Source organism: Callospermophilus lateralis, chromosome 12 (genome assembly GCF_048772815.1).
Source record: "Callospermophilus lateralis isolate mCalLat2 chromosome 12, mCalLat2.hap1, whole genome shotgun sequence".
NCBI classification, from domain to species: domain Eukaryota; kingdom Metazoa; phylum Chordata; class Mammalia; order Rodentia; family Sciuridae; genus Callospermophilus; species Callospermophilus lateralis.
In genome coordinates this window covers 31,402,993-31,691,350 of record NC_135316.1, presented here as the reverse complement: position 1 = coordinate 31,691,350, position 288,358 = coordinate 31,402,993, and the positions used below count along the sequence as shown (strand labels likewise).

Genomic DNA, 288,358 nt, shown 5'->3' with positions numbered 1-288,358 from the left:
TCAAGATGGAGACCACCGTGGTCGAGGTTCTTTCTGAAAAGCAGAAGGGTAAGGGAAAGGACGAAGGCAAGCAAGAAGTTAGCTAGGTACATTTGGAGACTGTGATGAGGAAGCAGGGAATGCATCTCAGCTGTCTTCAGTATGTCTGCCTTCAAATGAAAACTGGGAGTACTGTCTGTGCGTAGATTATTCAAAGTAGAGGAGAATGGTACATGGAGTCAAACTTGAGCAAGTCATTTCCCTGTGCCGCACTTGCTCGCCTGGAGCCTGCATTTTGCAGTGATGTCAATGGTTCAGAGGGGATCTCTATGATTGTAGAAGCACTGGCTTTTTTCACAAAGACAGCTCTCATCTCCTTCCCTATTGTGGGGAGGGGGACATAGTGCGATGGAATCCAGAGCTTTTATCAAGCTACAAATGTGCTCTGGTCCTGAGTGACACCTGACCCTATTCAGAGCTCATTTTGTGAGAGAGTCATTTCATGGAAATCCTTGAAAGATGACCAAGATATAGGAAAGCAGACTCGGTGGGAACAGAAGACTTTGGAGAGCTCATACTTTGAGTATCCAAAGACTTATTTTTCATGGGCCTTCCCACAAGTTTTAAGAATGGAAAGATATCGGTAGGAAATACTTCTGCGATAACACAGTCGACTCTTTCCCTTTGCTTTGCCATACTTTGAGACTTTAATCTTACCATCCATTGTTTCATAGAACTGGGCCCTCTGTCTTCTCCTGTGATTGCATCAAGCAAGCCCAAGTTGCCTAAAGCAGAGGATGCTGGAAAGGAGGGCACACCAGTGTCCCCCGTGGGTATGGAAATCAAGAATGTTTTTAATGAGCCCTTCTGCTGAAAGTGTATATCTCAGCCAATCGGTGGAAGGAAAGTTCTTGGATCAGAAATGCATGACCCCTTTCACTGGACTCTACACAATTGGTGCTCACTGACTTCTAGCCCAACTGGAGGAGCAGCACAGGTGTTGGGAGTGCAGTCTACTGAATAACTCCCATCGTGTCAACGAAGATATCTGCCATCACATCCTTCCTCACTGTGCCTCTTTACATTGGCATCCATTCGCTCTCCTCTTTGATTTATGGCTATTGCATAGAGTCTCAGGGTTGGAAACTTCACTGCTTGTGTTGATTCACCCTACGTTTCTGCCCCTGTTTAAGGTGGTACCATGCAGCCTTGTGGTTTTCAGAACCCCAAACCAGGAAATATGCACACAAACCCTAAAGGGCCAAAGGTGACCAAAGTTATGCCCAAAGTGAAGCATGATTGTCCAGCTCCTTCTTAATATGAGACCAAGGTATGGCTGGTTTTGTCACATGCATGGCTAATTGACTCTATGTCCCTTTTCCTTTTCAGTATCTCAGGCGGCTCCTTCCATGAAGGTAATTGCACCTTGGGCTTCTCTTCCTATGACCTACACATTGCAGTAAAAACACAGCATTCATTGGATCTCATTTTCCCAAACCCATCCAGCCTCCCACTGGATTGAGACATTCTCGTGAAACTACAGACATAGAGATGAAGGGTGCCAGGAAGAAGGATGTCAAGACTATTATATCAGGTACATTTTGCACTAGGAGTTTTTTGGAAAGGCGAGTATGGAAACACCTGAAATGGAGGCATTATGTGAAAACCTCTGAAAGGCTCCCATTCCTCATTCTTTTGTATCCCCCATTGGAAGGGGAGATTAGATACAGAAAAGGCCAATGTTAACCTGGGCATTCACGTTGGTACAAAATTGCCTTTATCAATGTGAGAAAAATACCATTAAAGGCAACCATTAACTCAGTTGTGTGTAAAACCCACGATCCGCCACTGGATTTAGGGATTTATAATCATGAATGAGGAAGCTTAGGCTAAGGTGCTGCAGAGTTTCTAGATGTGCAGTGGACAGCGAGGGGGTAGTGTCAGGCTCCTGAGAGACTGAGGTCCATATTGGACTTGGACACAAAAATAGATGGTGAGCCAATGAGACATATGAAGAAGCCTCGTAAAGACAATCAGTTGCTTGCTACTATGACACCCAGCGTATTCCTTAATGGCTCGCACCCATATTGTGCTCTCTGCACGGATTTACTCAGTCAGTGACCTCCTCCTTCTGTGTGCTTTATTCTGCACTCACTTAATATGTTCATTCACTATATGTTTCCCCTCTCCTCTTTCCAATGGAAAAACTATTGTATTATGAGGACATAGGCAATTACTACCTCGCAGGGTCTCTGAGGCTGCCCATCCACAGTTCCTCCTTCACGACAATGGGATCAATGCCATTGATCCCATTCCTATTCATGCCTGTAATAATCATTTTCAAGGGAGGGAATTGAGCCCAGGACCTTGACATGCGAAGCAGTTTTTGTACCACTGAGCCTGAATGTCAGCTCTTCTGATTCATTGAGGAGTTTGGCAATTCCAAGGCTCAGGACATCGCACGCCAAACAGGAAGAACACTTTCCTCAGTGTAGGCAGCTGAGCAGCACAGAAACCAGATGGTGAACACAAAAACCTGAATCCTGTCCTCTAGTTCATGTCCCATCTGATTGGATACGTTTGATAGACTTGGGAAATGATCTCCGGTTCTAGGGACACAGATTTTTAGTTGAATTCACTGGAAAAACTCATTGTTCCCTCCCACTGACGACTTCGTGTCCTCTACGTGTCTGCATACCTTCCCCCATCCAGGTGTGCATCCATATTATTTTGGGCAGTTGCCTTCTACACATTCGCCACCGATTTTTCACAGGCCTCTCGCATTGGATGTACGCAGGGGATTTGTCATGTTGTTCTTGCTACACTGCACATATGAGGCATGAACCTCAGTGTACCCACGTTGCCTTTATGCACTGATGTTTTATGCACGTGATGGTACCAGTGTTGTCAAGTAAACTAGAAACCTTTCAGAGTGTAAATTGGGCCTCTCTCAGTGTATGCATCCCTGTCCCCTGTCCTTTCAGTCACTTGACACGACTCCAAGTCTATTTGTTTTGAGCCATGGAGATGCCACTGAATCATGGTCTCTTCCTCTCCCTTGCAAATCCCTTCCTTGCCCTCACCATTTCCGACCCCTGGCTGCCCCCCATGCTCACTCATTGACACACTGCTCTGGCCCTACCTGCAGGAACACCACCACATCTGAAGTCTTTTATCCACATCAGCACTTACCAGGAGCTCAGTCAACTATCAGGTCAAGTAAATCAAGACTCTTGACAATGGTGACTGATACCATTGACTGAGGATGGGACCCATAATGTTGTTCCCTGCAATCCAGAAATCATGATGATCCAGAACTAAGGGAATCATCCAGTGGAAAAACAAGTAAAGAGCTAGCCAAGGGGCAATGCAAGAAACAGCAGTCTGTGTACCTAGGAAATTTAGGTCAGGTTCATCCAATGGTTTTTCTAATACCTAGCATAAGATCCCAAGGGAGGAAATCCGGTGGCAGAATGTTTGCCAAGCATGCCAAAGTCCATGGCTTCCATTCCAGGATCACTCACTCACTCACGCACACACAGTAGCAATGTAAGTAATAAAATCAGCATTCAGCTGAAAGTGAAGCTGCACGTAAATGCATGTGTGGGAAAAGAGAAGGGAATTACTGTTAGACCCATGTATTTCCATTAGGACACAGCATCACTGTTCAGGATGTTCTAATTCATTTATGTAAATCTGCATATTTGTCAGCAGAACCACATTTCAATGTGAAGGCAGAGGAAGTGGGCACAACCCTTGGTGCTTCCAAGAAGCGGAAGCCAAAGGTATGTAAACATGTACGTTTCCCTTTCTGGTTTCCCAACATTTGCCTTGCTCTACTAATGGACAGTAGGCCCCATGAAATTACCTCTCTGACTATTCTCATCAAGCCGAGATCATCACTGAATCCTTAGGTCTGAAAACACTTGGAAAGTTTAAGAATGTGCAAACCATTTCAGAATACTTGGTACCTTATTGAACTAGTTGCTCCTTAGGTCTGAGGCCTAAAATTGCTTGGTGTTTTCTCCTTCCTTTTGACTTATGATCAAATATTAGACTGATTTAACAGCTGGCTATTATGATAAACTAATGAAAAACACCAATGGCCACCGAATGGACTCATGTTCAAGGGTGGTCCCTACTTGTGGCCCAAAAGGTTAGGATTATCCTAGTAGCCTCTAATCAAGGGCCATGGATTTCAATAGGCCTTGTCTTCAGGGTCTATTCCCCATTAGAGAACTGGGTCAATTCTGGAACACAGTTTCCTGAGCATCCAGGCAAGAGAGCCATGAGAAAATGGGGGAAGGGGCAAGAATAGAAAAGGAAGATGTTAAAATATTACTGTTGGCACAAGAATAGGATCTAGTATCTCGAAGATCCAAGAAAATCCTCGAAAGGATTGCCGAAGTAATAAACAAATTGAGAAAAGGAGCAGGATAGAAAATGAATATTTAGAAAAGAAAGAAAGAAAGGAAGGAAGAAAGAAAAAAAAAGGAAGGAAGGAAGGAAGGAAGGAAGGAAGGAAGGAAGGAAGGAAGGCAAGAAAGACAGGATGGAAGGAAAGAAAAGAAAGAAACCTGTGCTTTCCCATAGACCCACAGTGAATGTTCAGACTATGCAATCAGGAATGCCATTTTCATTCCCATGATATTCTGAGTTGCCCTGCTAGATTCTTCCGCACTCTTTTTGTGCCTGTCTCCTGGCCTATTCAATTTTCATGTACCAGGGGTCTTGAATATGTGTACTCAAAATCACTTTTATGCCTTGTTACCCTTTTCTGTCACTGTTTTCTTTTTGACTAGAAAGTGCTGCCTACACAACCACATCATTAAGCCCAAGTTAGGTAAATTCAAAATGGAGAAACCTTTCTCTCCCTAATTTGGCATCATATGCGATGGATGAGTCTTCCTCTCAGTAAAAATTTCCCCAAAGGTTATTTAGATTGCAAAAGTTTTTGTTCAGCTAAGGAGGCCCAGGTAACGCTGTTCCGTTTCCCTTCAGCATAGCATGATTCAAATTGTCTTACAAACCAACGTGATTCTATCACAAATGTCCTGTCATCAGAATGTTGCCAGTGTGTAATGCTGGCTGATATCCGAATTTGTCAGAATGTGTTCGAGTATATTTTAAATATCATTCTCTCCTTGATGCTAGAAAACGTTGAGTCGGGTTAAGTGTTACAGAAGTAGTATGTCTGCGCACTTTAGCGCATCAGATAGTATGTTTTGGGAGAATGTGTTTCTTCTGTGGTGGCGTTCTCCTTTCAGAGTCAGCAGCCATGTGAAGATGAAAGTTGGTCTTCACGGGGGAGGATATATGAAGTTCTCTTTCCAATCGTTCAATTTTGGAAGATTAGACTTGTCTAGTTTTTTAATCCTTACTGACATGCACAGCCCAAGTGACATGTCTGCTTTAAAACGCTGCTTCAGAATCGGTTATTGATATTAATTTTAAATGATATCAATTTTGATATTAATTTTACCAGAGAGTCTCTGAGCTTCGGTCAGGAGAGAGCTTGGATGGTTCCTCTGCGGATACGACTGAAAAGGAAGCAAATACTCTGGAAGGTAAGAGCCACACAGTATAAAAAATTACGATGGACAGCCAATTTATTTCAATCCTAAGCAGCAGTCTATTTGAATAGTGGAAGACAAGAATCAACTGAGTAGTGGAAGGTAACAATGGGTAGAGCTCCTGCCTTTTGAGGGACAGGTAACATCCAGAGTGTTAAGAGGTGATTGGAACCAATGATTCAATACCTGAGCAGACTAATGTTGGGAAACACTGGAGGGGACTGTAGAAGGTGGCTTGAAGAAGGAGCAAAACAGAGTACAGGGCGTCAATGGAGAGAAAAGAAGCAAGGAGGTGTGCACCGTGAAGGGGGGAAATCTCAGATGACTGGCTACAGAGAGAGAAAGAGAGAGAGAGGGAGAGAAGCATATTAGAGATGCCAGAAAGCCTTGTGAGCTTCAGGGACCAAACTTGTCATGAGATGTAGTGCCAGTTGTTCCAATCTTCCTGTCTTCCTCCTGTTGAGAAAGGCCTTCAGGAACTCAGTCCCAGGTCATGCAGAGCTACCTTGACGGGCCACCCGTAAACTAACATGTTCCCACAGCCACAAACAGAATTGAACATCCTAGGAAACACTGGTATTTTTTGAGCACCCTCGTGGACTTGGGAAGTGTAGGGTTGCTTATGGATTGATCACCAAGGCCCCAGTCTGACCGAAGGTCCACTGGAAAAATTGACTTTTTATACCTATTTGATTTGGGGGACCTGGTAGAGAGGAGAATGTGGCTCGATTCCAAATAGGCATTTGAAGTTGAAGAATTTAGATTTGGACTCCCACAGACCGCATCTCTCCATTCCAGTGGGTCAACTGTTGGGGACCAGGTTCAAAATATGCATTGTCATTCAGCAGGTCTTGAATTCTGCATCTGTCATGGGTTCTAAGGTGATTCCAATGCTCCTGACCCTCAGGGCACATTCTGAGGAGTCAGGGAATGGGCTTCTCCTTAATGAAGCCTCAGTGAAGAGCCATGGGGAGATAGCTGAGGAGCCATGGAGAGGAATGGAAGGCCAAGGTTTTGCTTTCATCTCTGAGCATGGCTCTTGACAAGGGAGAAGGTCCTTGTCAGGTGATTTGAGAAAAAGAGTGAGTGGGAGAAATCCATACAAAGGCAATCAAGTGGAGAATCAAGATGGAGACCACCGTGGTCGAGGTTCTTTCTGAAAAGCAGAAGGGTAAGGGAAAGGACGAAGGCAAGCAAGAAGTTAGCTAGGTACATTTGGAGACTGTGATGAGGAAGCAGGGAATGCATCTCAGCTGTCTTCAGTATGTCTGCCTTCAAATGAAAACTGGGAGTACTGTCTGTGCGTAGATTATTCAAAGTAGAGGAGAATGGTACATGGAGTCAAACTTGAGCAAGTCATTTCCCTGTGCCGCACTTGCTCGCCTGGAGCCTGCATTTTGCAGTGATGTCAATGGTTCAGAGGGGATCTCTATGATTGTAGAAGCACTGGCTTTTTTCACAAAGACAGCTCTCATCTCCTTCCCTATTGTGGGGAGGGGGACATAGTGCGATGGAATCCAGAGCTTTTATCAAGCTACAAATGTGCTCTGGTCCTGAGTGACACCTGACCCTATTCAGAGCTCATTTTGTGAGAGAGTCATTTCATGGAAATCCTTGAAAGATGACCAAGATATAGGAAAGCAGACTCGGTGGGAACAGAAGACTTTGGAGAGCTCATACTTTGAGTATCCAAAGACTTATTTTTCATGGGCCTTCCCACAAGTTTTAAGAATGGAAAGATATCGGTAGGAAATACTTCTGCGATAACACAGTCGACTCTTTCCCTTTGCTTTGCCATACTTTGAGACTTTAATCTTACCATCCATTGTTTCATAGAACTGGGCCCTCTGTCTTCTCCTGTGATTGCATCAAGCAAGCCCAAGTTGCCTAAAGCAGAGGATGCTGGAAAGGAGGGCACACCAGTGTCCCCCGTGGGTATGGAAATCAAGAATGTTTTTAATGAGCCCTTCTGCTGAAAGTGTATATCTCAGCCAATCGGTGGAAGGAAAGTTCTTGGATCAGAAATGCATGACCCCTTTCACTGGACTCTACACAATTGGTGCTCACTGACTTCTAGCCCAACTGGAGGAGCAGCACAGGTGTTGGGAGTGCAGTCTACTGAATAACTCCCATCGTGTCAACGAAGATATCTGCCATCACATCCTTCCTCACTGTGCCTCTTTACATTGGCATCCATTCGCTCTCCTCTTTGATTTATGGCTATTGCATAGAGTCTCAGGGTTGGAAACTTCACTGCTTGTGTTGATTCACCCTACGTTTCTGCCCCTGTTTAAGGTGGTACCATGCAGCCTTGTGGTTTTCAGAACCCCAAACCAGGAAATATGCACACAAACCCTAAAGGGCCAAAGGTGACCAAAGTTATGCCCAAAGTGAAGCATGATTGTCCAGCTCCTTCTTAATATGAGACCAAGGTATGGCTGGTTTTGTCACATGCATGGCTAATTGACTCTATGTCCCTTTTCCTTTTCAGTATCTCAGGCGGCTCCTTCCATGAAGGTAATTGCACCTTGGGCTTCTCTTCCTATGACCTACACATTGCAGTAAAAACACAGCATTCATTGGATCTCATTTTCCCAAACCCATCCAGCCTCCCACTGGATTGAGACATTCTCGTGAAACTACAGACATAGAGATGAAGGGTGCCAGGAAGAAGGATGTCAAGACTATTATATCAGGTACATTTTGCACTAGGAGTTTTTTGGAAAGGCGAGTATGGAAACACCTGAAATGGAGGCATTATGTGAAAACCTCTGAAAGGCTCCCATTCCTCATTCTTTTGTATCCCCCATTGGAAGGGGAGATTAGATACAGAAAAGGCCAATGTTAACCTGGGCATTCACGTTGGTACAAAATTGCCTTTATCAATGTGAGAAAAATACCATTAAAGGCAACCATTAACTCAGTTGTGTGTAAAACCCACGATCCGCCACTGGATTTAGGGATTTATAATCATGAATGAGGAAGCTTAGGCTAAGGTGCTGCAGAGTTTCTAGATGTGCAGTGGACAGCGAGGGGGTAGTGTCAGGCTCCTGAGAGACTGAGGTCCATATTGGACTTGGACACAAAAATAGATGGTGAGCCAATGAGACATATGAAGAAGCCTCGTAAAGACAATCAGTTGCTTGCTACTATGACACCCAGCGTATTCCTTAATGGCTCGCACCCATATTGTGCTCTCTGCACGGATTTACTCAGTCAGTGACCTCCTCCTTCTGTGTGCTTTATTCTGCACTCACTTAATATGTTCATTCACTATATGTTTCCCCTCTCCTCTTTCCAATGGAAAAACTATTGTATTATGAGGACATAGGCAATTACTACCTCGCAGGGTCTCTGAGGCTGCCCATCCACAGTTCCTCCTTCACGACAATGGGATCAATGCCATTGATCCCATTCCTATTCATGCCTGTAATAATCATTTTCAAGGGAGGGAATTGAGCCCAGGACCTTGACATGCGAAGCAGTTTTTGTACCACTGAGCCTGAATGTCAGCTCTTCTGATTCATTGAGGAGTTTGGCAATTCCAAGGCTCAGGACATCGCACGCCAAACAGGAAGAACACTTTCCTCAGTGTAGGCAGCTGAGCAGCACAGAAACCAGATGGTGAACACAAAAACCTGAATCCTGTCCTCTAGTTCATGTCCCATCTGATTGGATACGTTTGATAGACTTGGGAAATGATCTCCGGTTCTAGGGACACAGATTTTTAGTTGAATTCACTGGAAAAACTCATTGTTCCCTCCCACTGACGACTTCGTGTCCTCTACGTGTCTGCATACCTTCCCCCATCCAGGTGTGCATCCATATTATTTTGGGCAGTTGCCTTCTACACATTCGCCACCGATTTTTCACAGGCCTCTCGCATTGGATGTACGCAGGGGATTTGTCATGTTGTTCTTGCTACACTGCACATATGAGGCATGAACCTCAGTGTACCCACGTTGCCTTTATGCACTGATGTTTTATGCACGTGATGGTACCAGTGTTGTCAAGTAAACTAGAAACCTTTCAGAGTGTAAATTGGGCCTCTCTCAGTGTATGCATCCCTGTCCCCTGTCCTTTCAGTCACTTGACACGACTCCAAGTCTATTTGTTTTGAGCCATGGAGATGCCACTGAATCATGGTCTCTTCCTCTCCCTTGCAAATCCCTTCCTTGCCCTCACCATTTCCGACCCCTGGCTGCCCCCCATGCTCACTCATTGACACACTGCTCTGGCCCTACCTGCAGGAACACCACCACATCTGAAGTCTTTTATCCACATCAGCACTTACCAGGAGCTCAGTCAACTATCAGGTCAAGTAAATCAAGACTCTTGACAATGGTGACTGATACCATTGACTGAGGATGGGACCCATAATGTTGTTCCCTGCAATCCAGAAATCATGATGATCCAGAACTAAGGGAATCATCCAGTGGAAAAACAAGTAAAGAGCTAGCCAAGGGGCAATGCAAGAAACAGCAGTCTGTGTACCTAGGAAATTTAGGTCAGGTTCATCCAATGGTTTTTCTAATACCTAGCATAAGATCCCAAGGGAGGAAATCCGGTGGCAGAATGTTTGCCAAGCATGCCAAAGTCCATGGCTTCCATTCCAGGATCACTCACGCACACACAGTAGCAATGTAAGTAATAAAATCAGCATTCAGCTGAAAGTGAAGCTGCGCGTAAATGCATGTGTGGGAAAAGAGAAGGGAATTACTGTTAGACCCATGTATTTCCATTAGGACACAGCATCACTGTTCAGGATGTTCTAATTCATTTATGTAAATCTGCATATTTGTCAGCAGAACCACATTTCAATGTGAAGGCAGAGGAAGTGGGCACAACCCTTGGTGCTTCCAAGAAGCGGAAGCCAAAGGTATGTAAACATGTACGTTTCCCTTTCTGGTTTCCCAACATTTGCCTTGCTCTACTAATGGACAGTAGGCCCCATGAAATTACCTCTCTGACTATTCTCATCAAGCCGAGATCATCACTGAATCCTTAGGTCTAAAAACACTTGGAAAGTTTAAGAATGTGCAAACCATTTCAGAATACTTGGTACCTTATTGAACTAGTTGCTCCTTAGGTCTGAGGCCTAAAATTGCTTGGTGTTTTCTCCTTCCTTTTGACTTATGATCAAATATTAGACTGATTTAACAGCTGGCTATTATGATAAACTAATGAAAAACACCAATGGCCACCGAATGGACTCATGTTCAAGGGTGGTCCCTACTTGTGGCCCAAAAGGTTAGGATTATCCTAGTAGCCTCTAATCAAGGGCCATGGATTTCAATAGGCCTTGTCTTCAGGGTCTATTCCCCATTAGAGAACTGGGTCAATTCTGGAACACAGTTTCCTGAGCATCCAGGCAAGAGAGCCATGAGAAAATGGGGGAAGGGGCAAGAATAGGAAAGGAAGATGTTAAAATATTACTGTTGGCACAAGAATAGGATCTAGTATCTCGAAGATCCAAGAAAATCCCCGAAAGGATTGCCGAAGTAATAAACAAATTGAGAAAAGGAGCAGGATAGAAAATGAATATTTAGAAAAGAAAGAAAGAAAGGAAGGAAGAAAGAAGGAAGGAGGGAAGGAAGGAAGGTAGGAAGATGGTAAAAAAGAAAGAAAGGAAGGAAAGAAAAAAATAAACCTGTGCTTTCCAATAGACCCACAGTGAATGTTCGGACTATGCAATCAGGAAAGCCATTTTCATTCCCATGATATTCTGAGTTGCCCTGCTAGATTCTTCCGCACTCTTTTTGTGCCTGTCTCCTGGCCTATTCAATTTTCATGTACCAGGGGTCTTGAATATGTGTACTCAAAATCACTTTTATGCCTTGGTACCCTTTTCTGTCACTGTTTTCTTTTTGACTAGAAAGTGCGGCCTACACAACCACATCATTAAGCCCAAGTTAGGTAAATGCAAAATGGAGAAACCTTTCTCTCCCTAATTTGGCATCATATGCGATGGATGAGTCTTCCTCTCAGTAAAAATTTCCCCAAAGGTTATTTTGATTGGAAAAGTTTTTGTTCAGCTAAGGAGGCCCAGGTAACGCTGTTCCGTTTCCCTTCAGCATAGCATGATTCAAATTGTCTTACAAACCAACGTGATTCTATCACAAATGTCCTGTCATCAGAATGTTGCCAGTGTGTAATGCTGGCTGATATCCGAATTTGTCAGAATGTGTTCGAGTATATTTTAAATATCATTCTCTCCTTGATGCTAGAAAACGTTGAGTCGGGTTAAGTGTTACAGAAGAAGTATGTCTGCGCACTTTCGCGCATCAGATAGTATGTTTTGGGAGAATGTGTTTCTTCTGTGGTGGCGTTCTCCTTTCAGAGTCAGCAGCCATGTGAAGATGAAAGTTGGTCTTAACAGGGGGAGGATATATGAAGTTCTCTTTCCAATCGTTCAATTTTGGAAGATTAGACTTGTCTAGTTTTTTAATCCTTCCTGACATGCACAGCCCAAGTGACATGTCTGCTTTAAAACGCTGCTTCAGAATCGGTTATTGATATTAATTTTAAATGATATCAATTTTGATATTAATTTTACCAGAGAGTCTCTGAGCTTCGGTCAGGAGAGAGCTTGGATGGTTCCTCTGCGGATACGACTGAAAAGGAAGCAAATACTCTGGAAGGTAAGAGCCACACAGTATAAAGAATTACGATGGACAGCCAATTTATTTCAATCCTAAGCAGCAGTCTATTTGAATAGTGGAAGACAAGAATCAACTGAGTAGTGGAAGGTAACAATGGGTAGAGCTCCTGCCTTTTGAGGGACAGGTAACATCCAGAGTGTTAAGAGGTGATTGGAACCAATGATTCAATACCTGAGCAGACTAAGGTTGGGAAACACTGGAGGGGACTGTAGAAGGTGGCTTGAAGAAGGAGCAAAACAGAGTACAGGGCGTCAATGGAGAGAAAAGAAGCAAGGAGGTGTGCACCGTGAAGGGGGGAAATCTCAGATGACTGGCTACAGAGAGAGAAAGAGAGAGAGAGGGAGAGAAGCATATTAGAGATGCCAGAAAGCCTTGTGAGCTTCAGGGACCAAACTTGTCATGAGATGTAGTGCCAGTTGTTCCAATCTTCCTGTCTTCCTCCTGTTGAGAAAGGCCTTCAGGAACTCAGTCCCAGGTCATGCAGAGCTACCTTGACGGGCCACCCGTAAACTAACATGTTCCCACAGCCACAAACAGAATTGAACATCCTAGGAAACACTGGTATTTTTTGAGCACCCTCGTGGACTTGGGAAGTGTAGGGTTGCTTATGGATTGATCACCAAGGCCCCAGTCTGACCGAAGGTCCACTGGAAAAATTGACTTTTTATACCTATTTGATTTGGGGGACCTGGTAGAGAGGAGAATGTGGCTCGATTCCAAATAGGCATTTGAAGTTGAAGAATTTAGACTTGGACTCCCACAGACCGCATCTCTCCATTCCAGTGGGTCAACTGTTGGGGACCAGGTTCAAAATATGCATTGTCATTCAGCAGGTCTTGAATTCTGCATCTGTCATGGGTTCTAAGGTGATTCCAATGCTCCTGACCCTCAGGGCACATTCTGAGGAGTCAGGGAATGGGCTTCTCCTTAATGAAGCCTCAGTGAAGAGCCATGGGGAGATAGCTGAGGAGCCATGGAGAGGAATGGAAGGCCAAGGTTTTGCTTTCATCTCTGAGCATGGCTCTTGACAAGGGAGAAGGTCCTTGTCAGGTGATTTGAGAAAAAGAGTGAGTGGGAGAAATCCATACAAAGGCAATCAAGTGGAGAATCAAGATGGAGACCACCGTGGTCGAGGTTCTTTCTGAAAAGCAGAAGGGTAAGGGAAAGGACGAAGGCAAGCAAGAAGTTAGCTAGGTACATTTGGAGACTGTGATGAGGAAGCAGGGAATGCATCTCAGCTGTCTTCAGTATGTCTGCCTTCAAATGAAAACTGGGAGTACTGTCTGTGCGTAGATTATTCAAAGTAGAGGAGAATGGTACATGGAGTCAAACTTGAGCAAGTCATTTCCCTGTGCCGCACTTGCTCGCCTGGAGCCTGCATTTTGCAGTGATGTCAATGGTTCAGAGGGGATCTCTATGATTGTAGAAGCACTGGCTTTTTTCACAAAGACAGCTCTCATCTCCTTCCCTATTGTGGGGAGGGGGACATAGTGCGATGGAATCCAGAGCTTTTATCAAGCTACAAATGTGCTCTGGTCCTGAGTGACACCTGACCCTATTCAGAGCTCATTTTGTGAGAGAGTCATTTCATGGAAATCCTTGAAAGATGACCAAGATATAGGAAAGCAGACTCGGTGGGAACAGAAGACTTTGGAGAGCTCATACTTTGAGTATCCAAAGACTTATTTTTCATGGGCCTTCCCACAAGTTTTAAGAATGGAAAGATATCGGTAGGAAATACTTCTGCGATAACACAGTCGACTCTTTCCCTTTGCTTTGCCATACTTTGAGACTTTAATCTTACCATCCATTGTTTCATAGAACTGGGCCCTCTGTCTTCTCCTGTGATTGCATCAAGCAAGCCCAAGTTGCCTAAAGCAGAGGATGCTGGAAAGGAGGGCACACCAGTGTCCCCCGTGGGTATGGAAATCAAGAATGTTTTTAATGAGCCCTTCTGCTGAAAGTGTATATCTCAGCCAATCGGTGGAAGGAAAGTTCTTGGATCAGAAATGCATGACCCCTTTCACTGGACTCTACACAATTGGTGCTCACTGACTTCTAGCCCAACTGGAGGAGCAGCACAGGTGTTGGGAGTGCAGTCTACTGAATAACTCCCATCGTGTCAACGAAGATATCTGCCATCACATCCTTCCTCACTGTGCCTCTTTACATTGGCATCCATTCGCTTTCCTCTTTGATTTATGGCTATTGCATAGAGTCTCAGGGTTGGAAACTTCACTGCTTGTGTTGATTCACCCTACGTTTCTGCCCCTGTTTAAGGTGGTACCATGCAGCCTTGTGGTTTTCAGAACCCCAAACCAGGAAATATGCACACAAACCCTAAAGGGCCAAAGGTGACCAAAGTTATGCCCAAAGTGAAGCATGATTGTCCAGCTCCTTCTTAATATGAGACCAAGGTATGGCTGGTTTTGTCACATGCATGGCTAATTGACTCTATGTCCCTTTTCCTTTTCAGTATCTCAGGCGGCTCCTTCCATGAAGGTAATTGCACCTTGGGCTTCTCTTCCTATGACCTACACATTGCAGTAAAAACACAGCATTCATTGGATCTCATTTTCCCAAACCCATCCAGCCTCCCACTGGATTGAGACATTCTCGTGAAACTACAGACATAGAGATGAAGGGTGCCAGGAAGAAGGATGTCAAGACTATTATATCAGGTACATTTTGCACTAGGAGTTTTTTGGAAAGGCGAGTATGGAAACACCTGAAATGGAGGCATTATGTGAAAACCTCTGAAAGGCTCCCATTCCTCATTCTTTTGTATCCCCCATTGGAAGGGGAGATTAGATACAGAAAAGGCCAATGTTAACCTGGGCATTCACGTTGGTACAAAATTGCCTTTATCAATGTGAGAAAAATACCATTAAAGGCAACCATTAACTCAGTTGTGTGTAAAACCCACGATCCGCCACTGGATTTAGGGATTTATAATCATGAATGAGGAAGCTTAGGCTAAGGTGCTGCAGAGTTTCTAGATGTGCAGTGGACAGCGAGGGGGTAGTGTCAGGCTCCTGAGAGACTGAGGTCCATATTGGACTTGGACACAAAAATAGATGGTGAGCCAATGAGACATATGAAGAAGCCTCGTAAAGACAATCAGTTGCTTGCTACTATGACACCCAGCGTATTCCTTAATGGCTCGCACCCATATTGTGCTCTCTGCACGGATTTACTCAGTCAGTGACCTCCTCCTTCTGTGTGCTTTATTCTGCACTCACTTAATATGTTCATTCACTATATGTTTCCCCTCTCCTCTTTCCAATGGAAAAACTATTGTATTATTAGGACATAGGCAATTACTACCTCGCAGGGTCTCTGAGGCTGCCCATCCACAGTTCCTCCTTCACGACAATGGGATCAATGCCATTGATCCCATTCCTATTCATGCCTGTAATAATCATTTTCAAGGGAGGGAATTGAGCCCAGGACCTTGACATGCGAAGCAGTTTTTGTACCACTGAGCCTGAATGTCAGCTCTTCTGATTCATTGAGGAGTTTGGCAATTCCAAGGCTCAGGACATCGCACGCCAAACAGGAAGAACACTTTCCTCAGTGTAGGCAGCTGAGCAGCACAGAAACCAGATGGTGAACACAAAAACCTGAATCCTGTCCTCTAGTTCATGTCCCATCTGATTGGATACGTTTGATAGACTTGGGAAATGATCTCCGGTTCTAGGGACACAGATTTTTAGTTGAATTCACTGGAAAAACTCATTGTTCCCTCCCACTGACGACTTCGTGTCCTCTACGTGTCTGCATACCTTCCCCCATCCAGGTGTGCATCCATATTATTTTGGGCAGTTGCCTTCTACACATTCGCCACCGATTTTTCACAGGCCTCTCGCATTGGATGTACGCAGGGGATTTGTCATGTTGTTCTTGCTACACTGCACATATGAGGCATGAACCTCAGTGTACCCACGTTGCCTTTATGCACTGATGTTTTATGCACGTGATGGTACCAGTGTTGTCAAGTAAACTAGAAACCTTTCAGAGTGTAAATTGGGCCTCTCTCAGTGTATGCATCCCTGTCCCCTGTCCTTTCAGTCACTTGACACGACTCCAAGTCTATTTGTTTTGAGCCATGGAGATGCCACTGAATCATGGTCTCTTCCTCTCCCTTGCAAATCCCTTCCTTGCCCTCACCATTTCCGACCCCTGGCTGCCCCCCATGCTCACTCATTGACACACTGCTCTGGCCCTACCTGCAGGAACACCACCACATCTGAAGTCTTTTATCCACATCAGCACTTACCAGGAGCTCAGTCAACTATCAGGTCAAGTAAATCAAGACTCTTGACAATGGTGACTGATACCATTGACTGAGGATGGGACCCATAATGTTGTTCCCTGCAATCCAGAAATCATGATGATCCAGAACTAAGGGAATCATCCAGTGGAAAAACAAGTAAAGAGCTAGCCAAGGGGCAATGCAAGAAACAGCAGTCTGTGTACCTAGGAAATTTAGGTCAGGTTCATCCAATGGTTTTTCTAATACCTAGCATAAGATCCCAAGGGAGGAAATCCGGTGGCAGAATGTTTGCCAAGCATGCCAAAGTCCATGGCTTCCATTCCAGGATCACTCACTCACTCACGCACACACAGTAGCAATGTAAGTAATAAAATCAGCATTCAGCTGAAAGTGAAGCTGCACGTAAATGCATGTGTGGGAAAAGAGAAGGGAATTACTGTTAGACCCATGTATTTCCATTAGGACACAGCATCACTGTTCAGGATGTTCTAATTCATTTATGTAAATCTGCATATTTGTCAGCAGAACCACATTTCAATGTGAAGGCAGAGGAAGTGGGCACAACCCTTGGTGCTTCCAAGAAGCGGAAGCCAAAGGTATGTAAACATGTACGTTTCCCTTTCTGGTTTCCCAACATTTGCCTTGCTCTACTAATGGACAGTAGGCCCCATGAAATTACCTCTCTGACTATTCTCATCAAGCCGAGATCATCACTGAATCCTTAGGTCTAAAAACACTTGGAAAGTTTAAGAATGTGCAAACCATTTCAGAATACTTGGTACCTTATTGAACTAGTTGCTCCTTAGGTCTGAGGCCTAAAATTGCTTGGTGTTTTCTCCTTCCTTTTGACTTATGATCAAATATTAGACTGATTTAACAGCTGGCTATTATGATAAACTAATGAAAAACACCAATGGCCACCGAATGGACTCATGTTCAAGGGTGGTCCCTACTTGTGGCCCAAAATGTTAGGATTATCCTAGTAGCCTCTAATCAAGGGCCATGGATTTCAATAGGCCTTGTCTTCAGGGTCTATTCCCCATTAGAGAACTGGGTCAATTCTGGAACACAGTTTCCTGAGCATCCAGGCAAGAGAGCCATGAGAAAATGGGGGAAGGGGCAAGAATAGGAAAGGAAGATGTTAAAATATTACTGTTGGCACAAGAATAGGATCTAGTATCTCGAAGATCCAAGAAAATCCCCGAAAGGATTGCCGAAGTAATAAACAAATTGAGAAAAGGAGCAGGATAGAAAATGAATATTTAGAAAAGAAAGAAAGGAAGGAAGGAAGAAAGAAAAAAGGAAGGAAGGAAGGAAGGAAGGAATGAAGGAAGGAAGGCAAGAAAGACAGGATGGAAGGAAAGAAAAGAAAGAAACCTGTGCTTTCCCATAGACCCACAGTGAATGTTCAGACTATGCAATCAGGAATGCCATTTTCATTCCCATGATATTCTGAGTTGCCCTGCTAGATTCTTCCGCAATCTTTTTGTGCCTGTCTCCTGGCCTATTCAATTTTCATGTACCAGGGGTCTTGAATATGTGTACTCAAAATCACTTTTATGCCTTGGTACCCTTTTCTGTCACTGTTTTCTTTTTGACTAGAAAGTGCTGCCTACACAACCACATCATTAAGCCCAAGTTAGGTAAATTCAAAATGGAGAAACCTTTCTCTCCCTAATTTGGCATCATATGCGATGGATGAGTCTTCCTCTCAGTAAAAATTTCCCCAAAGGTTATTTAGATTGCAAAAGTTTTTGTTCAGCTAAGGAGGCCCAGGTAACGCTGTTCCGTTTCCCTCAGCATAGCATGATTCAAATTGTCTTACAAACCAACGTGATTCTATCACAAATGTCCTGTCATCAGAATGTTGCCAGTGTGTAATGCTGGCTGATATCCGAATTTGTCAGAATGTGTTTGAGTATATTTTAAATATCATTCTCTCCTTGATGCTAGAAAACGTTGAGTCGGGTTAAGTGTTACAGAAGTAGTATGTCTGCGCACTTTCGCGCATCAGATAGTATGTTTTGGGAGAATGTGTTTCTTCTGTGGTGGCGTTCTCCTTTCAGAGTCAGCAGCCATGTGAAGATGAAAGTTGGTCTTAACAGGGGGAGGATATATGAAGTTCTCTTTCCAATCGTTCAATTTTGGAAGATTAGACTTGTCTAGTTTTTTAATCCTTCCTGACTTGCACAGCCCAAGTGACATGTCTGCTTTAAAACGCTGCTTCAGAATCGGTTATTGATATTAATTTTAAATGATATCAATTTTGATATTAATTTTACCAGAGAGTCTCTGAGCTTCGGTCAGGAGAGAGCTTGGATGGTTCCTCTGCGGATACGACTGAAAAGGAAGCAAATACTCTGGAAGGTAAGAGCCACACAGTATAAAAAATTACAATGGACAGCCAATTTATTTCAATCCTAAGCAGCAGTCTATTTGAATAGTGGAAGACAAGAATCAACTGAGTAGTGGAAGGTAACAATGGGTAGAGCTCCTGCCTTTTGAGGGACAGGTAACATCCAGAGTGTTAAGAGGTGATTGGAACCAATGATTCAATACTTGAGCAGACTAAGGTTGGGAAACACTGGAGGGGACTGTAGAAGGTGGCTTGAAGAAGGAGCAAAACAGAGTACAGGGCGTCAATGGAGAGAAAAGAAGCAAGGAGGTGTGCACCGTGAAGGGGGGAAATCTCAGATGACTGGCTACAGAGAGAGAAAGAGAGAGAGAGGGAGAGAAGCATATTAGAGATGCCAGAAAGCCTTGTGAGCTTCAGGGACCAAACTTGTCATGAGATGTAGTGCCAGTTGTTCCAATCTTCCTGTCTTCCTCCTGTTGAGAAAGGCCTTCAGGAACTCGGTCCCAGGTCATGCAGAGCTACCTTGACGGGCCACCCGTAAACTAACATGTTCCCACAGCCACAAACAGAATTGAACATCCTAGGAAACACTGGTATTTTTTGAGCACCCTCGTGGACTTGGGAAGTGTAGGGTTGCTTATGGATTGATCACCAAGGCCCCAGTCTGACCGAAGGTCCACTGGAAAAATTGACTTTTTATACCTATTTGATTTGGGGGACCTGGTAGAGAGGAGAATGTGGCTCGATTCCAAATAGGCATTTGAAGTTGAAGAATTTAGACTTGGACTCCCACAGACCGCATCTCTCCATTCCAGTGGGTCAACTGTTGGGGACCAGGTTCAAAATATGCATTGTCATTCAGCAGGTCTTGAATTCTGCATCTGTCATGGGTTCTAAGGTGATTCCAATGCTCCTGACCCTCAGGGCACATTCTGAGGAGTCAGGGAATGGGCTTCTCCTTAATGAAGCCTCAGTGAAGAGCCATGGGGAGATAGCTGAGGAGCCATGGAGAGGAATGGAAGGCCAAGGTTTTGCTTTCATCTCTGAGCATGGCTCTTGACAAGGGAGAAGGTCCTTGTCAGGTGATTTGAGAAAAAGAGTGAGTGGGAGAAATCCATACAAAGGCAATCAAGTGGAGAATCAAGATGGAGACCACCGTGGTCGAGGTTCTTTCTGAAAAGCAGAAGGGTAAGGGAAAGGACGAAGGCAAGCAAGAAGTTAGCTAGGTACATTTGGAGACTGTGATGAGGAAGCAGGGAATGCATCTCAGCTGTCTTCAGTATGTCTGCCTTCAAATGAAAACTGGGAGTACTGTCTGTGCGTAGATTATTCAAAGTAGAGGAGAATGGTACATGGAGTCAAACTTGAGCAAGTCATTTCCCTGTGCCGCACTTGCTCGCCTGGAGCCTGCATTTTGCAGTGATGTCAATGGTTCAGAGGGGATCTCTATGATTGTAGAAGCACTGGCTTTTTTCACAAAGACAGCTCTCATCTCCTTCCCTATTGTGGGGAGGGGGACATAGTGCGATGGAATCCAGAGCTTTTATCAAGCTACAAATGTGCTCTGGTCCTGAGTGACACCTGACCCTATTCAGAGCTCATTTTGTGAGAGAGTCATTTCATGGAAATCCTTGAAAGATGACCAAGATATAGGAAAGCAGACTCGGTGGGAACAGAAGACTTTGGAGAGCTCATACTTTGAGTATCCAAAGACTTATTTTTCATGGGCCTTCCCACAAGTTTTAAGAATGGAAAGATATCGGTAGGAAATACTTCTGCGATAACACAGTCGACTCTTTCCCTTTGCTTTGCCATACTTTGAGACTTTAATCTTACCATCCATTGTTTCATAGAACTGGGCCCTCTGTCTTCTCCTGTGATTGCATCAAGCAAGCCCAAGTTGCCTAAAGCAGAGGATGCTGGAAAGGAGGGCACACCAGTGTCCCCCGTGGGTATGGAAATCAAGAATGTTTTTAATGAGCCCTTCTGCTGAAAGTGTATATCTCAGCCAATCGGTGGAAGGAAAGTTCTTGGATCAGAAATGCATGACCCCTTTCACTGGACTCTACACAATTGGTGCTCACTGACTTCTAGCCCAACTGGAGGAGCAGCACAGGTGTTGGGAGTGCAGTCTACTGAATAACTCCCATCGTGTCAACGAAGATATCTGCCATCACATCCTTCCTCACTGTGCCTCTTTACATTGGCATCCATTCGCTTTCCTCTTTGATTTATGGCTATTGCATAGAGTCTCAGGGTTGGAAACTTCACTGCTTGTGTTGATTCACCCTACGTTTCTGCCCCTGTTTAAGGTGGTACCATGCAGCCTTGTGGTTTTCAGAACCCCAAACCAGGAAATATGCACACAAACCCTAAAGGGCCAAAGGTGACCAAAGTTATGCCCAAAGTGAAGCATGATTGTCCAGCTCCTTCTTAATATGAGACCAAGGTATGGCTGGTTTTGTCACATGCATGGCTAATTGACTCTATGTCCCTTTTCCTTTTCAGTATCTCAGGCGGCTCCTTCCATGAAGGTAATTGCACCTTGGGCTTCTCTTCCTATGACCTACACATTGCAGTAAAAACACAGCATTCATTGGATCTCATTTTCCCAAACCCATCCAGCCTCCCACTGGATTGAGACATTCTCGTGAAACTACAGACATAGAGATGAAGGGTGCCAGGAAGAAGGATGTCAAGACTATTATATCAGGTACATTTTGCACTAGGAGTTTTTTGGAAAGGCGAGTATGGAAACACCTGAAATGGAGGCATTATGTGAAAACCTCTGAAAGGCTCCCATTCCTCATTCTTTTGTATCCCCCATTGGAAGGGGAGATTAGATACAGAAAAGGCCAATGTTAACCTGGGCATTCACGTTGGTACAAAATTGCCTTTATCAATGTGAGAAAAATACCATTAAAGGCAACCATTAACTCAGTTGTGTGTAAAACCCACGATCCGCCACTGGATTTAGGGATTTATAATCATGAATGAGGAAGCTTAGGCTAAGGTGCTGCAGAGTTTCTAGATGTGCAGTGGACAGCGAGGGGGTAGTGTCAGGCTCCTGAGAGACTGAGGTCCATATTGGACTTGGACACAAAAATAGATGGTGAGCCAATGAGACATATGAAGAAGCCTCGTAAAGACAATCAGTTGCTTGCTACTATGACACCCAGCGTATTCCTTAATGGCTCGCACCCATATTGTGCTCTCTGCACGGATTTACTCAGTCAGTGACCTCCTCCTTCTGTGTGCTTTATTCTGCACTCACTTAATATGTTCATTCACTATATGTTTCCCCTCTCCTCTTTCCAATGGAAAAACTATTGTATTATGAGGACATAGGCAATTACTACCTCGCAGGGTCTCTGAGGCTGCCCATCCACAGTTCCTCCTTCACGACAATGGGATCAATGCCATTGATCCCATTCCTATTCATGCCTGTAATAATCATTTTCAAGGGAGGGAATTGAGCCCAGGACCTTGACATGCGAAGCAGTTTTTGTACCACTGAGCCTGAATGTCAGCTCTTCTGATTCATTGAGGAGTTTGGCAATTCCAAGGCTCAGGACATCGCACGCCAAACAGGAAGAACACTTTCCTCAGTGTAGGCAGCTGAGCAGCACAGAAACCAGATGGTGAACACAAAAACCTGAATCCTGTCCTCTAGTTCATGTCCCATCTGATTGGATACATTTGATAGACTTGGGAAATGATCTCCGGTTCTAGGGACACAGATTTTTAGTTGAATTCACTGGAAAAACTCATTGTTCCCTCGCACTGACGACTTCGTGTCCTCTACGTGTCTGCATACCTTCCCCCATCCAGGTGTGCATCCATATTATTTTGGGCAGTTGCCTTCTACACATTCGCCACCGATTTTTCACAGGCCTCTCGCATTGGATGTACGCAGGGGATTTGTCATGTTGTTCTTGCTACACTGCACATATGAGGCATGAACCTCAGTGTACCCACGTTGCCTTTATGCACTGATGTTTTATGCATGTGATGGTACCAGTGTTGTCAAGTAAACTAGAAACCTTTCAGAGTGTAAATTGGGCCTCTCTCAGTGTATGCATCCCTGTCCCCTGTCCTTTCAGTCACTTGACACGACTCCAAGTCTATTTGTTTTGAGCCATGGAGATGCCACTGAATCATGGTCTCTTCCTCTCCCTTGCAAATCCCTTCCTTGCCCTCACCATTTCCGACCCCTGGCTGCCCCCCATGCTCACTCATTGACACACTGCTCTGGCCCTACCTGCAGGAACACCACCACATCTGAAGTCTTTTATCCACATCAGCACTTACCAGGAGCTCAGTCAACTATCAGGTCAAGTAAATCAAGACTCTTGACAATGGTGACTGATACCATTGACTGAGGATGGGACCCATAATGTTGTTCCCTGCAATCCAGAAATCATGATGATCCAGAACTAAGGGAATCATCCAGTGGAAAAACAAGTAAAGAGCTAGCCAAGGGGCAATGCAAGAAACAGCAGTCTGTGTACCTAGGAAATTTAGGTCAGGTTCATCCAATGGTTTTTCTAATACCTAGCATAAGATCCCAAGGGAGGAAATCCGGTGGCAGAATGTTTGCCAAGCATGCCAAAGTCCATGGCTTCCATTCCAGGATCACTCACGCACACACAGTAGCAATGTAAGTAATAAAATCAGCATTCAGCTGAAAGTGAAGCTGCACGTAAATGCATGTGTGGGAAAAGAGAAGGGAATTACTGTTAGACCCATGTATTTCCATTAGGACACAGCATCACTGTTCAGGATGTTCTAATTCATTTATGTAAATCTGCATATTTGTCAGCAGAACCACATTTCAATGTGAAGGCAGAGGAAGTGGGCACAACCCTTGGTGCTTCCAAGAAGCGGAAGCCAAAGGTATGTAAACATGTACGTTTCCCTTTCTGGTTTCCCAACATTTGCCTTGCTCTACTAATGGACAGTAGGCCCCATGAAATTACCTCTCTGACTATTCTCATCAAGCCGAGATCATCACTGAATCCTTAGGTCTAAAAACACTTGGAAAGTTTAAGAATGTGCAAACCATTTCAGAATACTTGGTACCTTATTGAACTAGTTGCTCCTTAGGTCTGAGGCCTAAAATTGCTTGGTGTTTTCTCCTTCCTTTTGACTTATGATCAAATATTAGACTGATTTAACAGCTGGCTATTATGATAAACTAATGAAAAACACCAATGGCCACCGAATGGACTCATGTTCAAGGGTGGTCCCTACTTGTGGCCCAAAAGGTTAGGATTATCCTAGTAGCCTCTAATCAAGGGCCATGGATTTCAATAGGCCTTGTCTTCAGGGTCTATTCCCCATTAGAGAACTGGGTCAATTCTGGAACACAGTTTCCTGAGCATCCAGGCAAGAGAGCCATGAGAAAATGGGGGAAGGGGCAAGAATAGGAAAGGAAGATGTTAAAATATTACTGTTGGCACAAGAATAGGATCTAGTATCTCGAAGATCCAAGAAAATCCCCGAAAGGATTGCCGAAGTAATAAACAAATTGAGAAAAGGAGCAGGATAGAAAATGAATATTTAGAAAAGAAAGAAAGAAAGGAAGGAAGAAAGAAAAAAGGAAGGAAGGAAGGAAGGAAGGAATGAATGAAGGAAGGCAAGAAAGACAGAATGGAAGGAAAGAAAAGAAAGAAACCTGTGCTTTCCCATAGACCCACAGTGAATGTTCAGACTATGCAATCAGGAATGCCATTTTCATTCCCATGATATTCTGAGTTGCCCTGCTAGATTCTTCTGCAATCTTTTTGTGCCTGTCTCCTGGCCTATTCAATTTTCATGTACCAGGGGTCTTGAATATGTGTACTCAAAATCACTTTTATGCCTTGGTACCCTTTTCTGTCACTGTTTTCTTTTTGACTAGAAAGTGCTGCCTACACAACCACATCATTAAGCCCAAGTTAGGTAAATTCAAAATGGAGAAACCTTTCTCTCCCTAATTTGGCATCATATGCGATGGATGAGTCTTCCTCTCAGTAAAAATTTCCCCAAAGGTTATTTAGATTGCAAAAGTTTTTGTTCAGCTAAGGAGGCCCAGGTAACGCTGTTCCGTTTCCCTTCAGCATAGCATGATTCAAATTGTCTTACAAACCAACGTGATTCTATCACAAATGTCCTGTCATCAGAATGTTGCCAGTGTGTAATGCTGGCTGATATCCGAATTTGTCAGAATGTGTTTGAGTATATTTTAAATATCATTCTCTCCTTGATGCTAGAAAACGTTGAGTCGGGTTAAGTGTTACAGAAGTAGTATGTCTGCGCACTTTTGCGCATCAGATAGTATGTTTTGGGAGAATGTGTTTCTTCTGTGGTGGCGTTCTCCTTTCAGAGTCAGCAGCCATGTGAAGATGAAAGTTGGTCTTCACGGGGGAGGATATATGAAGTTCTCTTTCCAATCGTTCAATTTTGGAAGATTAGACTTGTCTAGTTTTTTAATCCTTACTGACATGCACAGCCCAAGTGACATGTCTGCTTTAAAACGCTGCTTCAGAATCGGTTATTGATATTAATTTTAAATGATATCAATTTTGATATTAATTTTACCAGAGAGTCTCTGAGCTTCGGTCAGGAGAGAGCTTGGATGGTTCCTCTGCGGATACGACTGAAAAGGAAGCAAATACTCTGGAAGGTAAGAGCCACACAGTATAAAGAATTACGATGGACAGCCAATTTATTTCAATCCTAAGCAGCAGTCTATTTGAATAGTGGAAGACAAGAATCAACTGAGTAGTGGAAGGTAACAATGGGTAGAGCTCCTGCCTTTTGAGGGACAGGTAACATCCAGAGTGTTAAGAGGTGATTGGAACCAATGATTCAATACCTGAGCAGACTAAGGTTGGGAAACACTGGAGGGGACTGTAGAAGGTGGCTTGAAGAAGGAGCAAAACAGAGTACAGGGCGTCAATGGAGAGAAAAGAAGCAAGGAGGTGTGCACCGTGAAGGGGGGAAATCTCAGATGACTGGCTACAGAGAGAGAAAGAGAGAGAGAGGGAGAGAAGCATATTAGAGATGCCAGAAAGCCTTGTGAGCTTCAGGGACCAAACTTGTCATGAGATGTAGTGCCAGTTGTTCCAATCTTCCTGTCTTCCTCCTGTTGAGAAAGGCCTTCAGGAACTCAGTCCCAGGTCATGCAGAGCTACCTTGACGGGCCACCCGTAAACTAACATGTTCCCACAGCCACAAACAGAATTGAACATCCTAGGAAACACTGGTATTTTTTGAGCACCCTCGTGGACTTGGGAAGTGTAGGGTTGCTTATGGATTGATCACCAAGGCCCCAGTCTGACCGAAGGTCCACTGGAAAAATTGACTTTTTATACCTATTTGATTTGGGGGACCTGGTAGAGAGGAGAATGTGGCTCGATTCCAAATAGGCATTTGAAGTTGAAGAATTTAGACTTGGACTCCCACAGACCGCATCTCTCCATTCCAGTGGGTCAACTGTTGGGGACCAGGTTCAAAATATGCATTGTCATTCAGCAGGTCTTGAATTCTGCATCTGTCATGGGTTCTAAGGTGATTCCAATGCTCCTGACCCTCAGGGCACATTCTGAGGAGTCAGGGAATGGGCTTCTCCTTAATGAAGCCTCAGTGAAGAGCCATGGGGAGATAGCTGAGGAGCCATGGAGAGGAATGGAAGGCCAAGGTTTTGCTTTCATCTCTGAGCATGGCTCTTGACAAGGGAGAAGGTCCTTGTCAGGTGATTTGAGAAAAAGAGTGAGTGGGAGAAATCCATACAAAGGCAATCAAGTGGAGAATCAAGATGGAGACCACCGTGGTCGAGGTTCTTTCTGAAAAGCAGAAGGGTAAGGGAAAGGACGAAGGCAAGCAAGAAGTTAGCTAGGTACATTTGGAGACTGTGATGAGGAAGCAGGGAATGCATCTCAGCTGTCTTCAGTATGTCTGCCTTCAAATGAAAACTGGGAGTACTGTCTGTGCGTAGATTATTCAAAGTAGAGGAGAATGGTACATGGAGTCAAACTTGAGCAAGTCATTTCCCTGTGCCGCACTTGCTCGCCTGGAGCCTGCATTTTGCAGTGATGTCAATGGTTCAGAGGGGATCTCTATGATTGTAGAAGCACTGGCTTTTTTCACAAAGACAGCTCTCATCTCCTTCCCTATTGTGGGGAGGGGGACATAGTGCGATGGAATCCAGAGCTTTTATCAAGCTACAAATGTGCTCTGGTCCTGTGACACCTGACCCTATTCAGAGCTCATTTTGTGAGAGAGTCATTTCATGGAAATCCTTGAAAGATGACCAAGATATAGGAAAGCAGACTCGGTGGGAACAGAAGACTTTGGAGAGCTCATACTTTGAGTATCCAAAGACTTATTTTTCATGGGCCTTCCCACAAGTTTTAAGAATGGAAAGATATCGGTAGGAAATACTTCTGCGATAACACAGTCGACTCTTTCCCTTTGCTTTGCCATACTTTGAGACTTTAATCTTACCATCCATTGTTTCATAGAACTGGGCCCTCTGTCTTCTCCTGTGATTGCATCAAGCAAGCCCAAGTTGCCTAAAGCAGAGGATGCTGGAAAGGAGGGCACACCAGTGTCCCCCGTGGGTATGGAAATCAAGAATGTTTTTAATGAGCCCTTCTGCTGAAAGTGTATATCTCAGCCAATCGGTGGAGGGAAAGTTCTTGGATCAGAAATGCATGACCCCTTTCACTGGACTCTACACAATTGGTGCTCACTGACTTCTAGCCCAACTGGAAGAGCAGCACAGGTGTTGGGAGTGCAGTCTACTGAATAACTCCCATCGTGTCAACGAAGATATCTGCCATCACATCCTTCCTCACTGTGCCTCTTTACATTGGCATCCATTCGCTCTCCTCTTTGATTTATGGCTATTGCATAGAGTCTCAGGGTTGGAAACTTCACTGCTTGTGTTGATTCACCCTACGTTTCTGCCCCTGTTTAAGGTGGTACCATGCAGCCTTGTGGTTTTCAGAACCCCAAACCAGGAAATATGCACACAAACCCTAAAGGGCCAAAGGTGACCAAAGTTATGCCCAAAGTGAAGCATGATTGTCCAGCTCCTTCTTAATATGAGACCAAGGTATGGCTGGTTTTGTCACATGCATGGCTAATTGACTCTATGTCCCTTTTCCTTTTCAGTATCTCAGGCGGCTCCTTCCATGAAGGTAATTGCACCTTGGGCTTCTCTTCCTATGACCTACACATTGCAGTAAAAACACAGCATTCATTGGATCTCATTTTCCCAAACCCATCCAGCCTCCCACTGGATTGAGACATTCTCGTGAAACTACAGACATAGAGATGAAGGGTGCCAGGAAGAAGGATGTCAAGACTATTATATCAGGTACATTTTGCACTAGGAGTTTTTTGGAAAGGCGAGTATGGAAACACCTGAAATGGTGGCATTATGTGAAAACCTCTGAAAGGCTCCCATTCCTCATTCTTTTGTATCCCCCATTGGAAGGGGAGATTAGATACAGAAAAGGCCAATGTTAACCTGGGCATTCACGTTGGTACAAAATTGCCTTTATCAATGTGAGAAAAATACCATTAAAGGCAACCATTAACTCAGTTGTGTGTAAAACCCACGATCCGCCACTGGGTTTAGGGATTTATAATCATGAATGAGGAAGCTTAGGCTAAGGTGCTGCAGAGTTTCTAGATGTGCAGTGGACAGCGAGGGGGTAGTGTCAGGCTCCTGAGAGACTGAGGTCCATATTGGACTTGGACACAAAAATAGATGGTGAGCCAATGAGACATATGAAGAAGCCTCGAAAAGACAATCAGATTGCTTGCTACTATGACACCCAGCGTATTCCTTAATGGCTCGCACCCATATTGTGCTCTCTGCACGGATTTACTCAGTCAGTGACCTCCTCCTTCTGTGTGCTTTATTCTGCACTCACTTAATATGTTCATTCACTATATGTTTCCCCTCTCCTCTTTCCAATGGAAAAACTATTGTATTATTAGGACATAGGCAATTACTACCTCGCAGGGTCTCTGAGGCTGCCCATCCACAGTTCCTCCTTCACGACAATGGGATCAATGCCATTGATCCCATTCCTATTCATGCCTGTAATAATCATTTTCAAGGGAGGGAATTGAGCCCAGGACCTTGACATGCGAAGCAGTTTTTGTACCACTGAGCCTGAATGTCAGCTCTTCTGATTCATTGAGGAGTTTGGCAATTCCAAGGCTCAGGACATCGCACGCCAAACAGGAAGAACACTTTCCTCAGTGTAGGCAGCTGAGCAGCACAGAAACCAGATGGTGAACACAAAAACCTGAATCCTGTCCTCTAGTTCATGTCCCATCTGATTGGATACGTTTGATAGACTTGGGAAATGATCTCCGGTTCTAGGGACACAGATTTTTAGTTGAATTCACTGGAAAAACTCATTGTTCCCTCCCACTGACGACTTCGTGTCCTCTACGTGTCTGCATACCTTCCCCCATCCAGGTGTGCATCCATATTATTTTGGGCAGTTGCCTTGTACACATTCGCCACCGATTTTTCACAGGCCTCTCGCATTGGATGTACGCAGGGGATTTGTCATGTTGTTCTCGCTACACTGCACATATGAGGCATGAACCTCAGTGTACCCACGTTGCCTTTATGCACTGATGTTTTATGCACGTGATGGTACCAGTGTTGTCAAGTAAACTAGAAACCTTTCAGAGTGTAAATTGGGCCTCTCTCAGTGTATGCATCCCTGTCCCCTGTCCTTTCAGTCACTTGACACGACTCCAAGTCTATTTGTTTTGAGCCATGGAGATGCCACTGAATCATGGTCTCTTCCTCTCCCTTGCAAATCCCTTCCTTGCCCTCACCATTTCCGACCCCTGGCTGCCCCCCATGCTCACTCATTGACACACTGCTCTGGCCCTACCTGCAGGAACACCACCACATCTGAAGTCTTTTATCCACATCAGCACTTACCAGGAGCTCAGTCAACTATCAGGTCAAGTAAATCAAGACTCTTGACAATGGTGACTGATACCATTGACTGAGGATGGGACCCATAATGTTGTTCCCTGCAATCCAGAAATCATGATGATCCAGAACTAAGGGAATCATCCAGTGGAAAAACAAGTAAAGAGCTAGCCAAGGGGCAATGCAAGAAACAGCAGTCTGTGTACCTAGGAAATTTAGGTCAGGTTCATCCAATGGTTTTTCTAATACCTAGCATAAGATCCCAAGGGAGGAAATCCGGTGGCAGAATGTTTGCCAAGCATGCCAAAGTCCATGGCTTCCATTCCAGGATCACTCACGCACACACAGTAGCAATGTAAGTAATAAAATCAGCATTCAGCTGAAAGTGAAGCTGCACGTAAATGCATGTGTGGGAAAAGAGAAGGGAATTACTGTTAGACCCATGTATTTCCATTAGGACACAGCATCACTGTTCAGGATGTTCTAATTCATTTATGTAAATCTGCATATTTGTCAGCAGAACCACATTTCAATGTGAAGGCAGAGGAAGTGGGCACAACCCTTGGTGCTTCCAAGAAGCGGAAGCCAAAGGTATGTAAACATGTACGTTTCCCTTTCTGGTTTCCCAACATTTGCCTTGCTCTACTAATGGACAGTAGGCCCCATGAAATTACCTCTCTGACTATTCTCATCAAGCCGAGATCATCACTGAATCCTTAGGTCTAAAAACACTTGGAAAGTTTAAGAATGTGCAAACCATTTCAGAATACTTGGTACCTTATTGAACTAGTTGCTCCTTAGGTCTGAGGCCTAAAATTGCTTGGTGTTTTCTCCTTCCTTTTGACTTATGATCAAATATTAGACTGATTTAACAGCTGGCTATTATGATAAACTAATGAAAAACACCAATGGCCACCGAATGGACTCATGTTCAAGGGTGGTCCCTACTTGTGGCCCAAAAGGTTAGGATTATCCTAGTAGCCTCTAATCAAGGGCCATGGATTTCAATAGGCCTTGTCTTCAGGGTCTATTCCCCATTAGAGAACTGGGTCAATTCTGGAACACAGTTTCCTGAGCATCCAGGCAAGAGAGCCATGAGAAAATGGGGGAAGGGGCAAGAATAGGAAAGGAAGATGTTAAAATATTACTGTTGGCACAAGAATAGGATCTAGTATCTCGAAGATCCAAGAAAATCCCCGAAAGGATTGCCGAAGTAATAAACAAATTGAGAAAAGGAGCAGGATAGAAAATGAATATTTAGAAAAGAAAGAAAGAAAGGAAGGAAGAAAGAAAAAAGGAAGGAAGGAAGGAAGGAAGGAATGAATGAAGGAAGGCAAGAAAGACAGAATGGAAGGAAAGAAAAGAAAGAAACCTGTGCTTTCCCATAGACCCACAGTGAATGTTCAGACTATGCAATCAGGAATGCCATTTTCATTCCCATGATATTCTGAGTTGCCCTGCTAGATTCTTCTGCAATCTTTTTGTGCCTTCTCCTGGCCTATTCAATTTTCATGTACCAGGGGTCTTGAATATGTGTACTCAAAATCACTTTTATGCCTTGGTACCCTTTTCTGTCACTGTTTTCTTTTTGACTAGAAAGTGCTGCCTACACAACCACATCATTAAGCCCAAGTTAGGTAAATTCAAAATGGAGAAACCTTTCTCTCCCTAATTTGGCATCATATGCGATGGATGAGTCTTCCTCTCAGTAAAAATTTCCCCAAAGGTTATTTAGATTGCAAAAGTTTTTGTTCAGCTAAGGAGGCCCAGGTAACGCTGTTCCGTTTCCCTTCAGCATAGCATGATTCAAATTGTCTTACAAACCAACGTGATTCTATCACAAATGTCCTGTCATCAGAATGTTGCCAGTGTGTAATGCTGGCTGATATCCGAATTTGTCAGAATGTGTTTGAGTATATTTTAAATATCATTCTCTCCTTGATGCTAGAAAACGTTGAGTCGGGTTAAGTGTTACAGAAGTAGTATGTCTGCGCACTTTTGCGCATCAGATAGTATGTTTTGGGAGAATGTGTTTCTTCTGTGGTGGCGTTCTCCTTTCAGAGTCAGCAGCCATGTGAAGATGAAAGTTGGTCTTCACGGGGGAGGATATATGAAGTTCTCTTTCCAATCGTTCAATTTTGGAAGATTAGACTTGTCTAGTTTTTTAATCCTTACTGACATGCACAGCCCAAGTGACATGTCTGCTTTAAAACGCTGCTTCAGAATCGGTTATTGATATTAATTTTAAATGATATCAATTTTGATATTAATTTTACCAGAGAGTCTCTGAGCTTCGGTCAGGAGAGAGCTTGGATGGTTCCTCTGCGGATACGACTGAAAAGGAAGCAAATACTCTGGAAGGTAAGAGCCACACAGTATAAAGAATTACGATGGACAGCCAATTTATTTCAATCCTAAGCAGCAGTCTATTTGAATAGTGGAAGACAAGAATCAACTGAGTAGTGGAAGGTAACAATGGGTAGAGCTCCTGCCTTTTGAGGGACAGGTAACATCCAGAGTGTTAAGAGGTGATTGGAACCAATGATTCAATACCTGAGCAGACTAAGGTTGGGAAACACTGGAGGGGACTGTAGAAGGTGGCTTGAAGAAGGAGCAAAACAGAGTACAGGGCGTCAATGGAGAGAAAAGAAGCAAGGAGGTGTGCACCGTGAAGGGGGGAAATCTCAGATGACTGGCTACAGAGAGAGAAAGAGAGAGAGAGGGAGAGAAGCATATTAGAGATGCCAGAAAGCCTTGTGAGCTTCAGGGACCAAACTTGTCATGAGATGTAGTGCCAGTTGTTCCAATCTTCCTGTCTTCCTCCTGTTGAGAAAGGCCTTCAGGAACTCAGTCCCAGGTCATGCAGAGCTACCTTGACGGGCCACCCGTAAACTAACATGTTCCCACAGCCACAAACAGAATTGAACATCCTAGGAAACACTGGTATTTTTTGAGCACCCTCGTGGACTTGGGAAGTGTAGGGTTGCTTATGGATTGATCACCAAGGCCCCAGTCTGACCGAAGGTCCACTGGAAAAATTGACTTTTTATACCTATTTGATTTGGGGGACCTGGTAGAGAGGAGAATGTGGCTCGATTCCAAATAGGCATTTGAAGTTGAAGAATTTAGACTTGGACTCCCACAGACCGCATCTCTCCATTCCAGTGGGTCAACTGTTGGGGACCAGGTTCAAAATATGCATTGTCATTCAGCAGGTCTTGAATTCTGCATCTGTCATGGGTTCTAAGGTGATTCCAATGCTCCTGACCCTCAGGGCACATTCTGAGGAGTCAGGGAATGGGCTTCTCCTTAATGAAGCCTCAGTGAAGAGCCATGGGGAGATAGCTGAGGAGCCATGGAGAGGAATGGAAGGCCAAGGTTTTGCTTTCATCTCTGAGCATGGCTCTTGACAAGGGAGAAGGTCCTTGTCAGGTGATTTGAGAAAAAGAGTGAGTGGGAGAAATCCATACAAAGGCAATCAAGTGGAGAATCAAGATGGAGACCACCGTGGTCGAGGTTCTTTCTGAAAAGCAGAAGGGTAAGGGAAAGGACGAAGGCAAGCAAGAAGTTAGCTAGGTACATTTGGAGACTGTGATGAGGAAGCAGGGAATGCATCTCAGCTGTCTTCAGTATGTCTGCCTTCAAATGAAAACTGGGAGTACTGTCTGTGCGTAGATTATTCAAAGTAGAGGAGAATGGTACATGGAGTCAAACTTGAGCAAGTCATTTCCCTGTGCCGCACTTGCTCGCCTGGAGCCTGCATTTTGCAGTGATGTCAATGGTTCAGAGGGGATCTCTATGATTGTAGAAGCACTGGCTTTTTTCACAAAGACAGCTCTCATCTCCTTCCCTATTGTGGGGAGGGGGACATAGTGCGATGGAATCCAGAGCTTTTATCAAGCTACAAATGTGCTCTGGTCCTGTGACACCTGACCCTATTCAGAGCTCATTTTGTGAGAGAGTCATTTCATGGAAATCCTTGAAAGATGACCAAGATATAGGAAAGCAGACTCGGTGGGAACAGAAGACTTTGGAGAGCTCATACTTTGAGTATCCAAAGACTTATTTTTCATGGGCCTTCCCACAAGTTTTAAGAATGGAAAGATATCGGTAGGAAATACTTCTGCGATAACACAGTCGACTCTTTCCCTTTGCTTTGCCATACTTTGAGACTTTAATCTTACCATCCATTGTTTCATAGAACTGGGCCCTCTGTCTTCTCCTGTGATTGCATCAAGCAAGCCCAAGTTGCCTAAAGCAGAGGATGCTGGAAAGGAGGGCACACCAGTGTCCCCCGTGGGTATGGAAATCAAGAATGTTTTTAATGAGCCCTTCTGCTGAAAGTGTATATCTCAGCCAATCGGTGGAGGGAAAGTTCTTGGATCAGAAATGCATGACCCCTTTCACTGGACTCTACACAATTGGTGCTCACTGACTTCTAGCCCAACTGGAAGAGCAGCACAGGTGTTGGGAGTGCAGTCTACTGAATAACTCCCATCGTGTCAACGAAGATATCTGCCATCACATCCTTCCTCACTGTGCCTCTTTACATTGGCATCCATTCGCTCTCCTCTTTGATTTATGGCTATTGCATAGAGTCTCAGGGTTGGAAACTTCACTGCTTGTGTTGATTCACCCTACGTTTCTGCCCCTGTTTAAGGTGGTACCATGCAGCCTTGTGGTTTTCAGAACCCCAAACCAGGAAATATGCACACAAACCCTAAAGGGCCAAAGGTGACCAAAGTTATGCCCAAAGTGAAGCATGATTGTCCAGCTCCTTCTTAATATGAGACCAAGGTATGGCTGGTTTTGTCACATGCATGGCTAATTGACTCTATGTCCCTTTTCCTTTTCAGTATCTCAGGCGGCTCCTTCCATGAAGGTAATTGCACCTTGGGCTTCTCTTCCTATGACCTACACATTGCAGTAAAAACACAGCATTCATTGGATCTCATTTTCCCAAACCCATCCAGCCTCCCACTGGATTGAGACATTCTCGTGAAACTACAGACATAGAGATGAAGGGTGCCAGGAAGAAGGATGTCAAGACTATTATATCAGGTACATTTTGCACTAGGAGTTTTTTGGAAAGGCGTCTATGGAAACACCTGAAATGGTGGCATTATGTGAAAACCTCTGAAAGGCTCCCATTCCTCATTCTTTTGTATCCCCCATTGGAAGGGGAGATTAGATACAGAAAAGGCCAATGTTAACCTGGGCATTCACGTTGGTACAAAATTGCCTTTATCAATGTGAGAAAAATACCATTAAAGGCAACCATTAACTCAGTTGTGTGTAAAACCCACGATCCGCTACTGGATTTAGGGATTTATAATCATGAATGAGGAAGCTTAGGCTAAGGTGCTGCAGAGTTTCTAGATGTGCAGTGGACAGCGAGGGGGTAGTGTCAGGCTCCTGAGAGACTGAGGTCCATATTGGACTTGGACACAAAAATAGATGGTGAGCCAATGAGACATATGAAGAAGCCTCGTAAAGACAATCAGTTGCTTGCTACTATGACACCCAGCGTATTCCTTAATGGCTCCCACCCATATTGTGCTCTCTGCACGGATTTACTCAGTCAGTGACCTCCTCCTTCTGTGTGCTTTATTCTGCACTCACTTAATATGTTCATTCACTATATGTTTCCCCTCTCCTCTTTCCAATGGAAAAACTATTGTATTATTAGGACATAGGCAATTACTACCTCGCAGGGTCTCTGAGGCTGCCCATCCACAGTTCCTCCTTCACGACAATGGGATCAATGCCATTGATCCCATTCCTATTCATGCCTGTAATAATCATTTTCAAGGGAGGGAATTGAGCCCAGGACCTTGACATGCGAAGCAGTTTTTGTACCACTGAGCCTGAATGTCAGCTCTTCTGATTCATTGAGGAGTTTGGCAATTCCAAGGCTCAGGACATCGCACGCCAAACAGGAAGAACACTTTCCTCAGTGTAGGCAGCTGAGCAGCACAGAAACCAGATGGTGAACACAAAAACCTGAATCCTGTCCTCTAGTTCATGTCCCATCTGATTGGATACGTTTGATAGACTTGGGAAATGATCTCCGGTTCTAGGGACACAGATTTTTAGTTGAATTCACTGGAAAAACTCATTGTTCCCTCCCACTGACGACTTCGTGTCCTCTACGTGTCTGCATACCTTCCCCCATCCAGGTGTGCATCCATATTATTTTGGGCAGTTGCCTTGTACACATTCGCCACCGATTTTTCACAGGCCTCTCGCATTGGATGTACGCAGGGGATTTGTCATGTTGTTCTCGCTACACTGCACATATGAGGCATGAACCTCAGTGTACCCACGTTGCCTTTATGCACTGATGTTTTATGCACGTGATGGTACCAGTGTTGTCAAGTAAACTAGAAACCTTTCAGAGTGTAAATTGGGCCTCTCTCAGTGTATGCATCCCTGTCCCCTGTCCTTTCAGTCACTTGACACGACTCCAAGTCTATTTGTTTTGAGCCATGGAGATGCCACTGAATCATGGTCTCTTCCTCTCCCTTGCAAATCCCTTCCTTGCCCTCACCATTTCCGACCCCTGGCTGCCCCCCATGCTCACTCATTGACACACTGCTCTGGCCCTACCTGCAGGAACACCACCACATCTGAAGTCTTTTATCCACATCAGCACTTACCAGGAGCTCAGTCAACTATCAGGTCAAGTAAATCAAGACTCTTGACAATGGTGACTGATACCATTGACTGAGGATGGGACCCATAATGTTGTTCCCTGCAATCCAGAAATCATGATGATCCAGAACTAAGGGAATCATCCAGTGGAAAAACAAGTAAAGAGCTAGCCAAGGGGCAATGCAAGAAACAGCAGTCTGTGTACCTAGGAAATTTAGGTCAGGTTCATCCAATGGTTTTTCTAATACCTAGCATAAGATCCCAAGGGAGGAAATCCGGTGGCAGAATGTTTGCCAAGCATGCCAAAGTCCATGGCTTCCATTCCAGGATCACTCACGCACACACAGTAGCAATGTAAGTAATAAAATCAGCATTCAGCTGAAAGTGAAGCTGCACGTAAATGCATGTGTGGGAAAAGAGAAGGGAATTACTGTTAGACCCATGTATTTCCATTAGGACACAGCATCACTGTTCAGGATGTTCTAATTCATTTATGTAAATCTGCATATTTGTCAGCAGAACCACATTTCAATGTGAAGGCAGAGGAAGTGGGCACAACCCTTGGTGCTTCCAAGAAGCGGAAGCCAAAGGTATGTAAACATGTACGTTTCCCTTTCTGGTTTCCCAACATTTGCCTTGCTCTACTAATGGACAGTAGGCCCCATGAAATTACCTCTCTGACTATTCTCATCAAGCCGAGATCATCACTGAATCCTTAGGTCTAAAAACACTTGGAAAGTTTAAGAATGTGCAAACCATTTCAGAATACTTGGTACCTTATTGAACTAGTTGCTCCTTAGGTCTGAGGCCTAAAATTGCTTGGTGTTTTCTCCTTCCTTTTGACTTATGATCAAATATTAGACTGATTTAACAGCTGGCTATTATGATAAACTAATGAAAAACACCAATGGCCACCGAATGGACTCATGTTCAAGGGTGGTCCCTACTTGTGGCCCAAAAGGTTAGGATTATCCTAGTAGCCTCTAATCAAGGGCCATGGATTTCAATAGGCCTTGTCTTCAGGGTCTATTCCCCATTAGAGAACTGGGTCAATTCTGGAACACAGTTTCCTGAGCATCCAGGCAAGAGAGCCATGAGAAAATGGGGGAAGGGGCAAGAATAGGAAAGGAAGATGTTAAAATATTACTGTTGGCACAAGAATAGGATCTAGTATCTCGAAGATCCAAGAAAATCCCCGAAAGGATTGCCGAAGTAATAAACAAATTGAGAAAAGGAGCAGGATAGAAAATGAATATTTAGAAAAGAAAGAAAGAAAGGAAGGAAGAAAGAAAAAAGGAAGGAAGGAAGGAAGGAAGGAATGAATGAAGGAAGGCAAGAAAGACAGAATGGAAGGAAAGAAAAGAAAGAAACCTGTGCTTTCCCATAGACCCACAGTGAATGTTCAGACTATGCAATCAGGAATGCCATTTTCATTCCCATGATATTCTGAGTTGCCCTGCTAGATTCTTCTGCAATCTTTTTGTGCCTGTCTCCTGGCCTATTCAATTTTCATGTACCAGGGGTCTTGAATATGTGTACTCAAAATCACTTTTATGCCTTGGTACCCTTTTCTGTCACTGTTTTCTTTTTGACTAGAAAGTGCTGCCTACACAACCACATCATTAAGCCCAAGTTAGGTAAATTCAAAATGGAGAAACCTTTCTCTCCCTAATTTGGCATCATATGCGATGGATGAGTCTTCCTCTCAGTAAAAATTTCCCCAAAGGTTATTTAGATTGCAAAAGTTTTTGTTCAGCTAAGGAGGCCCAGGTAACGCTGTTCCGTTTCCCTTCAGCATAGCATGATTCAAATTGTCTTACAAACCAACGTGATTCTATCACAAATGTCCTGTCATCAGAATGTTGCCAGTGTATAATGCTGGCTGATATCCGAATTTGTCAGAATGTGTTTGAGTATATTTTAAATATCATTCTCTCCTTGATGCTAGAAAACGTTGAGTCGGGTTAAGTGTTACAGAAGTAGTATGTCTGCGCACTTTTGCGCATCAGATAGTATGTTTTGGGAGAATGTGTTTCTTCTGTGGTGGCGTTCTCCTTTCAGAGTCAGCAGCCATGTGAAGATGAAAGTTGGTCTTCACGGGGGAGGATATATGAAGTTCTCTTTCCAATCGTTCAATTTTGGAAGATTAGACTTGTCTAGTTTTTTAATCCTTACTGACATGCACAGCCCAAGTGACATGTCTGCTTTAAAACGCTGCTTCAGAATCGGTTATTGATATTAATTTTAAATGATATCAATTTTGATATTAATTTTACCAGAGAGTCTCTGAGCTTCGGTCAGGAGAGAGCTTGGATGGTTCCTCTGCGGATACGACTGAAAAGGAAGCAAATACTCTGGAAGGTAAGAGCCACACAGTATAAAGAATTACGATGGACAGCCAATTTATTTCAATCCTAAGCAGCAGTCTATTTGAATAGTGGAAGACAAGAATCAACTGAGTAGTGGAAGGTAACAATGGGTAGAGCTCCTGCCTTTTGAGGGACAGGTAACATCCAGAGTGTTAAGAGGTGATTGGAACCAATGATTCAATACCTGAGCAGACTAAGGTTGGGAAACACTGGAGGGGACTGTAGAAGGTGGCTTGAAGAAGGAGCAAAACAGAGTACAGGGCGTCAATGGAGAGAAAAGAAGCAAGGAGGTGTGCACCGTGAAGGGGGGAAATCTCAGATGACTGGCTACAGAGAGAGAAAGAGAGAGAGAGGGAGAGAAGCATATTAGAGATGCCAGAAAGCCTTGTGAGCTTCAGGGACCAAACTTGTCATGAGATGTAGTGCCAGTTGTTCCAATCTTCCTGTCTTCCTCCTGTTGAGAAAGGCCTTCAGGAACTCAGTCCCAGGTCATGCAGAGCTACCTTGACGGGCCACCCGTAAACTAACATGTTCCCACAGCCACAAACAGAATTGAACATCCTAGGAAACACTGGTATTTTTTGAGCACCCTCGTGGACTTGGGAAGTGTAGGGTTGCTTATGGATTGATCACCAAGGCCCCAGTCTGACCGAAGGTCCACTGGAAAAATTGACTTTTTATACCTATTTGATTTGGGGGACCTGGTAGAGAGGAGAATGTGGCTCGATTCCAAATAGGCATTTGAAGTTGAAGAATTTAGACTTGGACTCCCACAGACCGCATCTCTCCATTCCAGTGGGTCAACTGTTGGGGACCAGGTTCAAAATATGCATTGTCATTCAGCAGGTCTTGAATTCTGCATCTGTCATGGGTTCTAAGGTGATTCCAATGCTCCTGACCCTCAGGGCACATTCTGAGGAGTCAGGGAATGGGCTTCTCCTTAATGAAGCCTCAGTGAAGAGCCATGGGGAGATAGCTGAGGAACCATGGAGAGCAATGGAAGGCCAAGGTTTTGCTTTCATCTCTGAGCATGGCTCTTGACAAGGGAGAAGGTCCTTGTCAGGTGATTTGAGAAAAAGAGTGAGTGGGAGAAATCCATACAAAGGCAATCAAGTGGAGAATCAAGATGGAGACCACCGTGGTCGAGGTTCTTTCTGAAAAGCAGAAGGGTAAGGGAAAGGACGAAGGCAAGCAAGAAGTTAGCTAGGTACATTTGGAGACTGTGATGAGGAAGCAGGGAATGCATCTCAGCTGTCTTCAGTATGTCTGCCTTCAAATGAAAACTGGGAGTACTGTCTGTGCGTAGATTATTCAAAGTAGAGGAGAATGGTACATGGAGTCAAACTTGAGCAAGTTATTTCCCTGTGCCGCACTTGCTCGCCTGGAGCCTGCATTTTGCAGTGATGTCAATGGTTCAGAGGGGATCTCTATGATTGTAGAAGCACTGGCTTTTTTCACAAAGACAGCTCTCATCTCCTTCCCTATTGTGGGGAGGGGGACATAGTGCGATGGAATCCAGAGCTTTTATCAAGCTACAAATGTGCTCTGGTCCTGTGACACCTGACCCTATTCAGAGCTCATTTTGTGAGAGAGTCATTTCATGGAAATCCTTGAAAGATGACCAAGATATAGGAAAGCAGACTCGGTGGGAACAGAAGACTTTGGAGAGCTCATACTTTGAGTATCCAAAGACTTATTTTTCATGGGCCTTCCCACAAGTTTTAAGAATGGAAAGATATCGGTAGGAAATACTTCTGCGATAACACAGTCGACTCTTTCCCTTTGCTTTGCCATACTTTGAGACTTTAATCTTACCATCCATTGTTTCATAGAACTGGGCCCTCTGTCTTCTCCTGTGATTGCATCAAGCAAGCCCAAGTTGCCTAAAGCAGAGGATGCTGGAAAGGAGGGCACACCAGTGTCCCCCGTGGGTATGGAAATCAAGAATGTTTTTAATGAGCCCTTCTGCTGAAAGTGTATATCTCAGCCAATCGGTGGAGGGAAAGTTCTTGGATCAGAAATGCATGACCCCTTTCACTGGACTCTACACAATTGGTGCTCACTGACTTCTAGCCCAACTGGAAGAGCAGCACAGGTGTTGGGAGTGCAGTCTACTGAATAACTCCCATCGTGTCAACGAAGATATCTGCCATCACATCCTTCCTCACTGTGCCTCTTTACATTGGCATCCATTCGCTCTCCTCTTTGATTTATGGCTATTGCATAGAGTCTCAGGGTTGGAAACTTCACTGCTTGTGTTGATTCACCCTACGTTTCTGCCCCTGTTTAAGGTGGTACCATGCAGCCTTGTGGTTTTCAGAACCCCAAACCAGGAAATATGCCAAAGGCTACCAAAGTTATGCCCAAAATGAAGCATGATTTTCCAGCTCCTTCTTAATATGAGACCAAGGTATGGCTGGTTTTGTCACATGAATGGCTAATTGACTATTTCCCTTTTCCTTTTCAGTATCTCAAGCGGCTCCTTCCTTGAAGGTAATTGCTCCTTGGGCTTCTCTTCCTATGACCTACACATTGCAGTAAAAACACAGCATTCATTGGATCTCATTTTCCCAAACCCATCCAGCCTCCCACTGGATTGAGACATTCTCATGAAACTACAGACATAGAGATGAACGGTGCCAGGAAGAAGGATGTCAAGACTATTATCTCAGGTACATTTTGCACTAGGAGTTCTTTGGAAAGGCGTCTATGGAAATACCTGAAATGGTGGCATTATGTGAAAACCTCTGAAAGGCTCCCATTCCTCATTCTTTTATATCCCCCATTGGAAGGGGTGATTAGATACAGAAAAGGCCAATGTCAACATGGGCATTAACGCTGGTACAAAATTGCCTTTATCAATGTGAGAAAAATACCATTAAAAGCAACCATTAACTCAGTTGTGTGTAAAACCCACGATCCACCACTGGATTTAGGGATTTGTAATCATGAATGACGAAGGTTAGGCTAAGGTGCTGCAGAGTTTCCAGATGTGCAGTGGACAGCGAGGGGGTAGTGTCAGGCTCCTGAGAGACTGAGGTCCATATTGGACTTGGACACAAAAATACATGGTGAGCCAATGAGACATATGAAGATGCCTCGTAAAGACAATCAGATTGCTTGCTACTATGACACCCAGCGTATTCCTTAATGGCTCGCACCCATATTTTGCTCTCTGCACGGATTTACTCAGTCAGTGACCTCCTCCTTCTGTGTGCTTTATTCTGCACTCACTAAATATGTTCATTCACTATATGTTTCTCCTCTCCTCTTTCCTATGGAAAAACTATTGTATTATTAGGACATAGGCAATTACTTCCTCGCATGGTCTCTGAGGCAGCCCATCCAAAGTTCCTTCTTCACGATATCGGTGCCGTCGATCCCATTCCTATTCATGCCTGTAATAATCATTTTCAAGGGAGGGAATTGAACCCAGGACCTGGACATGCGAAGCAGTTTTTGTACCACTGAGCCTGAATGTCAGCTCTTGTGATTCATTGAGGAGTTTGGCAATTCCAAGGCTCAGGACATCGCACGCCAAACATGAGGAACACTTTCCTCAATGTAGGCAGCTGAGCAACACAGAAACCAGATGGTGAACACAAAAACCTGAATCCTGTTTCTAGTTCATGCCCCATCTGATTGGATACGTTTGATATACTTGGGAAATGATCTCCGGTTCTAGGGACACAGATTTTTAGTTGAATTCACTTAAAAAGCTCATTGTTCCCTCCCACTGACGACTTCGTGTCCTCAACGTGTCTGCATACCTTACCCCAGTCCAGGTGTGCATCCATATTGTATTGGGCGGTTTCCTGCTACACATTCACCACCGATTTTGCACAGGCCCCTCGCATTTAATGTACGCAGGGGATTTGTCATGTTGTTCTCGCAACACTGTACATATGAGGCATGAACCTCAGTGTACCCACGTTGCCTTTATGCACTGATGTTTTTTGCACGTGATGGTACCAGTGTTGTCAAGTAAACTAGAAACCGTTCACAGTGTAAATTGGGCCTCTCTCAGTGTATGCATCCCTGTCCCCTGTCCTTTCAGTCACTTGACTCGACTCCAACTCTGTTTGTTTTGAGCCATGCAGATGCCATTGAATCATGGTCTCTTTCTCTCCCTTGCAAATCCCTTCCTTGCCCTCACCATTTGTGACCCCTGGCTGCCCCCCATGCTCACTCATTGACACACTGCTCTGGCCCTACCTGCAGGAACACCACCACATGAAGTCTTTTATCCACGTTAGCACTTACCAGGAGCTCAGTCAACTATCAGGTCAAGTAAATCAAGACTCTTGACAATGGTGACTAATACCATTGACTGAGGATGGGACCCATAATGTTGTTCCCTGCAATCCAGAAATCATGATGATCCAGAACTAAGGGAATCATCCAGTGGAAAAAATAGCCAAGGAGCAATGCAAGAAACACCACTCTGTGTACCTAGAAAATTTATGTCAGGTTCATCAAATTGTTTTCCTAATACCTAGCATAAGATCCCAAGGGAGGAAATCCGGTGGCAGAATGTTTGCCAAGTTGCCAAAGTCCATGGCTTCCATTCCAAGATGACTCACGCACACACAGTTGCAATGTAAGTAATAAAATCAGCATTCAGCTGAAAGTGAAGCTGCACGTAAATGCATGTGTGGAAAAATAGAAGGGAATTATTGTTAGACCTATGTATTTCCATTAGGACACAGCATCACTGTTCAGGATGTTCTAATTCATTTATGTAAATCTGTATATTTGTCAGCAGAACTACATTTCAATGTGAAGGCAGAGGAAGCGGGCACAACCCTTGGTGCTTCCAAGAAGCAGAAGCCAAAGGTATGTAAACATGTCCATTTCCCTTCCTGGCTCCCCAACATTTGCCTTGCTCTACTAATGGAATGTAGGCCCCATGAAAGTACCCCTCTGACTATTCTCATCAAGCCGAGATCATCACTGAATCCTTAGGTCTAAAAACACTTGGAAATAGAGCTGACGTCACCATCCTTGTTTTCGACTGATTGCAGCTCTTTCAGCTATAGAACAGGTAATTTCAGGCTGACAATTGTCTGCGTCTCGCAGACAAATTCCTCAGACTTAGTGCTATATAACACGCGGAAACTGCTTCTTGGAGCCTGCTCCTATCAGAACACGCACCGAGCCCGGAGCGGCGGAGCTCCGGCTCCCGGTGCTGCTCTGGCCCAGGGGTATAGATCCCGCGGAAACTGCTTCTTGGAGCCTGCTCCTGTCGGAGCATGCACCAAGTCCGGAGAGGCCGAATTCTGGCTCCCGTAACTGCTCTGGCCCAGGGATAAAGAACCCGCGGAAACTGTTTCTCGGTCCTGGTCCTGCTGAATACTGTGGAGGTCAGAGGGGCGGAGCCGAGCCGCCGTCGGAGCCCGGAACAGGTCCAGCAACCTGCCGGCGTGGTTGTCAAGAAACCCCAATTGGAGTAGGGGAAAAGCAGATCCTCCACCTGCGTCCGCAAGGTAGGCAGGCCTGTGACAGACTGGCAGAACAGCCCCAGCGGCCTGCTGGCGTGGTAGACACGTCACACCACTTGGGGGAGGGGCAGAGCAGAGCCGCTCCCCGAGCCCGCATCAGGCCCAGTGGCCCGCCAGCGTGGCAGTCACATCACTCCATTTGGAGTAGGGGCAGAGCAGAGCCGCCGCCCGAGCCTTCAAGGTAGACAGACTTGCGACCGACCAGCGGAACAGGCCCAGCGGTCTACTGGTGTGGTAGACACGTCACACAAATTGGAGCAGGGGCAGAGCAGAGCTGCCTCCCGAGTCCGCAAGGTAGGCAGACCCGCGTCCTACCGGCAGATCAGGCCCAGCGGCCTGCTGGTGTGGTAGACACGTCACCCATCATCCCAATTGGAGTAGGGGCAGAGCAGAGCCTTCGCCCGCGGTCAGAGCAGACCCAGCGGCCCGACAGCATCGTAGTCACGTCAACCCAATTGGAGCAGGGACAGAGCAGAGCCGCCACCCGCGCCCAGAACAGGTCCAGCGACCTGCCGGCGTAGTAGTCCAGACACCCCAATTGGAGTAGGGGCAAAGCAGATCCTCCACCTGTGCCCACAAGGTAGGCAGGCCTGTGACAGACTGGCGGAACAGGCCCAGAGGCCTGCCGGCGTGGTAGACACGTCACACCACTTGGGGGAGGGGCAGAGCAGAGCAGAGCCGCTCCCCGAGTCCGCATCAGGCCCAGCGGCCTGCCGGCGTGGCAGCCACATCACCCCATTTGGAGTAGGGGCAGAGCAGAGCCGCTGCCCGAGCCTGCAACGTAGACAGACTTGCGACCGACCAGCGGAACAGGCCCAGCGGTCTACTGGTGTGGTAGACACGTCACACCAATTGGAGAAGGGGCAGAGCAGAGCCACCTCCTGAGCCCGCAAGGTAGGCAGACCTGCGACCTACCGGCGGATCAGGCCCAGCGGCCTGCTGGTGTGGTAGACACGCCACCCGTCACCCCAATTGGAGTAGGGGCAGAGCAGAGCCTTCGCCCGCCGTTGGAGTAGGCCCAGCGGCCCGACAGCGTCGTAGTCACATCAACCCAATTGGAGCAGGGACAGAGCAGAGCCGCCACCCGCGCCCAGAACAGGTCCAACGACCTGCCAGCGTAGTAGTCACAACACCCCAATTGGAGTAGGGGCAGAGCAGATCCTCCACCCGTGCCCGCATGATAGGCAGGCCTGTGACAGACTGGTGGAACAGGCCCAGCGGCCTACCGGCGTGGTAGACACGTCACACCACTTGGGGGAGGGGCAGAGCAGAGCCGCAGCCCGCGCCCAGAACAGGCCCAGCGACCTGCCGGTGTGGTAGTCACGACAACCCAATTGGAGAAGTTGCAGAGCAGAGCCGCCGCTCGCGCCTGCAAGGTAGTCAGATCTGCGACTGACCAGCAGAACAGGCCCAGGGGTTTGCGGACGTGGCAGACACGTCACCCTAACTGAAGTAGCGGCAGAGCAGAGCCGCTGCCTGCGCCTGGAACAGGCCCAGAGGCCCGCCGGCATGGTAGTTACGTCACCCCAATTGGAGTAGGGGTAGAGCAGAGCTGCCGCCCACACCCGGAACAGGCCCAGCGACCCACCGGCGTGGTATCACGTCACCCCAATTGGAGAAGGGGCAGAGCAGAACCGCCTCCCGCGCCTGGAACAGGCCCAGCGACCCGCAGGCATGGTAGTCATGACACCCCAATTGGAGTAGGGGCAGAACAGAGCCGCCGCCCGTGCCTGCAAGGTAGTCAGATCCGCGACTAACTGGCAGAACAGGCCCAGGGGTTCACGGACGTGGTAGACACATCACACCAATTGGAGGAAGGGCAGAGCAGAGCCGCTGCCCACGCCTCCAAGGTAGGCAGACCTGCGACCGACCGGCAGAACAGTCCCAGCGGCCCGCCAGCATGGTAGACAGATCACCCCAATTGGAGGAGGAGCAGAGCTGCCGCCCGCCCCTGCAAGGGAGACTTTTCAACTATACAAGAGCAATATAAATATATAGGGGGAAAATTTCAAAAATACAACAGTTTCACCAAGCAGAAAGAAACACGAGCAATATGAAAAGACAAGGAAAGAAAGGACCACAAGCAATGCAGGTCAACTCAACTTTAGAAGAGGTAATAGCTGCAGCAGATGGAATGTCAGATAAAGAATTCAGGATATACATGCTGCAGATGATCTGGAGTCTCAAGGAAGACATTAGACAGCAAAATCAGACAATGAAAGATCACTTCGAAAACTTCGACAATGTATTACATAAACAAATCCAAGAAGCAAAAGATCAACTATACAGGGAGATAGAGGTAATAAAAAACAAACAAACAGAAATCCTAGAAATGCAGGAAGCAATAAACCAACTTAAAAACTCAATTGAGAATACTACCAGCAGAGTAGAACACTTAGAAGATAGAACATCAGACAATGAAGACAAAGTATTTCAACTTGAAAAGAACATAGACAGCTCAGCAAAACTGTTAAGAATCCATGAGCAGAACATCCAAGAAATATGGGATAATATAAAGAGACCAAACTTAAGAGTCATTGGGATACAGGAAGGTATAGAGGTCCAAACCAAAGGAATGAGCCACCTATTCAATGAAATAATACGAGAAAACTTCCCAGACTTGAAGAATGAGACAGAATCCCAAATCCTAGAAGCATACAGGACGCCGAATGTGCAAAATCATAAGAGATCCACACCTAGACACATTATAATGAAGATGCCCAACATACAGAATAAGGAGAGAATTTTAAAAGCTACAAGAGAAAGGAAGCAGATTACATTTAGCGGTAAACCAATCAGGATAACAGCTGATCTTTCAACACAGACTCTGAAAGCTAGAAGATCCTGGAATAACATATTTCAAAAACTGAAAGAAAATGGGTTCCAACCAAGAATCATGTATCCAGCGAAATTAAGCTTCAGGATGGAAGATGAAATTAAAACCTTCCACGATAAACAAAAGTTAAAAGAATTTGCAGCTAGAAAACCATGTCTTCAAAACATCCTCGGCAAAACATTACAGGAAGAGGAAATGGAAAATAACAATGAAAACCAACAGTGGGAGGTAGGACAGTAAAGGGGGGAAAAATAATCAAAAAGGAAAACAAACCATGTTTAGTAACATAAATAAACAAATATGGCTGGAAGAACAACCCATATCTCAATAATAACCCTAAATGTTAATGGCTTAAACTCACCAATCAAGAGACACAGGCTAGTAGAATGGATCACAAAACAAGACCCAACAATATGCTGCCTACAGGAGACGCATTTGATAGGAAAAGACATACATAGACTGAAGGTGAAAGGTTGGGGAAAATCATATCACTCATATGGACTTCGGAAACAAGCAGGAGTGTCCATACTCATATCAAATAAAATAGATGTTAAGCCAAAGTTAATCAAAAGGGATAAAGAGGGACACTACATACTGCTCAAGGGAACCATACACCAACAAGACATAACTATCATAAATATATATGCCCCAAACAATGGTGCAGCTATGTTCATCAAACAAACTCTTCTCAAGTTTAAGAGTCTAATAGACCAACATACAATAATCATGGGAGACTTCAACACACCTCTCTCACCACTAGACAGATCTTCCAAACAAAAATTGAATAAGGAAACTATAGAACTCAATAACACAATTAATAACCTAGACTTAATTGATATATATAGAATATACCACCCAACATCAAGCAGTTACACTTTTTTCTCAGCAGCACATGGATCCTTCTCAAAAATAGATCATATATTATGTCACAGGGCAACTCTTAGACAATATAAAGGAGTGGAGATAATACCATGCATCTTATCTGATCATAATGGAATGAAACTGAAAATCAACGATAAAAGAAGGAAGGAAAAAACATGCATCACTTGGAGAATGAACAATTGATTACTAAATGATCAATGGGTTATAGAAGACATCAAGGAGGAAATTAAAAAATTCTTAGAGATAAATGAAAGCACAGACACAACATATCGGAATCTATGGGACACATTAAAAGCAGTTCTAAGAGGAAAATTCATTGCTTGGAGTTCATTCCTTAAAAAAAGAAAAAACCAACAAATAAATGATCTCATACTCCATCTCAAAATCCTAGAAAAAGAAGAGCAAAACAACAGCAAAAGAAGTAGAAGGCAAGAAATTATTAAAATCAGAGCTGAGATTAATGAAATCGAAACAAAAGAAACAATTGAAAAGATTGACAAAACTAAAAGTTGGTTCTTTGAAAAAATAAATAAAATCGACAGACCCTTAGCCATGCTAACGAAGAGAAGAAGAGAGAGAAATCAAATTACTAGCATATGGGATGAAAAAGGCAATATCACAACAGACACTTCAGAAATACAGAAGATAATCAGAAACTATTTTGAATCCTTATACTCCAATAAAATAGAAGATAGTGAAGGCATCGATAAATTTCTTAAGTCATTTGACCTGCCCAGATTAAGGCAGGAGGACATAGACAACCTAAACAGACCAATATCAATTGAGGAAATAGAAGAAACCATCAAAAGACTACCAACTAAGAAAAGCCCAGGACCGGATGGGTATACAGCAGAGTTTTACAAAACCTTTAAAGAGGAACTAATACCAATACTTTTCAAGCTATTTCAGGAATTAGAAAAAGAGGGAGAACTTCCAAATTCATTCTACGAGGCCAACATCACCCTGATTCCTAAACCAGACAAAGGCACTTCAAAGAAAGAAAACTACAGACCAATATCTCTAATGAACCTAGATGCAAAAATCCTCAATAAAATACTGGCAAATCGGATTCAAAAACATATCAAAAAAACTGTGCACCATGATCAAGTAGGATTCATCCCTGAGATGCAAGGCTGGTTCAATATACGGAAATCAATTAATGTTATTCACCACATCAATAGACTTAAAAATAAGAACCATATGATCATCTCGATAGATGCAGAAAAAGCATTCGACAAAGTACAGCATCCCTTTATGTTCAAAAGGCTAGAAAAACTAGGGATAACAGGAACTTACCTCAACATTGTAAAAGCAATCTATGCTAAGCCTCAGGCTAGCATCATTCTGAATGGAGAAAAATTGAAGGCATTCCCTCTAAAATCTGGAACAAGACAGGGATGCCCTCTCTCACCACTTCTGTTCAACATAGTTCTCGAAATACTGGCCAGAGCAATTAGACAGATGAAAGAAATTAAAGGCATAAAAATAGGAAAAGAAGAACTTAAATTATCACTATTTGCAGATGACATGATTCTATACCTAGCAGACCCAAAAGGGTCTACAAAGAAACTATTAGAGCTAATAAATGAATTCAGCAAAGTGGCAGGATATAAAATCAACACGTATAAATCAAAGGCATTCCTGTATATCAGCGACAAATCCTCTGAAATGGAAATGAGGACAACCACTCCATTCACAATATCCCCCCAAAAAATAAAATACTTAGGAACCAACCTAACAAAAGAGGTGAAAGACTTATACAATGAAAACTACAGAACCCTAAAGAGAGAAATAGAAGAAGATCTTAGAAGATGGAAAAATATACCCTGTTCATGGATAGGCAGAACTAACATCATCAAAATGATGATATTACCAAAAGTTCTCTATAGGTTTAATGCAATGCCAATCAAAATCCCAATGGCATTTCTTATAGAAATAGAGAAAGCAATCATGAAATTCATATGGAAAAATAAAAGACCCAGAATAGCAAAAACAATGCTAAGCAGGAAGGGTGAATCAGGCGGTATAGCGATACCAGACTTCAAACTATACTACAGAGCAATAGTAACAAAAACAGCATGGTACTGGTACCAAAACAGGCGGGTGGACCAATGGTACAGAATAGAGGACAGAGAAACCAATCCACAAAACTATAACTATCTTATATTTGATAAAGGGGCTAAAAGCATGCAATGGAGGAAGGATAGCATCTTCAACAAATGGTGCTGGGAAAACTGGAAATCCATATGCAACAAAATGAAACTGAATCTTTTTCTCTCGCCATGCACAAAAGTTAACTCAAAATGGATCAAGAAGCTTGATATCAAATCAGAGACACGGCGTCTGATAGAAGAAAAAGTCGGCTACGATCTACATACTGTGGGGTCGGGCTCCAAATTCCTCAATAGGACACCCATAGCACAACAGTTAATAACTAGAATCAACAAATGGGACTTACTCAAACTAAAAAGTTTTTTCTCAGCAAAAGAAACAATAAGAGAGGTAAATAAGGAGCCTACATCCTGGGAACAAATCTTTACTCCTCACACTTCAGATAGAGCCCTAATATCCAGAGTATACAAAGAACTCAAAAAATTAGACAACAAGATAACAAATAACCCAATCAACAAATGGGCCAAAGACATGAACAGACACTTCTCAGAGGAGGACATACAATCAATCAACAAGTACATGAAAAGATGCTCACCATCCCTAGCAGTCAGAGAAATGCAAATCAAAACCACCCTAAGATACCATCTCACTCCAGTAAGATTGGCAGCCATTAGGAAGTCAAACAACAACAAGTGCTGGCGAGGATGTGGGGAAAAGGGTACACTTGTTCATTGTTGGTGGGACTGCAAATTGTTGCAGCCAATCTGGAAAGCAGTATGGAGATTTCTTGGAAAGCTGGGAATGGAACCACCATTTGACCCAGCTATTCCCCTTCTCGGTCTATTCCCTAAAGACCTAAATAGAGCATGCTACAGGGACACTGCTACATCGATGTTCATAGCAGCACAATTCACAATAGCAAGACTGTGGAACCAACCTAGATGCCCTTCAATAGACGAATGGATAAAAAAAATGTGGCATTTATACACAATGGAGTATTACTCTGCATTAAGAAATGACAAAATCATAGAATTTGGAAGGAAATGGATGGCATTAGAGCAGATTATGCTAAGTGAAGCCAGCCAATCCCTAAAAAACAAATGCCAAATGTCTTCTTTGATATAAGGAGAGTAACTAAGAACAGAGTAGGGAGGAAGAGCATGAGAAGAAGATTAACATTAAACAGGGATGAGAGGTGGGAGGGAAAGGGAGGGAGAAGGGAAATTGCATGGAAATGGAAGGAGACCCTCAGGGTTATACAAAATTACATACAAGAGGTAGCGAGGGGAAAGGGAAAAATAATACAAGGGGGAGATATGAACTGCAGTAGAGGGGGTAGAGAGAGAAGAGGGGAGGGGAGGGGAGGGGAGGGGGATAGTAAAGGATAGGAAAGGCAGCAGAATAAAACAGACCCTAGTATGGCAATATATAAATCAATGGAAGTGTAACTGATGTGATTCTGCAATTTGTATACGGGGTAAAAATGGGAGTTCATAACCCTCTTGAATCAAAGTGTGAAATATGATATATCAAGAACTATGTAATGTTTTGAACAACCAACAGTAAAAAAAAAATAATAATAATAAAAAAGAAAAAAAAACAAAAAAACACTTGGAAAGTTTAAGAATGTGCAAACCATTTCAGAATTCATGGTACCTTATTGAACTAGTTGCTCCTTAGGTCTGAGGCCTAAAATTGCTTGGTGTTTTCTGTTTCCATTTGGATAACCTTCTTAAGTGATCAGTGACTTATGATCAAATATTAGACTGATTGAACAGCTGGTTATTTTGATAAACTAATGAAAAATACCAATGTCCAACGAATGGACTCATGTTCAAGGGTGGTCCCTACTTGTGGCCCAAAAGGTTAGGATTATACTAGTAGCCTCTAATCAAGGGCCATGGATTTGAATAGGCCTTGTCTTCAGTGTCTATTCCCCATTAGAGAACTGGGTCAATTCTGGAACACAGCTTCCTGAGCATTCAGGCAAGAGAGCCATGAGAAAATGGGGGAAGGGGCAAGAATAGGAAAGGAAGATGTTAAAATATTACTGTTGGCACAAGAATAGGATCTTGTATCTCGAAGATCCAAGAAACTCCCCCAAAGGCTTGCAGAACTAATAAAGAAATTGAGAAAAGGAGCAGGATAGAAAATGAATATTTAGAAAAGAAAGAAAGGAAGGAAGGAAGGAAGGAAGGAAAGAAGGAAGGAAGGAAGGAAGGTCGGAAGGAAGGAAGGAACGAAGGAAGGAAGGCAAGAAAGAAAAAAAGGAAGGAAAGAAAAGAAAGAAACCTGTGCTTTCCCATAGACCCACAGTGAATGTTGGGACTATGCAATCAGGAAAGCCATTTTCATTCCCATGATATTCTGAGTTGCCCTGCTAGATTCTTCCGCAATCTTTTTGTGCCTGTCTCCTGGCCTATTCAATTTTCATGTACCAGGGGTCTTGAATATGTGTACTCAAAATCACTTTTATGCCTTGGTACCCTTTTCTGTCACTGTTTTCTTTTTGACTAGAAAGTGCTGCCTACACAACCACATCATTAAGCCCAAGTTAGGTAAATGCAAAATGGAGAAACCTTTCTCTCCCTAATTTGGCATCATATGCGATGGATGAGTCTTCCTCTCAGTAAAAATTTCCCCAAAGGTTATTTAGATTGCAAAAGTTTTTGTTCAGCTAAGGAGGCCCAGGTAACGCTGTTCAGTTTTCCTTCAGCATAGCATAATTCAAACTAACGTGATTCTATCACAAATGTCCTGTCATCAGAATGTTGCCATTGTGTAATGCTGGCTGATATCCGAATTTGTCAGAATGTGTTCGAGTATATTTTAAATATCATTGTCTCCTTGAATGCTAGAAAACGTTGAGTCGGGTTAGGTGTTACAGGAGTAGTATGTCTGCGCACTTTCGTGCATCAGATAGTATGTTTTGGGAGAATGTGTTTCTTCTGTGGTGGCGTTCTCCTTTCAGAGTCAGTAGCCATGTGAAAATGAAAGTTGGTTTTCATGGGGGAGGATATATGAACTTTTTTTTTCCAATCGTTCAATTTTGGAAGATTAGACTTGTCTAGTTTTTAAATCCTTACTGATGTGCACTTCACAAGTGACATGTTTGCTTTAAAATCCTAATTCAGAATTGCTTATTGATATTAATTTTAAATGATATCAATTTGTTATTAATTTTACCAGAGAATCTCTGAGATTTGCACAGGAGTGCGCTTTGATGGTTTCTCTGAGAATGCATTTGAAAAGGAAACGCATACTCTGGATGGTAAGTGCCAAACTCTCAAATTTTTCAGTGGCCAAAATATTTACTTAAAACCTAATTTGAAGTATATTTGAGTAGTTTTAGACATAAATCTTCTTAGTAGTGCTTTCACAATGTGGAAGGTAATAAGAGGTATATCTTGTACCATTTTTGGAACAGGTAAACTTCAGAGTGTCATTTGATGATTTGAATAACTGATTCCAAACCTGAGTAGATTAATGTTGGGAAACACTGGAGGGGAGAGTAGAATGTGGATTGAACAAGGAGGAAGGCAGCTTGCAGAAAGTCAATGGAGACAAAGGTCCGGGTGTACACTGTAAATGGGGGAAACTCAGGTGAATTTTTAGAAATAGAGAGACAGAGAGAGAGAGAGGGAGAGAAACATATTGGAGGTGCCCGAAAGCCTAGTGAGTTTCAGGGACCAAATATGGCATGAGATGTAGTGCCAAGTTGTTTCATTCTTCTTGTCTTCTTTCAGATGTAGTGCCAAGTTGTTACACTCTTCTTGTCTTCTTTCCAGTGAGAAAGGCATTCAGGAATGAAGTCCTAGGTCATGCAGATCTACCTTGCTTCAATACCCGTAAACTTATATGTTTCAACAGCCACATATAGAATTGGACATCCTATGAAATGCTCATTTTTTTAGCACTATTGGGGATTAGGGATCATAGGATTGGTCATGGACAAATGTAGATCCCTGTGGTAGTGGTTCTTTTTGAAAACCAGAAGGGTGGAGAAAAGGAGCAAGCCAAGAAAGAATGTAGCTAGGTACAGTTATGAAATAATGTCATTTTCCAGAGACATAGATTTTTCCTTGAATTCATTTAACAACTCTGTAAAAGCATCTATAAAAACACTTGAAATTGTGGCCCTATGTGAAAACCTCTGAAAGTTTTTCATTCATAGTTCTTTTGTATCCCCAATTTGAAGTGAAGATTGGGTACAAAAAGATCAATGTCAATGTGTACATTCATCTTTGTACAAAATTGCCTTTATGAGCATAAGAAAAATATTTTTAAAGGCAACAATTGTCTCAGATACATGTCAAATCCAAAATGCACCACTGGACTCTTTGCATGTTTTAGTGTGAATATCCCTGAAGTATAATTTTATGAAGAGGAAAGCAGTAGAGATAGAAAAGTAGAAAAGTGTTTGTAATTTCATATGGTTATTAGGGCAAATGAGGTGGTGATGTAGGATGTGTTGGTTATGAGGATGGAAGAGTGTATAGAGAAGTAAAAATTTCAAGGAAGAATGAAAGAGTATAGTAGAATTTGTCTGTTAGCAATGAAAAGAGAAAAGATGTGAAATAGAGTAGTGAAATAAACAATACCAAACAAAACAAAAATTTACTACTTCAAAACCCTTAACACTCAAAACCTGAGCAAGAAAAAAATGACTAGTTTCATTTAAAAAGCCCAGAAATGGGAAGACAGATATATATGTATATATATATATATATATATATATATATATATATATATATACATATATATATATATATATGTATGTATATATATATATATATATACAATACATACATATATATATATACACATTCAAAAAAATTTTTAAAAATGAAAAAATGATAAAAATTTTAATTTGTTTTAGTTATACATAACACTAGAATGCATTTATATAGTTTCATAGATCATACAAAGATGGGATATAATTTCTCATTTTTCTGAGTGTAGAAGTTGTAAAATCACATTGGTCTTGTAGTAATATATATATGTATATATATATATTATATGTATATTTATATATATAAATTAATAATGTCTGTTTTGTTCTACTATCCTTTCTATCCTCACATCCCCTCCACTCCCTTTACTTCCCTCTATCTAATCTAAGGTATATCTATTCTTTTCCAGTGCCACATACCCCTTATTGTGAATCAACATCTGCATATTAGAGAAAACATTTGACCTTTGTTTTCTTTTTTGCAATTTAGTTTATTTTGCTTAACATGATATTCTCCAACTCCACCATTGTCTGGCAAATGCCATAATTTCATTCCTATTTAAAGCTTAGTGATATTCCAATGAAGATACATACCACATTTTCTTTATCCATTCATATATTGCATGACACCTAGGTGTGTTCCATTGTTTAGCTATTGTGAATTACTTTTCTGAAGTAGAACATAGTAAACAGTGTGGATCTTCATGTTTCTATGGTATTTTAAAATTTTGTTTCTAAGAACTTTCCACTTGTCTTGAGTGGTGAATCTTTGAGATGCTTGTGTGCACTGATATGATGACATCTAGTGTCTCCCCAAAAGATTTTTTGAAGTTTTGGATGAGTAAAAATACTTCCTTTAGAAGTCAGTATTTGCTGGAGACATTGAGAACTTCTGTAATCACAGTTGCTTGGGGGATGACTGCAGTTTCCAGCCAGCCCAAGTACTTCAGAGAGGCAGGATCTCAAAATAATATAAAAGGTCTAGAGATGAAATTCAGTGCCAGAATATTTGCCAAATATGCATAAGCCTTGAGTTCAATTCCTAAATAACGGCAATATAAATTACAATCTAAACATGCAGCTAAAATTTAAGCTTAATTTAAATGCATATTTGGGAAAATATAAGTTAAGTTATTACTAGAGGTATTTATTTAATTTTGATAGAATACTCTCTTTTAAAAAGAGTGGTCTAGTAGTTTACATAAATCTATACATTTGTCAGCAGAACCACACTTAGATGTGCCACCAGAGAAAGGTCAAAAAACTCTTGATGGTAAAGAGAAGAAAAAGGCAAAGGTATGTAAACCTGTGACTTTAAATTCCTTGTTTCCTATAGTGTTCTTTGCTTTGATAATGAAGAGTTGGCTAAATGAAATTAGTTTTCAGAAGAGCCTTAGAATCTGATACTTAAGTCTGAACTTAAGCATTTAATTGGTTATGAATTTACAAATACTATAAGAAACCATGATAATAGAAAGTTTTATTTCTGATGGTTACTGTGCTTCCTTTTGGATAATCTCCTTATATTATCAATGAAATAACATTAAATATAAAACTTATTAACAACGGTTGAAATTTTGAACAAATATAACAGCCATGGTCACTGAGCCTACCATGTGAAAGGCTTTTAATTCCCAGTGACTCAAAGATTTCATTGAACCTTGACTTTAGTGTCAGTGTCAAGGTAGGGCAGAGGCTCCTTATAGAAACACAACTTCCATCATGGATATTAGATTCCAGATTGGACTTTGCTGTTAGGGAACTTATAATAACTTCCCAGCTCATTTCCTTTCCATGTAGAAAATCAGTAATAATTATGAAGGAGTTTACTTCAACCTCTTAGTGAATGGAAGTATACCATGTAGTTTGGGGGCAACTCTGAAATTTTTTAGGTATGTTATTGCCCTGTTTTCTCTCATAAGCTGTATTGCTATGATGAGGTTTGTGTATGAATTTGGATTGATTTCTCTTCCAAGATATATGTTGGGTCATTTTACTGAAGCAATTTCTCTGTGGAGAAATTGACCATGGCAGGGGTTATATCATCTCAGTGTCAGAGCCCCACTGAGATTGACCAAAGTGCTAGGTTTACACATCAACATCTGTTCAAAGTAGAGAATAATTACCAGCAACAACTACAACTTAGGAAAAAATCAACTACCAATGAAATACTTTACAAAATGATCTCCATGCCTCAAGTAACAGAAGAGAAAAACTATTTTAGATTTCAATGTGCTGATGCAATTCACATAAATGTGTCTCTGCCTAGCAATTATAATTTTAGAATCCAATAACTTTAGGGGATTCTTGTAAGGAAATGTAGTTCTACTTGTTCTCCTGAGCTCAAGTCCAGATAGAACAATCCTGGTGGTGAAGTATGAAGACAGATCTCTCCCACCCTCAAGGGGTGCTGAGGGAAAGTTTTCATTTACAGAGGAATAGTCATACTTGTTTTATACCCAGGGATGTGAGTCTGGGAAAAACTGGAACTGCCTGAAAAACCCTGCCACAACACGGAGCCTGGGGACTGATCTGTATTGTAATCCCCACTTCTGGAATACTTTTAGCAAATGTGCTCAGGAGTATGCAATTCTCAAGTCCCTGTAGGATTTCCTCCCTCTCTCTCTCTGATTAGGACAAAGTTGGCTTCCTTGCACATCTGTGCTTGGGTAGTGTACTGCAGGAATGAAGCTTTCCACCAGACCCTGTCTCAGCACTCTTGGAATCTTCTCCCTGTTGAAAGCACAGAAAGCTGTTTTCCCTGTCACTAAACTGAAAGCACCAATTTGCAATGGGCCGTGGCCCCACTGCTCTGCACTCCATAGACTGGCCAAATAGCTTATCAAAACTCTTACTGTCCTTACATCCCAGTTATTCTCTCTCCTAATGTCATAGAGATGGCCGCTTTGTGTTGGAGATGCAAGTGTTCTTGACCTCTGACACAGACAGACTCAGCTAAAGAGCATTTCTAACTAGGTTTCCCCCTCTGGGATCCATCAGAGACCCCAAGGACATCCCTGAACCAATGTCAGTGGTGGAAATGAGGGCAATCCCCCCAGGTGCCTCTGAAATTTAAGTATTTCCATAATTGGGATATCTGCTCACCTGTGTGAACAGTGATTCTTACCAGATGATGGTCTATCCATAGCTACAAACATCACATTGAAATGAAAGTCCCTGTCTTTTTTTTCCTTGGGTAGACTATAGGTGCATTTCTTCAGCTGCTCAGAGCTCCCAGCACATGTGCACCTTAGATTTCTCTCCTATAACCCAGCATGACTCTTGTGAATACCTCATGACACAGTGAATTCATGTCAGAGTTGAGCCTTGAAGTCAAAATAAAAAGTTTGTGATTTCTGATCTCTCATGAAGAAATCTGAGAATAGGAACCCTAGTGAATAAAGTCTCCCAGGCAGGCACTCTGAGAAGCTGCAGGAAAGAATCCCAGTACACTTATATTCCCTTGACACATCAGGCAGAATCCAAGTCTCTCCTTTGCTGAAAATGATTGGTTGACTGTACTGGAGTTGGCTTTTGTTAGGATTGCTGGGATTCTCCCATTGAGCTCACCAGAGTGCAGCTTTCCTCTTCAACTCAGCCAGGTTTTGCCTGGCGCTGCTGCAGTCCATTTGTCTTAGGAATGCTTTGTTATTCACTGGTTCCCTCTAATTGCACTCTGGTTATCCCATAGCCACACTATATCTTGGCATAGCTGCACACCACTCAGGTATCAGTCAGTTTTGTGTCTGTCTGTGTACCTCTTTCCTTCCTTGGGGAACTTTTTTTAAAAATATTTTTTTAGTTTTAGATGGACACAATACCTTTATTTAATTAATTTATTTATCTTTACATGGTACTGAGGATCTAACCCAGTACCTCACATGTGCCAGGCAAGTGCTCTATCACTGAGCCACAACTCCAGCCCTCCTTGGTAAATGTTTTGTTGTTCTTCCTTAACTGGAAATAATTTCATGCTCAACCTGATGGTTATGTACTGTTGGTTAAAGGGAATAGATAGAAACCTATTTCTTAGTACTATGCCATTTTTTCAAATAATTTTTTATCAGGAAAAATTTTAACAAAAGATAATTAGACTTTGTAAACTCTTGCTGATCTAAAAGAAGCAACATCAATACTATATTATTTCTTTTTAATATGACATAATCCAGACTCTTTTATCAAAACCAGTTTCTTATTCATACACTAAAATAAGTCACTGGAATGAATTCAATATTCAATGCTGAATAACAGCATGTGTATTTGTAAGAATTTTTTTTAAATCAGTTTTTATTAAATATCCTCTTTTGGTGGGAAATGAAATGTTGGATCAGGTACACTGAAGTTTGTTCCTTGTGGGAATATGCACATCATCTATTGTATTGTCAGTAAATATGTCTCTTTGTGCTTCGTTTTGGTTTTACAGTGTCAGTTTCCACATGGAGATAAAAGTGCAGCTTAATCTGGAGAGTGTATATGAGGTTCTGGTTTGAAATATTTCGATTTTCATTAGGCACTTGTCTAATTTTTACTCACTGATCTCAAAACTATAAATTTCGATGTCTTATTAGATTGTGATTAGAAATCTTTATGCCACTCATTATTGATATTCACTTTACCAGGGTTGTTTTGGGAGGCTTCTGAAGATGTTGCATATTCATTCATCTGAAAATGATGATGATGCAAATCAAAGAGAAAAACACAAAGTAAAAGAACATATAGAAGGTAAGAATTATATATGAAAATAATTCATGATATGAGATGTTTATTTTCAACCTGACCACCAGTATATTCTAATAGTTGAATAAATGTACTATTAAAATTGTATTGAGGAAAAAAAACAGAAGTTAAGTTTTATAGCATCAATTTGTCTGGCAGGTAGGAAGATTTTCGATACTTTCACTGTCTCTTACTGTTGCAAACCCATTGAATTGATTCTGATCTCACAGAGCAATATTTTGTTTACCATAACTACATATAAACCCATATAGTCCGTTATGTATGTATATGATTTAACATCATCTAAAATGTTACTACTTCCTAGGACAGAAAATAGCAGAGAGAAACAAAATGCGAAAGAGAAAAAACAGATTGCTTTTTGGGTGAATGCAAAGTCGTCATTTGTTGAAATGTCTACTGAAAAGTGTGATTTGTATACAACAGGGATGTGAACAGGAGGAGTCTGGGGCTAACTCCAAATAGGAAGTTGAGGTAGAGAACTTAGAAATGAATCAGTATAGCCCAAGAATCTCAATATTTAATGAGTCATCAGTCATTCTAATGTCCAGAATGCACATTCAAATTCAGCAGTTCTTTGATTCTACCTTTCTAATAAAATCAAAGGTGATTCCAATGTTCCTGCTCCCTAGACCACATACTGGGTAGCAAGGGAACAAATCTCTCTATAGAAAAAGTATTGAGAGAAATGTCAGTGAAGACCATTGGATCATAGTTCAGGCTATAACTAGATCATAGGGAAACATCAATCTTGTTTATAATTTGAGTATGTCTCTTGACAGGTAAGAAGGAAGCAGAAATTAAGAAACTGAGAGGATGAATTTCATTTGGCTTCAGTATATTTGAATCAGTAAAAAAATGAGATTTTATTGGTCCTGAGTTTATTGGAAGATATAGGGCTGCTAATATTGTGTAATCTACAGCTACTCATTTCTCCTCTCCTTAACAACAACCAGGCATTGTGAATGGGTGTTGCATCATGTTGAGAGCCACAGCCGAAGGGGCTCCAGCAAACTTTCAGACTGCCAGCTGATGATTGGCTCACAGCGGCCCCAGCAACACCTAGCTGATTGTTTGGGTACTAAAAATGTAAAAGTTTGATCAGGTGTAACTATTGCTGCTGTACCATTATTTGATCCATCAGTGAATATATTTGGAGCATTCCCGATAGGTGTTTTTCTTGTCATTTTTGGAAAAATTACAGGATGTGATGACCAAAAAGACAATAAAGGATTAGATGGTAAGTGGTTATCAAATGAAACATTAGATTTGCACATGATTATTGCCCAAGTATTTAACTCATTAGCTAACTCATCAATTTGATTCATAGTATATGGAGTAATAATTTTATTGGGAGAAATTCCAAACACTCCCTTTGCTGCTTTTATTCCTTTGAGTATTAATTGTCCTACAGCCTCAGGATACCTAGTAAGAATAGTGTTAGGAGAATAAGATAAATGTATCCATAATAATGGGCCTTCTTGCCAAAATACTCCTGTAGGAATATTTTTTGTTGGTAGTACAATAAATAATAAAGGCAAACTTATATCAATTCTATCCAAATGCATATTTTCCATATATGTTTCAATGATTTTTAATGCCTTTCTTGCTTCAGGCGTTAACATTCGGGGTGAATTTGGATCTGATGGACCTTTTAGGATATCAAATAAAGGTCCCAACTCTCCTGTTGGTATACCTAGATAAGGCCTTATCCAGTTTATGTCTCCTAATAACTTTTGAAAGTCATTAAGTGATTTGAGTTGATCTACTCGTATTTGAATTTTTGGTGGACGGACCATGGTTGAGGATAATAGAACTCCTAAATAATTAATTGGAAAATTTAATTGTACTTTATCTATTGCTATCTCTAGATTATAATTTTTTAATAAGTTTGTAAGTGTGGCATAACAGTCTAGCAACAGCATCATGTATTTGTTCACATGAGATATATATCATTTTAGAAACTTTGGTTATCTTAGTAAAAAATGAGATTTTATTGGTCCTGAGTTTATTGGAAGATGTAGGGCTGCTAATATTGTGTAATCTATAGCTACTCATTTCTCCTCTCCTTAACAACAACCAGGCATTGGGAATGGGTGTTGCATCATGTATTTGTTCACATGAGATATATATCATTTTAGAAACTTTGGTTATCTTATTAAAGTTTCTAAAATTTTTTCATTTAGGGGAGTGATGGTACTATGAATTGACCCCATGGTCTTGGGCCTGCTATGGTTATTCTCTTTTGTGAGTGACAGTCTCATTCTTAGATAGCTAATTTTCTGATAAGATCCTTTAAAGACTAACATGATATATCAAAAGAGTTTAGTTTTTTAAGCAGAAGACTTTGTAGAGTTAATTCCTTGAACACAATAATTTTTATTTTAAATATAATTATTTTGAATTATAATTGTTCTTGATATGTGATAACTCTGACACATGCTTTCTTCTTTGTGATTACCACATTTTAGTAATTTTTTTTACTTTTTTTATTATTAGTTGTTCAAAACATTACAAAGCTATTGACATATCATATTTTATACATTTGATTCAAGCAGATTATGAACTCCCATTTTTACCCCGTATACATATTGCAGATTCACATCGGTTCCACATCCACTTTTTTACATACTGCCATACCAGTGTCTGTTGTATTCTGCTGCCCTTCTTATCCTCTACTATCCCCCCTCCCCTCCCCCCCTCCTCCCATCTTTTCTCTCTACCCCATCTACTGTAGTTCATTTCTCTCTCTTGTTTTTCTCCCCTTTCCCCTCACTTCCTCTTATATGTAATTTTGTATAACAATGAGGGTCTCCTTCCTTTACCATGCAATTTCCCTTCTCTCTCTCTTTCCCTCCCCCCCTCGTCCCGGTTTAATGGTGATCTTCTTCTCATGCTCTTCCTCCCTATTCTGTTCTTAGTTGCTCTCCTTAGCTTCCTATGTCTTCTCTCATGAGTGGATCAAGAAATGATAACATAGCTAAACCAGAGGAAATAAGAATTATCAGTGTACCTATGTCTCCCATAGGTATGGAAAAACAAGAATATTTTCATTAGCTGTAATTCTAAAAGTATGTCTGAGCTGACCAGTGCAGAGAACAAATTGTACAATTATCTGGGCCCTTATGACAGCTTTGTACTATTAAACTTGTAGAAGAAATGGAGGGATATGACACACAAATATAATGTGATGGATTAAATATTTTTTAATTATATTAAAGATACACACTGTTACATTCTGAAATCAACTTTCACATTTAGCCTGTCAAGGTCCTGCTTTTGTCCTCTGATTAGAGGTCACATTTTTCTCCATCAGTCTGCATGTTTAGGATTGTAAATACACATTCCTAATTTATTTTGGTCATTGGAAACATAATCTCATTTTTGGAAACATAACTACATATTCCTGGTGTTCTTCAGTACATTTTGGTCATGTGACTCTACCAACCACAAAAAGGAGACACACCCAAAAGTATAATAATCATTATCAAAGCTAAGCACAGTGATTCAGCTCCATACTAATTCAGCAGGAATAGATGAGTTGTTTTTGTCCTATTTTAATGGTTAATGATATATGTCCCTTTTGCTTTTCAGTGTCTCAAGAGAAATTTCCTAAGGTAAAAGTAATTTAATTTTTATTTGTATCTTGAATTAGTGATTGCACATGGTATGAAGAATGTAATATTTATTTTCTTTTCCAAATACATCCAGCCTACCACTACCATGAAAGATTCTTTTCCAAATGAAGCAGGAGGGATCAAGGCCATAAGGACACTCAAACCTGGTAAATTTCACAGTACAAATTCTCTAAAATGAATTATATTAAAACTTGTGAATTAGTATGCTCTTCCTATTCCTAATTCTTTTTTCCCTTCATTTGAAATGATGATTTTGCACAATCATGGCCAGTGTCAATCTTGGCACCCATGATTAAAAGTATATATTAATAAGAAATATTTTTAAGTTGTAACATTTATCTCAAATATTTCTATGTTTTAAGCTCTGCTATTGGAGTCACTACACTTTTTAGGGCTTCATAGAGGTGAATTATTGGGCCATAATTTTTCCCCAATATTGAAATATTTTTACTGCAGTGAGGTAGGTAGTGAGACCTAGTATAATTCCAGCTTCTTATGAGATTGAGGCAGGATTTCAATGCCAGTCTGGGAAATAGGAAAACTCATCTCTTCAAATAATTCATTTTATTTCCATTATGACATCCAGCCTATTGAGAAATTGCACTGAAAATGTTGTATATTGTGTCACACTTTATGTGATGCCCACAACACTCATGTGATCAGGACTGCACTTAGAAAATCAAATATATTGTTTGATTTTCTATCTATTTAATTTTCTCAGACCTTTAGAATTGTATTGTATTTTATAGAGAACAATCATTGAATAGTGACCACAAGTGATAAATTCAAAGTTACTTATGTGTACCACTGATGTTTTTCCTCTCATTTTTGTCACTATTCCTTTGTTTTGTTTTGTTTCTACGGTGGGGATTGAATCCCATTTATTTTTCAAACTAAACAGTTCTTTCCCACTAAGATTCACCACCAGTCTTCTATCCTTTTTTTAATTGGCTGTTTTTATTTTTTCATAAATTAGTATTCATTTGGACACAATTATGAAATTATGGAATATTTGTTGCTCTAATTCGGATCCCAGTATTTGACTTTTCTTTCTTGACTTTCTTCCCCTGTTACTAGGTCTTCTTTTTCCCCTCTATTCTATTATTTTGTGTATTTGTGTTTATCTTGTCTATTTATTTATTTGTGGTACTAGGGATTGCCACATTCCCAGCATTTTTTATTTTTTATTTTGAGACAGGATCTCACTAGGTTGCTTATACTCTCACTAAGTTGCTCAGGCTGGTTTCAAACGTGCCATCCTTCCACTTCCTATTCCTGAGCCATTGGGATGACAGGCATGCACTAACACACCTGATTATGTTTGTTTGTTTGTTTGTTTGTTTGTATTAGAGTCTTGCAAATATACATAATGGAGAGATTCCCTGTGGTATATTCATATATGGACGTGAGAAACTTATGTCAGATTCATTCTGCTTTGCTTCCCTTATCCTATCTTTTCTCCCTTACCCCTAGCCCCCTTCATCTAATCCATGGGTCTTTCTTCTACTTTAATGGAATCCTCCCCCCACCACCCACACCTTTTTCCTTTTTTTCTCACTTTCCCTTTTTTTCCCTATTATTTTGGACTAGCTTTCACATGTCAGAGAAAACTTTTGACCTTTGACTTTTCAAACCTACTTTATTTCACCTAGCATGATAGTCTCCAGTTCCGTCCACTTACCAGAAAATGCCATCATTTTGTTGTTCTTTATGGCTTACTAATACTCTGTTATGTTTAGTTACTACATTTTCTTTAGGAATAACCCAATCAGCTAATGGGCAAAAGATCTAAACATATACTTCTCAAATGAAGACATTTAAGTGGCCAACAAATATATGAACACATGCTCAACATCTCTAGCAATAAGGGAGATGCAAGTCAAAATTACACTGAGATTTCATCTCACTTCTGTTAAAATTGACATCATCAAGCATACAAATAATAATAAGTTTGCGGAAGAATATGGGGGGGAGGTACACTCAAACACTGTTGTTGGAATTGCAAATTAGCACAGCCTCTCATGAACCTATGAAGGTTTCTCAAAAAACACTATGAATGGCATATGATCCAGCTTCCCACTCTTTGGAATATATCCAAAAGATCTAAATTCAGCACACCATAGGGAAATAGGCTCACAGTATAATAGCCAAGCACAGTTTGTAATAGCCAAGCTTTGGGGAATAAACCAAGGTAACCTTCAAGAGATGAATGTTAAGGAAATGTGATATATATACACAACTGGGGAGCACTGGGCTAGCTTCCTGTGTTCACAAACCCTCATCCACCGGGACCCCAAGACTGCTGGAGTGGAGCATGTGTCCCTCCCTCTTTGGGGATGAGCTGACTCCATGAGTCACCATCATGAAAGGGCTTCTAGGCCTGGCCACTGATGGGGTTCATCCTGAGAAGCCATTCAGAGTCAGGGGATCACAACACAAATGTAGCCTACTCCCTGGGCTTGTGGGGTATGCACACAACACAATATCACCATAATAAGGGAACCCTGGGCCAGGTTAAAGGGCATTTCATTCCCAGCTCTATTAATAGTCATGAGTAGAGTCTCATTTTCCACAGACTTTGATTTGTACTTTTAATAATTTAGTGAAACATAATCTTCCTGGGGGCTGAAAATGTAGGATCCTATGTGATCCTGAGGATGTTCCCTCCATTTAGGCCCCTGTCATCTTTATTTTGCTCTATTGTCTTATACTTATTTATCTCCCTCCATTTATGCTTATACCCCTCATTTCCATCCTGCCCACAACATTAGAGTGATTTTGTTTTCATGCATGTATACCTATGAACCACCACTCTTGAGAATACTCATGTCAATCACCTTAAACTCACCTAGAAAAATGTTGATAGTACGAATTCTGTTCAACTATTTTTATCCTTTTCTTCATTTTTCCCTGTCCTCTGCCATTCCTCCTCACCATCCCAATATTTTTGACAAACACAGACCCTACTTAAGAGGTGCCACCCTCTCTTGTAATGGTTTTCATGTTCTCTTCCTTTATTTCTCTCTGGCTAGTATGCTTTAACTCTCAGCTTAGGACTAATTCAAGCAAAATCATCCCCCACACCATTTATCTACATTAGCACTTACCAGGAACTCAAAATATAATTATGGGGTCAAAGAAATAAAGGCTGGGTACACAAAGATGACTAAAAAGATTTTCTCCTGTTCACAAGTAAAAGAAATTTACATATAGAGAAATAATTTACAATTTAAGCCATAAAGGTGTAGAAACACGCTGAAGTGTGCCCTAAGGAAAGAAACTTTTATTTATTTATTTTTATTAAGAGAACAACAGCCCAAATCAAGGAACAATTCAGAGAACATCACATCTTTAGAGTAGAAAAGAAATTTGTCAGAAGTGTGGACAAACAAAAGGGGCAGAGTGTTCATTGTAAAGGAGTAAAGTACCAGGCACTTTGGAAACCATTAAAGATGCACAGGGCCTGATTGAAACTTACTATTAGGAAGTAGGGAATAATGTAGTGTGTGGATTTTTATGTTTCTATGGTATTGAAAAGTTTTTTTCTTTTTTCTGAGGATTTGTCATTTTATGTTCAGTGGGTGAATTTATAGATGAATTTTTGGGGTATTTGTTTGCACTGAAGCTAACAACATCCAGTTCTCCCCAAGTGGTTTGTTTGGGTCAGTAGAAGTATTTTCTAAAGAAGTCAGCAGAACATATCTGTATAGCCTAGGTGTTCAGGTGGCTGAGGCCTGGTGGACAATTGGTGTCAGGCTATTCTGGACACCTTAATGAGACCCCATCTCAAAAGAAAATCAAAAGTACTCTCAGCAATTGAGAGTGTGCTAAGAATGCAGTGGAATAAATGTGACATAGTTTTCCTGTGCATATATGTGAAAACACCATGGTGAATCTCACCATTGTGTACATCCACAAAAATAGCATCCTGATTAGAATAAGATATAGCCCATATGATTATATAATAATACTAAAATCAATTTGCCTGTCAAAAAAAGAATGCACAAATAATTGATTTTAGTACAAAGTACCACATTATAAATAATAATTATGCAGGTAATGTTTAAATTCAATTTATAATTGATAAAATAAATGTTATTGTTATTATTAGTACTAGGCATTTTCATTTTACTCTATGATTGTTCTTCTAACTATTTAAAGTAGTGTAAATAGACTAATACATTTGTTGGCAGAACCATCTTTAATAGTGAAAACAGAAGAAAAGAAAAGCGTGCTTGATGACCCTGAAAATAAGCAGCCAAAGGTATGCAATCATGTAAACTTCAAACCCATTTTTCATGCTATTTTCTTTGCTTCAACAATTTAGATGAATCCAAATGAAATTGTCTTTCAGAATAGTCTTTTAGTATCCTAAGGTGAATGAAAACTCTAGAATATTAAAAAAAAGAAATTGATTCTTAAGGTAGCCATACTGTCAAAAATTCAATACAATTCAATGTGATACCAATCAAAACACCAATCATGTTTTTCACAGAATTAGAAAAAACAGTTCTAAAATTCATTTGGAAGAAAAAAGGACTCAAAATGGCCAAAGCAATTCCAAGTTAAAAAAGCAATGCTGGAGGCATCACAATACCTGACTTCAAATTACACTACAGACCTATAGTTAACAAAAAATAATCATATTGGCATAAAAAAGACACATAGATGAATAGTACAGAGGAAAAGACACAGATAAACCCACACCCATGCAGGCATCTGATCCTGCATCTCAGAGGTTGTAAATTACTACAACCTCTGAGAAAAGACAGCCTTTTAAACAAAAGGTGCTGGGAAAATTGTTTTTCCAAGCATAGAAGAATGTGACTAGAAACTTGTCTCACAGCCTCTCCCCCAGATCAACTCAATAGTGGATCAAAGACCTAGGAATTAGAACAAAACCTATGTAACTTCTGAAAGAAAACATCAGGTCAACACTCCAAGATTTAGGCACAGGCAACTGCTTTCTCACTAGGACCCCTAAAGCTCATAAAATAATGCCCAGAATTAATCAAGGGGATGGCCTCAAATTAAAAAGATTCTGCACAGCAAAGAAAACAATGAGGAATGTGAAAGAAAACCTACAGAAAGGGAGAAAATCTTTGCTAGCTACTCTTCTGACAGAGGATTAATACCTAGAATATAGAAAAAAAACTTTTATTAATTTCTTCCAGTCATATAGGGTATGCAAATATTAGGTAGCAAAGAGTGGACAAAAATAAAAGCACAGAATGAATAATTATTCTTTTTGCAGTTTTGAAAAAAGTTGTTTGTTCAACTCAAACAGAAATGACAAAAATTCAATGATGTTGTATAAAATTAAAAACCAAAAAGATTATTAAGAACTAATGTCATGATGACCAAACTAAATCGATTAATGAAATCAGTGATGAGAACAAAATCTTAATTCTTCCTACTAAAAAGTAACTATTATCCTTGGTCTTTCATTAAAGGTGGAAATAACAAGGAAGAAGTATAAAATTAATGAGATGGAAGTGTCACAAATCCTGCATCATAGTGAGGAGGACACTGATAACAATGGTGATGAATTCATTGAACAAAGAAAGAACAGAAATGCTGATCACCAAAGGTATTTTCTTAAGAAAAATGAAGAACATGATGGGTAAGGCAAATACTCCAGGTAGTAATTAAGCCATTAGATGACATTTTTCATATATATATTGACACATTTATTTTAAAATGATAACCAAGTTATCATTATGAGGGTAAATACATTCTTCTGTCCTGTTGATAAATGAAATTTGTCAGTACTTTTGCAAGGGTGATTTATTTACATGCACCAAAATTTCAAATATTATTCCATAAATCTACCAGCTTCACTTCTGTTACTTATCTTTCTGGAACAAGAAAACATGATTTACAAGTGTACATGAACACATTTGTTGAAGATATGAATTCTATATCATACAAAATGTACAAAGGTGAATGTATATGATATATGCAACGTGTCCATTGAAGACATGCAATGCATATGCTGAGAACATTTATGGAAACAGTATATATTAAATGTGTATTAAGAGCATTCAGTGTGGTATTGTCATATCAAATAGGGGTTAGTTTAAATTGTCTTCAATAATGAAACAGTTAAATTGTCATATCTATAAAATAATCAACCACACAAGCACTTAAAATGAGACTAGCTCTCTAGTGTACTGTTTATTTCACAAGTAAAGTATATTTAAGGCAGTTATTTTAATGACACTTCTTAATCCTAATTTTGTTTTTGTACTCACTTTGAGTTACAAAAAGAAGCTGCCTGCTGCACTGGCACTCTGCCTTGTTACAGTAGTGCTACTCACCAGTAGATTTGGGGTACCTGTTCCCAATGCCCAAGTGCTCAAATAATGAATCATCAGATTAATCTGAATATTGTGAATGCATTGCACATGGGGGTCAATGTTTCATCAATACTTTATTATATTGGGTAAAATCTATTAAAACTTCTATCAAATCTTCAATATACTGAAGTAGGAGTTGGCAAACTTTTTCTGCAAAGAGACAGTAAATATTTTAGTCTTTGTGGACAAGAGTGTCTTTGTGACTATAGTCTGAAACACATTATAGTCACATCTGGATGGGTATGGAGTGCATTTCACTAAAACTTTTTTTAATAAGAGAATGGAAATATGTCTATGGGAAGTATTTGTTCAGCATGCCTTTGACTCTGGGTTTTATTCCCAGCACCACAAAAATAAAAACAAAACAATAGAACTTTCTTTAGAAAAATATGCAAAATGATGGATTGGGCCCACAGGCACTAATTTGTTGACTTTTGTGCTAAATTCAAAATTAGCTAATGAAGTGAATCTTCCTTGTAAAGGTCAATTGCATCTATGCCATTATCTTTTTTAAAGATAATATATTGGAGCATGCATCCCACCACATTTTTCAACAGAGACTTAACATACAAATTAAAATGTTTGAGTTTATACATTAAATTTTGCTATCTTTTTATTACTTATATTTTATTACTTTATATTAAATATGTATATTAATATACATAATAACTTTGTATTTGCATACAACAAAATATCCTAGAAATAGAAGATTTGCTTTAAGCAAGAATTAGTGCCCTTGAAATATTTTGTCTTTTTCTGTGGTGATTATCTATCTGTATGAGCAAATGGTAATCAGCTTATATAATATATTTCTAAAATATATTAAGGGTTATTTTAGTTTAGTTTATAGTTTTATGAACTAATGATTTAATAACTTAGTGTGTTTTGATGGCACATACGTAAATGAAAAAAATTAATGTGTCACAAACATACTATGAAATCATTATGTAAGGATTGAAAAATGCAGTTAAATTAAATAGTTCATAGCCAACTATGCCACTTAGCTCGGAGGTTATAGAAAGAAGTATCTGTACTCACTGAGCTACATTCCTTTTCCCTTTGTTTATTTTTTTCTATATTATTTGTTCTCTGTAATTCCAGGAATAGAGCCCAGGACTTTAAGCATACTAGGCAAGCCCTCTACCATTGTGCTACATCCCCAGACCTCCATTCGTGTTTGAAATTCAATATTTTCACCCAGCCTTTCCTCCAAAATTGTTTTTCCCAATTTTCCCTCCAATTTTCACTTGCATATATCTAGAAACAATTTCTTCCATACAATCTTACTTACCCTATTAGCAATATTGGGCCCCATGGAAACCTCCTCTAGCACACTTTTTTCACCTGACTTTCAGGATGTTACTCATCCCCCTGGGTTTTCTCCCACCTTTTGTGACCCTCCAGCCTAGTCTGTTTATTTGTTTCTCTAAATACTCAGCTAATGGGTCTCCTTGTCTCTTTGTAAATCCTCTTTCCATTGATTCTTATCACAGTGGACCAGTTAGACCAAGTTAGATTGTGATTTCTCTGCTCACAGCATTTTAGTGGCCCCCATTTCACTTGGAATCCATGTAAAAACTCTTCCTAATATGTACCAGATATGTCATTCTTCTCACCACACCAAGCCCACTGCCATCTTCTGCAGTATCTTTGACTAGGACAGATAGGATTAAGCCAGGACAGGTGCCGTCATCATCAGGTCATCCAGGCATGGGGAGAGGTGGGTGCTTGGTCCCTCACATCCTGGGTGAGCCAGTGGGAAGTCGCTGTGGGAGCTCCAGGTGTCTGCCAGGTAGAGACCGAGTCTTGTCCCAACAGGACCCCCAGCATCCTCTGGCTTGGTGCCTGAGGAGCCCAGAGGGCTCAGGAGCTTACTGGGCTCCACTTCTCATCATGCTCTCAGTCAGTCAATACTTCTTGTGTAAAGAAGAGAGAATGATGTAGTTTAGGAGAAAGAAAGGGAATGCTCTGAATATCAGTGCTGCTAACAGTTTGACAAAGATGAAAACAAGTGACTTTAACATGGAATAGTTTCAATACATTGTCACCATGAAACCCGGACTTCAAATGATAATTGTAGGAAACTCCTTAGAGAATTTTTCTAGAAAAAATGGAAAAGTGAACAATGACTAAAGAAGAAGTCGAATTAGAGAGTTAAAAAAAATTACAACATTTTAATGTATTTCATATGCCCTTAGAAATGATTCATTAGAGGACAGGCTTATTCAGTTAACTGAGTTTGCATATCCAATATTAGAAAGCTTTATAGGGTTCCATTGAAAATTTATAGTAAATTGTCTTACAAATATCTATAAATTATCTATACAATTCAATTATAAAATTGTAAATTCTAATGGTCCTTAGAATTTCTATTTACTTGTACATTTTCTATAATAAGGGTGGTTATTCATTGAGTTTTGGTTCAATATTGGATATCCTAATGTAATTGAACATGCAAATGATGACCCAAAATTTCAACTATCATAGATAGAGTTTTAAAAACTTATGTAGTAGAAAACATCCAAATATAGATATATAGGAAATATAGGTCATACTCAAGAGAGTGTAATCATGCCTTCTGCCTTGACAGTATCATCAGTCATTGCTATGATTTTTTATAGTACTCTAAAATATCATGGGTATCAAAATAGTAAGTACTTAGAATCTGTGTGCTGTGTTTGTGTACAATACAAAAGTAAAATATTGACCAAAGAGTTCAGATTATTCCTTTTGGATTATGAAGTTTTAAAGTATCAGAACCTTGTTTCCCTGTTCCAACAACACAATTGAATATGCATTATGTGCTCTCTTGGTTGCATGCTTGAGTAAATCATTGAATAGATGAATGATGCATGATGATGAATTTGATGAAGAAAAATAAACCTTTAATTTATTGAAACTAGATATCCAAAATTGCCAAGGTATATAGTCATTTTATTTTTTAAATAATGGCAAAATGCAGAAATTATTATTTACAATTATATCCAGATACAGAGTGATAATATAGATTGTCTTTTATTATTTCTTTCAAACACTTGATGAGAAATATTGCTTTCATAATTTGCCACTAACAAGATGCATGGATTTTGGGAAGTTATTTGGCCTTTCTTTGACTAGTTTCTTTTTTTATAAAATACCTAATGTTATCTAACTCAGAGAATTGTTGGGAGAATGAGAATTATACCAAGTTTGGCTTATGTACATTGCTTAGAATTATGTACAGTCATTTCACTGTATGTCCTGAAATAAGAACCTATAATTATTGCAACAGGGTTCCCCTCCTACAAGGATTTAAGTCATCTTTTACAAATGGGGTTTAGTAAGTTATATGAGTTTTATTTTTTTGAAAATGACAATAACAAAACACTTATCACATTTCTATCAAATAAGGCAAGTGCTATTATTCATTTTGCTTTTACTGTCAGAAGGTGTGATCTAAATTTAATTATTTGTTTTGAGACTATTACTAGTAGTGTTCTTGATTTATTAATGCTGTTCTTTTTGTTTACACTTGAATACCCATTGTGGAAACTGATCATAAAATTTATGGGTACATGAAGTAAATTAAAAATATAGAGATTTTGTGTATTAAAAAAATAATAGTCTTATTGCATTTTACATATTTGGTGTTTGAAAGAATATTATGTGTTTTATTCTTTCTTTTTATCATTTAGGCACATAGAGAAAACATCTAATGAAAAGAGCAAGGTATTGTTACAAATAACACAAGATAATATTTTATTGATAAAGTGCATTATTAAGTGATACAATATGAAAGTATAAATTAAAAATATATTGTAAAAGGTAAAGTGAAAGAATAGAACATTTTTTTGTTATGTACAGACTTGAAAATAAGTGAGACAGAATAAACTTTGATAAAGGTTTTCTTTTGTTAGAAATCAGTTCTTTGAAAAACTACAAGTGGTAGACAATTGTCACCTGTATGTATTGAGTATATGTTATATGTATTTGGTGTAAATTTTGATATTGGATTATTGTTTTATAGGTCAAAAAAGAAATAAATGCTATGGAAGACCTTGATGAACCACAGCCAACTGTAATAGCCTCAACAGCTTTTCAAGTGACGTGCCCTAATTATAAGGATATTTGGGCATACGTTGAAAAACCAAGCAGGTCATTTGAAGGTAGAACCTTTGCATAGTGATGTATACTATAGTAATAGATGCACACATTACTTAGCACTGAACCATAGAACACTGATGTGTTCCAGTATTGTTCATTTCAGAAAGGTTCTTTGCATTAAAATATAATGAGAAGTGAGATACACTCTCACGTACACCCCTGGATCATTCCCACTGCACTTTTCTTTGTGAATAGCACCCCACTCCTTTTGTTGGCTCTGTTGCTTTCTTGGGCCTGAAGGCTGATCAGATCAGCTTACCATTATCTCTCCCTGAATTCTGTAGTAACCTTAGATTTCCTTTCCCTGCTACACACTTCCTAAAACTGTGTTCTTCTCTGCAACCAAATCATACTTTTTAAAAATTCAGTTCTGATATTGCTTACCCCTTTCTTAAAACCCAAGTACTACTTCTCTTTGCTATAAGATTAAAGATCTCAAGCCTCTCCTGTGTCTGGATCCCAACCACTAAAGTGTTTCTTCTTACAATACAGATTTTTGTTTTCAAAAGATTTAATGAGGCATTATTGACATAAGGTAAACTGCACATATAAAAATGTGCAACTTGACAAGTTTTGACCTATATATTAAACACATGTTGAATCACCACAATCCAGATAGTTAAGAAATCCTGTAAAAGTCTTCACATGTCCCTTTATATGCCCTTAATAAGATACTGCCAAATTATTTTTCAACATATTTGCACCATTTCCATGCTCATCAACATGGATTAGTGGGGTGGTAATCATAGTCAAGTAGGGTGTGCTTGGAGAAGGTAGGTCACTTGGGGACTCCCTGTTGAGTGGCGCTCTCACCAATTCCTTGTGGGTGGCCATGTTCTGAACTACTTTCCTTTACCAAGTCTTTCTGCCATGATATTCTGCCTCACCTTGGGTCCAGAGCTGTGGAGTCAGCTGGGTATGGACTGTGACTTCTGAAGCCTTGAGCCCCAAATACATTTTCCCTTCTCTACATTGTTCAGGTCACTTTGTGTCACAGTGAGAAAAGCTAAGTAAAATAATTCCCAGGCATTTTAATTTTTTAAAATTTTAATGGAATAGTTTTCATGATTTCTTTCTTAGCAGAATTATGTTTGGTGACAAGGATGATTTGAAATTCCCTAGTGTTATTGGGGTCTATCTGATATTTAATGTCAAGAAGAATTATTTATTTACTTAGGTATATATGACAACCGAATGTATTTTAATTCATTGTACACAATCGCAGTATGACTTTTCATTTCTCTGGTTGTATGTGATGTAGCATCGCAACATAGGTGCAGTCATACATGTACCTAGGGTGACGATGTCCATCTCATTATCCCATGCCCCCTCACCTTCCCTCCCTCCCATTTGCCCAAAATTTTTCCATTTTTCCCATACACCTCCCCACCCCCCCATTAAGGATCAGCATTCACTTATCAGAGAGAACATTCAGCCTTTGGTTTTTAGGATTGGCTTACTTTGCTTAGCATGGTATTTTCTAACTCCATCCATTTACCTGCAAATTCCATAATTTTATTCTCTTTTAATGAGGAGTAATATTCTATTGTGTATGTATACCACAATTTCTTTATACATTCATCTATCTATGTTGGTTCCATAGTTAAGCTATTGTGAATTGAGTTGCTATAAATATTGATGTGGCTGCTTTACTATACTCTGCTGATTTAAAGAAGCATTGTTTTATGTAATTAGGTTCACTATCATTTGGGGTATACATACTTTCTATTGTTATATTTTCTTGTTGAATTGAAATTTTACTAGTATGTAAAGCATTTCTTGTCTTTTATGAATTTTGCTCCATATCTGCTTTGTCAGATGAGAATAGCTACTCCTGCTTCTTTTAGGAATTTAAGAATGGAAAAATTTTCCAGTAGTTTACATTCAGTCTATGAGTGTCTCTCATGGTTTGGATATGAGGTATCTCCCAAAAGCTCATGTGTGATACAGTGCAAGAAGATTCAGAAGACAAGATTGAGTTTAAGAGTCTTAACACAATCCATGATTTAATCCCCTGATTGGGATTAACTGTGTGATAACTGAAAACTGATAGGATGGAGGACATGAGAATTGGGGAGTGGCTTTGGGTATATATTGGCAATCAACAAGTGAACTCTTTCTGCTTCCTGATCATAACTTGAGCTGATTCTCTTCAACACATTCTCCCACCATGATATTCAGCCTTGCCCCAAGCCCCAAGGAATGGATCTGGTCTTCTGTGGTCTAAAATTTCCAAAATTGTAAGCCCTTCAATAAACTCTTCCTCCTCTACAGTTGTGCTGGTAAGGTCATTTAGTCAGAGCAGCAGAAAAGCAGACTAATACAGTAGCTTTGCATATGAGATGAGTTTCTCACAAACAACATCAGTTGGATCTTGTGTTTGAATCCATTCTACCAATAAGTGTCTTTTAATTGGGGAGTTGAGAATATTTACATCTGGAGTTATGGTTAGAGGTTTGCTACTTTCTGCCTTTTTCTTTGCTATATTTTATTTTGTCTTGACTTCCAGTAGTTGATTGCTTTTCTATGTGACAACCCACAGAGTTCAAACCTGTGTATGAACGGGTCACCATGCTCTTTGGTTACTTTCAGTTTGCCTCCTAAAAGTGTAATTTGTTTTGAAAAATATCTTTCAGGCCTCTTCTGCTTTTTCATTATGTTTTGGAATTCAGTTAGGCTACATATAAACAGCTTGACCCTGATCTTGTTTTAATGCTTTGTTAGGTCTTCTATCTAGGCTGAATTTCCACTCTACTAGACTTTAAACTAAAGTCTCTACTACAATTTAAAGGAGAGCAGAGTTCTCATGTGTTTTATCTGTAGAACTTAGTATAATAGCTTCCATATCATAGGTACTCTTTACACATTTGTTCAGTGTGTAAGGGAGTACATGGAAAAATGTAGAATCCTTCACAGATGAAAATACTCAAATATTTTATTTCTATCTTGTTTTCTCCATGATGCAGATTCTCATAGCCTACCAAAAATCCAAAATGCAGTTGATTCATGTCAAAGAATAATAGAACTTGAAAAAAGTCACTGTTCACGGTGTTTATTACATACACAGGAAGTAGCAAAACTGGAAAATAAACTTTGTGGAATGAAAGAGGAGTTATCAGAAATGGAAAATGCAAACTCTAAGTTAGAGCAGAGAGAAATAAAATGGAAAAAAGAACTCTGCCACTTGAGGTATGATACCCTAGATTGAAAGAAGGTTTGAACTCTTTTCTTCACACTGAAGATACATAGGGAATTTTTTAATTGCTGACTTACCTGCTGGTATTTTGCAAGGGAGAAAACTACTTATACTTGTAGAATCTGAAATCCTTACAAAAAAGAAACATATGCAAACTATGATTCTTTCTAATAACTAAATTCATGTTATTTTCAATCATAATTTCAATGGCTATATAGAAATCTCACTATCAGAAGGATCACACTATTGATTTAACAAGTGGAATTTGGGATTATTTTTCATTCTTTTTTTTGGGTATTAAAATCAATACTTCACAGAACCTCATTTACAAAAATTATTCCACATTTTTATTGATGCATTATACTTGTTTAAATGATGGGATTTTATTACATATTCATGTGTACACACTATATAATAATATAATTTGGTCTGTATTATTCCCTTTTTTCTTTCCCTCCCCTTCTCCCTCTACTCCAATGAGTTCCGTTGATCTCCCTGAGACCGCCCCACACCTTTCTTTTCCTTTGCCTTTCTAGTTTCCACATGAGAGAAAACATATGAAACTTAACCTTACAAATGTGACTTATTTTGATTAAAAAATTGCTCAGTTTCTATCCATTTCCTGCAAATGACATAATTTCATGAAATAATTTTTTCAATAGAGAATTATTTGTTTAACGAAGAGTAACTTCATGAAAAGACATTTCATCAATATTTCTAAATTGTTCTCAAGACAGTTTATATTGATTTATAATCCTACCAAAGAGGATAAAATGGCCATTTTTAAAAAATTTGTTCTAAGTTATACATGACAATAGAATGCATTTTGACACATTATACACAAATGGAGCACAAGTTCTTCCTATGGCTGAACATGGTGTAGAGTCATGCCAGTAATGTAATCATACATGTATATGGAGTAAGAAAGTCCATCTGATTCCACCATTATTCCCAACCCCATAAACCCTCTCCTTTTTTCACTTCCTTCTATACAATCTAAAGTCCCTTCATTCTTCCCCACACATCCATTCCCCATTATGGAATAACATCCACTTAACAGAGAAAACATTTGGCCTTTTGTCTTGGGGGTTTGTCCTATGAAATAGCCATTTTTGTGCACCCCAAATGTGTTTTTAAATATTTATGCAGGGTTTTTTTTTTTCCTTTTTTCTGGTGCTTCGGATCAAACCCAAGGGTTAGTGCACCTAAGTAAGTATGCTCCTGTGGAATTACACCCTGGGTTATGGTTTGAATCCTAACATCCATTAAACCAAATGTAAAATGGAAAATAATTATTATTTTTTAAAAATTTCTCCCTCATATGTAAACAAAATTTGGTCAAATTTCTATATTGAAAGGACACATATTCGTTATCATTGGACTGAATATTAGGTTGTGCCTTGTTCCAAAGGGGATTTTGAATTGTTTATAAAATACATAATGATAAACAAGCTAAATTGAAAGTGTTATCTAAAAGAAACATTAAAAGTTGTAACAACAGGAACTGGACTCTTTAAATTGGTCTTGCTAATATGCAGACATATGCTATGTGAACAACTTCTGAAAGTGGCATGTTACAATGGCAATCAATTGCAGTGCTTGCTGTTTTATTTCAAGAATATAAAGGCTAAGTACTAGTGAATTAGTCTTTAAAACTCTTTTACCTAAGGAAGAATTATAACAGTGCAAAAATGATCTTTGTTTTGTTTGTTTTTTTTGCTTGTTTTGGCAATGCTGGGGATGAAACACAGGGCCCCCAGCAGGCAAGCACTCTGCCATTGATCCACATCCCAGATTCCCCACCCCAAATCATTTCAAACATTCAATTTATGGATCCATATCAAAAGTCCCTTTCCATAGTATCTACTGGAGTTACTAGTAACAGCCACTTTCCAACTGACAGAAAGATCTTTCATTATTGACTTATATGTTTTTTAAAAGTTTGAAGGAGAAATTTAAAAAGGTGAGCTAGAAAGGAAAAGAATCTTAGAACATAGAATGTTTATTAGCCTAATGAATCAACCTATGAAGAACCAGAACACAAAATGCACATTTGTTTTCTGATAAAATGAATTTTAAGATAATCATATTGAACTGCAGGCATGATTTAAAAGGAAAAGAGAAGAAGTTAAGAGATTTTGATCAGCTTTTTGAAAAAATGAAAAACCAGTTAAGAGAAAAAGATGAGGAACATAATACAAAAGTTGAATTGAACAAAGAATTTCAACTGTCTTCTGGGACATTAAAAACAGAATTAAAGACTGTAAGAAGTAACTCAAATCAGGTAAATTAGTCTTCAGTATAGCTTCATATTTCTTACTCTATTCATAATATCCCTTTAACATAATATGTGTGGTCATGTTTCACTTAATTATGGGGACATGATCTGAGAAATGTGTTGTTGGCATTCACTATGCAGTCATTGTAGGCATGTGCTTATACAAAATGCCTATATCTTCCACAAACTTCTGGGACCACTATTGAAATATGTAGTCTGTTGTTACACAGTATGTGACTCTCTATTATTTGGGTTTAAACCAAAATGTCGTCTCTCCCTAAGATGAAATCATAACATTTATAGCTAAATTCACTTATTGCTTATCTTGGCATCATATAGATAGATGCTCAGCATATGTTTTGAAAAGGTAAGTTGAGTTCAATCAGTAGCATAAATGTTAACTTAGGGAATTTTATGTTCAGATACAGGATAAAGGCTTTGAAAATATCATGGGACAAGTTAACTGAGTTTTTAAAAAATTGTTTTTTATAATTCTGTTTTACGTTTTAAAGACAATTTTTTCTATGTGACAAATTTAACTGTCATTTTTACAGTTAAAATTTGAGTAATTTATTTGAGATAAAGGTCTGTATAGTTTAATAGATTCCTTGTTTTTAGTAGTTTTTTTTAATTTGCAGATACTGCTCTTGATTAAGATTTTAGACTTTCTCCCCACTGCTAATATGAGACCAATACCTTACTGAAATGAATCTTTAAGTGTTAGCCAAACTTAAGGACTCCCAGAGGCAACATATTCTTAAGAATATAATGTCAGAATTTATAAGATAGAATTCTGTCAAATCATCTTTGCAAATAAGAGAGAGGCATGGCAAAAAATAAAAAGAAATTTTTTTTCCTTGAACTATTTTGTGTTGTTTTCAAGTGCTTGTCTCTTTGTGTGAATGTGTTGCATGCATCTGTGAACATACATAGAACAGTATCTAGATCCATCATGGAAAAGCATAGATAATTTTAAAGCCATATATGTATATTTTTAATGTACCTATTTTGGGGTTGAGGGTGGCATTTTGATCACATTGGCCTAATTAATGCTCTTAATTCAACTCCATTTGTCAGCAGCAGTCCAATAGTGACTTTCACATTGGCCACATCCAGTAATAATTTCCATAATATTTTTCATAGGAATTGATGACTGTCATAATCTCAAAACCCTTGTTACTAACATAACGTTCTAGTTTGGGGCAGTGATTTCACCCTCTTGGTATATTAATATGGAGGTTAGCTTATTATTCCCACCATTCAGTCAGCAGGCAAAGCACAGCCAGCAGAGACCCTAGTTAAGATAGCATTTCCTCATGTAGGAGAAGAGAAACAGTTTTCTCCAAGTAATCTCCTATTTCAGTACAAAGAAACTTTTGTAGACTATGATATTTCATAATATTTTACTTAGTAATTGATAAGGATGTCATCCCTGACCTTTATTTTACATTTACTCATGTTCCAGACTTTACAAAAAAAGAAACAAATCTTAATGAGCAGCAAACAATCTCATGATTTTCTGAGAACACACCAAATAGGATCTTATTTATGATTAATATTATAAAACACAAACCTTCTTTTGTGTTTTTATTTTTACAGCATAGAAATGACTAGTTTGATGGAAGAGCACTAGAAGCAGCTTGCTTACATTTATATTATACCTTGTTTCAGATTGTGATAAAAAGTTAATTGGTGTATGTAAGATGCTTAATTAAGTACAGTGCCTGGATTTATCATTTACCTAGATACAATTATAAGAATTGATTGCAAAAATGTTGAAAAAATAGAATACATATAGAATATTTTCAGAAATAGGGAACTTAAAGAACTTTGGGAAATTTCATCTGTCCAAATGTGAGTAGAGCTAAGGCCCTCATTATGGATTGGCTGGCTGTATACATGAGGTATCAATATCAGAGTGCAAACTTTATTTATTAATTTATTTATTTTAGTTGTTGAAGGACCTTTATTTTATTCATTTATTTATTTGTGGTGCCTAGGATTGAGCCCAGTGCCTCACCCATGCAAGGCAAGCACTCTACTATTGATCCACAAACCCAGCCCACAAACTTCATGCTTTAACATGGTCAAAGTTCCTAATCACTTACCTGATGTCTTCAATCTGTTGTAATTTAGAAAAAAAGCTTCTTTAGTTTTGAAATTCTATAAAATTATCATTTTTTACACTCATAGATTGATTTTCTTCAATACACCTTGTGAACTCTTAGAAAGTTTTGCTTCTCTAACCTCTGAAATTCACATCTAATTTTTCTCCAGTTGGATATCCATGTATTGCAACCCTTTCATTGCATAAATGTACATGTTCAAACTTTAGTTTCAGAGGCAATAGTGACATCTAATTTCATGAGTGCTAGCTAAAGGTCTCCTTGATTTTCCTTAGGTTTCTACCAGGAATGAAACAGAGAAAGTGCCCTTGCATGAATTCCACATGTTGAAGGATAAATGTGATATGCTGAGTCTGGAAATGAACCAAATGAAATGTCAGAATGAGGAAGACAAAAAGAAATATCTTGATGTTTCAAGAGCAGAGTGTCATGACCTTCATAGGAGAATCAAATTAATGGAGGAAACATTTAGGAAAACAACATTGCAATATAATAAACAGATTAATTCTCTGAAAACTGAGATTACAAAGCTAAATATTAAGCTGAAAAATAAAGAACAAAACACCGAAAGACAGGAAACAGAAGCCAAATCATACCCTGCCAGTCAGGCTGTTGCTCCACACCCTTGTGATGAAAGTCAGACATCACAAAGAGAACAAGAACTTCTTTCCCAGACAGCAAGAGATGGGTGCCCTGATTTAGAGGACAAGAGTAATTTGAAAATATCAAAACGAAATGTTAGGAGGCTGATTCAGTCCCCAAAGTTTTCCAAGCCTGGAATAAAATTCAGAGACCAACAAAAAGGCCTCTGCATTCAAACAAGGCGTGATCTTAGAAAAGTGACTATGGTATTGAACCAGGTACAAAGAGATCTAAAACAAAACCAGTGCCAAATGAATGAAATGAAGCACATGTGTCAAAATGAACAGAGTCAAAACTACAAAATGAATGAAATGAAGCACATGTATCAAAATGAACAGAGTCAAAACTACAAAGAACTGGAACCTACAGATGAGAGATTATCTCAAATGGAAAGTGAAATTATATTTCTCAGACAGGAGTTCCATGACTTTTGCAACAAAGTTGATGATAAAGAAGGCTTGCCCATTAATACCCAAGAGCAAAGGGATACCATAAAACTAATTCAGGATGAGGATGAAAACTCCAGTCACAAGCTACAAAACAGACGTATGGAGTTAATGAATAGAAATTGTCACGTAAAAGAAAAATCAGATAAATATAAAAAGAAATCTGAGAGAAAAGTAAGTATTAAGCAAAATATATGGATTGTGTTTGAAGGAGAATTTAGTGAAATTTGATGATGGCAAACCTGATTTCCAACACAATGAAATGATTCATGTTTGAAGTAATAAATCTGCCAATGATGGTTACACATTGCATATATGTTTTAAAGTAACACACCCAATCTGATGAATAGTAAAATGTGGGCCAATTAAAAGCAAAAAGTTTTGCCTTATGTGAAACTGATTTTAACATTTAAAAAGGGAAGAAACATTTAAAGCTTTAGAACTGCAGATGCTTTATTTTGAGTAAAGACATTGTGCATTTACCAGGAATTATTTCTTTACATAGGAATGAAGTTTCAAGAGGATAAGTCATAGATTTTTAGTAGAGATATGCTGATATTAATAATACAGAATTAACATTGCTGAAACAATATCTGTTTTTTCTGTTGGGGATGGAATCCATGGTCTTGTGCAATCTATGCCCATGTTCTAACACCAGGCCTACACTCCAGCCCTCAATACTAACTTGAAAGTCTTCATGTTGCCATACTTTTTAAGACCATGATGAAACAGATAAATGGGAATGCTCATATCTAGATTAAATTAAGTGGGTTACTTTAATGATCCATTCCAAGTTTCCAAGCTGAAGTGAAATGTAGATGATATAGTTTTTAATAGACTTCCTTCACTAGCATTTTATACATTTCTAACTGATAATTTGATTTTATTCACATAAGTTTGACTTAATTCTGAAAATAACTGGCTCAATTTTTTTATTCTCATCTCCTTCCAACACTATAAAAGAATCTACTATCATTAATATAATTTGGGACAAATGCAATGCATTGCAGCAAAACTGATGTGGATTTAATTTTCCTGCTGACTCTGGAATTTATTGCCTATCTTCACAGATAACTTGCTAATACTTTTCATTTCAAGGTTCAATTGCTATCATGTAACAGATAGGAACTATTCTAGTACAAAGATAATTGCAGCTCCCTGATTCATTAATTTGGCATTGAATTCCCATTTTCAACAAAGTAATTTAAATTCTCATTTAAACAAGTAGATTTTTGTAAAGTGAGAATGGGGTGAGGAGGGGAGAGAGTTGAAGGAGTTGAAGAGAGTGAAGAAGGTAAAGGTCAGGTTGAGTGGGACCTCACTTTTTTAGGAGGTGGGAATCTAGAGGAATGAATATGGTTAGAGTTCAGTTTTTTAGTTGAGCCTCTGTTAAAAAAGGGATGATTTTCTGTACAGTTTTCACTACTCCTAGCAGACCTGCATAACCATTTCTGTTTGAGAATTCGGTAGGTTGTAATGCATTTCATCAAATGTGAAGTGGATACAGGGCTGAATCTATTGTCTAAGGGATATGATAGTAACTAGGCAGGAAGAAAGCACCTTCCGTGTCCTTGTTAGAATTCAGAAATAAACAGAATTTACACATGAGGAAAAGAAGATGAATTAATGATAATATTTCAGTTTTAAACATTATTAACAAAAAGTGAAGTTATTTACAAAATCTTTAACAGACATATCTCCTCAGGTAGTTGTGAGACAACTTCCACAAGAACTGGCTGATAACCTGACAGAGCAACCTATGTCAGAGGCTTCACTAGAACATTCATCCAGTAATCACCTTGAAGTAGAATATGAGGCACAGGGTTTGAAGAAGAAACTAGATCAAATCAATTGTAAAGTATGTATTAATTGTATTTGTCAACCATTGATCTGCACCTGTTTCAATTATGTTAAATGTTTAAGGATAAAAACGTCAGTGGACAGTGTTATTTGTATTTTTATTATAATTAATTTTATTACACTTTCTTTATAGTGCATTTTTTAATAAATTCTGAGTTTTATTTTTACATTTTTTGTAATATCATGCATGTTTTCTCACTTGCAATCCAGTGACTTGGAAGACTAAGGAAGAACACAAGTTTAAGGCCAGTCTCAGCAACTTAGTAAGGTCCTAAGCAACTTAGCAAGTCCCTGTCTCAAAAAGAAGTGGGGATATAGCTTAGAGGTTAAGCACTCCTGGGTTCAAACAGTGGTTTAAAAAAAAAACTACTTAACTACCCTCAGGGATGCTGAGAATTGTACATCAATCCTCACATGTGTTGATTTTTTTTTTTCCGTTAACTAGGATTTTTTTAGTGCTACCTCCATTGCCATGGTGTAGCAAGGCAGATTAAATCAGAGAATACCATTTCATGGAATGTTCCAGGGAATTGAGTCATTTCATACCTTCATTTCTATGATTGGATACAGAATCTATGTGTAATTATTAAATGAATTTCTAGAAAACTTACACAGAAAGGCTATTATGCTTTTCTCAAATTTCAGGTTAATTTTAAAATAATGGGAAAACTCAGTGTTTTTTTAAAATTTAAACAGATTATAAAGGCATACAAATGTTTCAATCATGTCTGGTACCTCTATCCAAAGCAGAGAGTGTAGATCTTTGAAAAGGCAAACTTACTGGGATTTGTTGGACAAATTTGTGCTCAAATATTCTCAAGATGCTTCTTTTATTATGAAACACTGTTGTTTTATTCATGCAGGTCGATAATCTCAATATAAAACTAGAAGCTATAGCTTCAAAATATTCACATTTGGATGAACAATTTGAACTTGCTTTGGAAAGCCTACAATATACATGTGAAAAAATACAGAACAATCAAAAGAAGTTGGAAGAAGATGTAGCAAACCTCAAAATTTATGTGCAGGACAATAAAATAAAAAATGGTCAAGGAGAGCCTCATAGATGGGAGATTGAACAAAGAACAAGAGAGATTTTAGAGGAAAACCAAAAACAAGCATCTCCATTTTCAGAGGTTATTTTATTTATCTGTAATGTGCTTTAATTAATTTCACTGAAAATTTTATTTTGGAAATTTCCATTTTATGTGGGTCATCTACATTCCTTGAGAAAACTTCTTTTATAGATTTTTCAGAGTAAGATGGCATTTTTAAATACCTCATTTTCCCATCATTGTAAAAACTGACTTCATCTTTCAGAAAAAATGACTTTATCAGAGAACCATTCAATATTTAAGGGTAGTTGTATTAATAAGACAATTAGCAGGAAACAAAAAAAAAATGTGAAGTCAGAGTGTACTATACTCTTGATTTTTTTCAATTATTAAATGTTTTTATACTTTTTTATTTTTCACATTACTGATGCTAACATGAGAATGATTCATGGCTGAGGTCCTACTTCAGTGGTAGTTTGTGTAGCCTTTGCAAGGGCCCTGGGTTCCAACCCTAAAGAATGGAGAAAAAAAAAAAGCAATTGACTTTGATGATAAAACTCCACCATCTTTTGTCCACATGTTTAAAATTGCTCTCTGAGTTATTGATTCTAAATTAAAGTAACAAAATATACAAATAATTATTTTGGTAATAATTATTTTAAAAATATGTCATTTATGGCTGGAGTACCAAGCATATGTGAGGCACAGGGTTCAATCCTCAGCACCACATAAAATTAAAATAAAGATATTGTGTTCATCTACTATAAAAATATTTTTTAAATATGTTCTTTCAATTTCCTTTAGACATTTGATAGAGCTTCAAATGAAAATAATAAGGTTTTATTGATGCAATTCAGAATTGAAAAGCTAGAATCTCAAGTGTCTGAAATTAAAAATGAAATTTCTGATAAAACACCAAGGTAAGAATATAATAAATTCTGTGTAGAAGAACACAAAATCCAGAAGTATGTCCACATGTACACCAACAGAAAATAGCTTAATCTCCTTAATTTGTCTCCAATGCATAACTTTTAGTGAGAAAGGAATATGAGATTAGTAGGATGCAAAATCTAATCAGACAATACAATTTTCAGAAGCAATTTTATTACATGAACTTAACTTTTGAAATATTGGTCCAGGAAGTTTATATCCCTCACACTTTTTTGTGTCTGTATGGCTTTCTCTCCTATTTTCTATTTCTACCAGACTTTCACCTCAGCACTTTTGAAGCTTTATAATTCAGACAGTTATATTGTGACCAAGTTACTTACAGGCCTTTCTTTACATAGAATAGTAAAAATCTAATTATTGGTTGAAAGTGTTCAACTTAAACCCTAAGGGTATTGGATTGCCAGTTCTACCCTCTTAGCACATTCTGATACTCGGTAAATTAACCATTTTTTATTGTGACACTTGATATTACCCCAGATGTTACCTAGAGACAAAGTGACGTTTGCAGTGTTTCCTCTCTACATAAGGTCTACTTTTGATACAGGGAAGGAATATCACAGGGCTCAAAGGAAGTTTACATTGCAATGTGGTTAAAAATAATTCCATGGTCAGTGTTGGGGGCAATTAAAATGAGAATTGACAGGTCCCACCTCTGATATCTCAGTAACAAAATTATGAGCTGATTGTCTTGAATTCTTAATCATCAACTCAGCTATCTTGTTCTGCCCCTGAGGTTGTTGCTGTGAATTATTTCTCAGTGCCCAATGCTTGATTTCTCCAGGTGATAGTTAGAATATGTAGATGGTGAGAGCAAATGCTTGAAAATCTCTTTAAGGATGGTTTTTAAATTCTTCAGTTGGTCTAATAATACAAGTATTTCTAGTTTAGCTTCACTCTTATTTTCTAGTTGTGTATGTTTAAGGAGTACATGATGCTTTAATATACTTTAGCAGAGTGAAATGTCTTTGTAGTCAAATAAACTAAGGTATCCATCATCTCACATGGTTACTGTTTAAATACCAGTATTTCTAATGGTGTCCTCAAGAAACCCTGAAGGAGAGCCTTTCAAGAAGCCAGCAATATTACCCTTTAAGTCACACATCTCTGCCTGCCATTACTCTCCACATGTATTGTTTGAATTTCTTGTTAGGAGGCCCCAAGAAATATGGATATATCTTCAGAACTCTTTAAAACCTATAATTATATGCCCTACTCTATTTTGATGAATTTTCAATGTTAAGATTCTTTTCACTGAGAAATTCTATTTATTCCTATGGCATTTTTTTTTAATGCAAGTGGTTTTGGAGGAAAAAAAAATGAAATACCAAGAATTTGCCTTTTGAAATCCTCACAGAATCAGTAAGAGGCTTCCAGAGGTTCGTACCAGATTCCCAGTGAAAACACGGAGAGGTTTTTTACCCTGTGCTCACTGTGGGAGGCCAGTCCCAGGGTGTCCTTGTCTCAGACTTAAAAGGTACAACTGGGTACACAACAGAAGTTTTAACCTGGGAGAAAACATAGCAGGTGCTACTGCCAACCCACAGCCTTCATGTCAAACCCTTGAGGACTATCTGGCTGAGGTGAGTTATGCTTTGTTTATCTTTTGGTTTTCAGATTTCTGATTTGTCTTGTTTTGACTTTGTTGAAATACTGAGTTGTAGTTGACTTATGAATATTAACTGAAGGTCATGATAATCTATAACTATAATGAATTACAAACAGATTTTCAATTTTTATAAAGTATCTGGAGGTCTTATTTTTAAAAGACACTTGTTAACTTTATTCAAGTTAAATGATATTTTTAACTGTCCTTTAACTTAAAGTAGATTTTTTGATTAAATTGAATATTTGAAATGAATAAACCTTGGTTTAGAGCTCTGAAGGAGTTTTCATGATCTTCTTAACTCACAGAAAAATAGTGCAGGTCTATGTTAAATCAGGCCTCAATCTGATGTTTTCTTTTGCCTTTGCATTCTAGTGAAATCAAGAGAAGAACAAATCTAAGATTTATAAAAATCCATGTAGTAAAAGGTGCTGAAATGGGGAACAAATTACATAACTTTTAGTATGTAATTATAAGATCCTAGCTAGCTGATATTTTTTTGTCCATCAGCTTGTTGGCTTACATGCATATTTTTCTGGAAAAAAAAAAAAAACTGAAAGGCCCAGGATTGAAGTCTCTCTCAACCATGAAATTGGAACATTATGCACCAAAAAAAAAAAAATTGTGAAATATTTCTGTAAATTGTTAAAGATGACATGAATACAAGATGTTCTCATTCGTTCATACCAGAAAATATCAGGCAGTGTATCATTTAATAAGACATTGATGAATGAATGTGTAAATGGAGACACAACGCAAAGGAATATTTTGGGGGGAGGGGAACATTTTCCATTAATTTTTCTGGGAGAAAGACATGTTTATTTTTTAGTGCTTATAAGTAGGTTGAAGAATACTTGAAAGTTACTCTAGTACTTCCTCTAGATATCCTTGCAGAGCATTAGTTTGCCAAAGCAGGCAGACTTTAACAGGAGTAAAAAAGCACTGTTCGATCAAGATGCAAAGTCAGGTCTCTGTCATCCCTGCAGAATGCCTTCAATGGGGAAGGGAGGAGAGGGAAAAGAAAGATACTGAGGAAGAAGGTTGATCAAATTATTTTATCTGCATGTTTGACTATGTCATTATACATTCCACTAATATCTATGACTATAATTCACCCAAAGTTAGTATTCTAGTCATTTCATTTTGAAAAAGAGAAGACAAGCCTGAGAACCCTGTCAGTCCAATTACGTACCTTCACATTTAAACTGTATAAAGGCTTTGGACATCACAATATTTTTATCACCTCAAAGTACTTAGTATGTTCAGTATTCTCTTACTTTTTGGATCTTGTTTGAGGAACCAGTAAGAGAATAGGGTTTTTATGAAGAACAGTCTAGATGGGGTACAGTTTGAAGCTTTTCCACATGTTTGTAAACACATAAGTGTAATTAGCAAAATGTTTCAAAAACTTTGGTCCCAAATCCAGAGAAGAATCAGTTACAGTTAAACAGCTACATATTGTTTACAAATCTGGAAAGTCACAAATCAAAGAAACATAAGTTTAAACTGGCTCTAAGTAATATTTATACTGCATGTGCGTGTGTGTGTGTGTGTGTATGAGTTTATAGTGATTGAACTCAGGGATGCTCTACCCCACCCCCAGAAACATCCCTACTCCTTTATAATTTTTGCTTTGTGGCTGGCCTCAAACTTGCCATCCTCCTGCTTCAGCCTCCTGGGTCACTGGGAATTACAGGCATGTGCCATATAGCATGTGGCATTATTCTGTCTCTCAATACAATTTTCTGGAATCTTTGTGTACCATGTTAATAAAAGATGTTTAGTCATGTTCCACATAACAATATTTTGAAACTTTGACCAGATTTTCACATGAGGCTATGATAATACCTCTTTCTTCACATATGTATTTAATTTAATGGGCTGAAAATTTGATAGCATTGAGAAGATGTTAAATGTTTAATTTTCTGAAAGTAGATAATGGAAAGTTTATTTTAAGGAAAATGACATTGAAGTGAAAAATTTGATAAGAAGTTTCTAAAGGGCAGAGTTTTGCTAAGAATCACACTCTATTGCCATCTAAAAATAGGAGTCTAATTATTGCCCGTTAGTTAGCTAAAGCAGCACCATCTGAAATGACTTACATTTTATAGACCATTGTGGATTCGGAAGTTTAACAGCATTGTACATACATATTCTCTATATAAACTTAAAATAAGTGGACTTTTATTTTGTTTGTGTGATTATTTTAAGCCATCTTCAAGTTAGTTCTAGTCCCTTAAAGTTCTTTTGATAAAGCTACATTTTCTAAGTAATGTATCACATTCATGATAATCTCTGTTTAAACTAAGCAAAAAAATAATAATTGCCTTATTTCAGATGAATGAGAAGTTGGCCAGAGGCTTTATCTAGAAAAGCTAGAGCAGGTATGTTTCCAAACTATGGTTGAATTTGGATTTATTAGTTGATTTCCGAAAAACACAATACACAACAGATGACATGGCTTTCCTTGGATTGGTGAATAGATTTCTATGTGAATTCAATTGTTTTTCTTAAAAACAAACATCAAATGAAATTTTTGGAAAAAAAATACCAATGAAGAATAAACTCATTTATCATTTACTCACATTCATGGCCTGTAAAGGCTCAGACTGTCTGTACATACCTTTTTCTGGATTGACTTTTTTTTTCACTTCTGCCACCACTATGAAAACAAAGGCATCACCCACTTCTATCTGGTTGTGGCCAAAAGCCCAGACTCATCTAGGAAAACTTGGTCAAGCATTTCAAATGCCCTGACATTGACTTTGTCATTGGTTTTGCTCTCAAGAAAAGTTCCAGCTTTCCTAGCAAGGAATTCAGATATCCAAATCAATTGAATTCTCATCAAGTCATTCAGCTTATCTCTTACACACAACCTACTCTGCCCCTCTGCTCTAGCTTCAAGTCACGCTGTGATACTTGTATTGCTCACCTCTCACTCTTTGCAGGCACCTCTTCTCTCTCTCTGCCATACTTCCTTTTTATCCTTCAGGTGTCACCTCAACCCAAAATCTATACTATTGACCTAAAATGGGGACAGAAGTCACTTCTGTGTTCCAATAGTATACCCTTGTTTTATACCTCTCATAGCACCCACCACTCTAAGGAAGTATCCTGTCCTTGTGTTTTTAAACTTAGGGGGTCTGATTGGTGAGGGTCTGGTGAGGGTCTCAGAGCTTGCCAAATGCTTTAACATAAGGCTGTTGAATTCCTGAATGCAGGGTGGAAAACCTGAAGTTCTTATCCTCAGCCACATTGATAATTCAGTGTGCAACTCTGGGCAAATTATATTTCAGAGTTACCTTGTAGTCATGCACACATGGTTTTCACTATATTAACATGGAAAAGTTATTAAGTTTTTGTTTACTAATTCTTGCTTAGTTAACTATGAAGTGTTTGAGATGAAGAATATAATTATTTTTCTTTCCACTTGCTACAGAATTTGTTCTTGACCCACTAGAACTTCTGCCTTAAGATCTACTGATAAGCCAAGAAAAGATCTACTTTGGGAAGCATCACAGGAATACACAGAAGTTTTAAGGGGAAAATATTTGATATTAATGATAGCATAATATCTGTCAGACCATTGGCATTTTAATTGTTTCCCACTAAATGTGTGATGTGGAAAATTTATTGAAGGAAAATATGTTTGTCACATAGATATGTGAGGGAATTCATACAACATTTGAAACTTCTTTGCACGTATCACTAAATTTGAAGTACAAGTGTGAACTAGTATCTCAGATATTAATGTCATCAAACTGTCTAAATGCCAGATATTTAAAAGGCACCTAAACAATCAAGGGATCAATATTACCTCCATGTAGCTAAATATAATATTAATGATGAATTATTTGTATGATATAAATTGTATCACCACATATGGACCCTAGAGATTTAGACAGACAGCATTTTGGTGGGCCAGTACTACTTTAAAGTATTACAATTATTCTACTGTCATCAAACTTACATACTTTTAATGGTTTATGCATTAACTTATATCCCTTTCCTGGTGAGAAACAAAATGCGCTTAGGGCTTTTCACCTTTTCTCTTTGTTCATTTACACAATTTTGATGTTTTGTAAATACTCTTAATATTCAAGAAAAGTTCCAGGCTCTAGTATAAGAAACATTTCCACCCTGAACCATTTGGAATTAAATTGCTGACATACACCACCATTCATGATTACTTTAGTATTTCCTACAATTCAGAATATGCTACAAAAATACAATACAGCTTTCGTAAATGATACATTAATACTAATACATTCTATTATAATATATTCTACCATCATCAGATTCCTTCCAGTTTTGCTACTTTCCTAATAATGTGCTTCATAACAACAGTATACCATTCAGATTCATGAAATGTACCCAATTGTCACATTTTGTTGACTCCTTCAGGTCAAACATTCCTCAGTCTCTTCCTTGACCTTCATGATCGTGAATCTGATAAGGAAGAATGCTCATAAAATGTGCCTCAGATATACTCTTCTGTATTTTTATGACTGTAACCAGATTACATATTATTTGGCAAGAGTACTGCAGAAATGCTTCTGTGACTTTCTCTTTGAATCCCATTACTGATGATGTTAGCATTGATCACTAAAGGTGGTGCCTTTGGGGTTTCTGTTCTGTAATGTTGCCTTTACTCTTTGTAGTTATTTAGCATTTTATATGAAGATAATTTGAGACTGTTACATATATCCCTATGCCTCATCCAACTTTCCCTTTATTCAATTAATAGTATCAATATAGATCTATGGCTTATTTTATTGAGTGTAATGTTACTTATTGATTTTAAAATTTTATGTTTCTCTTAGAAATATTCTATTTTGATAATTTCAAACTTCTTAGATGTTTTGTAATGTTAGTACAAAGAATTCCTAGAAAACATTCCCAAAATGTTAACATTTTACTAGCTTTGCTTTAACCCTTGTCCTCTTGTCTTTCTAGATAAATATAAGTATATAACAAAGATAATTTTCTCTCAACCATTTGTGAGTTGGATTCATGATACCTCTTTATGACAAAATGCTTGTATTTCCTAAAAACAAAATTACTTTATGTAACTATAGCATAAAGACCAAAATCAAAAACATCAAATTGTGTTAAATGTTAATATGTAATCTACAAAACTTATTCATAATTTGCTAATTATTTCAACAATGCCCTTTATAACCAAAATAAAACCTAGCTTGGGGCTGTTTTTAAATCCATAATTCATTGTGTCCAGTGGTCCTGTTTCTTTAGTCTCCTCTAGTCTGGGACAGTTCCTGAGTCTTGCTGTGCTTCTAACTTGTTGCTGACATTTAAGTTGTTGAATGGTACATGTCAGTTTTGTAGCTTTGTCTTCAGTTTGGGATCAGGTGATGTTGCCTCATGACTGGGTGCAGGATATGCCATTGGCAGGAAAGTCATGTATATGATACTGAGTTCTTCCAATGCAATAGATTTCAGCTGCACTGACAGACCCTCCTGGCTTGACATGGAGGAAGTCCACAGACTAAGAACTGGGTGAACAGCCTCTAGGAAGGGCAGGCTTTCCCTAAGACCTAGAGTTAACCTCCAGCCAAGAGTGAGCAAAACTGGGGGCCTCAGGCACACAGATATGAAGTGTATATTATTACTTGATTCCATGCCTGGCTGATACTGACTTTGATTCTCTTGTTAAGCGGTATCTGCCAGGGGATAGTGGTAGAATGCTCAGTGGGAGAGTGCTCACATAGCATTAATGAAGCCTGGGGTTCAACCCCAGCACTGCAAAACAAAAACAGACACACTATTGACAAAAACAGGCTATTAGTTGTATTTTTGTTCTGGGTACTAATTCAATGATCCTTCAATGATCCAAGGTGCCCCTGACACAATTCCTCTTCAGTGGTACACTGTTGGCATGTCATTGACCTTTTCATAGAAAATATATTTTACTGTGCACTACACCATTTTTATAGAGGGATTTCCTGTGAAATTCACAATATTTGTTTATAAATTAAGATCATTTTCTAAATTTATCCCCACTTGGTAGTTATTACATTCAACATTTCAATATGAGAAAAGTCTAAAATGTCCTAGAATTACAGGACAGCTACTTATCAAATGCTGTCCTTAAAACTATTATTCTTTCTGTGATCTTTTTTTTAAGAAAGAAGTTGTTATTTAAATATAAAAATTGGGTTTCATATATAAAAAGGTTTCATACATGTGTTTTGTTACAATCACATTTTTAATTAAGTTTTTATTTATATATGACAGTAGAATGCATTACAATTCTTATTACACATATACAGCACAACTTTTCATATCTCTGGCTGTATACATAGTATATTCACACCAATTCGTGTCTCTATACATGTACTTTGGGTAATAATGTCCATCACATTCCACCATCATTTCTAACCCTATGCCTCCTTCCTTCCTTTCCTACCCCTCTGCCCTATCTAGAGTTCGTCTAGGACATGGTCTGCTGCATTTATGAAAACATCAGATAAGGAAAGAGCAATTTGAAACTATCTGGGGCTCCAACCAGCAGCCCTACCAAGCAAGTGCCTCCTCCCACTCCCACCAAAGCACCTGGTCTGTTGGAGATCAGTCCAGGACAAAAAGGATGCTCATGACTGTCAGGAAGAACTCTCAGTGACTGTTTTGAATATTTGGTTTTTGCAGAACTGAAAGAGTTCATTGCCCCAGCATGACCTGCCCTTTGGAGAAACACTACCAAGTCTTTAAGTCAAGTACTCTGCAAGCTGGCATTGCACAGGAGGCTACCTTCTGGAAAAATCTGAAGCCACCACCATGAGGGGGACTGTGCTGCTAAATAGTCTGAAGGTAAAGCTAAAGCCCTTGTCTCTAGGAATACGTGCCTCATGAAAATGTATCCCAGGTTGAATTTGCCTCATTCTAGGCAATTTCCCTCCTTCTATAAACTGAGTTTAGATAGGTTCCACCTTCCCAGCCCCCCATGTCAGGGAAAGGCAGATGTTGCCAATAAGGCCTTAAATGGCAGAAAAAACTCCTCTTCTTGCCTCTAAACTTCCTGAGAATTTTGTCAGTCAGTGACTATGTCCATCTTATAGTTTGAATTTTGCACCAAGATTGTTCTCTCTGTAAAACCCATCACTTTGGCATTGCCAAATCCAGTTCCAGAGTATACCATTAAATGAACAATATGGTACATAACAAGTTATGATCTCAGTCTACACAAAATGCAGAAACCACACTGTGAATCTCACTTTATTCATTGCACCTAAATTTTCAAATGCATTGGCATGGTTTGAATATTAGTTTTTTAATGATGGTAAGATGTTTAGCAAAAATTCTCCTCCATAATTCCTGACATTTGTGTTCCTTCCTTCCTTTTGTTCTCTTTTTTCTTTAGCAGTCTTTCCAGGTAATTGTGTGTTTTATTAATCTTCTCAGATAGTTGATCTTTGGATTCTTGATCCTCTTTGGTATGTTTACTTTTCTAAGTCATTAGTTTTAGCTTTTATTCTGGGTTTCATCTTAACTTCTACTTTCTTTGGCTTTCTTTTCCTGTTCATTTTTATTTTCTTTTTATTGGTTGTTCACAACATTACAAAGCTCATGACATATCATCTTTCATACTTTTGATTCAAGTGGGTTATGAACTCCCATTTTTACCCCAAATACAAGTTGCAGAATCACATCGGTTACACATCCACATTTTTACATAATACCATATTAATGACTGTTGTATTCTGCTACCTTTCCTAATCCCTACTACCCACCCTCCCCTTCCCTCTCATCTTCCCTCTCTACCCCATCTGCTGTTGCTTAATTCTCTCCCTTGTTTTTTTTCCCCTTTTCCCTCACAAACTCTTATATGTAATTTTGTGTAACAATGAGGGTCTCCTTCCATTTCCATACAGTTTCCCTTCTCTCTTCCTTTCTCTCCCCCCACTCGTCTCTGTTTAATGTTAATCTTTTCCTCATGCTCTTCTTCCCTGTTCTGTTCTTAGTTGCTCTCTTTATATCAGAGAAGACATTTGGCATTTGTTTTTTAAGGATTGGCTAGCTTTGCTTAGCATTATCTGTTCTAATGCCATCCATTTCCCTGCAAAAATCCATGAATTTGTCATTTTTTAGTGCTGCATAATACTCCATTGTGTATGAATGCCACATTTTTTTATCCATTCATCTATTGAAGGGCATCTAGTTTGATTTCAGAGTCTAGCTTGTTGAGAGCCACAGCCGAAGGGGCCCCAGCAAACTTTCAGACTGCCAGCTGATGAGCTGAAGGGGCCCCAGCAAACTTTCAGACTGCCAGCTGATGATTGGCTCACAGCGGCCCCAGCAACATCTAGCTGATTGGCTCCTCTGCGGTGATACTCATTGGGCTGTTTCCCTGTCCTTTCAGACCACGGAGCTGCTCATTGGGGGACTTTTTTGGCTCTGCCCATGCGACCCAGCCAATCGGCCTCAAGAGCAGGAGGATTGTGGGAGGAAGAGGTTGTTGGGGTGTGTGGCTTGTGGGAAGCCAGTGGTGGCAGTTGGGCTCTGAGGGTTTTTTCCTGAGGAGCTGTTTTGTTTATCGTGTGTGGTTCTAAAAATAAAGTTAGTTTCTTTTCTTTAGTCAGGGGCCACTGAGGAACCCATACTGGTCTTTCTGATTTCCAAGTAATTTTTATTGTCTCAGTGGCCCTTTCTGAAAATCCAACCCATGTCTGTCTGTTCCTTGATCTATTTGTATTTGAATTTTTGTTTTGCTTCATTTTTGTTTTAAGTTGCCTGTCCCTAGTTATACTTCTACCTCTTTTAAACAATTTTGCTCATCATTTGGCATTACTCATATAACAGGAATCCCATACAATCCACAGGGACAAGGCATAGTTGAAAGAGCTCATCAAACTATTAAAATGTACTTATTAAAGCAAAAAGAAGGAATTGGGAAGGGGTATATATTCCCCAAAGATAAACTTAAAATAACCCTTTTTACTCTAAACATTTAAAATTTGGATTCATCAGGGCTTAGTGCTGCGGAAAGGCATATGTGTCCAAAAAATGTATATAAGCCCAAGGTACTTTGGAAGGATATTCTAACAGGACAATGGAAAGGTCCTGACCCAGTAATTGTCTGGAGTCTGGGGTCTGTTTGTGTGTTTCCACAGGGAGAACAGCAGCCGATTTGGATTCCAGAGAGATTAACTAAGGTCCTGACCCAGTGATTGCCTGGAATCGGGGGTCTGTTTATGTGTTTCCACAGGGAGAACAGCAGCTGATTTGGATTCCAGACAGATTAGCTAAAGCGATTTCTACAGACCAAAAAGAAGATGTGATATCCAGAACTCCAGTTTGGTTATTCTTACATCTGCGACAGAACCAGAATGCTTTTTTCAATATCTATTTTATTATTGCCAGAATTCCTATCTTCAGTGAAGACAATGTAAATTGTTAAGAAAATTGTTTTCTTTTAGTGCCTTCTGGAATGTTATATAATGTTATATAATTTTATAATAAAATTTTTTAAAAAGTTTTTAATAAAAACTTGAACATGATGCCAGCAGATTGGGCTAATATTTGTAAAGCTGTGCTAAATGGAAGACAATACCTGTTATGGAAGGTTGCCAATGAGGAATTTTGCAAGGAGACGGCTAGGCGAAATGCAACAGCTGGTTATCCTCAGAGAAATCTAGATATGTTGTTAGGAAAGGGACCTTATGAGGATCAGCAGCAACAAATTGCATATGATCCTGGTGTATATTTACAAATTGCTGTAGATGCAGTTAAGGCATGGAAGACTTTACAAGGACATGGAGGTTTACAAGGTCAATTATCTAAGATAATACAAGGAACTAATGAATCTTATGCTGAATTTGTAGATAGGCTTATTCAAACAGCTACCAGAGTTTTTGGGAATACAGAACAAGCAATGCCATTAATAAAACAACTGGCTTATGACCAAGCGAATCGTTGGTGCTGATAACGCCAAGGTCGCGGGTTCGATCCCCGTACGGGCCACCAAATGCCGCAGTCTGGCTGGGCACAATTCAGGAGCCACTTGTCAAAAGAAACTAACTTTATTTTTAGAACCACACACGATAAACAAAACAGCTCCTCAGGAAAAAACCCTCAGAGCCCAACTGCCACCACCGGCTTCCCACAAGCCACACACCCCAACAACCTCTTCCTCCCACAATCCTCCTGCTCTTGAGGCCGATTGGCTGGGTCACATGGGCAGAGCCAAAAAAGTCCCCCAATGAGCATCTCCGCAGTCTGAAAGGACAGGGAAACAGCCCAATGAGCATCACCACAGAGGAGCCAATCAGCTAGATGTTGCTGGGGCCGCTGTGAGCCAATCATCAGCTGGCAGTCTGAAAGTTTGCTGGGGCCCCTTCAGCTCATCAGCTGGCAGTCTGAAAGTTTGCTGGGGCCCCTTGGCTGTGGCTCTCAACATTAGCTATTGTGAATTTTTAAACCTCTTTAGAGAGACTCAGCTCATTGATTTATAGTCTTTATTCTTTTCTGATTTAAGCTTTCAAGGTTATCAAATTTTTTCCAAGCATGACTAGCTGAGATCTAAAGGTTTGGTACAAAATATTTCATCATAATTAATTTTTAAGTATTTACTAATTTCCGTTATGATTTCTCTGTTGCCCTGAAAAATACTACTTAATTTTCAAACAAACAAAAGTTTCTGCTTATCTGTTTATTGGTGATTTTAGCACTATTATATTGAGGTGAAAAATTTCCCCTGTTTGATTTTAATACTTTGAAATTTTGGATACTTCAGCATATCATCAATGTGTCACTGAGTCCTCATTAAGATGGTATGTTCCACAGTTGTTGAGTGTGCAATGCTCCACATGATTTTTAGGACAATTTGGCTAATTGTTGTTCACACTTTCTATATTCTTACTAATTTTAAAATCTCTTTGTTTTACCAATATCTGAGGAAAGAATGTTAAAATCTCCCAAAACAACTGTGATCTTGTTCTTTTCTCCATTTCAGCCTATAAAATTTTGCTTTATCTATTTTTAAGCTATGTTGTTTTCTGTGCCTAATTTAAGCATTATTATATCTTCCTGGAAAGTTAAACCTTTTATGTTATGAAGTGTTGCTCTTGATGACAGTATTGATTATGCATTTCATCTTAAAGAATAATATTTCTAATATTAATAGAGCAACATTAGTTTACTTTTGGTGTTTTTATGCTACATCTTTTGAATTTCTTTATATAAAATTTTCTGTCCCTTCCCTATTTTAGATGTGTCTCTTCTGAAAACCATATAGCCATGTTGTGTTTTTGTCTGGCCTAAAAAAAAAAAAAAACTTTGTGTTAGTTAGAACAACTGGCCCATATAACTAATGAAATTCTTCATTTTAGATTTTTCGTATTATCAAATTTCAATACAATTGTCTAGTGATTACAACATTCTAGATACTAAGTCTGATACTCATGGGGTTGCCTCCTTATTCCTGCTGTGATTTGTTTCCTGCATCATTTTCCTCTACAGCCCTGGATTGTGGAATGTGTTTGACTGGATGTAGTAGGTGGAGCATAGTCTCAGTCATCAACTACAGCTGGCACCTTGACACTCACAGACCCATCTGATACTCATGATGGGAGTAGCCAATGACAGATTTCAGAGGATACATCAAAGCTCTTTGTATAAAATGTTCCTCAGGAGTGAAGAGACTGGGAAAGACACATAGATACTCTCCTGGTCAAGGATCAACAAGATGTTAGTGTTATACCCACCCTAGGCAAGACCCTCTAGCCACACGTGGACTTTAGGTGGTTATGCAGGCTGAGGAGGCGTTGGGCTCCCTGCCAGAGTGGGCCCTTATCTTAGCTCTGAAGGGTACCACTGACTGGTAGGAAGTGAGAGTGGATTCTGTTGTTTACAACTAAATACTGACCAGTACATCAGTATGGGGGATATAACATTCAAATATGGAGTTAAAGTGAAGGATGGAGTGAGATTTCCTGGTCACTTCTCCACCTCCACTTCCACTTCACCCCACAGCCATGAAAAACCAAAGTCATAGGTACCATCAGATCCATTTTTATTCCCTTTGGGGGTGAGAGGTTAAGTAACAGTTTGCTCTTGGAGATACAAAATCTGACATCTAGGCAAGTGCAGGCTTTAGTTTTCCAGTTTCTGTAAAAGTGTTCAGGGATCAGACATGGAGGCAGCTGAGTGTATCTGCTATATTGTCCACAGATGTGTTTTGGCTGCAGATAAAGAAAATCCCCCAGATGAGAGAGGCTTAAATTGTAAGAACATGTGTCATCATGCATAGTAAGTAATGCGGAGAGAGGATTTGTGAATTCAGTGGTTCCATAGACACCAACTTCCAGTTGAGTACTGCAGAGGGTCTGATACTTTATCCTACTTGCAATTTCATTGGTTAGTCTGACACATTTTCATGGATGCTGGTTGCCTGAGCTCCTGCCTTCAAATGATATCTAAAGTTGAAGGAAGACAGACTACGTAGGATGCAGAGCTGAAGAACTGATATATAGTTTTGGGTAATGACAAAGTACATGAATTATTAATATCTCCCTTCAAGCAACTCAATGCTTTTCATCAGGTGACCAAGCATCAGACCACTACTGTCAAATCAGTGTAGACTTGAAATGTCTGCCACTACTCACTCATTTTATAGCCTTATCCCTGAAAGCTCCAAGACCACTTCTTCCAGATTCCATTTGCTAAACCATCACTCTACCTCTAAACCTTTGTGTCAAAGTTAACTCATACCTCTGGTGCAATACCTTTGCTCCAATGCCATACTACCACTGGTATAAGTAATGGGCTTCATTCCTTGAAGCTCCAAGAAGGAGCACCATTCTCTGAGCATATAACTTCCATGCCTGGAAAAATCAGAATTTTATGTTCAGGAAAGAAGGCAACCAGCAAGGTTTCCCATGGGTTGTTTTTCAAAGAAGCTGGAGTTGAAGCCCTTTGTGATCTTACCCTCTCATGCTGGGTCTGCTTATTCACTTACCTATTGTCAGAGAGCCACGCCTGGGATCCTACTCAATCCCTACATCTCCAAGATTTTGCAGTTTGTGCTTTTGTTTAGTCCGCAAGCCTTAGAGGACACTGACTGAGTGCCACATAACCCTGGTGGGGTTTGGGGGGCCACCTCCTGCTTCTGAAGTGTCATCTACAGTCTAGTTACACTTGCCTTAATTCTAAGTATTGTAGATGTGGCACTTGTGATTCTCGTAGCAGCACTATTAAGCGTGTGCTACATATGCTCATTTTGCAGAATGAAGACATAAGGGTTGACTAACTTCCCAACTTTACCCAAATAGTCCGTGGCAGAGCTGGGTCCAAACCCAGGTGATCCTGGCTCCAGAACCCATCACCCTTACCTACCCTGACATGGGCAGGAGATGATCCTGCAAACAAGGATGGAAGACAAAGATGGAAAGAAAAGAGGGGTGGGATGAGGAGAAACTCTACCCAGGACTAGAGCAGAGGTGGAAGTGGTTGTGGTAAGTTTAGAAACAACAGTCAACATTTACTCTGCAATTAATAACTGCCCAGTATTTTGCCAGGCACTTTATATGAATAAACACTTTCCTCTTCACACTCACCTTGAGGACAAGGTATGACTTTTATTTCCATTTTCATTATGAGGAAATCAAGGCAGCATCAGGCCCACTGAATGCTTGTCTATTGCATTCCACATTTGGAAATGGCAGGAAATCTGTCACCATGGAGTCTTAACATAATACAAATTGATGAGCATTACAATTCAAGGATTTTGTAATTCTTTGTTTCTATTTAAGACATGGCACTAAATATCTTTGGTCACACCTCTGAGGCCAATTTGCCAGGGCCACCCAGTAAAAAAACTGCATTTGACTCTAGATGGGCACATTGTGGAGGAGGTCAAGGCATTGGATCCCAGCCTGTTAGGCTTCATCTAAACCTTTCAGAGGGAAGGGGACAATGAGTTAAACACCTGTTCCTTTGGAGTGAAGAGCCAGGTAGAATAGTGTTAAGGTAAGGTTGCAATAAATCACAGAGTTGATCTTAAAGCAGGAGATAGAAACTTTATTCACCAGCTGGTGGACCAGATCCACCAGCTGACAGGCCAAGGGGCAGGCTGCAAGTCTATACCCTTCAACCCTCTCCCAGTGTTTGAGTACACCCTTTATAGTCCAAAACCATCTTAACTCCCTCTAATCATGTTAAAGCATAAGTTTCTATTGCTATGATTCAAACCATAAACAAACGTCATGATATCTAAAATCATAAGAAGAAAAGAAAGTGGGCCAAAATGTCCCTAGTTGAGTACAAATTAGAGAAGGGGCACTAACATTTAGCCAATCATTCTCTGACAGGGTACATTGTCCAAGAAAAATGGGAACTAAAGACAGAACATGTTCACATTTACAAGAATTGCCATTTTGTGTTGCCAAACATGCTATGCTAAGCAACTGTTGATGGGTACAGAAGTGGGGCTTTCCATGGAAGAAGTATTTCTTATATGACGTGGAGTCTCAGAGCAAAATGGAGACTGTTTGACCATTGCCCATACAGCCTGGCCCACAACAACAGAAGTACCTGGAACCAGAGTTTATTCCCTACCCCACCCACCCCACCTCCACCCAACTTCCCTTTCCCAGGTTCCACCAAATTTATTCCATTGGGGGGCGGGCTGGGGTTGTGGCTCAGTGGTAGAGGGCTTGGCTTGCACGTGTGAGGCACTAGGTTGTACCCTCAGTGCCACATAAAAAAAATAAACATTCCATTGGAAGGAAGCACCTGCTTTTTAAAGAGATGGGCTTGGGGGACCAGCAGTTTGAGGCAGAGTCGCTCTAATTATGTGCCCTTCAATGAGGTGATAGGTGAATAGAGGCCCTGGGGCTTTCAGTGTTGGTGCCCACCTGAGGATTTAGGCCACCAGGTAATTTGAAGGCAGGAGCGGGAGAGGCAGGTGAAGTGGCACAGAGTGTTGAAGAGGCCTGGTCCCAGAAGACCTGTGTCCTGGTCCCTAATACCTGCAGTCCCTCATGTTAGTCCTTGCAGTCATATTTAGACACAGGGATGCCTCCAAGCCGCCCTGAAGTACCACTGACACCTTGTGGAAAGTCTTTGAACTTCTCTGTAAACTTCTCAGAAGGGCTGGCACTGTGATCTAACCTCACAGTAACTAGCATCATGGTAACAAAACCATGCCTGTATTTGCTCTCTAGCCCCCCATTTAGCCCAGGAGGAGGCCTCATTTGTCATTAAATTTAGGTTCATTAATGTTCACGATAGATAATTTTTTCACCACTTAACAGATAAGACACCCAAAAAGAAATAGTGGGGACCTACACACAGGGCCACGCAGAGAGCAGACACATGACCAGTCAGGGTCCCTTTTTTCTCTCATACTACCTCCACAGCCTCTGTCTCAGGATGCAGGCTGAGCCTCTGTGCTAAGTGACAAATGGCTGGAACACACACATGTATGTGTATGCACCAACACACACACACACACACACACACACACATACACACACACACAGTCACATGTATGCACACACATGCAGGAACCACATACCTGCCCATAGGCTCACACATATGAATACATACACACTCACATTCACACCCATGCATGCACTCAAGGCTTACACATTTATTTATTGAACTTGAGTCTTTGAACTCTTCTCTCTGGGTGGCCTTGTGCCAGGCCCCAGAAGCCTATTTTCTCCCCTAGGAAATATGACTTTTTCTCTCTAGCAAATTTGTGACCCAGAGCATGAAAGCCAATGCAAACTTTTGCCAGTAGCTGTCAAAATGGAAATGACTGATAACACTGTCATACAGCTTCCTTACCTTCAGGAGAAGCTGTGCAGCAGTGGTAAAAGACTGCCCTTCCCTCTGTGCTGGATCATCAAGGCTCCCCAGACCTTCATCAGCCCTGGGAGAGAGTGCAGAGTCCTAATCATCTTCCCCACAATGCAAGATCATTCATAGCCCTCTGTAAGCCCTGCTCATGGGAGTATCCATCCTGCTTAACATAGTGTCGGGAACATAGCAAACTGAAGAGACATTTGTGGAAGGCAGGCAGGCAGAACACCTGGGAGAAAAGCCCCAAAATCCAAGTGAGAGAAGAACAACAATGAAACTTTGGTGCCATACATCGCAGAAGCTGAAGTCTAACCAGTAATGTCCCTGGACCAATGGCCACCATGGAAAACAGAGTTTTAAATACTGCACTAACACACATTGCAAGTATAACTGCCCAATATCCCACAATTCCTTCATCAGATGCATGTTTGGGAGGTTTTTATTCTCCTATCTGTGACTTGTGCTCCACACCATGATGTTTAATCTTACTTCAAGCCCAGAATCAACAAAGCCCAGTAACCAAGGACTAAAACTGTGAGCTGGAATATATCTTTCCTCTGTTAAGTTGATTTTCGCAGGTATTTTGACACAGCAACAGAAAGCTAACACAGTTCCCAACACCAAGATATGATAAATGTTTGAGGTGACCGATATGCCAGTTAACCTGATTGGGTGATCATAACAATTGAAAATATGACTGGGTCATTGTATACATGTTTTGAAATATCACACTGTTTCTCACTAATATGTACAACTACTATAATTAAATAAAAACCTAAAATTAGGGCTTGGGTTGTGGCTCAGTGGTAAAGCACTCACCTCGCACATGTGAGACCCTGGGTTCGATCCTCAGCACCACGTAAAAATAAATAAAATAAAGGTATTGTGTCCAACAACAACTAAAAATAAATAAATAAATAGTCCTAAAATTATATATATCTATGTGTATATATATATGCATATAGATATATATATACCTGCACATATATTGATATATTCATATGTATCCTACGTACATACATCTTCCTATTCAAATAACTTGTGTAGTTTCTGTCTCTTCATTAAACCCTGACTGTTCAAGCTCCCTATTAGTTTAGCAGAACAAGGACATGCTGAGTACACCAGGAATGCAGCTTCTGGGGTCCCAGGTCTGGTATATAAAGCAGAATGTGGAAAGGGGCATTTGGAGCTGAGAGATAATCACTATCTTGAGGACTGATAATAGAGGATTAATAAGGATAATTCAGATGAACATGAGTTCGCTATCAGCAGAACTCTACTATAGAAAATTTCAGAATAAAATACTTCATGAGAAAAGAAAATGATCCTAAATGGGAGGTATGAGAACCACAGAGACATTTAGCAAAAATAATGATAAATATTGGGCTAAATATAAAAGAATATTGACTGCATGAAACAGTTCTATCTTATGAAGTCAACAACAACAACAAAAACCCATGAAGTCAGAAGGAGAGGTGAGGAATTTTATTAGTGACCTATTTGTCACCGTGACCAAAATGCCTATTAAGAACAACTTAAAGGAGGGAAATATTATTTGGGCTCATTGTTTTGGAGGTTCTGTCATGATTGACTGACGGTAAAACAGAAATATCATGGCAGAAGGGTGCTGTGGAGAATAGCTGCTCAGCTCATGGCAGCCAGGAAACAGAGAGAGAGAGGGAGAGAAGAAAGGGCAGGGGTAAGATACAGTCCCCAAGGGCAGGTCCCCAGTGATCTACTACCTCTAACTAGGCCCCGTCTACCTAGAGTTTTCCACCACTTCCCTATGGTACATTCAGCTATCGATGGATTAATCCACTGTGGGGTCAGAGTCCTCATGATTCATCCCTTCCCCAAAGTCCAACTCTAAACTTTTCTGCACTGGGAACATGAGCCTTTGGGGGACATTTCAGATCCAAACATAACAGGAGAGGTTGATCAATGGGTCCTGAGTTACAATTAAGAGCAAGAAGCTCCAGTGTGCTATTGTCCAATGAATGATATGAATAACAACAATGTACTGTATGTTTCAAAAAGCCACAAAGAGGATATTGAAGTTTTCACCATGGGGCCTTTGGAAGGGGTTAGGTAGGACCTCTATGATGAAATTAGTGTCCTCATAAGAGGAGACATCAGAGAGTGCTCACACTCTCTGGCAGGTGAGGACATAGAGGGAAAGTAGCTGTCTACAAGCCAGTAAGAGAGTCCTAACCAGACACAGAATTATCTGCACTTTGTTTGCAGGATTCTAACTTTTATAACTGTGAGAAAATATGCTTGGGTTGCTTAAGTCCCAGACTGTGGTATGTTGTCTTGGCAGCCTGAGCAGACTAAGACAGAGGCAAAGGAAGTGAAGGCCCTCATATCATCCCAAAGAAAAGACAGGGCCTTTATCCAGGCAGGATGTCTCATACATCACAGAAGTGGCAGTATGTGTTCCAGTTGGTTCATGTGTGAGCTACACTGGCTATTAACAAACATTTTTAATTGCCCCAGAGTAAATAATCAATTAACTTTAGACTTTGATAAATTAAGTTTCCATACTGTAATTTTTAAAGTTTTTTTTTAAAAGAAGCATTATACTGTTGATACAGATGTTTCATGGGAATTTATATAGATGTCAGTACTCAAAAGCTGAATGCCAGTGGTCTGCAAAATAAAATGTGTTGAAAACCTCTGAGTTAAAAAAAAAAAAAAGAAGAAGAAGCATTGTATAAGGTCCTGATTTTTTGAAAGAATTTGCATGGATTTTTAAAATCAATCCAAAAAAAAAAAAAAGGCAAGAAAGGAAGAAAATGATGAAGCAAAGAGAAAGCACAACCTAAATTGTTATCTGAGAAAAACATATATAATATTTCGTATTAAACTTGAATATTTCCCATGAAAACATAAAAGCTGTCAGAATGAAGAACAAATCTGAATAGTTGTTAACAAGAGACATATCTAAAACATATGGACACAGAGTGTTGAAAGTACCAGAAAAGAAAAACACACCAAGACAATGTTAATTAAGAGAAAGAGGGTGCATTAATAACATTAGACAAAATAGATTTAAGGCAGGGAAAGTACTAGAAAGAAACTAATGTCATCATGATAAAAGGTTATCCACCAGAAATATGTACTAATTAGGTTAAAAGAACAGACTTCAGACAGCCTAGATGTTCAAATCCCAGCTTTACTTGTAGTATTTGATATCTTCAACAAATTCCTTACATGTAAAAAAGGAAAATGATAGTACCTACTTTTTAGGCTGGTTGTCAGGATATAACTGAGTTAATACGTATTGAAGCTTATCAGAACAATGCCTGGTATGTGTACACAGTGAGCATTTCATAAATTAGACCCAGTAAATATTTCCATGGAAGTTATGGCTTGAATCTTGAATGTTCCCCAAAGGCCTATGTGCTAAAGGCCTGGTTGTCAGTCTGTGTTGCTATTGGGAATTGGTGGAACTTTTAGGAGGTGGGGCCTAGTGGGAGGAAGTTAAGTTACTGGAAGGAATGGCCTTGAAAGGGATTGTGGAACACTGTTCCTTCTTTCTTTTTAATTCCTGGCCTACATCAGGTGAGCACTTCCTCTACCCATGTTACAGTCATGATGTGCCTCCTTGCTATAGGTTCAGAATAATGAGAGCAAGTTACCGTGGATTAAAACCTCTGACACCATGAGCCAAAATAAAGCTTTCCTTCTCATAAGCTGATTGACTTAGGTATTTTGTTTCAGTAACTGAAAGCTGATTGACACAGTAAGCATTATAATTAGGGTTTAGTATGTATATATAGCATATACATCATATAAATAGGTCATTAATTAACAAGGCTAATAACAGACAACAAAATATGTGAGGCAAAGGTTGACAGAACATACATATGAAGAAATACTTGTCAAAATTCTTAATGTGTGTGCATGTGTTTGGATACATTCTTCTAGTGATTTAAAAAAAATCAGTAAGGATTTAAAAGATAGCAATACAAAAAAAAAAGACCCTTAATAAATACACTGATATAAAACAGTACATCCAAAAATTCCACTTACACTATTTTTTAAAATTGGCCATATACTGGATCTTAGAGTAAATCTCATCAAATTTCATACAACACATGTTTGAAATGATGTCAAGCATGTTATTCACTGCAATAAAGCTAGAAATCAAAAATAAAGACATAAGCAGAAAATCCTCATATTTGGAAAGTAAGAACATGCTTCTGAATAAATAATTCACAGATGCAAATTAGAAACTATCTTCAACTGAATATTAATTAAAACACTGCATGTTACAACTTACAGAATTCAATTAAGCAGAAATTTTTGAAGGTTATAGCCATAAAAAGTCTATACTTGAAGAGAAAAAGAAAAATTAAAAATAATGAAACAAGCCTCCACCTCATGAAACTGGAAAAAGAATGGAAAAAAAAAACCTGAAGAAGGAAATAATAAAATTCTGAACAGAAATAAATGAAATTTAAAACAAATATAATAGAAATCAACAAAGCCCAAACTTTTTTTGGCAAAAAAAAAAAAAAAAAAAAAACTAATAAAATTGAGAAGCTTCCAGTAAGACTGATTAAGAGAAGAAACAAACCTTTTTCAGTAATAAAACAAACAGAGGTCACTAGATAATTAGATAATTAGAAGGTATTATAAACAACTCCCCTGCCCCTGCCAAAATTTGGAAGAAATAGCTGAGCAATTTATAAATAATAGAAATTTATGTCTCGAAGTTCTGGAGGCTGGAAAGTTCAAGCAAGATTTGGTGCCATCAAGGGCTGCTCTTTGCTTCACAGTTGGGGCCTTGTTTCTGGGTCCTCTTATGACTGAAGATGCAGATGCTGTAGCCTCATGCGGCAGAGGGGAGAAGGCAGCTCCCCTCAACCTTATCTATAAGAACTAATCCTATTCAGCCCTCAGGACTTAATCACTCCCCCACAGGGCCCACCTAAACATGCTGCAATCCAGATAGGTTTCAACTAAATTTTGGAGACCATCACAAGCCATCTAATGTCTAGAGAACTGTAACTTACCAGAAATGAGTCAAGAAGAAATAGAAAACCTGAGGTGTCCTATAATACTAAAGAAATCCAATCAGCATCAAAAAAACCTTTCAACAAAGAAAAGTCTGAACTTAGAGGGCTTCACTCTTGAGTTCCTCCAAACCTTAAATTTAGAACTTCAAAATCTGATAATAATTTAAGAAAGGAAAATTGTAGACTAATCTCATACATGGGCATAAATACAAAATTTCTAAGAAAAATATTAACAAAATAATGCAGTCTGTAGTTGACAGATTAAGGGGAAAGATCACATGAACATCTAACTAAACACAGAACTACATTTACAAAATTCAACATCTATTTATGATTTAAAAACATAAGGGAACTTTATTAACGTTATGAAGGTTTTAAAATAAAGACTAGAAAAGAAGAAACATTTCAAAAGATATAGAATTATTCACCATACATATATGAGTGTGGATACATGTACATGAGTATGTAAAGAATATTTAACATAAAAGAATATAGAATTTTTTTTAAAAAAATGTGTTTGAACATATCCCAGGCAAATATAAACTAAGAGAAAACTGTACATCATTTTAGTATCAAGATAATTTTAAGCCCAAAATTTGAAAAATCAGAAATAAGAGAATATTATTTTTAAAAAGAAAATTAAAAATTGAGTTAGAGATTTTAATACATTCTTTTTGTAACTGTTAATCAAGCAAGAAATAATAACCAAAGGCATGGAAGTTTTGAATAATATGCCTAATAAGCTCATTTAACTAAATATTAGAGAAAACATCCATTGCCTTCAAGTACACACAAAACATTCACAGATATGGTTTGTATATAAAACTAAGAAGGAAGGCTCAATATATTCAAAGGATCAAGACTATTGAATATGTTCCCCAAATGTACATGTGTTGGAAACTTGATCCTCAAATTCACATGTGAATGGCTTATGGAGAGGTGAGACCTTTAGGAAGGTGAGGCCATGAGGGTGGGTCACAATGTTGCATTAGTGCCTTTATAAGAAGAGGAAGAGAGACCTGAGCTAGCATGTGTGTTGCCTCACATATAGTATCCTGCACCATGTTATGATGCTCCAAGAAGGCCCTCGCTGGAGAGCAGCATCATGCTCTTGGACTTCCCAGCCTCCAGAACTGGAAACCAAATGAACGTCTGTTCTTTATAAAGAACTTCTCCAGAATTTTATTATGGCACAGGAAACAGACTAAGATACCAGGCTAAACACTTGCTGGGTATGTCCAAAGAGCAATCCACTTAAACTGGTGGACTTAGCAAGGCAAATGGCCCTTCTCAATGTTAGTGGGCATTGTCTAATAGGATGAAGGCATGAGTAGAGAAAAAGGAGAAAGTTGCCCTATTTGCTTCTTGCCTGCTTGTTTGCACAGGGATATAGAACTCACTTCATCTTCTGCCCTTGGGACTGGAATTACATTATATTCCTGTGTCTCCAGCTTGCAGACAGCAGAACATGGGGCTTCTCAGTCTCCATAAAATTGTATGACCTAATTCCTTATATAAACCTATAGATAGAGAGATGACATAGAGATATAGATATGTAGATATATTGTCTGTGTCTCTGGAGAACCCTTAGTAATACAGCCCCTATGGGGAAACAGGGTATGATGGTGAGCAGGAACTATGTCTTTCATCTCTATATTACCATTTTGAGTAAATTAAAGAAACTTTTTACATTTAAAAGTAATTAGAAAAACATTCAGATAAATAAACATTCACAAGGTTAAAGGCCTTCAGGAGAGATTTTCTTTCAGTCTTGTCCCCTGAGATACATAGGTGGCCTCCCTTGAGGTTACATGCCACAAAATGACATTTTGGTCATTGTTTGTGTGTGCAACAGCAGTTCCAAAAGATTCCAGTGGAGCCGAAAAGTCCCCATTGCCTGGTAACATTGCTACCATCATGATGTCCCAGAGCAAGATTTTCTTCATGTATTTGTGGTCATGCAGAGGTAAACACACCAACTTTGCTGCCAGTCTTTAAAAAGTGTAGAATGTACAGCTTTGAACATAATACTTGATAATCATGAGTGATAGTATTACTGTTCTAAGTATTTGATAACCTAAACATTTTATCATTATTTTAGAATATACTACTTCTACTTTTAAAAAAATGTTACTGAAAACAATATATGCTGAGTTACTCCAGCAACAGGCTCATATGCATCCTGTTTACTCTTTTTTTTATTTTAAATAATACACATTATATAAAAATTGTACATATTAACGGGGTACTTGTATACATTGCAAGTTTGAACCAGGTTAAACATATTTCTCTCCTCAAACATTTATCATTTCTTGTGGTGAAAACTTCCAAAGTTCTTTCTTCTGGCTTTTTGAAATGTGCACTACATAATTATCATCCACAGAACTCTACTGAGCAACAGTACTTCACACCTTGTGTCTTGATTGCATTCAGAGGTTATGTCTTGGTCTTATGATTGACCTAGAACATCTAGGTTGTGTAAATGCACCCTAGGATATTCACACAACAAAGATATTACATAATAAAACAATTTTCAGAATATATCTCTGGTTACTATATTCTTTAAAAAAACAAAGAGCATATAAACATATTTTCCACTCCTTTTTTCACTTTAAAACTATATCCTGAGCCAGGTTATGGGGATGCATGCCTGCAATCCCAATGACTCAGGAGGCTAAGGTAGGAGGATCGAGTTCAAAACCAGCCTCAGCAATTTATCAAGGCCCTGAGCAACTTGGCAAGATGCTGTCTCAAAATAAAAAAAAATAAAAAGGGCTGGGGGAAGTGGTTCAGTGGTTAAGCACCCCGGATTCAATCCCTGATACCAATAAAGTAAAATAAAATAAAATAAAATAAATCCTGAAGATCATGCTGATTAATTGCAAACCTCCTTGTTCTTTTTACAATTGCAATCCCATTGTGTAGAGTATTATTTCATCAATATTCTGCTGCTAGAACAGTGGAATGTTTCCAGTCTTCTGTTATTTCAAATAATGCTGAGGTGAATGTCATTTTGTTGATGTGCAAATACATATCTGTTGCAGTTAACCACACTTATTTCTGCTCATGGATCTTCCACTTCCACCAGCAGAACTCAGTGAGCTGAGTGGTCTCTGACCCTGAAGCTTGCTTACCACTGGTTTAGCAGAGGATGCTGGCTGGCTCCGCAGCCAAGACCTTAGCTGGCAGGAGACCCTCATATGTGACTAAATTATGGTGGCCTTCTCTTCCTAGACAGGCAAGGGCTGCAGAGCAGAAATGGCATTCCAAAAGGAGAAGCTTCCTGTTCATTCAGGGTTTCAGCTGTTCAGCGAGCAGTTCAAAAGGTTTCCAGGAGAGGGAAACAGAGTCCACGTCTTGATAAGGAGAAACAAGATTCTGGAAGAGAATGTAAGTCCAAGAATACTGCTGTCACCATTTTGGAACAATCCAGTCCACCTCAGGTATATTACTAGAAATGAAATTGCATGGTCTTGAATATGTACAGTTTTAATGTTAATAGAGGTTTCCTAAACTGCCCTCCAATTAAATTGTACCAATTCACTTCCAACAGCAACATATGAGAAATACATATTCGTTTAATGAAGGCGCAAAGGAGGATTGGACAGAGAGGACTGGGCGAGGGAACAAGTTGAATGACTAATTATGAAGCTGTTCTTCTGAGGACGCACTTCTGTCACCTGGACACGGGAGGGCAATGTTGCCCTAGGGAAGCGCAGGGAGTCCCTCCTCTGAAAGGCTTGAAGCACTTCAGTGACTTTGGAGGGGAAGGAAGAAAAAAAAAAAAAAAAACAACAAAAAAAACTCCCCAACATCCGAGTTAGGGATCATTATCCCTAACTTGGATGCCCTTAATGTACTATTAAAGGGAGGGCAGAAGTGGCAGCTTACCGTTTCTTTTGCTTTTAACAGTGGGCCCTTGCCCCTTGGATAAAATCCTTTTTTTGGGGAAACCACAGGTGACCTGTCGGTCAAGCAGCGGTCGGGAGGCCCTGCTGCAATTCTTTCAAAGGTAGGTTTCCAAACGGTTTTAGTTTTAAGCCCATGAATGCCCACACTCTACCGCAGCCCTGGGAAAACCAGAGATGCTGGCTGCTCTGCAGGGGGAGAGGAGGTGGGTCCAGTGGTCTTTGAGTGGCAGCCCCTTCTCCATCAGCCCCTGCCGCACTCCCAGAGCTGGACCAATTCCTCCTCCCTGTCCTGGGAGGTCAGAGGAGCCTGAGTGGGACATCCCAGGGGTGGGGGGAGGGATCAAGCAAGATTTCCCCATCCTCAGGGCTCCCACCTGGCTGACCCACGGACCGTCTCTGTCCACTGCTGCCTGTCTCTTGACAGCCTGTTCTCCAATACTTCACTCTCCTATGCTCCAGGTATTCCCCCAGGGAGTTCAGACACACCTGTCAGAGCAAAGCAGGGCACTTCCACAGTGCAACTTAATGGCAGGAGGATTCCATCCTGCATGATTTCTAAAAGATCAAGTGAGAAGGACCCATATCCCCGACCTGTCTTTGTCTGGGATGTTAAAGTCAACCATTGCGATCAGGGTGAAACTCCTGGAAGGACTAAAAGTCACGCCAGGGCAGCAACACCACACTCTGGAAGCTGAACAATCGGTTTTGAAGCCAGATTTGGAGCAGGATGGCCTCTTGAGCTAGCTCAGCAGCCTGACATTGAAAGAGGCTATGTTGTCCCCTTCTTGGAGTACACCACTTCTGGGATTCCAGTGGGGTCTCAGCCTGTCACCTTCAATGTAGCAGCATAGCTCAGAGTTTCCAGGCAGCTGCAGCCAAGCCGCTAAGGTCTCAGGCTGACACCAACTTCCTTCTTCAGAGTCCAGACAGCTGGGATGGCATGGGGTGGGGTCTGAGCACAGGGAGCACTTGTCTGGCATCAGGAAGTCCTGGCTTGGAATCCTAATTCTCTGACCCTGGGCAAATGACTTGTCCCCTGTTTTCTGCTTGTAAGATGGATGACAGTTGCCATTTTATTGAAATGGTTTCTGTGCTCAATGAGATAGAAAATGCATAAGTCATAGCCAGGTGCTGGGCCTAACAGGATAGCATGTGGCCACTATCCACACTCTTCTGGCCCTTTTCTGACTTCACAGCCCATAGCTAGAACACTACCCTGCAAAACACTCCTTCTTCCACACAAGGCACACAAGCAAGCATTTTGGTCACACTCCCTGCAGACTTACCCTCTGGGGGCCACAGATCTCCTTCCAGTAGCCCCATCTACACTTCTTTTCCTGCCCTGCTATGCATACATCTGAAAGGCCCTGGGGATGCAGTGATCAATTTTTATGTTCCATGTGTCCCTCCGGGGCAATAGTTTGAAGATCCAGCATTCAGTGATCTGCACTTATAGGGCCCAATCACCAAGCCAAGACATGCTGGACTGCAGGGGACTCTGGCTCGTTCCTTCATCCCCGATGAGGCCCCAGACCCCAGAAAGATGGGCTTGTCCCCATTTCCTCACCCAGGCTATACTTGTCACTGCTCCCTGAAAATATCCACTGAGGAGCTAAGTACAGGAAACCCCACCCCCTGTTCTCACCAGTCCTGGAGGGAGACATTTGTCCTAACCTACTTTCACAATCTCTTCCTTCCAAAGGCCTCAGAACAAACAGGCTGCTCCCTTTCAGCACATGGCTGGGAATGAGTCCAGCAGGAGATGGGGAGGGGGCAGGCTCTAGCTTCAGTCTGCTTGGCCACCAACTCCCTGTAACATCCTGGGCCACCAGGGTGAACACTTTCAGAGCGAGGTCGAGGGCTCATCAGGGTGTAAATCAGTCTTTGCCATTTGTCTTAGCAGAGGGCAGATAATCAAGAACAATTATTCCATTTCCCATTTTAAATCAATGAGCTGAATGGGACAGGCAATCCCTGGGTAGGGCCCCTTCAGTACCTTTCAGTTGGTGCCCAGGGAAGCAGGGTCAGAAACAGTCTGATTGCACTTGAAGGAGAGAAAAACTCCCCTTTCCACCTCCCTGCTCAGTGTGACAGACCATAGCCAGTCCCCAACAAAAGCATCTTTGTGAAATGCCTGACCCAGAGAAAATCAATGCAAGCCTCTGTTTCATTTAATGTGTCCTTTGATGCTGCTGTCCCAGTAGGGGCCAAGGGCTGGAGTTCCTGCCACTGTTATTCATTGCCTCTCCCATCTCCACGGCTTGCTGCAAGAGGGAACTTTCATGCAGTCGGGAGCTGACTGCATGGGGAGGGAGATCCATGAAATGAATAGAAGAGGGAAGAAGTCAGAGGGAAGGAAATATGGGCCAGGATAGAAGACAAAGAAGGCGTGAGAGTGTTGTGGTCAGGGAGTTCATGAGAGAAGCCCTGGGAGACTGGAAAATGGTACTGACTTGTAACTGCCTGTCTGAGACACACCAGCCAATATTTCTGCTGCAAGAACCACAAGAAATAGAGTAGAGAATAATGCTCCAGTTAGGGAAGGCCCATCCAGTGATTGACACTGATGGGCCCAGCCTTTGGGCAAAGGTCACAACTCTTTTCCCCAGGTAGGATGACCAGAGATGAAATGACTTCCTAAATGATCTGTTCCAGGTCTGCTATGGTTTGAAATGTATTCCCCAAAGAGCTTGTGTTGGAAATGTAATCTCCAATAGAATAGTGTTGAGAGGTGAGTAAGCTATGAGGGCAGAATGAATGGATTATTGCTGTTATCCATAATGGCAGTGATCTCATTATTGTAGGAGCTGGTTTATTACAAAAGGTAATAAACAAAAAGTTCAGGCCCTTTTTAAATCTCTCATCCTCCCTTTGTCCTTCTGCCTTCCACCATGGGATAATGCAGCAAGTAGGTCTTCACCAAATGCCTGCACTCTGATGTTGGACTTTGTGGCCCCTAAAACTGTAAGCCAGTATGTTTTCTGTTCATGATAAATACCCCATCTCGGGTATCTCGTAATAGCTGCACAAAATTAATTAAGAAAAGGACCATGAACTCTCCCATGTGTTTTGTGAAGCCAAGACTCATCAAAAACAAAACAAAAAAAAAAACCAAAATAAAAAACAAAACAAACAAAAAAAAAAACCCAAAACAAATGAGAAGCATGAGTTGTTTTGAAAAAGTATTAAATTGGAAAACCAGATGTGGCATTAGAATGGCAGTTCTGCACCCCTGCACCTGAGGTCTGAAGGTGAAAATGAACAAGTCATTAGCTGAACCATGTGGGGAAGGCCCTATCTTCCACCAAGCAGGAAGCCTAGCTCTGGACAGTCTGATGGACCCGGGGGGAGTGGGGATGTTGGACCAGCCACAAGTCCATGTGGCACCATCAGTCATCTGACCCACATCTCAGGTCACCACTGGTGGCACCCTTGGGCTCCTATTATTGAACACCAGAGTCTCTTGAACTTCAGAGCACCTAATAAGTATCACTCTGGGGTACTGGATACACTGTGACTGCCAGGGTCCCATGTGCAAGGTTTTGACTAATAGTTTTGAGATGGGGCTCAGAATTCTGCATTTTAACCCATATCCCAGGTAATTTTGATGTAGGGGTTGTGGAAACCAGCCTTGGAGAAAACTCAAGTTTCAGCTTAGCATCAAAGAGGACCTGGCTCCTTCCCTGGTATTCAGCAGCATCTCAACTCAAACACAACATTATAACCACTTCAGGGAAGGTTTGGTCCTTTAGTGATTTTCTAGGGTTTCTGTACCCCCAAAGTTGCACCAGAATAGAAATGGAAGGCTTGGGAGGAAAGAATATGGAGCCACACACTGATAACTCAGGAGAGTTGAAGGATGACAGGAACCATGGTGATGTGTAGAGACCATAAGGACCACTGGCCAGAGTGAGGATGGAGCCTGTATAATGAGCGATGTGCAGGTGGAGGGAGGCTTATAGAGTGACACGGTGAGCCACTCAGAAATGGGGAAAAGAGGGACACAGGGTTGCTAGAGCTGTGACCTCATTCAAATGCAACACAGTGAACTGCATTGATACAGAATGGTTGCCAACAACATGGGTGCCCCCAGATGGGGAATAATCCAGGGGCCCTTGATGGCAAATTGTCTAGGGTGATTCACTGTGCTACTCTCTGACCTAGACCTCGGCACACATCTCACTAAAACTAAATTGCACCAAAATCAATGCCCAAGTCTTTGAAATGAGCTGAGGGTGAATGATCAAGATCCTTGTATCTGGATTTTCAAAGGGTTGAAGGTGCATTTTGAGCCACTGTCACATACATCACAAATGGCACTGTCTTGTAATGCCAAAGGCATTCACACTTTTAGGACATGTATGCAACATATGCTTAAACTGTTTGGCTTCTATTTGAATAGGTTTTAGGCCAGCACAGCTGAAGCACATATTAGAATATTAAATACTTTAAATGTCACTTTGTGGTAAGTACCACTCTCAACCGGCGTATTAATTTTTCCTCATGGTAAATCATGTATCAACCTACCACCCCTAGCTAATCATAGTGCTGTATTTGAAGCTAATTGTTCAAATCCCAGGTGCACAGGGTAAATGCAGTGGGGAACTTAAAAGGCTACATATGCAAATATTCACAGGACAGCCCTATTGTGTTTGGCAAATACATGTTACAGGTGTCAGCTATGGGGCAGGGGGAGGGGGGGAAGAGTATGCTTTGAAGGAAAATCTCTTTAGCACTGAAGTCCCTATTGGGATCCCTCTACAAGTTACCCATACACTCCAAATTAAATATAGCATCTCAAGCTTTGACACACCTGTTAGCACTCTTTTCAGAATACAAAATTATATAGTATGAGGTGCTGTAACCATGTGAATTCTTTCTACTCTAAAGCTAAAAGAATCATGTAGCAAGGACATCACATAGTGCTTTTCAAGCTTTTAGGTAGTGGAACCCTTTTTGCAAATTAACCCTAATAAGAAAATTTAAGTATTTTAGGGGTGAAGGTAGAGTAGCTCAGTGTTAGAGCACCTACCTAACATGCATGGTTCTGAGTTCCATCCCCTAACAGTTTCAAAAGAAAAGAAAAAGAAAAAAAAGGAAAGTATTTTATTTGTATAACTTATGTTCCTGAATCTAAATTTATAGCATTCAGTGAAAATATTAATGATTATTCGGTGAACATAAAAATTGAGACTGGGGTTAAAGCTGACACTTTTTAAAAATGTCTCAACTCTCTAATTATTAATATACATGGTTTTACTTGCATGTATCAGAAAACATTCTGATTCACAGAAATAAGGAGATACAAACAGCAAGTGTTTCACAGTACACCATGCTACCCTTGGATACCACTTAATAAAGATCTTATAAGCTTTATTTGGGGTCCTTGCAGAAACAAGATCACCTGGCAGAAAAATTAAACTGCTAGTTATCTTTTATGATTTGTATTCAACACCAGCCTGCATTTAAAAATTTACATTTAAAAGTAAACATTGCATACAGTATATATGAAATGAGCTTTCTGGGACTGAGGTCTAATCTATTCCGAACCAACTCTCTACAGTTATAAACTGAACAAAATATACTTCATAACTATTGGTGGTATTAAATAGAAGTAAAAAATAGACACTAGAGGGGAGTTGATGCTTGGAAGAAGGAAAATCTTTGGGTGTGTTTCCAGATTTGGGTTGCTTTTTGACTGAAGGCAAATCTCATTCTGCCAAGCAAGATGGCTAAGCTTGAATAGAAAATCTTCAGTCTTTCTGGCTTAACCCATGTTTTCCTGGCTTAAAAACTAACAACAAAACAAACAACCAAAAATAAACAGGACCAAGTTTGGAGGGACTAGAGCAGATATAAAGTGATAGAGGACCTTAGAAAAGAGACAATAAGGGGGGGATCCAAACGTTCTGCGTACAACTATTCCAAGGGCAAATCCTAGCAGCTTAAGACTAAAAGTACTTGAAAACTTTTTGCTGCTATCCCTAGCAGAGTGTATAAGGACAAAGAGGTCAGTGCTTAATTCTGGCCATGTTAACTGACTTCCTTAAAGAAAAATGAGCATGTTTCAAAAGAATATAACAGAATCCAGAGTCTCTAAAATGCACCTAAATTCTAAATATAGCCCCAAACTACTAGGCATGCACTCAAGAGAAGAACCAATAAACATATTGAACCTAAAAATGACCAAATGTTGGAATTATCAGGCAATAATTTTACAAGAGCTAGCCTGTGCTGAAAGATGTAAAGAAAAATAAGTTTATAATAAATGAACAAGTAGGAAATCTCAGCAGAGAACTATTTAAAAAAAGAAGAACCAATAAGAAATCCTAGAGTAGAAAAAGAACAATGTTTGAAATAACAGATTTACTAGATGTGCTTAAGATCAAATTGTAGGGCTAGAGATATAGTTCAGTTGGTGGAGAGCTTGCCCTGCATGCACAAGGCCCTGGGTTCAATCCCCAGCACCATTAAAAAAAAAAGGACTAAATTGTAGATAACAGTCAGTGAGCCTAAAGAAATATTAATAAAAATTACCCAATCTGTAGAACAGAGAGAAAACAATTAAATTGAAAGTGCCTCAAGTACTTGAGCCAATATCAAAAGGTTTAACAAACATGAAACAGGAATATAAGGAGAGGACAGAAAGAATGGGACACAAATTTGAATTAAAAATGCCCAAATATTTCCTAAATTTTATGTAAGACACACTGATTTACAGATTAAAGTTCAGTGAACCTCAAGCAGACCCCCACCCACAACACACAAACCACATTTATAGATGTGGAGCAACACTGCTAGTATATAGCAGGGGGAAAAAATCTAGTTGTTATAAAACTCAACATAACACCCAACACAACAAGCAATTTCACTGTTAATACTGTATTTCACATCATAATCATTACCACTGCATTAACATGTATTTATAAGTATTCTTTGTATCCTAATCTTGCACCCAAAATTGTGAAGTAATAAATCATTTTAAAGTAATTCTAGCACAATTTTTTTGAAAGCTTCACATAATGGTCACATTTCACTTTTTTGAAAAAAAAGTGACAATTACATGGTATAATATATTTATCCAAGATATATGATGGGGAGACTTATATAAATCTTACCCAAGAGAACAGATAAACTCATTGTGTTCCTACACTAGAACATGACTAAGTGATAAAAATTAGAGCAGATTACGCTAAGCGAAGCTAGCCAATCCTTAAAAAACAAATGCCAAATGTCTTCTTTGATATAAAGAGAGCAACTAAGAACAGAACAGGGAGGAAGAGCATGAGGAAAAGATTAACATTAAACAGAGACGAGTGGGGGGAGAGAAAGGGAGAGAGAAGGGAAATCGTATGGAAATGGTAGGAGACCCTCAATGTTACACAAAATTATATATAAGAGGTTGTGAGGGGAAAGGGGAGGAAACAAGGGAGAGAATTGAACAACAGCAGATGAGGTAGAGAGGGAAGATGGGAGGGGAGGGCAGGGGGGATAGTAGGGGATAGGAAAGGTAGCAGAATACAACAGTCACTAATATGCCATTATGTAAAAATGTGGATGTGTAGCCGATGTGATTTTGCAATTTGTATTTGGGATAAAAATGGGAGTTCATAACCCACTTGAGTCAAATGTATGAAAGATGATATGTCATGAGCTTTGTAATGTTTTGAACAACCAATAAAAAATAAATAAATATTAAAAAATTAAAAAAAAGAAAATCTAAAGCAGGCTAAATTAATCTACAGTAAAAAAATTCAGTCAGTTGTCCTGACACCGGAGAAGGAGAACCAGCTTCAAAAGGGTATGAAGGAGTTTGCTGAGACCACAGTAATATTGAGCATCTCAATTTGCATTATGTAACTATGCACTGCTAACATTCACTGAATGGTATATATGAAGATGTGTTCATTTTACTCTGAAGTATGTTTTACTAAAACATATTAAATAAAAACATTAAACCCTAATATAATATGTACACTGAAGTGTTAAGGAGCAAACTGTAAGTTACCTTGAAATGCATAAAAAATGAGATGAATAGGGCTGGGGATATAGCTCAGTTGGTAGAGTGCTTGCCTCACATGCACAAGGTCCTGAGTTCAATCCCAAGCACCCCCCCCCCCAAAAAAAAAAACATGAAATGAATAGATATGAACAGATGGAAATTTATTGAACATCTTTCTAGTAGGTTCCAATTTTTGTACAATAAAATGTTGGGTAAAGAAGAATGTTAAGTAATTCTTGAAGGCCCACAGTGAAACAGGAGGACCAGTCTGAAAATATAAGAGTTAAGAAACCAAAGAGCTTTGAGCAACTAGCAACACAAGCAATGGCCTTTTCCCATATTTAATATGAGGCAGCTGGACTAGCAGTAAGATGACTTCTAAATATATGAACACAATATACCTAAGATCCTTTCTATATATGAGTATTGTCTAAAGCATCAAGATATTGAGATTAATGAAAAGTCAACAGGGTATAAACAGATTTTCTGTACATTTCAGTTATGGTGGACATATTATTGTAGCAGCATTCATTGGCTTAATTAAGGGGCAGGAGAGGTTCCCACCATCTCATTTCTGTCCCTCTTGTGGTACCTTCTTCCTCTGGGTCCTTCCATCTCACTCGTATTTTAATATTTTTGCATGGTCACCATACATTGTCCTTTCCTCCTTAAGGAAAGTAAATGCCATCCCTCTATTGAGAAACTCCTTTCCCTTCTCTTTGCCCCTAACTTCTGCTCATTCTTAAATCTTAGCTTCCATTGGTCCACAGACTAGATTTGTCCACTTCCTACCTCACTCCCAATTAGAGTACATGTAAAGTGATCTACATTATTTATGTGGCAATATGAAATGTCCTTATGATATAATTCAACTTAAGATTTTTTTATTTAACCTTATGTTGGTGCAAAAACAATCCTCATTAAGTAGAAATCATCGTTCAAAATTTGTATTTGGATCTTTTCCCAGGCTAGTAATATGTAGTCCCATTCCCTCTCTTGATGCTGGCCATGGCAGTGACTGCAGCTTCTGGCCTGCCTTGCAATCACAGCAGGCAAGAACTGATAGCCTATAGTATGCTGTGTTGCTAAACTGGGATGTGCAGTAGTTTGGATGTATTAATGCATTTTCAAGTTAAGACACTTTCAATTTATGATGGGTTTACTGGCATATAACTTCATTGTAAGTCAGGGAGCATTCACAATTTTGTGACTACACTTCTCACGAGACAAGAAGCTCCACAAGGCAGGGACTGGCCTGCTCACTGTTCCCCAGCAAGTGACCTGCAGATGTTAGTAACAGCTCACATTCACTGAGTGTGCTAGGTGTCAGGTACTCTTCTGAGTGCTTTTACAGATTCACGCATTTCAACTCCTATTAGTCCCTCAAATATTTGTTGAAGCCTTTGATTTTTGTTCTAGAAATGACAATTACTCAAAAAATACTTGTTAATATTGAATGCCAGGCACTGCATGCAATAAACAGAACACAGTAAATAGGAGTTCTCTGCCTTCTTCACCGAGCTCAGTCTGGTGAGCCATACACCCAAATAAAGAGAAAGTCATGTCAAATAACAAGTCCCAATACAGAGAGGATATGCAAGGTATGTGGTAAAATACTCCATGTTCTTAAAATTTGCACACAATTTACCTTTTGTTTAAAAAGTAACTTGGAAATCCATCCATTATCTTATCACTTAACAAGGAGTTGCTCATTGCCTAGTTAACTGGGCACTGTGCTGGGGCTCTCAGATGCAAGACAAATAAGGATGACACAAAGCACACAGTCTGGTGGGAGGTTACACAAAGAACTAACAATATCATGTGACGTGTGTTAGGGCAAACATATCTACTGCTTGCATCATCAGTCCAAGGCAGTTGTTACAAAGAATTAAGTTCCAGTCTGTCTTTCCTAACAAGACCAAACATACCTACCCAATCTGGTTTCTCATTACTCCCAACATGAAATTCCTTCCCCAGGTTGAGTTTCATATCATGCATGGTCCCCTAGTTTTCTCATATGTGAAATAGAATGCCCATCTTAAAAGATTTTAAGGGGTAAGCAATGAATATTCACAAGCAATGGATACTACAGAGTTAGTCATTATTATTATCAGACCAAATGTGGCCAAGACCCTCATTGCCCCAGCCTTTAACTTCTGAACATGTTGCTTCTGTTCCCAGAATGGCTTCTCCTAACTATACCAGTGCTTCCTTGTGGCACTCACAGAATTCAATCTGGACTTACAGCCACACAAACATTATGCAGAAATTTAAGTGGAATCATTGTAGAATCTTCTGTTATCTGATAATGAACATGCTACATAAATATCTTATACAACTTCCAACTTTCTCCTAAGAGTCAAACATACAACAGAACCTTGTAGGGTTAAAAGTGTAATTTTATTTAGATGTTACTTGTACATAATCTATAGTAAGATATACAAACAGATAAAAATTGTTTGACAGGATCTTTTTAATACCACTTTAAATTCAATTTACAACAGCATTGGTAATACTGCAAGATGACAGATACTCTGCTTCATAAAACAAAAATTACTTGCTACTCTGGTTGATACATTCCCACTAGTCTGTAATGGATTAAAATGTATCATGTATTTTAGTTGCAAATCATTACAAAACTTTTTCAACCTAGCCACTTGGTGCTCATAAAAGATTTTGATGTGCTAAAAATTTACTGAAATGAAAACATTAATTTTCTAATAGGATCAATCATAACAGTACCAAATCTTATGGTTTGGGGCTAACAATGCAAAAATCATTTGCCTGCTGTTCAGCCACATCATGCTTGTGCAGTGACATGTGGATTCGGGCATCTTTCCAGCCTGTCTGCCTGAGTACCGTGAGGAAAATGATTATGAGATATTCAACTTAACACACATGGAGCAATACAACTGGGGAGAATTTAAAATAATCTTAAAATTATAACTATAATTTAAAATGTAAAATTTATAGAAATAAAATATACTGTTAAATGATTTTCTCCATTTGTTTTGGTAAATACTTTTAAAAAATGGAAACGGAAAATTCAAACTCTTCACTTTGTTCTTTGTAGGGAATACCACATTAGAAGATTTAAATTTAGACCAAACCACATTTGTTGAAGATACTCTAAAATAATCTAGACTGGATTTTAGTCATTTTCCATTCTCTTATAGGTAATAGAACACAAGAGGGCAAAAGCTTTCTCACTAGCCATAAAAACAAATTAAAAATAACTTTTTAATGTAAACTACAGGAAGACAACTAGTAATTAATAGGCTCATGAATATTTATGAATAAAGTGCCACTAATTTTATTGCAGTAGGATATAAACAGAAGAAATTCTGAAGTGAATAGTAGCTGACGGTGCTCCCTCCATCCAGAGAAGAGAACGGCCAGAAAACAAAGAAGCATTGCTAAATCCAGGTTTCTGATTATACAGAATACTCCTAATCCAACAGTAACAATGAAGGCAAACTATTACAATAAACACAAAATAAGACTAAAACTGGTAAAAGTACCAAGAGTAATGCCAACACAGCAGGTCTCTGCATTGGAAAAAAAGAGAAATTTAGAAATTCACTAATAGTTACTAATATTAAAGAAAAAAAATCATAGTGACAGCCAAGTAGGGCCTGCTCAGGAGGCACACACCAAGCAGCTGTGCAGCAGAGAGGACTTGAATGCACAGCCAAAGGAGGGCCTTGGAAAGTGGGTACAGACACTAGACTTTGCAGTTTCAAAATCTATGTGATCAAAACCCAGTGTGCAGGCAGGCATCATACAACAGCTGCCCCAAGTTAAGAGGTATCCACACAGAGACACAGGGTGATGTGGGCAGCTGGCTGATTTCCCTAGGATTCATGATCAAAAATCATTTGTTACAACATTCTCCATCAACTCACACATCTCAGCCGCAGCTCAAGATTCTTTCCTTTGTTGGAGCTGAGAGTTCCTAGCACCTGCAACCTGTTGAAAGTACTGCAGATAGGCACAACTCCACAGCAAGTGAAGGACCTTAGCATATTTTTCCTATCTACAACCCAAGCCTGGGACAATTATTTATTTTAAACAAGCATTTGTCCTTATCTAGAATTACAAAGTAAAAGCTGTCATTCTTGAGTCTCCCCGGTAGAATGCCTGAGCCAGGTCTATGGGATCACCATGTGAAAAGGGGAATAGGGTGAGCGGAGCTGAAAGCAAGGTGCTTTGCCACCACTAGGGATCAAATCAAGGTAATCTTGTGAGGTACATTTTTTAAAATTTAATGTGCTAACAACAATATGAAAGAAGAGAACTGTGTGCTTCTAGGACAGGGCAAAGGCCCTGCATGGGGCTAACCCCCAATCTGCCACAGCACCGTGAGAAGTAAATAGCTGTCACTATTTTTCACTTAAATGTAAGCTTTTAAAATTCTGACCAAATGGAGTGGGTTGCCTTTGCACGCAGGGCCACATGTGGTAGCTCTGTCTAGCTGGGGGCTATACTCCTAGATGGCTCACAGCTGTTCTGGTTGCCTGGTGCCCAAGCCATCAGGACTAGCCAATATTTTAAGTGTGAACCCAATGGTCCCTAAAAGGGAAAAGGACCTTGTGTTCATTTGCATTACTACTGAGCCACTGAAACTTCATACAAAAATCACCAACAAGCATTTATTAAGTGAATATCCACAAGAAAATTGCCTGAAAAGGGCCCTTCCAATTTCACATTTGACAAGTGCATGAAAAGGCAATGAAATTATTCAGCAGAAAATTTGAATTCACTCAGTAGCTACCAAATCAAGAAACTGAATGCAGAAACATTTGATTCTCCTGTTGTTAGATCTTTCCCTCTACAACCAACTTCTTCTGAAACACATAGTTAAAAAAAAAAAAAAAGGCAAAACAGTGTCACTTACTGATTGGAAGACATCACTCTTGACACAGTCATTAATCTTGCCAAGACCTAACACCAGGCAGCTCACAGACACACAGCAAGTCTACAGAATCTTAATGATCAATAAGGGTAAAGTAAATACTTTCATGGCCAAGAGGGAAGCAAGATGCTGTTTTCAGAACAATGCAATAGTTACAGCATATCTCCTTGTGTGCAGCACGATGTGCTATATTTAGTGGCACTTAAGTATTACACAGTAAATACTGAAAAAACCCAGAAATTTTGGATGTGCAGAAGCAATATCACATTATTAATACAAAAGGTGCTAAGCTACAGGATATTAATAATACCACTATTTGGGTGCTGAAACCATCTGAAATCCCCAGTGAACTTCCACACACATTGTACTGGTGGTCCACCTGCCACCGTCCCTGTATGGCCTTAGTCAGACCAGTCGTTCTCATCAAACTCAGAGTCGTCATCGGAGTCGCTGTACTCTACAGCAATGCGTCTGGATAGGATTGTGGCCACGTCGTTTCCAACAGGCTCCCGCTTGGCCTCTTGCTCACGTTGCTCCTGCACCTTTTTCAGCTGAATTCCTAGAGACACGACATAGGGGTGAGAATTAAAATGTTCTGATTGCTCCAAAAGGAAAGAAGACTGAACTACTGAACTTGGTTTTTCTACTAAGTTTAAGGACAAAAGGTTTTAGAAATTTGAGGGGAGAAAAGAGTGTGCAAAGTCCATTTTAAGAAGATAAGTTGTGACTAAGGTGCACATGAACACCTCAATGGAAAGTTTTAGAGTCACACTGTCCCATATGCCTGCTCTTATATAGTCTCATATAGCTCTCATATAGTCTCAATTCTTTATCATGATATGCGTACCTGACAACTACAAAAAAACTCCTAATATTAAAAAAAAAATCAAACAAGCATTCTTTGATTTCAAAAAATCATTTAACGTGTAGAGCTATCATTTGAAGGCAACAAGGTTGAAGTGTGCTAGAGACCTAGAGAAATCTCTCTATAAGGAAGGCTGTGTATATGTGGGGTGCTCCACTTACCCATCCTGATGGCAGCAAGGAGGTCACTTCGAGCATCACTTATCGGAGGCTGTGCCGGCTCAGGACGCTTTGCCTCAACTACAGGGGGGCCATGCATTGGGGAGGATGAAAGAGAAGAGCCGGGGCCAGGAGGGCCTGGTGGGGGAGGTGGTGGACCTGGAGGTGGTGGTGCTGTGATGAGGAGCCCAGCTGAGGGCGGATGAGGAGGAGCTGAGTATGTGGAACCAGCTGATGCAGGAAAGGGGGGCTGCATGGGGATCTGGAGAGGGCTGACAAAAGCAGTTTGTGCTGAAGGAATCATGGGTGGAGGTGGAGGAGGAGGTGGTCCTGAAGGGTTGTAATACTCAATTATCTGTGCCGGGAGCATCCTAGTAAAGAGATGAAACAGAGTCACCAATGTAACAATAAAGGGCCATGTCCCCGAGTTCTAATATGCCTAATCAAAGAAGTTCCCCCAGACACAATGCCCCCTACCAGCCAGACTTCAGTCACTGCAGGATGCACATGCCCACTCTATGGTTCTGTCATTTTACAGTCCTACATTATTCATTATGATGAATGCAAGACTTATTGAAACACACACACATACACACACAAACACACAATCATTGAAGAGGAAAGCACCTTCTGTGAATACTAAAATAATGTAGTTGCTGCAGAAGAGCAATGGCATCCTTCATCCTGGGCATCTCAAAGGGCTCAGAAACTTGTCTCCTGAGGGCTGCGTGACCAACCAGATGAGGAAAATCCTATATTCTCTAGCCCAGTTCCATGGAAGCCCTGGGACCACAGCACCCAGTAGCGTGTCAAAGGCTTTGAAAAGTTCTAAGCCAAGAAATCAGCTGATTTCTGCTCAGTCAAGGGTTTTCCCAGTCAACTGGACCACAGGCCCTCTCTGTGCCTGAAAGCAGCTCTCTGAGAATCCTGGTTCCACCAGGGCACAAAAAGAATAGCCAAGTCTGTGTGGTCTCCTTTTTGAGGGCTGAGAACGTACATTTAGAAAGTGACACCAGTGCTCTGGGTAAAGAACACACATTACAGAAGCATATATTCAACTTCTCTGGGTACTGACTCTGAGGGTTAAGACAAAAACAGAGCTAAAGAAACCCTATTAAAGTCAAGGAGGGAGTTTGATTTGATGAACATGTGAAAAGGTAGGTCTTTTTAAAGAGGTATTAGAATTCTAACCCAGACAGAAAAGGAGAGGGCCTGGGGGAAGAACAATCTAAGGGCCCAGAGGTCAAGAAAGTTTATAGAGCCAAGTGTGCGAAGTGATGTTACAGGATTCAGTCACCTGTGATAAGCATTCTCTATGGTTCACCCAGGATGTGTAGAGAAATTTGAGAATTTGAACAGTTTCACAAAACAGCATGTCATCCTTTATCAATGCCTGATTTAAAGATCCTTTCAAACACATCTAAGTATGTATGCAAAGAGAACACATATACAGGAACACAGAAGTCAACCTGGAATTTAGCTGTAATAAGGTAGGGTCAGTAGCACACCTACTTTATTTAACATAGAGTAGGACACCACTGAAGTGTCTACATCCAATTAGTCTTGACTATATTCTGGTATCTAAAATATTGAGGTTAAAATTCTTCCACAATACATTAAGATTCAAATGCAAAAACAAGTAGCAACTAAAGTACAAGGAATACTGATTTACCCATAATCTGCTGGAGCCATTGGTGCAGAGGCCTGGGACCCCTCTGGGGCCTGGGGTGGTGGTGGTGGTGGCGGCTGCTGAGGTCTGTTTAGGGCCATGTGCCTCACCGAGGCAGAGGGGGGCCGGTACTCGTGTTCAGGGGCCTGGTTTGCAGCCCCATGTGGTGGTGCATCACCGGCAGTGTAGGAAGGAGTGACCGGCTGGGGATGCAGAGAATGGTTGGGTGTAGCCGGATAAGAGTAGTCTGTAACATCTGATGCATGGGATCTGACATTGGAGAAAAAGGAATGAAAGAAATTTAAATTGTTTAAAAAATTTCCCTTATCAGGCAGAAGCATATATATGAATAACAACATTGCCAAGGCACAGAAATCAGAAATTTATTTCTTTAACTATCTACTAGGTCTAGTCCCATGAAAGCTTCCAAGCAACAACATAATTACTATCTTAGCGGCAAGCCCCAGTGTTACATGGATTCAGATTCACAGCTTTGAAGTGAATAAGTCAGACAGACCAGCAAGCAGGAACCAGCAGAGCCTCATTTTTCACAGTATTTCATGTACTTCTTTTCTAAGAGACAAGACTACAAGATGAATCTCATTTCATTTAGAAACAGCATCTCAGACAGGATTTCGGTGGCAATGAAACTGACAGTATATAATTAGAAAATACAAAATGGCAGGTGAACTGGGTAAATATTAACAATAAGAACAGAAAGAGAAATGCAGAATGTAACAGAGTGAGCCATGTTTTTCATAACAGAAGCAATTATTTAACCCAAAGAGAAAGAAGCAATGTGGTACACTATGGAAAGGCCTTCTTGCTTTCTTTGAACACGTAGTCAAGTGTAAAACTCTGAAAATGGAAATCACATATTAGTGAGAAGAGTTCAGAAAGATGCCAGGTGCTGGACGCTGGCTAAGCCCCAGAAGGAGAGGATGGACTTGCATGTATGGCAGCAGCTTGGCCACAGGCATTAGTAACAGTCACACACTCGTGGCCTGGGTTACTGGACACGTGTGAGTAGGGACTGCACATCCTCTCATGACAGTGAAGCAGGGGATGGCCTGGAACTGGGAACCCAAAGAAAGAAAATGACAAACCCTCTGGGCATCCTGTCCTCTTTCGTGCTCCCTGCCTGTTCCAGTTTCCTTGCGTCACTCATAAATTCAATGCCCATTTTCCTTCTCTCCCACTCTTCTTTTCTTGTTCTGACTTTTCTCACATGTACTTGCTGGTTCCTGTTAGGATTCAGCTTGTGTTTCTCTCTCTGAAGGAAACAGGCAAACACATTGGGAAGGTGAAGGAAAACGGGAAGACGATACAAGCTGAATTTCCATCTCTAGGATTTTAGACAGAAGCTTCTGCTAACTGGAATTCTGTGTGACATAGAAAATCTTGCTAAATCAAAAAGTCTGCCCCAGCTTTCCTTCCCTAATTGTGGTATAATAATAACCAACAACTCATTTTCCTTCCTTAATTGCAGTATGAATTCTAGATTATGGTGTGCACGTGAGGATGTCTTCTGAACTCTGCAAACCTCAAGCAAATGCATTAAAAATATTTTTAATGGGAGAGGAATCTGGCCTATATTTAGACTTAGTACATTTAAAAACCTAAAATTCTGGGGTCATTGATGATTCATGCTAAGGAACTGTTGTCAGTGACTATGTGCATCGTTTTTTTAAAGTAAATAGTCATCCAGCAAAAAACAAAACAAAAACCAAAAAACATGGAGTGTAAGTTCTTCTTATGAGATGCATGGTGGCAAGAAATTGTAAATGTTGTGGCATAATTGAAAGTGCTATTCTGGTAAAGTTGTTTTGCAATGTAGAGCCAAATGAAGCCAAGAAAAAGGGGTTAACCAGATGGACAGACATAAAAGCAGAAGAAACAAATGTTTGAAGGAGAAGTGAGAGCAGAAGATTTCTACAGAGCAGGACTTCGGTGAAGAATGGCCACTGCAAGGACAGGATGAGAGGAGCAGAAGGGATTGGTCAGCTGAAGAGTGAAAGACCAGGGAACAGGGAGCTGACAGTAGCCTGGAGGAATAGGAGACTGACTCAGGTGGGAAGGTGGAAGTCGGCTAGGAGCTATGATGTCAATGTGGAGGTGAGTCCGGTGGTCCTGAAGCTCTCTGATCATCAGTAACCATCTGCTGCAGAAAAGAAAACTGATGGGTGAAGACAATAAAGAAACAGGAAGAAGTCAGTCCAGCATGTGGGAAAATCCAATAAATTTCCAGGGTTTTTAAGGTACACAAGGTCAGAGCACCAATAACAGGGCCCAGAATTGATGAGAGAAAACAAGGACGTTACACATGGAGGTGTAATGCTTCCTGAGTACACTGAAAGAAAGGAAAGAAAACTGGTTATCAGGAGTCCAAGCATTTCATCAATGCTCAGATCTCAAATTCATACTTAGAAATAAAACATGTCTGACATTGTTCAGAGAGAGGGCAAAAACTTAAGATCAGCTTATGTGAACTAGGCTAAAGTATATTAGTTACATTAATGGCTCATACACATCATAAAACTTGATATTATATTTTCTTCAGTATCTTAAATACATTGATAAAGATACAACCATTAAAAAGTCATGTTTCTAAATAACACTTAAGACATAAAATATCATTTTTTAAAAGTTAAAAAATGGTGATTCCAATTTTGTAAAAGAAAAAAAAAATTGCACCAGGACAAAAGAAGACTAAGGAGAGACACACCAAAATGGAAACAGTGTTTTTTCTGGCTGATGGAATTATGGTTACTTATAATTTTAATATCTTTTCCATAATTTCCAGGTATAATTAGTGTATCTCATTTCATAATAAGGAAAAAGTTTAATACTCAGTAAAATAAAAATATAAAACTTTTAAAATTAATTTAAGAGATAAATTCCAAGTTCAATGATGAATTATATAACTTATTTATCTCTTAGTAAATAATGTATACAAAAAGTGAGAGGCCATGGGAAATAGAATGAGACAAAACGAAATTCTGAAAAAAAAAAATGAACAATTTTATTTGCTTTTTTAAAAAATAAGAGAAATGAAGACTTATCTAAGCAACACAAATACAAAGGCAGATACTAAATAATTCAAATAACCATCAGCGTTGTGCCCAACAAAGAATAATCTTTGGAATAATCTCATCTCAGATGCTAGAATGAGTATCAATCATTCAACTGAGGATTTTTTAAAAATTCATCATTTTTTATTTGCATCTGTTAAAAAAAGATTATATGTGGGAAAAAACAAAGTATAAATTCTTCATGAATAAATAATAACAATTGTATTATTTGGGAAATGAAAAATGCAAACTGACATCAATGGGAGATATTAAATTCACATATTCTTCCCTACCTCAAAGAACTAGAAGCAGAACTATAGCATCATTTTAACTTTTGACAGAAATAAACACATAAATATTTAAATATAGGGCTAGAAGTGAGTGAAAGCTCCAACAATTCTCTAATATTTAATAGATGCCAGCTGTAAAAGCTACATGCCTATAATCCCCAAAGACTTAGGAAGCTGAGGCAGGAGCATCTCAAGTTCAAAGCCAAACTCAGCAACTTAGTGTGGGCTTAAGCAACTTCATTTCTCAAAATAAAATATATAAAAAAGGGCTCGTCTAAATGATTTGGTGCTGGGTTTAATTCCCAGGACTAAAAACAGGGGAGAGAGAGAAAGAGAGAGAGGGAGAGGGAGGGGGAGAGGGAGAGAAGGGGGGGGGACCTCAAACTTTCCTCACATCCTACCAATGAAACACAGATCTACTTCAATAGGAATATTTATGCCACTCTATCTACCAAATAAATCTCGGCAGCAAATATTCAGTTAGCACCTTCTACATGTTAAAGTCTGCTAAGACAAGTCACAAAGGTAAAAAGAAGAAGAAAAAGGACACAGATAAAACACAAGATCCAGGTTACTGCTGTTTTTGATATATTCTTGAATCACATAAAAATTCTCTATTAAAACTTTAAATGTTGATGACTTTGAGAGTCTATGCAAATGGAAAACTACAACTTAACAAAACCAGAAGGAGGAAATTAAGTCAGAAGGTTAAAATTGGCCAATCAGTTTTTATCATCTCTTCCAATGACTCCCTTTTGTGACAAATGTGACCTACTAATTCACATCTGAATGAAACATTTGTTCTTAATCACTAAAATTTTAAAATAAACTCCACCAGAAATTTTCTCCTGAAATTAGAATATACAAAATTAGTTATCCAAAGTAAGAAATCATTTTTTCTTCATCATTCTTCCAGAGGATTATCAAAATGCTCAAGAAGGTATTCCTGAGTCACAGTAATTACCACTTGCTAATCAGTTTTACATAACAAGTTACCAAAGGAAATTCAAAACTCAAAGCCAAAAATAAATAACTAAGTAATTATTAAAGTAAAATTGAAGTCATTCGCAGTAACTCCAAATTTTGAATTAATGTTAACTATCTCTAGATTAACTGAAGAGTAAGTTTAAATCAAAGAGATTTTTTTTAAAATCAGATAAAGCAACCCAATTTAGATTAATATTGCCTTAAGGTAATAATAATCAAAATATACATAAGTAAGTTTTCAGGAGAGTTTTGAAACATATTGTGGGTCATATAAACCCCAAACTGCTGGTATATTTCCAATTGTAACAAAACCAGGTAGCATACAGTGGCCCCAAGCATGGGGTAGGGGGCTGTGACACACACACACCTAGTGTCTGGGGACAGAGATCCCTCGGAAGATGCTCCGTGGTGCACACTCTGAGACAACCTGTTGTCGGGTCTAAGCTCTTTGTCATATGCCATCATATTCCATTCCTGGCGCCTGTTTCTGGCTTTTCTAACCTTTTTCACCTCACGGGTGGTGCCATCTATACGCTTTTGCTCCTGACGTCCAGGAAAAGAAAGAAAGCATGCCAAGACAGAAGGGAAAGGAAAACAGCAGGTTAAATGCAGTTACAATGCATAGGAAACAAGCTTGGCGCACACACAAGTGACATTCTCATTTTGATTACCCTACTGTTAAGAAAATTCTAAAGCATCATTCTTGTTCCCACCAGACTCAACAGAAAGTAACTGAGACTTAGTTCTTTAATCTAAATTAAAAAAAAAAAAAATGCTACTGTGCTACAACTGCTAGAGTTGCTTACTATGGTTTTTGGTAAAGAATGTGCACTTCACTAGGCTGGTAGCCTGTTTTAAATGTACCACACACATAATATATTGGCAATAACCTTCAGAAAAATCACTTCCCACAACTAAACAAGTTCACTTAGATTGTTAACATGCAATTATCTTTCAAAGAAAACAATTCAGAATTTTCTATTCCCAATTCCTAAAAGATTAATATAGAATATTTAACACTGAAACTAGCTTAACACAAAACAAAATAAAAACTTACCTGCCCATAGAGTCATTCTTGCTGAATCCCTACCTGACAGCAAAATGTACTGAATAAACACTTAAGTCCTATGCAGGTCCTTCTTTAAGTGGCGAGGACAGTTACTTCTATGTATATATCTATGAGTTCCTGCTGCTTCCCTCATAAGATTATATGATCTTTAAGGACAAGAACTATGTGCTCTTACCTCCTATGTTCCCTCTTAGGGACCTCAACATATGAGTACACACTCAATAAATACTGGCTAAATGATCAAATCCATGCTTTAAGAATGAGCTTCTAGAGCTTACTGCATCCCAGGCACTGTGCCAGGCTCGACTGACACAAATGGCAAAGAAAGAAAGGACAATAAGGGTCTCTGCTCTCAAGAAGCTTGCAGTCCAGCAAGAAAGCCTACAAGATGACACAAATAAATGTGTCATTATAAAATATGATAAAATATAAATGTATGTATATTTTTTAAAATGTATTTTATATTAAATGCATATTACATATACATATTTTATATTTACATACTTATATTTTGATATATACAGGTATTTATATGTTTAAATATATGTACATATATCTCTAACACCTTCTAGTCTGAAAGACAGGAGGTGTCCTGTTGGGACTTAGGGATCAGATTTGCAGCATGAGTAGACATTAATTCCACAGACATCATGGGCCACTGCACAGCAAAAGAGGCCACTGAGGAGGAGCGAGAGCACTGCATTAGGAGGAAAAAAAAGAAGCTAAACTGAAATCTCCAAAAAACGAGACGGCAGGGGCTGACTTGAGGAGGCATTTGAAAAGACCTCTATATTGTGGAGAACAGATTAAAAAGAAATACAGGAGCATGGGTTAGAAAGCTAATAAGGTGGCTGAAGTTAGATGACGGCAGGTGGCTCAAGTTAGAGAACTGGGTTATTTTTAGTGTTATTCAAGGATCCTAAGTTCAAAGCCAGCCTCAGCAACTTAGTGAGATCCTGTCACAAAACAAAAAGTAAAAAGGGCTAGAGGTGTGGCTCAGTGGTTGACCATCCCTGAGTTCAATCCCTGGGAGGGGGATGGGGGGGACCAAAAAACTTTGGCAATGTAGTGGCATAGTATATACACATGAATTTCACAGAAGATACAGAAATGGCAAATAAGAATATGAAAAGATGTATACTATAGGTGATAGGGAATGGGCGCTCATTCAGCAAAATAGTATTTGGGACTGGGGACCTGTTAGTACAAACTAGTTCTTCTGTCTTTTAAGGGTCAGGGGCAATAAGATAGCATCTTTCAAATCTCAAAACCAACATTCTTTTCATTAACATCAATTTGACTTCTGCAAATTTAAAGAAATACCTGCACATGGATACTGGATTATTCACTGCAGCATTTTTAAATTAAAGCAACAATTTAGAAACTTTTTAAATTTGTTAATATAATAATGAGTCAATAACTGATAGAGCATTTATATTTCAGAATACTACACAACTATTGAGAATAAAGTACATTTTTAACAATGTCAATGGTGTGTACAAATCATGTAGCACAATTTTATGTATACAGAATACTATTAAATGTGTATGCATGTATTTATATGTGCTTACAAGATTTGAAAAATGCACACCAAACTGTAAACAGTAGTTAGCTCCTCTCAGGGAAGGGCATGCCTTTATTTCCTTCAGTGCTAGTTGAGCATTTTATAGCTAGCATATATTGTCTACATATTTAAAAAAAAAGTATATGTGTGGGGGGGTCTCAATGTTATTCCAATGAGGAACTACTGTGTTAAAATAATTAATAACTATTACTCTTATTTTTTAAGAGATGTATGCTGAAATATTCAGGAATTAAGTGTGTTACTTTCTTCAAATGTCTTCTGTCTTAAATTCTAAGATGCATGCAAGATGGACACACACAAACATACACACACGCACAAGAATCAACCACAAATATTAACAACACTGGCCTACAATAAAATCCTGTTCCCTACTCCAGGATACTCTTATTTCTGCCTAGCAGGTCCCTTGATTCTAAAATACACTGGTCTCATCTGCCCTCTGCCCCTCCATACTATCTATGCCTCACCCATACCCTTACTCTGCAAATCTATCTATCCTTTAGACCTCAGCTTGAGAAACACTTCCTTACAAAGGTCTTCCTTGATACTCCTCTGCATGTATGCTGCCACCTTACTTGTCATCTCACCCACAAAACTCTGTACTTTATATACTTGGCAGCAGTGTAACTATGTACAGATATGGTGGCCCATACTTGTAATCCCAGTAGCTCTGAAGCCTGAGGCAGGAGGATCCAAAATACAAAGCCAGACTCGGCAACTCAGTGAGACCCTCTCTCAAAACAAAAAATAAAAAGGGCTGGGGATGTGGCTTGGTGGTTAAGCACCCCTGAGTTCAATCCCTGGTATAAACAAACAAACAAACAAACAAATAAAACAACTTCATATTTGGCCAGGAATGGTGGTGCATGCCTGTAATCCCAACAATCTGAGAGGCTGAGACTGGAGGATCACAAGTTCAAAGACAGCTTCAACAATTTAACAAGAATCTGTCTCAAAATAAAAAATAAAAAATAAAATTAAAAAGGGGGCTGGGGGTGTATTAATGCCCCTCTGGTTTTAATCCCCGGTACCCTCAAAACAAAACAAAACAAAACACTTCATATTTATTTACAGAATTTTTTAGGGTTTAAAAGTATCAAAAAATAGAGGAAACTTGAAATACAGAAACAATGGATTGTTTTATTCCCAAATATTCTAAATTAGTTTCTTCCTTCAAGTTTGTCAAAAGAAAATAGAACATGACTTGGTGTCTAAAGTCCTTGGAAATGAAGGCTACCATGCTTCATTTTCTTTTTATTCCACTGTGAAGCACTTTGGCATTGACACTGTTGAACTTCTCTCTCTGTATGAGCTCCAGGCTCATGACAGCATAAGGCCAGGGATCCTCACTGTGTTGTAAACCAGGTGTGTGACAGTCTTGTTTTCTCCATCACTGCTTACCCAGCATTTAACAAAAATTATTACATAAATGAATGAATCAGGAATTTTTATCAGAATTGTATGTGTTTGAGGAATATAAAATGAGAAAAAAATGACAACTGATTTTGAAGACACAATAATCTTACATAAAAGATGATTTTCCCTTCAAAATAAAAAGGTCACAAAATTAAATATTCTTCCCCAAAGAATCGAGAAGGTAAACTGTCTTTTAAAAGGACAGAAAGTTTTAAAAGAAGGTACTCTCAAAAGTCCTAGGGTTTTGCCCAGTTACTGTCAAAAAGTATAGGGATTGAGATAAACACATACTTATTTCTTTCCCATTCATTCTTTGGTTGAATACTTTGAAGAACTTCAGCAGTTCTTTCAAAATTCCCAATTAAATCTTTCTAAGCCATGAGCAAAATTTACTGTAATTGAGTATTCAAATAATTCACAGCTTTTGAATCTTTTTCCAGAGCCCAGTTTCTTTCCTTTCCTCCTTTTCCCCCTGCTCTCTCCCTCTGTTCTTTTGTAGTACTGGGGCTGGTACCCAAGACCTGCACATGCTAGGCATGCACTCTACCACTGAACTACATCCTCAGCTCCATATCTTCTCTTTTTTAAAATCCTGTTTTAAAACCTCAAATTCTTCTTTCTCCAACTGAACAAATATACCTAAATGCGCCAAAACCTAAAGGCCAATCCACAGAATGCTAAATGTTTCTCCTAAATAATGCACTGTAATATTTGTCAACAAAACTGGGTGGTCACTTTTTTTAATTGATTTTTTAAAAAAAATAAATGACAATGAAATACTTTACAATTCTTATTATACATCACTTTTAAACACAGGTTACATATAAAAATATTAGCAAAATCTTGTCCTCAAAGAAGTACTCTTCTAGGTGGCTTAGTCTGAGTTCTGGGCCCCAAATGGGTAATTTTCAAAGCAGAAGTTCCTTGACTTGAGCAAGCAGAATTATGCTTGCATGACTGCCTGTAAGGCAGGTGTTTATCAACATTCTGACTTGCAATTCTCTTGCCTATGGCTACCCACAAACAGAAGCTCATTTTCAGTAAATACCATCCCTGATCCCAGATTACACATGCTTCCCAATCCCCTATGCACATTTCACCAAGGTGTCACATTTATGACACCAAAAAAGTTAAATAGACAGAAGTACATCCTTGTATCTGATATGGAAGGCTGACTGCTTTATGAAAAATTGAGGGATCAGAAGGAGAGAAGCTATAAAACATGGTTACCAAGAAAACTGAAATTTTAGTCACTACTATTATTAAAGCAAAGCCACTGCTGGAGAATAAATCAGTAGTTATTGAAAAATAGTATGACTGTGTTACATTGAAATGTCAGGATCTTCTTTACCCTCTATAAAAACCTTGAGTACTAAATCAAACAACTCAACCATTTAAATAAAGCACTTAGTGATGCACTTACTTCTAAACAAGAATCCCAAATCCACAGTGATATGCAGCTTTCCCACAGTTGGATTACTTACCTTTTGACGCCGTTTCTCTTTCCTTTTGTCTTCTGTATCCTGTAGCATTTTTTCTTTCCATAGGTCAAAGAAATAGGAAGGATCAGTATAGAACTTCAGCCCATCCTTCTTATCATCTCTATGAATCAATGTATTATAAGTAAGGGGAAAAAGATTATTAGATACTTTCATATGCATGTTAATGTGAATTTAATTTTAACTCATGGCATTGTAACACTTGCAGAGGACATCTTAACTATCCTATACTTTATTAATTCTCTAAATTTCCTTTTGAAGAAATGTGGAAAAATGTACAAACAACAACTTGTTCCAGAATAATGAAAGTATTCTTGCACACTCAGAATTAAGAATAGAAAATTGCTCTGTAAAAATCACAATGAAGCTCGTGAATACTGAGTGTTAATATTTCAGGAAATATTTTGTGTATTCCAACAGGGAGGTATACACAGGGATGAATGGACTCTTATACAGATACATTTACTTCTACTCTGAGCTTCAATATTATTAGAATAAAAACTATAAAATGCTGTCTCTTTTTCTCAACCAGGTTGCCTAATATCTGTAAATTCAATCTGCAAAGAAAATTTTCATGGGATATAATTGTAACTAGGAAAAAAAGCAATAAACTATATATTTTCAAAGCAAGTTCATTCACTTGTGGTCATTTTAGTGTCAAGTACTTCTTCAAATACTGTGGTCTTAGGAATATTTCAAAGGCCTCATAAAAAATTACTCACTTATCATGCAACCAAGAACAATGTAGCCAATATGAATCCAAAGTGTAATATAAATCAATAGGAATGTTCAAAAAAATCATGACGCAAAGTAAACTCTCTATAATACTAAAGTTTTAAAAAAGCATGTGGCCTGTAGACTTCCCAAGAGGAAGCAGTACATTCATACTTCATACTAATATTTCAGCAAGTCATTTAAGGTACTGAGATGCAAAATCAGTTAAATGAGTATAGACAGGAAAGAGCTTATGCCCAAGAAAAGAAAGCTAACACAGGAAGAAAAAATGGAAAAGGTCTATCCTTAAAGTTCCTGCTACGTCATCTCTTGCAGGCTTCTCACTATAAAATGGTAAGGCCCATATTCCTACCATGGCTATTCTAGTCACTGTGTCTGATGATCACTAACAAACCAGTGCAACTCTTTCTATATATACTTTAACCTTGGATTATTTAACATCCTTCCTTTCTTCTAGTTTCCCAATTTGTAAGCAGCTTGCATGATAGAGATTTTATTAGTAACATAAATGTGAAAAAGCAAATTTGTTTTCCTAAGACATAGGCCTTGAATGTAGAATTATAGGAAAACTGAGGAACTTGCTGAAAAGTTAAAGATGTCTAAAATGCACATTCTTGCTTTTAAAAATGCAGTTAATACTCTAATGAAGATAGAAGCTCAATGAAGTAAACAAATGCCAATCCTGACTTAAGACTAAAAGCAGATATGTCTAATGTTTATCATTATCTAACCACTTTTCATCATGTCACAGTGACACATTTAATTCAAATGCATAATTTTATGTTTTATGTATCTCAATTATTGTTTTATGAATGAAAAGTAGATTTGGGCTGCCACTGCTAATCTTAAAATACATTATTAAAAAACCAAAGACATGCTTTATTTTCCAAAAGACTGAATGTGTACACATGATATATATTATGTACATTATAATAATATATAAAATCATTTTATGCAATTAAAATTTAAATCACTACAAATAATTAATCATGATCTTGATTAGTCAAATACATGTGGTTCACTGGATATTCTGGATTATTTCCTTTAACACAGAATTTTAAGTGAACTTCCTTAATAATATCAGGTAGCAGAATTTTAATAAGCAAGCCCTCACACTACAGTGTTTGTTGAGAGCTACAGCCGAAGGGGCCCCAGCAAACTTCCAGCTGCCAGCTGATGATTGGCTCACAGCAGCCCCAGCAAACTTCTAGCTGCCCACTGATTGGCTCCTCTGCGGTGATGCTCATTGGGCTGTTTCCCCGCCCTTTCCGACCACAAAGCTGCTGGGGGGGGGGACTTTTTTTTGGCTCCGCCCATGCAACCCAGCCAATTGGCCTCAAGAGCAGGAGAAGTGGGGGAGGTGGAGAGGCTTGTGGGAAGCTGGTGGTGGCAGTTGGGCTCTGAGGGAATTCCTGAAGAGCTGTGTGGTGCAGTGTGTTTTTTTCTAAAAACAAAGTTTGTTTCTTTTGACAAGTGGCTCCTGAATTGTGCCCAGCCAGACTGCGGCAGTGTTTATAGTGGGGCTGCCAGCGCTAAATAAAACTGAAATTATCCTAGAAAAACATTTATCAAATGAAAGCAGTCACAAGAGGCTGGGGTTATAGCTCAGTGGAAGAGGACTTGCCTGGCATGTGTGAGGCACTGGGTTTGATACTTGGCACCACATAAAAATAAACAAATAAAAGCATTCTGCCCATCTTAACTACAAAAAATAATTTAAAAAAATGAAAGCAGTCACCAAAATACTAGGTGTGATGGTTTAGATATCAGGTGTCCCCCAAAAGCTCCTGTGTGAAACAATGCAAGAATGTTTAGGGTTATGGGAGACATAACCTAATCGTGAATTAATCCATTGGCATGGATTAACTAGGCAGTAACTGTAGGCAAGTAGGGTGTGACTGGAAGACGTAGGTCACTGGGAGTGTACCTTTGGGGTTTATATTTTGTCCTTGGTGAGTACAGTTCTCTCTCTTTCCTGCAGTTCTCTCTCTTTCCTGGTTTCCATGTCCTTCCACCATGCCATTATGCCATGATGTCCTGCTTCATATTGGGCCCAGAGCTATGCAGTTGGCTGACCATGGATTAAACCTCAGAAATCACGAGCCAAAGTAAACGTTTCCTCCACTTAAGTTTTTCCTGTCCAGTCTTTTGGTCACAGGAATGCATACACCAGGATTACCATGCTTTTACTCATATGTATCATATATTTTTAAAATTTGTGCCCTATAACCTCCAGCAAGTATACTTGTTCCATTTTTATACAAACTTCTTAGGGGGGAATCCTGCTCATCTCCCATCAGTTTATAGGGAGCTCTTCACATTTGTTTTGAGAGAATCTTTTCTGTCTATGCAGAAAAAAAGGGACTCAGTTTTAACTACCCTTTCTGATAGAGCTGTGATAAAAGGTATCTCCAAGCCTTGTTGATCTCAGAAAGGATGGAAAATGAGACTGGGGAAACTCTAAGCTCTCCCTGAGGAGGGCCCTGCAGGCAGAAATGTCAAGGCAGTGACACATACAAAGAACACACAGTAATCTCCAAGGCCCTTGTGGGAGCATCAGCTGGCAGCACTGACTCTAGGGCCACTGATTTCCACAATCTGTGCTGGGCAGAGGCGAAATAAGTGGCCTCCAAAGAGGAGAGTGTTGTAGTTTGAATCCAGAATGTCCCCCAGTGTCTTGTGTTTCCAATATAGCAGTATTCAGAGGTGGGGTTTTTGAGAAGTGACTGGATCATGAGGGGTCTGACCACATAGGTGGACTAATCCACTGATGGTTAAATGAACTTTTGGGAGGTGGTACCTAGTTGGAGGAAGCAGGTCATTGTGGGTGTGCCCTAAAAGGTTTTATCTTCCCCCCAGTCCCTTCCTATCTCTCTTTGCTTCCTGGTATCCATGAACTGAGCAGCATTCCTCTGCCATGCCCTTCCAACACAACCTCTGCCTCACTTCAGGTCCAAGGAAATGGAAGGCTGATCATGGACTCAAACCTCTGAAACCATGAGCCGAAATAAATCTTTCTTCCTCTAACTTGTTCTTATCAAGTATTTTGGTCACTACAACAAAAAGCTGACTAACACAGGGAACAAAGATGGACAGAAGAAGAAGCCTTTAAACTTTTTCTGTCCTTTTTCTTAGAAATTTGGTCCTTATAATGTATTTTACCATTTTAACAATAACAGAAAGTTAATTTTGTGACTCTATTTTCACCCTTAAAAACCCCTAACACCGTAGCATACATTTTTCTGAATTAATAATAAATGTCTCTGCAGTGCTAAAGCGCTGAGACAGATATTTTGCTGTATTATAAATAAACTGTGCTGCTCCTTTTGAACTGGCTTTGAACATAAATAACAACAAGATAATCACACATAAAGCCATTATATAAAATGCCCACTTCCACTTAAAAGATCCAAGTCTAAGAGTTAAAATCAGAGTTCAAACTTCTCCTGGTAAGTGATATGTATCCTGAAATACCAGAACTTTAGTAATTCAGCACTAGGGACTAATTTCAATAGCATTATTGTTTTGAAAGTTTGAAAGAATTCTATTAACCCAAATGAGCTATCCAGGATACATCCAGTACATAAGTGTGTTTCCAACACTGTCTAACTCTCCATCCACGATGACTAAAAACACTTTGAGGACGTGGGAAGCCATACCTGTAAGGTGTCAGGATGTTCAGAGGTGGAGGTTTATCACTCTGGTTGTAAATGTCAGCAACAGGATTAGGAATGCTGTTCTTTGAAACCACCTGCTGATCTTGAACTGTGGAACTTTTGAAAGCTTTTTTCATGTTGATGTCCTGTAGTGACACTGTTTAGAGAAAAGTCCCCCAAGTTAAATTATATACGAATGAATATATATATATATATATATATATATATATATATACATACATACATATATATATATATGTATGTATGTATATATATATATATATATATGTATGTATGTATATATATATATATATATATATATATATATATATATATAATTTTTAACCATTTAGGAGTAAGTATCAATTGACCCACTATAGTAAACATCTCCTGTAATAACCAAATGATGGGTTTTTTTAATTGTTCATTTAAAACCATGCTTAAAGAAAATGACCATCCCTCCTCGCTTAGAGGTAACAGTTTTCTCTAAAATATGGTCAAATTATGGCTTTTCTTCCTCTGTAGAGATCAAATTTTTCATTGGACCTAAGTAGTAGAGCTCAGATTATTTAAACAGTCCTTCTCAGAAATCACATCGGAATATAGTTATGAGTATAAAAAGGCATGTAAATACATAGATTTCAGCATCCTAGAGGAAAACCTCAGTTAATAGTAGTTTAAGTATAATACCTTATACTTGTCCAAAAATCGCACAAGTGTAAATAACACATTAAGCTTTTACACCACTGACATTAAGGAAAGACAACAAAAGTTTCTTAACATAAAGTCCTAGAAATTGAGTAGCTTGACTTATGAAACAAAACTATACAAAGGAGCCAAAATATCAGTGCTAGATATATTTCTTTCTTGTGTCTGTACAGCATTTACATTTTATTTGTTCACTCATCTGACCTTGATATAAACTTTTTGTGGAGAGTACACTGGTCCTATTAACCCACCAGCTTGGCTACTGAAACTAATTCAGGTTTATGTGATACTTACAACATCTTCCAGCCTTCACCCCCTGAGAAAAAAAAAGGTGAGCTATATTTCCTATATTTCAGTCAAATATCTCTTCCACTCTTATATCCATATCAAGGAAAATAACAAGGTAAAATCTTAATTGAAAAGGGATTGTAAAGACATGACATAGGCTATAAAATGTCATAAAATTTCATTTAGAGATTAACCTTTTCCAGCATAAAGTTTATCATAATCATTTCAATTCAAAAAGCCAACATAAAAACCTTATAAAGTTGAATATTAAAAATCACCTGTGCTGGGCTGGAGCTCAGTGGTAGAATACTGCCTGGCATGTGTTAGGCACTGGGTTCAATCTTCAGCACCACATAAAGATTAATAAATGAAATAAAGGTATTGTGTCGGTCTAAAGCTAAATTTTTTTTTTTTTAAAAAAACCCAATCACCTGTGCTATCAATTTTAAAACTGAATAATAGATTTAAGATGTTATGAATTCCTTATCTCAACTGACAAAATTGCTATTTAAATTTTTATTTTTTAAAATATTTTTTATTAGTTGTTGATAGACCTTTATTTTATTTACTTATTTATATGTGGTGCTGAGAATCAAACCCAGTACCTCACACATTCTAGGCAATCACTCTACCACTGAGCCATAACCCTAGCCCTAAATTTTTATTTTTAACTAGAAAAAAAATTCAAAAATCTGATTTAAAAGAGCATGTTTTTAGCTTCCTATTGTTGGTAAAGTCAGAACATTCATAATGGATATTGATACTAATTTAATTTTACCTTTGAGCACGAACAAATATACTTTTTAAAATAATGAGGGATAAATTTCACAAATAAACTATGTTTTTTTAATTTACAGCTTATTTTTCTTGATACTACTATAAAGAGGTATAATACAAAAATCAAATGCTGGAATCATTTTAAAACAATGAGAGAAATTCTAAAATAATTTAGAAATTCTAAAAATAATTCATAACTTGAATGTTTTTCTCAAAGCAAATATGAATGGTGTATCTTGCAATTTTTTAGCAAATTTATTCCAGTCTAATCTCAGTCTTTCATTCAAAAAATACTGAAAATAAAATTTTTAAAATGGAATTACTGATGGCCTAAATTTTATTGCAACTGCCACAATTTTAGGAAATATAATCAAAATGATTTTCACTTAACTTACATAGTGTTTGTTAATGTTATTTTAAAACCTGAGCTTAAAGGTCTTTGGTAACTGCTATTTCTGAGATTAATAACATTTTTTAAATTGGCAGAATCACCAAAATTATTCATAAGCATCAACCCTAACAATTAGGCTAAACGTTTTGCTCTTTGGCATGATATACCTGTGACCCTCCCTCTTGGTTGGACTATCTCTTTGGATGGTTCTGTTTTAGGCAAGAATGTATTTTCAAAATAACTACCATTAACCTATATTAGGACTTCTACTACTGAATATATTTGAAGAAGCCTTTAGAACAAATACTATGTTTATATATAATTGTAGTATTTATATATATATATAAAATAGCAAATGCATTGTGTATGAGATAAACAAGATATGAATCTTTTCATCACTAATTAACCCAATGTTGTAGAGTTTTTCTCACTATTCTTCTAGGAAACGATGAGATGAAATGTCAACATACTACCTCAAGGAAAAAGCAGTAATTACACTGCAATTAATTACTACCATCTTGTCAACATCACTTCTAGCTCACTGCTTTCATGCAATTACCTACCCTCTTCGACTGTGGAATCCAGCTGGGTAACTTTGACAGCAAGGCGATCAATTCTGTCTTGAAGAGAATTTGCTCTGATGTAGAAGTTGTTAGCCTCATTAAACAACTCACCAAATATGTCTTCAGCATGTTTGCCTGTAGAGGAGAAGAAATGGAGAAAGCCATCTGCTAAGGAGCTGTTGAGCTGCCCCCGCACAGCCACACCAGTGCTTATTAGTGTCAACACCCAGGGTTCTGTGCAAATGAGTGTAAAAATGAAGTATCACAGTCCACAGCCTTAGAACTTTTGGAATTTATTAGATATTCATATAATTGAAAAGTTGATGAAAAGTGGCAGAATTCTAAAATAGATAATACAGAATCTTCATCACTGAATGAGTGATCACTCAAGTTGTGTCCTGCTAAATGTGACTTCTTTAAGGGAGAAAAAAATTCTCATTTTGTATGTTTTAAGTATAAATACAATTTCAGGAACTAAACTTACCTTTTACCCCTCAAAATAATTCAATAAATCATATTTGACCTTAAATTTACCTCATTCACAATGAGAAACATTAGATATTTGGTCCTGTTGTTTTTTTAAAAAAATATTTATAGTTTTAGATGGACACAATGCCTTTATTTTATTTTTTATGGGGTGCTTGCTGGGACCAAACTCAGTGCCTCTCACATGCTAGGCAGCGTTGCACTACTAAGCTATAACCCCAGCCCTGGTTGCTCTTTACAATGGCATTAAGTTCTTCTAATTTATATTTGGAAATCTAGAGACAGTGATGTATGATTTTACACTCTCTAAAAATCAGTATTTTAAATTTTGAGTTAATTTTTTTCTGTATGGTCAACTCTATGTTCCTTTGAGTGCTAGATATAACTCCCAACTTTTCTTAAAATGGATTTAATATTTCTGAAGATTTAACAAAGAGACATAAAACTTAGATCTACTTACACTGAATTTCCAAATCCCAATACCTTCTTTTACACATTCAACAAATATTTAATATCTGCCTATTTCATGAAAGGACTTAACTTCTATGACAGAGATACCTATTATTTCTTTTTATTTTCTTTTTCCATCAATTTATTGCTCAAATAACAACCCAAACATTCCAGAAGGAAACTTCAATGGAGCAAGCATAACACTAATATTTTCTTGGTGATTTACAGTTTACTGAGCACTCTCATAGCTAGTTTCTGTTCTCAGTGCTAAAATCCATCAGACTGTGAACTTCCAAAGAGCAAGAACCTTGTCTGTCTGCTCAATGTTGCAGCCCCAGTCCTAGAGCAAGGCTTCCCACACACATACCCCTTCAACACGTAAATGAGTGAGGCCCAGAGGCTATCAGGGAATTACTGTTTTTCATTTTCCAGGTAATTAAACTGAGGATCAGAAAAGTAATCTTTCTAAATCTCCTGACTGGCAAGTGGCAAAAGCAGATGAAACAAAATCATGGTCTACTAACTTTTAGATCTATGCTTTTATCATTTACTTCACTGAATCTCCTTGGCCACAAAATTCAGAAGAGTATGACAGATCCTCAAAACATTAAACATAGAATACCAGTATGATCCAGCAATTTCAGTTCTGGGTACATGTCCAAAACAAGTGAAAACAGGGACTTGAGAAATATTGTACACTTAAGTTCATTGAAGTGTTAGTCACAACAACCAAGAGGTGGAAGCAACCCATATGACCATCAACAGGTGAAAGGATAAACAAATGAAATATTCAGCACTCAAAAGGTAGAAATTCTGACACATGATACAACATGGATGAGCCTTGATAACAAGGGAAATAGTCACAAAAAGATAAATACTGTGATTTTACTCAGATGAAGTACTTAGAGAAGTTAAATTCTTACAAACAGAAAGTAGAATGGTACTTGCTAGGGGTTGGGGGAAGAAGGGAATGGGAGTTGTTTAATGGGTACAGAGTTCAGTTCTTCCACAAGATAAAAAAGTTCTCAGGATCTACTGCACAATTTGAACATTCCCACAGTATTGAAGTGTACACCTAAAAATGATTAAGATGGTAAATTTTGAGTTATGCATATTTTATCAGTATTAAAAATGAAAATTTGGGCTGGGGTTGTGGCTCTGTGGTAGAGTGCTTGCCTAGAATGTGTGAGGCCCTGGGTTTGATTCTCAGCACTGCATATAAGTAAATAAAATAAAGGTCCATTGACAACTAAAAAAATTTTTAGATGAAAATTTTAAAAGTTTCAGAAGAAAATCATAAAAATTAAGGATTCTACACTGAAACAAACCTCTCTTCCCCTCTTTACTCTGAACTGTTAACAGCCTCTTTCTCTATTTCTTCTGCAGTATAGATTCCAAATAACAACCCAAACATTATGTTTTTTATCTCTTTTTTTTTTTATGTGGTGCTGAGGATGAAAGACAATGCCTCTCACATGCTAGGCAAGCACTTCACCAATGAGCTACAACCCCAACTCTTGTTCATTTAGTTTGATAGTAGGGTATAAGGTGGTGAGAGAGATTCCAGTTATTTTTAAGATGACTAAAATCACAGCATATTTGTAAGAAAAGAAAAAGCAGGTAAAGTGCTTAGATTTTGGGCTGCCACTGCATACATTGTAATGCTAGTGATTAGTTTAAGAAAGAGAGTGAAGGCAGTTGACAGGGGCCTTGCACAAAATGCACAGACATGGTGGGAGGAAGCAAATGGGTTTAGGGACTGCAAGAACAATGTTGTATTGATAGAACAAATATCAAGCAGAAATTTGGTCATAGGACTTGCCAGATGATACTGAGTGGCTTATGTTCTATCCAAGTCCCTTTCCATATTCTTCCTGGCATTTTTTCCCTACCACTCTATGAAACAGTTCTCCTGCCTCAGAAGACCACTTCCTTTTTGAGTCAAGGGCCAACTCTGAGCCTTATCTGGTCCATGGTTGCCATGTCCCCCTTTGCCAAGTCTGCTCACTTGCCTGCCTCACACCTAAATCCTATCTGTTGGCTCCTCCTCAGCTTCTTCCCCTGCCCAGACTAGAAACTTCTTCATATAAACCCACGGCTCAGGGTCTTGGGGTTTTACTTTTATTTAATAGAAGTTGGTTTTGCTATTTGGCAAAAGAAAAAAACAAGTTATTTGTGCTTAAACCTAGTGCTTCAATATTTCTAAGAAATTTGCTCTTAAAAACTACTGACAGGGGCTGGGGTTATAGCTCAGTGGCAGAGTGCTTGACTAGCATGCATGAGGCACTAGGTTTGATCCTCAGCACCACATAAAAATAAACAAATAAAATAAAGGCATTATGTCCATCTACAACTACCAAACAATATGGAAAAAAAACTACTGACAAAAATAGATATCCATGTCAAATATTTCAATCTCCTCCCTTTCCTGTCAACATTTGCTTGGGCATCTAATCCAGTCTAATGGCTTCAAATACTCTCTCAGTGCTTATAACTCCTCACTTCTATTTCAAGGTGCCCTCTCCCTGAAAGGCACACTCATATATTACACTTCTACTGAACAACATCACCTGGGTGTCTAATGAACAATCCAAACTCATGTTCCAGAACAGAATTCCTCATTTTCCTTCCCAAGCCTGCTCCTTTCATCATCTTCTATGCTTGAAAAGTGACAACTGCATCCTTCTTGTTACTCATGCCACAGCCTTAGGGGTCATCCTTGACTCATCTTGTTCTCTCCCATCTGTTGACTCTCCAGCAAACCCTCCCCAAGCATATTTTTGCAGAATAGACCCAGAACCTGAACATCCTGCACCACTTCCCTGAATCCCACCTTGATCCAAGTCACATTCACTTTTCCCCTGGATATCCCTTACTGCCAAGGAATTCACTTCCCATTATTCACTCAGACACATGCCCCCATCAGATCACTTCCTATAGAGCAGCAGAGTTATCTTATCAACCTTAAGTTAGATCCTGGTTCTTTTCTGCATTCTTAAGTCCCTTCTGTTCCTTGCCATCTCACTTAGAAGCCAAAGACCAGGAAATGACATACAGTTCTCCATGATCTGACTCTACTTACTCTCCTGGCCTTATCTCCCATACCCCTTTGCGCGCACATTCCATTCCCATACACTGGCTTCCTCGCTGCTTCTCAGACATGCCAGTGTACTCCTTCTCCCCAGTCTTTTGCATTTCCTATTCCTTCTGCCCAAGTCATTTCTGTTTAGCTCTCTCACTTCATCCAGCTCTATGTTCAAATGTCATCTTCTAAGTGAGACCTTTTAGCAACCCTAGCTAACTGTATCACCTCATCACATAAATCATCACACACCCTCCCTCATCTCCTCACTGCTGGAGTTTTCTCTTTAGTGCTTATTACCATGCAATCAAGTATGGTACTTTTATGGGTTCTCACAATTTATCATCTGTCTTCCCCACTAAAACATATGATCCATAAAGACAAGAATTCTCCTCAGTTTTGTGCACTGCTCTATCAATCCCCTGTGGCTACAGCACACCTTGATTATAGGTTTTCAGAAAATATTTTGGAATATATGAATAAAAATGCATTGACTGAGTCATCACCCGGTTAATTTAAAACTGACCCTTCAGGATGCAGACTAGGGTCTGTAAGAATAGATGTCCCCTCTCTGTGCTCCCACAATACCCTAATCCTACCTTAATCCCATGACTCTCATAACTCTAGTCTTTATTTCCCTAAGCTCTTTGAGGGCATTAGTTAAGCTTTTGAACTCTGTATTGCTTTCGCTGAGCAAAAACTGTCTGTCACTGAGCAAAAACAGTGATCTAAACCAGTGTCTTCTTTTTTTTTTTAAATTAATTTTTATTGTAGGTTGCTCAAAACATTACATAGTTCTTGATATATCATATTTCACACTTTGATTCAAGTGGGATATGAGCTCCCATTTTTACCCCATATAACAAGTACACTGCCAGCTAATGTTCTCTGCCTGAAGTTTGGAAAGTGCTGAGCTAAACAGATTAAACATGTTCCTATCCCTTAGGGCATCTCAAAATCTTTAACAGGCTAATATGTGTATGTGCTGGGAATCTTCCAGAGGATTCTAGCATATCATGCTTTCAAAGTGACCTGGCTTAGAAACACCTAGTCACATCTTTCAGAACTGCTGTTTTATAACACTCTCTTGGTAAATGCTGGGTGCCTTGCAGATGAGCACATGTTCCAAATGCTTTTGTATCCAGTGGTTAGTTCTTTATTTCTGAATATGTGACATAGTCAGGTGAAACTAATTTTTGTTTTCCTACTCTACAATTCATAATTAATTACATATTTTATATAAATGTATACATATATATTCCAGTGCAATCTCACAATCTCCTATCCTTTCCCCTTTAGATACACAGAAGACTAATTTAGAGGGAGAACATAGATCTCCAAAAAGATGGAGATCTCTTGCAAAAGTTATAGCAGCATTTGCAAAGCATTGTGACTATTATTGAGAAAAACTCTCTATACTCTCTGCTAGATGCTATATAAGCAGAAAAGGATAAGTAACATGTGCCTTCTCCTATCAATGCCTAGCTCTATTTGAAAAGCAAGTAATTGATACTATAGTTCCACTTGGAAGCTCTTGATTTATAGAGAAACACAGAAATTAAACACTTGTATAATTAATATTTTGCCAGCTGCTGAAAGCTGTCAAGTGACTAAGAGGAAGGAAATGGAAGGAGTTGCATTTTTTGATGAACAAGAATAAAATGTTGCAATTATAGTCTTGAGTTTTGCAAACAGCGACAGATTTTAAAAGCAGAATCCTAACTCAACTCTTTCAATGGCAAGTCCATTAATAGTTAAACTAAAATAATTCTGGATTGAATTAGCAACCATACTGAGGGAAATGTAACTTATTCATTACTGGCAAAGGTTACAATTCTGGACTTATTCATACCATATGAACTTGTTTCCAGCTTGAGAAATCTATGTTCAAATTACCCTCACATAAAAATTTTGCATGGATTTCAACAATATTCTTTCTAAGCATTTTATAAGAAGGTAATGAACACTAGTTATTAAGCATACTCAGTTATTCAGCAAACATTCATCAAGCACACACTATGTGAAAGGCATTATCTCAGTGGACTGAAGAAACACAGCAGTGAACACAGTCAAAGTCTCATGAAGCACATATTACAGTTGGGGGAAACAGACAATTAAACAGATCATGTGACAGTTGATAACAAACACCCTGAAGAAAACAGTAGGAGACTAGAGAGTGGTAGAAGATATTCTATAGGAGTATACAGGGGAAGAATCTTCCAGGCAGAAGACAGAAACATGCTTGGTATGTGTGAGCAATATCAAGGAGGCCAATGTGGCTGGAAGCCAGTGAGTGGTGGAGAAGAAAAATAAATGCCCTCCCCTTTGAGGGGTGGGTGACTACAGTGAGAGTAAAGAGACCATCTGGGAGAATCCTGAATAGCAGGTGAGAGGTGATGGTGACTTAGACTAGAATAGTAGAAGTGAGACAGGCAGCAGGTGTACAGATTGGCAAATATTTTGAATATGACTAACTTCATTTGCTATTGGATTGGATATCTGTTATAAGAGACAGAAGAGATAATCGAAAAGCAACTGGTAGAGTAGAATGCTCATTTGCTAAGACATAGGGGTTGGGGAAAAGGAAAGGAAAAGAATGATAAATTTAGTTTTAGACAAGTTGAATCTGAGATGCCCATTAGAAATCCAAGATGCTATCAAATGGGTAGCTGTATATGTGAGTTTGAAGTCTAGGGGAGAGATCAGAAATGAACACGTACATTTGGAAGTCATAGCATAAAGATGGCATTTCAAGCCATGACACTGGAAGAGCTTGCCTAGTTGAATGGGAACAGGCAGGGAGGAATTTCAATGACTGACCTCTGGAGCACACCAACTTACAGGGGTTGGGAAGAGCAACAAAGGAAAGTAATGACAAATAGCTGTAAGGCACAATAAACACCTAAGTGAGGTAGTCCAGAAGCCAGATGAAAAAGTCTCTTCAAAGGCAGGAAGTTATTAATAGTCCATTGCTACTAACAGATTAAGTCATAGGACTGCAATTGATCGCTAGAGTCAGCAACTTGAAAGGCACTGATAATGTTGACAAGCACAATTTCAAAAGAGTGGGAAGGATAAAACTTTAACTGGGACAAAGACAATAACAAAAGCAGAGATATTGGAGAAATAAATAGTTCTTTGAAGGACTATTGCTGTGAAAGGAAGCAAGAAATAGGACAACAGGGAGAGGAAAATCTGCAGTTTAAGCTGGGAGATTTCCCTACATGTTATATTTAATAGGAAGGATATGTATAAGTGGGGGTTGGGGGAAGATGCAGAGAAGAAGGAAGGAAGGTAAATGTAGTCCTAGAGTAAGCACAACGGGGTGGGATCCAGTGCTCAAGTGGAAGAGATGGTTTGGATAGGAGTAGGAACAAGTTATCATTTTAAAGGAGGGTGAGCAGGATACACCAGTACACAGCCCTCATAGTGGGTTGATATGTCAGAACACAGATGTCAAGATTTCCTGATTGTTTTTATTTTACCAATAAAATAAGCATAGTGGCCATCAGAGTGGGGTAGTACAGGATTAAGGAGAAGATATGAAATAAGCACTCTGATAAGAATACCAAAACTAAGAAATTATATCAGTATTGTTGAGCAACACTAAGAGTTCACATGAACAAAGTGCATATGATTTTAGATCTTTATTTTCGAATATAAGCATTCCCTCTAAACATTTAGCTAAATCTCACAATACATTGATATTTTGTGTTTAATTACCACTAGAAATAATATCTAATTTCTGTTTTGAATTCTTCGTTGATCCAGTGAGTAAAAAGATACTGCTTGACTTTCTAATAATTGAGAATTATCTAAAACTATTATTATTATTCCATTATCATCACATTCTATATAGTAATCTTTTTTAAACTTATTCTTTTACAGCCTAGTATATGTTCCTATCGGTGAAGTTCCATGGGAAATTAAAAGAATGTGCATTCCACAGTTTGGGAGTTCAGTATATACAGATCAACTAAGTTAGATTGGTTGGTAGTGTTCAAACCTTCTACATCATTCATTCATGCATGCAAGTATTTATTTATTTATGGTCTACATGTGCTTTCAATTACTGAGGGTTTCCCATTAAAATTTCCAACTAGAATTTTGGGCTTATCTAGTTTTTCCCTTAGTTCTGTTTATTTTTATTCTATGTACCCTTGGAGTCCTCTTATTATACGCATATACATTTAAGACTGGTGTTCCGTGTTCCTGATTTTTATTGTGACAAAATGTCCTTCATCTCTTTTACAGTCTATCTTATCACCACCAAACCAGTTTTCTTATGCTTTATATTTACATGGCATATTTTTCTCATTATTTTCTTTAAGTCTCTATCTTTATTCTTAAAATACACATATTTTAGTCTTGCTGTTTTATTTAGACTGGTAATCTCTGCCTTTTAAGAGGAGTGTCAAAATGTTTCTATTTAAAGAATGTATTACCTATTGCTGGATTTAATTCTATCACCTGGGCATGTGTTTTTTTTATTTGTCCCTTCTATTCCTTGTTCCTCCTTTCCTGCCTTCTTCTGGGGTAATAAAATAATTATTTTAGGATTCCATTTTATCTCTTTTATATGTTATACTTAATAGTTACTGGAAATTACAATATGCATCCTTAACTCATCACAATCAACTTTCAAATAATACATTAACAAACAATATAAAATACAAGAGTATAATTCCATTCACTCCCTTGTACCTTCAGAGTTCTTATTGTCACTTAGTTTCTTGTCACACAGATTATAAACTCCACAATAACTTTTAAACAATAGTCTCTTATATGTACAACTGACATAAATCTTAATAATATTTTTATTTATTTCCATATTTACTTATTTTTTATGATACTGGGGATTGAACCCAGGGGCGCTTTACCACTAAGCCACATCCCCAGCCTTTTTATATATTTTATTTAGAGAGGGCCTTACTGAGTTGCTTATGGTCTTACTAAGTTGCTGAGGCTGGCTTTGAACTCGTGATCCTCCTGCCTTAGCCTGCTGAGCCGTTGGGACTGTAGGTGTGTACCACCATACTCAGGTCCATATTTACTTTTTTGGTAATCTTTATTCCTTCTTGCATTTCTATCTAGTATTATTTCCCTTTGGTCTAAAGAACTTTTTAAATATATTTTTTGTAGTGAAGGTCTATTGGGAGACTAATTCTTTCAGATTCTGTGTAAAATATGTCATCATTTTCTTTGTATTTTCAAAGGATATTTCATTGATTAGAGATTATAGAACATTTTTTCCCCTTCAAGACTTTATCCATTGTTTTCTGGCCTCAACTGTTTCTAAGGAAAAATCAGATGTCATTCTTTATACTGTTCCTCCTACCTTACTCAGCTTTTTTGCTGCTGTGACTAAAAGGCCCAACCAGAACAACTTTAGAAGAGGACAAGTTTATTTGGGGGCTCACAATTTCAGAGGACTCAATTCTCAGATAGCAGGCTCTATTCCTCAGGGCTCCAGGTGAGGTAGAACCATGGTGGAAGAGTGTAGTAGGGGGAAGCAGCTTTCATGATGATCAGGAACCAGAGAGAGGTCTCCTCTTGCCAGTTACAAATATCTACCCCAAAGCCATGCCCCCAATTCCCACCTCCTCTACCCACACCCTGCCCCTTCAGTTACCACTCAGTTAATTCCTATCAGGGGATTAATTCGTCACCATACAGTTTCCCACAGGTAAGCTTTGGGGGGGGACACCTCACATCCAAACTGTAACACCTCCCTATATATAATATACATCCTTCCTCTTGCTCCTTCCAATGTTTTTCTTTATCTTCGTTCTATGTTACTATGATGTGTTTTTCTATAATTTATAAGTTCTGGAATTTGCCAAGCTTCTTATATTTGTTGGTTGACAGATATCATCAGGAGTCAAGAATTATCATCCATTATTTTTTCTTTATTCTTTCTCTCTTGTCTTCCATGGCTCCAATTACATATGTCCTAGACCTGTATTTTGGAGGCTCTAAGCTGATTTTTGTAAATTCACTTTCTGTTAGTGATCAGTCTGAACAATTTCTATTGAATTCTCTTCAATTTCACTGATCACTATGCGGTCTGTTCCCATACTCATCAATTGAATTCTTTCTTTCTGATACAGTATTCTCCAGTCCAGCATTTTAAAAAATAATTTCATTTTTTTCTGTTGAAATGCACATTTTCCCATACAAGTTGTCTGCTCACATGCTCTTCAATAATTTTTTTTAATTTAGAATTTCCATTTCTATTGATTACTTTACCTGTCCTTAACCCTTAACAAGTTGTCTACATTTTCTTTACAGCCCATAGCATAATGATCATAGTTATTTAAAATTCCAAGTCTGAAAATTCGAACTTCCCTGATTCTGATGTTTGGCTTTGTCTCTTCAAACTGTGTTTTTTGCCATTTAACATGCTTTGTAATTTTTTGATAAAAGCCAGACATGACACACTGGTAAACAAAACAAAACAAAAAAAAATGGGAGTACACAAACCAGTGATATATTGGTAAGTTGTTGGGAAAGAGAAGTGTTCTACAGTCTATAGTTAGGTCTCAGTCTTCTAGTGAGCCTGGGCCCCTGGGTCTCACTTCTCTTCCCCCTCAGGTGAGACAGGAAGATTACAGGGGGCTGGAGTTGGTTATTTCTCTCCCCCAAAACTATTAAGCTCTAGCAAAACCTTGATCTGTTAGGCTGTATAAAAATAGCTTCTTCTGAGGGCTGGCATGCTAAGAGGAAAAAACGTTCTGGGCTTATTTCAAAATGGTTGCTTTGCCCCTTTCACTACTGAAGACTTGGGGTATTTTCTTTCAGCTCTTATCATGAGAACATGGTAAGGCTCCCAACAGTAAAACACACAGAACCACAAAAAAGGCTGCGAGACAGAGGAATCAGATGATATATAGGGGGAGACCAATTTGCATCTCAGAAAATTTCCCAAGCATGAAGAATGAATTGGAAAACCAAATACAAGAGGCTTACAGGACACCAAATGTAAAGTTTCAACAAATCTAAACCAAGGCACGTTATAATGAACATACCTAGCATACACAGCAAGGACAGACTCTTAAAAGCTTCGAGAGAGAGAGAGGAATCAGATCACATATAGGGGGAGATCAATTCGTATCCCCTCTAAGAAGGCACTCATCTGCCTACACCGGCCTGTGTGGGACCCAGGCTCATAGTAAGCCCCGGTTCATATCATAACCTGCAGACACCTGCTGAAGCCCAGCCTCTGGCACAGGACCACTCCTTCTGACCAGCAGACTACAGCAGGAGGGCAGAACCCAGCTCAGATCTGCCCACACCAGCCTGCGAGGGACCTAGGTCCAGGATCCACACTGTAAGAAAGGAAGACACATAGAGAATATGAAAAAACAAGGGAGGAAAGTGCCCCAAACCAGGATACTACAATAACAGAACCCATGGACAGCAAAGTTGATGAAATGTCAGAGAAGGGGTTCAGAAGGTTCATAATTAAAATAATCTGTAAACTAAAGAATGACCTAAATGAGCAAATACAAGAAAAAAAAAAGATCACTCCAACAGGAGATAAGAGAACAAATATAGGTAGCAAAATATTACTTCAGGAAAGAGATAGAGACTCTGAAAAAAAAAAAACATCCTTGAAATGAAGGCTACACTAAACCAAATAAACATTTCAATAGACAGCATAACCAACAGACTAGATCACTTGGAAGAAAGAACATCAGATAATGAAGACAAAATATACAATCTGGAAAATAAAGTTGATCATACAGAGATGACAGAACATCCAAGAATTATGGGACAGCATCAAAAGACCAAATCTAAGAGTTCTTGGGACAGAGGAAGGCACAGAGTTTCAAACCAAAGGAATGCACAATCTTTTCAATGAGATAATATCAGAAAATTTCCCAAGCATGAAGAATGAATTGGAAAACCAAATACAAGAGGCTTATAGGACACCAAATGTACAAAGTTACAACAGATCTAAACCAAGGCACATTATAATGAAAATGCCTAGCATACAGAGTAAGGATAGAATCTTAAAAGCTGCAAGAGAGAGGAGTCAGATCACATATAGGGGGAGACCAATTCGTATCTCAGCAGATTTTTCAACCCAGACCCTCAAAGCCGGGAGATCATGGAACAACATATACCAAGCTCTGAAAGAAAATGGATGCCAACCAAGAATCTTATATCCAGCAAAACTAAGCTTTAGATTTGATGATGAAATAAAAACCTTCCACGATAAACAAAAGTTAAAAGAATTTACAACTAGAAAGCCTGCATTACAGAACATCCACAACAAAATATTCCAAGAAGAGGAAATGAAAAACAAGGATGAAAATCAGCAGAGGGAGGTATTACACTATATAAAAACCTAATCAGAGGAGAAACAAGTCATGTTAAATACAAAAACAGACCAAAATGGCTGTGAATACAAATCATGCCTCAATATTAACCCTGAATATTAATGGCCTAAACTCACCAATCAAAAGACATAGACTAGCAGATTGGATCAAAAAAAAAAAAAAAAAAAAAAAAAAAGACCCAACAATATGCTGCCTTTAAGAGGCTCATCTCATAGGAAAAGACATCCACAGACTGAAGGAGATGGGTTGGAAAAAACAATACCACTCACATGGACTGTGGAAGCAAGCAGGGGTTTCCATCCTCTTATCAAATAAAGTAGGCTTCAAGCTAAAGTTAATCAAAAGGGATAAAGAAGGACACTACATACTGTTCAAGGGAACCATAGAGCAACAAGACTTAACACAATTAAATATATATATATCTCCCCCAAACAATGGAGCATAAGTTCAAACAAACAAACTTTTCTCAAGTTCAAGAGTCAAACAGATCCACACAATAATTTTGGGTGACTTTAAAACACCTCTTTCATGACTAGATAGATATTCCAAACAAAAGCTGAACAAAGAAACTCTAAACTCAATAATACAATCAATAACAGAGACTTATTTGACATTTATAGAATATTTCATCCTACAACAAGCAGATACACTTTCTTTTCAGCAGCACATCGGTCCTTCTCTAAAATAGACCATATATTATACCACAAAGCAACTCTTAGCAAATATAAAAAAGTAGAGATACTACCCTGCATTCTATCAAATCATAATGGAATGAAATTAGAAATCAATGATAAAATAAGAAATAAAAGCTACTCCAATACCTAGAGACTAAATAATATGCTATAGAATGAACAATGGGTTGCTGAAGACATCAAGGAGGAGATTTAAAAAATTTTTAGAGGTGAATGAGAACACAGATACAACATATCGAAGTCTCTGGGACAATACGAAGGCAGTTCTAAGAGGAAAGTTCATTGCATGGAATTCATAGCTTAAAAGAAGAAAAAAGTCAACGAATAAATGACTTAACATTACATCTCAAAGCCTAGAAAAAGAAAAACAAATCAACACCACAAGCAGTAGAAGATAGGAAATAATTAAAAACATAGCTGAAATCCATGAAATTGAAACAAACAAACAAACAAAAAAAAAAAAAAACACTGAAAAAATTGACAGAACAAAAAGTTGGTTCTTTGAAAAATAAATAAAACTGACAGGCCCTTAGCCATTCTTATGAAGAGAAGGAGAGAGAAAACTCAAATTACTAACATATGTAATGAAAAAGGAAATATCACAACAGACACTACAGAAATACAAAAGATAATTAGAAATTATTTCAAAAACATGTACTACAATAAAATAGAAAATATTGAAGGCATTGACAAATTTCTAGATAACATGATTTGCTCAAATTGAATCAAGATGATATACATAATTTAAGCAGATCAATTTCAAGCAAGAAAATACAAGATGCCATCCCAGAAGCATACCAACCAAGAAAAGCCCAGAACCCAGTGGATACACGGCTGAGTTCTACAAGACCTTTAAAGAAGAACTAATACCAATGCTTTTCAATTTATTTCAGGAAATAGAAAAAGAGGCAGCACTTCCAAACTCATTCTATGAGGCCAATATTACCCTGATTCCAAAACAGGCAAAGATACATCAAAAAAAGAAAACTTCATACCAATATCTCTAATGAACATAGATGCAAAAATTCTCAATAAAATTAGAATACAAAAACATATCAGAGATAGTGCCCTACGATCAAGTGGGATTCATCTCAGGGATGCAAGTGGGGTTCAACATGTGGAAATCAATAAATGTAATTCATCACATCAAGAGACTTAAAGATAAGAATTGTAGGATCATCTCAATAGAGACAGAAAAAGCATTTGACAAAATACAGCACCCCTTCATGTTCAAAACACTAGAAAAATTAGGGATAACAAGAGCATATCTCAATATCGTAAAGGCTACCTATGCTAAGCCCCAGGCCAAAATAATTCTAAATGGAGAAAAATTGAAGGCATTTCCTCTAAAAACTGGAACAAGACAGGGATGCCCTCTTTCACAACTTCTATTTAATATAGGTCTTGAAACACTGGCCAGAGAAATCAGACAGATGAAAGAGATTAAAGTGATATACATAGAAAAAGAAGAACTGAAATTAGCACTATTTGCTGATGATATGATTCTATATCTCGAAGACCCCCCAAAAATTCCACCAGAAAACTTCTAGAACTAGTAAATGAACTCAATTAATTCAGCAAAGTAGCAGGATATAAAATCAACACCATAAGTCAAAGGCATTTCTGTATATCAGTGACAAATCCTCAGAAGGAAAACGGTCCCATTTACAATAGCCTTAAAAAAAATAAAATATTTGGGAATTAACTTAATGAAAGAGTTGAAAGATCTATACAATGAAAACTATAGAACCCTAAAAAAAGAAATCAAAAAAGACCTTAAAAGATGAAAAGATCTACCTTGCTCTTGGATAGGACAAATTAATATTGTCAAAATGACCAGATTTAATGCAATTCCAATCAAACCCTATGGCATTCATCTGGAAAAATAAGAGACCCAGAATAGCTGAAACAATCCTTAGCAGGAAGAGTGAAGCAGGTGGCATCACTATACCAGACGTCAAACTATACTACAGAGCAATAGTAACAAAAACAGCACTGTATTGGCACCAATACAGACTGGTAAACCAATGGTACAGAATAGAGGACACAGAGACTAACCCACAAAACTACAATATTTGACAAAGGTGCCAATTGGAGAAAAGAGCCTCTTTAAGAAATTGTTCTGGGAAAACTGGAAATCCATATGCAACACAATGAAATTAAACCCCTATCTCTCATCATGCACAAAACTCAACTCAAAATGGTCAAGGACCTAGGAATAAAACCAGAGACCCTGCGTCTATTGGAAGAAAAAATAGGCCCTAATCTCTGTCATGTGGGATTGGCCCCAACTTCCTTAAAAAGACTCCTATAGTACAAGAATTAAAACCAAGAATCAATAAATGGGATGGACTCAAACAAAAAGTTTCTTTTTAGCAAAAGAAACAATTTGTGAGGTGAATAGAGAGCCTACATCTTGGGAACAAATTTTTACCCCTCACACATCAGATAGAGCACTAATCTCTAGGGTATATAAAGAACTCAAAAAGCTAAATACCAAAAATCAATCAATCAATCAATCAATAAATGGGCCAAGGATCTGAAGAAACATTTCTCAGATGATACACAATCAACAAATATATAAAAAATGTTCATCATTGCTAGCAATTAGAGAAATGCAAATCAAAACTACTCTAAAATTTCATCTCATTCAGTCAGAATGGCAGCTATTATGAATACAAACAACAATAAGTGTTGGCGAGGATGTGGGGGGGGAAGGTATATTCATACACTGCTGGTGGGATTGTAAATTGGTACAGTCATTATGGAAATCAGCATGGAGATTCCTTGGAAAATTGGAAATGGAATCACTAATTGACCCAGCTGTCCCTCTACTCGGTCTATACCCAAAAGACTTAAAAACAGCATATTTTATTTATTTATTTTTATGTGGTCTATCAACAACTAAAAAAAAATTTTTAACAAAACACATATTACAGGTACATAGCCACATCAATGTTTATAGCACCACAATTCACAATAGCTAAACTGTGGAACCAAACTAGATGCCCTTCAATGGATGAATGGAAAAAAATGTGGTATTTATATACAATGAAATATTATTCAGCAATAAAAGAGAATAAAATCATGGCATTTGCAGGTAAATGGATGGAGTTGGAGGAGATAATGCTAAGTGAAGTTAGCCAATCCTAAAAAAACAAATGCCTAATGTTTTCTCTGATATAAGGAGACTGATTCATAGTGGGGTAGGGAGGGGGAACGTGGGAGAAATAGACAAACTCCATATAGGGCAGAGGGGTGAGAGGGGAAGGGAGGGGGCATGGGGTTAGAAATGATGGTGGTATGTGATGGTCATCATTATCCAAAGTACATGTATGAAGACATGAATTGGTGTAAATACACTTTGTATACAACCAGAGATACAAAAAATTGTGCTCTATATGTGTGATACGAATTGTAATCCATCCCGCTGTCATATATAAACTTAAAAAATTAATATTATAAAAAAGACTGGGCACCCTGGGATCTTTTAAATCTCTCATTTGTCCTAAGTCTCCAACAACTCAGCAATCACAGTACAGGCTTTTCAGCCTGGAATGGTCCTCCTTTGCTTCTATGTGTGAGTTTCTGCATGATTCTCTGTATCTGCATCTCGCTGATTTGGGGCATCAGTTTGTCCTTTGACCATAGTTCTCTGATGATCTAAGAAACATGTTTTTATTTTGTTCAGTTTTTTCCTCTTATTGGATGATAGGAGTGACTTCCGAGTCCCTTAAAAGCTAGACCAGAAACTGAAAGTTCCTTCAATATATTTTTCAAAGGCAAATATATATATGAAACATTATATATAAAATACATGTATATATTGCATATATGTCATATAACACTTTTAAAATTTTAATATTTATGTATGCTTATATCCTTTTATTTATTTTTATATTTTTTTGGTACCAGGGACTAAATCCAGAGGTGCTTAACCCACTCAACCAAGTAGCTAGCCCTTTTTATTTATATTTAGAGACAGGAACTCCATAAGTTGCTTAGAGACGGCTTTGAACTTGCAATCCTCCTGCCTCAGCCTCCCATGCTGCTGAGATTGCAGGCATGCACCATGCTCAGAAAAGCTAAATATTTTAAAGTACAGATCAGTTAATTCCAAAAAATGGGGTCATCTTTGGTTTCTGCTTCTTTTTCCCTTTTAACTTTCTGTGTGTCTCTCACTGTCTTTTGATGGACAAAAGATGAAGTACAGAATATGAAAGATAAAGTAGAGAATGCTTATTCCCATAAAAATGGCATTCATTAAGGAAGAATACTAGATTAGGATGCTCATAATTACAATCATATATCTGATGACAGTGGCTATAGTAAAAAATTTTTTTAAAAAAAAGTAAACCTTAAGGGCTAGGGATGTGGCTCAAGTGGTAGCACGCTCGCCTGGCATGCGTGCGGCCCGGGTTCGATTCTCAGCACCACATACAAACAAAGATGTTGTGTCCGCCAATAACTAAAAAATAAATATTAAAAAAAATTCTCTCTCTCCCTCTCTCACTCTCTCTTTAAAAAAATAAATAAATAAATAAAAAGTAAACCTTAAAAATCTTCCCTCAAAGTTTTAGGCAATATGCTTTGATAAGAGTAAATCAAACCAATTAGAGGAACATCTATAAATCAAATGAGATGCTTTACCATAAGCCTTGAAACTCATGAAATAGAAAGAATATAGATGACATAACCAGAGTGATCTCCAGGAATAAAAGTTCAGGTTTGGCTGACTCTCTAACTTGTGCTCTTAAGAACAATGCAGGATTAAACTTGTTTTTTTGAAAATTATACAGGGAAAGGATAAGTTAAAAGTAACTTAATAATTATTTCTATAATGCCCCAAAGAAAGTATTTCCAATATTCCAGGTCAAATGGTGGATCAACAGATTTGACTTGTTCCCATATAATCCTACCTCTCGTAAGGCTAGGGGAACTCATCTTACACTGTCCTCCAATTCTATGGCTAATGGGTCTTTTTATCTTAAATAGGGTGAGAATCATTAATCTGAAAATCTGAAATGCCCCAAAACCTGAAATTTTTTGAGTGCCAAATGATGCCACACATGAAAAAGTCCACAGCTGACTTCAAGTGATGGGTCATAATTGAAGTGTAAATGTACTAAAAATACCTGTATAAACGTACCTGCAGGTGATGTATATATGAAACATAAATGAAATTCTTGTTTAGACTTAGTGCTATCCCCAAGGTTACCTCATTATGGATAGGCAAATATTAAAAAATCTGAAATCTGAAATACTTCTGAATTCCCAAGGAAAACTCAACCTGTAGTGTCCTAAATATATGGCATATCCTCCTTCCCTTCAATAACCTTCTACCTTATTCATGAGAAACACCAACACTTATGTAAGTCTTGAAGCATTAGATCTTCAAAAACTCTTTTAAGATTTATAGGGACAGATGAAGACACAGAGATACAAACCAAAGGAATGCACAATCTTTTCAATGATATAATATCAGAAAATTTCCCAAATCTGAATAATGAAATGGAAAATCAACCACAAGAGGCTTACAGGACCCCAAATGTACAAAATTAGAGCAGATCCACACCAAGGCACATTATAATGAGAACTGAATCAGGAGGGCATATACAAATTAAACAGATCAATTTCAAGAAATGAGATTGAAGATGCCATCAAAAGCCTACCAACAAAGAAAAGCCCAGGACCAGATGGATTCACAGCCGAGTTCTATAAGACCTTCAAAGAAGAATTAACACCAATACTCCTCAAATCATTCCACGAAATAGAAAAGTAGGGAACTCTTCCAAACTCATTCCATTAGGCTAATATCACCCTGATACCAAAACCAGACAAACACATATCAAGGAAAGAAAACTTCAGATCAATGTCCTGTACATAAATGCACAAATTCTCAACAAAATTCTGGAAAATTGTATACAAAAACATTCTAAAAAGATAGTGTACCATGATCAAGTGGGGTTCATCCCAGGGATGGAAGCTTGGTTCAACATATGGAAATCAATAACATAATTTATCACATCTATAGACTTACAGAAAAGAATCATATGATCATCTCATCTCAATAGATACAGAGAAAGCATTTGACAAAATACAGCACACCTTCATGTTCAAAACACTAGAAAGACTAGAGATAATAGGAACACATGTCAACATTGTAAAAGCTATCTATACTAAGCTCAAAGTCAACATCATTCCACATGGAGAAGAACTGAAAGCATTCCCTCTAAAAACTGGAACAAGATAGGGATGCCCACTTTCACTATTTTTAATCAATACAGTCCTTTAAATTCTAGCCAGAGCAATTAGACAGATGAAAGAAATTAAAAGGGATAATAAATAGGAAAAGAAGAATTCGAACTATCACTATTTACAGATGACAATTCTATATTTAGAAGATCCAAAAAATTCCACCAGAAAACTTCTAAAACTAATAAATGAATTCAGCAAAGTATCAGAATATAAAATCAATACCCATAAATCAAGTGCATTTCTATACATAAGTGGTTTCATCACTAAAAGAGAAATTTGGAAAACTACCCTAAGCACAATAGTCTTAAAAAATACTTGGGAAGAAATCTAACAAGAGGTGAAAGACCTTTAAAATGAAAACTACAGAACACGAAAGAAAGAAATTGAAGAAGACCTTAGAAGATGGAAAGATCTCCCATGTTCTTGAATTGGAAGAACTAATATTGTCAAAATGGCCATACTACCATAAACATTATACAGATTTACTGCAATTACAGTTAAAATCCCAAAAACATTCCTCATAGAAATACAAAAAGCAATCATGAAATTAATTCGAAAAAATAAGAGACCCAGAATAGCCAAAGTAATCCCTGGCAAGAAGAGTGAAGCAGGAGGCATCAGAATACCAGACCTTAAACTAAACTACACAGATATAGTAATAAAAATGACATGGTATTGGCACCAAAATAGAAATATAGACCACTGGAACGGAATAGAAGACACAGAGACAAACCCACATAAATATCATTATCTCGTACTGGACAAAGGTGCCGAAAACATACCTTGGCAAAAAGATCACTTCTGCCACAAATGGTGCTGGGAAAACTGGAAACCGATGCTTAGCAAAACGAAATTACATCATTATCTCTTATCCTGCACAATGCTCAACTCAAAGCGGATCAAGGACCTAGGAATGAGACCAGAGACCCCTGTGCCTAATACAAGAAAAAGTAGGCCCAAATCTTCATAATGTCGGATTGGGTCCTGATTTCCTTAATCAGACTCCTAAAGCACAAGAAATAAAATCAAGCATTAATAAATGGGATGGATTCAAACTAAAGAGCAAAAGAAACAATGAATAATGTGAAGAGACAGCCCACAGAGTGGGAGAAAATCTTTACTACATGCACATCAGATAGAGCACTAATTTCCAGGATATATAAAGAACTCAAAAAACTTAACACCAAAAAGTAAATAACCCAATCAATAAATAGGCTAAGGTACTGAACACACACTTCTCAGAAGAAGATACACAATTGATCAACAAATATATAAAAAAATGTTCAATTTATCTAGCAACCAGAAAAATGAAAATCAAAACTACTCAAAGATTTCATCTCACTCCGGTCAGAATGGCAATTTTCAAGAATACAAGCTATAATAAGTGTTAGCGAGGATGTGGGGGAAAAGATACACGCATACATTGCTGTTGGGACTACAAATTGGTAAAACCACTCTGGAAAGCAGTACAGAAATTCCTTAGAAAACTTAGAATGGAAGCACCATTTGACCAAGTTATCCCAGCCCTTGGTCTTTATCCAAATGACTTAAAATCAGCATACTACAGTGATGCGGCCACATCAATGTTCATAGCAGCTCAATTCATAATAGCTAAACTATGGAACCAACCTAGATGCCCTTCAATAGATGAATGGATAAAGCAACTGTGGTATACATACACAATGGAATATTACTCAGCCTTAAAGATGACTGAAATTATGGCATTTGCAGGTAAATGTATGGAGCTGGAGAATATCATGGTAAGCAAAATAAGCCAAATCCCCCCAAAACAAAGGCTGAATGTTTTCTCTAATAAGCAGATGCTGATCCACAATGGGGGTGGAACAGGTTGGGAAGAATGGAGGAACTCTGGATTGGTAGAGGGGAGTGAGCAGAGGGTAGGGGGCCTGTGGGTGGGAAAAAATGGTGAAGTGTGATAGACATTATTACTCTATATACAGGTATGATTATAGGACTAGTGTGACTCTGCACCATGTACAGCCAGAGGAATGGGAAGTTGTGTTCCATTTGTGTACAATGTGTCATATATAAGTAATTAGAAGAATTTTTTTAAAAAAAATCATAAATTATTGTTGTGCTTCTTACATCAACTTCTGTGCAGATATATCAATATCCTAACTTACCCTTACCCTTAGCCTTAACCTACACAGAAAAACACTTGTGATCTTTAACCTTTATAAAGTGTGTTTTATCCTTTTCCTCCCCCCACAAAAATCCTGTGGATAAAAACATCTAAGAAATGTATAAAGTACATGCCTTCAAAATATTTAAACCTCTATTCTCAGTAGTACTGCACTTAATGGAATTAGGTCCAAATTTCAGATCCCAAAACAGAGCAAATGCATGAGAGTGCAAGTCTATAAAATCAAAGTACAAACCTTTAAGAAATAAGAGTGTGAGCCCTTAAGAAAGAATATTTATGTCAATTTAGCATTCAATTTGATATGAAATATATTGTGTACCTTCAGGAGAATTAATAAAATCTATCACTTTTTAAAGTATAGGAGAAGAAAATAGACTCCTTTCTCATTTATATAATTACACCAAACATGGAAATGAGGGAAAAATCGATTTTGCATGATTACAGAAAAGAGAGGCAAATTTAAAATTAAAAGATTTATAGAATTTTAGGCAATTTTTGGAGATTCTTTTTGTTCATTATGAGAAGTCTGGATTATTAAGATACAAGACAAGTATATTAAAACACCATAAACAACCAAAACATATGCAGCTATTTTGTACAGTAATCTATAAGTGCCCCTACCTCTGACAAAGAAATAACTTCTATGTTCTAGAGTAGAAAAAAAAAAGATTGAATCATAAAAAATGACTTCATGGCATTTGTTAGTAAATGGATGAAACTAGAGATTATCATGCTAAGTGAAATAAGCCAGTCCCCAAAGTCAAAGGTCAAATGTTTTCTCTGATAAACAGGAGTTAATCCAACATAAAAAGGAGGCATAAAAAAAGAGAAGAGAAAACCAGTTGAGCAGACAAAGGGGAATGAAGGAAAGGGAGGAGGGATGGACAGGGAAAGATAGTGAAATGAATCTGACATAACATTCTTATTTATATATTTGAGTATACTGCAATGAATCTCACCAGCATATACATCCACTATACACAAATTACAAAAAAAAAAATCAGATTTCAAAAAGTTTCATCAAATTCCTATTCTATTAAAAAACTGAACCAAGTAAAAACCCACAAGTGACAAAAGCAGAATAGTACACTAATAATATGATGCAAATGCAAAATAGATATTCTCATAAAATTGTTTTCAAAAATAAACAAATTTAAAAACCCCAAAATATCAACAATAGGGATTTTAGGTTAGGGGGATTATGAACTATTAGCAGGCTTTTCTGTTTGTTCTCTGTGATTTTGTATCTTAAAAAAACAACATCATGCATTCGGTTTATAAAATGACTGAAATAAACTTCATTTGAAAACAAAAAAAGAAACAAAAATGTCTAAACAATATGGCATATCGATATAATAATCTCCAGTTATTAAAAACTGTGTCTTAAAAGAATCAATAAAAAATATATACTATATAGTTGAACGGGCTACAATGCCATTTCTACCTTGATACCATGTTTATAAAGATAAATGTATGTGTGTGTGCATATATAATACACACAGATAAAATATTATCAATAATATTCTCTGATGATTGCAATTTATTCATCTTTTCCTTTGCATATTTTTATGTTAAATTTTCTATATCACCTTATTAATATCATCAAATATAACCAATAACTTTGTGTAGAGAGGGACATGCTAATTCTTACTTCTTTCTTGTTTTGTTTTTTGTACCAGAGACTGTATCCAGAGGTACTTTACCACTGAGCCATAGCCCAGCCCTTTCTTATATATTTTATTTTGAAACAGGACCTCACTAACTTGCTTAGGGCCTTGCTAAATTGCTGAAGTTGGCTGTGAACATGTGATCCTCCTGCATCAGAGGAGCTGGAGGGAGGAGCCACTGGGATTTGGCATGTGTGGCTCTTATGCTTTCTTTGTGATATCATATTAAGAAGAGAAAGAGGAAGATAGCTATTATCTCAAGAACAAAGAAAAGTAATAAAAACCAACCTATGAGGTATAAAGATAATTTGTGTCATCCTAGGCACAAATGTCATATCTTCTTATCTCCTTTTCAAAGCAAAGTATATTAAAATTGCATTAGAATATCATTAAGAATTTGATTGCAATATATTATAATTTTAATTGAGCAACTAGCTGACAGGAGTAAGAGCACTCAGATTATTAATCAAGGAAATGATGAAAAAGCAATCCTGATTTACTGTTAATTGCTGCACTAAACTGTCATTAATTGAAGAAAAAATGTCAATATCCCCTAGATGGAAACCAAGTGACATAATATTAATCAAAATTACCAAAAATATACTAAAAAATAAACAGCAAGTGGCTTTTCTCCACCATACCATTTCTCTGATCTTTATATTAGATAGTTTGAAATAATGAGAAAAATCTGAAAGCTAATAAAGACAAATATTTTTTATTTTACTGGATGAAGTTCTGAAAGCCTCTGATCCTTTAACTGTAAGACTGCCAGGTTACAAATTTCCTCTCTTTCATTTCTACAACTATCCCTAAACTCAATACCAATAATCAGTATATTCTCATTGAAAAGATTTCAGTTTTCTGTAAAGCCTGTTAAAAATCCATTGCTGCCAAATTACTGAGCCTTGAAGTCAGGTGTCTGATTTGGATGTAATGGGAACATGGCAATATGTTTTTTAAAAACCCAGTTTTCCCCAACAGGTGTGTAGTTAGTTACAGAGCTTACAGAGGACTAATTAGCATCCAGAACCAGATTCTTTTCTTGCCTTAATGCAAAGTCATTTATATCTTCATGACTCGAACTGTCCTAATAAATGTGATGAGAAGCAAAATAACCTGATGAATGAGGATGTCAACTGCTAGTCTTCCTTACTGGAAAAGAGCAAAGAAATTCCTTCTGGAGTCCTGATCTGTTTTGTCTTCCCTAGAACTGCCAGACAATTTGTCACCCGGAGTCTCTTGAAGCAAGCCATTCTCAGGTGGGCAGGACCATTCAGGCTCAAGGAAGGTCCTTAAGTTCTCCTAAACTCGGCTTATAAGATGGCACAGAAGGACAAAGTCCAGCCTCTGTATATTGCTTGCAAGAAATCCAGATAACTCTCTATCACCTATCACCACACCTGAAAATGACTCTCTGATGTGTGAACGTAGATGCTGAAAGATGGGGGCGAGGTGTTGTGGGGCACAGAAGTGAAACTTAAAAGATAGTCCATTTTAATCTGGACCAACTGAATAACGGTCAGGTGCACAAGAAAATTTAAAGATTCTGTTTTGACTTTATCATAGGAATGAATAGTCAGCAAAAAAAAAAAGACTTTTAATATGCCAGATTCTTGCATTCTTAAAACTTAAAATACCTCAATGATTATGAAAATAGAAAGTAACATGAAACATTCTTTTTTAATATTTATTTATTTTTAGTTGTAGTTGGGCACAATATCTTTATTTATTTATTTATTTATTTGTATGTGGTGCTGAGGATTGAACCCAGGGCCTCACATGTGCTAGGTGAGCACTCTACCACTGAGCCACAACCTCAACCCCAAAATATTCTTTTTTAAAATATTTTCTTATGCTTCCTAACAAAGTTAGATCATAAAAAAATTGTATATAACTTTCCATATATCCAGTAGCATATTTGTTCAGTGAGAAATCACAAAAACTAAGATTCACCTATGTAGATATTATTATGTTTTTTGTGTTTTCTTACAGGTTGTAATGACTGCATATCTATTTTCTATTTTAAAACCATATTGAAAATATACTTTATTTATAAAGTATAAACACATTAAAATGTGTTTAACTTCTAGACAGGGAACAATTACTTCCTGTTTGTTGCACCTACAGAGGTACTAAGTGAATAAACACTAATAAATAAAGTACTGGGGTAAGGGCTGAAGTTGTGGCTCAGTGAGGCATTGGGTTCGATTCTCAGCATCACATAAAAATAAATAAATAAAATAAAGGTATTGTGTCCATCTACAACAAATAAACAAATAATAAATGGTAAATCTAATTTGCTATTCTATGACCAATTAATAACTTAGCATCTCAGTCAGTTCAGGCTATGATAACAACACCTCAGACTGGGTGACTTTTAAATACTTCTAGGGCTGAGAAGTGCAAGATCAGGCTTCTGGAGGATTCAATATCTGTTGGGTGCTATTCTTTCTGCTTCAAGGGTGCACCCCTATCCTGAGTCCTCACATGGAGGGAACATGGGGTCTCTCTCAGGTCTTTTAAGTAAGGGCAATAATCTCATCTTCAGGACCTATCACCTTCCCACAAAGACCCTATTTCTAAATAAGACAACCCTGGAAATAAGATTTCAATATATGAATTTCGTGAACACATAAACATTCAGTCCACTACACTCAGTTTTTCTTACTTTTCTAGAATTTACCCCTGGCACATACTCTTTCTATAAAGGGTCTTTGGGTTGCACGCCCTAGTTGCAGGCAGGGAACTTGAAGGGAATGTTCATCCTGAGGACACCAAAAAACTGCACCTTGAATAGCAGTGAGAGGCCATCCTGGGAAAGTCTAGGGACCAGCTGCTCTCTCTGCCTTATGGGGCTCATGGTCTCTCTCATGTGCAGTTCTCTCTACCTGTCCTTCCTTTTGCTTTTTCCTGCCACTGACTTCCTCTGCTTTCTCCTAGGCTCAGGCCTGTACAACTTTGGCTTATAGATGGTCATGGCTTCTTTAGCCCTATATTACATTTCAGCAGCAGGACCTATAATAAACTAGCAAATTCATGTGCTTCTCCCTAGTTCAAATGTCCTAAAAGAATCTGACCAACCTAGCTCACCTTTTCCATCCAGACACACAGGTAACTAATTTGGTGGATAGCATCTCTTATGCATACTTCAATCACCGTCATTGGGGGGGATTCCTAGCATCTTGTTTTAATGTTCCCCTAGTGATCCTGGTAGAGAGGCAGAGTTGGGGCCACTGAGAGTGTCTCACTAGGGACTGACTGTCCTTGAGGTAAATGTTTCTCACTGATGCAACCCTAAGGTACTGAGGATCGTATGGAATGCAACATGATTGAGGGTAAGTGGTATATGGGTTTCCTATTGCTGCTATATCAAATTACTACAGAGTGGCTTAAAAGAGCACAAATTATAATCTCATATTTCTGGAGGTCTTCAATCTAAAATGGATTTCATGGTATTAAAACCAAGATATTGGTGAAGCTGTGTTCCATCTGGGGGCTGAGAAGGAGAATCCATCTCCTTATTTTCAGCACCTTCTAGAAACTGTCTGCATTCATTGCCTTGTGGCCCTTTCCTTCATTTTCAAAGTCAGAAAAAGCCAGCTGAGCCTTTTCTCACAGCACACACTTGGATACTGATTCTTCTATCTCCTTGGTCTACATTTTAAAAAGCCCTGTGATTCCAACAGGCCCAAACAGATAATCCAAGGTAATCCCCTTCTCTTAAATTAGCTTCCTAACCTAATCCACCCTTGCACAGAATATAATACGCCCACAGGTTCCACAGTTAAGGATAGTGACATATTTGAATGGACTCTTTGCCCATCATGAAGTCCATGTACAACAAACACACTGAGTGGTCAGATTTGCTTATAAGAAGTTATGGCCAAGCAGGCACTATAAACAACCAATACAACACTATGATGAACATTTTTATAACATGACATGTAGATTACTCAAATTTTAACAGTTTGTTCATTTTAATCACTTTCACTTTGTCAACAGACATTTAAGCTATAAAAACAAAAGACTAAATAATTCCTGCAAATATACATGAATGTAAACAGAAACATTTCTACCATTCAATAATTTACAAGGAATTTTCCTGCAATTAATTATATTAATTTGTATATTTTATCCATAACTACTACTAAAAATCAATTATAATTAGTCTCCAGAAGAAATTTACTTTACAATACATTTTAAGTAATTTCCAAGTTACTTTTTCTTTGGTCAATGAGTGCAGATCTACTAAAAATACACCAATAATTGCACAGTATAATGCAATTCTTTAAAAGAAATATTTATCTACAGCATTTCTTCTTCAAAATAAAATTTAAAAAATGTTCCTATGCTTGAGACTACCAGTATGTGGAATTTCATGAAGGACTTTCTGGTCATTAGCAGAGTTTTTGAAAAATTTAACTGTGAAAACCTGTCACCAGAAATGCTACCTCAATCATCTCAACAGAAAAGGAGTGGGATGAAGTGAGAAAACAAGATCATGATATAAATGTAAGTTAGGCAAAAAATAGTTCAACTTCAAAAAGATTTGAAAGTAAAAGCATTTTTATGCATATCTGAAGAAATAGAATCTTTCTTGGGTTTTAAAAATTAACAGTCAAAACTAGAATAATAAAAAGTCTTTTCTTCCTTATGCTTGTATTTGCCATAAATCTACACATATGAAAATAAATATGGTACATGTATAGTTAACTTATCAATATGGAATCCAGTGCCTGCATTTTAATTTTAAGTAGGTTAAAACCAGCAAATCTTACTGCTTTGGATTTTATTCTGTGACTCATTTGGAACATAAGTCAATCAAAAATATTTACTGAGCACCTCATATGTACCAGAAATATTACGAGTATTAATTAGTTTTCAATCTATTACATTTAAAAAAAAATGATTGCTCCCACTCAAGTTCAACAAAATAACTTACTAAAGTTAAAAAAATTAACACTATTTGAAAAAGCTTTAATAAATTAACACTATTTTGAGTCTACATGTTTGATCTTACCTAATAATTTATGAGCTGGTAATTGCAGCGTTATATCTTCATTGTATAGTGATGGATATCACAAGCCCAGTGGACAAAACAATTAGCTGCACACTGGAAAATGTGAAGGGAGAAGGGTTCTTTCCTTTACATCTGTAATACCATAACTATTGAACTGAAATCAATTTGATAATGTAAAGTTAATAATGTGTCATCAGTAACCAGAAAAAAAAAGAAGTGACTTACTCAAACTGCTTAGCTGGCGTATGATTGCAGCAAGAGTACTGTTGGTTACACATTCAAGTTCACTGGTAATTCCTTCTGGCAGAGCTCCCCGGCACAGGTGCCGGGGTTCAATGTTCCTCTTCACTAAAGGCATGGCTCACAATCTGAAAATTAAAAAGATAATTTTTGAAAAGCTCATATTTACATTTTAAAAAATCTATAGAGTTTTAGTTCTTTTGAAAATTCAATTTGCCCTAGGAATTTCATTATCCTATTATTTCTACATGAGAGAATAGATAAAATGCAACATGCAGTGAATGTTTAATTATTTCAATTAATTTTATAGATTTCAGATATATAGATAGTATAATTCTCCTTTTCTAGAAAAATAATACATGCTAAATCTCCATTGAAGCATGAGACTGAATAGTGCATTTTTACCTCTTTCCCTCTCTGATGACAGGATAGAAAAGGCAAGTCCACAAGTATTGCTATAGTTTGGAACCTAAACATCCCCTAAAGTTCTGTGTGTTAACGTCTTAGTCCCTATGGGATGATACTGAGAGATGGTGGAACCATTAAGAGGTAAGGCCTAGTAAGAGGTCAATGATCTTTAAGGTCACTGGGGAAATCCCCTTAAAGGGGAGTGTGAGACCCTGACCCCTCCTATCTGTTTCCTGGAAATGAGTAAGCAGTTCAGCTCTACTACATGCTTCTGTCATGAATGGTGTCTTGCCAAAGGCAAAAAAAAAAAAAAAAAAAAAAAAAAGCAACAGGGCCATGTAATCATGCACTGGAACCTCCAAAACTCTGAGCCAAATGGAACTTTATCCTTTATAAGTTAATTATCTCTAGCACTTTGTTATAATGATAGGAAGCTGACTAATACAACCACTAAGAGGAGGAGAGGAGAAATAGTTATAAAACTATGGAGAAAGTATAACCAGATTATAAGACAGAAATGGCTTTATCTAGACTGCAAATAAGGGGTGACAGAAAATAAGTCCACCAAGCTCCAGAACTTCCCTACTTTCCCTACTAAAGACTTAGGTATCTGTGAAACAGGAGTGGAGTGGAAAAAAAATAGGAGAAACGGCTTTTAAAAATCCATTTAAGAAATCCTTTTCCTGCTGGATATCCACAAGTAGCAGAATAAAATTTAACTTTTATCTCTCACCCTGCACAAAACTCAAAGTGGATCAAGGACCTAGGCATTAGACCACAGACCCTGTGCCTAACAGAAGAATATGTAGGCCCAATACTATATCATGTCAGCTTAGGAACTTCATTCTTTAAGAACATGAAGAGCAAGCCTACAGAATGGGAGAAAATCTTTACCACATGCACCTCAGAAAGAGCATTAATCTCCAGGATATACGTAGAACTCAAAAAACTTAACACAAAAACCCTCCCCAAATAACCCAATCAATAAATGGGCTAAGGAACTGACCAGACACTTCTTAGAAGAATTTATAAGATCAATCAACAAATATATGAAAAAATGTTCAACATCTCTAGCAATCAGAGAAATGCAAATTAAAACTACAATGAAATTTCATCTCACTCCAGTCAGAACGGCAGTTATCAAGACTACAAGCAACAATAAATGTTGGAGAAGATATGGGGAAAAAGGTACACTCATACATTGCCAGTAGGACTGCAAATTGGTACAACCACTCTGAAAAGCAATAAGGAGATTCCTCGGAAAACATGACCCAGTTATCCCACTCCTCAGTGTACACCCAAAGGTCTTAAAATCAACTTACTATAGTTTATAGCAGCTCAATTAACAACAGCTAAGCTAGGGAACCAACCTAGATGCCCTTCAACAGATGAATGAATAAAGAAAATTTGTATATATATACACAATGAAATATTACTCAGCCATAAAGAAGAATGGAATTACTGGCTTTTGCCGGTAAATGGATGGATCTGAGAGAAATAAGCCAATCCCAAAAAACCAAAGGTTGAATGTTTTCTTTTGGTATGTGGATTTAACACAAGGCAGGAGGGAGGGGAAGAACAGAAGTTCACTGATTTAGACAAAGGAGGAATGAAGGGAAAGAGGTGTGACAGGAACATAAAAGACATAACTTTCCTATGTTCATTTATTAATACACCACCAGTGAAACTCCACATCATGTATAAGCACAAGAATGGGATCCTAATTAGAATAAGTTATGCATGTATAATGTGTCAAAATACACTCTACCGTCATGTATATCTACAAGAAAAAAGAAATCCTTTTCCATTTCTGGGCTGCCCCTCCTCCACCTATGGAAAAGCTGGACTAGAGAATGCGAACTTAGGACAGTAGGTATAGCTGGGAACAGTGGTAGGAAATGCACTGAAAACAGGAATCTTAAATAGAAGTCTAACATTGACTGGAGAGCTAGACAGACCTCACTACCCCCACACGCACACACATGTGCGCAAGCGCATACACACACACACACACACACACACACACACACAAACACACAAACACATACACACAGAGCTCAGCTCCCTCCTCCACTGGTTTCCAGATCAGCAACAGCCAAGATTTTACTCTCTACCCAAAGACTTGCTAGAACATTCCTCCCTGGGGAATGTTTGAAGAGAAAAGGTCTACAAACATGGGCACTGGAGAAGTGACTTCTCCCTACTGTAATTGCTGCCATCAGCTTTTAGTGCTTTGGAATCACAAAAACCAACCAACCAACAAACAAAAACAGGCACATCAGGAAAGACCAGTCCAACATGACAGGATTCCTTTTCACCTCTCTCCTCAAAAAGTACGTTATAAATAAAATAAAACCTCAACTTTTATTTAAGGAGGTATATGGAATTTCAAGCCCTCTACTCAAACAACAAACCCACTCCTCATGTAACACCAGAATATCTGACTGGGATATACTTTTTATTTTGCCAAGCTTATCCCACCGCCCAACTTGTAGCAACAGAAACACAGAAGAAAGGCCTAGTACCTGAATGACACGTGTTAGTGAACAAAGTAGCACTAAAATACCATAATTCTTGTTATAAATAAATTAATATCCTATTTGTTTAAGTGACCACAGCTGGTTTTCTGTTGTGTGAAATATAACCTATTTCCAGCTAGTACAATTACTGAATGAAAAACTGCACTTAAGAGAACCTGGAATGAAGTAAGAATATAATCTTTGCATTTCTTCCTCCTTTCTTCTTAAGCTTTGCTTCATTCATTCAATAAATGAATTAAATACTGAGCACCTACTTCATAGCCAGTGGTGTGGAAAGTGATGTGGATGCAATGGTGAATGAATATGGATAAGACACCTCTCACACGGCACTGTACTCTAGCAGAAAGAAAAACTCTGAGCAAGTCACTGAGGTTCACCCACCTTCCACTTGATCAGTGCTATGAAGAGTAACTTGGGGATTCTGAAACCATGTAGGGGTAGGGTGCTGATCTGTCTCAGGAGTCAGGGGTACACTCTCTTAGACTTAACTGAACTGAAACCTCAGGGACGCACATGGGTCAGTTCACAAAAGGGTCTGTGGCAGAGGGAACATGGGGAATGAAATGGAGGAGGGCAAAAACATCAGATTTATCAAGGAAAAGTTCTGTTGAATCCCAATTCTTTATTTGCTATTTTTTCCTTATGTTTGCTGATAGGTGGTTGAACACAATGACCACATTTTCAGATTCCCACACCACTGGCTCATCCATTGAGAGGTGCATCATCAATGGCTCATCACTTTACCTTTGTGTGCCTCAGCTGCCTCCCTGTAAAATGGGGGATAATAAAATTTCCCCCACTGACAATGGGGAGGTACCAACCTCTCAGCTCCTGTATACATAAGTTACTTAGAATAGGGCCTGGTATACAGTAACACTTAAAAAAGTGACTAATTATAGTAATTGTATCTTTTTTGTATATTAATTGTCTTTTGTGGGGATGGGGAGATTGAACCAAGGGCCTCACGCATGCTAGGCAACACTCTACCACTGAGCTACATACATCCCCTAGCCTGTTGTATTTATCTTATATGTTGATTCTATAATGCTAATGATTCCATATTCAATAATAAAACAAGAACAGTTTGTCATTTGTGGTTTGAGGGTAAAGTCTAATCTATAAGATAGTAACACACAAAAATCACTAAAGGAAGAACACACCCAAGGAAGGGCGCTGTGAAAATTCTAGATATGGAGGTTTCTAAGTAAAAGTGTAAAAAAGATTTATTATGTGTTTTTACTGCTTTCTCAGAGATTTATTTCAAGTAATTGGACAATAATTTATCACAATAAAATAACCCAGAAAACTAGGATTCCTCATGAAAGATAAAAAAGAAGACCGATTATTATAAGCTTAATAAAACATAAAGCACAGCAAAGAAAAATAATGAACAGATCAACAGGGACCTAGTGCATGAGAACTAGAAGGAAATCAAGCAACAAAAAAGACGACTTCTGTTTAAGTCAGCTTTTTCACAGCTGTGACTAAAGGATCTGACCAGTACAGCTGTAGAGGAGGAAGAGTTTATTTGAGGGTTCACAGTCCATAGAAGGCTGGCTCCATTCCTCTGAGCTCAAGGTGAGGCTGAACATCATGGTGGGAGAGGGTGGCAGAAGGAAGCAGCTCACATCACAGTGATCAGGAAGTAGAAAGAGAAATTCCATTCTCTAGATACAAAATATATACACCAAAGCCATGCACTAATTCCCACCTCCTCGAGCCCATGCTACAACTCAGTTACCACTCAGTTAATCCCCGACAGGGGATGAATTCACTGATTAGGTTAAGACTCTTACAACCCAATCATTTTTCCTTTGAATCATCTTGCATTCTCTCCCATGTGAGCTTTTTGGGGACAACTCACATTGAAACCATAACAATTTCCATAAAGAAGCACAGAGCAATCAAAGCAGAGAAGGAGGTAGCATAAACCTTCTAAAGACAAAGCAGATGAGCTAATGAACCAGATGCCTGTTAAGAGTATGAACTTGGTCACAGTCTGCTTATAGCATTGGTTTACGAGACTGGCCCAGGTGTTCTTTATCCTCTAAACAATTTCTCAAAAAGATTTCATGACAGTTTAGTGTACAATTCTCCTCCTCCACATTTATTCTGCCTTTATTCAGGATTAAATGTCTGCTGCCTCCTCCTATTTTTAAATCTCTGCACTGATCCAAAATGTATTGGTACAGCTTCTCCCCAATTATCACTCCTATTTTTTTAGACCTATAACTATTTGGAGATTTACACACTAATCACACTGATGTCCTACTAACATGTCTAGAACATATCCCCAAAGCAAGTTAAATACTCTCCTCCATTTTCTCCTGAGCTGAGTAGCTCCCCAATATCAAATATGCCAGTTATTTTGGCTTACTTGGGAGCTAGCTCAGGCTAATTCCCAAGTAGGGAATGTCTGTTCCTGTCATTCATCTCTACAAGTCCATGTCCTGTGATACTCACCTCACCACTTCCAAAGGCTTTTGTTTCTGCCTGTAAGACATCCCTTTCTCTATTCCACTGGACTGCTCACTAAACAATATGGCAGTACTGGCAGGTTCACAGTATGCTTAGTAGAGCTGCTATGAGTGCTGACCTAAACACTTGCTCAAGATATTATTGGGGCACAAATGATAAAGTTCAGTCCCTTAATAGTTGTAGTAACTATGTCCTTTATCTTCTTTTTTTCTGATACTTTCATATCTCAGTCTTGCTGATAGTGAAGAGAGAGCCTGCCCCTCCCAGAGTTACCAACTCCTAGAAACAGTAAATAACCGGCCCAACAGCAGACATTTGTACAGGAGTACCAATGAGCACATACACATATATATTTCTTTTTGGCCTTCCCTTGGGGAACTCTGCTTATTGTTGTTCAGTATTTCAGCCTTGAATAACCCCAGCTTTCATTTCTTACTATACCTTTATTTGGAGATCCCATACATGTCTAAATACAAACGACAACAGAGAGGGGACACGCCACCTGTCTATAATTTTAGAAAATAGGTTTTGCAGCTCCTTTTTAAAGTTCCAATCACCTAGCAATGCTTTTTATGTCTTTCCCATTCAGTGTGAAAAATACTCTTGGAGTATTTTACATACACAGATGTATTTTTTCCCCAGACAGCCTTAATTTAATCTGACACTAATTCAGTTTTAAGTGAATTGAAGAGCAAGAACAAGGTAAAGGAAAAAATGTTGGGTCAGTCATTGCTCTTGAAAATACTTTGCAATGACAAACATAAACATGCAATGAACTATTCTAATTTTCACCAATGAACACTTGAGCATGCCTCTCCATTCCTTTATTAGAAGAACTATGACCCATCAAAATCATTATTCCAAGTCAGTCTATAAAAATGAAACAAAGATTGCTAAAAAAATGTTTAAGGATTATTAAAGTCTGCATAAGGTATTAGTATTAGGTCTGAAGTTTGTCCCACTTTTCTGGGAAATGTCTCAATTTAGTGAGAAACAATCTGGTTCACAAAACTGTGAACTAGATTCCAGACACATCTGAAACTGGGCCAGGGTCTTTCCCTGGGAATTTAGAAGTGGAACCACAATGTCCAGTGTGGTCTGGCTGCTTTCTTTAAAAGTGAAGATACACATCTCTATGGCCACATAAAATAGATTGATAAAGTTAGTCTGCTGTGAGAAATTAGAACGAAATAACTGAGCAAATGGCAAAGACAAAAGACAAGAACTCCCAGGGCTTTGTGGAGTCTCCTTTTAGGTCTCATGGCAAACTAGCAGAGAATGCTCCCACTCAGTGTTCTCCCCTCTTCCTTCAAGTGACAGGCTTGCATTGTGTTTCCTTTCAATTAAGCTTCCTCAGCCCCGACTCTATATTCTTTCTTTTGATTAAGAAGAACCCAATCCTTTCACCTGTGATTCCATCTTGGTATTTGTTTCTCTGACCCAGACAAACACAAATGACCCAAGAAATGATCTGAGGAAGTAGGTGGTAAGATGAGGACTTAAGACTTGCCCACATATTACTGTAGGTAAGAAGATGCTACCCTGACTGAGGGATGGGGGACAAAAAGTCCATGGCACACTTCATGGTTCAATTGCTGTCAATTGCTGAAGAGTGCACTGTTAGTGACCTGGAAGGAGTATGTACCATTAGCAGGTACAACAGTGCAGACAGTTGTTGCAGAAGTTTCAGAGTTTTGACCTAAAATACAGCAAGGTTGACTAGTAACTGCAAAACTGCACTGATACCCAGCATAAGGATAATGAGAGACTGTAAGCTAAGTGTAAGAACCATAGGGCATTCCTGGTGGGTACAAAGTAGTCTTATTAGGGACCTCTACTGGAAGGGCAGATACAATGGGGCACTGTGGGTTGAAGAAAGAGATGAACTATGCAAGTAAGATGGAAATTCTGCATGCTAAGCCAAAGCAGGTGTATGCTGGCTGAGCCCTGGTAGAGAAAAACTGGCAGCCTGGAGACTAATATGAGGACGTCCAAAAGGATGCTCATGACACTAGTAAATCCAAACACCTGCCTACAACACCCTCCAGGACTTTCTTGGCTTGCTCTTGAATGAGCTACAAGATGCAGGGGAAGCTTCTCCCCAAAAGGCAACAGGTGCCCCCTGAAGTCACTACTCACATCTCTTCTTCCTGTATGTCATATTCATAACCAAGGGACAAATCTCAGCATAACTCAGCTTGGGAAATGATGGGCTATGTAAGAAAGAAAGAGATTTATCAACATCATGTTGATGAGACAAGCCCATGGTGGCTGGTATGCTGAAGCCTTGGTGGTACATGGCTTCAGAGGTTGGCAAATAACATTATGAAGATTCAGGATCTGACAACTATAGTAAAGTTTGAGGGACTAAGTACTCAGAAGCACATCGGCATACCTCCTATTAAACAAAAAACAAATTGCTGCATCATGTACTCAGTACTACTAAGAAGAAAGTCCATTATCTGTTCTGGGAACAATACACCTGGCATTACTACTCTAGCCCACACACTTGTCAGCTTTGAGTGGGACCTGGAGAGCGGCCCCTATAGCAGGTTCAGGCAGACAGGTGGAGGCTATATGATCCAGCAGATTCTGTATGGTGCAAAGGAGAGAAAAGACACAGTATGAAATTTGTGGTGAACTCCACCAGGAGAATCATGATGCCACTGGGATTCTGCCACCCACTCAGAGAATTACAGGCCACTGGGGGAAAAAAAAAAAAAACAGTTGTATTACTAGGACCCCAGAGACCACAGAATACAAAGGACATAGGCATCCAAGGCTCCTCATAATTAACTGAGTTCTGTCAAGCTATTAATTTGAACCAGCAGAAATCTATCATGACATAAATATGGAACATCTGTGATCAAAACAGAATAGAAATGTGGACCACAAGTAAGTCACATGAGTACTGTTACTGTGCCCCTCTCCTACCCAGAGGGGTGGTATAAGCCCCACACATCTAGTTAGAAAAGTAAGAAAAGTCCAAGCTTGGTTTTCAGATGAGTGAGACTGGCATGTAGGTGCCTATCAAAAACAACTGGGGTACTAGTACAGCAGCATTCAGAAAGGTTCTTGGAGACAATAAGAGAAAATCTTTACAATAGGTAGGGTGCTGTAGAGAGTAACTAATTTATCCACTTTGGGCCTACAGAGAAGTATCTGGAGCTGAAGACATGTATAGATGCCTGAGCAGTGACCAACAGCCTAGTTGTGTGGCCAGGGGACTATGAGGTAGGAAATAGGAAACTTCATAAAAGGCAGGTGGGTCAAAATTTGAGAGTCTGACTAGTGTAAAGACTTCTATAGGACAAATTAATCCCCACTAAACAAAAAGTAGACAAAATATCCAACCTGAGTTTCACTGGTATCCTCAGAACTGACCTGATGGATTCACACACATCACATCTGACCCACCTTATAAAAGAAAAGGGTTGGGAGTGAGCTTGTGCTATGGTTTGGTAGGTGTGCCCCAAAGGCCCATACACTAAAGACCTATTGGGTAGTGGTGAAACCTTTAGGAAGTAGGGCTTAGTGGTAACTAAGGGTAGGCCTCTGAAGAGAATATTGGACCTAACCCCTTATTTTTGTTTCCTGGATGTCATGAAGTGAGCAGTTTCTTCCAATACACGCTCTTGCCATGATGTGCTGCCTCATAACAGGCCCAAAAGCAATGGGATAGCCAACCATGGACTGAAACTAAAAAACCATAAGCCAAAATAAACTTTTCTCCTTATCTCAGGTATTTGTTACAGTGATGGAAAGCTGACACAAACCATCATGGTATGAGCCAATGTCCATATAAGGCCTAAGACCATCCAGAAGCAAACTGGATCAATAAAAGCTGGGGCTGCCTCAAGACACACTAAACACCAGCTAAAAGGCACCCTGAAAGGATGGATGCAGTAATATGGCACTGTGTCCCCAAGAAGTGTAGATGGGTTTAGGAGCTGAGGGGTGGAAACAGGAATGATCCCCACTTGCCATTACTGCCAACAGCCCACCAGCGTACTCTGTGGTTCCCAGTCCAGCATTACTGGATTTTGCAGACTGGGGGTTCTCAAACATGGCTCATTCTTGTCGGGGAAAAAAGCAAAAAGGTCCCACTGAACTGTGAATTCCGCATGATGCCATGACACTTGGACTCATTTACCAAGGGACAGAAAATGAAAATGAGTGCGATAATGGCAGAGGAAACTGACTCTGACCAGCAAGAGGAGGCAGGGCTGCAATTACACAAAGGGGTAAGAAGCAGCTGGGAGGAACACAGATGTTTGGCTACCCTTACACACCTTGGAGTCTGCTCCTGAGAGGACTCAGATAACTTACTCCGGTACTTGCTGTGCTGGGTGTGAGTGTGTGTGTGTGTGTGTGGGGGGGGGGTGTATTGCACATGTGGGCATATGAGATAGGGACTGCATTTGCTGATACTTCCTAAATGACCTAATAAATAATAAGTATCTAATAAATAATACACCCTTTCTCATGCTCTCTGTATCTTTTTAATGAAGGCTTTCTCACAGAACAATTCTATTTTCTTCTTCAGAGATTCTGGCACAGAGTTGAGTTTCTCATTTCTCCTTAAAATTTTTTTTTCCCCCGGGGGCGGGGTACTTGTTTGTTTCTTACTATTTGGAGTCCCAGGCAGCAAATGGCCAAGTTATTTCTCTAGATTGCTGAGCACATTTTTTCCTATTCAACTTTCCATTTAAAAATCCCAGCATTTATTCTAAGGACTCAATACTAGCTCACTGCCTTAGGTTGCTCCAACACCCATTTCTGTATGACCCTGCTTTCCAGTCCCAGTTCAGTATGCATCCCTTCTACTCCGTTAGCTCCTAACACCTATGGTCAGATTGCTGTTTTTTCCTTAATTAATTAATTAATTTTAAATTTTGATTTGTTGTATATGACAACAATGCATTACAACTTATACTACCCATATAGAGCACACTTTTTCATATCTCTGTACACAAAGTAGAGTCACATCCTTTGTGTCTTACATGTACTTAGGGTAATGATAAGCATCACATTCCATCATCTTTCCAACCCCTAATCCCCTCCTTTTCCCGCCCTCCCCTTTTCCCCTTTGCCCTATCTAGAGTTCATTTAATCCTCCTATCCCCACACCCCAGCATATTATGGATCAGCATCCTGATTTTTTTTAAGAATGGCAATGTTTTAAAATATACTCAGATACACACATATATTTTGATATACTTTATCCAATATTCATGTATTTATAGTAACTTGAACAGCTAATTTTTATTGTCACTTGGGAGGAATCTGAAGAATTTCTAGCTTTGGTTCTTGCCATCTCTTCCTTACTAGAACAACCACCACAAGTTACAGTCTCATGAAATGTATTCTGAATGAAGAAATAGTGACACATATCAATAGTTGACTCAGTATAGGCAAAAAACCTAAAAGAAGAAAAGGTAACGAACAGAGAATGAGAAAGATATTGAGGATATTAGTCACAGAAAATGTGGTAGACAGTGTTGAATATAAATCAGAAAATGTCTACTCAAAATACCCCCAACAAATCCCTCTAAGTAATATCACTTACACATCTATCTTCTTTATAGGTTATGGAGACACTCATATGAAAATTTGTGCTAGGCTCTGCAACATAGTGAATGCTTGTAATGCCAGCTACTAAGGAAGCTGAAGCAGAAAGATCTCAAGTTTGAAGCCATGATATTCAGTCTCAAAATAAAAAATAAAAAGAAGGGGCAATGTAGCCCAATGGTAGAGTGCCTCTGGATACAATCTCCAGTATTTTCCCTGATCCTGCACAAAAGAAAATGTGTGCTGGGCCAAGAAAAATGTTCACTATAAGATACTGATATTGGGCTGGGGTTGTGGCTCAGTGGTACAGCACGCCTGAGGCACTGGGCTCAATCCCAGCACCACATAAAAAATAATAAATAAAGGTATTGTGTCCATCTACAACTAAAAAACCAAACAAAAAAAATTTAAAAAGACACTGATGTTACTAACTTAATTAATATTATTCATTACTAAAACAAAATACTAATATTTTCCCTCTAATTCTTATTGCACAATTAAACCCCAATTTTTCCTTTAATGTTATGTGTTATGCAACTAACTGCCTAAAGATTGGCATTTCACTTCTCCAAGTGATACTCTTATAATTAAATTAAAATGATTACAGAATATGAAAATAATATCAATGTGCTTTCTACTTCTATTTCAACTATCCTATCTCCCAATAATTTATTTATCCTTTTTTTTTCTTTTGGTACCAGGTATTGAACCCAGGGGCACTTAACTACTGAGCCACATCCCAGTCCTTTTTTGTATTTTATTTAGAGATAGGATCTTACTGAATTGTTCAAGGCCTCACTACTTTGCTGAGGCTAGCTTTGAATTTGCTATCTTCCTGCCTCAGCCTCTTGAGCCACAGAGATTATAGGCATGTGACCCTACACCTGGCTATTTATCCTTTTTAAAAAATCCCAGTAGTGAAACTTTTCAATTCTATTATAGCATGATTTAATTGCAACTGTTTTTCCCTGAAAAGGTTAAAAAAAAATCCAACATGTATCTAACATGTTTATAACAGTATGAAGTTCTCTAAATGTCCTTTTCCATGTCTATTCTTGTCCACAATGAACCATCCAGAAGATCCTGTGATATGTTGTTTATCTTGGTAACCCAAATAATCAGTGATTTTTTACAAATATATTACTGTTGCTGACTATCATTTTAATTTCATTGTGTTTAAAGGACATGCTTTGTATGATTTAAATTATTTTAAATCTGCTGAGATTTGTTTTATGGCCCAGAAGATCTTGGTGAATTCCACATGCCCTTCAAGAGAATATGCATTTCGTTGTGCTGACAGTGTCACTGATATCTTCTAAGTCCTTAATTCATCTTCAGTGTGCATATCCTATGAGTTATTAAGAGAATAGATGAAGATGTCAGTAATAATTGTGTATTCATCAACATCTCTAAGTTCTACCAGTTTCTGTTTATGTATTCCAAGCTCTGTTTTTGAGGTATGCACACACTTAAGATTATGTGAAAGAACCCCACTATAATGAGGTGATGTCCCATTTACTCTGGTAGTAACTCCTATCCTGAAGTCTACTTTGATATTAATATAGTCAGTCCTTTTGATTGGTGTTTGTAGTGTATAACTTTTTCTTTATTTTAATCTTATATTTCAATTAAGTTTAATTGAGATAGCAATCCAGTCTTCTAATCTCTAATTTTTATCTGGAGTACTTATGTCATTAACATTCAATGTAATTATTAATACAACTGAATTTGAACCTTTCATTCTGCTGTTGGTTTTTTATTAAGGCCATCTGTTCTTTGTTCCAAAAGCTATTTTTCTGCCTTATTTATTTATTTATTTTCATAATGTCACTTTATGACTTTTCTTCACTTTTTTTTCCCAAAGTGGCTCCTTAGAATTTAAAATCAACATTTTTAACTTGTCACATCTACCCTCAAATGATACTAAACTACTAGCATAATTTAAAAGAGTTTGGTGATTAATTTTATATGCCAACTTGGTAGATCTAAGGGGTTCACACATGACTGATAAGCTGTTACTTACAGGTGAATGTGTGTGAGGGTATATGGGGAGAGCAACACTGAAATCAGAACAGTATAAGAAGATATGCCTTCACCTATAGTGGGTAGTCATCATCCAATTCTTTGAGAGCTCAAATAGAACAAAAAGGTGAAAGAAGGACAAATTCTCTCTTCTGGACATGAGACAACCATCTTCTCCTGCCCTTGGACATTGAAGTTCCTGGCCCTCAGACCTTCAAATTACAAGACTTAGACCAACAACTGACTTCTCACCTCAGGTTAGTTATGGAACTCCTTGGCTTGCATAAATCATATGAGACAATTCCCATTATAAATAACTATGTATCCTATTGGTTCTTTTGTTCTGGAGAATCCTTACTAATACACACATTATACTTCTATTTTCTCCCTCCATATTTGGTATTATGCTACCATATATCTTATTTCTTATATTATAAACACAAAATAAATAGTTACTGTTTTTGAATAATTAATTACCATTTGAATTAATTAAAAATAAGTGAAATTATTGATGTGGGACAGATGAGGCTGGATACCAGAGGAATTTTCATGAAGCAGGTTTAATTACACTGTAACAGTCCAGAGGGGCTAAGGCCTAAAATTCTCTGCACCCCAGGTCTGGAAATTCTTTTAGATTTATACTCTATAGAGTGGTTACATGACAGTGGGTGGGTATATTACAGTTACTCTTTGTCCCATATTTCAGGTCAGACAGAGGTTTCACATTCTTTTTGCCAAGGTAAACAGAGATAGGGGGCTGGGGCTGTAGTTTAGCAGCAGAGCACTTGCCTAGCATGCATAAGGCACTCGGTTTGATCCTCAGCATCATATAAAAATAAACAAATAAAATGAAGGCATTCTGTCCATCTACAACTACAAAAAAATTTTTAAAACAGAGATAGTAAATTTTTTTATAACAAGCTCTCTTTGAGACAGAATCTGCATACCTTTTGACTGCAAACCTGGCATTTATAAGAAAGAGGAAGCTTCAAACCACATTGAGCTCTCCACAGAACTCCTGTGAAACCCCACTGATACCCTTAGTAAGATCTTGCTGACAAGAAGCTTAATTATGGTGGGGGTTCCTGTAGAAGCTTGTATGTTACAATTATGATGAGGGGTACCTGGTTTGCATCAATATGACTTGCATTTAACTTAAGTTTCACCATTTCATAGTTCCTTCATTTCTTTGTGTGGATCCATACTGCCATTTCACAATCCTTTGCCTAAAAAGCATCCTTTAACATTTCCTAGAGTGTAGGTTTCCTGACAGTAAATTCCCTCAGTTATTTATTGCCTGCAAAGTTCATTATTTTGCGCTATTTTTGAAGGATACTTTGATGGGTATGAAACTTTGTATTGAGTTTAACGTCCCCGCCCCCCGCCACCCCATAGTCTTTTGGTAAAGATGTTGTTCCGCTGTTTCATGACTTCATAATCTCTGACAAGAAGTCTGTTCTTTTCTTATATCTGTTCCTCTGTAATGTTGTTGGCTTAAATTACAGCTAGCACCTGCCATAAAGACTCCTATATCTCTAGTATTTATGCAGCTTGACTCTGATGTTTCTAGAATTGGGGAAGTTCATTTTTGTTTGTTGTTAACCCCACTCAGATTCTCTGAGATACAAGGATCTATTTGTCTTTTATTAGTTGCTTACTGTATTTTATTAATTTTTGGATAATTTGCAGCAACTGTCCCTTCAGGTATTTCTTCTGGACAATTCTCTTTTACTTCTAGGTTTCAAATTATATCTATATTAGAGTACTGACACAGCTCCACAGCTCTAAGAGGCTCTAGTCTGTCTTCCCTCTTTTTTCTCCCTTATTTTTTAACTTTCCTCTCACTTCTTTTAATGCTTTATTTCTTTTTATGTTCTGTTGATTTAGCTTTAATAAGTTGATTCTTCCTTCAGCTAAATCTAAGTTTGTTGATAAATCCAATGCAGTAGTTTCCATTTAACATTTCTGGAGGGGAGGAGAATGGTGACTGAACCCACAGGTACTTTACCACTGTGCTACCTCCCCAACCCTTTTTGTAGGCAACTAAGTTACCTAGGGCCTCACTAAATTGCTGAGACTTGCCTCAAACTTGTAATCCTCCTGCCTCAGCCTCCCAAATCACTGGGATTACAGGCACACACCACCAGGCCTGGCTTCATCCAAATTTTAAAAAGAATTTTTGGTTTTCATCTCTCTGTTGATATTTTCCATAAGTTCATGCATGTTGTTCACTTTTCCCACTATATTCTTTAACACACTAATCATAGTGATTTTAAAGTTCACATCTGATAGTTCCCATATCTAAGGCATTTCGAAGCCTGCTTCTTATTATTTGTTTTATCTCAAAACAGTAGACTGTTGCTGGGTCCTATGGGCTACAAGGTTTGTGTCCTCCCAGTAACTTTTATGTCATAGAAGATAAGCCTCTCATGAAGCAGACTTTACATCATGTCTGACCTCAGTGGCAGCTGATTACCCTCTGCAGAGCTGAACCATCATGGCCATTCTGTCCAAGTTTGCCCCTAATCTTTCCTATAAATATCCTGCCCAATGGAGTCCTGTAGGTGCAAGTTGCCCTTGTATCTGAAGTTCCCACTTACTCTAAACTGAGTATAAGCCAACATTCAATCTGTAAGAATTCATTATTTCACTAAAATTTCAACTGATACCTTCTTACTCATTTCTATAGTGGTCACATGTTTCTCTTGTGCTCTGCTATCCAGTGAAACAGCCAAATGTCCTATATCTCCTCAGGAGGGGTTGTCATTTCTGGAGATTTAAGAAATATTATTACTTTGAGAATCATCTGGCTTTTTTTTTTCAATAAAAACAATGTTCTGTCCCAACTTTTTTACATCCTAATTATAAGAGAAACACTCTGCCATCACAGTAAGAACAAAATTAACATACCAGCTTTTTCTTTTAAGATTTTAAAGTGCTAATTATATATTCACTAAGAAGAAAAAACAGCAAACTGGCATTCTTGATGTGTGAACACTGAGTATATTCAGTTTTCATATGTGCAGACCCCAAAGTGAGCAAACTGTTTAAAAAAAAAAAAACCACTGCTAGATTAGCACAGATAAGAGCTTTCACACATAAACTGTACTGCAATGGGCTGAATAAACTAAATCGAAACCCACGACTGTGATCCTCTGCCATTGCAGAAAGGGTTGATGGGACTGTAACCTATCAACTTCATTAAATTATTGTGACATGTTTCAAAATTGTTTTACTAATAGCTAGAAATGGATGAGTGTATAAGATCAACTGAATAGATTTGTGATGCATATTTTTTCTCCACTACACAGTCACAAAGCCTGCCCTGCAAATTTTTAGAATCCACAGTTAGCAGAATGATTATTAATGATTCTGTCTTTTCTATTCCCAATGTGCCAGTAACCTTTGCTCTGATTGCTGTGTGCCAGACAATTAAGAGTATATAGCACATGGGAGAGCTAAATCAGGCAATACAGACTACATTATACATAGAGAACTAAATGTGCACACACCACAGATGTTTGACTTTTTAATCAGATTTACTTGTGCTCACCTCAAAATAAAAGTGATTCAGACAGAAGTAGTCCTGTGCAAATGCCCATGTGGAATAACATGATCCTGGTTGAACAGTTCCTCTGCCTTTCCATTTTACTGTGCCCTTTTTATTTTCAAGGGCAAAGACTGCCTCAGCCTACCTCAGTTTATGCTACCCTGCAAGAAGTCAAGTGCCTACTGACATTTCCAAGCAGACAGTCACTAATTACATTAAATTCCCACTGCCAAAACAAGGGCTTGGGCTTCCTGAACTCCCAAGGTGTTCATTTATCTTGTAGAGCCACATTATTATCATTTGGGAAGAAGGGGAAAAGACTTATCACAGAAATTTAATCAGAATAATTTCATGGAGATAAACGTTACTCTTGCAATTTGGACTGTGATTTGCATGTTTCTGTGGGGTTAGAGACAGAAAGGTTCCATTAAACAACACTGGATACAGAACTGGGGGATCTAGGGTCTAGTTCTAGTTCTACCCTAATACTGCATGCCATTGTGCAAGCTTCTTAATTAGAGTGGGCTTATTTTTCCTTCTAAAAATATATTTGCTTTCCTGGGTTCGCTCTAGTTTTGTTATGCTTCCCCCCACCCTTCTTTCAGTCATATATTCAACTGAATTTCAGAAACTACCACAGTGGATTCATTTACTCTTCAAACACTGCTCAAGCTGGTAGAAATAAAAAAGCACGAACAGATGAAAATAGTAAAATGAAATTCCTCTACTCAAGGAGTTAATGGTTTAGCGAGAGACAAAGATAAATAAGTTATAGTACAGTATAAGATACTTTTACCAGGAACTATTTTCCTATTGTGTTTTGACCACACAGAGAAAGCCAGCTATTTAATAAAATACTTTGAAAGATAAATGGAACCCTGGATATCTAGACCAATTTCTTTATCTTACAAAGACTGAAACCATGAGACTCAAAATCTCCCAGATCATAATCCCAGTCTTCAACTTCCACTGGCGCTGTACCTACCATGACTCATTTGTAAATGTTACCTCTGAGCTCAATTTGTAAATATGCCAATAAGCCGAGGCTATCTTACCAGGATATAAAGGCAGTCAAGGTAAATAAAACTATCCCAATATTCAAATAATCATTGATTTCTGATTAATGCTTCTATTCATTCTCCTTCTCTCTATGCCTAAAAGTCCCTCCCATTTTTAACTCTAAGTACCTGACCATCTCATCTGTGATTATAAAAAGAAAGAGTTGGTCTACATCACCAAGTTTCCATTTTTATCAAGACATTTTATTAAAGTGATGATTTTGTCTGATCCCTGAACTCCTCATACTACTTTGCTGCTGATTTTATGCATAAGTTTTAGACCCCCTATTTTATTCTGGTTTGTGCTTACAATATACATGGCTTTTTATAACATGATTGGTCCTGGGTTAACCATTGTACAGACCCAGATATTTGTGTACTCTCTTAAAACTTCCCAAACCAGGGAAGAAGTCTACCTAGACCTCTCAGACCAGGATTCAGTGTGGTTCTTGGTAACTCAAATTCCATTTGACATCTGGACAAGAAGTTGTATGTATAAGACTAAGGAGACACAGAAAAACACTGTTGTATTGGGTAAGATTTAAAAAAATACAAATTCCAGGACAAGGAAGGATAATCTCTTTTTTCCTCAATTTGGGACTGCATCTTGTCTACTCTTATTTTATTTTATACTGGGAAGTGAACCCAGGCATGCTCTACCACTGAGCTACATCACCAGGAGTTTTTATTTTCAGACAGCGTCTTGCTAAGTTGCTAAGGGTAGCCTTGAATTTGCAATACTCCTGCCTCATCCTTCTGAGTCACTGGAATTACAAGCATGAACCATTATGCCTAACTCTACTGTTTTGGGGGACCTAACACATGCTAGGCATATTTCTCAACTAAAATGGGACATTTATAATTAGGGTTTGTATGATATGTATGCCAGCATATATCTGTGAATGGTAATAGTTCACTTACAGAAAATCACTTTATAAATTACATGATCTGAACTGGCAGACTGAAAAAACAAACAAGTTAAGGACAATAAACAGAATACCTAGTCTAGGTTTCCCCTTTGGTTTCAAATCCATAGTAGTGATGAAGAAAATCTATATTTCAAATATCTATAAAATGCTGCAGGAATATGAATAATAACTCCCAAAAGATCAAAGGATGAAACCACCAGCCAAAAATATGACAGGAAGACTGTGACCATCAGCAAGCATGGCTGTAGAACATAACAGAAGAATGAGGCAAGTCCCACCCAAGAAACAAACATGACACCCAACCAAGAACTAAGATGATGTCCCATCTCCTTCATAAATCAGGACAGCAGATAAACTACATTTCCCTTTACAGACCAGTAAAAATGTATATGTGGCTCTATCAAGTCTTAGAAAAACTGCAGTGAATCAGAGCGTTCCAAAGAGCCATATCTAATAAAACCAAACACCTGCATATTATTGATCTAGCAATTACACTTCTTATTCTGAGAGTAACATTCTCACTGTGCACAAGGATTCATGTACAAGAATGGTAACTGCACCACTGAGTGATATACTGAAAAAGTGGAAATGACTATCAACAGGAAAAGGCAACAACAAGATGAAAAAAAAAATAGGGTGATTTCCAAAACAGTGATGACTGACAATAAAAAGATTCAGAATAACCTATACAATCAAGTAAAAAGCATTGCACACTCCTGTAGTATGTATGTGCATAAACATATCAAACCTCTGGAATAAAATATCCCCAAATCATAATAATGAGTAATCTCTCCTGGGAGTAAATGGAAGCAAAAGACTCAAGGAGAACTTGAACCTCAACTATGTTATACAAGGTTCTAAAGAAAAATATATTTAAGTATTAATTGTATAAATAATGCTTTAATTTAGTACAAACAACTAGAAGATATTAGATATATCAATAACAAATGACTACAAGAAAAAACTGTAATAAAGACAACAATGGGTAAGGAAAGGATTTTTGAAATAAAAAGAAGGGATACTAACAGTGGCCTTCCAAATAATTTTTTATTATTACAATAAATGTCAGTGGGTAAATTCACATTAATAGATAAGATTATGATTATGTTATGATTTGGGGATATTATGATATAATCATATCATACTTAATTATGTTATGATTTGGGGATATTTGGTATACCTTCCAAATAATTTTTATTATTATAATAAATGTCAGTGGGTAAATTCACATATTAATAGATAAGACTTAAACAATATGCCAACTAGTACCAAACATTTTACATAAAATAACTCACTAAATTTTTACAAAATGAGATAGAAACTATGAATATTTCCATTTTACAGGGAAAAAAATAAACTGAGGCACCACATGAAGAATAGCCAACAGAACATAGGCAGTTTGTGGCAAAGCCTGAATTCAAACCCAGGCAGACTGGACCTAGAACCCATGTTCTTACCCACCACACCAAATATCTCTACATTAAGAGAAAGCAACATGCAAACATTTGAAAGCTAAGGGGAAAAAAAAGTATTCAAGAGCACATCTAAAATGAAGCAACAGGGAAGGAGAAAAATAAGGGAATACAAAGATATATCAGAATAACAACAGAAGGGACAGGTTCAGCAATATTAATATAAGACATAATTGAAAATTAAAGTGAAAAGCAACAAAACAGACTAAGCAAAAACACATTTCACATTTAATGGGTAAAAATCCATTAAAAAATAAAAACCATGAACCTACATGATCTTCTTTGTATAAGATCCAACATATTTTTCTCAGAAACAATAAAGGGGTGGGGGAGTGTGTTGAGTCAGGTGTGGTGGCACACACCTATAATCCCAGTAACTTGGGAGACTTGAAGCAAGAGGACCACAGGTTCAAAGCCAGCCTCAGCAACTTGGCGTGATCCTATGTAACTTAGCAAGACACTGTTTCAAATAAATAAATAAAAGCCCGTGGATAGAGCTCAGTGATTAAGTACCAAAAAGAAAAAAAAAAAAGTTAAATAAGACAACCAGGATTTATATTTACTTTTAAGTGCTGTAAGTAAATGTGGAAATGCACATTGTTTTTTAAAATGCAAGGAAAAGTTGTAAAATATGACCATGAATTAGGTCACATACAAAAAGTCAACAAATTGCAAGGAATAGAAATTACACAGTGTGATCAAATTAGAACTAAACAACAATTAATAAATTAATTGTGGGATGTTGATAAGTTGTCGTCAACACTGTCATTATTAAATCTAATCTATGTTCTGCCTTCTGACAAGAAGCTTTTAGGGTACTTGAGATTAGGCTTAAACTGCCCAGCTGTGCCCAGGGAAGCTAGGTCAACACTGATCATAGCTGGAATAGCACATCCCCAGACTCAAGAAACAAAAACATTCACTAATTCGGATCATATGTGTCTTGAAGAGTGGACAACTCTCACAGGGATTCATTCATGTACAGTCAGGTGAGAAGCTAGCATGAAGAAAAGAGAATGCAGACCAAATATCCTGAAAAAAGGGTAGAAAAGACAGGATAGGAAAGAAAAACACATGGAGTTAATTCTAACTTTTTTTTTTTTTTTAACCATCTCTCTCCCAAGAATTCCTTTCAGAGGTAAGAAGGCGGGTGTGGGGGCGGGGGGTAATAAAATGAAAAGTGAAAATCATAAATCTTGAAATAGTCTTATACCGAAAATACATAAGAGCTGTCAAAGCTCAATTTTAAAAACTACTTTTTAAGTGAGCAAAAGCTTTGAACAGATGCTTTTCCAAAGAGGACACACAGGCAGCACATAAACATAGGAAAGATGCTCAACGCCAGTAATAGTCCTCACACAGAGAAAATCAAAGGCACAAGATATCACTGTATAACTATTAGAATAACCAAACTTAAAAATAATGAGGATATCAAATATTGATGAGGATGTGTAGAAAATGGTACTCTCATATGTCATGCGATCACTTTGGAAAAGTTTGTCCTTCCTATGGACCTGCAGTGGGGTCCTGACCACCACAGGCACCATCTTCCTGCTCAGCAACCAGTTGTGGCAACAACTTGTGCCAGCAAGTGCAGAGGAAGGTAACGATCACAAGTCGCTCTTGCCCCACAGAGCATGTCTGTCCAGAACTGGAAAAGTCCCAGTGCACCTGCCTCCAGCCCAGCTTGGACACTGGACTCTGGAAGGCAGCCCCTCACCCTCCACAGTCTCCCTTCCAGCCAAACTGCTGCTACTTAGAGAGCTTCTGCTATCACTGCTAAGACCCAGCACATGAATCATAAAGGGATTTTCCTGCAGCCTCCAGGGATAACAGTAGTAAGCACTTCCATCATCTCTTGGCAGCCAAGTGCACATGAACAGATCACCATGTCAAGTACAACTCCTGGTACCCGCAGCAAAGAACCAAATAAACAAGTGAAGAAATGTTTAACAACAGACTGTGTTTCTCTGTGAGACTTTTTTGGCTATATAAGCTTCACTCACTACATCCTCAGGAAGCCAGTCCCAGAGCCCTATGCCATGTACTGTTTTCCCTGTACTCAAAAAGCATAAGCCCCAGAAAACCCTCTTTTGGGTGGTACTGCTTTGCCTTTTCTTCATTTCTATCTCAAACTGAGCAAAAGGGCCCAAAAGCTCAGCTGGTAACACTAAGAGTTCAGAGATGGCAATACTAAAGAGCTGTGTACTTTGCCTTTTCTTGATTTCTGTCATTAACTGAGCAAAGACCCCTAGTCAGACTGGCAATGTATATATATTTCAAAGCCTATCAAATGGTACATTTTAAATAAGCACAGTTTATTGTAAATCAATTATGCCTCAATAAAAAGTCTTAAAATTCAATCAGTGGAGGTATTCCTGAGTGAAAATTAGAAGATAAATGTACATTTATTTAATTTTTCCATGCTAACATGAAGGCCAAGTAAAAAGGTTACTATTCGCCAGACACCACACTAGATATTATGATACAAAAAACAAACCTGAAAGATAAATTTAGCAATTAGGCACATCTCCAAGAGTACATACATGGGACCACAGTTAAAGGATGAGACAAGAACAATAAAAAGAAATGCTAACCAAATTCCTAACAAAAGTCTTCCTCTTTATACAGAATTCCCTCATCTGAAAAGAATTTGTTCTACCAATTTACAGAATATATGTCTTAAAACAGCCTGACCCCTAAACAGCTCCTCTGTAAGAGGCCTGGAAATCCAGTACAGTGGTCAAATAAGCAAATGGTAATACAGGAAGAAGCCTCAAGATTCCTCAGGAGCTATAATTGCTGGGGTAAGCCATTTAAGTCCCTGATGAACCTCAAGTCCTTATTTAAAATATAGAAGCAATAATTTATCTGGCTATCTGAAAGGGCTGCAATGAGATGAAACATCTAAAATCCCCCTAAAAGTTATAAAGTGGAATATAAATACTATATGGTATTCATATTAAAAAAATAAATGTTTGCCTTACAAATTAAAATTTTTAACTACCTCCCTTTTCTTATTAATAGCATAGGAAAAAGAAGAAGCTACTTATCAACATTATAATCAGTCTGTAATCATACTGTGAAGTATATGAAAAGCTCATAAGTGATTCACTACATTATTATTATTTACAATGTACACTAAATATTTGTCAGACTAATGCTTTTAAATAAAATCATTAGCTCCTTATTCAAGACATAATAAAAACACGACTAACAAGCATTTTACAAACACAAAATTTAGCTAGAGCTACATTATTTTTATAATTAAAAAATATCAATAAATATTCTAATGCTAAAACCATTGAAAGTATTTTAACATTTGCTAGAGAGATATGACTTTCTGAAAAATACTTACCTCAAAGAATTTGAAAAATTCCCAATTTTTATTAGATATTTAGATATTCGAACCTATAAAGCCCTATGACCTCTTCCAATCTAATTAATTCTCAAAAACATCTACTTTTGGTTTTTAATCAGGTAGTTAACCATAAAATTATAAGTCTTGTCATTAGCATTAACTCTTTTGGTTAAGAATGATATATTTATCACATATTTTTCTCTAGCTTTTGTGTATCAATTACTTGAAAATGACATTGACTATGTAAATCACAAAAGAAAACCCAAAATGCCAAAAATCCAAAACCCAAAATAAATCTGAATTCCAAAGGAAAACAAAGAATTATAAAATACAAAATTGGATGGTTTGTCAAGTAGGTAAAGAAAACATTGTCGCCATACCCCAATTATGAAGCTGAATCATAGGAGATGACTTTTCTTTCAATGGTAGGATTAAAATGAGGGCCTTAGACATGCTACATACATGCTCTACCACTGAACTACACCCCAACCCCCAAATCACCACTGTTGTTCATTAATGTTGGTCAAAAATTTACAATTTTATATGCATGGACAAAATAAAACAGGATAAGGTTAAAAAAAAAAGTAGTAAATTTGTGTAATTCACTTGGCAGTTCCCAGTGTGAATGCTACCAACCTTGAGTTTCTGATTTTTATAACAAAAAGGTTTATGATAGCATTATTTCTAGCAACTAAAACTGCTCTCATGAAATAAAGTTTTTAAAATAATTAAATGGTTATTTTAAATAAATATTCCTAATGCTCTAAGCCATCAAAAGCAGGAAGAGAAATACTAAATCATAAAATATCTCAAGTGTACAAACTATGTACTTCTTCTCAAACATCCAACTTTAGCATCCAATCAGCTCCATTCTTCTGAACAAATTCCACTGAATAACAGTGGGATCACCATCAAAAAGCATTAGTCAAGGGGGCTAAAATCAGTTAAAATATCAAAATCATAAAGCTAATGGTAATGAATTAGTTAAATAATGAAATAGGAGAACATTTCACATAAACATTTTATATGCATTGTATCATTTATATCTCACTACAACGTTAGTCTGGTATTGCACCCATTTAACAGATAAAGAAACAAAACTCAAATAGGTTATGTAGCTTACCCAAATTAATGTAACTAGTAAATTAAAGAACCTATATTCAAAATCAGCTCTATCAAACATCAAAGTCTTATGCTGTTTCTGCAGCAAAGATCTTCTTGGAATAAGGGTAAGGTATATAATAGGTCATTAAAAAAGTAAGTCATACCCAGGTGTGGTGGCACACACCTGTAATCCTAACGGTTCAGGAAGCTGAGGCAGGAGGATCCTGAGTTCAAAGCCAGCCTCATCAATGTGACAAGGCGCTAAGCAACTCAGTAAGACCCTATCTCTAAATAAAATATTAAAAAGGACTGGGGATGTTATTCAGTGATTACATGCCTCTGGGTTCAATTCCCAGTACCAAAAAAAGAAAAAAGAAAGAAAGTCACACAATTATTAAAACATGTATTTGTTTAAATTTCTAAGCATTCTACTCAGCTGCAAAACCTTCATTAAATTTTAACTCATCTGAAGCTAAATGATGACTGTAATATATTTAACAAATTTTTTGCCATCTTACAATTTAAGAGGACATTTTAACATTGTTTTAGCAATCCTCTTTAAGTTAAAAGCAAAAGCTATTTAATGGAATTTAAACCAATGCATACCTTTGAAGGACTATACACAATTTTCTCAGTTATATTACCATAAAGAAGAAAATGCTAAATGAAACTTTTCCTCCAGATAATGCCCACTTTTAACTTTAAAGGAAATACCAATTTAAAACCACAGTGATAAAAATGTTGCAGTGCTTTTAGGACTTTCAGATTCAGATCAAAAGTCAGGAGGGGGCTGGGGTTACAACTCAGTGATAGAGATCTTGCCTCCCACAAGTGAGGCACTGGGTTCATTCCTCATCATCACATAAAAATAAATAAAGATAGATATTGTGTCCATCTTAAAAAAAAAAAAGTGGGAAGGGTCTGCTGGAGAGCAAGAATAAGCGCAACTGACCCTCCCCAAAGGAACTTCCTTTCTGACTTGACTTTTTGTTAATGACAGGCAAGCCCTGAGCTGGTAGAAGTGAACAACTACCCAAGTATTTGACTGACAACTGTTAAGTCCTTGCCCTGTGCATAACTGCAGCTGCTGCTACACTGGTACACAACCAGGCAGCAGCCCTAGGTTGGGTACACATAAGGCCATACTGGGTGGGCACAGATGGGGCCCCCAAGCCCAGGTGAACTAGTATCAATGGCCCCACTCCTGGATTCTCATCAGAGAAAGTTACTGGGACTTAGCAACAAAGCTTCTGCAAATGCAACAGGGCCTGTCCATCAAATGGAGGCATGACTAGCCATGAAAGCACAATCTAACCCAATTATGCAACTGCCAGAAAAGCTGTCACAGCTCTCCTGGTTACCAGGGAAACCATCATGCCCCACTGGGTCTGTTCCAATGACAGCTATAGTGGCCCAGCCTCTGGACTCTCACTGCCCTGGAAGGAGGACAGATGGTTGGCTTGGTAAGGTAGAGATTGGGGGCTGCTGCTTCATCTAGTTGGGTTATAATGAATGCTGCCACTGCTCCTGAGGTCCCATCAGACTTTCAGCCCTGCCACTACCACATAAGCCACGCGGCTCTCAATCAAGCAGCTACTTCTTCAGTCGTCCAACCCAGCTGTCATCAGAATGGCTGTAGGCTACAGCTGTCCTAAAGTGGCTCCAGGAGATTTGGCTTCAGCTATAGCAGCTTCAGACAACCTACACTCAGTCACCCATGAGGTCTCCAACCTGTAGCTACTTTGGATGCCTCCACCCACCTTCAGCTGCCCCCATACTGGCAGAAAAGGAGCACCTCCCCAGCCCACAATAGACAGAACAAGTAAGCCTAATATACCTGTGCAGGCTGGCCTGACTAAGCAGAAAGCCTGAGTTTAGCCAACAAGAGACTGGGCACGTGTATTAACCTATCCCTGTTTGGCTAAAAAGCAAACTTCCTCATCAGGCCAGTCTGAGACCTGCATCCTATGTATGGACCCCGTATGCTGGAGTATAGTTTCCAATAAAGCCTTGTTGAGATGGTTCTATTAAGGTGCATGATTTCTATTTGGGGTAAAAAATAGATTGAACTGCTTGCATTAAAAGCTGGAAACAAGGTCTACTAGCCCTATAGAATGCCTAAGAGCCAGAAAGCTGCTTAAAGCTCTAGAAAGCAATGGAGAGCTGTGGAGGAGGTGAGAAAAAACAGCTAGAAGCTGCTAGCTCTGATCACTAGATGTGCTCCTGAAAGCTGCCAGGGGATACTACCATGGTTGCAAAGGCACTGCCAGGAGTGGCTGGGAGAACTGTTAACACCTTGAGCATAGGATTACACTAAGGGTAAAGGGATGCTGACACTCAGAGCTGCTAACACTAAGGGAGATGCACTTTACCTTTTCATGATTTCCATCCAAACCAAGCAAAAGAACCCCTGGCTGATTGGTAACTGAAGCATTCAGCATCAATTCCCAACTCCTTCTGTGCTCCTCCTTACATGAGGCTTAAAGTCTAAATCAACATTTCCTAGACTCCCTTGCTAAGTGAATTGTGAATTTGATTTGTTATTTGTCTTTCCTTAACAGAATGCCATTTCTTTCTCTTGCTTTATTATATTAACAGTACTATATTGAACAGTAATGACAGTGACCCCCCTGGCTTTGCACCTAATGTTAGGTGAAAGCATTAGTCTTTTACCAATAATTACAATATTAGCTACAGTTTTACATAGATATCTTGATATATCAAGTTGAGAAAGCTCCTATTTCTAATTTTTTGAGAGTTTGCCTTCTATTCCTATCTTTCTAAGCTTTATCATAAATGGATAATGAGTATTGTTATATGCCTTTTCCCTTGCATATATGAAGATGACCATACGGTTTTTTAAAATTCTGTTGTTCATTCTGTTAATATTTTGAACTACAATTTTCAAATACTGAACCAATCTTTCACTTATAAAATAAATGGCACTTACCCAGGATGGATTATCCTTTTCATATTAATGAAATTGAGCATTCAGGATGCTTCATTCATTACCAGAAGTTTGTAGTATATAACTAATGAGACCAAGCATTAAGGATGTTTTCTTTCATTATTGGGAATTTGGCAATGAACAAGATGGCCTTTAGTAAACTACCCAGCCTTTAGCTTATACAATGTGTAACACATAAATAATTGGTGACAGAATTAGCCTGAGGAAAAATGATCTCTGTTTTTGAGATCAGAAGAACTTAAAAACATTTCATGACTAGGCAAGAAGGATCAGATAGCAAGTATCCGGCCCACCCTCTATGAGAAGATACCTATAAACCACCTGCAAAAAGCACCCTACATCAGCTTCTATAGAGATGGACTTTGTGACAAGAGTCTTCTATCTTCTCCTTTAGCTGACTTTCAAAATAAATTCACCTTCCTTGCGTTAACACTTTGTCTCTTGACTTAACTACCCTGCTGTTAGGTGAGCGGCTAGACTTAGTTTAGTAACATTAACTGTATTCAATTTACTAATATTTTATTAAATAACATCTTTTTTGTATCAGGGTAATACTGGTCTTCTAAAATAACATTATGTTCTTTCCCTTCCATTTTTTTGAAGAGTTTGTGCTTAACTAGTATCAAAGGTGGGCAGAATTCACCAGTTAAGCCATGTAAGCTTAGAGCTTTCTTTGTAGGAGAGTTTTAAAGTACAAGTTCAACTTCCTTAATAGAGATTTATCCATGTTTTCTTAACAGAAATTTGGAAGTTTGTGTCTTTTTTTTTTCCTCCCAATAATTATTTATTTATTTATATATGGTGCCGAGAATCAAACTCAGTGCCTCACACATGGTAGGCAAGAGCTCTACCACTGATGCACCACCCCAGTCCCGAAAGTTTGTGTCTTTGATGGAATCTGCCCATTTATCTAAGTTATCAAATGCATTACAAGATAATATCCCTTCATTGTCCTTTTAATATCTATAGAATCTGTAGTGATGTGTCACATTCTTTTCTGGTAATGGGAATTTCTGTTTTCTGTTTCTTTTTTCCATCTTTGTTCTGTTTCTTTGTCTGATTAGAGGCTTATCAATTTTACTCTGTATTAAATAACCAGTTTGGTTTCACTACCTTTTTTAAAAACTACTCCTTTTTTTAAATATAATTTTTAGTTATAGATGAACACAATACCTTTATTTTATTTATTTTTATGTGGTGCTGAGGATCAAACCCAGCGTCTCGCATGTGCTAGGCAAGCACTCTACTGCTGAGCCACAACCCCAGCCCCAAATTTGGTTTTATGTGGTGCTGAGGATCAAACGCAGGGCCTTGCATGTTCTAGGTGAGCGCTCTACCACTAAGTCACAATCCTAGCCCCTTATTTATTTATTTTCATGTGGTACTGAGGATCGAACCCAGGACCTCACTCATGCTAGGAAAGTGCTCTACCACTGAGTTATAACCCCAGTCTCTCACTGAATTTTTTTAAATCCACATTTTTTGTTGTTGTTTTCCATTTCATTGACTTTACTCTCTGCTGGTTCCTTCCTCTTCTTTTTCTGGGTCTAATTTGTTCTTTAGTTTCTAGTTTCTTAAGGTAAAAGCTTAGATGATTGCTTCAAACCTTTTGTTTTCTAATATGAGCATTTAACACTATAAATTTCACCTAAGAGCAGTCCTTTAGGTGTATCTCTCAGATTTTGATATGCTGTGTTTTCATTTTCATTTTTTTTTATTCCTTTAGGACTTATTCTTTGGCCTATGAGTTTTCAGAATATGATGATTATTTTGAAATACCTGGGGATTTCCCAATTATTGAATCTCATTTCTAGCTTAATTCTACTGTAGTAGAGAACATAGATATATTCCTTAAAAAAAAAAAATTACCTCTAAAGAGAAAGAAGAGAAATCAAACTCAATTTTCCTATGTTAAATAACTATAATGACATGCCCAAATTAGAGTCATTCAGCTTCTTGTATGGCATCCTTTCTATTAACATGTTTTTTCTCAATATTGTCTCAAAACAAAAGACTTGTTATTCGTTCGCTTCACTTTAAAAAGAAAAAAATAAATAAAAGTATTCCACATGTAGCAACTCATTTGATTACTACAACTCTATATGTAAGCAAGACAAATGATATTATTTTGCACATGGAGAAGTTGGAGCTGAAGGGAATGACTTGCCCTACTATTCTCAAATGTCTCATTACTCCTCAATTATCTCTCAAAGATATTGCTCTCAAAGATGGAACAATATAGCTGGGTGTGGATATGCACACCTGTAATCCAGTGACTTGGGAGGTAAGGGTGAAGAATCCCAAGTCCAAAGCCAGCGTCAGCAATTTATCAAGGCCCTAATCAACCTGGTGAGACCTCATCACAAAATAAAAAATAAGAAAAGGCTTGGGATGTGGCTCAGTGGTTAAGCGCCCTGGGTTCAATTACTGGTACAATAAATAAATAAAATTAATTAATACAGCAATATAGATCAATGAAATCCACAAATAATTTTTTAAAAATCTCATTTTAGCTATAGTTGGAATTACCACAACCTCAGTTCAGAGTGAATTATAGTAAAATTGACTAGTTTGTTTTTAAATCTTGACTTCTTTTTTTTTTTTTTTTTTTTTGAAAGAGAGAGAGAGAGAGAGAGAGAATTTTTTTATATTTATTTTTTAGTTTTCGGCGGACACAACATCTTTGTTTGTATGTGGTGCTGAGGATCAAACCCGGGCCGCACGCATGCCAGGCGAGCACACTACCACTTGAGCCACATCCCCAGCCCAAATCTTGACTTCTTAAACAGATTCATTATTAGCAAGATTCAGACAACAAAGAATTGGCTAAACTGCAGAAAAGAAAAAGCAAACTAGCAAAGAACATAGGGAAGTAAATGAGATCTCAGTTTACTAGGCCATAAAAAATTAACATGAAATAAATATATCAAGTTATATATTTTCTCTTTTAATGTCCTAATTATCGATTAGGATAAAAAGCTCTAAAATATTATGTTATTATATTAAAATATGTTAAAATTAAATAGTAAATATTCAAAAACATTATTTTATGCCATCCTATTTCCAACAAAATTTCTAAACTATTATGTTATAGAAATGAAATGGCTTTAAAGGTAAAGACACGCATTCTTACCTTGTAATTGTTGACTTACAGGTTGCAGAGATTCCCTCAGTTAGCAGCACCACTTTGGCTCAGATATCAGTAGTAACAGCAACCAAAATTAAAACTAAAGGAAAAAAAATAAAAACAAAATTAAATGTCAACAGGCAAAAGCTTTCAAGTCTTCAAAAAAGCCTTAAATTAAAATTTCATATTTCAGTAATTTAAACAAGAGTCTTAATCCCAGAACCCGTTCTTTCCTAATTGGTTTAAGCTAGAAGCTGATATGGTATATGAAGTCCCATACAATTTCAACTCCCTATCCTGGAATAAACTCTGAAATTAACTTCAGGGACTCATAGTTAATAAGAGCTAAAGGTATATTATAGGTACGTTCAACTGAACCAATCAATTCGTTTATTCAACCACAACATGCATTTTAGGGTTTGTTACTGCCTACAGAATCCATCAAATATTGATCACTGATGAAGACCTGTACCTGATGAGAGCCTTTGTAGTAATTTTTCCCACAATAAGATTTAAACTTAATGAACATCTTGGGGATCATATCATAAATATTTAATAGTACACCTAAGGATAAAGTAGTAGTAAAGATTTTATACCTGCTGAATGAACCCAAAAAAATATTTCCAGGATACTGTATATTAGCAACCAAGCTATGCAGCAATCTGGCAAACAGTGTTTAACTATGTGCTATAGTATTAGGTAATGAACAGTAAAATGCGGTTTTCTACTCAGAGTTATAGTTTACTTGGAATGAATACAAATAAGAAAAATTTAGTGAATAGGCATTAATTCATTCAGCAAAACTTTATCAAGCATCTTGTATAAGTCAGCCCCTTTAAACAAAATTGAGTAAGAAAATAACTGACAGGGGACTGGGGTTGTGGCTCAGCGGTAGAGTACTTGCCTAGCATGTGCAAGGCACTGGCTTCAATCCTCAGCACCACATAATAAATAAATAAATAAATAAATAAATAAATAAATAAAAGATTTTTTAAAAAAGAAAAACTGACAGATACATGCAAGCAATTTTAATGTTATAAGGTAGATGCAAAAAAGTGATAACATGACAGCCTAATAATAATGTATTGGAATATGTCAAATAGCTTCAGGGAATCTAAGGATAGGGAGGATTGAGGTTTGGGAAAGGCAGGCAGGCAAGAAAAAGTAGAAACTGCCATTTCCATAAGGAGAAAAAAAAAAAAGCCTAATACACTCCTGAGTCTACTAGAAATAATTATAAGAACATGTATGAATTATTTATAGTTCAACAGATTTTGAGAACATAGTTCAGACTGCCACTATCCTTTCAAAAGTATCGTGATGATTCAGAATGACCATTTGTTCAATTCTACTCTGTTTTACACGTATCCAATTTTGCTTATTTAAAATCAAAAGCATCACACATCTTTCTTTCTCATACCTAGGAGCAGCTGTACAGCATGCTCTTGCTAACAAGAGTAAAAGAAAAAAGTGAGCTTTTCCCTAGGTAATCTGCATTAACTCATCACCTTATTTATAAATACAGAATAATACTCGGTCTTAGATTACTCAGGCCTCATTTGTCTTCCATCAATCAGATAATCTGATTTGATGATTCTGAAAGTAACCAGCACTATAAGCCCTATTAAAACCTATTTTAGAGATGGTTTTATCTAGCTGTTACTACAACTAACTAACGGTGCCTAAGAGTGAGGAAAGTGTTCAACACCAGCTATGTTTTCTGGATGTTTAGGAATTCTTCCATTATTATTTTTGTTGTTGTTGTTATTATCATTATTATTAGATTATTATAATAATATAATAAATTAATATAATAATAAATAAAATATTATTAGATTATTATTATTATTATTGGATTGTTATTATTATTATTATTATTATTATTAGAATTATTACTTCTGTTATTAGCTATTATTTGGTAAATGCTGTAGTCAGGATCAATCATAATACTGATATTTCACATATATTTAACTTAAGTTTTGAGAGGCAAGTTCTTCCATTAAAAATGAAGAACTTGGGGACCAGAAGGTGATTTGCCCAGGATCACACAGCCAGGGGGGAAAAAGAAGTTTCAGGGCAAGTTTGTCCAACTAGAGTCACTGTTTTTAACTATACTGGGCTGTTTCCTTTTGGATAAATAAAGATGCTCCCCTCCCTTTTCTTATCCAGCTGCTAACATACCTAAGTCAGGTACCACAAAGGTCTTAAAGAATTTAACTTCCCTTTTTAAGTGTGTAGCCTCATTGCCAAGTGACAAGCATCAGTCCTTTGAAGTTATAGGTCAAGGCTATAAAGAATGAAACACAACATCTCTACTAAGAGGTGCAATACTGCCAGCTCAGAGGTGCACATTTCGATGAAACACCATCATTCCAATTCTGTCACATCTGTGATTTAATCTCTATATTTTGCTGGCAGTGCCCCCTATGGAGCAAGAACACACCTGCCCTGTAATTTCCAAATTGGTCTTGTGTTTGTGATGCTCTATCAGACAGGAATGCCCACCACCCTTCTAGCTATTTATTGATTAGAAGAATGAACGAAGGAACAAACTTTTCTTTAAGGAAACCCTCCCTCCAAAATCCCACCAAAGATGTACTTATATTTTCTGCACAATGCTATTAACTAACCCTAACCTTAAATCATAATTTAGGGAACAACCATAGACCAAAGCCAAGCCAGGATAATACCACCTGATTAAAAAAAAAAAAAAAAAATCTAAAAATAAGGTGGAAGGAGGACCAGACAGTTTGTAATAATAACATGAGTCCAGGAAATTTCAATTGCATTACAGACTATTCACCTCCAAAGCATACAAATTACTTTCTGGTTATGTTTCACTGCACAGTGACACAAAAGACAACTGAATTTTTCTCATAAAATATTTAATTTTGTTCAGAAGGCATTTTACAAGGTCAATGATATTAAGGTTTTCCCTAGTAATAAGCCTATAGTCTTACTTATCCACTACATTTAGAGTCAATATGAAATAAAGAATCTTGTGATATGAAAACGTTTAACCTGAGAATAGGTTGTGTCAAAAGGACTGTTAATCTGCCGATATTCTCCTAATCTTATTGTATTTGGATTTGTTTACTATTTTGGTCCTTGCCATCTCTCTTAAGCCTCTGAATTTTCCAGAAATCAGAAGCTAGCACAGACAGAGTTTACACAGGCTCTCTACAGAAAGACTGTTCCGTACTTCATTCCCTAGCACCACCTCTTTAACCAGGCTCAAATTCTACATTCTCTTCAAACCCTAACTATTCACACATTAAGTTCTATTTACTTACAAGACTCTCAAACTGTATAGAACATGTAGCCACTGTGAGCTTCAGAGAAACATATCTCATTAAAATGTTAAATACAAAATTTTGGTATAAAGCATATGAGTAGCACAAATAACAGCAATTCCCCCACCCCACCTGTCTTTGATTATCTTAGCTTCAACTTCCCATTCCAAGAACAGTCCTGCATCTTTACAGCAGAGTCACATGAAGACATGTAACAGACCCCACCACCACCCTAATCAACACATACATAAACTTTTAAGAGAAATTGAGGCAAAAACAATCTTAAGTAATAAGTCAAGGTCCTTGCCCTTAGAACCCTTTATTTAATTAGTGGCAAACAAACACAAATACAAATAAAATAAGTAACAGAAGGAACACCACTATCAATTAAAATAAAAATGTTAGCTGACATTTACTAAACCACTATGTGCAATTTTATTAATAAAACTACATAATTCTCCCAGTTTTGAGTATTTTATGCATTTAAAACTTGCCTATCACAGACCTAAATACAAGGGTTAACAACATTTTCTTCCTCTTTCATTTAAAGAACAATAAATGCGTAGGAAAGATGTGAAGAAAGGGCAATCAATTCCTGATGCAATATAAGTCTGCAGAGATGTATTATGACTGCCTCATATCTTTGGGTTAACAATTCCTGGACAGATAATCTAATAGCCCAGATAAAGTTCTGGGCACTGATTCATTCAAATGTTTAGTAGTGTTAAACAAAATTTATGGGAGATCATTATTTTGAACTGAGCTCCTACAGTAGGCTCCAGCTTATCAAACCAAATGAGAATCTGAGAACTGAGTCACTCATGCTGAACTGAACTCTGAAATGTGCCAGTTTTCTAAATACAGATTCACAGAAACCAATCAAAAAAGGCCCAGTTTACTTGGGCTGGCACGATAAAATAAAGTTCCATCTGTTTTAACTCTATAAGGAAAGTAACTGAAGCAATCAACCCATTCTTCCATTCTTATTTCTATAGTCTTCAACCCACTTTTGTCCATAAGACTGCCTCTTCTGCTCAGCTCATGAAAACAGTCATTTTGTCTTTATACAATGAAATGTTGCCTGATTCTAGAATCACAAATAAAATCCAGTTAGATCTTTTAATTTGTTATAATTCTGCTCTTTGACACCAGTCTCCTACTGTGCTGCAGAATGTAGCCATGACTCTCACAAAAATGAAGCTATGTACAGGAAGATACCACACAGACCTGAGAGTGTGAAGTGCGAGGTCAGGGACAGGCATGCAGAGACTGATTCCATCTGCAATAAACAAGAAAGATCTAAAATTTGCATGTGGAACAGTGACACCAAGAGACTGATTTCTGTCCTTTCAGATGCATGGATTATGCAAAGTTAATGTAAAGATAAATGCTCATCACCATGTAAACACAGTTCAAACTATCAAGTGACAGATGCAGAGCTTGCTCTTAAAATAGTGCTTGTATTGTCCATCCATCCCCAAGGAAATGCACAGACCCATATATTTGACTGAAGCAATGTCATATAGTGAAAGAGACTGAGAACCATACACCCCATGTAGTGAGGGCTCCCCTCCATAACAGCCCACCTACTTCTGCTTGAACACTGTGGAGGCAGAGGAAGTTCATGATCTGTGACCACAGTCATTAAACGTCACTATCTGAAATAAGGCTTCCTTTGTACTCAGTGAAAGCCTACATCCTTATAAATTCAAACCAGCACTTCCTGGTCTCCCAGAGTCTGTGGAGCCCTACAACTTTACCAGTTTCCTGGGATCTGAGGCAGGGCTGACCAGTGCTCTCCAGCTGGTCCCATAAGATGCTGCTCAGAGCCACACTTACCACACAGGCCTGCAGGAAAAGCCCTCACCCTTCTCAGTCTCTCCCTGCCCTGACCCATCTCTCTCTCAGTGAATGTCCGACCAGTTTTATTTTCATCTCTTCACACTGCCACCACATGTGACACACCCTGTCCTGTAGCACTATGGGGCAACAATACTCAATTCCTGGGAACAAGATATAGGGGCATTACTTCCACTTGCCAGTTACCTTTCTAAGATAGGTTCCTCCTACTTTTCATCAGAACACCCTACCCTCAGCCTGCCCAATGCTGGCATTTTCTGTATCCACTGCTAGGCCTTAGCCCCTTTCTAACTAGTGAAACTCAATGGTAACTGCTGCTGCAAGATACTGCTCAAGCTAGCCTGGCAGCAACTACTTCCCCGCTTCTCTGTGCCCACCACAGAATGCTACAGACTCTTGAGCCAGACTCCAAGTCATGCTGGCTTCTCTGCTTACACAGCAGGAGACTCAAGGCAGTTGATTTAAACCCAAGTTTCCCTAACTACAAAGATGAGACTGGGAGAAGTATTATTATGAGCTAATAATGTACTGGAAGAGTTGATCTTGGCAATATGATGACACTACCCCACCTGCCCCTGGGGCTCAGCCCACCAGATCATGCAATATGCCAGAGTGGAAAACTACCATGTCCTTCCAGGCCTTTAAACAGACAGGAGTTCACAGCAATTTCCTGATCAGTGTGGCCCAGAACAAAACAAATAAGCACAGGAAAAATGTAGAACTAAGATGATTTCACAAGCTCAGGTTTTATTCTAGTCTTAAATTTGCTCACTTATTGATCACCACAACAAAAAAACCAAATTGCTGGAAATCCAACTTTTCACTATAACAATTCTCTCTTATTATTTTCTCTTATTCTCCTTCTTTCTTGGTACATAGATAATATTAAAGGAAAAAAAAAACTTTATCAAATAAATGAATTTCCCCAATGCCTAAGTAATAAAATAAATCATGATGTGTGTTCCTCACCTACTTCAACCAGAGAAAGCTAGACATGCCTTGTACGCAATGATTTCATGCTTGCTCTGTGACCACCACTTTTAAATGCTGCACAGGCAATATGCATAATATGCATGAGAATTTGAGTCAACAGAACAGTTGTTTCCTTTCAACCACACAGTTAATGAGCTTCTTTGCAATGGGTATAAAAAGATAAAATAATAACAACTTGTTTATGATAAAATAAAGCTTTCAGCTTGAGGAAAGACTGCTGTCTAGAATCAAGTTAAAAAAAAAAAAAAAAAAACTTTTAAGCAACATTCAGGAACAATCCACAATCATTAAATACAAATGTGGACTAGCACCACTTGGCATCAATAAGCCATTTTCTTTGGAATACTCAGAGGCAGCCTGAACATTGCAGAAAAGAAAGGAGCAGGCAGGGTAGTAGGAGCAGACAGAGAACTGGACATTTTACAAGGTGGACAGAAAGTGATGAACAGGGCTCATGAACAGGAAAAGCAAGGTGAAGCTAGAGGGTCCTTGAACCTCTGTCCAGAATTGTGTAGAAAACATATACAACAAGTTTACCAGCTAGAAGATTCCAAAATTTCAATTTTTAAAAAAACTCCCCATTTTTAAAAGTGGGACACACTGTCCTTGGCTGATCTTCTGTTGCTCTTGACCCCACAAAGACTATAAACCAGTGTCTATCAGGGACACCCTTAAAGGTAACAGATTAAATCTTGAAACAGATCCAACCCAAGTGAAAAGATTTCCTTGCCTAAACTATTTTTCTCTACTTTAATTACTGAATCCTATAACTGGAATTCATCCCTGATTCAAAGAGATGCTAAAAATAGTATGTTTTAGAATATAGAATGAGTCACATCATGTAATTTTGTTACTAAATGGTCTCTTAGTGTTTCACTGCTCAGTAACATACTCTTCAAATACATTTCCTCTTTTTTATTAATCAAAAACTGTAAAACACTTCAGACACATATTAAACATTAATTATCAATACAAATTATATTTATTAGTTTATAAGTGAAATTTCAGGCATATACTAACCTGACTTAAAAGAGTCTCCTGACTTATTCCCTCTATTTCTAATCATGACCTTCATTAAACACCTTTGATTGAAAGAGTATCACCTCATTTCCATATGATGAATGAATTAAAGCTGTTATACAACAGGCTCTCCATTGCAAATGACAAATTATTAATAACAACTTACATTTGAATCCACAGTGCCATTTACAAAAAGCCTTCACATAAATCATGTCATTTAATCCACAACAACCCTGACTCCAACAAGACAGAAATCACTTTAACCATCTAAAAATTTAGGAAACGGGCTCATAGAAAGAAAAGACTCATTCAAAAAAATCATACGGCCAAGTAAAGGTGGGAGACATTCACCTATCAAAAGTCAACTCCATCTCTGACTCCCAATAATGGTTTGGATGTAAGGCGTCCGCCAAAAGGTCACATGTGAGACAATGCAAGAATGTTCAGATAAGAAATGATTGAGTTATGGGAGCCCTAACCCAATCAGTGAATTAATCACCTGATGGGATTTAGTGAAAACTGAAGGGAGTGTGGCGGGAGCAGATGGGGCATTGGGGGGGTGGTGGCTTTGGAGTATATATTTGTATCTGGCAAGTGGAGCTGGAGCTCTCTCTGCTTCCTGACATCATGTCAGCTGCATCCCTCTTCCACACTCTTCCTCACTCTTCCTCACCTTGAGCCTTGAGGAACAGGGTCTGCTGTCTGGGGATTGAGACCTCTGAAACCAGGCACTCCTAAATAAACTTTTTCTTCCCTAAAATTGTTCTGGGCAGATCTTTTAGTTGCAGCAACAAAAAAGTGGACCCAAACACTCCCTCTATCTTTTTTAGTTGTTGGTGGGACCATCTCCTAGCCTGGGTGAATCACCCCTCCCTACAAACTTCTATAGAAGGAATATCACCCATGTGCCAGCCACCTTATGCTGCTGTATACTGTGGCTAACCTTTGGAGACCTATGCTTTGCCTCCTCAACTCAATCAGGAGCCCTGAGAGGGCAGGAATTGTGTTTCTGTAATGTCCACAGCCAATTCAGTGTATGTAATAGGCACACACTAAATTTCTGTTTATGATGCCACATGTCAACGAGCAGTCCAGTAGACAAGGACTCATTCCCTAACTTCAGAAACCAAGCCATGAGCTGGGCATGGTGGTACACGCCTGCAATCCCAGCACCTTAGGAGTCTGAGGAAGGAGGATCTTGAGTTCAATGTCAGTCTCAGCAATTTAGTGAGGCCCTAAGCAACTCAGCGAGAGAGACCTTGTCTCTAAATAAAATATAAACAGGGCTGGGGATGTGGCTCAGTGGTTAAGCATCCCTGGGCGCAATCCTCAATAAAAAGAAAATGAAGAACCCAAGCCATGGCCTTCTTAGCTTTGGCTCCATCCAGAAAATCTCATTCATGTACCCTTATAAATAAGCCAAAAAGAAGATTTCTTATTCTGATTTGTTGTTGCTTTCTTTTTGCATTTTACAAAAGAAAATTTCTTAACTGGGTCAAAATTGCCTTACATCTTACTGGCTGGGTTTCTGCCCCTCTTCCACACCTACTACATACCATCCCTGGATTCTGACTGCATGTTGCTTCAGAAGTACCCGCTCATGTTTTTATTCACTTATTTTGACTACCTTGATTCCTAAATATTCTCCTGGCTTCTATTCCGGTGCTAGAACCTCACCTTTATCTGCCAGACCAACTTTGACTCTCAAACCTGACTTTCTAACCTGTCCTCACATGTAGAACAGTTTATCACCTACTCAGGGGAGCCTTCTACAATTGGTCAGAAGAGAAAGTGTGATGTTAATTGCATGCAAAACTTCCACTGCTGTTTTAGGAGAAGGATTAATGTAACAACAGTTCTGATGATGGTTACTCGTCACCTCTCTCTGACCCTTATTTTCTTCAGGCTCATACTCTGAAAAGTGACAGATGCCCTGGCCTACTACAATACCACCGCGCAGTGAGCTAACTTTTGGATACCCATGCGCTAGAGCACAACCCAATCAGGATTTGTATTTAATTTCATTAAATATGCTGACTCTGAAATTTGGACAAAAGAAAAGTACTATATAAATTCACAAAAATACTTAGGAAATGTGTACAATACCAGAAGGAAATAGTAAGACATAAATGCTGCACTGCAGAGGTGGCTTTTTTCATTCTTACCACAACAATTTTTACATATTCCAGAATCAATCTATATTTCACAGCAAGCTGTAACACTAAACCTGACATAAAGATTTCATGTGCAATCCAACAAGTAACTTCAGGTGTTTTTTTTTATTTTCTTATTCCCTGAGGATCAAGTATAGTAACAGCCACTATAACAAATGGGTCCATAAACTTCCACCCAGAGGGGACTCTCCTGTGTTCAAATAGACTGACAAACAGAGCAATAACATCTGACAACATGTCTACATTCAATTCTCCTGAGCCTCTAGTCAAATTCTAACTCACACTATATCTAAAGTAATGAAAGCTAAATGGCTTACCACCACGTTACAAGAATACTACAGTTCACAAAACAAGATAAAAACAAGGAAAAAAAAAATCACCTCCTAGAAAGGAATATTAAACTTTAGTTGCCTAGAAAGTAACTTAAAAATATCTCTAGCATTAAATCTCATCTCTGATTAGCTGAGTGGCAGTAGTCATTTAATTAGTGGCATCCAATATGATCTTGGAGGAAACATTTTCTGTGAACCAGAGACTGGATGGTAAAAGGGGAAAGATCAGAGGTACAGGTCTTAGAGATCCGAGTTCCTTTCCTGGATCCCCCACCAAAAGCTCTGGACCTTGGGACAGTTGTTACTGTCTGAGCTGCAATCTCCCCACCTATAAAAATAAAGCCAATAACATCTCCCCAAGAGTGAGAAGATGGGGAATGATGAGCTATCATGGTAAGGAACACAGCAAGGTGGCAGAGGCATTTAGTCAATATTGCTCTACTACAGACAGCAAAACATGAATCCTGTGAAGAGACAGGGAGGGAGGTCAAAAAGCACAACTACCATACCTAGCAGCATTACCAGGACCAAGTGCTCATGCCATCCCATATGTGTACAGATGGCATGCCCCTTCTCCCTCTCTGAGGTTACACAGGTAGGAATGGTCTATCTCCAAATAACAGTAATGGATGCTTAGATAAGAGATTGATATAGTAGATATCCTAGCTCCTTTTTTATTTTTACAATAAAGATAACAATGGCCAATTTACCTACCAAAAAGTCAAAGGAAAGTGAATATTACAGAAAGTAGAATTTTGATGTTTGAGGTCCTCAGGTTTATTTCTTAAGGCTTGATTTATTTTTGCAAAGTAGTCTGTGAATAGCTTGAATTCTGTATAAGATACCAGCCAAATCTGTCAACCTTGAAGCACAAAGACACCAATATCCTGAATCTGTCACCCATCACCATTCCCCTTACTTAACAGCATTCTTCTCTCAAAATCTTGAGGAGCCGTCACTCCCAAAGGAAGACCTCATCTCTGTAGAACCTTCCAGCAATGATTAAATGACTATAGCACTCCACTTATATAGTGCACTGAAGAAATTACAATGGCAACAAACCTACACAGAGACAGACAACAGATTTGAACTCAAAAAGCACCCCAGCAAGTCACATACACTATTTCATCATCTCCTTTCACAACTACTGGATGAATAAATTCCATGGAAATTTCCTAAAATAAATACTGTATAATTCAGATACCAAAGATATATAATTATGTCATTGTGTATTACAGATACAGATTTTAGTACCATTTTTATTAATCTCAATGTTTAAATTTAATGACCTCAAATCTTTTTATAATATAAAAGTGATTAGCAATTTTAAAGACACATTTGACAGCATCTGAATGAGTTACTGCATAAAAATACAAAATGTCATTATAGAAACCAACAAAATTGTGAGATTTCAACATATCACAGCCTCTCTCCTGCATAACTTTTAAACTTCAGCATTCTCAACCTAAGAGAACTATAAGCTGGTCATCTCTACCCTGTCACAAAGAAGGCAATCCCACCACTATATATACCAGCCTGCCAACAAAGAAGGGAAGGAGGAAAGAAAGAAGTAGGGAGGTGGGCAGAAGACCTGGGCAGGAGTCACCACTGACTCCCTGTGGCATTACTTCTTCCTAAAGGTAATAAGTGGTACAGAGCAGAAACTCCTGTCCCTCTTTGCTGATGACCCAGCACAAGGAGAAAACAGGAACGGAAACATCTGATCTCCAATATCTACCAACTGACAAAGGAAGAGAACCCAGCTCCTATGAGCACTGTAAGGCTTCTTATTTAAAACATCTTTTTAGCTGGGATTTGTAGCATGAATTTGCTAAGATGAAAAGCTAAGCAGGACTGTATCTACCCCAACATAGGGCACTTGAAAGGGAACAAATGAGGAACATGGTCACTACCACTGGCTGAGCCTATGGTACTGCTCCTGGCACTCTGTTTCCATGTTCTACGTACATATGTCTCTAAATCCTCATAACTACCCTATGAGTATTCCAATTTTATAGATGAAGAAACTACGGAAGAGTTAAGAGCCTTGCCCAAGGACAAGGAAAAAATGAAGTTGACATTCAAAACAAAACAAAAATGTTTCCAGATAATATACTTTCAACCACTAGCCAGTCCTTCTTTTTTTTTTTTTAAAGAGAGAGAGAGAGAGAATTTTTTAATATTTATTGTTTAGTTTTCGGTGACACAACATCTTTGTTTGTATATGGTGCTGAGGATCAAACCCGGGCTGCACGCATGCCAGGCGAGCGCGCTACCGCTTGCGCCACATCCCCAACCCAGTCCTTCTTTTATTTGAAATGAAATAATCTCACTGTAAAGACAACTCTTAAAATGCAAAGGGATTATCAGTTACCCATTCTATTACACTATTAAAAGGTAAATCTCAAAATCTCTCTACAAAAACTCGAGGCAAGCCACTAGAGCCGTGGGAAGTGTATTGTGTATTTCTGTATACATTATATCACATAATCTTCAGATCCCAAAGAGGATGGGATAGGTGGGTATTAAAACATCCAACTAACAAATGAATATCTTCCAGAGTCAGTAAATGAATACCACCACAAAGCTTTTAAGTGGCAAAGGCTCAGTTCATTCATAAATGACACCTTTGGAAATATTCTGTCCTCTTTGTCCAAATGAATCAAATTTCATGGGGTGACTATAACCTCCATTTTATATAAGATTACACAGGAATGGTTTAAAGCTCAGAACACAAAGAAACTTAAAAAAAATAAATATCAGATATCAACAATATCTTCCGAGGAATGGAGTAATCCATAGCTGTTTCAATCCTGGCAGAGTAACAAGGAATCTTTCAATGGCAGGGATAAAAAGATACAAGCTTATCTGATGACAAACTTTTAACCTTCATATGTGAGCTAAAATGATGGATTAAAATCACCAGGAGCCCCTAACACACAGCCAAGTCTGCATCCATCTGCCAGGTCTTTCCTGGCAATACATATGGATAGTGCATAAGGATATGGGACAGGAGAACTGAGAGATCATCTCTCTCTGGCACCGGTGAACACCCCTGGCTGAAAATAGGAGGCTGAAATCCGGAGGAAGTCAGAAGAACAGACAAATTCTTCTAAAGAACAGGACAAAAAGAGATTTCCTGAGCAGGAGAAAGCCACAGACTAGAAAGTAAAAAACTCAACAGTGTCCAAAAACACAAGTAGTCAATCTATAAAACAAAGAATCTCCCACTCTTCAGAAAGATGGCAGCTAGGCTCTTAAGCATAGGAGATCACCAATGTCCTACTGGGCCTCAGATTCAAAGTTCCATTAAAATCAAAGTCCTTATCCCAATATTAAAGCAATAGAAAGCCAGTGGGGACCAGTATCTAATATTATTACAAAGTGGTGTAGTATCTAATATTACTACAAAGCTCTGCCCTAGCTCAGAACTCCACATTAACAGGGTGACAAAGAAAAGACAGGCCCTTTTTAGGGAAGTAGATATTCCTCAGACTTTATTATTCTTTTTTTTTAACATTTATTTTTTAGTTTTCAGCGGATACAACATCTTTGTTTGTATATGGTGCTGAGGATCGAACTCGGGCCGCACGCATGCCAGGCGAGCACGCTAACGCTCGAGCCACATCCCCAGCCTTTTTTTATTCTTTAGTATACAACATCCGACACACCATAAAACATAATAAATCACAATAAAAACATGATCCATTAGAAAACAATCAACAGAGGTAGACTATACTTGACAATTAAAAAATAGATGAAACTATGATAAGTGTACTAAGGAATCTAGTGAAAAGATGAGCAGATAAACAAGAACGGGTAAAGAATTACAAGAGAATTAAACAGGAACTAAAAAGCATTTAGAAAAACTATAAATGAAAAACTTTAACTTTGAAAATAAAAGAACACATTCAATTAGCTTACCAGAAACCTGGATATACATGTTCTATGATTAAAAAAAAAAAAAAATGGGGGAAAAAATCCAGGAGCCAACAAGGAAAAGAGTGTGGCAGAAGTATTACTCAAAGAAATAATGTCTATAAATTTTCCAAATGTGCTAAAAGACATTAACTCATGGATCCAAGAAAATCAGTCAACCCCAAGGAAGAAAAACACAAAGAAAACCATATCTAGGCATATCACAGTCAACCTGCTAAAAACTAAAGACAAAGAAAAATTTCAAAGCAATCTGAAGAAAAAAAAAAAAGACATACTACTTATATTATGCAAGAAGAGCAACATTAAAGAAGGCTACCTTTGTCAAAAATAATCAAAGTCAGAATATAGTGGTCTGGTATGTTTAAATTTTGAGGGAAAAGAAAAACAACTGTTGCACAGGATTCCTTATCCAGCAAAATGTATATCCAAAGAATTCCCACAACTAAGTACAAAAATGAAAACAAACAATCCAATTATGAAACATACAAAAGACAAGATACATTTCGCCAAACAAGAGAGATGAATGGTAAAATAAGCAGATAAAAAGGTAGTCAGTATCATCAGAGCCATTAGGAAAATGCAAATAAAAACCATGATGAAATATGATTACTCTGTTAGAACAATTAAAATAAAAAGTAAGACAATACCCAATTCTGGTAAGGATAAAAAGAAAATAAATTACTCCTAACACTGCTGCTTAGAAATAAAAAATGGTATGGCTACTGTGGAAAATGGCTCATCAGTTTCTTATAAAATTAAGCATATACTTGCCATTCAACCCGGTGATCATACTCACAGGTATTTATCCTAGAGAAATGGAAACATTCATCTAAAAACCTGTACACAATGTTCATAGCAGCTCTATTTATAATACCAAAATACTGGAAACAATGCAAATATTGTTTGGGTGAATAGCTGGACAAACTCTGCTATATCCACACAATGGTATACATGAGTCAGCAATAAAAAGGAATGAACTAGTGATATATACACCAACCTGGAAAGAATTCTACCAGCATTTGCTTAACATAAGTAAATCTTAAAAGGTTACATATTGTATGAAAAATGACATGACTAAAAAATGGAGAACAGGGAACAGGGATAGAGAACGAGATAGAGAAGAATACAAAGAAATGGCATGAAGGAGATCTTTGTGGTAATGAAACAGCACTTGTGGCAATCATTCAAATATACACAATGATAAAATCTCACAAAGCTTTATACAAACATACATACATGGATGCAGCTTAAAATATAGGAAATGCTAAAGAGATCCTTAAGATGTTAACAATAATGTACTGATAGATATCAACTTCCTAGTTTTTACTATACTATAAGCCATAAAAGATGCCACCACTGGGGAAGTTGACAAAAGGTTCCTAGAATTCTATGAGGTTTTGTTTTGTTTTGTTTTTTCAATATCCTATGAGACAATAACTATTCTAAAATACAATGTTTACTTTTTAATTTTTTTTAATTTTTACTTTTTAAAGGAAAAATAAAGACATTTTACAATAAGCCAAAGCTGCAACAGATCCATATGACAAAAGATGCTGGAGTTCTTCAAACTGAATGGAAACAGTACCTGAGAGAAGCAAGAAGTAAGGAAGAATATCAGACTCAAAGTGCAGCATGTTTCTACTGAGATATTCATTAGTTCAATTAATATTTGAGAGAGATACATATTATGTGTATGTATGTGTATGTATGTGCATGTATGTGTGTGTGTGTGTGTGTGTGTGTACACTACAATAACTACTATTGTAAGCACCATGGAATCAAAGATAAATAACACTAAATCATACAATCTAACATAAATCTAAGTAATTATTACCAAAAAATAAAAATAAAGACACTGTCATCTAAATACTTATACTGGTGGTTGTACAAGAAAGAAAATTGTCATTTTGAATCTGAAAATGAATGTTAAGTCAAGATGATGGACAGTATTCTATGTAAAGGGTGACCAGAGCTTAGTCACAAAGTATAAAGAAAGACAACAAATAAATAAAATGCCAAAAATTCAAGATACCCAGGACTGTGGAGGAAAAAATCCATAGGAAATGACAAAAGCAAATAGGAGTAGAGAGTAAAAAGGCAAGACACAAAGCCTCTGTTAAGTAAGAATTTCAGATGTCACACTACAAGGAAGTGGGAAGATTTGAAGAAACAATTCACTTAGTAAAGTAAAAGGAGTACTATGAAGTTTTAGGGAGATAACTCGCAGTATGAATGATGCACTGGAGAAAAGTGACACAGAAAGCATGACAAAGCAATAATTAAATAGTCCCGGAAAAAGATGGTCAGAAAGTTAAACCAAGGCAGCATCAAGGAACATAGAAATAAAAGGGCCTAAAACTAGTTAAGGGAAAAAGTTAAGGGAAAAGAGGAAGATCTGAGAACTATTCCCAAAATTCCACCTGGGTGCAAAAAAGATTTTACCTTCATTTATCTCAAAAGGAAATAAAGCAGTAGGAAGCAGGTTTTATGGAAAAATAACAACTACATTTTTTGGAGATGATGAACTTGACATGCAGAAATAACCACCAGATATTTAGCAAATGCAGAGTTAGAGCCTTAAGCAGAAATCACAAATCATCGGCCCAGGCTGTAATCAAAGGTCTAGAAGAGACTAGCAATAGACGGATTGCCAAAGGCAGAGAATACAAAATGAAAAGAAAATATCATTAGGGATCGAATTCTAGGAGAACAGGCTCTTTTAAAATTAATACTTTAAAAAATATAAATTGTTACACTTTTGTTTTCAATATATGTTAAGAGCTATATATTATTTAAATAATTACAACTAATAATTCTAATAACATATCCTAAAGAAATAAAGATTTATATATAAAACACAGAATTAAATATGACAAACAAAAAATTCACTTAAAGCAAATTACACTAGCTTTATAAAGTAAGTTGTTACATAACCACTTATGTAGTATTTTAAAATATTTTTATTTATGTGAAAAAATTCTTACAATATTAAATGGAAAAGCATACAAAGCAGTATTTACAGTACTTAATTTATGCAAGAATATTTAACAAATACCTACTATGTATTAGTACCTAGGTACTGGGGATTAAAAAAAAAAAAGTCAAAACCAAACATTAGTTTTTATGGAGTATAGGATTCTACTGAAAAGTGATTAAAAAATAGTAAACACATAAATCCGTAAGAAAATCTTATATAAAGAAAATGCTAAGGCACACATAACAGGATATAATAAGAGAACATTATCAATTATATAAAAATACCTAAAATTGGCTTGAAAGAAATAAAATATATGATTAATAGTAAAAAATAAATAAAAACTAAAAACAAAGCAAACTTCATGTGGTTTAGTAAATAGTCTAGAAAATAAAGGTGAAGTTGTGAAACAAAAAGTATTTGGGCCCTTTAAATTTTTCCTCAGCATGGTCATGAGGCAGAACTTTCATAACCTCTGGTCTTTCTCATTCCCAACCAACCTTTACCATTCAATAGGCAACAGCAACATGCTTAGGGAGACCCATGCTTCCACAGAACTGATATGGACCAAAATCAACTCCTCAGTAACACTACATACAGGTAAAAAATTCACAAGATAAATGATCCTTCCAAAACAAGCTGATTAATTCATTGATTGTTTTTTAGAGAGGTTGGGGGGTTTGTTGCATTTCCATTTTTGTTACAGTACACATACACACACATATATATTCTCTCTCTCTCTCTCTCTCTCTCTCTCTCTCTTAAATTTGTTCATTCATTTGTTGAACCTACCAATATACTGCATGGTAGGGACTCCCTTCAAACCACAAATCACAATATCACCTAGAAATAGTACTCAATATGCAGAAATTTAAAGATCAATTCCTAAAATGCAAAATGTTAGACTGTTTAAATGTTTGTGAAAAGACTATACTGAAGGAAAGCACTAAAAAAACTGCTGTACGGAGTTGTGTAACACTACAGAAACTCCCTTTAAAAATAACCCAATGATAGTTAATACACACAGGAAAAAACAAAAAAAAATTATCTTTTAGAAAAAATTTCCTGAGGGATGGAGTTGTGGCTCAATGGTAGCGTGCTGTCTCAAAATTTAAAAAATAAAATAAAAAAGGGCTAGGAATATGACTCAGCAATAAAGTTCCCCTGAATTCTATTCCTGGTACCAAAAAAACAAAAACAAACAAACAAACAAACAAAAACCCAAACAAACAAAAACCTACAGTACAGCAAACCTTACTGGTACAGAGAATAAACAAAGCGCAGAAAAATTTGAATTATTCTGATATAAAAAACATGAGAAAAACAACTCCCCCTTCCTTCTGATGTGCTTTTGAATTACTACTTAATATGTTCTTCAGTAAATAAGATGTCCATACTGAAGTGACAGCTGAGGGTACTAAGATTAACACACAACAGTAAGCCAAATGAGATGCAAGGAAGTACCTCAAGAATTTAAGCCACCAACACCAGTTGTTCCTAACATTCTCACAATTTGGGCCCTGGACCTTTCTCTTCTCTCTCCACACTCTTTTCTTCCTGATTTCATCCAGCCTCAAGTTTTCAAATGTCACATTTTCAATGACAACCCTCAAATTCACATATTTAGCCCAGACTACTACCTTGAATTCTGAAGTTATACACAGACAGACAACTCAACAGCTTCATGCAGATATCTGACATACACTCTAATTTAACATGCCCAGCTTGCAACTCCTGACTTGTAATCTGGTGTTCAAAGGCTTCTCCATCTCAGTACATGGCAACTACATATATTAACTGCTCATGTCAAAAACCTGGAATATTTATATATTCTCTCCCTCACTCTCCTTACATCAGATCCACCAGCAAATTCTACTAGCAGTTTACTTTCTAAATAGATCAAAATTAAACCACTTCCTTATATTGCTTCCATCCTAACCTGTTCTCCAACTGGTCAACAACTGTTTACTCTCCAACATGTTTTCCTACTCTACATGGAAGCCAAAACCCTTCTAATGACCTAAGAGAGCCACTAGATCTGCCTCCTTCCCTCCCCTACCTCTTATTTTCTCTCTCTCCCTCCCTCCCTCCCTCCCTCCTACCTCCTTTATTCTATTTTAGACCTCCTTTCTGTTCTTTACATGGAAAGAAACCACCAGAAGTCCTCTGCTTCTCCTACCATCTGTCCTGGAATGTTCTTCTTTACCCACCCCACCTCGAAATGGTTTGTGCTACACACCTCCATTAAATCTCTGCTCAAACATTACATCCTCTGACCCTACTCCAATAAAATTGTAACCCCAAATTTCCTGATTCTCTTCAATGATGCCTCCTTCTTCAATAGCACGACCATTTTCTGATTGGTGTGCATTATAATTTACTAACTTATCTCCTTTACCGCCTATTCTCCCATGAGAATTTCAGCTCTGTGAGGGCAGGGCACAGCAGGAATTTTTTTAATATTTTGTTCACTCATGTCCAGTGCCCTGAAGTGGGCATGGCATACAGTAGGTGTTCAATGACTACTTGATAAAAGAATGGAAAATTTATGTGACATTTTATTCTAATAGGTTATATAGAAAAAACTAGAGAATTATAAGATTATCCAGCTTTGGATATATACCTGACCTTCTATATCTGCAGGTTCCACATCTGCAGATTCAACAACCATGGGTCAAAAATATTCAGGAAAAAAAATTTGTATCTGTATTGAACATTTACAGACTTTTTTCTTAAAACAACTATATACAAAGCATTCAACATTGTATTAGGTTATTTTAAGTATCTAGACATGACTTAAAGTATATGGACAGATGTGCATAGTTTATAACCTAAGGGACTTGAGCATCCAAGAGGGTCCTGGAATCAATCCCCCTCTAACACTGGTATGTGATGTTTTATTTAGGCCTCTTCTTTGTACACCCTTTCTTGATAATCTTACCTAACAATAATCAACTAGATCTGTCTTCACTTAAATCTTACCCAAATTACTTTCTGTGAGTAGGGTATCCTCTGACTTAAGACCACATTTAAAGATGTCATCTATGGGGAGAATATTTAAAGGAATTTAAAGAAAAAGAAAAAAAAATACAGAGAACAATCAACAATTTTCTACCTTCTTTTAGATTTTTCCCCTTTTTAATAAAATAGGTCAAAATTCAAAAACATTACAGAAGCAAAAGTAAATGCCATATTACATCTTTACACGGAAATTAAGATACAGCAATCTCACTAGTACTGAAACAACTAAAAAAAATGTCACAAATTTTCCTGAGTGTGATTAAACAAGAAAAAGAACTATCTTAACAGAAGGTCAAGGATAAGAAATTAACAGGATAGAAATAAAAGCATAGACACTTCAAACCAAAAGAACATCCTGACAAGGCCTTGCAAACAGGACTGACAAAGCATATTAATGAGAAATACTGTTAGAATTCTACTCAGATGTGGGTCTTCAGTTTCAGCTTCCCCAAAGGAATGAGTTCCAAAGGGGAAGTTACACAAACAAAAGCTAAAGCATGTTCATATTTTCCACACATTCCCATACACCTGATCTTAGAGGAGGTGAACCTTCATCTGCCCTTACATACGTCAAGGAACAGAGGGATAGCCAGTCAAGAAATAATTGCAAAAGAAATGTGAAAATGACTTAGATAGCACTGCCTTGGCTTTAATCCAATGTAAGAAGCAGGACAATTATGCTCACTAATATTAAAATCTACAGATAGGCTGGGCATGGTGGTGGAGTCCTGAAATCCTAGTGGCTCCTGGGGCTGAAGCAAGATGATGGAAAGTTTAAAGGCAGCCTCAGCAATTTAGAGAGGTTCTAAGCAACTCAGTGAGACCCTATCTTTCAATAAAATACAAAAAAAAAAAAAAAAAAAGGCTGGAGATGTGGCTCAGTGGTTGAGCGCCCCTGGGTTCAACCTCTAGTACCAAAAAATCTACATTTTAGCCAAATTGAGAATATTTATGTGTTCAAGATAATCCAAGCATGATATAGGACATTCCCTCCAAGGCAGAAGTTGTGGTATATCCCAAACTACACTATTATTTTTAATTTAATTTTAAGGTTTTTGCATATATAAATCTTCAAACTCAATTAGGCTTAGGAGAAGTAAAGAAAGAAAAGATTTTAAAACTAGATAAAGGCAAAGTTTTTCTAAAAGTTATTAACAGGGTATCCTATTTTATTTTTAACATTCGACTATGCCAAAACAGCAAGACCCCTTATACAAATACATTTATCAATCATGCCACAGCACACTGAAATCTCTAGTAATAAGGTCCTCTTTTAGTAGGACCTTATTGCTTGCATATATAAATCACTTTCTACACCACACAACTGTTCATCCCGGCTGGGCTCAATCCATAGCAAAGATCTGATATCTACCAATAACAAGAGCTCCCACCTATCAGGGATCACTTTCCTTATTACTTTTGAGGCAGGAACTTGCTCCCTCTACCCCACCTTAGCCAATCCCGAAATTAACTACTTTTATCACTAAACTTCAGGCTTTATAGGAAGTTAAAACCTTTTCCAAACTAGCAAGTCTCACAAAATAAGATTCCCTATGTAATCCACCAATTTGGCTCAATAAAAACAGGAAGGAACCAAGGAATGATCCATTTACTAATTATTTGAAAAGTAGACTTCAAAAAAATGTTCAACCTCATGAAGCATAAAGAAATGCAAATTAGAGCCAAAATGCAATGACTTTTTATTTATTAGATTAACAAAATAAAAACATGAAGCCAGGTGTGGTGGCGCAGTCCCGTAATCCCAGCAGCTTGGGAGGCAGAGGTAGGAGGATCACAAGTTCAAAGCCAGCCTCAGCAATTTAGTGAGATGCTAAGCAACTCAGTGAGACCCTGTCTCTAATAAAATACAAAATAAGGCTGGCGATGTGGCCCAATGGTCGAGTGTCCCTGAGTTCAATTCCCAGTACCAAAACAAAAAAATTAAAATGTGAAAAATCCCACTGTTGGCCAGGATTTGAGGACACAAATACCCTCACACTCTACTGGTGGAAGTGCAGAATGTCAATTAAACATTTTAAATATGCAAAGAGGCCACAAGACCAAATGAGGCTCTAGATTAAAGAACACTTCCCAAAAGATAATCAGTGTTAACAACTGAATATAGGAAGTCTATTTGGGACTACTATGTAACTTTAGAAACCCAGGACTGTTTATCCCACTATGTGGTTCTGATTTTCTCTGGTCACACATGCTCTGAGGCAGTGAAAATGTACACTAAGTGCTACGCTTTAAGGAGCCCCACAACCTGGCATAGCCTATTTCTATTACTTTGTACAAAATAAACATCATTTGAGGATTCAGTAAACTGATTTCCATTTCAATTTTTTTAAATTGATTCTCCAGCACTGTTTTCTATTTATATTCTCGTTTTCCCTAAACTCCCTTCTTTCCTATTTCTAATTTCAATGACAATTTATATCAACTTATCTGATTATCATACTTATTTTCACGTAAGAACATTACTAACAGTTCCTCAGTTCCTTAACCAGTCTGACTATTGTAACCAGACTCAACAATTTTAACATCTTACCCTCTACCTAAGGATATTATTTTGATGAAATTATATGACTGCTATTAGGCTTTTCTTAGAAGTTTTCTGTTTTGTTTTTAGTTCCTGTGGCAATCAGTGAATCCCCAAAGCAAGTTTCCTAAAGGACAAAAAAAACTTCTGGTCTCTTCATTTTAAAAACTCAATTTAATGGTGACTGTCATTCACCAACAGCTGAAGGTCAATTTTCTCTCATCATTTGTTCCATCATTTCCCAATCTGCTACAGAATTATACAAACTATAGATTTCATCTGCCCTTCAAAATGTAGAGTTTGTCTTTTGAGAATTATCACAGCCTTGATTGTCTTCTATAAATCAACCATTCTGTAAAGCAGCTCTTGCCTAACAATGAACACTCAGAAAGGGAAGAAGATATATAGATACTTATTTCAATCATAATAGCCAACTATGACAACACAAAGAATTCAAGCTTTCAAAGCACTTTATTCTGCTGAAGATGCAATCATGTTACATGCTTCAAAAATAACATACTCCCTCATCCTGTTTTGGGAGAACTCTGAAAATCTAGACAATATGCTTCCTTTCAAAACACCAACTGGTCTCAGAGGAAAAGAAACAGACAAATGATCTTGCCAAGAACCATTTCTGTAGTCTCTCTTAGTAGAGTAGCCCTTTCAGTGGCTACAAAGATTTAAATTCAATCCTTGATTGGACTGATGATATATCACTTTTTATTTATTCACAACTGAATTTTAAAACAAAAATGAGCTCAGGGAACTCTGTTTCCAATTTTTGCAAGTATAAGTACCCCTCTGCAGTGCTAAAAAATTGTAAGGATTTTTACAATAGCTCTACCTAGTGACTAATAAAAATACAGACAAAAAAGTTGCAAATATACAGTAATTCTTTTTAAAACACCTGCAAACACCTGTAAAAATAATAAAACATGAGTCTAATGTTTTATTACAGAGCCAATGTCAGAACAAAATCTAAAACTAGGTCTCCAGATTTGTAATACACACGGGGCACTAAGAATTCATCACTGGAGGAAAGACTTCATAAGTATCTCTGACAATTTTCTTAAGAACCAGAAAATCTGACATTAAAATTCTTAAAGAAAAACAAAGACAAATCTGAAAAAGAAGAATAAAGAGTCAACAGCATCCCCTATCAGATATTAAAAACATTAAAAAGCTATCAAAAACTAAAATACCATGTGTGTTAACATGATCTGTATAAATAAATCTATACTGGGACACATAAGACAATATTGGATGTAGCTATTTAAATAACTACAACTGGATAACAATTAGGAGGGGGAAACTATTAAGTTCTTACCTCATCCTTTAAACCAAAAGAAGTTCCAAATACACCAAGAATGCATGAAATGAAACCACTAAAGACTTACAAAGAAAAAAATTTTAAAACAATCGAGTAAAGGAAACGGTCTTTCAAAATAAGATTAAAGGCTGGGGTTGTGGGTCAGTGGTAGAACAATTGCCTAGCGTGCATGAGGCACTGGGTTCGATTCTCAACACCACATATAAATAAGTAAATAAAACAAAGATCCATCAACAACTAGTAAAAATATTTTTTAAAAAATAAGATTAAGGGCTGGGGATGTGGCTCAAGCGGTAGCGTGCTCGCCTGGCATGCATGCGGCCCGGGTTCGATCCTCAGCACCACATACAAACAAAGATGTTGTGCCTGCCGAAAAACTAAAAAATAAATATTAAAAAAAATTCATTCTCTCTCTCTCTCTCTCTCTCTCTCTCTCTCTCCCTCCACTCTCTCTTAAAAAAAAAAAATCTAAAAAAAAAAAATAAGATTAAAAAACAAGAGAGGCCAACATTAAACTATTTGAAAAAAATGACTATCATTTCATTATAAAAAGTTCATAAACAAAATCAAGACTATGATCAGGGCCTCATAATTCTATCCAGGTTCTACAGTACTTAAGTTCAGCAATCTCAAATCACTTGGAGGGAAGCTTTTAAAAACCATAAAAATCAAGCAATGTAATCAAATGATAACAACTTTTAAGTCTTTCTTGCCTAGGTTATGAATTAAATTTCACTCAGTACCATTCTTAACAGCACCCCCACTCACATGACTTTTTAACCAATATATTCTTTAATCCAAATCCTATGGTCTGTGTTAACTACACTGTGCTCACTACATTGTACTAGCAATTAGAGTCACACTTTTCACTTTATAAACGAGCATTATAGAGAAGTATTCTTGTTAAATGTTTCCCAGGAATTTTAAAAAGCCTCATTTGCCAGAGTTATCAAAATCTTAAAACCCTGTGATTTTTCATTGATGTTTTAGCAGAAACCACTAGCCACCAAGAAAAAGCAAGAGGAAAGGGGCCACCATTCTGTTAATTTACTAGTCCCATGCTACTAAATGACTAATCCATGATGAAAGAAAAAGAAGCATCAGGAAGCCATGTTTTTGTTATGATCATTGCTTGATCTCAATAATCCTACAAAACCAAGTGTGTGCTTTTGGGGGGAAAGGAGTCCACTTGAAACTTAGGGGGTTAAATAAACATTAGGCAGATATGTACAATCTTACAGATGTCACAGATCCAGTGCACTGAACCCAAACACTTCCACAGTAAGCCTGCAGCACTTTTCAGAGTGGATCATGTCCACTGGGAACCCTTTACTTCTGTAGTGCAAATCATACTAAGCTACTTATAAGTTAATTATCTCAGTATTTTGTTATTTTGACTAACACATTGATAATTTCAAACCAACTTTCAATTAAATAAGGAATTTTCAATGGAAAAGCACCACCTGTAGCAGTAAAAAAGTACTGGCTCTAATTTGACACCCATCCTGCCAATGCTAAAACTACTCTACATCTGCAAGTACTGCTATTTTGAGCAAAAGCAAAATAACAACAAGCACACTGTAAGAGAAAGAGCCCTACACTAAAATCGGCAATTCTTAGACTAGTTTTACTGTTTATATGACTATGAGAACCTTTCCATTTCTCACCCATTAAGGAATATAAATACATTCTTTCTCATCTTTACTAACTCCCTTTGGAATGTGCTCCCAGGTGAACTGGATCATCTGATAAATTTACCTTACAACATGCTGTAAATATCATCAATGTGATCATATAATTAAAGACACTTAACACCATAAACATTATATAAAAACACATTCCTATGGAAACTAATATACATTATCCATGCTAACTCTGTTTAAGCCACTTTGCCATAGCTATTATTCTCTTTTCACTAAGAAAGACCCAGGCTTCAAATTACTACCTTAGTATTAATTTCCTTCTACCCCCATTTTTAGCATTAACAGAGCACCTGTCATTGTTTTTCTTACTAATAATGCTTTCAAGGTATCAATCATACCAGAAGATACATAATAACTGGGGAAAAAAAAAAAAGGTTTCCACGGTTTTTGACCCTTCTTTTCTAAGGTGTGGTCTCCACACACACACACACAGACACACACACACCCGCTCACACAGAGACTGAAGATTTCTTAGGGATTTTCTTGCTTTTGCTATTGTACTTTGTCAGTTTCTGGGCAATTTTCTGCATACAGTAGTTGGTCCTTTATTTATTATTTACATTCTCTTACTTAATTGTAGTCTTAAAATAAGCCTGTGGGGTAGGCATTCTTTTTTAGATTAGAAAATCAAGTCTCACAAAAGTTAAGAAGGATCCCCTAAATCACACAGCTAATAAACAGCAAAGCCAAGATGAGAACCCCAATCAGTCTGGCCCCCAAACCCCTGCTCCTGATGAGGCTGTCCCATCAGATCTAGAGTCTAAACCTACACAGGGATATAGGTCTAGGCGGGCACCATATACATATGATTGCATTTACAATAACTTGCTATGTTGAGAAAGCAAGAAAACATTCATTGGAAATAAGTGAAAAAGAAAAGAGAAAACAGAAGCATCAAACAAGCTCAAAATGAGATTCATGCAAAAAAAGAAAAAAAGCATCCCTTTTAATCTATACATGGCTTCAGATATACCATAAATTTGGTTCCAGAACTTCTACACAGGAAGCTAATACAGAATTCGGTGTCTACAAACCACAAACTTATCAACTGCTCAAAGCGAGGGCCTATATTCCTGAATCTAAGATTAGAAAGTAATCTCAGCAAACAGAGGTAAATCCATATTGGCTCACTATATTTTCCTCTGTACTCAATATTTAAAATGATGTCTTCTCTTCTGATGATACCAAAGCAATTTATAGCAAATAACTGTAAAGGAAAGAATCTTTATTAGATGCTAATTTTTTTAAGTCAAGAAATTATGAATTGGGTGTCAACATACTTTATATATAAACAGATATGAAAAATTGTGATATATATATGTATAATAAGAATTGTAATGCAAAACACGTATAAAGGCATGAATTAGCATGAACATACTCTATATACAAAGATGTGAAAAACTGTACTCTATATGTGTAATAAGAACTGTAATGCATTCTGCTGTCATGTGTTTAAAACAAATAAAATCAATAAACTAAAAAAAAGAAATTCTGATTCTCTTCACTAATAATATTTATATTTGGAAATCCTTCCCCTGAAAAGAAGTGGTTTGTGACTTTCTTTCCAATAGCTGATCCTTTTTAAAAATAAAATTTTAAACAAAATGCTCACCAGCTAAAATAAGCCTGGCTCGAACATGGGTATGTTTTCCCATAAAATTCTTTAAGGAGGAGGAAAAGGCAACAGATCAAAATGCTTTGGTCAACTCAAATGTTGCTGGATTTCAATCTCTTTAAATATTTAATGATTAAACTTTTAACTCAGAAATTCTGTGAACATAAATTTCATGAAATTTGGTAAATCTTTTTATTTATTTGAGTACTTTAATGAGATTGTTCATTTAATCAAATTCTATTCAGTTTAGGAAAAGAAATTCCATTCCATCTATTCAGATATTCTATCCACTGAGATTCCTCAATTTATCAATAATCAATAACAGCAAGACACCTTCAAAAATAGAAATCCCAGAGCCAGGTGCAGTGGTACACAGCTATAATCCCAGCAACTTGGAGAGTGAGGCAGGAGGATCACAAGTTTGAGGCCATCCTCAGCAACTTAGTGAGACCTTGCCTCAAAATAAGAAATAAAAAGGATTGGGGGTTTGGCTCAGTGGTAGAATGCCCCTGGATTCAATCCACACTACTCCAAAATATAAATAAATAAAAATAGAAATTCCAAAATCACTAGAAATAAATTGAGGTTGATACTGGAATTAGGCACAAAATCAATCAACAAACAACAAAACAGAAAATATGAAATCTAACACTTCAGAAGTAATAACTGAATGCTAATCAAGCCTGAAAGAAAATATGAACTTAATGCTTGGTTAGTTTTGTACAAAGCCCATGGAAAGAATCGTCAATTAGATTTAGGTGTTTCTTTCAAGTTTTTTTTTTTAATGAATATCTTAAGAGAAACAGAAAACTACATGTGTTTTTAAGTTGTGTTATACTACAGCATTTCTGAGAAAAGGAAAAGCATTTCTGAGATAAGAAAACTACAAAAACCAACCATTGGACATACTTGTATTTTAATTTTTAAAAATATATACTAGAAAGCCAAAACTGCACAATAAGAACTGCCTAATTACTAGAAATACAGGTGCTTCCAGTTTTCAACATAAAATTTCATAAACAGTCACAACCTGTAAATCATCTATTTTTTATTATGTTTCAGTTTCATTTTTTTCTGGGCTCTGCCATCTACAACTCGCGCAGACAGCTAAACTATAGGTTGCTGGAGTGAAATTCCTAAGGCATCAAAATAAAACACAGAAGACACAATTTACCTTGAAATCAAGCCCCGAGATGGCTCCTCTGCCCTCGGCCTCAAGCTCCCCAAATGGGAGAGTGAGAAATCTCACTAGAAGCTGGTGAGAGAGAATGAGCACGTTTCAGAGTGGACATTTACTGGGGGGACTCTAGATACTTTAGAAATTTCCATCCAATGAAAGTCAAGGGGGGGCAGGGACACAAGGACAAGTAAGGTAACTGGATCCCTGGGGATGTAGGAAGGCACACCCATGCATGAAGACACATTTGCATTTTCTCTACCCTAAGGACCTGGGCTACCATCTTCAGTTACTTAAGCAACCAGATCACAGGGTGATGGACACAGGGATCAAGAGAGGAAGCAAAAGCTGGTCACATGCCTCCCACAGGGCACATTCATTTGTTTCCCTTGTATAATCCATGCTCACACTAACTAGCAGGAATGTTACCTTCTAGTGGAAAAGGGTAATTGCAAGGGTCTATACCATGTCTACATAATGCTGAACTCATGTTCTTCCCCACAACACCAAAAAATGAAGTTCAACAAAAAAATAAATACACTAGGCAAAGTTAGAATGTATGTGAGATTTTGCAAAACACCAAAAAGGAGAGGGAAACAAAAAAAAAAAAAAAAAAAAAAAAAAGGTCTTCTTAGTAGAAGAATGCTATTACTTTCAATCTTATTTCCTATACTGGCACTGCAATTTAACATTTGTCTGGAATAAGATAACCCACCTATACAGGCCATGGAATATTAAAATGTTTAAATGTATTTGTCTACTATCCCAAAATTAATTAATGGTAAACAAAAATATAATTACCATAATTAATTTGCTCAACACCCTCTTTTCCCTTTTCTTGCCGGAATATTTTACTTTTTTATTGAATCTAGTTTGTCTCTTTTTGCCGTTTTTACAGGAATTATAATTTTTTTCCAAAATTTTAAGGTCAAATCCTACTTAGATGGTTTGAGATAAACAAAACTGACAAACCAACCTTTGGCTAGACAGACAAAGAGAGAGGAAAGACACAAATTGGCAAAATGGGGTGGGGGGGCAGGGGTGGAGACACTGATCACTACCAATAATAAAAAAATTTACAAGAGTTGTAAGAAAATATAATGAATTTTTAAATTATGCCACCAAACTAGGCAATGAAAAAGAAAATTTCTGGAAATTATAAATTTAAAGGACTAGAAAAGAAAGAAAAAGGGTTAATAAATCTGTAACAAGAGATTGAATTATAGTAATTAAAAACCTTCCTATATAGAAAAGTTTAGGTTCAAATGGCTTCACAGATGAGTATTTAAAGAATAAACATCCTTCATAAACTTTCCAGAAAAGAAAAGATAAAACACTTCCCAATTCATTCCAGGAAGCCAGTTTTACCAATGCCAAAGTTTATAAGCAGCACAAGAAAACTACAATTTAGTTTCCCTCATGAATACTAATGTAAAAATACTCAACAAAACATTAACCAACAAAATATAGCAACATACAGAAAGAATATACACCATAAAACAAGTAGAATTCATTTTAGGAATACAAGGTTGGTTTAACCTCCAAAAAGTCAATTAACACAATATATAATATCAATAAAGAATGAAACCACATGACCATCTCAATAAATGCAGAAAAAAACATTTCTTAAAATTCAATACCGATTCATGATTATTATTGTTCATTAAAGAAGTTAAATAATGTTGAGAACACTGCAGTACATAACATCAGGTAAGACACAGTGAGGAAATAAAGGCAAAATGCATGAAATGAAAAAGCTTATTCTTAGACTGATACTCTTAGGTACAAGAGAGGTTAGGGGTGCTCACAAGAGATCCAGGGATAGCTGGATGCGGAATCAACAGGTGGACCATGAAACAGAAATGATGAGGATCTCTGGGACTATGTCTTTATCAAGGGGTGCTGCTACACTTTACACATTCCTCAGGAGTTCTACATTGGGTAGTTTAAAAAACACATGCACAAAGGGGAATTTATGTACTGACTCTGGTTTGCCTGTTAGGTTTTATCACAGTCAGGGCTGTAGGGTGTGTTGGGTTTTGGCTCATCCTCATTGAGCACAAGAAAACTGTATTACAAGCAACATACTAAGAGGGGAAGTTTAAATGAGAGGAAGTTTAAAGTAGAAGAAATGTGACAGGACTTGAGTGAGCAACAAACACAGCCTCACATAAAGCCTAAAATGGATACTGAAGCAGCAACCATATTAACCTATGACAGTAGTGTAAATTGCTAGAGTCTGGGGTGATGGATATGGCAACTGCCCTGATCATTACTCATTGTACATATCTACTGAAATGGCACACTAAACCCCATTAATACGTACAATTACTATGTGTCAAACAATTGATATTTGTCAATTATAAACAGAAAATATATTTTTAAAGGCTTATAGAGCAAGAATAGAGGAAAACTTATTAACCTGATAAAGGGCATAAAAAAATATCCTACTACTAGTATCACACCTAATGGTGAAAGGATGAATGCCTTCCCCCTAAAATCAATAACAAACAAGAATATCTACTCTTACCACTTGCAACTCAAGGCAAACACATAATGAATGAACTTTTAAGCATTAAAAACTATATTTTATAATGAAAAATAAGTTATTAATATCTATGAACCAAATGATATAACTATAGTGGATTCAAGGGGAAATAAACAGAAAAATACTAGAAATGAAAGACCTATGCATTACTCAGTACAAAACAGATCGAGAGGAAAAAAGTAAGTAAAAATTAAATTATCTACATAATAGACTCATAGGGATAAAACAAAAATGTAAATAATCTAAACAATATAACCAATAAGGTAGTTGGGAGAGGGGTATATACTCATCACTACACTCTGATAAAAATATAAACTCAGTATTTTGAAAATTCACACAAAAATTATCACTATAGTGCACAAAATCATTAATATGGTCTTAAAATAAAAGTATCACTAACAGTATCCTTCCATCACAATATAAATTAAAAAAGAAAAAAAAGAATTACAAATATTAAAAACTAAAAATGATAGAAATAATTCATTAAAAGGAGAGTGGCTGAACTGTGGTAAAAAAAAAAAAAAGACCCAATAGAGTATTACATAGCAAAAAGAATGCAAATAGCCAAAAGATTGTAAAAAATGCTCGTCATCACTAACCACCAGGGAAATGCATATTAAAATTATATTAAGACTAATAGCCCATGTGTTAAAAGGGCTATTATCAATTAAAAAAAAAAAGGATAACAAACACTAGCAAAGGTATGGATAACAGAGAACCTATGTGCACTGATGAAAACTTAATACAACATCATGAAAATGTAGTTTGTAAGGGGATCCTCAGAAAACTAAACGAAGAATTATATATGGATCCAGCAGCCTCACTTGCATTTAATGTTCATTGCATTTAATGCTATGAACTTAAATCCAAGGGAAATGAAATTAGTATACAGAAGAGATATCTGAGTTCCATGTTCATTACGACATTATTCACAACAGCTAAGATATGGAAGCAGCCTAGGGAAACATCATCAAAAGAATAGATAAAGAAAATGTGATATACACAATGGAATACTATTCCCATAAAAAGGGGAAAATCCTGGCTGGGAACATTGGTACAAGCCTGTAACTTGGGAGGCTGAGACAGGAAGATCACAAATTCAAAGCCAGTCTCAGCAACTTAGTGAGGCTCTAGGCAACTTAGCAAGACCATGTCTCAAATACAATATAAAAGGGCTGGGGATGTGGCTCAGTGGTTAAGTGCTCCTGGGTTTAATTCCTGGTACAAAAAAAAAAAAAAGAGGTGGGGGAATCCTGTTGGTGCTGTTTGGATACGATGTGTCCCAAAAGACTCCTATTAATACATGAATATTCAAAGATGAAATAATTAGACTCAGAGTTGTAACCTAGTTAAATGCACTGTTTGGTAACTAGAGGCAAGTGGGATGTGGCTAGAAGAGGTGGTTCACTGGAGGCAGGTCCTTAAAAGGGTTCATCTTCCCAGCTGTCCCTTCCCTTTTCTCTCTCTCTGCTTCCATAAATGAAGAACTCCTCCACCGGCCTTGATGTTCATCTCAAGCCCAGAGCTGGACTTGGAAGACCATGGAATGAATCTCTGGAATCATAAGCCAAAATAATTTTTCCTCCTCTAAGTTGTTCTTGTCAGTCAGGTATTTTGGTCACAATGACAAAGGTGACTAACTATCATCTGTGACAACATGAATGAGCCTGGGGGACAAAACGGGGCAGTCTCTAGGAAGAGGAATTTGTCAGTTCTAACAAAATTACCTGTGCTTTTATCCTTCAATACAGAAATATAACTTTGAGGACTTTACCCCCAAGTTTAAAACCCACAATACAAAAATATGCATGTACAAGTTTATTCAGTAAAATACTATTTGTAATTGCACAATATTGGAAACTATCTAAATACCCAAACATAGAAAAATGAGTGAAAAAACTACATCATGTCCATTATGTGGAAATGTACTAGGCAATTGAAAATTAATTATTTAATTAATTAATAAGGAAAAGCTTTAATATCTGTACAAAGGAATTTTAAGGGTTCATTTTGAAGTGAAAAATGCAAAATACAAAATAATATACAATTATGTAACCTTCTGGTATTGAAAGAAAAAGAAATAACATACATGTAATACTCCCCACAAAATACACCAGCAAACAATATGGTTGGTTACATACAAGGAGGAGAAAGGGGAAAGCCAAAGAATGAGTTCCTCTGAAACTATAACATTTTGTGCATTTTTTACTTTGGGGAACATGTTAAATTATGTTAAAATTTGATTATGTTAAAAACTCAAAGGACCAGAAGGGGACCCTTAAATACAATTGGTTTATTGTAAGTGGATAACTAAAACACATTCAAGGGAGGAATTTATACATTTAACTTAAAATTAAATTTGGAAGAATTACCATTTAATCTAAAATTAAGATCTATCAGTACAAATGCTCATAAACCTTCTTAAAAACCTTTTACTACCTAAAAGATCTTTTGTGACTTTCCCTTTTTCACCATTGGTATTAGTTATTTGGCCCTTCTGTCTTTTTGAAATTCTTTAATCTCACCAAATGTATTAAAGTCATCAGTCTTTTCAAAAGAATGACTAGCACCGTAGTTGTTCTCTATTACACATCTGTTTTCTAGTTTACTAATTTCTCCTTTTGTTAATGTCCATCTCCTTCCCCTGGATTTAATTTGCTGCTCTTTTCTAACTTCTTATGACTAATGCTTAGATCACTAAAAATGTTTATGGTTTTCTCCTTCTTAACATTTGCATTTAATGCTATGAACTTACCTCCAAGCATGACTTTACCTCCACCCCACAAACACTGATACAGAATGTCTTCATATGAATTCTATCCAAAATATTTTCTAATTCCCACTGTAATACCTTCTTGCACCATGGGTTCTTTAGAAAATATTTTCCAGGTACCTTTTGCTATTGATTTTTAGTTTAATTAGTTTAATTTAGAGAACACTATTTTATTTCAATAGTTTCTAATATACTGAAACTTGCTTGCCCCAAGAAGCTGATAGCTTAGGTTAATGTCCATGTTAATGTATAGTCACAGTTATTAAGTGAAGCATCTAGACAGTGCAGGCAAGCTTTTTAATTGCGGCATTCAAGTCCTTACTAAATTTTGTCCTATCAGCTTCAGAGACAGTATAAAATAAAATAAAATAAAAATCTCCCTGAGTAATTGTGATTTTATTTTCTCTCCCCACTTCTTTTTGAAACCTAGATTATAATCATGAATATTCTTTCTAGGTGGTTTGGACTTCCTATTAGAGGAGAGAAAGGTAATAGACCTCCTTCCTCTACACTTATAAAAATGGCAGCAACTGTTTCAAATTATTATTATCAAAAATGGTTTAATAGCATTTATCTCAAAAATATAATCACTTTTATAAACATTCTCCAGAGTTTAATTGGGCCATATCCATAACTCCAGATACCACACCAATTTGTTTAATTACTGAGGTACATTTTGCAACTAATTCATACCACTGGGTACATGGGGAAAACAACAATGTTCTACATTTCACAGACAAATTACCATGACTTTTCTATAGTCCCGTGATACTGATTTTTTCAAATCAAGCACCTTGGTCCTGCTCTCTGGCAAGTAGTGTAAATTTCATCCTTTCCATTAGTATCTGTGCTATTATATCCTACTGAGCTGAGACACTGCTTCAGAATCACTCTCCTCATGCTCCACAGAGCCACCACAGGCACTGACACCTGACCTAAAAGACTACCATCTCTGCTGTAGCAGAATCTTCTAGGATCTGGCTGAGTACCTATTCTCAGTCAAATAGTTGGGGCAAATGCTTATATGCAAATAGTCCTTCCAAGAATCTCAAAACTCAGGTATAGAATCAGCCTTAAGTGGCACCTTCCAAGTTCTCAATGAGGCATTGTCTCCCAATTTAGATCAGTTTCACTTTCAAGATGACTTTTGTTTCTCCACAAAGGGCAGAACATTACAATAATCTCTTTACTATGCTATTACACCAACAAGCCCCTCGAGGACAGGAATGTGTGATTCATCCAGATGGCCACAGCAACCAGCCATGCCTCACATGTACACATCCTCCTTCTACTCTTGCCCCCCTGCAATCCATCCTCTATACAATAGTCCTAGTGATGCTTTATAATCAAAATTAAATGATATCCTTTCCTTGATCAAAACTCTGCAATGGCCTTCATCTGATTCTGAGTAAAATCCAAATTGTCATCACAGTCTATCTGGCCCTACATGATCTGGCCCCTAGTACTACCTGACATTATTCAACCCTCATATTCACACTGCCCTCCCTGCTGCTACTCAAGAACCTGAAAGGTATACTCCTCCACAAGGCTCTTTCCCAAAATGTTTGGTAGCTCATTCCTTCACCTTCATTCATGTCTTTGCTTAAAGTTCATCTCAGAGAGGCCTTACTGACCATTCTGTCAAAACTAGCAGTCCATGACATTCCCTGCCCTCACTTGCTTTAAGTTCTTTATAGTCATTACTACTATATATACTTAGACGTTGTTTATTATCTTTATGCCCCACTAGAGAATGTGAGTCCTATAAGAAAAGGAAAAAAAAAAAAAAATCTGCTTCCAAATCAGCGGCCAGGAATTTTCACTGTAAAGAATCAAGATAGTAAATATTTTATATTTGGTGAATTAGGTCTCCATCTCCAATACTCACCTCTCCCCTGGAGCCCTGAAACAGTCACACACAGTACATAAACAAACAGGAATGTCTGTATTTGAACAGTTTTCTTACAAAAATCAAGCAAAAAGTTAGGTATGGCCCATAGGCTTTAGTTTGCCAACCTCTGCTCTACAACAGGCCTAATACACAGCATACTGACTTCAAGTTAATCAATCACTCCTCTTTGGTCTCTAAAGCTACCTTTAATTCACAACACAAAACACCAGTACTCCGAGCTCATCAGAAATAATAACATCACTCTTGCATACATCGTCCACCAAAAATCCATTTGAGATCAATTATATTGCTGAATGACTGAAGGATACGCAATGTGTTCATTCTTTCCACTATTGGGTATATAAACCAGGTTTGTTTAACCCTCTGCATAACCATCTTTAATTAAGTTGCATTTTTACTTCATTTAAGAACATTACAATAATAAGCCTTACAAAAACCACTGCTAGTATGAAGATTCCTTGGAAAACTGGGAATGAAACCACCATTTAACCCAGCTATCCCTCTCCTCGGTTTATACCCAAAAGACTTAACAGCATACTGCAGGGACACAGCCACATCAATGTTTATAGCAGCACAATTCACAAAAGCTAAACTGTGGAGCCAACCTACATGCCCTGCAGTGGATGAATGGATAAAAAAAAATGTGACATATATACACAATGGAATTTTACTCAGCAATAAAAGAGAATAAAATCATGGCATTTGCAGGTAAATGGATGGCACTGGAGAAGATAATGCTAAGTGGAGTTAGCCAATCCCCAAAAAACAAATGTCAAATGTTTTCTCTGATAGAAGGAGGCTGACTCATAGTGGGGTAGGGAGGGGGAACATGGAAGGAATAGATGAATTCTAGATAGGGCAGAGGGGTGGGAGGGAAAGGGATGGAGCAGGGGATTAGCAAGGATGGTGGAATGTGATAGATATCATGATCCAAAGTACATGTATAAAGACATGAATTGGTGCCAACATACTTTATATCCAACCAGAGATAGGAAAAATTGTGCTATATACATGTAATAAGAATTAAAATGCATTTCACTGTCATTTTTTAAAAATCAATTTAAAAAAAAAAACACTGCTCTATGTGCTATTAAGAATGTCACTGAGTACATCATCTACTATGCTACATCTCTGGATTTAACTACCATCTACAATACCAAACTACAGTGCAAAATCAGGGAACATTTAGGAAAGGAAACTACTGTGTTTTTTATGGATGGTGAAAGCTGTAGGATAAAGCTGAGGATGATTCCCTTTCACTATGTCCACTAGGATACTCAGTCAAGTTCCAAGTCAGTCACCATGCTTATGACCTCTCTCCTCAGGAGGTTCACAGCTATACTACATTTCTAGCATAAAGTAGATTAAATGAGGAAATATCTTAGCACAGCCAATGGGAAAAGAGATGATGTGTGCCAACCTATAAAAACCTCCCACAAGACTCTACTCTTTCCCCACCCAACAACAGGTTCCCAGTCCTTATAGAAGGCTGAGACACAAGGTGGAAAAAGGCTGACTACAGAAGCCCATCCCAGGAGGATCCTGATGTATACCTCACAGAAGTGAGCAACTAAGATTTCTTCTGCCAACTCACTGTAATCTTGCAGTTGCAGAAACAGTCCTTGAATCTAGACAATGGCATGAAGACTTCAATCTTGTTGAGCTAGAGGTCTGTTTTTATTCCTGGTTTTCATATACTTTGTTTGCTGTTTTGCTCTACTACGGATGGAACCCAGGGCCACATGCTTGCCTCACATACTTCTGAGTCTCACTATTTATATTTAGCCTTTTTATTATCATGAGTACTTCCTAGAAGCAAAATCTGGTCTTCACTTAATTAAAGACAAGAGAGCCAAGCCTTCACTGATTATGGTCAATAAAATCATAATCATCTCAGACAATAAACATCTGGATAAATACGCATATATTACATTTAAACAAAACTTCATTTGTAACTCTCACTTATCATACACTGACCTAAGTTATAACACTTTCCAAAACAGGGAAAGAATGCTGAGTAAATATCAAAATGAAGGACAATATATTTTGTCAAAATTAAGTTTGACAATCATTAGAAAACATACAGCCTAAGAAATAAAACCACAAACTTTTAAACTCTGGTCTGAAGAGAAAGTAACCATAATTGTAGCTTCCTGTAACACAGCTTTCCTAAACCCTTCAGTACCTAATCCCTATACAATTGTTTCAGACAGTGCCCTAAAGGATCTGAAGTTCTGTGGTTTCCACATTTTTATTTTTGGCTGGGGCGGGGGGGGGGGGGGGGGGGGGGGGGGGGGGGGGGGGGAGGTGTACAGGGAACTGGACATGTCAACTAATTAGGCTTATGTAACGTAATGGGCAAACAGCAGAAAAGCTATGAAAATTTTAATTACAGCTCAGGTATGAACATCATTATCATTGATAAATCTTGCAACCACTATAAATTGCACTGCCAACTTTTGAAAAGGAGTAACATTTTAATAATCTTCCTCTCTGGGATATCTCAAAGAACAATTCAATTGTATTGAAGCTTTGTGAAACAACATGGTTTGCACTGTGTAATTAAAATCTGAGGACAGGTAACTAGGGAACTAGGGGATTTCTGTGTTTATCTGATTTTTAAATCAAAAACCAAAGTACTTAAATCTAAAAGATGTACAAAAATGGAGACAAATTCTATGGAAAAATAAGAATAGAGATATGTTATTAAATTCTACTGGGGTTGTTTATAACATACAATGCATTTGTCCATTTATACTGAAAATGGATGTGAATTCTATATTGAAAAATTACAATCTTCTCTACAAAAGTAAGCTCTTGCTTTTGAAGAGATAGGAAATCTGGCTCTTCCCCCTCATTCTAAGCTGTTTAACAGCCTATCTTGAAGGATACAAACATAAAGCATAAATTGCTATCTCTTTACCCCCTTTCTGCTAAGTATCATCATCCCTCAATGTGGACTAGAGTTAATGTCATGCATCAAAGAATCAACTTAAATCCATGAGCTTCTCCATAAACATGAACTCTAAAACTCAGGATAAAATGTGGCCCAGCAATGAATTTCAAGGCCAATTAAGAGTTAAACCCTGTCTAGGTATTATTCTAACACAGGATTACATAACAGGGAAAAAGAAAAAAAAAAAAAAAACACCTTGTCATGTACATATTTTTGATGGGGCTGAAAGATAACTGTGATTATTAGTAGGGAAAAAAGACAAGATTTTGTAAATTAAACAGTCATGATAATGTCCTGATTATTATATAATCATAAGTCAAAATACATGATATTTTCAATCAATACAAAAATTGTTGGATGTCTACTGTGGACAAAGAACATCATTTAATCCACTTAACTGGTAATACATGGCCACCTGGATTCTAGTTCCCAGTCAATGACATCCATGCTTTCATACTGCAACATAATTTCACTGAGCTGTTTGTGTACACAAAATGGATTACAGCCCTCAATGAAGACACTGTGAGATGAACCAAAATGGAACTGCTGCAGCAAGGCAATAAAATCTTCAACATGAACTAGAGCAACTTTTAAAAAATCCAGCAGGGTTTCAACTGCTAGAAAACTGAGATAGTCAAGATCCAAAGATTGCAAAGATTGTGGAAAGACCCCCATGGAAAGGCACTGAGTATTATCACTGTGAACCAAGGTGAAGACCTAAATAAAGGTCTTTCTTTACATGATTACAATGTAGAAGAGGTTATCAGACAAACAGGAACAAAAAAAACAAAGCACTGATAAGTAGGAGGCATCCTGCTATCTGGTTCCTGCCCCCAGGAGGCTAAACTATTAGCAAGACCACCTATCCTGTTTTTTGGTTCATCAGAATACAGGTCCAGCATCCCTCATCAACAGAGGCCACAAGTAGAAAATTCTCCATCATGAAACTTAGCTGATAAAACATGGCCATATGGATTCTAAATTTGCACACAAATTTATTTAAAATATTGTACGAAGTTACCTTAAGGCTATGTGCATAAGGTATATACAAAACAAATGAATTTTGTGTGTAGACTTGGGTCTTATCCCCAAGAGAACTCTTTATGTGTATATATTTCAAAATCCAAAACACTTCTAGTCCCAAGCATTTTGGATAAGGGATAGTCAACCTGTCAAGCTATCTGAGAGCAGAAGCTTGATTGTGTTAAACATTCTTATTACCAGAAACTAGAACAGTGTCTGAGACATAGTAGGCATTCAAACATTTATGGACTGACTGCTATAGTTTACTTCTGGAATGTCCCCAAGATTCATGCATGAAGCCAGATGCAGTGGTGCACGCCTGTAATCCCAGTGGCTTGGGAAGCTGAGGCAGGGAGAATCACAAGTTCAAAACCAGCCCAGCAATTTAGCAAGGTCCTAAGTAACTCAGTGAGACCCTCTAAATAAAATACAAAAAAAAAAAAAAAGGCTAGCAATGTGGCTCAGTGGTTAAGGGCACCTGGGTTCAATCCTGGGTAGCCCCCTCCCCGGCCCCCGCAAAAATCCATGCATTAAAGGCTTGGTCTCCAGAATCCTGCTACTGGAAAACAGTGGAACCTTCTAGGCAATAAGGCATAATGGAAGGTTTTAGGTCATTAAGGATATGCCTTCAAAGGGTCCTTAATCTCTTTTTATTTCTCCCCTTTGCATCCCAGCCATGAGGTGACCAGTTTTGCTCCACCATGTGTTTCTGCCGTGATGTATTGTCTTGCCAGAGACACAAAAGCAATGGGCCCAATTGATCATGGACTAAAACCTCAAACATTGTCAGCCCAAATAAACTTTTTCTCTTTATAAATTAATTACCTGAGATATTTGTCACAGCAATGGAAAGAAAGATGACTAACAAACTAAATGAAAACATTCACAATAGCCAAGGTGGGCAACCAAACTAGGTATCCATCAACAGATGAATGAACAATGAAAACGTGGTACATGAACAGCCATAAAGAAGAATGTTAATTATGTCATCTGCTGGTAAATGGATAGAAATGGAGAACATCGCACTAAGTAAAATAAAGCACACAAAGAAATCTGTCAAGGATCTAATGTGTCCTCTCATATGTGAAAGCAAGATGGAAAAAGTAGGGTTGGGGAGATCTTATGAAAATAGAAGGGAGACAGAGAAAAGAGAAGGAGGGAAGAGAGGGCATGATGAAATATTGGGGAACAAAATCTACCAAATTATGCTATGTCCATGTACAAATAGACCACAATAAATCCTGCTTTTATATATAATTACAAGGAACTAATTTTAAAAAATAATGAGGGAAATCAATAGAGTTAGGCGATAAGGAAAAGAAAGGAGGGAATGTGGAGGTATTAGGGAATAAGACTGATTAACTTATGTGCATGTACATAAAAGGCACAATCAATCCCACTATTATGTATAATTATAATGCACCAATTAAAAAATAAAGATTTTTTTAAAAAACTAAAATAAATAAAGTAAAATAAAAGATGAAATCAAGAATATATAACACAAGAGATCTTTTGATCAATTTCAAGACCACCACTCCAGGAGGCTGGGGAGTACCCTAAAAACAGGCACCAGGAGAAATTCCCAAAAGCACTAAGTTGAGAAATTATCCCAAATACTTAGATCAAAGCCAAGGCCTAGAAATTCAACCCAAAGGAGGAGAAAACATTTTGGGATGTTTGGTATGTCTAAATTTTCAAAGAGAGAGAGACAGACAGACACACCAAAGAAAGAAAACGCTAACCTCCAAAGGTCCATGGAAAGAGAAGGAAGAGTAAGGCTAGCTTCAAAGTGGAAAAGTGAAATCTGAGTATGGAAAATATGCTCATCTAGAAGCATCTATCAACACTGGTCCTGACACAAAACAAATAAAGCCAGCATTGAAAAGGTGTTGACGCTGATGTCAAAGAGTATTCTTCAGAAGAACAGAATAGCAAAAAGGAACTGGAGCCCACAAGGACACCATGACCTAAAAGAGCATGCACATCCAGGGAAAGGCCAGGCCAGGCCAGAGGAACCCTGAGAAGGACCAAACAGTTCTAAGACAACAGGTCTTCTTTCTCGAGAAAGAAATAAAAAACTGTTCTTAAAATTTTTTTAATAAAGGCACTGCTTTTTAAAAAAAAATAATAACCCTGCACCAGATGCCCACTCTAGTTCATGCCCTTCTTCTTCATCATCAAGTTTTAGAATAAACTGCCCTGACAGACTTCCTTCCTTTAACCTCCTTCTCTCAATTCATAGCAACAAGCTCCTCAAGACCTCTCACCAAGATCACTAATTATATCTCAGGGCTAAATCCAATGGAAACCTTTAAGTTGCTGTCTAGAGGAATCCCTTTCCAACACCTTTTCCCTCTTGGTTCCTTACTACTGACATTCAAACATGCTCAAAGCCTTTCATGTAAAAACAAAAAAGTAGGCTCCCCCTTTACCCACCCTTCTGGTAACCACCATTAACTACCACCACCAAATTTCTTGAGCAAAGCTGTCTCCACACCCTGACTGACTCCCACTCACTACTGACCCAAACCCACTCACTATTAAACCAAACTAGTCCTCTGGCTACAGCTCCCATTACCAAGTTGCCCTTGGCATTCTGATATTAGCAAGGACCTCCTGGCTGCCAACCACTCCCTCCTGGATGAGGTTCCCTAGAGTACCTCCTCCTCCTCAGTGTGCCTGTCTTTCAAACACAAGAGTTCCTCAAACAACATTCTGTCCCATTCCTTTTTTGACTCTATACATATTCCTTGAATAACCTATCTACTTCAACAGCTTCTAATAATTACAGGCAAAGGCGGGTTCTGAAGCTTTCTCTGTGCACTGCATCCTGGGTGTCTTGGAGTCAAAAGAAATGCCCATTGAATCACAAAAGCATTAACAACTTAAATATTTATGTCCTAACAATTTAGTGCCCATTTGGAAAAAGTACACTTAAACTGAGAGAACAAATGAATTTTTATTTCATTCTTAAATAATGGTAAGTATTTATTAATGATAAATACTGTTGAGCACTGCACAATTTCTCAAATATTTTTAAAAAATATTTATTTATTTTTAGTTGCAGTTGGACACAATACCTTTATTTTATTTACTTTTTTTAATGTGGTGCTGAGGATCTAACCCAGGGCTTCACACATGCCAGGCTAGCACTCAACTGCTGAGCCACAATCCCAGCCCCAATTTCTCAAATTTTGGAGTCAGGTTGGACACTTCCTCCTTCATTTCCTGTTCCCTACTGGTTTTTACATGGTTCAGCAAAAACCACAAACCCCTATTTACAGAAATAAGGCCATTAAAAGGAATGGAGTATGATCTAGTTGAGAAACTTAACTTCAGGTGGTAGTTTTCCCAGAATTGGATGGATCTGCATTTTATCACTACATTTTCCTCAACTATTTAAAATATATCTCTGTCCCCTGTGAGCTCAATACAGCACTTCAGTCAGTCTGGGAACTATGGTGCTAACAATTCTAGATTCTGCATAATTCTCTTGCACAAAGATTTGCAAATATCTAGACTCCCTAATGTATCTAACTCAGCACTCTATGTACCACAGGCCTGCCACTTAATTACCTTCTCCCCTCAAATACTGCTGTCCCCATCTGAGTACCCAAATACCCAGTGACAACCAGGCACTGCCCTAAAAGCCTTCCTCTCCCAGCTCCCCTGCCACCCCCCAACACACACACTCAAACAAGCACCAAGTCCCAACCACCCTACCCTCTCAAATCCCTCCTTCTAGCCTTCCCCCTTCTAATTCATTGCCCAAAGGGCAAATCTACCTTGTCCTTCTTTGGCTCAGAATTCCTCAACTATCCCCTACTGCCCATAGATGAGTCCAAACTCTATGTAACAGGAATCACCTCCATGGTATGGCTCTAGTTTTTCTCCTATCTCACTTCTTGCCACTTTTCGGCCCTTGAACCACCACACTAAATCTGTGCTGTTTTCAGTTGCTCCAAGGTGCCACCTCCCTGACCAGTCCATTGTACACTTTTTCCTCAATCCAGACTTTCACCAATTCCTTTTCATACACTTCCTCTGGGAGGTCTTCCTTGTCTCTCTGAACAATTCCTAAGCTCAGATCTGTGGTTCTCCTCACACTTCTCGTAGCTGGCCCATTTCAGAGCCAGCACTGGTACCAATGGTTAGAGGGTCTTAGACTGGAACAGCAAGCCCATCAGGGACCAACAGAGATGTTTGTCCTATTTATCACTGTAACCCTAGCACACATGATAAACTATTAAGGTGTACCAAAGGATTAAAACAAGTGAATGGATGGATTAGGTCATTCACATGAGGCTCACCAGTCCCTCCCTCATTATGGACTCTATCGTGGGACATATCACACTGTTCAGTAACTGAGGTAGGTTATGAATATCTTGAATGCTCTCATCTCTCATTTCTAGAACCTCAGTGATTAAAATAGTGCCTGGTATTTACTTAGGCATTCACTACATGGCCTTTTTAATATAAAAAGTTATTGAAAAATATCTAGAAGGATACACCTCATAGTAGGATTGCCGCTGAAAAATGATACAGGATTAGGGTGACAATAAGAAGGGGAAAGAAAACTGATGTGTTCACCCCACTTCTCTCTTTATCAATGTTAAGTTTATGTTACAATATGCATTATTTATGTATTACTGTGTAAAATATGCTTGAATTTCCAGATTAAATTAAGTCATAGGAAAAGGACCAGTCCTGAAAAATGTACAGACTAAGCAGAATGTGATACCAAATACCCAAATGAAACAAAAAAATTAAAAAGTTGAAGAAGTACAAAGAAAAAGGACTGAGAAGACAGGATGAGCAATTTAAGGTCTATATAGCAATACTGAGCCACTCTCAGGGTAAAAATATAACCTATGAGTGTTCTTCAAATAAAAGTCCCTGAAATATAAAGAAAACCCTAAATTCTGGCCCACGAGTACAAACAATTCTTTTAGTAGTTTAAATATGGATCCCAAGAGCCAAAAGATTACTTGCCACATGCAAGTTTCTATGGAAAATGTGTACAGAAACACACTGATGATGAACTGGGGTTACAATGTTGGCAAGACCACTTAGCAAAATCATTTTTATTTTCTATTTTCAGAATTTTTGCAATTAGTGTAGCACATCAACAATTAGGTCAGACATTTTAAGCAAACAGATAAAACAATGCTATCAAGCAACTTCACATAATCAACTGGAAACTTCAGAGTAATTTTTATATAGAGATAGTTCTAGAACAAACTTCTTCTCACTGTATAAGTGAACACAAAATACAGGTTCAGGTGGTAAATTAAAAAAAAAAAAAAAAAAAAAAAAAAAAAAAGCCAAACTTTCCAACCTAGTGAGCTTTAAACATTTGAAAAAATACAACTTTCAAAAATATTAATCCCAATGATCCTTTAAAAGTAAAGAAAAATGAATACTATAAGGAAGCCATTAGAACCCTGGGAGAAGGAAAAGCAAAGACAACACACTGAAAAGTGCCTTTGGGAAAGGTCAAACCAGCTTTGTCCTGTTTAACCTCTCAAGTAGATAAAAGAACTAGCTGTAAGAATCACAGTATTGTTCCAGTGATAGAAATGGAAAGTTTGGTAAAGGATATACAAAAAGAAACAACAGGAATTCAATAGAATTTATCCTAGAAGTGACAGAAAAATAAGTCAATTCTAACAGTTTGAACTCAGTTTTTGCTAGAGTCGCAGGCCTTTGAACAGTTTTAGATAAACCTAACTTTTAAAATCAAAATATATCAAATGGCTAGCCTCTCCTTGACAATCAAAATGTCACGTTCTATTCTGCATTTGATTTTAAGAGCACCGACGCAAAAACAAGCCTTTCTAATTTTCAGTTTTTGAAAACTCAGATTCATTGCTGGAAGTAAACCACCAAATTAAAAATTAATCCTCGAATAAGAAAGGATTCCTATTCCATCCAATAGCGACCAAGAAAATGACATGCTCCCATTCATGCCTAAACCTTCGCATAGTTTCTTAATAATTAAGAACTCTGCTCATCATTAGGGAACTATTCCTTGCAAAGGCCAAACGAAGAGGAAATCGCCATTGCCCCTAAGTACCAAAGACAAGAGAGGGAACCCTTGTACATTCCTTGAAGCTCGCCCAGGCAGCGCGAGGGTCAGAGGCCATGGACCCCTTCCCAGCGCAGGGGCAGCCCCCGGGATGATCCATCCAACCCAAGCGGTTCCAGGTCGCTCAGTCCTCTCCTCTGGTCCTGCAGCGCGCCACTGGCTAGCTGCCCCGACCTCTCTCCCAGCACAAGGAGAGCACGCCCTGGCCTCCAAGGCCGGGGACCTGGAGTCCCCACTGCCCGAGGGAGGAGGCCCACAGCTGCTACACATGAGGGCACCACGAGGGCGCGCCGAGGTCCGGTAGGACCCGACCCCATCGGCGGTGGGCACGCGGGGGCTGGGCCACATACGAGCAACCACACGCGGAACCAAGAGAGATGGATGGATGAGAAGGTCCAGGACGCGAAGCGGCCCGGAACGTCGTGCGTGGGTCACGAGTAAAGGCCTGATCGCAACCTGCTGCCAGGAATGCGGACAGCTCTCCCGCGTTCGGGCAACGCGCACTGACCATCGTGGGGGTCGGAGAAGACCTAGGGCGTGGGAGAGGAGGGCTGCCGGGCCGCTACGGCTGGAAGCCCCAGCTGAAGCGGGAACCAGACAAGAGGACGCAGCTGGGCGGCCCGGCGAGGCGCGGCCCGCAGTGGGCCCCGCCGCCCGGCTGGAGCGCGCGCAGCGCGATGCAGCAACTTCACTGGACCGCGGGCCGCTGGGGATCCGGCCCCGCGCCCGCCCTCCCCAAGAGGCTGCCTGGCCCGGAGCCGAGAAGCAACGGACAGCCTGGACCAGCCGGCCGCAGCCCGCACTCACCGGTCCACTGTCCCACCGCCGGCGCCGGAGCTGCGCTCGGAGCTCCATCGTCCCGCCGAGCCACGGCCGCCACGCACCCCCTCCCGCAACACACCGCACGCAGCGGCGCGAGCGACGCCGCCTCCGGCCCGGCCACGGCCGCGGCCACGCCCCCTCCCGGTGGGGGGCCCGGCTGGAGCCGGAGGGGGGCTCAGCGCCGGCCCCACCAACCAGAGACCACTCACAGGGCCGCTTCATGAGGATTGGCGAGCGTCTGGGCCAATGGGGAGCCGGTAGGAGTGCGGAGCGTCGGCGCCGGCGGGCGGGGGATTGCGGAGGAGGTGGCTCTCTTCCTTAGTCCTCAGCTTGGGAATGAGTCTTTGGCCATATCTTCTTAGGCTTGGAAAGGTGAGGATAGTTTGGGCCGAGTTCACCGCAAGTGCCCTTATGTTTCCTCTGGTTGCCAGGTACTCAATAAAGTCCCTTGAGTTTCCACAATTCCCTAATCTTAGCTGAATTTTGAGGGCTCCTGGAAACAGGTCTATCTGTAGGTTGTCAAGACACCCTGCCTGGTTGAGGTTTCAATTAACCCTGAAAGGATTATAGCCCTCTTGCTGGTTGGCTTTATACCCTGCCCAAATCTGTTAGGCTTCTGTCTTCAAAATCTTCCCCTCATTCCCTCTGCAGACTCTTCTTCCTTTTATATTCGTCCCATTTCTAATTTCTGTCCGCCTTGCATGAGAAAAGCCTCAGTATCTATTAAAATATATTCCTGAACCTACCAACTTAAGTAAGCCCTGGCATGGTGAAACATAGCCAGGTGGTGCCAGATCACTGAGGCAAAAATAGACTTAAGAAAAAGGAGGAAAGAGGAAAGGCAAGGAAGAAAGAAAAAAAAAAGTATGCTTTTCTAGGTCTGGAAGAAAATTAGTTTTAAAATATCTTACAGTAATGTTATATTTATTTTACATGCATGTGTCTTTTAAATTATTTACAAACACCATCACAATATGAAAAGACACTCTTAGGAAAAGAATTTCAAATCCCAAGAAAGAATCCAAGAAAACCTAATTCATCTTATCTTGCTCTTGTTTTCACCAGAGGTATGATAGGTTTGATAAAGGTCCACATCTGTTCCAGCTAGTTACAAAGTAAAAGCTGGGGGCAATACCTAGCAATTGATAATTATAGCAAAATTCAAAGTATCAGAAGGACAGTAGAAAAAATAAAACACCTCCCCATGCCATTCTATTAATCTACAGCAGTTTCAAAGATTTTTAAAGGTCTATTTTAAGATGACATATACTCAGTTTGTATATCATACCAACATGAAATGTACTGATAATAAGGAAAGTAGGATTTTAATGAATGATTACAATGTCCTAGTACTTGATATATTGATACATAATAAATTGCAGTAGAATTCAAAGATGCATTGACATTCAAATAAAAATGACTTTACTTCCTTTCCTCTTCATTTACCTAGGGGAATAGCTGCCATGTCTGTATATAGGTCATTGATTGAAAAATATGAAGCTATGGGATTCCCAGAGTGTGTTTTCAGAGTTGCTAGTTACATTTCCCTGGCCCCTCCTTTCCTCAGTAACCCTGCCTTACATGAATTGCTGCTAGGCTTAGTTGGCACCCCTATTAACTTTTAGTCACATGGTTTGTTTGGTTTTTTTTTTTTTCCTACAGGTCCTCTCCAATTAGATCATCATTTCGCTGAAAGTAAGGTCCTTAATTTTAAACTCCTCTTTCCTCCCCTCAAAATGGCTGGTTCAATACTAGACATGTAGTACATAGAATTCTACCCTTATTATTGTGTCCATAATAAAAGATTGTTTCAAATATAGTGAACTAGTCCTTTACATAAAAATTGTTGGAGTATTCTTGTTAGGGGGCTAGTGCCTACCACTGAAGGGTGTCTCCCCTTAGAGCTTGAAAAGGTGTAACTGAATCAGAGTGTACTGGTTGTCTGTCCAGAAAATTGACTAAAGTGCTTATCAGGGGCACATCTTTTTCCAAAACAAGAAGACTGGAGAGAGTCCCAGGCCTTCTGCAGCATCTTCATGGTGCCCCAAGTCTCAGGCTCCTTATAGCCATTGGCTGTACTGTCCTTGTCATGGGGCTTTTGCCTTCAACCTCTGATGATGGCTATTCCTCTTCTAGGCATTTTGTCACATGCAGGGAAAATGGTGCGGGCGGTATTGGGAGACAGGCAAAAAGCAAAAGATCAAAAATATTCATGCCAATTAAGTCTGCCCATTTAAAAGTCTTTCCTTTGTTTGCCTCTGATTATCAAGACCCGTGTCACATGACTATCCCTGTCTGCAAAGGAATCAGAAATACTATTTTAAACAGGATTTTGTTTGTAAAAGAACAGAGAAATGCAGATACTAGGTGTGGAAATAGTAGCACCTGCTATAGTTACTGAATAAGTGAATTTGTGATTGAGCTCTATTTAATTTATTCATGAGAAGAACTACTTTTTAAAAATGCCAATGAATTTTCAATGAAAAAACTAACCATCTGGGCTGGGATTGTGGCTTGGTGATAGAGCACTCGCCTAGCACGGGTGGACCCGGGTTCGATCCTCAGCACCACATAAAAATAAAGGCATTGTGTTGTGTCCATCTACACCTAAAAATTAAAAAAAAAAACTAACCATCTGATTTTAAAATGAGCAAAAGATCTGAACCGGCAATTCAAAAAGTAGGTAAGGTGATAGATACACAGGCGACAAATAAGCATATGCTCAACAACACATGTCATTTGGCAATTGCAAACTGAAACAATAAAATATCATAACATACCTACTAGGGACTAAAAAAACAAGCCAAATGCAGGCAGTGATGCAGAGCAATAGGAACGTCATTCATTGCCACTGGGAAAGATGCAATCACTTTGGAAAACAGTTTGACAGTTTCATATAAAGCCAGGTATAGTATTACCATAGGACCCAGCAATCACATTTCTAAATATTTGCCCAATTGAGTTGAAAATGTTTTTCACCTTTTTATTCATTTGTTCTTTTCAGGTATACCCAAATGTAGAGTGTATTTTGACATATTATAGATACCTGGAGTATAACTTACTCTAGGATCTCATTGTACATGATGTGGAGTTTCACTGGTCATGTATTCATATAGGAACATAGGACAGTGATGTCCAATTCATGCTAACATCTTTCCTATTCCCATTGCCCCCTCCTACTCCTATCCCCCCTTCCTTCCATTCTTTCCCCTTGTCTAATCCAATGAATTTAAGTTCTTCACCCACCCCATTGTGTGTTAGCATCCATATATGAGAAAGAATAGTAGGCCTTTGCTTTTGGGAATTGTCTTATTTCACTTAGCATGATATTCTCCAGTTCCATTTATTTACCAGCAAATGCCATGACTTGATTCTCTTTATGGCTGAGTAATATTCCATTGTGTATATATGGCACATTTTTGTTATCCATTCATCTGTTGAAGGGCACCTAGCTTGGATCCATAACTTAGCTATTGTGAATTGACCTACTGTAAACATTGATGTGGCAGTGTCACTGTAGCATGTTGATTTTAACTCCTTTGAATATAAACTGAGGAGTGGACTAACTGGTTCAAATTCCAAGGTGGCTCAACTCCAAGTTTTCAGAGGAATCTCCATACTGCTTTTCAGAGTGGTTGCATCAATTTGCAGTCCCACCAGCAATGTTTGACTGTCCCTCCCGCCCCCACTTTCTCACCAACATTTATTGTTATCATATTCTTGCCATTCTGAATGGAGTGAAATGGAATCTCAGTGTAGTTTTGATTTGCATTTTCTAATTGCTAGAGATGTTGAACATTTTTTTCTGTGAAGTGCCTGTTAAGTTCTTTGCCCTCTTACTTATTGGGCTTTTAAAAAAAAATTGGTGTCAACTTTTTAAATTCTTTATACATCCTGGAGATTAATTCTCTATGTTCAATGCATGTGGTAAAGATTTTCTCCCATTCTGTAGACTCTCATCACATTCTTTATTGTTTCCTTTGCTCGAAGAAGCTTTTCAGTTTGAGTCCATCCCATGTATTGATTCTTGATTTTACTTCTTGTGCTTTAGGAGTCTTGTTGAGGAAGGAAGTCCCTAAACTGACATGATGTAGTATTAGGCCTACATTTTCTTCTGTCAGTCAAAGGGTCTCTGGAACCACTTGGAGTTGAATTTTGTGCAGGGTGAGTTAGGGGTTTAATTTTGTTTTGCTACATGTGGATATGCAGTTTTACAAGCACCTCTTGTTAAACAGGCTATCTTTTTTCCAATGTATGTTTATGTTCCCTTAGTCTACTATGAGATAACTGTATTTATGTGGGTTTGACTCTGTGTCTTCTATCCTGTTCCATTGTCTGTTTTTGTACCAATAGCATGATGTTTTTTGTTACTATAACTATGTAATACAATTTAAGGTCTGGTATTGTGATGCATACTGCTACGCTTTTTTTGTGAAAGATTGCTTAAGCTCTTCTGGGCCTCATATATTTCCAAATGAATTTCATGACTGCTTTTTTCTATTTCTGTGAAGAATATCATTGGAATTTTAAAAGGAATTGCATTAAATCTGTGTGGCACCTTTGATAGTATGACCATTATGACAATATTAATTCTGCCTATCCAAGAACATGGGAGGCCTTTTCATTTTCTAAGGCCTCCTTTAGTTTCTTACGTTAGTGTTTTGAAGTTTTCATAATTCTGTAATTATTTCCTGTCTTCTACTGATTTGGGAGTTGATTTGTTCTTCTTGTGGAGGTCTTTCACCTCGTAGTTAGATTGATTCCCAAGTATTTTATTTTTTTTTTTATTTGAGGTTATTGTGAATGGGAAGTTTCACCTGATTCATCTTTGGTGTATAGGAACACAATTGATTTATGGGTGTTAATTCTTCTACTTTGATAAATTCATTTATGAGTTCTAGAAGATTTCTGATGGAGTTTTTTTTTTTGAGTCTTCTAAATATAGAACCATATCATCAGCAAATAGGGATAATTTGAGCTCTTCTTTTCCTATTGTTATCCCTTTATTTTCTTTCTTTGGTCTAATTGCTCTGGCAAGAGTTTCAAGGACTGTGTTGAATAGAAATGGTGAAAGAGGGCATGCTTGTTTTGTTTCAGTTTTTAGAGGGCATGATTTCAATTTTTCTCCATTTAGAATGATGTTGGCCTTGGGTTTAGCATGTATAGCTTTTACAATGTTGAGGTTTATTCATACTTTCCCAAGTTTTTCTAGTGTTTTGAACATGAGTGGATGCTGAATTTTGTCAAATGTTTTTCTGCATTATTGAGATAATCATGTGATTCTTTTCTGTAAGTCTAGTGATGTGATGAATTACATTTATCATTTCCATATATTGAACCAGCCTTGCATCCTTGGAATGAACCACACTTGATCACACTTAATATGTTTTGTATGTGATTTGCCAGTATTTTATTAAGAATTGTTGCATCTATGTTCATTAGGGAAGTTTTCTTTTGGTCTGAAGTTTTCTTTCCTGTCTTTGTCCAGCTTTGCTATCAGAATAATACTAGCTTCATAGAATGAGTTTGGAAGGATTTGCTTCTTTTCTATTTCATGGAATTATTTGAGGAGGATGAGTGTTAGTTCTTTGAAAACTCGGCTGAGAATTTATCTGATCCCAGAATTTTGTTGTTGTTGGTGGTGGTAGGCTTTTGTTTAAATATTTTGTGTCCTCTCTATTCAATCTGGGTAGGCTATATGTCTAGAAATTCTTCACGCCTTCAAGATTTTCTATTTTTATTGGAGTATAAATTTCCAAAATAATTTTGGATTAATTTTTGTATTTCAGTAGTGTTCATGATGATATTTAAATCACAAATTTCTGTAATCTGAGTTTTTCTCTTTGTCAACTTGGATAAGGTTTTATCAGTTTTATTTATTTTTTTCAAAGAACCAACTTTTTGTTTCATTGATTTGTTAAACTGCTTTTTGTTTGTTTCAATTTCATTAATTTTGGCCCTTATTTTAATTATTTCCTGTCTTCTGCTTTTTGGTGTTGATTTGTTCTTCTTTTTCTAGGACTTTGAGATATAATGTTAGATTATTTATTTGGTGACTTTTTATTCTTTTAACAAATGAACTAAATGCAATGACCTTTCCTCTTAGAATTACCTTCATAGTGTCCCAGAGATTTTGATAATTTATTTGTTAAAAAAAGAAAGTCATTGATGGATGAAATATTCTATATATGACTGTTATGTCTAAATTATTAATTATATTTTTTAGTTGTATAGCTTCTTTATTTAGTTTTGGTTTGGAGGATCTAACTAATGATGAGAAAGGCATGTTAAAGTCACCCAGTATTATTGTGCTAAAGTCTATTTGATTCTTGAAATTGAGAAGGGTTGGTATCATATACCTAGATGCTCCATTGTTTGGGGCATAAATATTTATGATAGTTATGACTTGTTGATGTATAATTCCCTTACGCAGTACAAAATGACCTTTTTTGTCTCTTCTGATTAACTTTAGCTTGAAGTCCACTTTATCCTATATGAGGATAGAGATCCCTGCTTGGTTACAAGATCCATCCATGTTTTTCCTATCCTTTTACTTTTAGTCTGTGGGTGTCGTTGTCTATGAGTTGAAGTCTCTTGGAGACAGCATACTGTTGGGTCTTTTTTTTTAATCCAATTTGCCAATCTGTTTTCTTTTTTCTTTATATTTTGTCTAGTTGTAGATAGACAAAATACATTTATTTATTTATTTATTTATTTAGTATGTGGTGCTGAGGATCAAATCCAGCGCCGCACACATGCTAGGCAGACACTCTACCACTGAGCCACATCCCTAGCCCTGCCAGTTTATGTCTTTTGATTGATTAGTTTAGGCCATTTGTATTCAATGTAATTATTGATAAATGATTTTTATTCCCTGTCATTTTATTTTATTTCTGGTTTTTAATTTGAATTAGTTTATCCTTTTATTGACTATGATTCTAGTATACTTCCTTCCTTTGATGGTTTTCAATTCTATTTTTCATTTTTTCATGAAATATTTTATTATGTTTTGTAGTACAGGCTTTCTAATTGTGAATTTTTTTTTAACTTTTTTATCTTGGAAGGTTTTTATATCGTCATCAATTCTGAAGCTAAATTTTGCTGCATATAGAATTCTTGGCTGGCATTCATTTTTTTTTTTTTTTTTTTTCAGCGCTTGGTATATATTATTCCAAGACTTCCTAGCTTTGAGGGTCTGGGTTGAGAAATCACATGAGATCCAGATTGGTTTCCTTCTAACTGTGACTGGTTGTTTTTCTATGGCAAAAATTCTATCCTTATTCTGTATATTAGGCATTTTCATAACAATGTGCCTTGGTGTGGATGTGTTATAATTTTGTATATTTGGGGTTCATATAAGCCTCTCATATTTGATTTTCCATTTCATTCTTAAGTTTGGGGAAATTTCTGATATTATTTCACTGAAAAGATTGTGCATTCATTTGGTTTGTACTCTGACCCTTCATCTATCCCAATAAATCTTATATTTGGTCTTTTCATGTTATCCCATATTTCTTGGAACTTCTGTTAATGGTCTCTTAACATTTTTCCTCCATGGTCAACTTCATTTTCAAGATCATATATTTTGTCTTCATTGCCTGAAACTCTGTCTTCCAAGTGATCTAGTCTGCTGATGATGCTTTCCATTGAATTCTTAACTTGGTTTATTGATCCCTTCAATTTTGAGGATTTCTGCTTGATTTTTTTTCCAGAATCCCTATGTCTTTACTGAAGCAACCTTTCACTTCCTATGTTTTATCTGATTTCACTGCATACATTATCCTTTTCCTCACAGATCAGTTTAATTATGAACATCCTAAACTCTTTCTCTGATGTTTCTTCCATTGTAGTATCCATGGATTCTGTTAAGTATCGTGGCTTGTTTGGGGTTATCTCTTCCCTTGCTTTTTCATGTTGTTTATGTGTCTACCCATCTAACAGTATGGATATGAGGTAGTAGAGTTTCTACCCTGTGAACTTATAGTGTCCCTAAAGATTTCCAGTATCTCACCATTTGGGGGAAGACAAATAATAACAACCAACATGAACAAATACGTTAAACCAAATAGCTCCCACTGTGACATCTACAATGTTAATTATCACAATAAACAGAAATGATGCAATCAGTTATTGCCTTCATTAAAAACAGTAAGGTCTGCAAATGGGTTTACAATTTTGAATGGTGGACAGCAAGAAAACAGAAGTGATATAGGATGTGATGATTATGAGGGAGGAGGAGAGAAAATAGAAGTAAAAAATTAAAGAAAGAATGAAAGAGAGAACAATAGAGATTGGTTATTAGGAAAAAAGAGAGAAAGAAAATGAAGGGAAACAGAAGTTAGAGAAAAAATATATACAGGAAAAATTTTAATAAATAAAAATAAAAGAATATAAGACAAAGCTGACATATACTAATCAAATATCCTACTCCTGAAAATACTGATCCATGAAAAATAACTGGCTTTTAAAATGCTGGAAATGAGGAAAAAACAAATATGAACATATATAAGTGTCCATGAAGTATTCAGGTGACAAACAAAAAAAGAAAGAAAAAGATATAAAAATTTAAAGAAAAAGATCTCAAAAAGTTAAAGAATTATTTCCATTGGAATTCAAAAGATTCTCAGCTTGTTATGTGAGGTGGGCTGGAGTGTGATACTTGTTCCACCCTCAGGGTAGAGTTGCTCAATGTGAGAGGAAAGCCTTTAGGTGGGGCTCCTGGAGTTGGGGTTTAAGCTTAGGTAGAATCTAGGTTCTTTTTTGAATGGCGAATGGTCTGAAGATTTTAAATCAGCACACCTTTAGGGCCATCAGCTGGTTCATGCTAGAAAACTACACCCCAGAGGTCTCCCCTGGGTTCTATTTGAGCCATGGTGGAGCCAATTCTTAGTTTCCTCCCATCACCCATGGACTCCACATATCCTGGTCTCTTGGTTCTGTCTCAAAACTCAATCTCTCCTGCCCCTTGATCTTTTGAATCCCAGCCAGACATGTCTGTCCCAGCCTATCCTACAAGCTGAATTAGAGGCAGTGGAGAAGAGTCAGGTGGGTTTCCCCAACCAGTATTCCCCTTTGTAAAACCTTCTCCATGTTTGATTTTATCCTGGTCACTTAGGTACACTCTATGTCATGCTGGGTGGGTTTTCCAGGCCTGTGTTTTGGACCAAACTCAGGTTTGCCAGGAATTGGTTTCCCAGCTCCTAGAAAGCTGGTAGAGATGCAGCTTCTTTCCCACACAACGATATTGTGCAGCATAGCTTTCAGTTGACTTAGGCAGTGTCTTTGATCCCTAGTCTTTCTGTACCCAGACACACCTCAGGACTCCTAAAAATGTGTGTTCCTTTAATTTTCTGATCCCTCCACTTTGCCTGTGAAGACACTGGTCTGGATGGTGCCTCTGATTGTGGCAGTGACCACAATTGGGGATATCTTCCTTAGTTTATTTTATTCAAACACCTAAGTCCCTTATCTGCTTTGAATGTGGAGAAGCTTCCTATCTGCTTTCTTGGTTTCATTCCATGGAGCAGCCAGGAATGCAATCTTCTCTATTCTGCCATCTTAGGAAAGCCAAGAAAGTTGAAAACTTTTTTCTACTCATAAACTTACATCTGAATGTTTATTCATTAACACTAGTGACTGGAAGAAACTAAGATGTTCTTCACTAGGTGAATGGATAAACAAACTGGTACATCCATACAATAGAATATCATTTAGTGATTGAAAAACCATGAGCTATCAGGCCACAAAAAGACATGAAGGAAACTTAAATGCATTCTCTTAAAAGAAGCCTATTTGAAAGGCTACATATTTTATGATGCCAAATTATGACATTCTGGAAAAGGCAAAAATATGAAGATGATAAAGAGATCTTTAGTTACCTGGGGGAAGGGAAGAGAAGGAAGGAGGAATGGAAAAATGGATCACAGGATTTAGGGCATGCAAGTACTCTTTGTGATGCTGTAAGGCTGAAAACATGTCCTACATTTACAACAGCTCATATAATGGACAAAATAGAGAGAGAACTCCAATGTAAACCATGGGTTTTAGTTAATAAAAATACATCTACATTGGTTCATTAATTGTAAAAAGTGAACTACACTAATGCAAGATGTTTATAATAGGAAAAACCAAGAGGGAGGATGATATATTGAACTCTATACTACCTGCTCTATTATATAAAAAATAAGGTCTGGGGATGTGGCTCAAGCTGCAGCGTGCTCGCCTGGCATGTGTGCGGCCCGGGTTCGATCCTCAGCACCACATACAAACAAAGATGTTGTGTCCGCCAATAACTAAAAAATAAATATTAAGAAAATTCTCTCTCTCTCTCTCTCTCTCTCTCTCTCTCTCTCTAAAAAAATAAAATAAATAAAATTCCTTAATCATTTACAACAAACAAGCCAATTCCTATTATCATATTACCATAATTAAGAGAAATTTTCCTTTTCTGTTTTTAATGAGAGGTCGTCTTTGCTTTATTTGTAATTTTGGACTTCTATTGTGCTCACAAATTCTTGTGAGCTACAGTAAATCTTTAAAATTTCTTCATCACTTATACTTTTTAAAGAAGTTTTTATAAAGATTTTTATGTTTAAAATGTTTGAACATGAAGAAAAATTGAAAGAATTGGTACAGTGAATATCCATAAGCTTTTTATCTTGGTTTACCATTGTATACATTCTACTACAATCATGGCTGCACTGGCTTCCTCCCACTCTCTGTCTGTTTCTTTCTCTCTCTCTCTCTCTCTCTCTCTCTCTCTCTCTCTCTCACACACACACACACACACACACACACACTTTCTCTTGCTCTCTCTCTCTCACATACACACACACCACACACATACACACACCTAACATCTCACACTTCACCTTCACCTTCCCTTCCTCCCTGTCTCAATGTTTCTCTCCTCCTTCTTTCCACATTTTTTAACAGAACCACTTGAAGGTATATTACAAACACCAAAATACTTAACCCTGAATACGTCCACATGTATTTCCAAGAGCAAAAGTTTCTTGATTAGTATTTAAGAATAGCCATGTAGGACCTATAATTGAAACCATGGAGACCAGCTACCTGCAATTGTTTAAAACCTTGCTACAACTCCCTCTTATATTATTGTTTTTCCTGCAAAAACTTGGCCAACCTGATATATAATGCCCTTATCCCCTTGAGTTATACTAGCAAAACTAAATTTGGGAGCAGTGCAGGTAGAGCCAGGGTATCACAGTACGTAGAAATTCTGATGATATGAGAGACCATTAGCACTCCAAGAAATCATGCATATGGAGCACTTGCTGCAGCCATACTTGGGACCACGAGTGAGTAGGATGCAGCTGTCAAACACTATTATGATAAATGCACAGGTTTAAAGTAAAATCCTAATAAGATCTTCACCATGACATTTCTAAAACCTCTTGAACTGTGCCATATTTGTTTTGTTCCTTGCCTGGTCAAAATCTTGTTTAAATATCCAAAGTTGAAATTTAGGCAGCTCTGGTGTCTTGACTTGGAATCTGATAGTGATGACAATAACTTTTTCAAGACATTTTATAAATTAAATGTTTACTCAGTAATTTGCTTATGTCCTCTTTTGTCATTATGTAGTTCTTAGTAGTCATTCCTTTTACTTAATAGCATGTCATCTTATATAAAAATTACAAATTATTTTGCATTAAGAACTGAGTTTAATCACACTTTGGGGAAACTAAAGAACAAAGCATGATTACTAATTAAAAGAATAGAATTAGAATATGTAAGAAATCAAATTATAAAATATATTCATTGTCATCATCTTTGACATGTTCATTTGTACTTGTTCCAGAATGAAATGAAATAATGTCTACAACTACCTTAGCTCTCAGGAAATAACTTAGCTCCATACAAAAATCTTTATAAATACACTTCACTTACTCTAGCTTTCTTTTTTTGTCTTCACATTAGAGTAATATAAATATGCCCTTATCCATACCCACATCTCATAAGAATAATGTCTTCCCCAGAAACATACAGAATTACATCTTAAATTTTAATTTTAAACTGTCTCATGAAAGCAGGTCAGTATATTGATATCAACACTATTGGGTGAGGAAAATTATGGCAACTGAACAGCTATGAGTGAAGCAGCTAACAGTGAAAATAACAAACATTTATTGAGAATTCACTATGTGAAAAAGAGTATAGTCTGATGGTCATATTTATCCTTCATTACAGTTATGGTTTTGATATGAATTATCACCCAAAGATTCATGTGTTGAAGTCTTGGTTCCCAGTACAGCAATATTCAGAGATGGGGCTCTGACCTTGTCAGTGAATTAATCCATTGATGGGTTAATAATGCAGTGACATTAGTGGGAGGTGTCAGAAACTGTAGGTAGTGATCGTACTTGGAGGAGGTATTTTATCCCTGGGGCCTTTCCTCATTTTCTCCTCTGCTTCTAGGCAGCCATGAGGTGAGTAGCTTCCCTCTGCCATGCCCTTCTCCATGATTTTTCTACCTTGGACCCAGGTGAGCATGGACTGAACCTCTGCAACTGTAAGCAAAAATAAATACTTCCTCTTTTAAGTAGTTTATGTCAGGTATTTCAGTTATAGCAATAAAAAGCCAACTAACACAATAGCATCTACTGGACATGTGCTCTTATGCCCATTTTACAGGTAAACTCAGAGAAACTGTTATTTTACCAATGATACCCAGAGAAGATATTTTAATAGCCAACCTGTTTTTTTTACAATGACCCAGGAGGACAACCATAAAAATCACTATTCTTGTTTAAAGAGCAGAATGAAATATGCACAATATTCTGACAAATACATGGTCAATTCTTGTCTCCTTTTTTCCCACTCTCCTTTCTCATTACCATTACCTAACCAAGGTCACTGTCATCATTTTCTGTGTTGTGACAGTATTTCTAACAAATTAACAAGCTTTCATCCTCTTTCATTCCATGTTCACACCATGTGATGGGTTATTTTTAAAATATAGATCTGCTTGCATCTGTCCCATGGTCATAAGTCTTCAAAGGAAGTTCCCACTGTCTACAAGATAAGTGAAGTCCTTAATAATAATCTGTTATACACAGTTTTCCCAATGTACCCTATACCACTAACTATCTCCCCAAATGCCTTGTACATTTTCTATCTATTGATTTCCCTTACTTCCTCAACTGGGAAGCTCAACATTCACCACAGAGCTCAAATTCCACTATTCTCTGGAACCTTCCTGGGCACAGTTACTCATGCCCACCTCTGTTACTTCTCCTGAACTATTTCTAATGTCTTTATTGCCACTATTACTCCATTGTCCCCTACCAGACTGTGAATTCCTTAAAGAAGAAACTATTTCATATCAATCTTGAATACCTAGTCCTTAACATACTAGGTATCCAGTTCACATTTTTTGAATGAATTTTCATGATACCCTAGGAATAACTGATATCCAAGCAATTCAAATAATACTTAAAAACAGGACTCCAAGGCATCAGATTTAGAAATTTCCTCAGTGAGAATGTGAACAGGTTTTCATCCCCCAAGAAGGTCATAACAATGATGATGATGGTCTCAGGAAAAGTTAATGTACCCCCATGTGACTGTTGACCAGCAGTCCATGATGTTCCATGTACATTGGCCAATGCTTGCTACCTGTTCCTGCTCCCACATTGCCCAGCCCCACTGTGTACAATGCAACTTCTTTCTTTCCTGTCCTTTATGTTCCTTTTCTGATTTGTTATTATTGTTTGTACTGGTAATTCAGCAAAGGGGCACTCAAACACTGAGCCAAATTCTACCCCTTTTTTAAAACATTTCTCACTAAATTGCTTAGGCCCTCAATAAGTTGCTGAGGCTTGCTTTGAACTCTTAATCTGCCTGCCTCAGGCTCTGAGCTGCTGGGATTTATAGGCATGTGCCACTAAGCTTGGCCTGTTTATTTTTGTTGTTGTTTAGTTTTCTTTCATTTTTGTTTTTGTTTGTTTTTTTTTTCATTTTTGAGATAGTCCTGATATTGCCCTGGCTGGCATCAAACTCACAGGCTCAAGCAAATATCTTACCTCAGTCCCACAACTTATGATTATAGATGCATGCCACCATGCCCAACTGCTGAATCTAAGTTTACTGGCTTCTACTACAACAAGACAAACACAGACCATTATTAGACACTACTCATTGCTTCCTCTGGACCCCAGAATGTTGGGAGGCAGGAGTTGGGATACAGAGAGTATCTCCAATTAACCCAACCTGGATCTTCCATGGCTTACTTGGGAAAGTAACTTAATATCTCCAATGCCACCAACTCCCATTTTTCTTGTACAAAATAAGCATAAAATTAACTATGTAGTAACCAATAAATATGAAGTATTTCTCTTCTTCACCTCCCCCCACACTGCATTTGTTTATTTATAAGATATGTTACCTTTATGACTGGTATAATTTGAACCTTAAATGTCCCCCAAAACCCATGTGTTATAGGCTTAGTCCCCAGGATGGCAATATTAGAAGGAAGTTGAAACTTAAGAGGTGGGGTTTAGAGGGAGGTCTTCAGGTGATAAGGGACATGCTTTCAAAAGCAATTGTGGGAACCAGGCTTTTTCCAAGAACCAGGCTTCTTTGCTCTCTGTGTCTTCTTGGCCATGAGATAAGGAGTTTTGCTCCACTGTGTTCCCACCATGACTTGCTGCCTCACCACAGGCCCAGAGCAATTGGATTTAACCTATTACGGACTGTGAGCCAAAATAAGCCTTTCCTCTTCATAAGCTGATTAAGTATCATAGTGTTGGAAATCTGACTAACAAAACTATGTGAAGGAAAGGTCTTAAGTTGGTATTTTACAAGCAGTACCAAAGGGTTACTTGGAAATGACTGAATCAGAGCATATGAGGCCAAATAAAGTTGCTGTATATATTTGAACAAATTGCAAATATGATGAGCCTGTATTTCCCAATAAAGAATTATTTTTAAAAATTATACCCTGTAGCCTGATGTATCTAAGGGCAATGACCTTATATTGGCCCCATACAGACCCTCCTCCAAATTGTTCATCTTCCTCTGGGACGTAGAGTTCTTTTTAATATACATGTACCTTGTTTTTATATTGTTACAAAAATTGAAGAGTTATTGCTCCAATTCAGCTATTAAACTATGGAGTCTTCATTTTATTGCTTGTGTTATTACTAATCCTAATTTGCTCCTAAAACAAATGTACAACTCTCTCTTGCAATGCATACTCTGCAAAATTACCTGCTTCAGTTGCCTAGGATTGACTTTTATCTCTGTACTGTGGTGAAGTAGAGTTATATAAGCCACCCGGGATTTTGGCAGGAAGAAAATAACTCTCAGATGGATGCTGCCTGAAAAACTTGCTTTCATTATCAGAGTTCCCCTTGACCACAGGAGCCTGAGTTTTTTGCCTTATTAACCATTCCAAGTTTATATACCACATGGGTTATACCATGCAATGGCCTTTTCTATAACATATAAAGAGATGTTTTTGAAATTTATTTTTCCTTAGAAAAGTCCTTGAATAGATGGTAATTAACAGATGAGTCATCTAAAACATAAGGAAATGAAATGATTTGCCTGGGATCACAAAGGATTTATATTTTAACAAATATTCCTAACTACTTAGTTCCCAGTTTGAGTCCCTCTTGATAGGATGGATTCAAGTTAGCAATCCTCAATTTAGATCCACTACCTGTACCTACCCAGAAGAGAATGTCAAGGCTTTTTTTGTTATTACAAAGTGTTAATTATATTCAGAAAACATTTATAAAAGGGGAAATAGGCTGCTAGGTGCTCTGTGTAATGCCAAACTAAGTAAAATAATTCTTTCTGCATCAAGGAGAACCCCCACAGCAAGGAGGGAAACTCAAGCTTGTGATCAAATGCAACAATTGTAAGTCAAAACACCACCAACAACAACAACAACAAAAACATAGTGAGTTCTAGGAGAGACGTAGATTATAAGTTAAATTCCACCAGAGCTTCATAGAGAGGGACAATATCTCTATCCCAGTGGAACCATGGAAGAGGTAGCATTCAAATTGAACCCTGAAGAGATTAGATCTCATTTTGCCACGCAGTTATGGCTAGACAAGGGCATTCCAGTACAAGAAATAGCATTGTTCGGGAGAAGTTGGAGAGCTGGGGAAAAGCTGAACAAAATTGTGGAGGAGAAGAAAGAAGAGGTTAGGGCTTAACTGCACAAGGGTTATCAATATCTTAAAAGAAAATTCTAATATAATTGTATGTACAACAAGGAGCCTCTGAAGATAGTTTATCCATCCAACGAAGTATATAAAGCCCTCAGATCAGGCTCAGCTGAATGGAAAGAAGAGTGAAATGAGTTGCTGTGTGAAGAGTTCTATTGTACAAGTAATGTGCATTGAACAAAAGAGATAGAAGGTGCTATAGATTAGATCTTAAGTATCCCCAAAAGATCCATGTGGTAAAGACTTGTCTCCATCATGTTGCTGTTGGGAAGTTCTAGAAACAAAGAGGTGGGACCTGATGGGAGGTCTTCAGGTCATTGAAGGTATTCCCCAAAAGGATCATGAGACCCTGGTCCCTTCCTCCCCCACATGCCATGTGTCTGTCTCTCTGGTTCCCTCCATCCCCCCCCCTTCTCTGAAATGAGGTAAGTGGTTTTGCTACACCAAGAGTTCCTTCTGTAATGTGCTTCCTTACCACAGGCCCCAAAGCAACAGGGTCAACAGGACTATGGACTTAAACTTCCTAAAATTTGAGCCAAAATCATCTTTTCTCTTTATAAGTTGACTATCTTGGGTATTTTGTTATAGTACCAGAAAGCTGACTAACACAAAAGGCAGGAAGAAGAGTTATAGAGTTCTTAAACAAGTAATAGGTAGTTAAAGCCTCAACTGAAAAAACTGGCAAACAAAAGGGAAAGAAAGTGCAGAAGTGGAATATGTCATCCCAGTGGCAATCTAGGGGATATGGCCATTAGATGTAAGAAGAAAAGAAGCTTAAAATGTCAGATATTTTTTCAAGTTTTAAAGTTTCTGAGGAAGAGGATGAGGTTATTATAAACAGGAGAAGAAGCAAATTTGAAGAAAATCCAAAATTTTGTAGTGAATACTAAAGAAATTTATTGCATGCTACATAAATGAAAAGATAGAAATGCCACAGTCAAAAATATATCAATGTAGAGGTTTTCTTTTTAGAATCTGAAAACCTGAACTGTATCTCTTTACAAAATTTAACATAAGATCAAACCATATCAACACAAAATATTCATCCTGACAGGTATTAATAGAGTGAAACCTTACTCTGCAGGAGAAATGATTTAGGCAATTTCATTCATGACCATTATTGTCTAATTGAATTACTAGATTAAAATCTACATAGAGTATGTTAATTAAAGAAAACAAGGCCTCATGCCTCTGAAAGTACTCTCACTAGTTTCTAAGTTACACCTTGTCCCTGGTTTCAAAGTGGGCTTCAAGAGAAGCAAACAGGAAACTGCAGTTTGGATCCACAATGTCCTAGAGGGTTCTATGAGAGCAGGGAGAAGCAGTGTAAGCAAAAAGTAGAAGAAAAGAAAACTAATTGATGAAGTCTTCTTGAGGAAATTCAAAGTTCACACCTCAATAATGGGTGGAAATCAGGAAGGCCAAGGCATGAAGAAAATGCCATAAATTCAGGTAAGTCTCATTAATCATTCTGGATACACAGCCCCAAGAGAAAGGGAGAGAGAGAAAGTGGACTAGAGAGAGAAACAGAGAGAGTTTTGGTGAGATTAGGAGAGAGCTATGGAAAGACTATACAGAAATAGGACTGAGAGGTTAAACTGAGGCAGATTGTATTCAATAAAATTTATTTTTTCCATACATAATATATATTCAATAAGTGTATTTCATAAAATATATTCAGTAAAACTTAGTAAAGGAACCAAAGAAAAAACAAACATAGGTTGGATATTTGTGAAATAATGCTGAAGTCATGAATATAGTTCAAAGCAGGTCACCTAAGTTGATCTGAGCTACCAACCCAGAGAAGAAAACATGACTGTCAGTAACTATTAAAGAGTCCAGATGCTCTGAAGAAAAAGTAGCCCTTGGGATATAGCGTTCACCCTCACTTTCACTTGTAAGTGATTTTGCAGACAGGAGTTTTGATAAGTAACGATTTAGGGAGAACTATACTTGAAAATCATATGCTTGAGCTGAGTATGGTGGTGCAAGCCTGTAATCCCCACTACTGGGATGCTGAGGCAGGAGAATCATAAGTTCAAGGCCAGCCTGAACTACAGCAACAACAAAGGAAGGAAAGAAGAAAAGAAGAGGCTGAGGTTCTGGCTCAGTGGTAGAGTGCTCACCTAGCACTTGCGAGGCCCTAGGTTCGATCCTCAACACCACATAAAGATACATAAATAAAACAAAAACATTGTGTCCATCTACAACTAAAAAATAAATATTGAAAAAAAGAAAGAAGAAAAGGAGGGAATGTGGGAGGGGAAGGGAGGGAAGGAAGGAGACATAGTTTGTTTGATTGAGAGGACAGGATGGCTTAAGGAAAACCTTAAGGAACCCGGCCTACAGCTCCTCTGCAGTGCAGGCTTCTTCCATGTCCTTGTGGAAATAAATCAAGGTCACACACAGGAACCAGCAAGCCACATCCAGCTGAGATAAGGTACAGTGTTTTTGTCATTGTCTATTACTTTTTTTTATTTTTCTTCCAATTATTACAAAAGGAATACATTTGGAAAAGACTTTGAAAAGACAGAAGACCAGAAAGAGTACATATAATCTCATTTTTATTGATCATTGTTAATATCCACTTTTTATCCCACATCTATTTTATCACACATCTATTTGCTTCAATATTCTTCACCTGGATCTTCTAGCAGGATGCTATTTCCAGATGACCTGTGCTACCATTTCCTTTATTGCCTTGTATCTGGGTCTGCTCACTAGATCCTACCTGATGCTTGTGATCCCCCCAAATAAAATCCTAAAGTTTGTTTGAGGTTTAAAATTAAATCACCAAGTAAATAAAATATGAAAAGAAAGAAAAGCATAGAAGTGAAGGTAGTCAGTCAAGGGGAAAATAAATCTACAAGTTACAATTAATTAATGGTACTTTAAAACATCAAATTTTTTTACGGTATTGGAGATTGAATGCAGGGTGCTTTATCCCATCTCTTTCTATTTTTTATTTGGGTATGAGGTCTCCCTAAGTTGCTGAGGCTGGCCTCTAACTTGTATTCTTCTTGCCTCAAGTGTTTCAAGTCACCTGGTCAAGGAAACATTTTAAGTAAGACAATAAGTACATTAAGATTAAATTTTTTTAAAAGTTTAAATAATAAAATAGAATAAACACAATTTAGGATAAAAGAGATAAAATTCTAGAAAAGTAAGACATTAAAACAAAAGTAGAAAATATAAAGGAGGAAAATAAAAAGGTAAATTTACTCTAATAAAAATATATAAAAGCTAACTGCATTATGGTGACTTAGCAATTCAAAAGTAAAAATCGAGGGAATTACACAGGAAAACATTGTAAAGAAAATAAATCTAAGCATGTTCAAACTGAGAAAGGGGAAAGATTAAAAATATGAAAAGGGACAATGAAAACTACATAGTATGCTCTCACATAATCTTGAGGCACACAGTGCTGCGCCCCTCCCCTGACTCAGGCAATGGCAAGTCCCTACTGAGGTGGATGGCGCAAGGCGTTCATCCTCTGGAGGAGCGCAGTATGTTTCTGGGAATGGGCTGATTTGTTTTTGTATTCCTTTAGTAAGTATAGTTGCGATTTCTCATATGACCACTAAGTATGAAGGAAAAAACATGACTTTCCCAATTAATGCAACTACTTCTAAAGAATAGATCTGTTTGCTCTAAATGCAATGATTCAGCTGTGGAGTGTAAATTGTTAATGTCTAATGAAAAACTCCCTGTATTCCTGTCAAGGAAGTTTTTGAGAAATTAAATTAAAATCTAGAGAAGAAAAATTAATGTTAAGAAGACAGATTAGTGCTTAGTACTGGGCAACTTGTTCTTGTTCCTGTGCACAATGGTTTGTGCTCTTACTCTTGTTTGATTAAAATTAATAACAAGTCAACCACTTGCCATAACCATGGCACCGGTTCCAGTCAGTAAGTCAAGAAAGAATAGTCAAGGTATAGGCCAATAGTTTGGGACATTTGTAACTATTATTAAAAGTTAACTAAGCAGAAATAGCTCAAAGCAAAACGCAAACTGAAAGTACAAATGTTTGCTTATGCATAAGCCAAGATACATTCTTCTATTCTGATTGTAGCTAGGTAATATTTTGTTTCTTTGAATAATGATTCCTGTTTTGTAACCACAAAGTACTGTGAGCCTCCCAAAATGAAAAGTATATATGATCAAGTTCACAAGTAAAGATTGGGATCAACACCTGCACTTTGGTGTCTGTGTTGTTTCTCCACCCCTCTTTCGCCGACTCCTCACCATCCATCCGTTCGTCTCCTGAAACCCCCTGTTGGAGCTGGTCTCCGACAACACAGCTAAACCTGTGAAGAAAACTTCAACTCATCTATTAAAATGGAAGAGAATGAAAGAAAACCAACAAAAAGTAAGCAGTGGCAAAGGTCTGAACCAAGTCCTGAGTTGTCTCTGTCTTCCTTCATGTCCATCCCATTCTTCAGAGCAGCAGAGAATCAGGAATGAAGAGAAATGTAATGCTGAGAGCAATGCTGTGCCTTTCGCCTCCAGCAATGCATATCCTATCTCTGACAGTCTGCATGCTTTTCATCTGGTGTCTGAACTCAGGGGTGCTTTGTGTCTCTAATTCACACATCTAGGAGTACCCTATCCAGCCTGAGGAAATGCCCTTCAGTGGTTTCCCCTTGTCAGTTGAAGACAGATTGCTTAGCATACACTGGCTAGAATCTGTGCATAGACAGGTTTGTCCTTGTGAAATGCAAACAGGCAGTGTGTAGCTTCACTGGATGTCCACAATGTGGCAGGAACCCCCTGGTCCACAGTGTGGACTTCACCTTAACAAGTTTAGGGTATCTCATTCATCAGCTCACTTAACCAAGAGCCATCCTGCAGTCCACTTGTTTACTTGCTACTAAACAGTGGTTCACTCTGATTCTTGTTATGTAGATGGTGAAAAAACAACTTGTGTTATGATATTCCTTAGACATATTGAAACTAATTAGCTCTAAGCTTCATTTCTATTATTAGTAGTCACATTTTGGTGTTTTTGATGAGATTTGAGATTCATTTAACTCTCTTGATAATAGTAGAAAGCATCCTTGTGGGTCCTGTTTTTACTGTGCCAAAAGGAGAGCTGAAGGAAAAGCACAACTGCTGGCCCACCAACAACACTTTAAGATTTCCCCCTAATCCATGGTATAAAAATAATTCAAGGCTTCCCTCTCATTATGCATCTTATATACTCAGAGAAGCCTTTTAAGGATGAAGACTGGGTAAGAATGTAACTATTAATGGTTCCCATTTTGAAAAGAAAATCAAAAGCTAAAAATCACCTCATATGTTGAGTCCATTCTTAATATTACTCTTTTCTCTCGCCCTCTTTTTTTGCGTTATTACTTGGCAAGACAGCTCCTAGATATCCCCATCAGGATTTAATTTCTGACCTGGCTTAGGAGTCTTAAGATTACTGTGTGTATATATGTGACTGCATGACCAATATGATTCTGCAAACTGTACACTCAGAAAAATGAGAAATTATAACCCATCTGATTCAAATGTATATCAAAGTCATTGTACTGTCATGTATAACTAATTAAAACAAATTTAAAAATTTTAAAAACATGTTATTGGAAGGGAGCATTGACATCTAGGCATTCATAGACACAAAACTTCTATCCATCCATCCATCCATCACCATCCATCTACCCTCAGATCTGGAATTATTGTTTCTTAATGATTTTTTGAGGTACTGCCTATATGTCAATAAAAATTGTCAGGATCTTAAAAGACTGGATTCTTGTAGGTTTAAATATAACCACAGCTAATGACTTATTGATTATTGCAGTGAAGCTCTGCTAAAAGCAGTTTCCCACTCAATTTCAAGTGGAGACCAGGAGAGGTCAACCTGAGGCAGGGGAAGCTAGTAATGCCCCACAATCTTTCTGAAGTTCTGGTTCTTCAGATAAACTTAAGGCAAATGACATAAAACTTATGTCCACAGACATTTGGGAGTGATGATGAAATGCTAATCAAAGTATTGTCCCTTCTTCCCACCATTGGTCCACTTTCCTCCTCTCTTCCTTTGCCTACTATTCTGAAATTTAACAGAGCAATGATCTGTTACTCTCCCCACATCATCACAAGGTATGGCCATACTAATAGTGATACTTATTTAAATCATTCAAAAGGATGTCATTTTTTTCTTTTTAAATTATACTCATTTTATTTTAGGAATTATAAGGAAAGCTAAAAGCCTTTCACAATCAATAAACAATACATTTTAATTCCCCAGATCTTTACCCATTTGTACCCACATTTTCTCCCAGTTTTAAAGGTTTATTTTCAAACTTAGCAGATATCTATCCATCCATCTGTGATTGACTCCCTCCCACTTGTGCAGAGGAAGTCCAATAGCCAAGTAGAAAAGCAAAAATGCTTATGGATAAACAAAGACTCAGGGGTCAGAGTCAGAGCAGACACATTCCCACCACTTCCACATCACCCCAACATCCTGCTGCTCTGAAATAGGATTCAGCATTTCAACATAGACACCAACAGGCCACCATGTCCCAAAGCCTGCAGTACCTGCCATCACCCTTTAATTTTCTTTGCCTAATTTACATACTCCTACTTTTTAGCTCATGTTCATAAATCCTTTGACGTATTAAAACTGCAGTCTCCTTACATGTAGACACTATTTTGCATGCTCCATTCATTGCCTTTCAAAAGTGACATTAATAAAAGTCATAACATAATCAATCAATCAATAAGCATTTATTGAGTACCTGTTCCATGCCCAGGGCAAAGTGGTACTTGCTAATAAATTTATAGTGGGATTCAGGCAAGAGGTGATGCAGAGTGCTGTTTAACCCAGATAATATGTGTTAGGTACATGGCATTGAACCCTCATTTTCAGATAAGTCACTTCAATATATGTGTCTAAACATATAGTCTTATGTGAATAGGTGCTTATTACTCTGGCCACTTCTCACTGACAGATTTTAATGCAGTACCACAATTAAGATTCTGTGGTTCTCTAGCAAATAGAATACAAAAAAATTGAAAAGGAAGAATGGTTTAGATGGAGAATAACAAACTATTTATAGTTTATTTGCCAAGACATTCAGGAGGTAAATACAAAACAAAACTCTAGCAAGTTTAGCATTTTCCTACTCCAAATATAATGCTGCTGACTGCAGGCCCAAAGCACAGCTTCACACAGCTCCTCACATTAAAATTGGCAAATGAGATGCCACAAACATTTTCTAGTTTGTGGCCAGATATTGGTTTATTCAAACAACCTACAATCTTATTTTGAACCCACTTGGCAAATAACAAACATATTAAGATTTGTACTCATTACCACATTTAGCCTTCACATATAACCAAAGATCATAATTTTAAGTGTGCAATTAATCTTCCTTATGCATGCAAAGCAATAAGTTAAACACAGTTCCATTATAGCTATAAATCCTGGCATGCTGAAGGTACCCAGGTGGATATTTCAGTTTTTTTTAAGGCAAATGAATCATCTTGAAAACGTGATTCAACTCAAGTAATTATCATATTCCAGAGCATGTAAGGAACAATACAGTTCCCTCATGAGTGGCTCCACAGAGGGAATGAGACAAGGGCACAATTGCAGAGAAGGTGTATACCTGGTATGTTTAGAACCAGGCAAAATGTACATAGAGACAGATAGATTCAGAGAAAAGTTATACTTCTCCTGATTGGAGTCTCAGAAAACAAAGACTTAAATAGAGCATATGGCATTTGAGATGGAGTTGAAAGAATGGGTGGACTTCAGGGATGTAGAAAGAGGGAACCCAAAAGGGCTTAGGCTGAGTAAGTTCTCTACCCAGACCTGCTTGCCTTTTCTTATAATAGCTGCTTGACTACTTACTGTGAACCAGTCACCATTCAAAGTGCTGCTTACATAATAAGATCCGTTTAATCCTCAAAATATTCCTATGAGATTATCCATAAAACAGCTCTGTTCCATTTTTTTTCATATCAAAAAAACAAGGCATAGAAAGGTGAAGCAACTTTCCCTGGGTAGTACAGCTATTAATTGTGGCTGGAATGCAAACTCAAGCAAGCTGCTTAAAGTCTTAAGTATCTTCCCCTATCCTCTGGAGCTTGAACCAACACTCTGGCACTTGTCTACAACCTCTTGCTGCTAAATCTGACTCCACTCTTGGGCCCATGCTCTCAGTTGGACCTCTTCTTTGTTTCTGGGAACTGGGAAACCTAGAGATATCTTACATTATATTTGTAAAATTAACAACTTCTTTTTATTGTTTTTCTTATTAAAAAGCAGTACTAATTTACTGTAGAATAATTAGATGATAGTGATAAACAAAAAGAAGACAATTAAAAGACTTCCATAATTCCATTTCCCAGAGAAAACACAGTAAACACATTGCCAAATGTCCTTCCAAGCTGTCTTCCTGTGTGCACCTACTTGGACTGAACACATACAAACGTAAACTATCTTGCAATCTGCCTTTTCCACTTAGCACAACACAAACACTTCTCCATGTCACAAAATCTTTATCTATTGTCTGATTTTAAACAGTTCCTTCTAAGTTTTGTCTCCTAACAGGGAATCATATTAGGCCAGCTGTGAAGTGTGCGAGTAAAGGGAGGGTTATTTGGAATCTGAACTATGGAAGAAAGCCTTGGACTTGACCAAGCCCAGGATGAAGTAGAAACAGAGGCTATGGCCTTGGATAAAGTTTCCCAAATATAAATCTTGTCCACCTAGGACTAGAGGGGCCATGGATAATCCAATCGAACTCTAAGCTACTGGCAGGAGCCAAGAAGGGCCCTGTCAGGAACTAATGCTAAGACTTGGCCTCAGAAGAGCAGAGAAGAGGGAATGGAGGGACAGGCACAGAGGTAAGCCATCTAAGTGCATCCAGACAATGCAGAAGTGGAACTGTAGGAAAGCAGAAAACAGGCCCAGTGTTCTCCAGAGCCTGGACAGGTGGCCTAGCTTTTGGAGATTGAGTATATAACCATCTGGTTCTTGAGGGTCTAATAACCAAGCAGTGTTCCAACCCCATGTGATCATGGGGCCACATTCATTGCTACATGCCTGGGCAGATCCTGTGGCCTTGGGAGAAGGGGCATGAATTGTAGTTTTCTGAGGGCTTAGTATGAAAATTCGAGATGGAGCAGGATGCAGGCAGGGATTGATGTTATGTGTTGTTCTTATTGCTCCCCGACCCTTGACAATCATTTTTTCCAGGGCACCATTCCCTAGACCGCAAGCCCATGGCTATGGTCTTCTATCCACTAGAATCTCAGAATAGCCCTACCCCTGTTTTACAGGATACCTCCAATCCCTGTACAGGGTTTTCATTTGTGTCTGCTTTCATGCCTCCCAGATGCCTCATTTCCTTCCAACACCTATACCTGGCCCTTACCCTCATAATGCAGAAGTTAACCAAGTGATATCCAACTGTGTCCAAAGACATGGCAGAAACTCCAGCAAAGCAATAAGAGAGATGCCAGCAAGCTTTAGAAGCTGGGACTGAGAATGTGGGCCAGACAGTGCTGTGAAGTGTCACCTACAATGGGTCAAGGACCTGGTCAAGTTCAAAAGGAAATGGAGAGCCACTGAAGGGTTCTAAAACATCAGACTAATGAAGACTTATCTAGAAGTAGTGTAGTAGATGGATGTGCATGTGTAGAGAAGGGCTGAAGCAATGGTTAATTCTGGCAACTTTCTTATCACCATCAGGGAAGTTTTTTTTGTTTTTGTAATTTAATGCCACCATCCCACCTTCAGTACCTGATTTCAGCTGGTTTAAGGGAAATTTTATTTATTTATTTGTTTAGTTACTTATTTGAAATATTTTCTTGTGCTGGAGATTGAACCCAGGGACTCACACATGCTCTACCACTAAGCTACACCCATAGCCCCCTGAAGAAGATATTTTTAAACACCATAAAAGTCTTACCTTTAAGTATTTAAAGCAGTCAGAAGAAACTATTTAAATTTCCCCCTTCCTATTTCCCACTTTGGTCTCTGGTTTCTCCCCTCCCATTTTTACATCACTTTCTGAATTTGGGTCCACCATTCTGGCATTCCATCCCTCCTACAACCATTCTCTACTCCTCCTCCAGCCCCCCTGCCCCATCCCCAGCTTCTTGCCTGTCACTCCAACACTCAATAACTAACCTTGGCTATAGTTCCCACATTCTTCCAGACGTGATGTTTATCCATCATTTTCCTGATACCAACTCCAGCAAGACTGGTTAGATTAGGAGTAATGAAGAGGGATATGAAAGGCACTGCAAAAAGAAAGCATCAGTTTGGGTTACTGGATGTGACAGGCTGAAACTGTAACATTACCATTTGATAAAGGTGATATTCCATTGAACAATAAAGAATCCTTATAGTTTATTAACAGCTTCTGAGAATACAGTGTATATGATTTTTAGGAAGAAAAAATACTTGCTAGGTTGCATGTCTTTCCCTGTAGGATGATTGCATTTCAGGTAATAATGTAATCATGTTGGTTAACTACTAACAAGAGGAGAATGAATTGGCAGATGTGGCAAGGCAGAGAAGCAGCCTGTCATAAGAAGAAGATAATAGAAAGGTTAGTAAATCCACAGCAGGAGGATTAGAACTGAACAAGAAACTGTGAAAATGTGTGCTGGAGTTTGTCTTGAATCATAATTTGAACTGAAAAAGACTTCTCTGGTATAAGAATTTTCCTTCCCAGTGGAAAACTAAATGATAGTAGTTTGATATGCATGTATGATTAAATTTTATATTTTCTATATGTGTGTAATGGTTAACATGGGCTGATTTTGGAATTGGTACATAAAATTAAGAAGTTCTAGTCTGATAGGAGCAAAGTTGTGCTTTTGGGCAAAGATCTCCATAGCTCTGAGATGCTCTAGGAGGTCCCTAGGCCTCCATGGCATCACACTCGGGGACCTCAGCTGGAAACTGGACAATTTAATATTCACATCACATCCTTGTATTCCTTTCCCTTTGGTCCTAATTTTAAAATGCAGAAACTCTCATTTAGAAATAACACATTAAGCATATTTGCACCAATGTGTTAATGATTCTCAGCTCTCCCCTTTCCTGATGGTATGTGTTGAGTAAGAGTGAAAGCATCAGGACCATTGGTTCCACAGGAGAGAAAGAGACAGAGTTTCTGTTGGGTGTGATGAAGAATTTTGGATGTTGGATGTACATCAGTGTAAATGTACTTAACACACTCAACGGTAAAGTTAAATGTTTAAATGATAAGTGTTATGCTATGTATGTTTAACCTTAATATTTCTAAAGCTAAGGATAGTGAAAGTGAAAAATAAAATTTGCCTATTTTGAAATTGTGCAGAACAGACCCTGAATGAAGTTGGGCTTTTATTGTTGTTTTGTTTGATTTTTTTTTTTAAGAGACAGACAGAAGGATGTGTTTAGGGGCTACTTTTTTTTCTGGAGTTCCCATTTCTGAGACCTCTTTGATAGGTATTAGGATCTCTTTTACCATCACTGTCCAGTTCAAGAGAAGCAGCAGCCTGCTTAGTTACCATTTATTTAATGCTCTCTATGGGGTCAGGCAACCCGAGCAGTTCTATCACTAGTCACAACAACCCTAATGAGGATAGGTGATATCACCCAACTTGACAAATGGAAAAACTGAAGAACAGTAACTCTTCCAGGATTCAAGGGCTGATAGGTAGAGAATTCCTATTTTGGCAAGTTTCCTTCCAACTTAGGATCGGTACTTGTGTTCTCAGATCTTCTTTATTCACCTCAGAAAATGGCAGAAAACTTGAAAATAGTACATAAATGTGTTCATGTATCTTTTTGCTAGCAAGTGGGAAAATAGGAGTGAGTAAAAGAGCCCAATTTAATAAAAGCCTACTGTGTGCCTAACTCCAGGCCTGCTTCCTGTGTGCTTAAACTAAGCATCTAAACTTAGTACAAGAAAATGCCCCTTTTTGTTAAGACCTAAATAAATATAAAGTTAATTAAAGTATGCAAGATCTCATTCCACTGTCAATGGTTTAGAAAGTAAGGATTTCTGAACTCATGGTCTCTCTTTCCATCAAGCGAGGACTCTACAGTATGTTGACCTTATATATATACGTCAATATATACTGAGAAAAGTAGACTTCTTCCCTTCCTCTCTTCCCCACTCTTCTCTTCTATCCTACTTAAGCTCTTTACTGGCTCTCTTGGGATTTACCAGAGCTTAAACCCTAATCTGCAAGGCCCTTTAAAAGGTGATCCTGGGACTGGGGATGTGGCTCAAGTGGTAGCGCGCTCGCCTGGCATGAGTGCGGCCCGGGTTCGATCCTCAGCACCACATACAAACAAAGATTTTGTGCCTGCCAATAACTAAAAAATAAATATTAAAATTCTCTCTCTCTCTCTCTCTCTCTCTCTCTCTCTCTCTCTCTCTTGAAAAAAAAAGGTGATCCTGCCCTTCTAGCTTCTTCTCCCTTGAATCGTACACATGTGGCCCATTCCACCCTTATTAAATTACTTGTAGTTGCCTAAGCTCACCTCTCTTTCAAATAATAATAATCACCTCTATTTACCTAGAGTACCAGGCACACACATACTAAGGGTTTAGCATATGTTGTTTCTTCCTTTTTTTTTTCTTTTTGGTACAAAAGATTGAACCAGGGAAACTTAACCACTGAGTCCTATCCCCATCCCCAGCTCTTTTTATTTTTTAATCTGAGACAAGTTCTCCTTAAGTTGCTTAGAGCCTCACTAAGTTGCTGAGGATGGCTTTGAACTTGGAATCCTCCTACCTCAGCCTCCCAAGCCACTGGGATTACAGGCATGCACCACCGCTATTATCTCATTTCTTAGAGGAATTCTTCAAGGTAGATATTTTCAATCCTATTTTAAAGATAAGAAAACTGAGGCTTAGAGATATTCTGGAATTTATCATGTAACTTTCAGGAAAATGGATGGAACTGGAGATCATAATTTTAAACAAGATAAGCCAGACTCAGAAATACAAGTGTCACATGTTTTCCCATGTATATGGAATCTAGTGGGAGAAACAATTATATGAAGGTAACCAGGAGACTATTAGAAAAGAAAAAAGTAGCAAGACCCTAAGCAACTTAGTGAGATCCTGTTTCAAAATAAAAATAAAAAGGCAAGGCCTGGGGATGTGGCTCAGCAGCTAAGTGCTTCTGTGTTTAATCCCTGGTACCAAAAAGGAAAAAAAAAAAAAAAAAAAAAAGCAAGTGGGGCTGGGATTGTAGCTCAGTGGTACAGCGCTTGCCTAGCATGTGTGAAGTGCTGGATTTGACTCTCAGCACTGCATATAAAGAAATAAAAATTAAGATCCACTAACAACTAAAAAAATATTTTTTTAAAAAAGTGGATCATTGGGAGCAGGGAGAGGATGGCAAGGGAGGCTGCATATGGTGAAGGTATGTTACTTGCATGCCACCATGAAACCCATCATTCTGTATGATTAAAATGTATGAATAAATCTGGAAAAAATTATATCAAAAAATTCAGGAATTTGTTCACAACCACATAGCTAATGAGTAGCAGTCAAAATTTGAAACAGAGTTGCTTAACTCTAAAGCCAGTATGCTCAAAATACCACTCAGACTTTATCTACATGAATCCTTCCTTAAACCTTTCTTGGCCCCTGCTTCATACACACATATGCATGCACCATCTGCCTTTTTCTGACCTGCCTCCTCCATTGCACTCTGAGCATCTGCTGTGCACCAGGCCCTGAGTGATGCCCATGTGATAGCAAGGGGATCAAGTTTTCTGTGTCTGTTTATGCACATGATTATCATTCCCCCCAGGGCAGGGACTATTTTGTTGCTGTCTCTCCTGCTACATGGTTCTTCAGTCATTGAATAGATGGGCCTGATTCTCAGCCTGGGTTTAATGTTTAGGAAATTTTATATATATATATATATATATATATATATATATATATATATATATATATATATATATATATATATAATTATAATATATAATAATATATGGAATTAATGTTTAGGAAATATTATATATATATTATATATTATATAATTATAATAATAATATTAATTCCATGTAATATATAATAATATATTACATGGAATTAATGTTTAGGAAATATTATATATTATATACTATATATATTATAATATATTATATGGAATTAATGTTTAGGAAATATTATATATTATATAAATATTATATGAAATATAATGTTTAGGTTCAACCATTAAGAGATCCTCTCCCCAGCTATGTAGATTTCTCAAGAGGAGAGTTCTTCATCTCACCAAATCCTTTGTAATGCTTTAGAATTGAGACAAAGGACTTAACACTATTTCTCCTGTCCAGGTGTGTGGTTATCATAATCCCCAAATAATTATATATTCTAATGAATACTTTGAAAATTATATAAGTTGGAAAATAATCTGGCTTCCAGATAGTGTTTAAGAAACTCTCTGCTCAAACTTGTCATAAGCCACATTTGCCTGAGTTTGAGAAACAGAGAGAGCAAAGGTGGTACTGGGTTTGGATAAGTATACCCCCTCAATGTGTCAGTCTTAGTCCCAAGAGGGCATTACTGGAGGTGGTGGAATCTTTGGGAGGTCCTTAGGTCATTTGGCACATGCTCTCAAGGGGGGATTGTGGGACTTCACTCTCAGTCTTTCTGTTTTCCTGGATCATGATGTAAGTGGTTAGCTCCATCAGGCATTCCTGCTATGATATGCCACCCTTCCCAGAGGCCCAAGGCAATGGAGGCTGCCTGATCTTGGATTAAAATCTTCAAAACAATAATATAAACCTCTTCATTTTACAAGTTACTTGCCTCCGGTATTTCATTATAGTCACATGAGGCTGTCTAATACAAATGGTCTCCTTTAGAGCCTCTAGAGACTTCTCTTGCAGGAAGGAAAACCCATAAGAGATTATGACTTGATTATCCAAGTGTGACCTATAAATTTCGCTGCAGATACTGTAAAAGCAGAAGACTCTCTATAACTAGGGATTTATCTGCCACTGGTATTCAGGTAATTCATCTTTGACTTATCTCCCATATATGTGAAGAAATTCCTCTCTAGTTGATATTTCATAGAATTGTGAAGTCATTGACTTGGTCATGTGCCATATGACTAGGTAAAAAGCCCTAAAAGTCCTGGTCTCAAGGACTATGCCCTGAACAAGAAGCCAGAAAGAATCTCCCTGGGCATGGGGGCCCTTAGGAGTACATCTGGCACTTTTGAAGCTTCACTTGTTCTTTCATTACCAGATTACTATTTCAGAACAATCAGAGCACCAGTGCATCTGATGAAATGATAACCACATGGCTACACTACAACATGTGAAGAAGGAATTAACACACGCAGAAAGGCCTTGAGTATGTCTGTGCCTTAGGAATGAATTCTGCTCTGTGAAACTTTTTAGACAGGCTTTTTTAAATGTTTTAGATTTTTTTCAAACATCCATCTCCTAATAAACTGTTAATGAGCCACATATGACAGACAGTCCATCCTTTTTTCCTTAAATGCCTTAAATTATCATATGGAGCAAAAAAACTGCATTTAGAAAAAAGTGATTAATCATTATCAGCAGAGATTTGCTTTATATGGAGGAAACCTCAGGAATGTGAATTTCTCTCTTCCTTCCCTTCTGTTCTATTTTCTTTCCTTCCTTCACTTCAAAATAGTATATCAATTGGTCATCTAAGCCCAAATCTTTCACTGCATTTTCCTTCTATTAAAAAAACCTGCATGAATTAATCTAGGGTTACTGAGGTAAGTATTTCCAGCATCTCACCTGAAGCTCTTTTTACCCTGTTTTTTATTAAGTTCTTAACATTTCCAGTGTTTCTCTTTAAAGAGAGAGAGGGAGAGAGAGAATTTGTATTCTCAGTGATTTCCAGTCAATAATTTTTCTACTGGAAAAATATCACTTAACATAACAGGAATGAATCTCAGTTATTGCTGGAGAAAGGAAGGGAAGTAGGTTTCAGGGTGATAACAGATGGGATCGTATCTGTCTCTAATTTTTAGATACTTTCTAGAGAAGCATATATCCCTGCATTATTAGCATAATTAACAAAGTTTACAAAAGTATAGACAATAATGTGATAAAATATGTCATAACTGATTCAGAATTCCTCAGGGAACAATTTATACAAGGTATGTATACACACAGACATAGATACAAAGGGGGAAAGAGGAGGAAGAACAGGAGTAGAAGGAGGGAGGGAGGAAAACAGAGGTTTATTGTAAAGAACTGGCCCTGTGGGTATAGAGGCTGAGAAGACCTAAGGCCTGAAGTTGGCCAGGTGGAGACCCAAGTAAGCTTATGGCATGAGTTCTAGTCCAAATCCAATCCTGAAGGCAGTAGAAGACTGATGTCTCAACTCAAAAACCGTTCTCCTGTTCTCAGTCTTTTGATGTATTTAGATTTTCAACAGATTAGATGAGGCCCACTCACACTGGGAAAGGCAATCTGCTTTACTCAGTCTTAACACCCTCACACAGACATCATCAGAATAATGTTCAGGCCAGTATTTGGGCACCCTGTAGTCAGTCCAGCTGACATAAAATTAGCTATCATAGAGGTTGAGATTGCTTCCCCAAAACACATCGGAATTTATGCATTCTCTGGGTCCTTTCTGCCCCCCATGGAATTTACTCAGTCTGCATCAGCTGCTTGCTGTTGCTGCTTGGCCAAGTCTGTGTATCTACCCAGAGTGTTGGGCACTCTCCAATTCCTTCTTTGTTTCTGCACAGCCTCCTGGAGTGATGCTGCACCTGCCCAGGGGTCTGCTTCCCATTTTCCCAAAGCTGAAAACCCTCTAGGAGCTCAAATGTCCCTCTGTTCCCCTCAGATCTCACATTTCTATAGACTTTTTGCCCACAAATTGGAGAAAATGTCCCTATCTTTGTGCTTTGAGCTTCTTTTCCTTGGTTTGACTTTGGAATTCACCTTTTTAAAAATTTTTTTGTCCCAAGGTTTCTTTAAACTGTCCTCCTTGGAGACTCACTTCCACTTTCATTTTGCTCAGGAACATAATTTGTAGTCAGGAAAACAAGGTCATCTCAGCCCTCATATGGAAATAGCTTAGATTTAGCTGTGTATATTTACGTATACATGTATCAGCATATTTGGGAGTGTATTCATGTGTATTTGAAAGTGCAAAGCTGTATTTATGTAATAAATATATTTATATGCATGTGTGCCCACCACTCAAGTACGTAAAAAGAGGGACTCAACCAGCAGAAGTATTGTCCACCTCATACCTTTACCAGTTCTTGCTTTTAGAACTTTCACTTTGTTCAATACATACTTATTAATATAGTTCTAGCTTATAATGAATTTTCAGTAGGACCTGTACTTCACTGTTTGAAAAATTGTATGCCTTTACCATTGCCATTTAAAAAGACACCTAGGAAAAGGTCATGATGGAGTAAAAAAAATCCCCAAATACCCCAAATAATAAGGTTTATTATTAATGTTATTTTGCAAGTTAAATTATACATTGGAAGTTATGTTGGAAATAATAATAAAAGATAATACAAACTTCAGTAACTAGCCAGGATTGGGAGAAAAAAGTATGAAAGAGTGCTTATCTTATATGTTTTCTCATGTTCGGTATCCACTACAACAATTTTTAAATGAAACTATTGCTTTTATTATGATTTATTCTGTCCCTTGATACAAACATGTAAGATCATGTATTCCTATGAATAAATTAAAGAAGCAAAAAATGTGCTTAAACAAAGGAACTTATTTGGTTTCTTAGAGATTTCACTAAATTATCTCACTTGGTTCTTAGGGTGGCTAAGCTTGAAAAATCAGGCTCAAAAACATCTCTTGTACAGAAGAATAATCTGTAATTTGAGGCATAAAAATAAAAAGTGGAGACAATTTGCTTATTTGGCTAAAATACATGTTTTGTTTTGTTTTCAGGTGTGTGTGTGGGGCCGGGGTTGTGCAAGTCTACTTGCATCTTAAATTTGCAGTAGCTTGGTTCATGGTATAATCCATACATTCAGCAGTAAGAGATGGCATGCTTAATTACTTCAGAGACCCAGAGAATAGCAGCAAGATCTTTATTAACAGAGGTGCTTCTAGCCTCTTGTGCTTCTTCCTTTGATAAGCTTATTATTGCTTTATTGGGAACCAGCCTTTTCAGTACCATGGACAGCTCCACCGCAGCAGGGAGTGTCTTTCCTGCTTCCATTCTTCCACTTTTAAAATTCTAGAGGAAAACAGACCTGAAAGATTAACTCTTCACTGCTCTGCCTGACAGACAAGAAACCTGATGCTCATATAAATTAAATGGCATACACAAATAACAGGCAAAAATCCAAAAAAAACAGCCTCTGCAGTGATATACTTTTGCGCAGGGAAAGGATCACTTAAAACCTAAGTAGATTTAAATTTTCTACCTCTTAACATCTATGTGGAATTTGAGCTTCAGTTTCCTCATTCTATAAAATGGGTATAAAGATGTTTTCCACAGTTGTGAGAAACAGAAATCAATCAGAAAAATGCCTAGCACAACTTGAGAAAGAATAAGGGTTCCATAAAAGATAGTTAAAATGACTAAGTGCAAAAGCACCACTCAGGCTTCTGTCAACACCCCAAAGAAGTGAGGCTCCAAATTCCAGAGAGTTCAGTTTACCTGACTTTATAAGTCATACACAATTTCAACTATGATCTGTCCTCACTTTCCCTCAAATCACAAGATTTAAGTATTAGTGATACCACATTTACATAATTGGATCATATGAACCGGGATTTGGCAATGTGGCAAACTTGACCCTTCAGTTCAATCTCAAAACCTTGCTCTTAGCCTTCTAGGCGTTCCAACAGTCTCTCCCTCTCCAGAGCCATAGCTTTTCTTTAAGTAATATTAATACCATGAATGTCCATGTTTTCTTCCCTCTTACACCCCCAAAACACACACACACTTTGTGTAGAGTGTTTACTGAACATCAGCTGTGTGCCAGATACCTTACAGGAAGGAAGACTCAGTTCCTGGTTTTGTGAAGCTCCCATATGAAGAAGAAGACAGGTAGTAAATAAGCAATTACCATAAAGTAGGCATATTATCACGTATAAAGACCTTCCTGTTGCAGAGAAGTGAAAAGTAACTCTTCTAGGACTCTCATCCTAGCTGAAGAAGTGACATAGGAAATCATTACCATTATAATAGCCTAAGTTTTACCTGCAGCTGATGCATAATGGCAAAAACCAGAATTTCAAACCTCCAAAAATGAAATATAAGAGTTTTCTTAGTGCTGTCATCTTTTTCCTCCACTGGAAAATACATCAGAACATGGTCTTTTTAATGTATCTAACTCTCTCTCTCTCTCTCTCTCTCTCTCTCTCTCTCACACACACACACACACACACACACATGAACTCCTCAATGAAAAATACCTTAAAATATGTGTCACAAAACCCTACATTGAGTCAATAATCACATTGGAATGCAAACAAAAGAGATTTAAAATTCAGATTATTGATAGTTAAATCTGGAATGAGTGCTTGGAAATTGTTGATTTTATGGATTAATGTAGGTGTTAAAAGTATACATGGTACCTGCTTTTCTACTTATGAGTTATATTATTCAATTTACTGCATAAATTTCATATCTAAGGTTTATCATATAGAGCATATCTAATACTAGTCAGATTTGTGTGCACTTCTTTATTCTTGAAGAACTTTCAGAACATTAGTGAACACATTCATCCCCTTGTGAGAGGCAAGTTTTTTTTTGTAGGTAGTTATTTTTTTATTATTATTAGTTGTTCAAAACATTACAAAGCTCTTGACATAAGAGAGGCAAGTTTATAATCCTTATTTTCAGAGACTCAGGGTGCAATTCACCTCAGAGTGCTAAGGGAAGTGGTGATGAAACTAGATATTAAGTATGTAAAATCCTTATCTTCCTTTTTAATGTCTTTAATTGTGTTCTAATTCTCTTTAATTTTAATTCTCTTCTCTTTGTCTTTTTTTTCTCACCAATCATAGAGATCAACAGTTTGAAAACATAGTATATTATGTAAAAAATCACTGGAAGAAAAAGATGTGAAATTGAAAAGAAAAATTAATTAATTAATTAATTACACATACCTAACATTCCTTTCCACAGGTTGTTACTATTTTACTAAAAAGGGATACTATCACCTGTTGAGTATTTTAACTACCAGGAATTGTGCACCAAGGATAAAGTTTTTGAAAAACTTGAGGTTCATTGGAAACAGGTAACTTTTATTGGTGTATACTAGTTGCACTGATGTATTGTAAAGAAGAGTATGTTCCTTAATTCAAATCAGTCATAGAAGAGTTCCTACGAGAGAAGATACCTGGGCAAACTCTTATATAAGATACATAGGTATTATCAGGGTGAAGCAGGGTGTCTTAGTCTATTTTGTGTTGCTGTAACAAAATTCTCAGGGGGTACTTTATAAACTAATGAGTTTATTTAGTTTATAGTTCCGGAGGTCCAAGAGCATGGTGTCAATATCCTAGTGAGAACTTCCTGACTGCTTTGTGACATGACAGAGGAGCAGAAAGGGAATGAATTGTGTGCAGGAGGCGCTAAGCATGTGGAGTGGTCCTACTTGGTAACAACTTGCTCTCATGAGAACTCATTCAGGAGACCAGTATTAATCCCTTCTGAGGTGGTACCCTATTCACTGTCTCTATTAGTAGCTTTTCATCACTGTGGCAAATGCTTGAGGACAACAACTTAGGGGAGAAAATATTTATTTTGGCTCATAGCTTCAGAGGTTTCAGTCAGTGGTCAGCCAGCCCCATTGCTGTGGACCTGAGATAAGTCAGAACATCATGGCAAAAGTGTCTGTAAGAGGAAAGCTACTCAATTCATGGTAGCCAGGAATGGAGTGGGGGACTGGGGACAAGAGCTACCTTTCTAGGACACACTCCCAGTGATGTACTTCCTCCAGCCATGCCCTACCTCCTGCAGTTTTCACCACTTCCCAGCAGTCCATTCAGCTTTTACTGGATTAATCTACTTATGAGGTCAGAGCCCTCATGATTCAGTCACTTCCCCAAAGTCATTGCTACTCTGGGGACCAAACCTTCAATACATGAGTCTTTGGGGGGACACTTCATATACAAACCATAATACATATTGCTAAGCCCCATTCTTACAAACTCCATGACCCCAATACCACCACACTGGGAGCCAAGCTTCCAGCAATGCACCTTTGGGTGACAAATCATACCCAGACTATAGCACATAGTGAGGCATTCCTGGCCAAGGGATGGTGTAAGCTCTATCAAAGAGGTTGGGCCCAGCATGGTATACATGGCGGGCAAGGTGATGGGGGAGAGAGACAGGGCAAGGGAACAGCAAATTATTTACTTTTGTTATAACAAAACATAAAGACAAAGAGTAATAAGAGTTAAATTTGGAACATGGATAGAAGCTAATTACACAGCTAACAGGAAGCCATAATTTCCCTCTGGTGGTGCTATAATATCTATATATAATATCTATATTGTACACATTTTATGGAATGAAACTGCATTGCCAAATATATTTTCATAAAATTTATTTCTCTCATCCAAGCTTCTAATGGCACCAGCAGCTACAGTTTCTCCAGATTCTAACTGAGATAAGGATTCTTCTGCCTATTGCTCTATGAATATTGATGTCAAGCATTGCACTAGGCCATAGGGAGAAAAGGCTAATAAGATCACACAACCCTCAAGGAGCTCGTGATCCAGTAGGAAAAAAGCAAGAGCACTAACTATCCTTAGTCACTG

The 288,358-nt window shown here is 38.1% G+C and overlaps 1 protein-coding gene across 3 annotated transcripts; it reads right to left on the bottom strand.

Moving 5' to 3' along the window:
• Positions 1–123,104: 123,104 nt before the first annotated feature.
• On the bottom strand, positions 123,105–276,807 carry Wasf3 (WASP family member 3). 3 transcript variants are annotated; one of them, XM_076871946.1, is made up of 11 exons: positions 276,764–276,807; positions 208,837–208,888; positions 204,323–204,416; positions 173,714–173,856; positions 145,325–145,459; positions 142,601–142,754; positions 138,192–138,309; positions 133,005–133,180; positions 128,293–128,559; positions 126,624–126,991; positions 123,105–126,156 (listed from the first exon to the last, which is right to left on the bottom strand). In XM_076871946.1, exons 4-11 carry the CDS (start codon positions 173,844–173,846, stop codon positions 125,999–126,001), a joined length of 1,509 nt encoding a protein of 502 aa, XP_076728061.1. In that variant the 5' UTR covers positions 173,847–173,856; positions 204,323–204,416; positions 208,837–208,888; positions 276,764–276,807; the 3' UTR covers positions 123,105–125,998. The 3 variants fall into 3 exon arrangements, with proteins under 3 accessions (XP_076728061.1, XP_076728059.1, XP_076728062.1); XM_076871944.2 differs by lacking the exons at positions 208,837–208,888; positions 276,764–276,807 and adding an exon at positions 250,397–250,481; XM_076871947.2 differs by lacking the exons at positions 133,005–133,180; positions 208,837–208,888; positions 276,764–276,807 and adding exons at positions 129,396–129,562; positions 250,397–250,481.
• Positions 276,808–288,358: the final 11,551 nt, after the last annotated feature.

Bases quoted from the DNA above. Each gene is read 5' to 3' on its own strand.
- Wasf3 (XM_076871946.1), bottom strand. From the start codon at position 173,846: ATGCCTTTAGTGAAGAGGAACATTGAACCCCGGCACCTGTGCCGGGGA. The intron at 142,755-145,324 runs GTAGGTAATTGC...TTCTCTAAACAG, and splicing joins GGATTCCACAGTCGAAGAGG to TGTCACTACAGGACATCAAC. The intron at 126,157-126,623 runs GTAAGTGGAGCA...TCGTGTCTCTAG, and splicing joins CCTTGCTGCCATCAGGATGG to GAATTCAGCTGAAAAAGGTG.